This window comes from Nycticebus coucang, chromosome 24 (genome assembly GCF_027406575.1).
Source record: "Nycticebus coucang isolate mNycCou1 chromosome 24, mNycCou1.pri, whole genome shotgun sequence".
Classification (NCBI taxonomy): Eukaryota; Metazoa; Chordata; class Mammalia; order Primates; family Lorisidae; genus Nycticebus; species Nycticebus coucang.
In genome coordinates, this window is record NC_069803.1 from 13335051 (window position 1) to 13623408 (window position 288358).

The window sequence follows — 288358 nt, forward strand, 5'->3', positions numbered from 1 at the left end:
GTCCAATCGTGTTGGAATGCTTTCTCATCAGTATCCCAGACAGTTTGGTTACCTTTCCTTCTGTGAACTATCAACCTGTGTCCTCATGGTTGGGCCAGACTTTGTCAGGCCCTCCCTTTGGTTGAGGCCAGAGTTCCTGTTGCCTGTTTTGAAGAAAAAAACAGAAGCTCCCTGCTTCCTTGAAGAACTGCTTAGCTGAAAAGTTGAGGGTGAGGCATGGAAAGGTTGAGTTCCCAGACTAGGGATGCATTTAGGCAATTGGACATCCCTGTTTTTCCCTTGATTCTTGGAAGTCAAGTGGGGTTCTGTAGCTGAAACAGCCCCGGGTTCTAGCAGCAAGAGGGCGCAAGTGAAGGGGCTACTTGAGCAGGGAGGGAAGGGAATTGTGGAACAGATGTGCTTTTTGTAGAGTAAGTGTTCATTTGCCAAAACTGTCCTGCTTTCCCAGATTGGATTCCAGCCCCATAGAGAGTCGGAACTCAGGACTGCCCCAAGATACATCTTTTCCCCACTTTCCGATTTAAGTCTTTTGTCACCACATCAAACAGCTGTGTACAAAGCCATTTTCTTTGTACTTGATGACATGAGTCCCCAAACTCTTAGAAATAAAACAGGACATTGGCTTGACTGGGAAAGGGGGGCTTTTTAAATTGTCAGTCTCCTATCAGAAGCTCTTGAATGACTTAGCATAGCTCTGGTGAAGACCCCGCGTCAGGGTCAGCACAAGGCACTGCCCCTCCCAGAAAGTGATTTCTGGTGATGGAGATTTCTGTTAACTGACCTCTCACTGATTAGCCGCTTTGCTGTTGGTCACAGAAGGCAGGGTACTCCCTGGATATTCCTGTAGGGAATGAGGGGTGCTGCAGGTTCCTTTCCAGAATCTTGTCTGACCCAAGGGGGTGTGTGCGGGAACCCTGGGGGAGATGGACCAAGCAGTCTTAGGCATGGGTATGGGGGAGTAGCAGGTGCCAGCTTTTGTCATTCCCTCCAGAGGACCTTTCGCTCAGTTGCTCATTCCCCTGAATCTCTGAGAGTTTTCAAGTTGGGAAAGCCACGAGAAAAATGTTTAAGTCCTTGGGAAGTTAGGGAAGTAGGATGTAGATTCAAATTCCAGGGGGAAAGGGCTAGAGATTGGGAGTTGGCCATCCAGCCTGTGGCGATAAAGCCATGACTTAGCCTTAGGGTCCCCTGGGGAGCTTTCAGGATCCTGACGCCAGGCTGGTCCAGACCATTGAAACCAGCAGGCCTGCCTGTGGTTGGGTCCCCGGCCCTGGTGCGTTTCAGAGCGTCCCAGGTGCTTTCCAGGTGCAGCCAAGTTTGGGAAACCACCTTGCTTTCTAGATGCTAAGAAGTTGCTGGAGGCTGGGTGTGATAACTCATAGGTGGCTTGCCGTGCCACCTCCACAGCCAGGGGTTTGCCACTGGCTCAGCTGGTCTCATGCCACTCCCAGCCCTGCTGAGGAACCAGATGGTATCTCTCCGGGTTCTTCCGGGATCCTTGTAAACCCAGCCAGCCTGCCTGCGGCTTTGTGAGGGGACTCGGTGATGAATGGATGTTGATGTTTTTCCTTGAAACTGTCCTGTCCATCGATAAAGATGAAGTTGTCTCCTCTTTGAAGGCTCCCTCCGTGCTGACACCCTGAGCTTCCTTAGAGTTTACCAGCCATTCAAGGAAGAGACTTCTCAAAGACAGCAATGCAATCAATCAGTCCTTGTAACTTGTGTAAATAGCCCCATATTTCAGAGCGATGTCATTTCTACATTTGATATGCCTGTTATTTCTGTAGGATGTATATAGTTTAGGGGATTCTTTTTTCATTTGGTTTTGTTTTCTAGAAACGTCAATGTGTCCGTTTTTATTTATTGCTTGAAAAAGATCATTTGAAGAAAAATAAATACATTTTCAACCACCTCTGGCTTGGTTTAGTTTTTTCCTGAAAACTGTCCTGCTGCTACGATTTGGTGTGGAGGGAAAGAAAACCTGGATTGTTTAACCATCTTGTCCACTTAGCAGCATCTGCAGTGGGGCTGAGCCCACTTCTGCTGCCTGAGCACCACTCCAGGCAGGTGAGCAAACTGAGCGGGTATTCATTTCTCAGAGCCCTCTTGCTCCAGGCTGTTCTCTAGGAGCAGAGACGGGGAAAAACTGAGTGACAAGGGACAAGTTGGCTATTTTCATCTGCAAATCTATGTGCCAAACAGGCTATAGAGATAGTGACAATGGCTATTTGGTAAGAGAGATCGATCTTAAACATTTAAGTACCAAAGTGATCAGGGCTATAACTGAAGAATGTTGAAGGAATTTCTGCTGCTGGGAAATACCTGTTGGCAAGGAGGTCCAGTTTGGCTCCCAGAATCTGAGGAAATGTTACTGACCTCATATGCTGTTGGGATCATGGAAATAAGCAATATGTTTCAAGGCCAGGCTGAGGAGATGCCCTGATAAAGCTTACATCACCTGCTAGTGCTGATCTGTGAATCTCTTGTATCAGATTCCATTGGTATGAATTCCCACCTGGGCATCAAGCATGCATTTCCACTGTGTCATGATTTTTACGTTATTCTAGAAGCCCAGCTAATGCAATTTGCAGGTGAAAGAAATGAGGAACACAGTTTGGAAAAGTGGGAGGCCGAATTGTTTGCAGATGGCATGAATATAGAACACAAAAAGAATCAACTGAAATAAACTTATCAGAAATAAGACAATTCAGGAAGTGGTTGATTACAAAATGAATACAAAAATGGCTTTCCTGTGGGAAAATATGGATTAAAACTTAGAGGTAGTAGAAGATCCCATTTATAATAATAAAGATAAAATGCCTACAATAAACTTCACTAGAAATAGGTGAGATGTACATGATGGATGAGGCGCAGCTCTGCCCAAGGACATAAGAAACACTTGGAAAAGGCAGAAGGGTTAGGATAGATAGATGGTCCCTGACTCACCTCAGTTCAGCTTAAAAGTTCAACTTTACAATGGTGCGTGAATAACGTGCACTTCTCACGTGGGGGCTCTCTAGGGCTTGTGGTGGAGTGGTGGGTGGACTGCTGAAATCTGAAGGTACGGCTGCACTGGCCTCCCAGCATGCCTTGCTTACCAGACTGGCAGTTCAAGCCAGCTGTCGCCAAGTTCAATGGTGAATGTTGACTTGAGTGCCTATAAAAGCTCTCTCCACTACTGTGGTCCCACAGTAGTCAGATTTCATATGTGACCGATCAGAGTGAGTCTGTGCTACCAACATGGAACCTACCCCCCCTTTATGATGTAGTTTCAGAAGTCCCATCACATCACTTCCTCTCTACCAACTGGTTGAAGAGTTTCAATTCTGCCCAGATTCAAGGGAGGGGAGACAGATCCTGCCTCACTATGGGAAGAATTTAAAAAGGGTTTTGTAGCCATTTTTAAACCACCACACCAGTATTCACTAGAAACAATATGTGAGGGCCCATTCAAAACCCATTCTGCTTTTTACTTTTAGTACAGTATTCAATAAATTTACTGAACATTTTCTAATAAAATAGGCTTGGGGTTAGATGATATTAACACATGGGCAAAATCATCTAGGTCAGTGGTTCTCAACCTGTGGGTCATGACCCCTCTGTAATAATGAAAATACATCCTGCATATCAGATATTTACATTACGATTCATAACAGTAGCAAAATTACAGTTATGAAGTAGCAATGAAAATAATTTTATGGTCGGGGGTCACCATACCATGAGGAACTCTATTAAAGGGTGGCGGCATCAGGAAGGTTGAGAACCACTGCTCTAGGTGGTCAGAGCACATTTAAGGTAGGCTGGGCCAAGCTATGGTGTTTGGTAGGTCAAGTGTAGTAAATGCATTTTTGACTTACTATATTTTCAATTTACAATGGGTTTATCAGGACATGATTCCATCACAAATTGGAGCATCTGGAAACTGTGTCCTGGGAAAAAGAAGACTGAGTATTGAAAAGATGATTTCTCCATAAATTAACCTATATGTTTAATGTGAGCTCAATGAAAAAAATACCAACAGGATTTTGGGAGGAATACGGCAAAATGATCCTGAATTTCAACCTAAGAAATAAATATGTGGGAATGGACTTTGAATAAAGAACAAGAGGAGGAGTCCCTTTTGTTCTGTGTTTCTATTGTTATTGACAGTTTTCACAGGAAATTATTTTAAAAATAAACGTTCTCAGGTGCACCTTAGACTTGAGAGACTATAAACTCCCACAAGAGTTCAGCCAGTTCAGGAATGTCTGGCCCAGGCTTCTCCTCTTCCATGTCCCTTCCATGTAGTCAGTCCCCTCCCAGTATAACAACCCACAAATTGTGACTATTCTGATTATTGTTGCTGCAGAACAATGAACCCAAGAACTTAGTTGTGTAAACTAACAGCTGCTTTGGCTGTTTGGTTTTACTCACAAAATTGTTCATTAAGTATCCCAGCAGGGCTCCCCTGAGCACTTCTCACTTCTCACATGGGGGCTCTCTAGGGCTTGTGGTGGAATGGTGGGTGGACTGCTGAAATCTGAAGGTACAGCTGCACTGGCCTCCCAGCATGCCTTGCTTACCAGACTGGCAGTTCAAGCCAGCTGTCGCTAAGTTCAATGGTGAATGTTGACTTGAGTGCCTATAAAAGCTCTCTCCACTACCTTGGTCCCACAGTAGTCAGATTTCATATGTGACCGATCAGAGTGAGTCTGTGCTAGTAACATGGAACCTACCCCCCCTTTATGATGTAGTTTCAGAAGTCCCAGCACATCACTTCCTCTCTACCACTGGTTGAGAGTTTCAAATCTGCCCAGATTCAAGGGAGGGGAGACAGATCCTGCCTCACTATGGGAAGAATATAAAAAGGGTTTTTGTAGCCATTTTTAAAACCACTACACCAATAAATAGTTATCCAGAAAACCTGAAAATGCAAAGTTCACCCCTAATTCAGAGATCTCATCCAAGAACTAAAGTTTCTGATAGTTTTGGCACTTGGTGGGGAAAGAACATTAGTTCTTTACAAATTCTCAGATGGATCTGGGCCCACCCTACAGGCTGATACCAAGGTCCTTGCCTTGGTTCTTTTGTAATTCAAAAAGTGTCTCAAGTTGACAGAATCAGAACAATATAGCTCTGACCTTCTGTATTGGGGTGTCCATGTGGCGGCTGACTGCTCCTGCCCCTGTAATAGATACTGCAATCAACCACAGTATTATTTTCTACTGAGCCCAGGTCTGTCCCAATGGTTTTGTTTCAAAACAGGGTCTTGTTCTTTCATCCTGAGTAGAGTGCAGTGGTATCATCATAGCTCACTGCAACCTCAAAATCCTGGGCTCAAGTGATCCTCCTGCCTCAATCTCCCGAGTGGCTGGAATTACAGGCACTCACCAGGATGCCTGGCTAAATTTCCTATTTTTTTTTTTTTTTTGCAGAGACAAGGTCTTGCTCTTGCTTAGACTAGTCTCACCTCCTGGCCTTCCTTAATTCTCTCACCTCAGCCTCCGAAAAGGGCTGGGATTACAGGCGTAGAGCCATCACGCATAGCCAGGAATAAGTTTTAACCATTAAAAACACAAATCCTGTCAAATGAAGGACTCAGTAACTACTGTGCACATCCATATCATTTCCAGAATTTTCAGGTTGGGGCAGCTTGAGTGATCGCAACAGTATAAAGTACCTGTGCAGAAAAGGAACTCAAGTGGTCATCAGGGCCATTGGTGCCATCTTTAAACCTTCAGAAAGGTTTGTTAGACTTGGTTGGTGGCCTCAAGTATAGGAAATATGAAAAAAAAAATGTTATCACTGTGCAACTAAACGAAAATAGAAATGCTAGCTAGGTTATACCAGATGGTTAGAGCATCCATAGGAGCTGGAGGCCTCTTTAGACCCCATTCAGACTTCTCCGAAGCTGTTTAGTTCCCACTCCAATACTCACATGGTTTAGAGTCAGCCAATCTCTCCATTTTTTATCTTTGTGTCTCTGCATAGCACAGGTTAGTCTGAGTGGGTCTGGACTGACCACAGGCCTATCTCCAAGATTACTGACTCTTGGCCAATGCCATACAATGAATTAACTGAAGAGGAAGGAGACTCCACAACCATATGCCCGTGAGTTGTTTTGCAGCCGTTATCTGTCTGTTGGCATTATTTAGTAATAGGAACTCAAGTTTTGATTTGCACTGGGTTTTAGTGGAGAATGTGGAGGGGTCACATAGGGAGAACGTGCCAGTAGACCAGCTCACTATAAAAGACTCTTCGTGAGGAACTGACTTTGGACTGTTGATATTGAGACACTTCACTGACATTCTGGCGGTGGCCAACACCTGGGGACCACACAGTGTGACTCAGTCCAGGGGTGAGAAGTCCAAGCTGCCTGTGCCTGAGATTTCCAGGCCCTCCAGCGTGCACCCTTCTGCCGCCCAGACCTGAGATCTCAGGCCCCCTTTAGCCCACACCCTTCTCCTATGGCCTGGGCCTGAGATCTCCCGGCCTTCCAGCGAGCACCCTTCTGGGCGGCCTGGGCCTGAGCTCTCAGAGCCCCTCCAGCGCGCACACTTCTTCTGCTTCCTGGGTCTGAGATTTCAGACCCCCTTCAGCGTACACCCTTCTCCTGCAGCCTGAGCCTGAGATGTTTGGGCCCTTCAGTGCACATCCTTCTGCGATTGCTGTGCTCCATCCTTTGCCTGCAATGAAGTTGCTGAGTATAAACTGAGTCCTGCAAGTCCTTTCAGCAGACCTGAACATCTAAGGTGATCAATGGAGCCTTTCAGCCTTTTCTTTCTACCCCTTTACGTCTTGAGTTCAGATTCACGAGAAATAGCACTTGATTAAACTAACTGGTCAGCGTTGTTCCTATAGAGTTTTCCCACTGAATCACCTCCTGCATCAGAGTCCCCCTTTTGTTAAATCACATGTGGCTAAGGTAACAGTGTCGTAGGTACGGCACAGAGGGAGCTCCAGGGGAAGCTGTAGGTTAGAATAACCTAGAGCTTCCAGTTACTAAGTCTTCTTGTGGCTCAGATAATCCCTCTGGCAAAGGAAGTTACTGTACAGATTCACCCAGCTTCTACTTGGTAGTCTCATGGCTCACTAGCCATGGAAAAGGAGAGGGGAATAGAAAGTGCTCCTTGGCCCTCGTGCTGGGCACATCCTATTTGCGAGCAGGACCCGGGTATTCTCTCTGCTTTCCTCCTGTACGGGCATGGGGAGAATAAGCCTCTTGAGCAGCACAGTCTCTGAGCTGCCCCCTGGCACTGCTGAGGCCTAACTCCAAAGCCCAAGCCTGTGTGTTTAAGAGAGATTTCTAAGAGGAACTCATGTTTCTCCTGCTATCACTGTACTTCTGCAACTCCCACATGGGCTTAGAGGGGAGGATAAGCCACTTCAAACCCAGATCTCCTCAGCAAGACACGGAGGGAGGGTTGTTATTTGTATTCTGACAGTTGTAAGTCAGTTAAGGTTGGGCCGGCTGAAATGGACAAACAGGGCAAAACGGAAACTCAAGAACTAACTGCTATCCATACACATTGTACTTTAAAAACGTTTTTATTGAATATTAATCAATTACAAGTAGTGTAAGTTAGACATTAAGCCAAAGCACAATTACAGGTTAAATATAATCACAAAGATCTCTTAAATAGAAACCCACCGTGCAGGCAGGTGGAGTTCCTTGATGCCCTCCTTTAGAAATAAGTAGAAGGTGAGGGAAAAAAGGACTTCTGTTTCAGGTGAGAGGTGAAGCCAGAAGAATTTACATGCTATAAAGTGATTTTTCATGAACAAATCAGGATTGACAGATTTAGAAAAACAAAACAAAGCAAAAACCAAGGATGCTCAGTTAAATCTGAATTTCAAATAATGAATACTTTCACTTAAGTATGTGTCAGATACTGCTTGAAACATACTTACGCTAAAAACTGTTATCTGAAATTCAAACCTCATGGGGCATCTTGTATTTCATCTGACAATCCTACAAATAGATACGAAGAAGAAAGGGGAGGGGATTGGACCCCCCTCACCCCCACCCCGTCACCAGTGGTGGGTCGCACAGAGACTAAAGAGAAAAACAACACCAGTAATGAACCAAAGAGTCACCACGCTGGTCACTTACACAGACCAACGTCACAGTGACCAGTAATGAACCAAAGAGTCACCACACTGGTCATTTACACAGACCAACATCACAGTGACCAGTAATGAACCAAAGAGTCACTACGCTGGTCACCTACACAGACCAACATCACAGTGAGAAAACACAATCGCTACTTCAAATGCTGTTACCAGGAAACAGTCTACATTTCCTCAAAGCTGGTTTTGTAAATGTGTTTGAGAAATATGTTGATAAAAGTACCTTTTTTGTTTCTAAGTATCAAAGACAAATATTACCACCACAAAGATAAGATGAGCTGGAGACAATGGGAGCAGAAGCAGGTATTCTATGCAGTCGAAGAGTTTCCTGTGCTGTGTATGAATACAATACAACGGGCTGCCTAGTCAAGGTCATCTTCTGGGTTTAGGCTATTAGCTTCAAAGATTTCCGTTCCTTCCTAACGTTGCCAGTTTTATCATTTTAGCTCTTCATCCTGAACTTTGGGCAGGGCATGGGGGTGTGAGAGGGACATCCTACTACTGGAGGCCAGTGTTTCTCTGTGATTGTATGGCTGCCAGCAGAAATGGGTAGACAGATAAACACTAACACAACCACCCAAATTCTGAAGCAGGAGAGACTGTCTTTGAAAGGCTGGGTGGTAGGGCAGGTGTGGAAGGGTAATGTATAAAACAAAAAAGAGAAAGTGATGCAAAGAAAGTAAAAAAATGGAATCATAATCAACTTTACCGTGTAAATGTTATTTCAAAGGAGGCAGAACTCTCTGGCTAATGTATAAAATTGGTCACACCATGACCATGTTTGGTCTTACAGAGTATATGAAATCTCAGCTTCCTACGTTTTCACTTTTAATATAACTACAGTTTGTATTTTAAAATCACTAAAAAACAGCTTTCCTGTCCCTCTGATTTTACCTGTTAGTGACGGTTGTTGCTGTATTCTCACAGACACAACTTAACAGGGTTTGAACTCTTTCTAGCATTTCTTCAAACCAGAATTCCTCTAGCTGAGGAATTTCACACATATAGAAATTTGAAAAGATTGACTCTTATTAGCTCTGCTGTAGGTAATGGGAGTATTACTCATGAAATATACCCTCATAAAATAAGCTTAACAAGTATGAAATACTGGACTCACCGACCCTTTTCAAACAGTAGGAAATGGAATGACAAGGTTTTATTTGTTAGCATATAAAAGGTTAAAAGTTTCTGCCATAGTTAAGGCTTTCTTCGGAAGGAGAATTTAATTATCTCTTCATTGCAGAATACGCAAGTTATCTGCAGAAGTCTCACTTTGGCGAGTGGTAGTTTTGAACGCATTTCCTTTTCATGTGCTACATGGGTCCAATAATAGCTCAAATATTACATTCACAATTACTTTCTTTTCATTTCTCTGTCTTGATTTGACAAACAAATTTAATTTCAGTCTTTAAATAAATTTCTGACGCATGAAATCCTATTTTAATGTCAGTTTTGAGTGTCTGCTGAATGAGTAAAGTCTATAGTGCTATACAAGGTAATTAGTCAAATAGAAAACATGGTAAGGAGGTGAATTATACAGATACCACACAGATAGGCTATGAGCACACAGGGGGAAAAGTGAAAACACACACTTCTGTTTGCAAGGCCATTTGTAGGAATCCAGACAGTGCACGTGTTTAAAAAGGGAGAGGGAGCATTGTCTAATAACCCTTTGTGAACCTGGGAGATACACCGAAATACAGAAAAACCTGGACAACTTTATTTACTTTCCAAAAACAGGTATTTCTCTGTATATTTTAATACACTTCAGTCTAGCCAGTGGCTAGTACGTGAAAACATCGTAATATTATTTATTTTACTCATGTTGTTTCAAACGCTAGGAATTCCAAACTCCAAGAAAGAAAAGGAAAATAAGAATCCTAGTTGTACTGCTATTATTTTGCATAGAGTTAAAACTCTGGGTTCCATGTTACTATTTGTTAACAAGGTGGCAGCATCTTCTGAGCAAAGAGCAGGAGGCCTGATACCCATTTGTGGTTGTGACAGAAAAATGGAGAGGGACCTTTTCTCCTTGTGTCAAGACCCAAGATGGAGAAAGGAGGAAAGTGACTGGCGTCAAAGGCAACTGTCAGAGCTAATTTAAACTCCAGACTAGCAATCTGGGGTAAAGGGAAGTGGGTCGAGTCCAAGGAGAAAGTGTCTCATCTAGGGCACCTTAATTTACGCCTGACACAAGTATCCAGTTGGCTAATACCTGGTAAACTGGAACCATCAGGTCTAGAGAAGCCCTTTGACTTTGGGACTCCAGTAAAGCTGGTAGAGATGCTCATTCCCATTATGTGGTTTGGGAAGCTGAGGGGCCACATCAGGGACGCTGTACTTAAGTCCCCAACTTGCTAGTGTTTCCACACAGCACATATACAAAACAGTAAATGAATTCCAGCCTAATTTAATGCCACGCTTTTATATTGCCAAGGGTACTTCACATTGCTATGAAAATTCCAAATGTAATCAACTTTTGCTAACTTTTGAGTGCACTCATGGTGACCTTTGGTTTTCAAATTCTGAAAAAAAATATGCATTTGGCTCCTTTGATATATCCATTAACCCACTCTTAGGCAGATGAATAATACACACACATTCTTTCAAGGACCACTATATATGTCAATCATTGTAAGAAAAGAAGCACCGCAAATGTCTTCCTAACACAGTACCTTTACTCAGCACACAGAACATCAGACACATCACACTGGCAGTTTAAATACTAAACCACAGATTAACTTCTCAAATGTAAGGCCCAAGTTTAAAACTGGCACATCCATTAATCTAGTTAGTATGATGGAAACAACATACAACCACAGTTGGGTAGTGGTTTATCTTTTTAATGAAGCTATAAAGCTTTCCATGTCTATGCCATATTAACCTTTTTTACTCAACTAAAAATCACAACTGTGTTTACCGTTTTCAACTATGTCTGGGGAGGGGCGTGAGTAATACACACTTCACGGCTACCGTGAACTACACAGATGGCAACTTCTTCAACCCTTTGTTACACACAACCAAAAAAGGAGGAAAAAAAAAGCCCACTTAATGAATATCAAGTTTCAAAGCTTCATATGGATTTCTAGTGCTATTAAATCAGTAGCCAGAACACAAACACCCAGCTTGGATCACTGAAACTTCAACAGAAGCAACGACTGAGGCTGATTCTTGATTTAATTTGGATGACCCATGAAAGATTCAGCTACAAAATTCAAACTAGTCTGGATGCCTAGTTCTTGCACTGAATTCAAGCCAAAAAGGAAAGCAAAATATAAATATTTTAAGAGCCTATTTCTAGAAAATTTCATGTAACCATTTTATGTCGCTTCAGGAAATTAAGGGTGAGCACAGCTTAATCAGCCTAAATTAAAAAACAAAACAAAACCCAACCAACAAAACCCAAATTAGTTTTCAGGGCTTTAAGTTGAAACGTCAAGTTTGTGTGTTTCTCCTATTTTTCCTCCCTGTACAGAGTGGATGCACAGCATGCCAAGCAGGTAAATGAAAACACTCAATCCCATATGCCTTAAGTTGAACAGGCACATGTGGGAACCGTGATGGAGAATGTTTTGTAAGTGTCAATGTGCACTTGCCAAATACGGGTTCAAACAAGCAGTCATTTCACAAATAAAACAGTATGGTATTTCCTTATCCCCTTCATTGACAAAAATAACTGAAAGGGCTTTGGCTTCAATTTTTTTCCCTCCTTGTCTAAATATAACAAGAAGCTTGAGGAAATGTTTCAAAACTTTATACACAAATCTTTATAAACTATTTGAAGCATGTCACTCAAAATAAACCCCAAATTGGGAGTAAACAAAAAAGGTCTTGCATTTGTGTACAGCTGTCGAATGAACAGGATCTGAATCCCAGCTTTCTAAAGGAACAAAGTACTACTTTTAAGACTTTAATGAAGTACAATAATTCCACTGACTCTGGAAATAAGGCAGCTAATTTGGGTGTGGGTGTGTGTGTGTGTGACAATTCCAGTGGTATGGATATTTACTTTTGGAGGAATCTCTTGATCCATCTGGGCTACAATGACATAGAGCCATGTGCTCCGCACATCCCTTAATGCCGCGCCTCCCTCGCGGGTTTCCCTGGCCGACTGCATCTTGGCGTTCCAGCACTGTCCTGACACCTCTGCAGCAGGCTGTGTCAGGAGGAGCAAGTGGCCCTCTCTGCCTTTTAATTTTTTGAACTTCGGAGCTTCTAAGTTGTGCCTTTCCCTTATGAGATGGACCAGTTCAGAAGAGGACACAAAAACTTGGTGTTTTTCTTTTTTATCTTATGTTAATGAGAAGTACAGATACAAAATAAAACCAAATGTGTGTTTTAAAAAAGTGGAAACTGAATCCTGTTTAGCCAGAAGCTTGGGTTGCATTCCTAATGATTTTTGTTAGTGTGACTTTGTGCAAAATATCAAGAAGGCTAGTGGCTCATTTTCATAGTGACCAAAAAACAAAAGCCAATGCATGTTTAAAAAAAAAAAAAAAAAGACATGTATATTTGTTATACACATGTGCCACGCATAGCAAAGCAAATGTAGTGTGTGAACCATGAACGTGTGAGAAAGCACTGGTTATGTTTCTTTTTTCTCCAAGTCTAAAATCAAAGCAATCTTGTTTTAGAAATGGATAATTGTGATGAAAATGAGCCTGAGATATGTTAAAAGGCCGCCTCTGTAAACATTTCCTCAAAGGGAACAGTAGCAGTTGAGTGTGTATCAATTACTCATACTGTACCCATCACGATAGCAATGCTTTATAAAAGACAAACAGCTTATTTCTAGGCTGTCAGGGATTTAGAGAATATGGATTTCTTTTGTTGGAAACAATCCACTGTAATCCAGTCCCAGGTTTAAATCCCATCTGGCGTTACCAGTAGGCCTTCACTAGGTCTTCTGCTCTGCGGCTGTGGTGGTCTGTGAAGGAGCTTCCGGCTTCACGATCTGGTATGTGATGAGATACTCTGGGTAGGCCTAGAAAGAACAAGCAGATAACAAATCACCCTGCTGGTGGGTACAGTATTCAGGCCTTACTTAATGTGGAAGCCTTAGAGGCTGTTCATCCTGCCAGGATTCCACACAGGTCTGGTTAATTAACAGGTGCCTGACAGATGAGGAGGTCCACCTACTTAGCTGCCTGTAACATATATAAACCTACCATCCAGAAAACTGTTTGAATGTTACTTCTACGAAGAATACTGTAAATTAGTTACACTCCTTTCATCCCTTACTAGATGGGAGGTGCCATAAACACAAAACTGAGGCATGAATGCACCAGAGCGATTTATTAGCATAACCTTTTATTTTCTCAGATTTCTTTCTTTTTTTTTTTTTTGTAGAAACAGAGTCTCACTGTACCACCCTTGGTAGAGTGCGGTGGCGTCATACGGCTCACAGCAACCTCTAACTCTTGGGCTTACGCGATTCTCTTGCCTCAGCCTCCCGAGCAGCTGGGACCACAGGCGTATTTTCTCAGATTTCATAACAACCAAAGTATATACAAAGTCTTACAGCATTTACACCGTAAAAAGCTTCCTATTAGTTGATGTTCACTAAATGCTTGTTAAATGAAAAAATATCTGCTGAAGCAAGTTCAAATTAATCATAGAAAAAACGATATCACTCACTGAGATAGAAAGTAAGGGGGAGACGTGTTGAGTCACCAATAATGCAGAGGCAACAGTTTGGAGATCATTTTCAAAATTAACTAGTTAAAGGCATCTCTTACAGGAAAGATAATGGGTCAGATTTGGACCTGCTGCCCTCCACTCCCGCTATTCTCTCTATTTCTCTCTTCTCTGTCGCAGTTTCAGAAAGAGAAGGCTCAGTGTCTGGATGGGAAGAGGGCTTCTTTGATGTAAGGGGGAAGAAGCCGGTGACTGGAGGAAGCTGTTACGAACCTTGACCAGAAATGGAGTCAGGAAGGAGGGGTGAAACACCCCTTAGTTTGGAAATTCTGCAGGAATTCTTCAACCCTAAATAGAGCATGACGATAAAACTAGAGTGTGGTGTAGTGGCTGAAAAAAATACTTCTTGGGAGCCAAGTGTTATGGTGGCCAAAAATGATTTGTTGAATGCTGACCTACAAATTACTTGCACACAAACATGGGGTAAGAAAAAACTGGACTGTTTAAATTTTAAAACACAGAAATAAAAGTGATCAATTTACCGAGTAATCACTTTAGAATTGCATGCCTCACTCTTAGGAGACAGAAACTACAATAGTTCCGTGTCTCAGCTTTCCTCATCTACAAATGGGAACTGTAATAAAATTAGAATTCTCATGAGAACTAAATACAAAGGCTTTAGAATAGATTTGACGTAGTAAGAATTTAATATATGTTAGTTGTTACTATTCATGCTACCGTATTCATCATTATTACTATCCTACATGTATCTCCTAAAAAGAACAAAAAACATAAACGTGTTTTAAAAAGTCATAACTGATGAAACTAATTTATGGCTTTCACATAAAAGCTATAACCCAGTTATAACCTAAGAATAGGGGGAAGGGGAGAGGGAGGGGAGGGAGGGGGGAGTATGGGCAGAGGGAGGGTGATTGGTGGGATTACACCTGGCGGTGCATCTTACAAGTGTACATGTGAAACTTAGTAAATGTAGAATATAAATGTCTTAACACAATAACTAAGAAAATGCCAGGAAGGCTATTTTAACGAGTATGATGAAAATGTGTCAAACGGTCTATAAAACCAGTGTATAGTGCCCCATGATCGCATTAATGTACACAGCTATGATTTAATAAGAAAAAAGAAAAGAAAAAAGATTCTATATGCCCAAATAGATCCCAGATGGTTTAAAGAATTACACATTATCTTACAATAGAAAACCAATCAGAATGCTAATAAAAACAAAAATAGAGAGGTTTCAAAATGTAAAATAAAAAACTCATAACTATCTTTTCTATATAAGGAGACATTATGATTCATAACATTTTCCCCCTACAATTCCAGTCTGCTCTGATTAGAGTTAAAACCAGCAATGGTTTCCATCTTTAATACACTGACCTGAGAGAATCAAGACTGACAGTCTCTTCTGACTTTCCCATCTGATGCTTCAATAACTAAACAGTTAGTACTGGCATTTTTGTTGTTGTTGTTGCTACTGCAATTTGTACACCATTTCAGTGTGGGTTACTAAAACAATGGGTTGTTACTAAATGGGTTACTAAAACAAGCTAGGTCAGATGTCTATTTCCAACTCTAGAGTTGGGTATAATAAATCTAGCAAAGCTCATATACTGGTGGAAAAATGGGAATGCAAGTCAACCAATGGTTTAAAAGTCAAAAAAATTATTTATTCATCACCAATTTACATGTATGGAGTTATCTACCTTGTGAAAACACTGGTGTGAAATATGAACCCTGCTGGGAAGGAGCTTATCTAGTCTAGGAGACTAAGCCAAAGAACAGGCAAATTGAAAAATAATCCAGGTTGGCGTGTGCGATGTGTCAAAAGTGGGATGCCCACCCTATTTTCTTTTGTCTCAATGAAGTTTAATATCTATGATACTTTGCAGGACACATTTTTTTTGCTTGCAGAAGAACTGCTTAAGCAAAGGTGTCAATAACATCAGTGTTGGAATTTTGGTGGCATAAGATTTAAGGTGATCCCTGATGCATGTCAGTGTCAGTCAGGCACAATCTGAGATTCTAATGACATGAATTACTTAAAGGTCCTTATCTGAGTGCCCCGGTCCCTATCGATTAGGCTATGAAATTGTTTCTGTGTACACTTCAAGATACTGATTAATCACATCCAAGTCCTGAGGGATTTAAGGCAAGAATTACTAAACTGCAGGACTAGAAGGGCCTAGAGTGAACCAAAAAACATTATTTCCTGTCAAGTCACTTTAAATCCATGCTAGTCTAAAAACATAGAATTTATTTTTCCTTTAAGTTTCGCTAAGCACTTTGGGTACCATAATTTCATAGAATTCTTTTTAACCCAAATTCCTAATGCTAAAATTTAAACTCAGATGCTCTCAGTTTATTTTCCATAGAGATGAGAAAGGAATTGTCATCTTCCCTTAAATCACTTTGTATATTTGGAAACCATTCTCTAAATCATTCTATCATTTCGCTTCTCCAAGTTAAATAATTCTGCATTGTTCTTACCATTTCAGCAAAACAGATGGGATCTCTGTAGCAACCAGCAAAGAACGAAGTACAACAACAACAAAATACTCCTGCTATTTTAATTCTAATCGCATGTTTTCTTTTGAAATTTTAAACAGGCAAACTTGAAATATTTATTCTTTGCTTGTTTTATTTGGAAACAACTACAAACTTAATAAGTTGGAAAAATTAAAATGTTACACAAAACACCTGTATCATCTTTAGCCAGATCCACTTACTGATAAGGTTTCCTTTATCCCATTTGCTCTGTCATCTGTATTTCCCCTACCACTAGACACACACACACACACACACACACACACACACATCTTTCCCCGGGACATTTAAGTTATGTACATCATCATGATCCTTTATCCCTAAATATGCCAGAATATATTTCCTAAGAATAGATTTATTTTCTTACCTAACTACAGTATCAACCATATAATTTTACATTGAATATAATACTTTTATCTATATTCTGTCCATATTACAATTTTGTTAGCTGATCTAATAATGTCCTTTTTTTTTTTTTAGAGACAGAGTCTCACTTTGTCACCCTCAGAAGAGTGCCGGGGCATCACAGCTCACAGCAACCTCCAGCTCTTGGGCTTAGGTGATTCTCTTGCCTCAGCCTCCTGAGTAGCTGGGACTACAGGCGCCTGCCCAATGCCTGGCTATTTTTTGTTGCAGTTTGGCCGGGGCTGGGTTTGAACCCGCCACCCTTGGTATATGGGGCCGGCACCCTATCCACTGAGCCACAGGAGCCGCCCAATGTCCTTTTTTAGTACTGTATGGGGACAGGAAGTTAGTTTTTTGTCTCTTGGGCCTCATTTAATCTGGAAAGCTTTCAAAGCCTTTCTCCTTTATAATATCAACATTTTGAAGAACACAATCTTCCCACTTTTTTTTTTTTTGTCTTTTCAAGAAAGTATCTTGCTGCTCTATTGCCCAGGCTACAGTCAGTGGTGTCATCACAGCTCACCGCAATCTCAAGTGATCTGCCTTATTTATTATTTTAAGAAGCGGGCAGTCTCTCTCTGTTTCTCAGGCTGGTCTTGAACTCCTGGCCTCAAGTGATCCTCCTGCCTCAGCCTCCCAAAGTGCTAAGATTACAGATATGAACCAACCATACTTAGCCTGTTTCCCCATTTTTTAAAAAATAGAACTTCCTCATTTTGATTAGACCCAGGTTATATATTCTTGGCTGGAATACTGCCTAGATGTCGTGCCTGTCTTGGAACACCCATCTGGAGACACACACATGCTCTCTGTTCCTGCCTGTGATGTTGATTTTGAGGATCATCTGGTCAAGGCACTGCTTCCTTTCTCCAATGTATAACTACTGTAAATAAGACCGTGCAACTATTATTGTCTTTATTGAAGTTAGCCCCTAGATTTAGCATCCACTGATGATTCTTGCCTGATCTAACTTTTTCCATGATGTTTGGACAATGATTTTTCCAATTCCAGCACTCCCTCATGCACCCATTTGCTCTTGAAATTCTACTATAAACAAGAGCCCCCTTTCCCCTTCATTTATTAATATTTATCTATTATCAAATAGAATAGTGAGTGCCTATTTTTCCTAATGGAAATTCATTACTATACTTATTTTGGTGTTCAAACTGTCCCAGATTTGGCCACTGGAAGCCTTCCATCGGGCTTCTGTGATCTTGTGACATGCCCTCATGATTTGTTTTTGAGCACTTCATTGCTTTCAAGGCACAAGAGTTAGGAAGCTCACCTTGTACCTATTCTGTGCTAGCCCTGGGATCAGCTGTTTCTCCAAGAAGCCCTGATTCCTTTTAGTGGGAGATGGTATTAGCAACCTAGGTTCTAGTTTTGCTCATTGCTATTGGGTTTTTTTTTTTTTGCTGTTAGCAGACAGAGCTGAGAAATATATGCACACGCTTACACTTTACACTTACACATATGCCCATCTGTACACATACAGAATTACATGGATACGCATGTGCACATACAGAATGGATGTAAAGTTCATGTGTAATTTAAAATAGCTTAACGTTACATAAATTGCACATGAACTTTATGGTCACTCTGTATATATTAGAAATTGTGAGCTCATATTAAAAGCTCCAACTTCAATTCATCCCTGCAGGTCTTTATTCAATTCAGTTCATCCGCCATTTGCATGAGCCTTCTTCTACAGTGAGAACTTCAACTCCCAAAATTAACGTATCGACACATTTACTCATTTGCTCAATCCTGTGATACACCCTCACTGTTCTGCCCGTGCTGTCGCTACAGACTAACGGAAAGGAATTCAGGATTTCTTTACCAGTCTTCCCTCTGCTCCATACCACACCTGCCCAAGACTGATAGCATGCAATAAAATATTGTTTCATAGGGTATGTGTATTTAATTCTTCTTTATGTTTTCTCTTCTCTTTCAATGTAGTTATGGTAGTCATTTAAAATTCAATGAAGTGGGTGGCGCCTGTGGCTCAGTGAGTAGGGCGCCAGCCCCATATGCCGAGGGTGGCGGGTTCAAACCCAGCCCCGGCCAAACTGCAACAAAAAAATAGTCGGGCGTTGTGGCAGGCGCCTGTAGTCCCAGCTGCTCGGGAGGCTGAGGCAAGAGAATAGCGTAAGCCCAAGAGTTAGAGGTTGCTGTGAGCTGTGTGACGCCATGGCACTCTACCCGAGGGCGGTACAGTGAGACTCTGTCTCTACAAAAAAAATAAATAAATAAAAAATAAAATTCAATGAAGTTCAGACAAATTAATTTTTGTTTTGGTAGATATTTAATAGTACTGTGATAGTTAAGGACTGGTTGAAAACTACAGAAAATATTCTGTATGTATACATTTCTCTGTATATATATTTTCATATATATATTTATAGATAGAGTGAGAGATTTTATTTTAGTACCTCAAGCAGTTAGCAGTAATAAATGTACTGTAGTTTTATGACTCAGAAAGCTGGTAGTTCTTTATAAGTACCGTGATCAGAATTATAGAGATACAACTTAGGGGACTAGCCTGTGGCAAGTCCATCCACCAAGAAGATCCACTAACTGGCAGCTGCCCTTATCTCCTCATTTCCAGGGTGGCCGTGAAGCTGCACAAAGCATTGATTTAGAACAGAGGGCCTCAAGGACGGCATAAGATCCCAAGCCTTTGTTTCTCAGCTGCCTTCTAGTTCAGGCTGTATTACTTAGCTGACGGGTAACTGAGGGGCTCTGTATGCAAAATTGATGTCAAAGAATCATTTTGGTATCTTCGTAGTGTACCGGAAGTGACAAATACTACCAGATTATGAGGTGGATACTTCATTAAAAGCTTTTCTTAACTCTTACGTGACCTCTATGTTCCGTATTGACATGTTTAGTAACTAGGTCATGTTCATCTCACGAGTGACATACCTGTTCCCCTCTGTAGATGACATACTCGGCATACGCTAGCCCATTGACACTTGGTCTGCCAATGACTGAATGATGTCCTGGAGGAGCATGAGCCATTTTCATGGTGCTAAATTGCAGAAAGGATTTTCCAAGGGTTACTCTACAGAAAAGCATTTGTCTAAAGAAAAAAGAAAAGCACTGGTTTGAAGGAAGCTTTAAACCTTAGAATAATGCAACTGTACAGTTTATTGATTTTTAAAACAGTTTAACAGAAGGCAAGCTAATCTGAATGTCATTTTTTAATTTAAGAGTAGGGATGGGATGAGATTTGATACATTGATTTGCTATAAACAGTTACCAGGCTCAACAGCTTAAAGTTTAAAGTAGTTTTGGTGTGGCTTAGGAATCAACTATAGAAAAAAATACCTGGCAGGACGTTTTAGCAAGTGGAAAAAAGGAGATACTAGAGAAAACTGAGTTCTTGCATAGATAGATAGGTGCACTACAAAAATATAAGCAGATAGAAACAGCACCTAAAATTAAGATTGGTGTTACTCATTACGAAGAAAAAGAAAACACTGAGATTGGACACTAGAAATAGATTATGAACAAAAATACTTAGGGGTTAAATGTATGACTGGAAGTCATACCGCCTGAGTGAAACATGCATTGGGGTAAATGTTAAATATTACAGAGAGTAAGAGAGGTTGCCTGGGAAGAAAGTGTATCATGTATACACCAGCCCAGTGGTTCTCAACTTTCCTAATGCCGCGACCCTTTAATACAGTTCCTCATGTTGTGGTGACCCCAACCATAAAATTATTTTCATTGCTACTAGCAACATGTTCCACAACATGAGGAACTGTCTTATAGGGTCATGGATTAGGAAGGTTGACAAGCACTGCACTATAGGCAGGCAAACTAGAGCTCATGGGCAAATCCAGCCTGCCACCTACTTTTGTAAACAGTTTTTCTGGATCACAGCCCGCCTCTTTACATACTGGCCATTGCTTTTGCACTACAAGGGCAGAGTTGAGTTATTCTGACAAGGACTATGTGGCCTATAAAGCCTAAAATAATTATTATCTAGACTAATACAATAATTTAAAGAAAAAGCTTGCCAATTCCTAACATAGGCAATAAAGATTTTAACTGATTGGTATAACTGGTCACACTGTTAAATGTAGTTATATTATTTAGTCAAATAGTTTTGTTTTTAGTAATTAAGAATAATCTTTGTGTTGTGACTGATAACTATTCTGAGTCAACTATTAAAATCTGAGCTGGGCTCAGTCACTGGATCCTGCCTGAACTGATGTTTTTAGCAGGATGCCGTTCAGGCTCTTACTCTTGGGGGTCCCAGAGGACAGGGTTTTGTTCTACATTAGAGAGCAGCTTTCTGAGCCCCATCTCTACACTGTGGCAGCAGTCTGTCTGGAGACTGCGGCCAGCTCGCTCATGTGTCTCCCTGTGTTTGCTCTGCTGCCGTCTATACCGCCCTTCTTTCTGAGCCCCATCTCTACACTGTGGCAGTGGTGTGCACCTGTCTGGAGACTGCGGCCAGCTCGCTCATGTGTCTCCTCGTGTTTGCTCTGCTGCCGTCTACACCGCCCTTCTTTCTGAGCCCCAAATCTACACTGTGGCAGTGGTGTGCACCTGTCTGGAGACTGCGGCCAGCTCGCTCATGTGCCTCCCCGTGTTTGCTCTGCTGCCGTCTACACCGCCCTTCTTTCTGAGCCCCATCTCTACACTGTGGCAGCAGTCTGTCTGGAGACTGCGGCCAGCTCGCTCATGTGTCTCCCCGTGTTTGCTGTGCTGCCGTCTACACCGCCCTTCTTTCTGAGCCCCATCTCTACACTGTGGCAGTGGTGTGCACCTGTCTGGAGACTGCGGCCAGCTCGCTCATGTGCCTCCCCGTGTTTGCTGTGCTGCCGTCTACACCGCCCTTCTTTCTGAGCCCCATCTCTACACTGTGGCAGTGGTGTGCACCTGTCTGGAGACTGCGGCCAGCTCGCTCATGTGCCTCCCCGTGTTTGCTGTGCTGCCGTCTACACCGCCCTTCTTTCTGAGCCCCATCTCTACACTGTGGCAGTGGTGTGCACCTGTCTGGAGACTGCGGCCAGCTCGCTCATGTGCCTCCCCGTGTTTGCTGTGCTGCCGTCTACACCGCCCTTCTTTCTGAGCCCCATCTCTACACTGTGGCAGTGGTGTGCACCTGTCTGGAGACTGCGGCCAGCTCGCTCATGTGCCTCCCCGTGTTTGCTGTGCTGCCGTCTACACCGCCCTTCTTTCTGAGCCCCATCTCTACACTGTGGCAGTGGTGTGCACCTGTCTGGAGACTGCGGCCAGCTCGCTCATGTGCCTCCCCGTGTTTGCTGTGCTGCCGTCTACACCGCCCTTCTTTCTGAGCCCCATCTCTACACTGTGGCAGTGTGCACCTGTCTGGAGACTGCGGCCAGCTCGCTCATGTGCCTCCCCGTGTTTGCTGTGCTGCCGTCTACACCGCCCTTTTTTCTGGGCCCTCATTCCGGCTGCCCTGGGACTGCATTGCCAATAAAGTACTAGGCATGTGCTTATGCTTCAAGTTCTGTATTTTTCTAGGAAATTCTAGCTAAGACATAAACTTCTGCATCTAATTTATTAAGTGACAATATTCATCAAAGTTCACATTTATTGCTTACTCAGATTCATTTTGTCTCTAAAGTAGTTATGTTTAAAGCACAAAGAAACCATTTTTTACATACTATACTTTCTTAGGAATTTCTGTGTGTTTTTAACCACAGAGGTAATAATAGAAGGAAGCTTCCTTCTGGATATATGACATCCATCTTAGAGGAGATGATGATAATAATGTTTTTTTTATAATATACATAGTAACTTATCTAAGTTTTAAGGTCAATAACTTTAATGAATTTCAAGGTCATATGGGTCCTTTTAAGGTCTTTACTGAATCATAACTTACTAATCTGACTTTGCAAAAATAATGCATTGAAAAAAGAGAAATGTAATAAATCCCAATCTTCACAAAGTATAATTTGTTTGTGTTTTTCATTGGCAAGGAATGGAATAGTATTTTTTCCCCATGACTTCAGAGAGAGTACGCTATTATTGTCTCCAATTTCCGAATTTTAACAACCTATTTATAAAGCTGAAATTCATCTGTTTGCTGCTCATTCCTAAATTGACTTTTTTAAGTTACTTTTCAAGGATCATTTATTATATATTCCTCTTGAAAACAAACATCACCAACATCGGAAGTAAATTAAAGAGTCTTCTTGTTTTAGAAATTGTCCATCTTAGTTCAAATGTGACTAGAACTAAAGGTTCTTTGTTCTACAGAAACCATCCTCAACCTTTTCTTGTTCTGATTCTGTCACAAGGAAACCTTTTCCCTAGGGAAAGGGCCAAGATGCAGGCGTCTCATTCCAAGCTAGGACTGTTGGACGTTGTATCTGGTTGTCTCAGCTTAGCTGTTATTGCCCCTAGGGCAGAGGCTCAACTGGACCTGCTCAACACGCAAGCCTATATGATTTATGAGGAAGACTGTGGATAACCTGTGACTTCTGCAGAACATGAAAAACTCATCTAGTTCATGAACTGGTGATGGCTGTCATTATACTAAAAGCCAAATGCTTACCTGTGACATATATAACATGACCTGTCTTTGTGTGTAGGGCAGCCTGTTCCTCCTCCAATTCCATAAACATACTGGTTACTTTTCGAGGAGTTTTCAGCAAAATAAATCCCAGCTCCAAACATTCCTCCTATGTATGCATGTCTCTCATCAAACCCTTTGTGAATAATGGCATTAATGAAAGGAGAACCTTAAAATAGAAAGACAGAAAGATTATCACTTTTCTAGAATCTCAACTAGTTGCATAATACTTGCACTGGGCAGATTATCATTAAGAATTAATAATGCATAAATAAAAAGTTTATTTTCTAAGAGGGTCTAAAATATAATGCACTAGTACTAAATTATAAGAAAAATACTTCACTAGGTGGCTCAACTTGCAATTTAAGTTCTAAAGCAATTTCAGACAGATTATTTTCATTAAATATGCCTTGGAAAGCCTACAGAAAAATGTAATGCATTAGAAAGCTGGTACCTACAAGTAATTTACTTAAAAAAAAATAATAACAAGTCATTTTTAACACGGGCCCGTTATAGTGAATTTAACCTAGAATTTTCATGTTACTGAATTCTGTAGTAGCCCAGAGAGCTGCCCACCGCCCGCCACGCTCCTCACCGTGAAATAGCATGCGCTCGTTGTGATGGTTGTGGTTCTCCTCGGACACTTCCTTCTGTCTGTGACAGAATCGCTCTCTCAACTTCTTGTTGACCACTTTTTGAATCTTTAAGGATCAAGAAAAAAGAAACTAATTATCAGTAAAATGTATGTTTATATTTTAAAATAAAAAGCAGGTTTCTCCTTTAGGCAGGTTCAATTTTTGTTTTGTTTGTTTAAGATATCATTTAAAAATGATAAAGTCGCCATGTCGGCAGTGTCAGCCAGTTAATACTCCAGCTTTTAGCGTCATAATTTTCAGTTACAGTTTCTGTTATTTTGTATCAGGCCTGGCTGTTACCTCAAAATCATCTCAGGAGTTTTTGTTTTTTTTCTTAAGATTGCTCTAAGGCTCCTCCCCAGATTTAGTGAATTTTAAGAGATGGGGGCCTGTAGATTTGTATTGTTTAAAGAGCTTCCTGAGTAATTCTGGTGTGTACCAGTGTAACTTTCACAGGTTTATTAACTCAAAAAGGATTAAACAAGTTCTGAACAGATTTTATTCACCTTTATGATATCTCTTTTAAGAAAGCATATTAACAGTCATCTGTTAACATGTAAGCATACTGTAAATTAAGATATAAGATTAAGAGATACATAGATATGTGTTCTGGTACAATCACTGACTCAATTAGATTGAAGATCCAGGCCTTAATGTTACTTTCAAAATGACTTAAAAAAAAGTTATACTATCAGCTGTGGTCTGAATGCGTGGAGAGCAAGGAGAGAGCAGTGTCCCTGGTGTCACCAATACGAGCTGATTGGCCTTCTGTTTGTAGCTCTGGCGCTTTCAGGGTATCCTGTATTTCTAATGAAGTTTGATCTTGGGGAGTTAGAGATAGTGTAGTGAGGAGAGTCATATCTGATGGATTATCTTTGACAGTTTGAAAATAGTGAGCTTGAAAAAAATGTTTTTATTGTCTAGATCCGATTTTCATGCAACCTTTGCAATCTAATTTTCACCATGAAAATTTTTACACAACTATGGAGCACACTGCAAGTACAAGTTGGTTCTATCATGTGTAGAACACAAATGTCCTAATGCTATAATTGGGTAACTGAGATGAAAGCTATGCTGATTAGTATGATGTAAGCACTCCAGTTTGTACAAATAATCAACACACTGAAATGGGCATAAATGTATTTATGATCTATGTACAGAAGACTTAATTAAAAAAATTAAAAAAAAATTTTTAAACTTACTCGAATGACATTATATCTATTGAAGATGCCACCAGCATTACCACCATCTCTGTGTTCCCGAATTGTACTTTGCATCTATAGAACATAACAAAATAACTATCTTTATGAAAATACCCATGAATTATACCCATGTATAATTCTAAAGATATGTCTTCTATTGTTTTCAATATTTCAATTCTATTATATTATTTTACCGATGAGCCTAAAACTCAAGCACTAATAAATATATAGTTCATTATAAATCAACACGGTTAGTGGATAAGTACTTCTGGTGAGAAAACAGTCATAGCCATAAATATTAAATTTTTGCATTTTCAATTTATTTTTAAATAAAAGCTATAAAAGATTTTTCTGTAAACACAATAAGGAAACATATAGAAAAAATATCATATTAAATCATTTGCAATTGCTATTTTATGTTACTGAGAATGAGAAGAAACATGAGACAAATGAAATAAGACAAATGAAAATCACATTCAATTAATACTCCACCGGACAGTAAAAACAATAATTAAAAAAAATCAACAGCTTTGTTTCTTAGATGAAATATTCCATATTGGCGGCACCTGTAGCTCAGGCAGCAAGGGCGCCAGCCACATGCACCTAGGATGGCGGGTTCGAACCTGGCCCAGGCCTGCTAAGCAACAATGACAACTCCAACCAAAAAATAGCTGGGCATTGTGGCGGGCGCCTGTAGTCCCAGCTACTTGAGAGGCTAAGGCAAGAGACTCGCTTAAGCCCAAGAGTTGGAGGTTGCTGTGAGCTGTGATGGCACAGCACTCTACCCAGGGCGACAGCTTGAGACTCTGTCTCAAAAAAAAAAAAAAAGGAAAAAAAAGAAGCATTCCACATTATCTCAGTAGTATTTATTTATTTATTTGAAATAAGAATGGGAAATACCGCCTTTATCTGAACTTTAGGTGTTTTAACTTTTGGCAGAGCATTTTGAAACTGTTTTTATTAGTTTTTTTTTTAGTTTATTTATTTAGTTTATTGTTTATCGTCTAAATAAACTTGTAGCCCTACAGATCAAACAGCTGGTGGCACCTCTGCCAACAAACCACCTCTATCTCAGTGCTCTTTAACTTGGTCTCTAAGCATAGCTGTACAGACCAGGGACTTTGAGCATAGCATACCAATAAAAGGAATAATTTTCTTCTGACCACTGCTCATCTTTCTTTTACTTTCTAAATTAAAAGTAATTATTATGAAATAATACTTTAAAGACCTAAGTGTCTCATACAATTAACTCAGAGAGTGAATTTTTCATCTTACTGTTCTACTCGTGAAGAGAGTCAATATATTTTGACATTATGATCAGAATTTACTAACTAGCAGGAGATAAGGTAATAAGACACTGGAACAAGGTTTGAGCTACAATACTGACTCCAGGGTTATGGTCCTGAGTTCCCTAATGTGACTTCCTAGCATAGAAATGGGAATAATACGGGCAACTACTAAAAAACACACCAAAAAAAGGAGTAAGCATACCTTTTTTTTTCCCTGCTTAGGGATTTGCATAATAATGGAGTTAGGCAGCTTACTTATGGTAATAGAATTAGGCCTTTGTTTATTATGGGTAAGAGGAAATCTCCATGGCCTCTGTCTACCAGGAGGTGCATACAAATAGCCTTAATCTGGAGCTTAGATAATTCTGACTAGAGAAATGAAATGTGGCACACAATTATGAGGCAGATTCAGACACATACATAAAAATTAGGCAAATTATTTTATAATCACATTTTATACCTGCATTAATAATAAAGATTAGAAGATATTTGCTATTTATGAGGTAGGATTCTCAGTCCATATCACTCTTAGGTAGCACTAACAATGTAAGAAAATAGTTGCACTAGGATCCTTACTTGCACAAACTTCAAGAAAATCTGCAGAATAAAAGGACCGATCAGCCCTAATCATTGGAAACTCTATTTAACTTTGGCAACATTCCACCCCAGTGACTGAGGAAGACAGGCCAGCGGCTACAAGACAATGTAAAATGAGAATAATTCTCCTGGAAAAATAGGTTTAACCACAGGTTTCAGGAAAAGAAAACTAGAGATTGTTGATGTATACTACCTCTTCTTCTACTGACTGATATTCTTTATCTTCAGGAGCAAGATCCAGCAAAATAGTTCCCTGATTAACACAGTGAAAAGTCAAATAAGGATTGGTGCCTGTAGAAGAGAAAAATTAACATATAAAACTAACGTCCACACTACTCAGGCTCTATTTTAAGGAAAACACTGTCAAAAATAACTGACGTTTTGCTATTGAAAACTAATACATAGGTTATTATTAAATACCCTCAAAGATAGGAGAAGTAATGGAGATGTGTTTGGGGATCAATTTTGTCTATTCTTACAGAGCTTAACAAGTATTTTTTTGAAATGAACTAAATCATGAACACAGAAGAGAAAAATATACACTAAAATTACAATGTAGTCAGGTCTAAAACCTAAGAATTGTCCTCCAGCACTCTTAGGAGATGGCTTGAAACAGCTATTACAATAGCTTTAAAACACATTATCCTTCTTAATTTCATGGATGGGCTAAAATAGAGACAGACAAGTCTCAAGTTCAAAACCTCCTAACTTTTAGGTTGAATCATTCCTGTTATTTTTTCAGCTCCGTACATCAATGATCACACATCCAATTAATTGATGTACTCAGCCATTTCCTTTCTCTTTCCTTGCTTCCCCCCAGTGACGGTTCTTCTAACAGAGAAATGATAGGCATGGAGGGGAAAGATAAGCGGCCTGTAAAAGCAAAGAGCAGTGGGGAAAGACTGAGCTGGCAGTCTTGAGGGAGGGAGAAAGGTCCAAGATGAGGTAAAAGAGAAAGGTCGGATTGTGAAAAGCCATGTCACCAATGTCTGATTTTATCCTAAAAGCAACAGGATTCCACTGGAGGGTTTTCAGCAATGAAAGTTACATGACCACATGCTCACTTTGAAAAGAGTCTTGTGGTTATAGTGGAGGAAAAACCTTGGTACAAGGCAAAGGTCAAGGCTGGAGATAAGCTGGGAGATGTGTGACAGTTTAGGAGAGAGAGAATGGGGCTTGGATTAGGTGATAGCAGTGGGAAAGGACAGAGTTCAGAGAGGTTCCAGAGAAACTCAGGATACACAGCCTGGGGAGAATGGAAAGATTGACTCTCAGACTTACCCGGCTGGAGAGAATGGGAAGGGAGGAGGTTCCAGATTTGTTCAGTACGTAGTTCTGGGGTCATACTGCCTGAGTTCAAGTGCCAGCCTTGATATTTACCTTGTACCACTAATTTCTGAAATTGACTATTTTCTGAATCGCTTACCTTGTTGTCCACCTAAAAGTCTTTCCACTCCTTTAATTAATTTGTGGCGGTGCCCGTATGCATTGATACCTATTTCTTTCAATTCTTCGTGACCCATATCAGCTAACACATCTAATGTAATCTGAAAAACAAAACAAAATTAGTCAGTAATTTTTTTTTTTTTTTTTTTTTTGAGACAGGTTTCACTCTTTTGCCTAGGCTAGATAGAGTTCATTGCCATCATCACAGCTCACCACAACCTCAAGCTCCTGGGTTCACACGATCCTCCTGGGACTACAGGTATACACCAACATGACTGGCTAATTTTTCTATTTTTGATAGAGTTGGGGTCTCACTCTTGCTCCAGCCATTCTTTCAAACTCATGGCCTCAAGTAATCCTCTGCCTTGGTCTCTGAGAGTGTTAGGATTACAGGTGTGAGCCACACCCCCGCCTTCTTGTTAAATCTTTAACAGTTCTTTAGAGGACAAAAGCTCTTCCACCTGTGTATAGCTATGCTACTATTCAATTAAGAAAGTTCTTTTGTTTCCTGCATAGGCATAAACTTAACAATCTTTTCAAAGTTGTCTTGAGAATCTTATCAGTTTTTTTGCTCACTATTCTTTAATTTGCTTTTAGTCAATGGACAATTAAAAGGGAAAAACAGTACTATAGAAATACAAAGTAATCATTGCTATTATTTCCTTTTGATCTTTTAATTCTACCATCTTCTGCTTGCCTCCATATACAGGAGGAATCAGTAGCTGGAAAATGGGGACATACCAGATCCCAGTACCAGCAGGGAGCAGCCATGAATGGTAGGGAGAGAGAGAACTGTAAACAGAGTGTGGCAAGAGGGGTGACAGATTTTAGATAAGGATCAGAAAGAACTTTCCAGTGCTAAGAAATACTCAAGCCTGACAGATGCCTTACAAAGTAGTAAGGTTTATATCTCAAGTATTCAGTTAGATTATAGAGCATTTTATAGAGAAGCTACATTAAAAAAAAAAAATCCCAATTTGGACAAGAAAAGAGTACATGGTTTCTAAGCTCTCTTATAAATTCACAGATTTAACGATACCTGTTGCCTAAAATATATTCTATTTTTATGCAACGCAGTGTTTTTTTGTTTTATTTTATTTTATTTTTTTTGTAGAGACAGAGTCTCACTTTACTGCCCTCAGTAGAGTGCCGTGGCGTCACACGGCTCACAGCAACCTCCAACTCTTGGGCTTATGTGATTCTCTTGCCTCAGCCTCGCGAGCAGCTGGGACTACAGGCGCCCGCCACAACGCCCGGCTATTTTTTTTTGTTGCAGTTTGGCAGGGGCTGGGTTTGAACCCACCACCCTCGGTATATGGGGCCGGCGCCCTACTCACTGAGCCATAGGCACCGCCCACAACGCAGTGGTTTTTAATTTTTGGTTATTTATTCCTGTAGATCAGTAGTTCTCAACCTTCCTAATGCCGCGATGTATTTTCATTGTTACAAAGGGGTCTCAATCCACAGGTTGAGAACTGCTGCTATAGATAAAGATGACTAGTGGGCTCAAAATGACCTATTTCCTCTGTGGACCACTAACGTCACTGTGACTCTACTACCACCTAGTGGCCCTGTTCTGTACACACAAGATGACGTCTTAGCACATTTCTAAAGGGCTGAACATGTAATTTTCCAGGCAGACAAGCTGGCCCTGTGACAACCCAAATACTAGTCTACAAGATTACCCTTTGATTTTCTCTTTCCTTGGAAAACCTAGAAATCCTTTTATATAAACTCCTTTTACAACTCCAGTAAGATATTTTTATCTACCCATAGCTTTTCCTACCTTTAACTTGTATGTGACATTTTAAAAAACTGATATATTAGGCCTGGAGCTCTGCCGATTTTTATTGTCAGGATAAAATACTATATAATGAGTTTGATCTTCTCAGTGCAATGAGCATACATCACTCGTTCTTTGGAAATAATTTACTGTATTGCTTCTAAGTGGCCACTTAAGAAATAATTGCTCCATTGCACATAATGGGCAATTCACTTCCAATCACTCAAAGGAAGGTTTCAGCAGAGCTTTTAAAAAGTGACAATCCTAAAACACACATCTTTGAGACAGAATAGTTCACAAAATAATAGGAACCTTTACATTTTTATTTTTAGCTAGATGTGATTTTACTATAATTTGGAAACCATATTATCAATATCTCACTTTTTCCTTCTAACTACTCTGAACTGCAGTTTAAATAAAGTTCTTAAAAACAGGACCTCCCTCATCTATGTGGTAACCTCAACTCAAAGTAGCCGCAAACTTTTTTCAGTTGATGCACATCTAGAGCACGTGGGAAGCAGGCCAGCAAACCCAATACTCTCTACAACACTCTAAAGAAGTAAAGAGGAATATTTAACATTTGTTCAGTATATAGCTTCAATCATAAAATGAATTTATGAACTCAAACCAATGCAACGACAACTCCTGATAGACAGGTATCAAGCCACATGGTTTAGAAAGCAAGGTTGAGAGGAGGCCTCACAGCTCCTGTGGACAGCAGCACCCAGAGGGCTCAGGGAACCCCGCCCCTGGGACTGTGTCCTCATTGTAATTCGTTCCCCAGTGATGGACAGACTTAGTGACTGACTTCTAACAAACAATATAGCAGAAGTGACGGGAGATTACCTTCTCCATCAAGGAATAAAAAGACCAAGGCTTCTGCCTCGGGCACTCATTCAACTGCTTGCCCTGGGGGAAGCAGCTGCCAGGCTGGGGCAGACAGCCTCAGTGATGTCCCCCCTCCCTGTACTCACGCCCCTGCTTAGGTAGTACCCAAAAAGCCCTGGAAGTCTTTTCAGCAGAGTAACATAACCAAAGTTATATTTTGGGAGGATGAAACTGGTGACATTAGGAAAGGCACATAGGGAAGGGAAAGTGATGGGAAGAGGACAGAGTGGTGTGGAAGGGATGAATCCATGGGCAATTCTAATGGGACACCTGACAAGGCCTGGCAAACAGAAATGGGTTTTTTAAAAAAAGAATGAAAGTAGGAGTGAGAACAAGAAGGCAGCCGAGTAACAGCTTCCCTGCACCGTGAGTCTGGGGAGATAAGACTCCAGGCACCTCTGGCTGGTGGGATCTGCCTTTAACCATCCCTTTGAGGATACAGGAAGTCAGTGAGAGACTTCTGGACCCCAAGAGGAGGACAAAAACGGTAGAAAACTGGCAAGTGGTTGTGTGTGTTCGATGGGTCTAATCCCGCCGGCAGCTGTTAAGTACAGCAGCAGCGATACTGCAAACGGGAAAGGCCTTACCTGTGAACTATTTCGGTGTTTTTGGACTTGGCACTTGGTTGAACTGCCTTTCGGAGAGCTTGAGCAGGAGGGCAGAGAACTTTGGGCATTGTCTAGGGCCCTAGACTGAGCCGCTGAGCCAGACGGAGCTAATAGTGTTTGGCTGTGGGCCACAGGGAGCCATTGAGAGAGAACTGCCCCGGCAAGTTCCACCCTTAGGGTCACAAAGCAAGGAAGAGGGGGTGGGGGAGCTGCTAACCTAGTGACTGAGCAGCCTAAAAGCAGGGACTGAGTAGCCTTCCAGCATTAACCCTTAGGGGCAGAGTGAGACCAGTTTTGGCACACTGGGTAAGTCGATAACCACTTCAGCAGTGATCCCAGCAACAAGCACTTTCCTGGCAAAGCTTCTGCTTAGCCAAGTTTAGAAGTATGAAGTGCCTTTTAAGAAGGCTGCAGAGAGATTTAGGGTGTCCACACTGTGGGGTTTGAGAAATCAGCAGAGGCCTCCAGTTGTACCAACATTGTGATTAACATCTCATACCCCAGAAGACCACCTATTGCCCAGACAATATTCAACAAGATATATATACTGCTTTGTTTTTGGTTATTTTTTCTTGTTGTTGTTTGTTTTTAGTTTATTTTCTTGTTGTTGTTTTGTTTTTGAATTTCAACCCTTTCCATACCGATTTTTTCTTTCCTTTTCTTTCTCCATTTTTCTAGTTTAAATACAATTTCCCATTGCTGCCTTTTTCAATAATTAGAACTTCATTTTTGCTTGTTCCAACATACGAGTTATAGGAATCCCAAAAGGGGAAGAAGAATGCCCCAGAGGAATGGAAGCCATACTAGAGAATATTACAAACCTATTATTTGGTTTTTCACCCAATTTTATCCCATAAAGTTTTCTGTTTGCTTATTTTGATTTATAGCATTTTTGTCCTTCCTCCCTACTAGGTGGAAATGGGGTACTGTGTCCGATCAGGTTAGCAAAGAGATGCTGACCTCAAGGGAACCACCCAAACTGGCAACCCCAGAGGTTGGGGTGTTTTTAAGATTGCGTCAAAGTACCCTACTGTACACCTATATTGCTCTGTCTCCCTCTTTCTGTGCCTCTCTTCTTTTTGTCAATATTCCCTTTTACCCAACCTCTCTCTTTTCTCTATTTTCTTTTCGTTCTTTCTTTCTTTTATCCCTTCTTGCTCTTCAACCTTCTCATCCTTCTGGTCCTGTACCAAAAGGACTCATCGAAACCTTAGTCCACAGGCACGGGAACTTAAAGAGCAAGACAAGTGAAAGGAAAATCAGGGCAAGGAAACAGATAAAAGAAATCACTCATGAGGAAGAATCAGCAGAAAACTCCAGGCAACATGAAGAACCAGTCCAGAGCAACCCCTCCAAGGGACCAGGAGGTAGCAACTGTAGAGGATTCCACCTATAAATAAATGTTAGGAATGACAGAAAGGGAATTTAGAATACACATGATGAAAACAATGAAGAAAATGATGGAAACAATGAAGGAAACTGCTAATAAAGTGGAAAATAACCAAAAGGAAATCCAAAAACAGAATCAAATAAGAGATGAATGATATGAAGAATATAGAAAGGATATAGTGGAGCTGAGGGAACTGAAGCAGTCAATTAGGGAACTTAAAGATGCAATGGAAAATATCAGTAACAGGTTAGACCATGCAGAAGAAAGCAATTCAGAGGTAGAGGACAAAGTTCTTGAGATAACTCAGATAGTTAAAGAGGCAGAAAAGAAGAGAGAGAAAGCAGAACGTTCACTGTCAGAATTATGGGACTTCATGACGTGTTCCAACATACGAGTTATAGGAATCCCAGAAGGGGAAGAAGAATGCCCCAGAGGAATGGAAGCCATACTAGAGAATATTATAAATGAAAATTTCCCAAATATCACCAAAGATTCTGACGTACTGCTTTCAGAGGGATATGGGACCCCAGGTTGCTTCAACTCTAACCGAGCTTCTCCAAAACACATTGTGATGAACCTGTCCAAAGTCAAGACAAAAGAAAAGATTCTGCAAGCTGCCAGGAGTAAGCGCCAGTTAACCTACAGGGGCAAATCCATCAGAGTGACTAAAGACTTCTCTAATAAAACTTTCCAAGCAAGAAGACAATGGTCATCTACCTTTAATCTACTTAAACAGAACAATTTCCAGCCCAGAATTCTGTACCCTGTTAAGCTAAGCTTTAAAATTGATGGAGAAATCAAATCATTTACGGATATACAAACATTGAGGAAATTCGCCACAACAAGACCAGCTCTGCAGGAAATACTTCAACCTGTTCTACACACTGCCATTACAACGGAACAGCAGCAAAGTAAGAACTTAGAAATTAAAGGACAGAACCTAACTTCCACACTGATGCAAAAAATAAAACTGAGCAATAGACTCTCATAAAATAAGATGAATAGAATACTACCACACTTATCAATTATCTCAATAAATGTTAATGGCTTGAATTCCCCACTAAAGAGACATAGATGGGCTGACGGGCTTTAAAAACACAAGCCATCCATTTTCTGTCTGCAAGAAACACACCTGGCTTCAACAGACAAATTAAAACTCCGAGTCAAGGGTTGGAAGACAGTATTTCAGGCAAATGGAATTCAGAAGAAAAGAGGAGTTGTAATCTTATTTTCAGATACATGTGGATTTAAAGCAACTAAAGTCAAAAAAGACGAAGATGATCACTTTATATTGGTCAAGGGAAAAATACAACAAGAAGACGTTTCAATTCTAAATACTTATGCACCCAATTTAAATGCTCCCAGATTCTTGAAACAGACCTTACTCAGTCTGAGCAATATGATATCCGAAAATACCATAATAACAGGGGACTTTAACACTCCTCTTAGAGCTGGAAAGATCCTCTGAACAGAAATTAAACAAAGATATAAGAGATTTAAATGAGACCCTAGGACAACTGTGCTTGACAGATACATATGGAACACTCCATCCCAAAGATAAATATACATTCTTCTCATCACCCCATGGAACATTCTCCAAAATTGATCCTATCCTGGGACACAAAACAAATATCAACAGAATCAAAAGAACTGAAATTTCATCTTGTATCTTCTCAGACCATAAGGCACTAAATCTGGAACTCAACTGTAACAAAAATGTTCAACCCTACACAAAGGCATGGAAATTAAACAATCTTCTGTTGAATAATAGATGGGTGCAGGAAGACATAAAAAAGGAAATCATTAACTTCCTTGAGCATAAAAACAATGAAGACACAAGCTACCAAAACCTGTGGGATATTGCAAAAGCGGTTTTGAGAGGAAAGTTTATCACTTTAGATGCCTACATTCGAAAAACAGAAAGAGAACACATCAACAAACTCTCAAGCCATCTTATGGAATTGGAAAAACAAGGACAATCTAAGCCTAAACCCAGTAGAAGAAAAGAAATATCCAAAATCAAATCAGAGATCAATGAAATTGAAAATAAAAGAATCATTCAGAAAATTAATGAAACAAGGAGCTGGTTTTTGGAAAAAAATAAATAAAATAGATAAACCATTGGCCAGACTAATGAGAAATAGAAAAGTAAAATCTCTAGTAACCTCAATCAGAAATGATAAAGGGGAAATAACAACTGATCCCACAGAGATACAAGAGATCATCTCTGAATACTACCAGAAACTCTATGCCCAGAAATTTGACAATGTGGAGGAAATGGATCAATATTTGGAATCACACACTCTCCCTAGACTTAGCCAGGAAGACATAGAGCTCCTGAACAGACCAATTTCAAGCACTGAGATTAAAGAAACAATAAAAAATCTTGCAACCAAAAAATGCCCTGGTCCAGATGGCTTCACACCAGAATTCTATCAAACCTTCAAGGAAGAGCGTATTCCTGTACTTCAGAAATTATTCCAAAAAATTGAGGAAGAAGGAATCTTCCCCAACACATTCTATGAAGCAAACATCAACCTGATACCAATACCAGGAAATGACCCAAACAAAAAGGAGAATTTCAGACCAATTTCACTCCTGAATATAGATGCAAAAATTCTCAACAAAATCCTAGCCAACAGATTACAGCTTATCAACAAAAAAGTCATACATCATGATCAAATAGGTTTCATCCCAGAATGCAAGGCTGGTTTAACATACACAATTTCATAAATGTTATCCACTGTATTAACAGAGGCCAAAATAAAGATCACATGATCTTCTCAATAGATGCAGAAAAAGCATTCAATAAAATCCAGCATCCTTTTCTAACTAGAACACTGGAGAGTATAGGCATAGGTGGCACATTTCTAAAACTGACTGAAGCTACCTATGACAAACCCACAGCTAATATTTCACTGAATGGAGTAAAACTGAAAGCTTTTCCTCTTAGAACTGGAACCAGACAAGGCTGTCCTCTGTCACCTTTACTATTCAACGTAGTGCTGGAAGTTCTAGCCAATACAGTTAGGCAAGACAAGGAAATAAAGGGAATCCAAATGGGAGCAGAGGAGGTCAAACTCTCCCTCTTTGCTGATGACATGATCTTATACTTAGAGAATCCCAAAGACTCAACCACAAGACTCCTAGAAGTCATCAAAAATTACAGTAATGTTTCAGGATATAAAATCAACGTCTACAAGTCAGCAGCCTTTGTATACACCAATAACAGTCAAGATGAGAAGCTAATTAAGGACACAACTCCTTTCACCATAGTTTTGAAGAAAATGAAATACCTAGGAATATACCAAATAAAAGAGGTAAAGGACCTCTATAGAGAAAATTATGAAATCATCAGAAAGGAAATAGCAGAGGATATTAACAAATAGAAGAACATACCATGCTCATGGATGGGAAGAATCAACATTGTTAAAATGTCTATACTTCCCAAAGCAATCTACCTATTCAATGCCATTCCTATCAAAATACCAACGTCATACTTTCAAGATTTGGAAAAAATGATTCCACATTTTGTATGGAACCGGAAAAAACCCCGTATAGCTAATGCAGTTCTTAGTAATAAAAATAAAGCTGGGGGCATCACCATACCAGATTTTAGGCTGTACTACAAATCCATAGTGGTCAAGACAGCATGGTACTGGCACAAAAATAGAGACATAGACACTTGGAATGGAATTGAAAACCAAGAAATGAAACTAACATCTTACAACCACCTAATCTTTGATAAACCAAACAAGAACATACCCTGGGGGAAAGACTCCTTATTCAATAAATGGTGTTGGGAGAACTGGATATCCACATGTAAAAGACTGAAACTGGACCCCCACCTTTCCCCACTCACAAAACTTGATTCAAGATGAATAAAGGACTTAAATTTAAGGCATGAAACAATAAAAATCCTCAAAGAAAGCATAGGAAAAACACTGGAAGATATTGGCCTGGGGAAAGACTTCATGAAGAAGACTGCCATAGCAATTGCAACAACGAAAATAAACAAATGGGACTTCATTAAACTGAAAAGCTTCTGTACAGCTAAGGAGACAACAACCAAAGCAAATAGACAACCTACACAATGGGAAAGGATATTTGCATATTTTCAATCAGACAAAAGCTTGATAACTAGGATCTATAGAGAACTCAAATTAATCCACATGAAAAAAGCCAACAATCCCATATATCAATGGGCAAGAAACATGAATGGAACCTTCTCTAAAGAAGACAGACTAATGGCTAATAAACGTATCAAAAAATGTTCATCATCCCTATCTAATAGAGAAGTGCAAATCAAAACCACCCTGAGATACTATCTAATCCCAGCAAGAATGGCCCACATCACAAAATCTCAAAACTGCGATGCTGGCGTGGATGTGGAGAGAAGGGAACACTTTTACACTGCTGGTGGGACTGCAAACTAGTACAACCTTTCTGGAAGGAAGTATGGAGAAACCTCAATGCACTCAAGCTAGACCTCCCATTTGATCCTGCAATCTCATTACTGGGCATCTACCCAGAAGGAAAAAAATCCTTTTATCATAAGGACACTTGTACTAGACTGTTTACTACAGCTCAATTTACAATCGCCAAAATGTGGAAACAGCCTAAATGCCCACCAACCCAGGAATGGATTAACAAGCTGTGGTATATGTATACCATGGAATACTATTCAGCCATTTAAAAAAAATGGAGACTTTACATCTTTTGTATTAATCTGGATGGAAGTGGAAGACATTATTCTCAGTAAAGCATCACAAGAATGGAGAAGCATGAATCCTATGTACTCAATTTTGATATGAGGACAATTAACGACTATTAAGGTCATGGTGGGGGAAGCAGAGAGCAGAGGGAGAAAGAAGGAGGGAGGTGTGGGGAAAAGAAGAGCAGAGAGAGGGAAGGAGGGAGGGGTGGGGCCTTGGTGTGTGCCACACCTTCTAGGGGCAAGACAGGATTGCAAGAGGGACTTTACCTAACAAATGCAATCAGTGTAACCTGGTTTATTGTACCCTCAATGAATCCCCAACAATAAAAAAAAAAAAAATGAAAGTAATTAAAGGTTATTTCAAAACTCTGAAGCTGGGTGACTGACTATAAGGCTATGTTTTCTTTCTTTTTTTTTTTTTTTTTTGGCCGAGGCTGGGTTTGAACCCTCCACCTCCGGCATATGGGACCGGCGCCCTACTCCTTGAGCCACAGGCAAGACTATTTTTTCAATAAAAGAATTGGAAATATCTGGAAGGAAAGCAGGTTAACTGGATTACAGACATGTTCTAAGATGCAGGGCTTTTACAGCCCTGTATGGTGTTAGAAATGTTTTTCTGAAAATCATCTTTAAATTAACACACTTTGAAAAAACACTTTGACTTAGCGACATCCAGGAAATCCTAAGTTTGTTTGGCTATTTATATCTAGCACACAGTAAAATAAAATTATAATCTAAAGAATAAAGATTGTGGTATGTAATTTAAGTAACTGATACTTACCCAGTATCAGTTAAAATCATCTTGCATATAAGGCACTTTAAGGAGGGCTACCTCTAGCTTCTAAAATCTGTGCATTTTATGTGGGGTTGGGAGTGAAAATTAAGAGTTCCAATAAAAAGGTCTTTCTTTTACTTGGGTTTAAAAGGCTGAAGGCAAGAGTAGTGGTAATAAGAACTGACTTTACGTTCATCATGTTCAAGGGAATTTACTTGAGGCCATGCTTTTGTCTTTAAACATTTTAAAATCAAAATTTATACGGTCACTTTCTATGAAAATATAGATCATAAATACATCCACAAGTCTTCCAAGTCACAGCATTTATGTTCCAGGAATTGCAATGTAACTTGAATGGCTTTTCCATAGAAAAAGTATTCTAGGCAGGAAGCTATGTTATAAAGGAAGGGCCAAAATTACACTGCTACTACAGTTAACTAACAACAGAAGATACAGGAATATATTATTTAATATGAAACATGGCCAAGTGTCTATGGGAAATAAGACAATTTATTTTAGAGACTTCAGAGAAAATAACTGAGGAAAGGTGAGGCTATGAAGCTCTGAGGAAAGTTTCTCTGGAACCAGAAATAAAGTAACTATATTCCACACTCCACAGGGAGAGAAGTATCCATGAACAGGAACAGATACCAAAGCATCTTAGGGAACAGAATGGCTCCCTGGATTAACTAAATAAACATGAATTAAGTAGGTACAATGCATGCCCTCACTCTTCCCCTACTCCACAAATATGTTAACCATCATCACCTATTACTGGCCTGATATGGAATGTAAAAGGGAGAAAATTCTAAGGGAAGTTATGGAAGAGACGAGTGAATTTGTTACTTTATAACCGAAGGCTAGGTAAATAACATTTGCAATTAAAATAAAATATATTTGATTGCTTGACAACTGGGCCAGAGGACAGTTCCACACAGTTCCACACACAGAAAGGTAGTATCACTTGTCTGGAGGAAAGGAACTGTGCTACGTTATATACATTAAATGCAACAGTCAGCATATCGATCAAGAAAAGGATATGAAGGTTATTCTGGCCAAAAGAAAATCAGTGGGACCATTTACTCAGAACAAAACTGCAGTGAAAAAAAAGAACAATGAAATTGATAAAGCCATCGATATGATGTAAGAATCAATAAAATGAGATAAAAATGCCACAGGAAGTCAGTTATTGACAGAGAATATACAATTTAAAGTAAAAAAGAAAAAAAGAAAACATACAGCGCAAACCGAAAAAGAAAATTATGTTCTTTGGAAAACTTTCAACAGTCAATTGAAGTTATTTGTTTGAATTAGGGTTTTTAGGTTGTTAAGTAAGGTGTGTTTAAAACTTCACAATTATTGGGGGTGTGATTTAGGAAGACGAGACATGGCTCTAACAAGGTGATAATAGAATAAAATGCTTTTAAAACTGCATTCATACTTTCAGGGAGAGAATAAGGGAAAAGGGTTTTTACTGTTTAAGATATTCTCATAAGAAATCTCTAAACCAGAAGATGAATAAATGGTAGGAAAAGGAAACGATTACAGTATCTATAAAGTCCTCCTCCCCACACAGAAGGCGCATCTGCTGCTTCAGTAAAGTGTATGTTAAAAACCGACACAGAAGGCCAGGTGTGGTGGCTCACGCCTGTAGTCATAGCACTCTGGGAGGCTGAGGCGGGTGGATTGCTTGAGCTCACAGGTTCAAAGAAACCAGCCTAAGCCAGAGCGAGACCCCCGTCTCTACTAAAAATACAAAAAACTGAGGCAAGAGGACCACTTGAGCCCAACAGTTGGAGGTTGCTGTGAGCTACGAGGTCCCCATGGCACTCTACCCAGGGTAACAGCTTGAGACTCTGTCTCAAACAAACAAACAAACAAACAACAACAAAAAAAACCCCAAACTGACACAGAAGCATAATGTGAATGGAAATTTTAACTGTCTGGACATTAGTAGGTATTTTATTGGGAGGTGACAGAACAAATGTTATTTTAACCCAACTTTACACAGCCTAGTAAGAGGGTGGAAATAACTAGAATAAGTTCTTCTTTTAGTCCAACGCTATTTCTACTTAACTGTGTTGGTCAATAAGAACATTCAAGATGAGGCCAGGCTCGGTGGCTCACGCCTGTAATCTCAGCACTCTAGGAGGCCGACACAGGTGACTACTTGAGCTCGGGAGTTTGAGATGAGCCCGAGCAAGACTCCATCTCTACTAAAAATAGAAAAACTAGCTGGGCGTGGTGGTATGTGCTTATTGTCCCAGCTACTGGGGAGGCTGACGAAAGAGGATTGCTCAAACCCAAGAATTTGAGGTTGCTGTGAGCTGTGATGCCAGGCACTCTCTACCCAGGGCAACAGAATAAGAGACTGCTTCAAAAAAAAAATTACAGATGGACTACAATAAATAATATTAAAAAATTATTTAGCTAAAAAACAAAAAAGGAAAAGAAACCAGAAGAAAACCTTAACAGTATAACTATTATGAAAAAGAAAAAAAAGACCCAAGGTTTTTAATTAACTCCAAATTGACGATAAGCCTAGAAAGTAACAAGCATGGGGCAAAAAGATGGTGAAGAATTTGGAAACTATGTCATATAAAAAATATTGAAATAAACATATAAACTTATCTAAAATAGGGGAAGATCTGTTGAGGCAGGGGGTTGAAACGTCCACATTAAGTTACCAGGCCTTGAAAAGACATGAAGGGCTTTCCTGTGTTGTAGTGTAGTGGGCTCACGACAGCCCTCAAGAAAACATGCCCATGTTCTAATCGTCACCGCCTGTGAATGTTACCATGTTTGGAAAAAGGTGTTTGCAGATGTAATTAAGTTAAGGAACTGGAGACGAGGAGATCATCCTGGATTATATTGGTAGGTCCTAAATTCAACACAAATGTTCTTACAAGAGATACACCGAGGAGAAAGCAATGCATGGATGAAAGCAGAAATCGGAATAATGTGGCCAGGAGCCAAGGAAGCTGCTGACCACTGGCGTCTTGAAGAGGTAGAAGTCGGATCCTCTCCTAGACCCTCTATAGGGAGCACAGCCTGCCAAAATATTAATTTCAGACTTCTGACTCCCAGAACTGTGAGAGAATGAATTTCTGTTCTTTACCTAAGTTTAGGGTAATCTATTATGGTAGCCATACAAAACTTAATACTTCAGTCAAGGACTTGTGATTAGATTTCTAGGCAAAATTAGGTAAGCATAAATCTTAAACAAATGGATTAGATATACATTTGATACTCCTTAAATTACAAGCATTCTATTACACCTGCACCAAACCATAACCAGCTGTCTTCATTGGCTGGAGGACTGACAGGAATGCTACAGAGGTTATTCCTAAACCTGGGACAATGACTGAGTCATCTCTAAACACCTTTCCCATCCTAAGATTCTCTGTATATCAATAGTCAATTTAAACTCAGGAATTTGTTATCATTTGATATTTAATGCTATGATAATAAAACAGTATTAAGTTAAAAACTCATTATCCTGTGTAAAAACAGCACAGCAAACAGAAAGATTCTAATTCATAAGTGCCCCAATGATAGGCCTTTAAAGACATTTAAGATGTGTCTGAAAATAGAATGAATCTATTAGAGTGTGTGGCTAATTTTTGGTTCAACACTTTTTTCAGATTCCAACTGGACAAAAGAAACGTCATAAAGGAGCAATTATAAAAACGTACAAGTCCTTAAGTATTATTTGCTTTCCAAATTACAGCAATGGCAATGACTTCAGGAGTCTAGTCCCATCAATAGTGAAATGAGATGAATCAATGACAACACTTTTTAGAAACCAAAACAACAAAGAGAACTCTAAAAATATTTCTTTTGAGGTAGTCTCATGGTCTAAGTGTTGCCAAATAATAAAACAAGAGAGCCAGATTGCTTATAAAAATAACAATTAAAGACTACCACCTGCTAGTCAATTTGAGGGAGACTATAACCTACTAGGTTCCCCTGGCTTCTATAGAAATACACTGTGAGGTTTAAAATAGCTACTAAGAAGCAAAAAAGAGTGGGTGGTGATTAATAACTCTTAATATTTAACTAAAAAAGACTCAAATACTGTACAAGAAAGTTTACCTGTTCTGTTTCAAAGATATCCCGAAGGTGTTCAAGGCCAAGGCTTTTTAGGAATTGGCTGATATTCATGTCAAGACCCGCAACTAAACAGAAACATATTACAGTTTCTCAGAATTTCAAGCATCTAAAGGAAGTTTCACTATCTATTTAAAGGCAAGGCCGACACCTGTGGCCATACAGGAATTCTACATAAAATAATACAGAATGCATAATACATCAAGTTACTCTGAATTTGGTTGAGAAGTGAAAGTACTGTATCTTTATCAAATCAATAGTATTTATGTTAATTCTAATATTATAGTTAGCACATAGAATTATAGGTTATAAAATATAATTAGGATAGCAGAAATTATAATTCTAATATTACAAAATACTATTTTATTCGATATAATCTAATGCTTTCAATGAATTATATAAAAAAGTCGAAATATACCAGCTATTGTTTTAGTTTCCATCCCTTAAATAACTTCTCAGTTGTTTGCTGACATAATTTCAGTAATAAGGCCTGCTCAGTAGTTCAATAAAATACTGTGGTCGGAAATAGACATCCTTTATAAAAAAGTGGATGCTGAGGAATTTGGTAGTCTTCTATGAGGAAGTATTTCTTTATAAGATGTGTGTATGAAAGCTTACAGATAGGATGTATTTACTAAGTGAGGAGTTCAATAATTTCCAGTAGAAAAAAGTAAATCTGTTCCATAAAAAACAGCGTACATAAATGAAATGGGTGGACAGGGTATACCCACCTTCTCCTTCCTTCCTCTCTGCACCGGCTGCACCGTCTCCCGCGTTAGAGGTTCCTCCTACTGCCAACTCTGCTAAGGGGCCAGTGAGGTTATCTATGCTGCTAGCCGCAGAGAGGCAGGATGGGGTGGATGCTGGTGAGATCAAAGCAGCGCTCACTACAGTAGCTTGAGGTTTAAAACAGGTAGGTAAGGCCTCTGGGGGCATGGCATCTATCAGCAGCGCTCTGATGTCGTCAGCCTAAAAATAATAATTAAAAAAAACAAACATATTTTTAAAAGATGTCATTTTTACTAAGGATAAAAAGCTTCGTAAATATTTCCCTTAATGAATACCTCATTATTCGCTATCGATTTTAGATTATTCCTTCCTTTTTCCTTCTTTTCTCCCCAGCTCCAAAATTTCTCAGTAGTTTTAGTAGACAGAACTAGAGAAATTATGTGATCTTTAAAAATATTTCTTCTTTCATTTAAAGAGAAGCACTTTCAGAGAGTTGAATCTCATTCTTCATTAGAAGGAATTTCCGTATTTACTATGTTTGGTTTATGATTAAACAACTACAATAATCTTTGGTTATTTAGTGCGCTTTAATAATTTAATGTACGATTGACATCTGGTGAAATTTTATAGGGGTGACACTTTAACCTGGCTCATATATTTATGGATTTTACAGTTTGTAAGTATTAGTTATGACTGTTATTGCAGTACACAGGAGATCATCTCTAAGACAGCCATCAGCTCCTTCCTCCCATCCACATGTCACCTCTGTTTCCTTCGCATTAAATCTACTTTGTCCTATGAGTTGCTCTGACCAACAGAATACAGAAGTGATATCCTGAGGCTTTTCAGCCAGGCCTGAAGAGGACTGGCAGTGTCTACGCTGACTTTCTTAGAAGCCATCTGCCATGTTGTACAGAGTTGGGGCTGGAGCACTGAGAGATGACGGGATATTCCACAGAGAGAGCCCTGCAGCGTGAAAGGCTACCTTGGCAGCTCTGGCCTCAGCAGAGTTCCCAGCTGAAGGTAGCTGTATAAACAGCAGAACTGCCTGGCTCAGCTCAGAAGATTTTGGGATGGCTGTTATACAGCAATATGGAAATGACATGGAAATTGGGATGCTACTGGACATATGGCTTAGGCTGGAGCAGGACGGGTGACAGGGTGACCATCAGGGGAGACTGCTTGTGCAAGGTAGTTAGGCAAGTGTTGTCGGAGGCTGGAGAAAGGGGCATTGCTTCTGTGTTGTCAAGTGTTTGGCAACCCTCGCACATGAGACATTATGGAAGGCAGAAAGCAAACCTAAGAAACTTGGGGATTTGGCTAAGGAGATTTCCAGAGAGAAGGCTGACTTTGTCAACTGGACTGGCTTCTTTTATCTGCCTGATAAAGGACAATAAGACAGAAACGAACTAAGAAAGAAACTGTTCAGTACTCTTCAAGGAAATATATTTACCAGGATTTGACACCTTGGAAAATATATATCTGGGGTGTTGGCAGAGATGGCTAAACTGACTTTCCACCAAACAAAAGTTTCTCAAAGTAAGACAATACCTCAGGCCAAAGGACAAATTCAGGATGTTGAGATGGCCTCAGAGTAAAAATTAACTCAGAAGTATGAGTATATTACCTAAAAGTCTTAAAAAGACCTTTAAGTGGTACTTTGTGAACTCCATAGTTAATGAAAGAGCTCAGAATCTTTCGAGCCCTGCACCTTGACTTCCAATCCAAATTAGAAAGGCTCCAATCTTCTGTGTGAGGCCACGGCACTCTACCGAGGGCCATAAAGTGAGACTCTGTCTCTACAAAAAAAAACAAAAAACGAAAGGCTCCAATCTTGAAGAAATTTGTGGCTAGGACTTTTGTTTGATGTAGTGGCTTATAACTTGATGGGGAAACCCAGAAGTTTATAAAGAAGGTGTACCAGTTAGGACCAAAAGGGGCAGATAGATCAACTGAAAAAGGCTCGGGGACTCCAAATTTCTAGGAGCAGGGAACAGGTTAAGAAAGCCATTTAGCTGTAAATTCGAGCCATTTCTTATAGAAAGAAAAGGATGATTCAGAGGACACAGCCAAGAAATATGGAAAACGCCTCTCTGGGAACAGAAGGAGACCCTAATCAAGGACCATCCCCTGACCCTAGAGTGGCCAGCCCTGATAATACATGCCTCGCTGGATTTCAGACATGCCATGGACCAGTGATAGCTACCTGCCTCCTCCTGGGGAGGGGACACATATATAGTTTGAATATGAGAAAAATGTAAATAATTTTTATCCACAGGGAGAACTATGGTAGATTAAAGATGGCCACCATTTTTTTGCTTCTCCTTTTAAAGAAAGTAGAGTCTATTTTCCTGAACCCCAGAATCTGTGCTGACCTTATGACTTGCTTTGCACAGCAGAATGTGGTAAAAGGGACAGCACTGTCAGTTCCAGGCTTAACCTTAAAGAAGAACGGCAGCTTTTGCTTTTTTTCTCTTGAGATGCAATCATTCTGTAAAGAAATTCTAGCAAGACTACTTAATAATGATAGGACACCATGAGAGATAGATGGAGAGAACTCATCCTTCTAGCCATCTCTGCCAACGCCCCAGACATATGCGTGAAACCATCTTTAGGTTTCTGTTCCAGCCACCAGCTGTATGCAGCTGTACAAGTGACACCAGGTGACATCAGCCTCAGCCTTCCTTTACTTCTCTATTGTCATAAGACTAGTATACTACTAAGAGTTAATTTTTCTTTGACTATCTCATAGACAGGTAAATTATCATGAACATTAGTTGTTCAACAAAAACACAGACGTGCAAAATATTTCACTAATTGTAATTTTCTAAGGATACACGTTAGAAATGTATTTTCTTATGATTCATGTTTTCCCACCAGCCTAGGTATGACAAAATTTCATATAAATTGTATAAACCTCAGAAGTGTTCAGAAAGAAATCTTCATTCTTATTATCAGTCCTAGAATTTAATGTCATCTCTGAAAGTGTAGCGGACACTGAGTATCTGAAATGGGACTTACTGTTGCCAGGTCTAAAGGTGTCTGGCCTTCTTGGTTCTTCATAGTGGGATCTGCACCGTGCGCCAGGAGAAGGGCGCACAGCTGTGTCCTTCCCTTCTGGGCTGCTTCATGAAGAGGAGTGAATGCCCACTTGTCCGTCGCATTTACACATGTGTTGTATTTTATCAGTAATGCTGCTATGTCAACATGCTGAAGGAAAACAAAAGGATCACAGAGTTAAGAATGAAATCATGGGGGGGGGGGCACCTGTGGCTCAGTGAGTAGGGCGCCGGCCCCATATACTGAGGGTAGCAGGTTTGAACCCAGCCCCGGCCAAACTCCAAAAACAACAACAACAAAAAAAAGAATGAGATCATCTAGTTCACTGGACATACTATCAGGTAAATTTGTACATCTGTTCCTAAGTATGTATGCATGTACTTACTCAGTGAGAGTCTCACTGTGTTGCTCCAGGCTACAGCTCATAGCAACCTCAACTTCTGGGTTCAAGCAATCCTCTTGCCTCAGCCTCCTGAGTAGCTGGGACTACAGGCACCTGCTACAGCGCCCAGTTAGTTTTTCTGTTTTTAATAGAAATGGGTCTTATTCTTGCTGAGGGTGGCCTCTACCTCCTAGCCTCACGCAATCCTCCCATCTCAGCCTCCTAGCCTCAAGCAATCCTCCCAGAATGCATGAGACACCACACCTACACTTATTTAATGATTTCACCCTCTCTCTGTATTCTCATCCTTTATAGAAGTTTTCTCAGGAAAAAAAAATTTTTTGATCCATCCACCTGTACTGTGGACTCTTATCTTTTCTTGACGCCTCCAAAATCTCAATTCCTCAAGAATTCTTTCACTCTGTAATTATTTATGGGCTTTAAAAACAAATCCAGCCCTCAATATATTTAGGCTTATCTTAAACGTGAAGTGAAACTAGTACCTGATCTCAAGGCTTCTATCAATGGTCTGAGCTACCTGCCCAGCTTTTCAAATGAGCATTCTATACACACGGCTCCTCTTCCTACCTTCCCATTTCTCTTTCAACCCACTGCAACCTGATCTATTTATTGAAACACTCATTTCAAAGATTCTCAATGTTTTCATCTTAGCCTTTGAAAAAGTAGCATAACCAAACAACATTGTATAAAAATTAGTTTATGGCATCCATGATTTAGGAGTGAGGAATTGTTAGCAGCAGATACACTAATAACGCGGGCAGGAGGTGATGAGAACGCTGAACTGGGATGGTAACAGAAGAATGGGAAAGAAGGATTAAATCTGAGAAAATTTGAAAGAAAAAAATTGGATTGAAAAAGACAAATTTGTAACTGAAGAAGAAAAAGATAGAAAAGTCAAAGGTGACCACAGTTTTCTGGAGGGAAGATTAAAAAGCAAAGGTAGAACTATTAACAGGACTGAAGTCATAAAAGTATAAGTAGGCGTGAAAATCTAAGACAGATAAAGTTCACTTGGGGTGGGCAGCTTTTGCAGTCCTATAAATGGTTTGACAGAAAAGACTAGAGTGCAGGTGAGAGGGCATCATTTATTTATTCACTTCACTCTCCTGCCCATTTCCCACCAAACAAACATTTGCTCAACTCCTATGAAAGGCCTGGTATTAGAGGGAGGGACTCTAGGGAGATTACAAAGTGGAAGACAGGATTCATCAATGTAAATAATGAACTCACTATGAAAAGGAATATGGAAGACAATTGCAAGGGGGATTAATGCATTGAAAACAACAATATTTTGGCAAAGAAGAATGGGAGAGAAGAGAACTAAGCACTATAGAATTACAAAAGGCAGGACATACAAGCCGGTGTAGCAGAAGTTCCAAGGAGAATGGGTTTTCTCAAATAATAAGAGCTCTGCATGGCAAAAGGTTTTAGCTTCTTCCCAAAATAAGATAATCAATTATGTATAGGTAATACTGATGTAACAATTAGGCCTTTAAGAATACCAAAAATAACTAGCATGTTTTTATAAATACATTTAAAGATGTTAGGCTGGTTACCACCAAAGTGTTTCTGAAATCTATTTCAACTTCATATTTCTATAATTTTGTGTGACTGGCACATTTATGTCCTCTATGAATACATTTCTTGGTATAACTTGGATCATTTTTGGTAATTAAATGGGAATGTATTTCTAACTCATGCTGCTGCCAACTAAAATATACTGAGTTTTTTTCAAGTGGACGTTTCTATGAGTGGGAAGAGATAGGGAAGGTGAAGAAAGAAAGATCCCAATATATAACTTAAGGCATGTTACTTTATAACTTCCTTAAGATGTAATCTTCTCTGCACTCTTGAAGACATTCACTGCAAAAAGAACAGGCACTTTTTCTGAGGTAGTATTAAAGTTTTTTATGCAACCCAAATATCTGTATTTACTAACTTTGGGGAAGTGTACTTTTGGAAAAAACAAAAAGAAAATTAAATTTAAAGGTATAGACAGTCAATTCCTAAGAAAAGTTCCACATTTGCTGACAATATAAAGTCTTCCTCCTCCAAAATATAAAGAAAAAGAAAAGAAAAGCAGCAGAATAAGACAATCAGCTTAGGGCTTCTGAGAACAGGTTATGTTTTGTGATCCTTTGGGGATTATGATATCATCATAAAACTGATTCTACAGTTGAATTATTTTTAGATTTTCTAACACAAAAGATGAAAACAGATGTATCCTTTGTGATACACATGTACTATCAAAATCACTTAAACTCAAACCTACAAATTTATCTCCCTTAATTCACAGGATTAATTCATAAGATTATTCAAAGGATATATAGAGAGCAAAGACAGTAATTTTTGTTAAGTTAATCCAAAAGCATAAAATCATTTCAAGCTTCTTCCCAGTAAAGTTATAAGCTATGTGAACAGTGTTTCTGATGATTTATTTTATTCTACTCCCATGCTAATTTGCAGAATAATACAATTTGGTAGAATAATTTACATAGGCTCCCAAAATTAGATAGTCCCAGGAAAATTATGTGTTTGTGAATGTGTACGTATGTATCAAATGAACTGTATATCTGGAATGTATTATTAAACTTTCTTTATATTGAATTTATAGTTATGCTTACAGAAAGCAATTACATGCTTGTTAAATTTGTTGACAAACGTCTGAAAGGGCAATGAATAGGAAAGAGTATATTACTACCCAAATAGACTAAAAACACAATTCTTAAGCTGTTTAATTTTTTCAAACAGCTATACCACTGAGGCAAAAATAGTAACCAAAATTTAAGGCTGACAGTGCAATAAACAAGTTCTATTCCATACACTATATAAAAGCAAAATATTAAACTGGAAGGTTTAGAAAAGGAACTGAACTCTGTTGGACGGTTTAAAAACGCCAGTTTAATATAGTTTTATAATACAGCTGTAAGACAAAATAATTTTTATGACAAATACAACATAAAAAGACTGAGAAGCCCTTAATTTAATTTTTAAAAGATGGGAAGTAAGGGGAAAAGAAATCTGCTTGGGCTCCAGTGAGAGCCATTTAATTATACAGAGCCTTTCTTACAATGATGCCATGAAATCTCCCAAATATTATGTATTTTAGAGAAAACCCTGGAAAATGAAACAGTTGAGAAAGTAAATTAATCAGCTAATTGATTTAGTCTTGTAAGAGAAAATTACTTGTTTGGGGGTAATAAATAAATGCCAATGTTTTACATTTACTGAATAGCAAAAAATGAACCGTGTCGTAAATATGCACTCAAAAATAGTACAAGGCATTACAGTACTCGTATAAAGAACACTAACCAGAATAAGGGCATATCACCATTCATATTGGCTCTCATGAAACTTGTAACTTTTATTGAAGCTTCTTAAACTACATGTTTTTCCATTTGGAAAAACTGAGGGGGCAAGGCCCAAAGACAGAGAGCAGATTGAGATCTTTAGAGAAAAGGTGTAAATATGCACCAAAGAACAATTACCAATAAATAATAGCATGTAAATAACTTTTTGTAGTTTCACAGATATCTCATATTACTATTTTATCCCCAGGCTAGTCAATTAATCTGTGACTAACGCTGACACGGAGCTGATACACACGGGTAGTATTCCTAGGCTGCAAGACGTAAGTGACATGCAGCCTTTACTCTGACTGGCTTAGTGCATCAGCCGTGGGAAGCCATTCTATAATACTAACATCAGATAACCTTGCATTGGGCCTTCAATTACAGAATGCACATTCCACATGCACAGTCTCTTTTGATCATCATAATACCCTGGTGAGAAGGTCTTAGCACTCAACTATTCAACTTTTACTAGTGAGAAAAATTAAGATTAGAAAAATTGAGGCACTTGCTGAAGACTCGTGAGTTATTGAACAGAAGAGTAAAGACTCAATCCCAGATCTCAAGTTTAGGTTTTCTATTACACTACAGATGCCTTCTATCACACAGAAGCCATTTCCCTGGCAAGCTGAAAATGGGAGCAAGTCTGATGACATTAGGTAATGCTATACCTGTAACTGCTCTATGTTTAGTTTAGAAACCTCTATTCCAGACATATGGCCACAAAACCTCTATTCCAGACAAGTGCCACAAAACCATCTACTTTCTAAAATGAATGCCTATGGCCGGGCCAGATAAAGCATCATCAGATTCACAGGATAAATAAAACATAACCAGTGTTTTGCCACCTTACAGAAAAATAAAGACTGAAGCCCTATAATTTCATTTAAATATCCAGCCAAGGCATATGTATAGAATGAATAAAAAGGAACCTAGGTTCCTTTCTTTAGAAAGACACCTAGGTTTATATACCTACAGATAATTAAAACATAGTTGTACCTACCCTTTAGCCAAGGGAAGACAAAATAGCTTTTTAAAGTTTTACACTGTTTTAACGTCAATCTTTATTTTAAGTCTATTAATTGAGATTAAGAGAAATACTGATTCAATGTGGTTACTGATAACAGATTATAAGGTTACAAATGGCATTAAATAAAATCATTTAGTAGAGCAGAGGTTCTCAATGGGGAGGATGGCAACTGAGAATCATCGTGTGTCAGGAGAGATGACTGAGGGGAGTGGGTTACACACATGAAAAATGTGATGATAAAAACAAAACAAGTCAAGAAATCACTAAATAAAGGTTTCAGTGAATAATAACAGCTCATAGTCATTGGCTCGCAAACATTTAATTTTTGAATTTCTAAGCTTAACACATGAAGAATTTTTTTTAGAGTGACTCAAATAATCCACCCACGACGGAAAAATACCTGTGATAAACACATTATCTAGCTCATTAGCATTCTTTAATACAAGGTTAGATTGAATAAAGTTAACCCAAACCTCTGTCAAATGCCCTCTAAATAGCCTAGAGAATGTTCTGTTCATTTTTACCTCATTAAGTTGCCTTCATTTACGAAGAGCTAACCATTAGAGATTTAACAAACAGGAAAGCATAAAAAGAAACAGTGATAAAATGTGTGCATTTTTTTTTTCACTTGGTATTAGAAAAGGAGAGCAGTAATAATGGAAAATGGTGAAATAAAGTAATGAGAAATGGAACAGTGGGCTTCTGGTCAGGAGATTACGCAGGACAGCTATAAGCAGGCAGGAACTAAGACACCGCTGACCTGCACATCACGTTACTCTAGCTGCAAAAGAGACCCATAGTAAATTTTATTCCCCCCACACTGGTTGTTAAATGACACACATGTAGAGTAACAGCTAAACATTTTTTCCATCAGAAGAATTAGGATCAAAACCTAAAATATTTACTTTATGAATTGAATTTTACTTTCTTTATCCTCTGTGATAGCTAAGAACATTGAGGTGACAGAACTTCCTTACATCCAATGTATGGGATCTACTGTAGTTTACACAGTTGATATCTAAGCTTTATTAGATAGGTCATTATTATAACTGCCACCACTGAGCCTTACAAATTAGTAGGTTTATAGAGAAGATAAGAGACTCTAAGTTCTACTGATCCCATCAGTTTTATAAACCCTTAACTGAAGCTAAGTAAAGAGATTAGTAGAGTACAATATGGAGAGAAGGAAGTGCTGAAAATTTGCCTCCAAATGACACCTAAGTACATGCATAGGTATAAATTAAGGGTAATAGGATTATACATAAATATATATGCAGCATATTAGCAGTCAATATTAAGCATGCCAGGGTTTTGGTAGAAATATTTGTTGTTCAGTGAAATTGAGAATCCTATGTGTAAAAAGGTTAAAAAAATCTAATAATTTTAATAAAAGAATAATCATTTTTGGAAAGGTAATTTTAAATACTACAGTTTTAAAAGAATTTCAGTACTAATGACATGTTTATTAACTATAATAGTTTCAATTAATTTATGACTTTCTTAACAGACCAACTCAAAACTGGATTGCTGGCTTTCCTCACAGTATTCCCACTCCAATTTGTCATCTCCCTGAAATCCTGGTCTTTGCAGAACGGGTCTGAGAAGATGACAGTCTCATTATGGAAGGCAAGCGAGGAGATAGCAGGGAGAGAGAACACGGAGATCAAGGTGTTTAGTTCAATTTCTATTTATAGTTTGTCAGCCTTTGGCAAATCTAGAAACCATCCTCATTAACAGCAATTTCAACTGTGAGAACACCTGGTAGGCACAATCTGGCAACTGTGGATTTTTTTTTAAGAGACAGAGTCTCACTTTATAGCCCTCAGTAGAGTGCTGTGACGTCACAGCTCAAAGCAACCTCCAACTCTGGGGCTGAGGCGGTTCTCTTGCCTCAGCCTCCTGAGTAGCTGGGACTACAGGCACCTACCATAACACCCAGCTATTTTTTTGTTGCAGTTTGGCCGGGGCCGGGTTCGAACCCACCACCTTTGGTATATGGAGCCGGCACCCCACCCACTGAACCACAGGCACCGCCTGCAACTGTGGACTTTTACCGTGAAGTAAGGATTAAGTGGATGAAGAGTCAACCAGGAGCCTCCATCTATTTCCGCCGCAGTGATCCATCAGGATTGAGGGGATCTTAGCTACTTCCTGTCAATCAGTTCCAAGAAATTGCAGTGAGGCCCTGCAACGCATTCCTCTTCCTCTTACAACTGATCATTGCAGGTACAGTACTTAAAGAATGACCCTGGACTTGCAGTGGGGGGTTTTAGCAACTCAAACTCCATGAAATCATATATACCAATTGCTCTACTAGAACTTTTTTATTTTTTTTGAAATGTAATTTTGCTGTAAACTCCTGAGCTGAAGTGATCTTCCTACCTTAGTCTCTCAAGTAGTTGGAACTACAGGTGAGCATCACGGTGCCCAGTGACTTGTACGTTTTTCAGATGCTGATAATAAACTAAGCCATTATAATTTCCAAACCTACATAGGTTTTTATAGTTCCTAAACCCTACTTGAGGGAGAGTCCAGAAATACATTTATCCGTAAATATTAACTGAGTCACATTACACACCTGTTACTGTGCTAGATAATGTGGATATACCAAAAAACTATAAAAGCATGGTCATTGGCCAAAACATAGTTAAATTTAACTAGGAAGGCAAGAAGAAGCTCTGAGTAGAGTAAAATTGTACTAACCTATGCTACTGGTTAGATTATCTACTTACTTTGTGCACAGTACATATTTTAATAAAGTAGTAAACGTTAGGGAAGTTTTCTAGAACTTTAGCAAGCTCACCCCGTAAGATGCTGCATTATGAAGAGGAATTAAACCCCCCTTGTCCTGGGCATTAACATCTGCTCCATGCTCTAGGAGATATTCAGCTACTTCCAGGTTGTTGTAGCCTGCTATTAGAGTTAAACAAAAGAAGGCAAACATGTCAGTTTAAAAAGAAAAATATACATACATGTACACAAATAATATGGACCATAAAATGTTCATTTGTTTAAAAAAAAATACTAATATCACAAAATTGAGAGCACTTATAATAAGCAATTCCTTGTATTTACTAAGTAGTCTCTTTTAGCATTGCCTTCATCTTCTAGTAAACTGTATTACGTACCCAAGAAAAATAAAAAGGAGACTTGGTAGCACTGGTGACACTTACCTGCCAGGTGCAAAGGAGTAGAGTTTCTGCCCTGGGTGTCTCTGCAGTTGATGTTCTCTGGGGTGCACAGCTTCTGTACTCTTGCCAGGCAGCCCTTTTTGGCAGCATCCAACAAGGCAGCATCCCCTCTCAGTAAGTCCTGAATGTCTGTGTCTCCTTCTTTTACCAAATCCAGAGGTGTATTTCCATCTCTGTTCTTTTTAGTTGGATCTGCTCCATGCTACAAAGAAGAAAAACCAATCAAATGGGGCTTGTATGTTCTGTAGGTAGGTCTGGCAGCATGCATGTATTTACTTATTTTGCTATTTCTCTATTCAGCAATATGTTGGGTCAGCTTTCTAACTACTACTCAATCAACGCCTCCAGATCGATGGTGATGAAGAGGAGGGTGTTAAGCATCTTTCACTTGTCATGTCATGTACTATTTCTCAGCCTTTCAGTTATCTTTGGAAAACTTTTCCTTTTAAGAACATTAATTTTGACCAGACTTCAATTACATAAGATACTTACACATATTATGAAAAAGACGACAGAAAAGGAAGTGAAAAAAGTACCTAATTCTAAATGCCTTCACCACAAAAAAAGTTTAGTAATTTTTTTATATTTTCATAGTAAGTCTCAATACATTATCATAAAATAGGTACTAATGTATTAAAAATTACTCTGATTTTAAAAGTGTAATTGCCTAATATGTATGAGATAAAGTAAATAAATGTAAAGAATTTTTATTATGGGCCTGATGTAGACTGCTGTGGAAATTAAAAATAAGCCAAGCTAGACAATTGATTCACAATGCCCTAGAAGTTATTTCTTACCAACCAGTGACAATAAAAATGAGTATTAAATATAGTGTTCTTTTCAACTTATCAGAGTATATTCAGGCTGGGCGCGGTGGCTCATGCCTGTACTCTCAGCTCTCTGGGAGGCCAAGGCGGGTGGATTGCCTGAGCTCAGGAGTTAAAGACCAGCCTAAGCAAGAGTGAGACCCCATCTCTAAAAAAGGAGCTGGGTGTGGTGGCAGGCAACTCTAGTCCCAACTAGTTGGGAGGCTGAGGCAAGTGGATCACTTGAGCCCAAGAGTTTGAGGTGTGAGGTTGCTGTCAGGCATCACACCATGGCACTCTACCAAGAGTGACAAAGTGATACACTGTCAATAAAATAAAATAATATCTATCTATCTATCTCTCTCTATATATATATACACATATATCTTCAATACCATAAAAGTGATGGGAGAATAATTTTACATATATCTAATGAGAACCTTTTTTCCTCTAGTTTAAATAAAAAGAAAAAACCACAAATATGTATGTCTGGTCATTTTAAAAATATTTTAACTTAAAAGGAATATAAAGTTATCATTAGTTTCATATAACTACTAGTTTTTACTATTTGACATTACTATTTTACATATCCTCAAAATCTGTATGAATAATTTTGTTTAGAGATAAATTTATATTTAAAATCTGATATTTAGTTCTAAGATAAAATGATTAAATAATTTTTAATAATGAAGAATGAGTTCCATAATAATAAAATATCCAGTAAGAAAAAAGTCAACTTGATGGAAAAACTTGTTTCTCCTTGCATATTTTTTTCTGATATTAATACTGAATTCTGATATTAATACTGAAAGTATAAGCAATCCAAATGATTTCAACTCTTTCCAAACCCTACTTTGATGACATGCATTTAATCAAAAAAGTTCTGAAATTCACTTCAGCACTACTCAAAGATAAGTAAATATCACGGTAACACATGTAAATGGTCTCCTGTAAAACAAAAAATGCAGGCTCAGCACCTGTAGCTCAGCAGCTAGGGCGCCAGCCACTTACACAGAAGCTGGCAAGTTTGAATCCAGCCTGGGCTTGCCAAACGACAACAACTATAACCAAAAATAAATAAATAAATAAAAAATAGCCGGGGCTCAGCGCCTGTAGCTCAGTGGCTAGGGCACCAGCCACATACACCGGATTTGGCGGGTTCAAATCCAGCCCAGGCCTGCCAAACAACAATGACAACTACAACCAAAAAATAGCCGGGCGTTGTGGCAGGCGCCTGTAGTCCCAGCTACTTGGGAGGATGAGGCGAGAGAATCGCTTAAGCCCAAGAGGTAGAGGTCACTGTAAACTATGATGCCACGGCACTCTACCCAGGGTGACAGCTTGAGATGCTCTCTCCCCACCCCACCCCACAAAAAACAAAACAGAAAATGCAGTCTCTGTGGCACTTATTATTCTTAATAGGATAAAACACTCCCGATTTCATTTCAAGTAATAACCAAAATATGATACAATTACTTAATTTTTATAACTTTTTTAACTACATACTTTTAAAAGGAGCTTGCAGATTTCATATTTTCCTTTAGCTGCTGCTTCATGTAGAGGGGTAAATTTCCACAAGTCCGCCACATTCACAGAAGCCCCGTGCCTTACTAAAAGCTCAGCTACCTCATAGTGTCCATATGAACAGGCATTATGAAGGGGCACCAAGCCGCTAAACAAAAGAAAATTATCTTAAAGTCATAAAACAAATCTTTGAGTTAAAATGATTCTTATAATAAAAGTACAGTAGAAACTCTGTAAGTCCCATGAGACTGTTATAAATTGGTTAACATAAAGAGGTGGTCAACATAAGGAACTAGGCCTACTCTACTAATACGTACATGTGGTGCATGTCTAGTCTATGAAAATCGGGTCAACTTAAGGAGGTGGTCAACTATGGAGGTTCTACTGAAATCCTATTCTTCTAATACACTGATTATACTGAATACTACTTAAAAAGAAACAGTTCTTTTCTGTTCTTTAAGAAATAATCATCCATTTTTAAATAAGGATTAATGATTTCAAAAATGTCTTTTCAATGTAAGGACTTTTTATACGTTTTGGGTGGATGGATATGTATGTTAAAGCAATCCTTATCCTTACAATATTATATATGTATACATATTCACATATGCATGAGATAAAGCTCCATCACAATACTTTTAATTCAGATTTTCACCTTATTGATATAAGTTACTATAAAGTGATTTCAGAAATAACTAATCAATAATCTGGCTTTATCATGTCTCAGGTTTTCTTCCATTTAATTTTACTAATGAAAAATTATGCACTTACAAAGTATATAATGCAATTCAACTTATGTAGATAAGTTCTACCCTTTATTTTTTTTTATTTTAAAAATCATAATGATTCAGCGGTGGTTTCTGTGCATAGGCTTAAACATTGAGGTGCCAAGCAATGAAAACATACAATCCAAGTGATTCAGAAAAGTATTCAGGAAGAAAAATGCTGACATCAATTAAAAATTCCAGTCAAATAAGAAATAAGGAAACTACACATATTCTGACATGACTCTAAGTTCTGATTTAGCTGACATTCTAAAAAGCCGAAAGATGTTCCAAAAAAAAACAGGATGCATCAAAAGAATAAGTTACACTTAATTAAGACAGGGCAAAAACAATGAGATCAAATGCCTTTTTTTGTTGTTTTGCAATGAAATATGCAAAATGCCAAAATGGGTAATAGAAACAAATGTTGAATGCTGTCCAATGTTTTATAGCACTTTGAAGGAATTACTAATATTGTTATTGAATGTTCGTGTCTGATGTGCACCTTTAAAAGGATAAATAAACACATGATGGTTACTTGAAGCTTTACCTGTTTAGTCTACTATTCTCTATTATGCAATTGCACAGAAAGGTGCTGGCTTACTTGAAGATGGTATGAAATGAACTCAGAATATGGAGATTCATATTAGTTAAAATTCTCTTGTCACATTTTTAAGTAGCTTCTGTGGCTGCTTTAAGCTTTGTCTAGATGAATTCAAATAATCTAGCAAACTAATATAAAAATATACGATATCTAAAGTGGTAAAAATAAAATTATATTCCTAGTAATACCGGTGACCTTGGGATGGGCAACTTTTTTTTGGACAAGAGTATACATTTTTAATAGCAAAAAACTGTGGATAAGTAATAACTTTTAAACTGTATAAAACTATAAAATATTTGTATAAAATAATAAAATAGTATATATTGGCATTAAAAGGATGAAATAAACTATGAATATGGAAAGACATTCAAGAAATACTACTAGATGGAAAGGAAATCACAAAGACTAAATAAAATGACTACCATCATTTGTGTTAAAAACCACCACCACACGACACTTACACTAGCACATACATTTAGAATATCTGGATAATTACATACAAAATTTTAATGTTATATCTCTAGGGGGTAGGCTGACAGGGAATTTTCACGGTCTGTACTGTATACTTCCAGAATCCTTTAACTTACCTTTTAAACAAAAAACATACATTACTTTTTTAATAGGGGAAAAAAATATAAGATTTCAAAATTATTTAAAACCTTTTTCCTCCCCAAAATATGAAGAGAATAAATCCCAAACAGCTAGATTCCAACACGTACCCTTTGTCTTTGGCATGGACGTCAGCACCGTGGTGCAGAAGGTACTCCACGACAGACACGCGATTGTAGCCTGCCGCGAAGTGCAGGGGTGTGGAGTGTCGGCCCTCTAAATCTCTGCAATTCACATTTTGAGGGCTGCAAAGTTGCTTTTATGGTGCACATACACAGACAAACACAAAAAGAACATTAATATTTATTCACAGATTTTGCTCCAAATAATAAAGGCTCTTGGATAAATTATAATTTTCTAATGAATATTTATTTCCTAAGATTATTAGGTAATACCAATGATGTTTAAAAATCAACATTATGCTTAGCTTTATAGTGACTAAAAGTACTTTTACTACATACAAAGTAATTTAATCTTTTTCAACATTTCCTGATCAAAGTTTTAATCAAACAGAAAAACTGACAGTACAGCAAACAATGCCTTGCTATTTCATCTTTATGAGCCTCTTCACCCTGGGACTGTCCGTCATAGCGTATCCGCTTGTTCTAGCATGCTCTCAGCCAGTCTTTCAAGTAAGACCTTCCCCAGTTGACTAGAGAAGTAGAGAGCTCTTGTCTTCTCTAATGTGGATCAAGAAAGCAAAAAGGCTCTAGAAAAATTTATTTTTCTGCTTGGGCCACTCACTTGGCCCTATGATCTAACGGTGCTTTACTTGATTTGGGGGAGTTATTTGTTAAATTTACAAGTCAAACTGATTTTAATCATACTCTAGTTTTTGGCCTTTACTTTCATCTCCCACAGAGATGTCCTCTATATCGCTTTTGTCTCCTTTTCTTTGAATGCTACCATTTCAGCAAAACCCAAATTATAAGCTAAATTTTGTTTACAAAGCAGTAGGAAGCAAAGTAAGCAATGAAAGGTTGTGTCACTGGCAGCAAGATATAGACTATGTAATAATGACAACATTTAAATAATTTACAGTTTATAAACAGCATGATATTCTTTCGGAGGGGGTTATTACACAGGGTGGCCATAAAGTTTACGTGCAATTTGAAATAGTGTGCAATTTTAAACTGCACGTGAACTTTATGGCCACCCTGTATATGAAGTTGATCATTATCTTCATTTTACAGATAAATAAACCACGTCTCAGAGACCTTAAGTGACTTATCCTTTTCAAGGAGCTGGTAAGGGGTAGAATACCCCCCATAAAGACTCACACTGTTTTACTGATTTTTAATTTCTTGGTCTTTATGCTCCATCATACATCATTGCTCACTTTCTTAATGATCTAACTTCAAGGAAACAGTAAGAAAGGTAATGAGAATCAGAAAGGGCAAATAAAGCAGAGAACATAGTGACAGAGTACAAGGTAGAACAGGGGCGGCTTTTCACCCATTTACCAGATTTACTGTTCTCCTGTCACTGTAATAAGCTATTATTATAAGAGAAAAACTAAGAACCTGAAAAGATCTCTATTTCTACTAATATACTGAGTAGGGATGCTACGGTTCAAAGTTTGTGCCCTCCCCAAATTCGTGCTGACACTTAATCCCTGTTGCAGTAGTAGTATGGAGGGCCTTTAGCAGGTGTTTAGTTCATGATGGTTCCTCCCTGATGAGTAATATTACAGTCCTTATAATAGCTGCTGCATACAGCATTTGGCCTTTTTTGCCTTCTGCCATGTGAAAATACGGCATTTGCTCCCTCTGTAAAATGGAGCAACAAGGCTCCATCTTAAAAGCAGAGACAAAGCTTAAGTGATCCCCAGCAGAAACCAGACCTGCCAGTTCCTGGATCCTGGACTTCCCAGATTCTAGAACTGTGAGAAATAAATTTTTATTCCTTATAAATTACCAAGTCTATGGTACTTTGTTAGGGTTAAATCTATAACCACTGGTTCTTATTAGAGATTCATAAAATTTTCTTGGCAAGTAGAGTTACATATAAAGAAAAATCCACCTACTGCACATGATAATTACAATGGCTGAGGGATCGCAAGAATGTTTTCCTATAATAAATGTGTAAATCTTTGGGAATGTATCAAGAAACATCATTTCAAATGTTAACCTACTAATATTTGGGCTTGAGCTAGTTTATATATTTATTAATGGGGCCAAAAATATCATTTTAATTATTGTAAGTGAAATTAAAAGTGCTTTCTTGCAACCTGAAAAAAAATGACTAAAAAGTGCGTGTGTATGTGCGTGCGTGTGTGTTTACTATGAAGGCTTTTTCCTGCCTATGAGTCTTCTTTGCCCATCCTTTTTGTTAGGATTTGAGAAGTCATTCTTAGAAGCTTAAAAAGAATTAGTTAGCAGAACTCAACAGTGCCATCCGAGACATTAAGAGCACTGTCTTACCTTCACAGTTTCCAAGTCTCCAGCTTTAGATGCCTCTAAGAGTCGATAATCAACATCAGAAGTGCGTATCGGTGTACTTTCTGCACAAAGAAAGGGAAGGTTACTGGGGGTTCTTCAACCATCTCTGAGTAGTTAAGGAGGAAAAATTACTTGGTAAGTTGAAGAAGATTAAAGGATCAAAAATTTCTGAGGTCTAATATAGGAGTTTCCCCAATCTTTTTAGGTAAGAAGTGTTTTCTTATTTAAATCTATATCCATCTCATCCTAAACCAAATTTAAATAAATTCCAGTATATGCAAATCCCTTTCTATCGCTACTGCTCCACCCCTCAAATTTGCTGCTCACAAATTTGGCAAACGGAAGTAAGAAAACCTATGACCAGAAGATCAACAACATTTTTATGATATATTGGTTTCACAAAGTGTTGTAGCAAAGCTTTGCCACGGATTTGGATTTTTCTTGCTGGAATCTCCTTATCTTCTAATGCCACAGGTTTATTATATAAATCCAGGGAAGCCACTTGACTTTTGGTACTCAAGGTTTAATTTTTCTTTTTAGTCTCAATGACTTCAATATAAAACAGAAGTACTACTCCTGAAATCAAAATGATCTTAGTATAATCAGTGAACAAAAGGCCTACCGAAACAGACATTTGTTTAATTCACATTTATTGAATGGCTTTAGGGAAATGCAATTTAAAATGTCTGTATAACTGAAAGGTATGGTATCAGTGCTAAAAATAATATAATTAAATGGGGCTATTAAATTTAGAGGCTAACAAAGGAGGTATTTTGAATAATCCTCTACAAAGAAACCAAAAATGCATTTCACACTGGCCCCAAAACAGGTTTTTAAAGAAAATAATTTCTAATGTATCAACCAAAGCATGCTTATGGGCATTAAATGTGGTTTTTAAATGGGCACACGCACAACACAAAAGGACTGAGCTCCAGGAGGCCCACATTATGCTCTGTTATCTGTAACTTTGGACAAATCATGCAACAGCTTAGTTTCTCACTTATAAAGTGAAAGTTAGAAGATTTAAGACTGTGGGAAGATCAAGTGATGCTATGAAAGGTCTCAGATTTCAGAAGAATGGCTTGGCGCCCAGAGCTCAGTGTTTAGGGCACCAGCCACCTACACCAGGGCTGGCGGGTTTGGCTGGGGCCCTGCTAAACAATAACAACCACAATAACAACAAAAAATAGCTGGGCCTTGTGGCAGGCACCTGTAGTCCCAGCTACTTGGGAGGCTGAGGCAAGAGAATCACTTAAGCCCAAGAGTTGGGAGGTTGCTGTGAGCTGTGACACCACAGTGCTTTATTGAAGTCAACAGAGTGAGACTCTGTCTCAAAAAAAAAAAAGTAAATAAAATTAAAAAAAAAAAATAGATTTCATAAGAAATATTTTAGTATTTCTAGTCTAAAGTGATTTGTTCAGGAGAGTGGCTTTTACAGAATAAACTCTAAGAATTCTTTAATGGCAGATAAACTATTTGATCATAATAATACTTAGCAGAAAAGGGGCAACACGTTACCATATATTTTTGTTTGTATTAGTTATCCAGATGAAAAAAATATGAAAAATTAAACTAAAAAGTTCTCACATGTCCTAAATTAAGCATTTAATTATCTATATAATATCTTATTTTAAAAATCAATTTTGAAAGCAGAATTTTCCAAATAATTAAAGAAAAATGTTTCATTTGTAATTCAGTATTTAATTTTCTTTTTCCAGAACTCATATATTCCAAAGGCATTCATGTAGAAGACATTTTAAAAGCAGATGGATCTAATCTGCTTGATTTATTCAATCCTTTCTTCTCCATTTTGTTAATTCTGTCTAAAAATTATGCACAGTATTATAAATTTTGATGCAATAGCTATATGTTTGCCTCATTTGTGGTTAAATGCATAAGAAATTAACTTAAAATTCAGTGGTTCTCAATAAAAATCATCACCTAAGACTGAAGTAGAATGATCACCATCTAAGAATAAACTAGAGCTGAAAAAGTAAGCCCTCAAAAGTTTTCACAATATTGTACAATTAGTTTTATGAGGCTGTTTAGCTCTGACCCAGCTCTGACAACACACACATATCAAAATCTCTATAGGCCTTGGAAGCAAATAGCAATGCTTCTCAAGTGGGCTGTTTGGTGGGGGGGGGGAGGGGCTTTAGAAATTTATGGGAATAATTTCTTTTACTCCTAGTGTACTCATGCCCAAGCAGTTACATTAATAATTACACGTTACATTCTATTATAGTTTGGGTATTTCATACAGGTTTTGGGAAGATACCTGTATAGTTAGGTCATTTTATGTGGGTCACTATGAAAGTTTTGCTACAAGCCTGTGTTATGGTCCATTATTTTACTTTCAAGAAACACAGTCAACAGCATCCTTTCTGATTCACCTATATAAGTTTCAACTTGGTCAACTTTTCATTGTTGCTGGGAGGGCTTCACTTGTCTGCAAGGATTTTATGTTTCTATCTTAAAACGTTTGTAATAAACCACATATCTATGAGTTTCATTTCTCAATAGTAAAGGGGATGCCATCAAATATTCATTATAAAAAGGCAGCACTGTGCCTGACGGAGTTAGAAACTACTGGGGGTAGAGGGAGGAAAAGATAACCAGGACTTTGGATTCCCAGTCTGTGGCCTTGTCCATCTTACATTTCTAGTTTGTTATGTTATTACTTTGCAGATATAATCCATAGACAAAATTAAAAGATTGGGAAAAGAATCATTTATACTAAATTTCTTTTGAATCTATTTTATCATTTTTTAGTAGGTTCACTGTAATTCCCTCTAATTTGGGGACTTACGAAGCCAGAGTTTATTCTCCTATCAGTTTATGTTTGCTCTCCCTCGATAAACTAAGTACAGGTAATTAAAATATCTAACGCTGTACTGGGCAGACACTGCAACGTTCAGCAAGATTTTACAATTTTAATTTAAATAGGCAAAGACAAGATAATTTCATAATAGTGCAATGAAGTTAATTAAGAATTACAAAAAGATGAGAATATTATACATAAGAATTAAAGGTCATTACCATATAAATGATTTGTAATTTTCTCTATTTGATAAATTTTATAGCTACCATAATTCTATACTGTTTATGAACTTTTAAGTCATAACATTCATGAATTAGGTTTTCAATTTAAAACTAAAAAAATTAAAAAGTGTACTTGCTTCCTTCTCTTACCTGCCTTACCCTAACAAATAAAGGAACATGTGGAAGGCCTCAGGTAAACTACAAGCAAGAAAAGGCAAAGAAAACATGGCAAAGTTTGCTTGTGTATTCAGCGGAGATGGAATAAAAGGCGTATCACACACCGCTTATCTATCAGAACTCACCACTTAGAATCTGCTGCACTGCCTCGCTTCCCATTTGCGCAGCTGTAAAGCCTTGTAAGGAGATGATGGAGGGATCAGAGCCATAGCTCAGCAGGAGGCGGCAGGTCTGCAGGTGACCTGCTAGGGCAGCTCGGTGCAAAGCAGTCTGACCAAGGGTATCCAGTGCATTCATCTAAAAACATCATTGAGTGAGCACAAGAGATGGAGCATTTCTTTTTGTTCCCTGTCATATCCAAGCAAATATATTCTTATGAGAAAAACCAATTGTTAAAGCTTTTAGAGAATTGTCAGAGATATTCATTGTTAACTTTTGCTCACTGGTTCTGAGGAAGTATCTTTTTAGTTAACCCTTTCTGGCCACTTAATTGCAAATTACAACATAGTCCTCTCTTCTTTAAATGACCATTTTCATGCCCACTTCCCATTCCCTGCCATTTCCCTTGACAACAATTAATAGAATATAAGGCCTATAAGGGCAGAGACTATCCTCTGGTGTTCACTGCTAGCCACAATGAAGATGCTCACCAAATACTTTTGAATGAATGGATTTTACCAAACTTATTCTCAGAAAATAAAGATAACAGAATAGGTACGCACAGATTGTCAAAATAGTTGATTACATTTGTTTTCTAATTCTAAGGAATGACTAATTATAGAAACACCCTAGTTGAACTACAGACACATTAAACCAAAAAAACAATTTGAAGAGTCAAATGTTCCTTTTTAAAACTTTGAAGAGTTATATAAAGAAAGAATAATAATTTAGCTAATTTGAAGATTGTTTAAGACAATATTAAACTTTGGGATTGTATTCACGATTTGGTCACACCTAACTGATCCTAACTTAATCTTCCAGAATATCCTAATACACACCCACTACTACAGTCAGATGAAAGACCATGTGCATTGTACGTGGAACCCTCTACCTGCCCTCTGCATTGACTATGAGATCCAGTGCAGGTCTCCCTACCTCTAAGAAGTCTTGACAACTACCCTCAATGAATCCCCAACAATAAAAAAAAAGAAGAAGTCTTGACGACTGCTCCCTTTCTGAACACCAATGTCAATTAAACACACAACTGTCACAGAATTATAACACTAGAGTAGTTTTCATCAAGTTAAACTAAGGTTATTGAGAATATGAACTGTATTATACAGAACTTCTGAGTCCTCTCGAAATCTGCTGCTAAGAGCAAATAGCAATTTCTCAATTATATACTGGTTGGTATTCAAAATGTTTGTGCCCACCCACAAAATACAAAGTTAAGAAAAGAAAGGATTTGAGATGATTGATCTTCCTATCTCCAGTCTTTTATCATTACCAGTAAGGCTGTTATACTTGTACAGGTAAGGGTTCATCTAAATTACAAATGGTCTTTAACAAAAGTCACTACAAAGTATCAACATATTTAGTTCTATCACTTTTGCCAGCAGAAAAAAAAAGACTGCATATACATAGCAACTCAAAAGCATAGCCATTAGCATTTATCAATGGGAAACACAAGCTGCCAAACAAAACTTGAGCTTTTACTTCTTTGTTACTTCTTTATCACACAAGAAAAATTTAAAATTGTGTACATTCTAATCGTTAATATTGTTTGTAGGTTAGAGATACACTATATTATTCAATTACAGTAATGAAAACTACCAATCCAGCTTGCTAACTCATGGGAACATGGTTGGAGAATTACTCCTCTAAAATACAGCTCTTACCAAGTTATTACTCAACGCAGAAGAAGGACTTTTCAGTACCTTCAAATAACATCGAATCTCTCAGTATGTCATTTAAAACCATCTGTAGTTTACTCTGATGGCATCTTCCTTTCTGCTGTCATTTTTCGTTACAGGCTGATGGGCCTGCATCCTCCAGTTTTGTCAGATTATACCAGACCCCATTTTAGGAAGGTGCTCCTTCTTGATACTCCTGTTTCATGCAGCAGACACCATGAGACTTCACCATTTCCTCTTCCAAGCATATAAAATGCTTAACTCTCAACTCTCCTTAACTCTCAACTCGTATTTCCATGCTTTCCCTACGAGAGACCCTACTCATTCTCATGCCAAAGACTCACCAACAGACCTTTCTAATCCTGGACCTAAAACTAACCTCTCTTTCATACTCTAGGGCCATCTTTCCAACAGCCAGTTTTACTAAATGTCCCTCTAGCACATCAACTCCAGGGTTAAAATTATCATCAAGACAGAGAAAACCAGTGTTTCTCTCTATCTTTTATTGTACCACCATATATTGTAAGTCCATTCTAACACTCAATTCATTTCCAAGTAATGCGATCATTACTCCCTAAGTGGCTTTCACCTTTCTCTTCCTTCTTCAATACTAATGCCGCTAAATTGATTCAGAATTAGAATCAAGTTTGGTAATTGTGTTAACTTGATGATGAGGAAGATATGTCAAATTGGTGTTTCCCACAGTATCCTGCAGTCTTGAGGATTTTACATGCCAATATTTGTTGAGTTAGTGGATCAAAACTAATTACAAAGGGTTTATATATATGTCTTATACAAAAATTCAGATAATTAAAGGGAAATGCACAGTACAAAAACATTTGAAAAGACAAATAAGGGAAAAATGCTCATACTCACAAGGAAACACTGTGTGTTATGCCCTATACTACATACTGATATATATAAGCATATGTATATCATTTAAAAAATTTTCTCATTTCTTTTAAAAAATTCTTATTTCATTTAAAAAATTAAACTTGCAGGGGAGGTTTTTGTCCACATGTCACTGATAAGACAACTGAGACTCAGGGAAATTTAGTACAGGGTCACAAAACTAGAAAGTGGAGGATTCTAAACACAAATATAGTTATCTAGCTTATTATATGGGCAAGATGTTTAGGTTAATGTGCTCAGGGAATCTGAACTTTGCATTTATCACCAAGCTTTAGGCAAAAGAATGTTTGACTAAGTAAGATAAATTAGTTAATGGTAATTAATTAGCCCTCCCTTTCAAATTCTTCTGCCTCAGCCTGAGAAATTGATCCTCAAGAAGGGAAGATGGGAAAGTTGTAGAAGCCGTGTAAGGGGGCTAAGTCCTAATAAAGAAGTGGTGGTACAGGTCAGAAGGTGCTTTTAGAATCAAATGGAAACCACAAGTTGCCCGAAACCAAACAAGCCATAAGTTCTCCAGAAAGAAAATGCTAAGCACATAAAAACTGTGGCCCAATCGCAGCTAAATGGGTTTTATATAGGGAGTTTTTACTAACACATTAATCACCAGATATACCACACCTGAGGGACAGCGTCCTGCCTTGAAACAGGAGAATAGGCAAATGGGAGTTGATGCGGCATTTGGTATCTATCAATGGCAATTGGTGTCTCTTGGTTCACAACTGAGTTCTCAATTTAGATGAACTACAGTAGAAAGAACAGAGAGGACACCAGTCTCAGAGTCAGTCCACACCACTGGCAGGGTGTTCACATGGAAACGTGTTGTGCACACGCTCGGCAGATAAAGACTGAGAACCACAGACCTACAAAAAGGCCGACGAGAACAGGTTGTAAAACAATGTTATTTTTCACTGAACCTTTATGAAATAAAATGTAACATGGGAGATAATAAACAGAAACTATTTTCCCAAAATGAAGGACATTATTAATAATTTTTCAAGAGCATTATAAATGTCATAAACTATTCACAAAGCAAGTCAATGATACACACACGATGTTCCTAAATGTGGCAGAAAGCTCACTTTAGGTGAGTATTTTTTGCTTGACAGAGCAACAAGACATTACTTACACAACAATGCAGTAGTTGTACCTACATTTACAGACCTATGTTCCCTTTTATTCTAGCTTGCCTTGATATTTTAATTAAAAACATCAAATGCCGCCTGTGGCTCAAGGAGTAGGGCACCGGCCCCAGATGCCGGAGGTGGCGGGTTCAAACCCAGCCTCAGCCAAAAACTGCAAAAAAAAAAAAAAAAACATCAAATGCCTGGCTCGGTGCCCATAGCACAGTGGTTACAGTGCCAGCAACATACACCAAGACTGGTGGGTTCAAACCCAGTCCAAGACAGCTAGAAACAATGGCAACTGCAACAAAAATAGCAGGCATTGTGGTGGGTGTCTGTAGTCCCTGCTCCTTGGGAGGCTGAGGCAAGAGAACTGCTTAAGCCCAAGAGTTTGAGGTTGCTGTGAGTTGTGACACCACAGCACTCTACCAAGGGCAACATAGTGAGACTCTGTCTCAGAAAAACCCATCAAATGCTCTTTTGAAGTAGTGATATACAAATTTTTGGATCACATACCTTAGGGTCTCTCTCACCCCGCTGCTAGAGTCCAGTGGCACGATCATAGCTTACTGCAACCTCCAACTCCCGGTCTCAAGTGATTCTCCCTGTCTCAGCTTCCCAAGTTGCACATCACCATGACTGCCTGATTTTTTTGTTTTTGTGGAGGTGAGATTTTGTATATTTTGCTCAGGCAAGTTTCAAACTCCTGAGCTCAAGCAATCCTCCTGCCTCAGCCTCCCAAAGTGTTAGGATTATAGGCATGAGCTACTGTACCTGGCCTTAATTTCTTTATTTTTAAATAAAAAATTATAAATTAAAATTCTAATTTTTTTTTTTTTTTTTTTTTGTAGAGACAGAGTCTCACTTTATGGCCCTCAGTAGAGTGCCGTGGCGTCACGCATCACACAGCTCACAGCAACCTCCAACTCCTGGGCTTAAGCGATTCTCTTGCCTCAGCCTCCCGAGTAGCTGGGACTACAGGCGCCCGCCACAACGCTCGGCTATTTTTTGGTTGCAGTTTTGGCCGGGGCCGGGTTTGAACCCGCCACCCTCAGTATATGGGGCCGGCGCCTTACCGACTGAGCCACAGGCGCCACCCTAAAATTCTAATTTTTTTCCCTTGCTCCCAATGGAGCTCATCTTGTACCCTCTACATACAAGTGGTATCTGTATCCTATTTTAGAGACTATTGCTTAAAAATGTACACTCTTGGGGATTAAAACATTTGCAAGTTCAAGTCTTTTCTAAAAAATAATCAATATGCTTCCTTCTTCCAATGATTCATCAGAGAGTTTCAGATGTTACCGTTCAAATAATGCCAATAAAACGTTATTCAACATTTCATATTTTTTTGGCGTAGAAGTTGAAAAAATTATTATCATTATCAATTTGAAGGAATATAACTGTTTCTTACAATAAGAACTATTCTGACTCCATTATTTAATGTAAATTATTTTCTGATAAACTATCATTGAAAATGTTGACTACCAAAATATATCAATTGTAGTATTAACTAAAATAATGTAAAGTTGAAATCTTTTTCAAATGACTGTAGCTACATTTTGCTGCTTTAAAGAGTGACAGTAAAAGACCAGGAAACATGGGTAATTACTTTTCTTAGAAACAAGATTTAAATTAGCTCTATAAGAGAATCTATGAGCTCAAATATAAGCTAATAGCCTTCTATAAAACTACTTTCTTCAGAAAATCAGGGAGAAAAGAGCAGCCCGCCGCTCAGTGTGCGTGGGTCCTTCACATCAGCTGTGCCCTCACCTTGGCTCCGTGCTTATGCAGAACTTCCATGACATCATTGTGAGCTCTTTCTGCTGCAACATGCAGCGGGGTCATGAAACTATGGAGAAGAGAAAAGGGAAAAGTGACTTTCACTTTTTTATTGTATTTCTTCTTTAACAATTGAAGGGCTTGTTCTGCAATTACACTTACTCTTTATTTTTTTCATTAACGTTTGCTCCTTTTCTAAGCAACAGTTCTGTAACTTGTTTTCGTTTGGGATGCAGGGAGGCCACAGCACAGTGCTATAAAGTAAACACAACTCAGTTAATAAAGTAAGTTTCTTTTCAAAGGCACATCTCATCTGCTGACTATGAAAAACACTGTTATCTCAAAGAGTATCACAACATTCTTATGTTTTAAATTATGCAGATGATCAATATTCCCTCTAAATACAATGAAGGTAACAAAACATGAGCCTGTAAATCAAGGTGAAGTTATGCTCTTAGTTAAGTACTGAGACACATTTCTTTTTGCTTGGATGATGAATAATTATTCAATGCATATTCCATCGAAGGAATCAGAATATTGCATCTTCAGAGCTTAGAAATCTCTACCTAAATTACTCACTCTTTTATCAGGCTATCAGCATACAAGTCAATCCTCCCCACACGCTTCCACAGAGGTACTCCCAGCACTATGGGTGGGTAAGCTTATGTTCCCAAGGACTGACAAGAAGTGATGAACTTGAAGCAGTTTAGAGAAAGAAATGTTATCAGTAATTTTATGTTTTGTAAACAATTTTTGTGTTGTTTCATTTTACTGTTTGAATTAAAATTTTAAAAATAAAAAACTCCTTACAACTGAATAAAATGAATACTCTGAAAAAGTGAGTCTGGTTTATTCTGCAGCTTTGTGTATCTCCCGGCATAATGCTGTGTTAGCGTGAATGCATCTGAATGAATCCCAGTAAAGAGACAGACATGGAAGTGGACGTACAGTGGCTTCATTTCAGTTTGGTGAATCTTTTAATGTTATTTTCAGCAGATATTGACTCAAACCTAACCTTGCTGCACCAGACACATGTACAAGGACTAACTAAAGCACGCTCAGAGGTCTGTGATACGGCCATTACACACGCTTACGTTCTAAATCACTAAGCACCCCCTTACCTGAGGCTCAATGTAGTCAGTGACAAAGAAAATAAAATAATCTTTCTGAAAGTACATTAGAAGAAAAAATACAAATAGTTTTAAGTCTGAAACAGAAAATTCATCATCCTACCATTTTCCTAGCATGAATGTAATCAGTTCTCTGAATACAATTGCTCAAAGGATGATGCCAGTATCTTTGAAACACACTTCAATCTTCTACAGAAAGACATACGGTATTTATGTAGCAGACAGAAGGAAAAAATTCTATCGGGAAAATCACGTCTAGTACCTTATGAAAGCACTGGCCACAAATGTAGATTTGTTATAAGGCTGGGTAACGACAAAGGTAAAATAATTTCTAAATCAAGGTTGAGCAAATGTCTATTCTCTCACCCATGAAAAGAATCCTCCCCTGAACCAAATTTAAAAATCAATGCAACCAACACTAAAATGCAAATTCCTGCCTTTCAGATACTAATGTTCCTTTAAGGTTTCTGACATGAAAAGCATTCCTTTATGCTTACACTCTTATTACAGACCTACCGAACAAGATTAGCAATAAAACCTTACCAGTGCTGTTTCATGGGACTGTGGTTGTTTGAAATTAATGATTTCCAAAGCAAGTGTTTTTTTAACTTTGGCTAGATCTGCTTCTCTGGCTGCTTGTAGTAAAGAATGACCTTTGAATTCATCTGTTAATGAAATAAAGGTTGACATAAAAAAGATTTAAAATTTATAAAAATCTTCATCACAATTATAAATTTAGTTTTAGAAAATTATTAATTTTACAAATTTCTCTATTTTAGCAATAGCAGCAATACGACAATGTAAAGATTAAAAATGCAAAGGATAAGGGTGTAGATTCATGAAAAATTCTGAAACATGTATGTGTCAAGGCCTGGGACTGGCCAGGTCTCGGGCCCAGCTTAACTAGGTTCCAGACTTGGACCCGCTAAGCTACCTTGCTCAAGAACAATTTCTCTTAGGTGTCTGAGGGCTATCTACTTCCGCAGGAGAGAGAGCAAGAGAGAGTTAGAGAGTGTCTTAGAGAGAGTAAAGCAGTCTTAGAATAGATAGATCTTAGTCTTTAGTAGAGTTTGGTAATCTTCAGCAGAGAGACACCATGCTGGCATTCTGCAGGCAGGAGAGGAGACAGTCAGAGTAAGTGGGTCCATGATAGAATGCGCATGCTCCCGACTGCCTTCTCCTCCAGCCTAATATTAGTCTGATCTTGTGCTTCTCAACACTACAGGTGTAGAGGTTGCCAATTCACCAATGCTCTTCATCTCGCAAGCTCTCATGCTTGTTAGGAAAGCTAAATCTCTCTCCATGCCCTTTTCACCAAGGTGTTCCATTACTGAGCTATACAGGTATTTCTTGGAACTCTCTCTCCTACTAGCCACAGGCTATACAGGCTGCTACACATATGCTCTGAAATAAGAGTATTTCATACTTTTAGAGTTCATAAGGATACACATACCAAGATGCTTACTACAGCACAGTTTTAAAACAGGCAACCTACATGTTCACCAAAAAGAAACCAGTTACATAATTTGTGAACACATGCACCGTAATACAGCTCTTAAACAAAAAAGATACATCTATGTTCACTGACATGAGTGAATATATTGCTAAATGAAAATTCAAGGAGCAAAAGAGAAAGGATAGGCTTACCCATTTATTTGCTATTATTACTAGTATTGCCAACGTAACTAAATCAAAAGAGTAGTAGAGAAAAAAATTTAGCATAACATTCACCAAAATTTGAACAGTGAGGTCTTGACGGAAGAGGAAAGAAAGGAAATATGGGAAAATTTTCAGAGTTTGAAAATTTTTAAAGAACAATATCATATTTATTATTTTTATAAGCAGGTAAGAGATTTTTAAAAAGCCATATGTAAATTGATTGCATGAATAAAAATACATATTCTTATTTATTAAAAATATGTCTTATTTTCCATTTTACAAATTTGATGTATATTTTGATATGCCCACTTATTTTTCAAAAAGCTGAAAATTATTCTAAAACAATGCAAACAGCAACGACATACTACCTAATAATTCCAGACCCTCTCACATTCAGGCTTTTGCATCTGCATGGTACTGTGTTCTCCTTTTTTTCCTTTCTCTCCTTTCCTCTGACAGCCCCATTACATTCCCTTCACTCTCTCAAGAGAGAAACAAGCACACATGTGTGCAGACACACACACACTCATGCACATACGTGGCTTATTAACTACTATTCTTTGTTCAAGGTCTCACTTTAGATACTCTGCATAAGCTTTCCTGACCTTCCTCATTACTGGGTTAGGATCCCTTCTTACGAGGGCCACAGCCATATGCTTTTAGCCATATGGCACTGTCACATTTGTGACAGTAGTTCCATCACCTAGCACAGTGGTAGGTATATGGTCGGTATTCAAGTAGGTATTTGTTGCATGGGTGCTGAATCGCTGAAAATTTATAAAATAATTCATGGCAGGTTCAGGGAAAAATATTTTCACGTAACTTCTTTTTTAGAGGTTCTTTATCATTGCTTAATTGCTCAATGTATAGGACTCCAAAAAATAAAACATCAAGGTCAAATGAAACAAAAGTAAATTCAAATAGCAAAAGTATGGATTTTCATTGTAATGATAAAATTAGGGACAATAAAGTAAGAATTATAAACTGCTACATAAAAGGAGGGGGGTCAGACAGGTGCAGAAGAAGGTGATATACTGAGAACTGATGTCTAGCAAAAGTATAGTTTTGTGGGGCTATCAGTCTAGAGAAATTTAAACTTAATGCAAATCATACTGGCCTTTATGCTAGTGACAAACATTATATGAATATCATGGTGATAAAAGCATTTCTGCCTTTTAAATTATGTGCTCTTTATGTTCAGGAAAGACATCTTGGAAGAAAATTAAATTGGCAAGGCAAATTTATGAAAAACAAATAGTAAGAATGCAGTACAAAAAAATTAAGAAATTATGATGAAATAATACAACTACACAGCATGGCATTTTCTCAAATAACAACAAATAAAATCTTTGCTCTTTAGAGAAAAGGTAAATATTTCTACCCAAATTAATTTCCAAATTCAAAATATTTTATTGAACAATACTTAAGATTAAAAGAATTTCCCAGAGAATGAAAAAAATCTATCAAGTATATAATTGCTCTTCTAAACTTCTAAATGCAAAGGTTACATAAAGGTTTGTTTTTAAAACTTCAAGGAAGTGGATAAAAAAGTAGTAAAACTATAAATTACTCAAATTGATTTTGAAAATTAATTTTATAAAATACCTAAAACTTTCTCTCTTTATGTTCATTATTTTGAAACAAGAATGAAACCAAACCATGCTCGTTTGGCTTCATAAAAACCACAAATAAAAAAAGAGTCACGGAAGAACAGAAATGTGTGGAGTGGAAATGCTGTTACCATGAACAAAATCAAAGCGCCTTTTTCCTTTGTATAATTTCCTGTAACTGTGAATGCCTCATACAAAGCAGTGGACACGACGATGGAGACCACAGACGGAGAAGGTCTGATTTTGTTCAATCCTTTGTTTCAAATAATTCATTGGTAGAATCTTACTTAATGAAACAAAGGAGATACTGAGAAGTTTGGAAAGTACTCTAATTCACAAACTACACAAATTAACACCAAATGTTAATGTCTACACTGAAATAAGACAGACTGCTAAAATAGAATGTAAAAACTTCCAATAATGTTGCTAATTTGCAAAATGGAAAAAAAATGTAAAACAATGATATAGGGAGATAAAGCTGAGCTAGTATATAAATTAAGAAAAGGAAATTAGAAAAAGAATAAGTTTTAAGTTGAGTTAAATTCAGGTCAGTAAACTTGCTGAGCACATACTGTAAGCAATGCACTCTGCTAGGCTGGAGGGAGGAAGACAGAGGCCCAAAGCCAAATTCCACTGTACATTTTTACTAGGTGTTATGATAAAGAAAAATAAAAACAAAGAGCTCTCTAAGAACTAAAAATTCACTAGAAAGATAGAACATGCAAATAGAAAACTGAATTATATTATGCACCATAGAAAGTGGCAAGAGTCACCTGGCTAGGAACGAATAAGCAACTTTGAAAAGAATTCATTACAAAGACAGCGATGTAAATGCCCAGGTACAATTAACTTGTGTTGGCCTATAATCTAGCAGATGTCACCTATTTGAATGTCAAAATAAATTGAAATTTCCCTTAAATAAGATCAAAATTGTGAAAAACTCTGTTTTGACATAAACTATCATAGTTTAAAATCAGTTTAAACAAACATGATGCCAGCATCACACCGAGTATGCCTTTTCTGAAAGTTATCACTTAGCAAAGATTTTCTTAGGTGTTATCTCATTCTTAGAATCCCCAATTTAAGAGAGAACACAGACCATGGGCCAAGGTAAAAATTAGGTAGGTGACACCTGTATGACCACATGTAGAATTATACACATTTCATTATTGTATGTGAAAACTCTATGTAAGTGGTATTGTGAATGAGATCTTAGAACAGAAAAAGGTCATTAGATAAAAACTAAGGAATTTGAATAGAGTTTGGACTTTAGTTAATAATGTACCAATGAGGGTTTATTAATTGCGACAAATGGCAAGTGTACTATACTATTGTAAAGTGATACTAATGAGGGAAACTGGATGTGGAACTCTCTGTGGTACCTTCATAAATTTCCTATATATCTAAAACGATTCTAAAGCAAACAGTTTATTTAGAAAACATTTACATACACAGTATATATTACTAAAATACATCAATATTTGAGAAGATTACTTTCGCTAAATCATAAAAACAAAATCTCACTTAAACTTGGGCAAGTGATTAATGATACTTGGGCCACACACACATAATAAATAAAAACATGATTGTGCAACATTGAAGGGCTTGGGAAATAGTAGTGCTCAATACAGTTAGATATCATCTATGACTAGTAATGGAATAAGAACATAAGCTCTGAGCTCTGAGAGATTTTTCATAGTCTGTATACTGCTGTATTTCTAGTGCCAGGCACATGGTAAGTTCTCAACCAATGGTTGTTGATTGACTCAACCTCATTAGTCTTCAAAAACACAAAGAGGGGCCTCAACATGTGAATTAGAATTAGGCTTACAGAAACACAAAATATAGTATGTGTATGTAATTCCTGAAGAAAAGTATGCAATTAACACTGAGAATTAGGAACTAATGTATTTGTAAAAATGGAAGGTTATTATTTTAATTAGACAAAACTCAATTGAAAGATATTCCAATTTATAAGAAGCCATATTGATTTCAGGATATAAACACATACATGTCAATCTCTCCCGGAGCTCAGGAGTTGGAGCCATATCCACAGCACTTTTGCCATGGCAGTTGACTAACGTAGGGTCGGCACCGTGGCTAAGTAACAAAGAGCAGACTTCTACACGATTTTTGGAAGCAGCCTCATGTAGCGGAGTAAACTGCCAGAGATCCATGGCATTAACGCAGGCTCCATGCTGCAGGGAGAGAAGACGCTTTAGGTCAGTAATCATTTCTCTGGACCAGATAAAACACAGAAAACATTTGTTGCCCTGTAAATTACAGTTATAACTTAAAAAAATGTGAACAAGTGTTTTAATTTCTTTAATTTCTCTTTGAAAAAGCTCAAATTAAGTTGAATATTTAAAAAATTTTAAGGTAATGGTAATTTTTTGAAAACTATTTTATTCTCTTAAAAGTCTAAAGAGACATTCTCGTGGCCAAGAAACGTAGGAAAAGTTTAAAAGTAAAAGCAAATGGTGCTCCACATTTTGACCTTCTCTTACCTTGAGTAGCAGCTCTGTGACTTCATAATGTCCATATGAACATGCATTATGAAGAGGCACAAGTCCACTAAATGACAAAAGGCAAAGGGAAATACTTAAATTTCCAATAACTTACAGTCATTCCTCCATGAAGTGCTGAGAAACAAAGATCTAATAAACCCCAATACAAGTATACTTAAAAATACTTTTAGGTATTCAGTAAGAGAATTCAAAGCACAGTTCATATTCATGCCTTTACCTTATTTTTTGGTATCCTTAAATATAACAATAAAAGTACCAGTTAGAGAACATTTAGGTGAAAGGAGGATCATGTGCTAATTTATAATGGCATGCTCTAAATATGTCATATTAAGTAGTTACAAAAGCAAATGTTAATTGGTAGTGAATGGAAATATTCCACCATTTTAATTCACTTTCATGATAATTTCCAGTATAGGAATTAAATATCTAAACTATTATAACTTGCATATCAAAGTATCCTGAGTCAAAAACCCCCTTTTGGCGGTGTACCTCTGTTGATGACTCACCTATTGTACGCCCATCTGTTCTCAGACATGCACAAGGAAACAGAGGTGTACAGGAACATCAGGCATTTATGCCCCTATGCTACTGGGACACCATTTATAAATGGCACGAAACCTGACGCAGGCACCAAAAAGAGCAGATGTGCAACGGATGAATTCTCCCTCTTGAAAGGGTCTCAAGTACTAAGCTCTCGTCTGTGTTTCTTGACTTGGAGAGGGGCAAAGTGAGCGACACCCTCCTCCAGGGCATCTTTTCCTTATGCTGTCAATCACAGGAGTGCAACATAATCTACTTTACCTGGGTAGTAGGGTCAATTATCTTTTAGATCTTCAGGAGGGACAATGAGAAAGGTTAGCCCATCTCATGGGATAGCAGACCCAATGTACTTACTCCCCCGGAGACTGCACAGGGAACTGATACGAAGCTTTCTAAAACTCACCTCTTTATACAATAAATGGCATGGCTGCTTTCTTGGTTCCCACCCACCCCCCCTCCCTTATGTAATTTCAACCTACGTAAGGACCTAGGTTTTCTCAGCTTAGATGTCCAAGATTTCATCAGGATAAAAAATAAGATATTGTATATTTTATCATTTTGGAGTATTAATAAGGATAATCCTTTAGTAACTGACTAATATGGTAACTGTGCTACTGGGTAATCACAATTTTCAATTTATTTTTCTAAAATGCAAACTAAGAGTTGAAAAACAAATTGCAGCTTCAAATGGCAAAACTGCAATAAAATCAAACTGTTTTCGGTAATTATTATGAGAAGTATCCCTTACCAGGTAGGTACATGAAAATAAAGTTTGAAACCACAGTTGTGAACATTCTTAAAATGCTACATAAGCTGTAATAAGTGGAATACATGGCTTCGCATAGAGCTTAAAATCTTCAGAGCAAGAGATGAGAACAGAGCATAACAATCCATGAACAAAACCATGAAAAAGGACATGAACTACGCCTACCCTTTGTCCTTGGCGTGAACATCTGCACCGTGCTGAAGAAGCAGCTGGACTATGCGAACTCTGTTGTAGCCAGCTGCTAGATGTAAAGGAGTGGACTAGAAAAGAGAAAGAAAAACATATCCCCCTCTTCAGGTAAAAAAATTCTTACATGGCCATTTAATCTGTATTTATTCATACTCAAAACAATGAAAATTAACACACAAAATACATGCTGGAAAGACCCAAAATTCACATTTCACAACTGAAAAAGAGACGGTTCATGCTTCTCAGGAGTCTATTCTAACTCCAGTACCACGCATGCATCCCATCGGGTTCCCTTACTTGTTTGTCAAGGCCTCGTCTATATTATTTCTTATTTTTTTCCACCATGAACCTCTCTACTGTTCTGAAGAGACATGTCAGAATTCATATTCCTACAACTGGAAATAGTCTTCCTTATCCTACTTAAATCCTGTCCTCCTTTAAAGTTCTAACTTTTAAATCCCAATTCTACCATAAAACCTTATCTGAAGACCTACTTCTCAAAATTTCTTTAATAGAAAAGATTGAAAAGCATCCCTGAAGAACTATATTTGAAGACAGTTTAGTGGCTACAAAAAGACAATGGACCTTATTCATTCCATATGGCTGCTAGTTATGCTCCAAACTAATTTGCTACACTGGATGCAATAAAATACGGCAACATAGTACTTAATTCTTCTATTTTATGTGCTATATAAATAGTATAAAGTCAAAAGCAAAATATAGTTTCTTCCTAACTAATTTCTGCCACATTTTAATTTGATCCAAGTTATTAAAAGGTTCTTTGCTAAAATTTAATATGGCAATTGAAATACTCAAACTTCTCACCTTTTTTTAAGGAAACTGAAATAACTTCATTTTAATTAAAAACTTCTCTGCAACCAAAGCAATTTCCAACCTTTACTAATTTACAGTTCAAACATCATCACTGTTTTTCACACAGTCCTGGTATCCTATAATGCATTGTCCTTCATTTTTCCTGCCTTTTATTTGGGGCCAAGGGATTTAATAAGATTTTCTATTTATTTTCTTCACCTTTTCTAAATGTCAAGATACAAAAGAACTGCCTCTATTAATTACTTTCAAGGCGCTCCATACACTTTAGAAAATATTTTAAACAATGCACAGCTATTAACAACAAGACTATTTTCATTAGAAGGGAGTCCTGAAGAGGAAGTCAGGAATCCCGATTACATTCATGAATCTTACGAAACCTGTGAAAATTATAGTAAATATGCATCTCCACTTTTTCATGTCTCAAATAGGGATAAAAATGTCACCCATCCCAGCTCTCTCAAAAACTTGTGACAATACAGTCGTTCCCCCTTATCTGCACAGTTACCTGCTGCTAACTATGGTCTGAAAATACTAAACGGAGAATTCCAGAAATTAACAATTCCCACTTTTTAAATTGGGTGACGTTCTAAGTAGCGTGATAAAATCTTACGCCTCTCACTCTGTCCCACCTGGGACATTTATCAAACATATCTATCCACCTTGTAGATGCTACCTATTAGTCACTTAGTAGCCCTACTTGTTATCAGATCAAAAAAATATACAAGATTCTGTGCTATCTTCAGTTTTAGGCATCCCAGAGAAGGCTTGAAATATATCCCCTGAGGCAAAGGGGAACCCACTGTGAAGTTTTCTCCCATATAGGAACACCTTTATCACGTAAACTGCTGTATAAAAATAAAGAATTAACATTTTTGTACCATCAATAGCACAGCAAGTTTCTCCCTTCAGATAACACATTAAGTGTTTTTACAAATGATACTTCTAGGGAGTATTGAGTTATTGTCAGGACTCCTATTTTACCTTCATTTTAGAAAGAAACTTTAATAGGAAAATGTAATTTAGGTCGACATCTTCCCACTCTTTTAAGAATTTAAAGATGTTGCTCCACTGTTTTGTGGCTTGCGTTGTTTAAAGACTAGAAATCTGCCATCATCCTTTGTTCCTTTGAACATGTGTTTTCCTTTGGATACTTGAATATTTTCTCTTTATCACTGACATTAAGCACTTTGATACAGCTTTCTTTGTGCTATGGTGTGCATGTGTTTGCTTGGGGCTTGCTGTGCTTCTTAGACCTGTATAGTTTCACTACATGTAGAAAAATTTTAGCTATTATTTCACCAAATGTGTTTTCTGCTCTCTCTCCCATTATTCCTTCCTCCAGAGATTTCTATTATATATGTATCAGGTTGCTTCAAGCCTGCTTGTAGGCTTTGGAAGGCAGGACTAGAGCAGCCTTTAGTACAGGACTATTTCCCTCCTACCCCTGTCCTTCTGTGATTGATAATCCAATGAATTACAAAGGTTTCCCACTCTGGCTGGTGGCAACAGAAAGTAGCACAGAATCTGTGAGTTCCTAGGTTTATTATCTCTGATCCTTTTGGGTGGTTCTTTAATCAGGCTCAGGTAGTTTCTGTACACATATGTTAATTAGTACTTAGCCCAAGACTGTAAGGGGACCTTTGGGGATGGGGTTCAGATCTCCCTCATCAGATCTTCTGCCTGCTAATGCTCAACCACCTTGGTTTCCCCAAAATCTCAATTTCACCTCCTCAATTTAGGGAGACCCATTAGGTCCCTTCTCCTGGGTTGCCCCTTGCTGAATTAAGGCCTGAAAATTCTTCCATGGCAGTAAGCTGGAACAATTGCAGTGTTCACCTGAGATTTGCTCCCTGTCTCAGGGATCACTGCCATGTACTGCCTGATACTCCACGTCTGAAAAACAATGTTTGATGTAGTTTGTTTATTTTTCTCATTGTTTCAGGAAGAAGGTAAATCTAGTCCCATCTTGACCAATTTTCTGGACTGAACTGGAGTTTACATTGCAGTTTGAAAGTTTCCCCCAGAGATAATAACTGCCTTGGATGACTAGTAAAAAGCCAGCAAGCTCTTAGAGCATGCAGCTGACATTTCAGGTTATATAAAAAGAGTGGCATCTTTACTGCTTATGAATAAAAAGTTTCTCCTCTTTCAAAGTATCTTTTATACAATTTTATTTGTATATAGTTGATTCAATAATGTCAATTTCTTATTCCTGAAAATGAACAAAGTCCCTAAATGAATGAATACATATGAAAAACCACTGTGGCTTATTTAAAGCGTCAAAATGTACAAAAAAAAAGTGGTTTCCCAATACTTTAAAATCACTTAAGAGAAATAATTTATAATGCTTTGAAATGATAATATATTTAGTTTTTAAGCTGTTGAAATTTATGTAAGTCAAATAAATTAGAAAGCTCTGTAATTAATAAGGTAGAAAATGATAGGAAGCTAAAATAAAGTACCTGTGGGGAAAAATGACATTCATTAAGGGGTGAGTTTCAAAATATGCTGGAAAGCAAAACTGATAGAATCTGAAAATTGGATGATGTAGGTCATAAAGGATATTATAGTTTCCAGTTTGAAAATGTCAATGACAGAAGAAAAGAAGAGAAGAAAAGAAAGGAGGGGAAGGAAAGAGAGCCCTGAGGGAAAGAATTTGAGGTCTGGGTTCACTGAATTTAAAGGGCCCATGTGATATCCTAGTGATAATGTCAGAGACAGAAAGAGTTGTCATAAATATGGGAACTAGAATTCAGGAGAGGTTAAGACTAAAAACAAATCTGGTCCTCTCTGACATTCACTTTATCTATTAGCATCTACCATGTTGGGTGTGAGGGACAGTGTGGTAAATGAGAAAGGTCAGCATCACTTTGCCCTGGGGGTCTGCTTCCTCAAAGCCACACAGAGCCCCTACAGGAGATGCATATAAACTAGTTCTTTATTCAGAAGGACAAAAGATGAGGAAACAAAAGTCCAGTTTCTGAGGAATCAGGTAACTAGAGAGAGCAGGCAGTACAGTCCAGTATCTGCCCAGGCGGGACAGATACTGTGGGGAGGGAAGGCCGGACCAAGGTAGGTGGGTGGGTGCATACCTCCACTATGCTGGAGGCCAGGACAGACGAGGGGGGGTGCGGGGGAGGGAAGGCCGGACCAGGAAGGAGGGAGGGTGCGTACCTCCACTATGCTGGAGGCCAGGACAGATTCGGGGGGGAGGGAAGGCCACCAGGAAGGCAGGAGGGTGCGCACCTCCACTATGCTGGAGGCCAGGACAGATCGGGGGGAGGGAAGGCCACCAGGAAGGAGGGAGGGTACACACCTCCACTATGCTGGAGGCCAGCAGAAGGAACTGGGGCCAGGAAGACTCTCAGAACTGCTTTTTGAGCTGAGACTTGAGCATAAACAAATCATTGAGGCAAAAGTTTGCGAACCTTTATTTCAGGTAGTGTGAAGAATACACGTTAATACCTAGTGGATATGGTATATTTGGGAAACTACCAAAAAAGAAAAAACTCCCATGGCTAAGTGAAGCAGAAAATTACCTAAACTGAAATTCTGGAAAGGCCACTTTAGTTACTATATGGAGAATAAACCTGAAAAGAGGAAGAAAACCTGTGGTAGGAAGACCTGAATAGGAGGCTACCAGACTAATCCAGGAGTGTGACACCGACAGTGTCACTTAACAAAGTGGAAGCAGTGTCTAAGTAGGGGCGGCTGAGCCATGGCAATGAGGAATTCCTAGGGAAGAGGGCAGAGCAAATTGAGAATAAAGGATAGGATGATTAAAGCAAGCTTATGCCAGTAAGAACCCAGAGTTTTTCCACAATCTAGAAAAACATTTACAACTGTTACTTATCAAATGCTGTGCCTTAATACAAAGTAATTGAAAACACATAGCCTAAGACTAAACTTAGTGAATGTGTACCAGCTAGTGCCAAATTTATACCTCGACTGCCAAGTGACAAAGCAATGATAAAAGTAATTTTCTAATTGCTAGGTAATTAACAGAGTGTAATTTCAGTTTTGGAAAAATAAAGCAGACCTACTTATAAAAAACTCACATATATTAGTGGATAATTTCATGGTGGTATAAACTAGTAAAATGAGAATCAAAAGTTTAAGACAACAATATACTCAGGACAGCAATCACCTCTGGTTTGTATACCTCAGATTTATTCCAAAAACAGGTGTTTTGTTGGGAACATTTTAAAAAATAAACACATAGAGCAGTAGTATACCAACAAAAATTCTATCTAAATAAATACAATTCTGCTATAAGAGAAACATTATCACCCGTATTTTCATATTATAGAATGTTCACAGAAAAGTCATTTAAGGAAGTTCTGTAATTCAAAGTGCTCTTGGATTAAAGTTATAAGAAAAAACAAACTTGAATTTATCTATCTTTGCCCTTTAGGATACAGATCTGTACTGCAGTACAAAGCATTACAGGAGCTTTAACTAATCCTACACAGACAGACACGGCACAGCTAAAATACTACTAACAGTTGACGAGCCTTTTGCAAAGCTACGGAAGCAACTTTAACATGTGTTCAGAGAATACAATATAAAGAAATGAGTAAAGGCTTTTAAATCTTGGTTTTGCATTCTGGCTTTGGGAAATTTACTAGGTATGTGGCTTTGGGTTAATTTCCTAATGTCTCTGAGCCATGGCTTCTAATACTTGTACGGTGGGAATTAGAATCCTTATCATGCGGGAACATTTTATGCATTAAATATAACTGTTCAAAGCATATATCACAGTACTTATAAGAAAAGCTCAACAAATGGTAGTTATTGCTTGCTCACCTTATTAAATAGTTGACACCCTTTGATGTTACTTATTAGTGGTCACTTATCAGACCTTACCTTACTTGACCTATAAGCATTACTTATAATAACTGATCACTTCCTCTTCCTTGAAATGTTTTCCTGCTTGGCGTCTCGGATGTCACTCCGACAGGGTACTGCTCACTTTCCTCCTACGGAGCTAGTCATTCCTTCCCATCTTTGCAGGCTGCTCCTCAGTTCCTTGACTTTGGAGGACTCTAGGCCTCTGTCCTCAGCCCTTTTTGCTTCACTGGTAGCTTTAAATAACATCCACAAACTGACTACTCCTCTATTCTATCTCTGGCGAGTGCTCTCTGCTGCCCTCCAGACTCTCATGATCCACCTGCCTGCTTGGCATCACCACATGGCTACACAGCAGACATTTCCTGCTTATCATGCCCCAAAGTGAGCCTAGCGTTGTCCTTAAAACCTACACCACAGAATTTCTTCTATTAAAGGCAACTTCATCTTTTTAGTTATTCCAGCCAAAAACTTTGGGAGTCTTTCTTGATTCCCACCCTTCTCTCACCCCATGGGACTATTTCTGTTGGCTATATCTCAAAAATATATCCAGAATCCAATCACATCTTACCACATCTATTGTCACAAGCCTGGTCTAGGCCACTTATCCTCTTTCAGCTGGCTGGTTTCAAAAGCCTTCAATCTGATCTGCATGCTATAATTCTCCCTTACAGTAATGCAAAATAGCAGCACAGCGATCCTATTCAAATACAGATTAAATTTACTAGTCTGCTTAAAATTGTTCAATGATTCTTCATCTCTAAATAAAAACTAAAGTCTTAATAATGATCAAGAAGGCTTTCCACAAACTCCCCCGAAGTCCCCAACTTACGACCTCACCTTTCGCACTGCTCCCCTTTGTTTATTCCTCCCTACTCCACATAGTCCAAATGTCACAATTATTAGTTACCTGGACTAATTAGATTGCATTGAGTTAATTAAAAGTGAATAACTAAATATTTTCCCACTGTAATTTCATACATGACTTCTTAATGAATCCAAACAATTATGGAAGGCCAAACAGTCCTGGGGATTAATATTAAAACAAAAAATTCTTATGGATGTACAATGCAGCTATCGTCTTTTAAAGACTTATTTATTATTATGTGCCTAGAACATAAAAATTTAATTTTCATATCATTTTTATTTCTACTGGACAAAGAAATTGTGACCACTACCAATATGTTTAGATGTGTTATTATGTATTTAATACCAATGGAATTTTAGCATCTATATTTTAACAACAAACACATCTTGCTATCTCACAAATGACTGCTGGGCACAGAGGAAAGGGTTCCTTGGTCTGATAGTGTTGGGGAAGTTTTTCAAGTTAAAAACTAAGATATAGTGAGAACAGTCCAACCTCTGTCACACTTTTCTAAAAAGTAAGTATAACTGGGCACAGTGCCTCACTCCTGTAACCCTAGCCCTCTGGGTGGCTGAGGCTGGTGGATGACTTGAGCTCAGGAGTTCAAAACCAGCTTAAGCAAGAGTAAAATTCCATCTCTACTAAAACAGAAAAACTAGCTGGGCATTGTGGTGGGTCCCTACAGTCCCAGCTACTTGGGAGACTGAGGCAACAAGATTGCTTAAAGCCCAAGAGTTAGAGGTTGCTGTGAGTTGTGATGACACCATGGCACTCTAGACCAGGGTGACTTTGTCTCCAAAAAAAAAACCAGTATAAAGTAATGGGCTCAGTGCTTACAGTTCAGTGGCTAGGGTACTAGCCACATACACCGGAGCTGGCAGGTTCAAATCCAGCCCAGGCCTGCCAAACAAAAATGACAACTATAACCAAAATATAGCTGGGCGTTGTGATGGGTGCCTGTAGTCCCAGCTACTTGGGAGGCTGAGGCAAGAGAATCGCTTAAGCCCAAGAGTTTGAGGTTGCTGTTAGTGTGACACCATGGCACTCTACCCAGGGAAACACAGTGAGACTTTATCTTAAAAAAAAAAAAAGTATAAAATAATAACACTAACAAAGCTAATTTTTAATTCCTTAAGACTTATTATTCTATTCTTATAAAGCTTAAACTTTGGAGCATTCCTTGGACAAGATTTTAAAATAAGATTCTGAAATACTAATAATCCAAATTATTATCTCATTTCTTCTTGTTCTGTCTTTGAACAATACTTTCTGAACAATACTTTTCTGCAGAAAAAAGAAAAAGAAACACAAAAGATTGGGCCTACAACTACTTACCAGAATCTTCCACTATCATACTTATTACAAACTAAAATAGTTATTTGTTATGTGGCTGTGTCCTCTCATTCAGTGTGAGTTCATTGAGAGAAGAGAACTTAATTTTACTTGAAGGCTTAGCTTAGGCCCTGGTACACAGTACTAACAAACATGAATGAGTGAAAGTCATTTTCAGCATTTGATTTACATTACTAAAGGGCAACAGAAGACATGGATAATCCAACATGGTGACTCTGACTTTATACTTGTGTGAAAGATTTACACTGACATTTCAACACAGGCATGTGTGACATTCAATGCATTCACTAGGAAAGAATAAAACCACAACTGTGAAGCTATGATGTAAGTCAGCAGAGAGCTGTCTAAACTATAATAAATAGTGCACTTTGTTTTTCTTTAAGATGAAGGTTCAATTTGGCTGAGATCACATTCTCTGGGGGTTTTCCAGACTATGGTCACTGACTTTTTCTGGTTTGCCTAGTACTTTCCTGGTTTCGGGAAACCCACTGATCCCAGGCCAACTGGGCTGTCTGACTCTAGCCAGACTTAATGCTAAATTAATTTCTTGGTTCCAAAACTGTCTTGAATCAGAAATTGTGTGTGTGTGTGTGTGTGTGTGTACATGTATATTCTGAGTAAGACGTATTACTTCCCCAAATCAGGAAAAGAATCCTACCAAGAGTGTAACTCTGAAAGCTATAACCCAGTTACAACCTAACAATAGGGGGAAGTGGGAAAGGGAGGGGAGGGAGGAAGGTGGTGGGTAGAGGGAGGGGGATTGGTGGGATTATACCTGTGGTGCATCTTACAGGGGTATTTGCGAAACTTGGTAAATGTAGAATGTAAATGTACTGGCACAGTAACTGAGATAATGCCAGGAAGGCTATGTTAACCATTGTGATGAAAATGTGTCAAATGGTCTATGAATCGAGTGTATGATGCCCCATGATCATATCAATGTACACGGCTATGATTTAATAAAAAAAAAGTGTGACTCAAGAAATGAAAAAAAATCTTAATTTTTTATCATTCATTTCTTGAAAAGATTCAAGTATAGTCTTTCTCAGTTCCATATAAGTGTGACAATATAATATACTATTCGAATTCTTTCTCCAGAGTGCTCTACAGTTACAACAAAATGGTTTCATAAAATAAAACTTCATAATGTTTTCAGCACTTACTTGTTGAAGAAACAGTGTAAATTGTCTATACCCTTTCTTGTGTGAAAGTTCAACTTGGAGCTGTATTTCTTATAAATTGGAAGTTATCTTTCTTCCTTCAAATAAAACATATTTGGCAAGAATATTTCACAGGTAGTCCTATATACTTAATATAGCATGTGCAGGGTATCTGTAAAGTCCGTGTGCAATTTTAAATTGCATGCTATTTTAAAACTGCACGCGGAGTGTATGGATATTCCACTTCCCTGATGAGACTGCTCAGTGTACATCAGTTTTGCAGGCACTGCCGCTCTGAACTCATGAGCACTAGATACCAACTTTCTTTTCTAACTTTCTGCACCTTCTTGCGTGCAGATCTGGCTTCAAACAATGGGGTACTACATATGTACCTTCTCAGTTCCACCTGGTCTCAACGATCACTTACTTCACCATTCATTCCCCAACAGACTTCCTTTTTAATTATAAAATTAATACAGCCCCTTTAAAAATTCAAATAGTGCCAAAAAAATTGTAATATAATGTAAGAGTTACCGTCTACTTCTTCTTTCAGCCCCACGAGCCCCCTTCCCCAAAGTAATCACTGTCGTCAGTTGCACAAGTTCTCATTTGAGATACTTTTCCAACTGTAGAATGTGTGTTTTCCCTCTGAGTTCCTTTTGTTACTGTTTTTGTCACACAAATAGGATTCTACACGTATTACATCCTTCTGTGGTTTCCCTTTTTACTCTTCATGTTAGCACATGCCCACCTCTTACTCTCTGTAATGGCGGACAGGATTTCCACTGTGTCACTGTACCGTAATTATTCACCCACTGACTACAAGTTGATGTATATGTTGTTCTACTTTTGCTTTAACTTATCAAACATATCTCATTTGAAGCTCTCATTTGGTTAAGACAGATCAGTATTTCCATTCTACAAACTGTATCAGCCATTAAAACTAAATTCCTAGGAAAACACAATAAACACATAATCAGCTTTATTAAATTTCTATCAGGCACAGAGACATTATTAATCTGTTAGGAAGCAAAGCGCTTAGAAGCTCTTTGAGATAGTGATACTTAGACCAGAACCTAAACAAATTAAAAGCTAGAGAATCAATATGGGCTTGAGTCCCTGGAAACAAATGTATCTCACGGCTGATGTCTCCTTTGAAGGGAAGTTTTAAGTAGTACCACAATGAAGATCAGACAGTCTCCTTGAAGTTTCTTAAGTACAAAGAGAATTTAAAAGAGAAACCTTCTGGAGAATGGAAATTGACAAACCAATGTAGAGATGAAATAAAAAAGCTATTCTATTCACTCCTTTCTCAAAAAATTCATCTCCTCTGATGTGTCTCTTCTACAACTGTATCTCTAGATTCTGTAATAGTCATATACTTTCTGTCCTGCTGAGTCTTCCCCTTTAGTCTGGGGCCTCTTGGTCAATGCTTCTTTAAAGCACAGAGCTCAACAAACTAACACAGATACGGTCTCATCACAAAGACCATATCAGGACTATTCCTATCCTTTAAAGCAGAAAGAGGGACGGAGGGAGGGGGGTGGGGCCTTGGTGTGTGTCACACTTTCTGGGGGCAAGACATGATTGCAAGAGGGACTTTACCTAACAATTGCAATCAGTGTAACCTGGCTTATTGTACCCTCAATGAACCCCCAACAATAAAAAAAAAAAAAAAAGAAAAGAAAAAACAAACAAAAAAATAAATAAATCAGTGGTTCTCAACCTTCCTAATGCAGCGATCCTTTAATACAGTTCCTCATGTTGTGGTGACCCCCGACCATAAAATAATTTTCATTGCTACTTCATAACTGTACTTTTGCTACTGTTATGAATCGTAATGTAAATATCTGATATGCAGGATGGTCTTAGGCGACCCCTGTGAAAGGGTCCTTCGATCCTCAAAGGGGTTGCGACCCACAGGTTGAGAACCGCTGCTTTAAGAGATACTGCTCCTATAGCCTAAGACTGTTGAATGTCTTAAATTCACAATCTCTATAATGGCAGGAGGGAATTGGGCAATAAAAGTGCTAGCCTCCTCACAGAGTTGTTGTCAGATTAAAATGATACAGAAGATATAAAAAATTTTTTAAAAATGCAAAGTATGTTATTAAAAATAACAGCTACAATGTACTGGGCACTTGCTATGTACTAGACGATATTGTATGTGTACCAACTTATTTGCACAGCAACTACCTGAGCTAGAAACTACAATTATCTCCATATAGCAAATGGAGAAACTGAAGCACAAGAAGATTAATACAGCAAGTTAATAGCAGAGTCAGAAGCTGAATCCTGGAAGTTGACTTTGGAACCCTCAATCCGCTTTTCTTCTTTGCCTAGGCACTCAGGTTCTAGACAGGATATGCAGAAATGGGTTAGGACGGCCGAGTGGCAAGAAGATTACTCTTGGCGGGCAGGAATCTCCTTGGTTCTGATGACTTCAGCACTCTGACCCATGGATCACTACACATTAAGCCCTATCAACAATGATGGTGTAATCATATCATTGGGTGAGTGCCCCAGAAATGTGGGACTCTTAGTAATAGAAGATGCCTAGATAGAGAGAGAAGGGAGGGGGTGAGGCCTTGGTGTGTGCCACACCTTTTAGGGGCAAGACATGATTGTAAGAGGGACTTTACCTAACAAATGCAATCAGTGTAACCTGGTTTCTTGTAACCCTCAATGAATCCCCTACAATTAAAAAAAAAAAAAAAATAGAAGCTTCCTAGAAACAGTAAGTGTAGCAGGACAAGGAAGAATAATAATATTGAAACCGGAGAGGATAATTTATTTTGCCTCCTTCCCAGTGTAAGATTTTCCTAGATAGTTTTAACAGATAGTCATTTTGTTTCTTCTTGGACTAAATCCCTCCAGTTCTTATGGAATAATTTTCTGACTACCTTCTTGGTCACCGTCTGGTTGGCCAATATGCCTTCTTAAAGTGTGACATCCTAAATTCAACACTAAACCCAAATACGGTCTAATCCAAACCAGTGAGCTCCCTCTCTCTCTCCTTTAAAAAATGTATCTAAAAAGAATCTGACAGAGTTATACACAGCAAAGGTTTTAACATTGCATTAGGAGGTCAAACTAATTGCCACTTAAGGTCTCTTCCAAATAAGATAATTCTATGAATTCTAGATTAGATGAACAGAAATAGAATCAAGATTGATATTTTATTGCCTCAGAGAGGATGTTCTTCCAAAGTAACATATGTACTCATCTTTGAGAGGCATTTGAAAAGTTATAGAATTTATGAAATATAAAGCAAGGTTTCTGTACATCAACTGCCTTAAATAGTAAAAATTAATTTTAAAGTGAAAATATAAAGAATTATCTTTATTTCAAGGGTATATATATGGAAGAGAAAGAGGGAAAGGAAATGAGCAGACAAGAAAGAACAGGAAATCCACAGGGTGTTCTTTGTGAGGACACAGCCCTGCATGCCAACTAAATTCAATTTGAACTTAATATTATCATTGTGGAATCTCCAATGAGATTCTTCCAATGGCCAGAAATTTGTGTTTCTCTTCTACAGTCTCAGAATAAGCAGAAGATGTGTGCATGAAGATGAATGAAATGCATGAAAATGAGTTTCTAGCCTCCTCTCATAGGGTTTGTATGAAAAAAAAATGCTCAGTACTCCCAAGGAGCAACATTAATGTTTCATTTCTAATGAGAAACAGTCAATAGATTTTATAAAAACCGGGGTTCTTGGTCTGATGATAGCCTGATGTTCTTTCTATACTTTAAAGAGAAAAATTTTCACACTGCCCAAAGCTCATTTATGTTATTTTTTGTAATTAGTATTTGCCATTTTAAGTTTTCATAGCTCAACATCAGAGAGTCTAAGTAATATACAACAGATAGATGGCTTGTTCTTAAAAGAGGAAACAAGTTGCACTGATCAGCATTTAATGATTACGTAGGCCCTCGCCATCCACCTTAAATCATTAGACAATCATTTTAACTGTCAACTGAGAGGCCGACAAATTCCTTCAGCTTATTTTAAAGGGGTTAAGAGCTTGGGTGGCGCCTGTGGCTCAGTCAGTAAGGCACCGGCCCCATATACTGAGGGTGGCGGGTTCAAACCCGGCCCCGGCTGAACTGCAAACCAAAAAATAGCCGGGCGTTGTGGCGGGCGCCTGTAGTCCCAGCTACTCGGGAGGCTGAGGCAGGAGAATCGCTTAAGCCCAGGAGTTGGAGGTTGCTGTGAGCCATGTGATGCCATGGCACTCTACCGAGGGCGATAAAGTGAGACTGTGTCTCTACAAAAAAAAAAAAAAAAAAAAGGGAGTTAAGAGCTCTATGGCTTTAGAGACAGGCTGCCAACTCAGAGTTCCTTCGGTGACAAAGTCATTGTTTCTGGGTTTACAAACATGAATATGGCAGCCAAAGGCAGCCAGAAGCAGAGATCTCTAAGTCTATTCCCCCCCACACACACAGCCTTCTCTCCTAATTCTAACAGGTATTATGTCCTCTCTGAAACTAGGAGGTTATTTGAATGAGCACTTTATGGTATTCAAGAGTAGGGTATTATCATGTTACTATTAATAAATTAAAACACCTTTATAAAAGAAAACTCAAAATATGAAACATTTTATGTTTTCTCCTAGTGTATTTCTGAAGTTTTATTATTGATGCTATTCTTAGAAAAAAATGTTTCTTATTGATCACTGAAAACATTGTTTTAAAATGTATAATAAATGTAAAATGTATAATGTATAGATGTATAATTTTGATACTTTTAGAAATTTCCTTTTATAATTCAAGATTAATTGAACATGTGACTGAATGGATGTGTGTGTGTGTGTGTGTGTATGCATGTGTGTGTGTGTGTGTGTGTGTGTGTGTGTGTGAGAGAGAGAGAGAGAGAGAAGTAGGAGGCTTCTTGGGTGATTGTTTTTTTTTTTTTCCTAAAAGTCAGGGTCTCGCTCTTTTGCACAGGCTGGAATGCAGCTGACATAATATATCACAGTTGCTTTAAACTCCTGGACTCAAGTGATCCTCCTTCCTCAGTCTGGTAAGTAGCTGGGATTACTGGCACATGCTACCATCCCTGGCTAATTTTGAAATGCTTTGTAGAGAGTCTTGCTATTTTGCCCAGGCTGGTCTTGACCTCCTGGCCTCTGCCTTCCAAAGTGCTGGGATTACAGGTATAAGTCACCACCCCTGGCCAATCTTCTTTTTAATAAAAGGGTGTTTGGGGGGGGGGGGGGGAGCAGTGATACAAAATAGCCAGGTTTTACCAACTTAATGCATCACCCTAAAATTCATATGTTGAAGCCACAATGTCCGATGTGAAGGTCTTTGGGAGGTTAATAGGTTTAGATGAGGTTGTAAGGGTGAGGACCTCATGATGGCATTAGTGCCCTTATAAGCAGAGACATCAGAGAGCTTGTTTTCTCTTTCTTTATCACATGAGTAATCACCAAGAAAACAGGAGGAGAGCCATCACCAGAAACTGACCATGCTAGCACCCTAGTCTTGAACTTCTCAGCCTCCAGAACTGTAAGAAATAAATGTCTGTGGTTTCAGCCACCCTGTCAATGGTACACCAGTCCTAGCTGACTAAGAGACAAGATAACCAGTTCCTAATGAATTTAAAAATTGCGTTCATTTTATAAGGTGGCCAAACAACTGTTTTACAAATGCTAATTCAAGTTACAGATAATTCCAGAATTCTTAAATCTATAACTAATTTGTTACTTTCTTTTTTGCTAATTCTCCTCAGGCTACACGTTTCCCAAAATTGTGTTTCTCTTTGCACCTACCCAAGCCTTTTTACACGGCAAAAAAGTGTAAAACGTTTACCCTTTTTGTAGAATACTCTACTGGGAAACAATATTAACTAAACCATTTGTTCAAGCCAAAGAGTATACAAATCATGATCATGTAAGAGTTGATGAAGCAGCTCAGGAATGAAGACATGAGCAGTGGTACTGAAGCTACTTTCCGTTTCTTCCTACACTCTTCCCTTGCCACTCTGTCAGATGGATGTGTTTCCAGCCACTGCTACATACGCATTCTACCCTACTAATATCAAGTTTGATTTGCTTGTAGAGGCAGAAAAAAAAAAAAAAACCTTTACATTTAAATTCTAACAATTTTTAAAGCTGAAGTGTCACTTTGTAATCTGGCTGCTAAGTAAAATTTTAATAATGAATCAGACTCAGACAAATGATTTAATACTCATCCTTACCATCCCTCAACTAGTCTAATGTGGAAAACTGCAAGAATCTTCTTGTGCTTCTGGATGAAAGTGCAGGAGAATCCAAAGCTAGAAGGAGGGTGGCCAAATACAGGTAAAATAGACAACTAAGTTTTACTATTTTGCCACTTTTTTACACTGCGGTCCCCTTTTACTAAAAACTTCTCAGAGAGAGAAACAGCACAGTTGGCATGGGTACTAATTACCCTTACAAGCAGAAATGTCATGCTTGACAAAATAAAGACTGTTTTAGTAGAGCAATTCCCTAATGAAAAATAAAAAAAGACATTTTCAAGTCCATAATGTAACAAAATGAATATACATAAGCATACAGATTTTACATAATATACCCAGCGTAAGTAGGCAAGAAAACGTGCTCTAAGGGATTTCTGTATTACAGTAAGGCATGCATTGCTCAGCAAGACGTACTCTAAAGCAGTGATTTGATTATATGTACAATTAAATCTAAAGTACTTGAAGAGTTCCTTCATGCCAACTTACTGCATTTTGACCTTCTTGTAATCCCAGGTAACAACTGAACGATGATCCATAAAAGCGAGACATTAAAAAAATGTATGACCTTTTATCTACCAAGATTTGGTAAGAACAGAGGAGGATGATAAAAGGCCAGGGGGAGCCAGATATGTGCCCCATGTGATGCTAACACTTTCTTAAAGGTGAAGAAAGCACTATAACAACCTCATTCTAGACACCATGAACGCATATCCAGTGTGATGTTAGACTCTTATGAAATTTGACTCTGTATTACTGGTAATTACCACTAACTCTGCTGAAAAGTAAATAACAAAATAGATACAATCTTGAAATATTAAGCATTGAAATGTACTTTAGAGCTCACATGGCCCAAACTCCTCTTTTTTTCTTTTTTTTGGGAGCATAAATTTTAAGAACTTGGGCTCAGTGCCCATAGCTCAGTGAGTAGGGCACTAGCCACATACGCTGAGGCCTGCTAAACAACAATGACAACTGCACCCAAAACATAGGTGGACATTGTGGTGGGCACCTCTAGTCCCAGCTACTCAGGAGGCTGAGGCAAGAGAATCGCTTAAGCCCAAGAGTTTGAGGTTGCTGTGAGCTGTGACACCATGGCATTCTACCAAGGGCAACGTAGTGAGACTCTGTCTCAAAAAAAAAAAAAAAAAAATTTTATGAACTCAGAGATGTATTAAAACTTGCCATGATCACATAGCTAACAACAGTTAAAACTTAAAACTTGGTCTTCTTGCTTCAAGTTCCTCTTTATCCCACAATACCATGACCCACCCCAAATGCACATGAAATTATTTTTTGCATTTTAAAGAGAAAAGGAAAACTAAATTGTAAGACATAAATTTAAAATAACTGAATATACCTAAAGAAATAAATTTATGTGGGAAGATATTTAAACATCCTCACTTATTCTTCCAAGCATCGGTGAAAGAATCACTTCTGGTAACCCATCCGGAAAAGTCTTTCTTGCCCAACAGATAAAATGCACTGAAATCTATTTACTTATAATTGGGCATTTCAGTAAGCTACTACTACACATAATAAACCCAACAATGTTAATTTGCTCTTTGTGGTACGAGCAAGGGTGCTAGGATGACTGGTATCACCTGAAGGTGGATTGGGAACTCGGATGACATTAGAACATCCAGGATGTGTGGACAGTCATTTAGAAGCTTAACTGGGAGCTCAGGTGGGTCCGTAGGCTAGAAGCCTCACTTCTTGTCCACACTGACTTCTCCATGTGGCTGCTTGGGCTGCCTCATAGAATGGCAGTTGAGTTTCAAGAAGGGGCATTTGAATGGCAAGAAACCAAGAGTTTCCGGGCCAATTAGGGGAATTGTCCTGAAATGGGCACAGCATCACTTCTGCCTTATTTTATTGACCTAATTAGTTCCAGGCTAAGCTCAAGGTCGATGTGGGAGGACACTGGACAAGGGCAAGAATTGTAACAGGTGTGGTTCATTAAGGGGTCTTCAAAATAACAATCTACCACACACAAGTTATTAAAATCCTGGTTAAACAAGCTATTTAGAGAATAGTCACACTAAGGGAGGGGGCTACTGACTGAGAAGAATGAGAAATTCCACTTATATTACAATATGACAAATGTCTACAATCCTAAAAGTTAAATACAGATTTTAAAAATTACACCAATCCTACATCTTCCTTGTGTTTCACTGTATGAGCGTTATGGAATGAAAATGAAGTTTGTGGCACTGTTTTGAGCCAGGTACTAATTTTTAATCAGTAAGTGTTTAAAAATGACTATACATCTGAAGAACATACTTCTGAATTTATAAGCTGCTGATTTAAACAAATGTACTTGTTAAGTGTGAAGCTGGGTGGACAAAAGGGAAGGCCAAGCTCCCCCAAAATTAATTCGATTATGTGCTTTATATGTGGTCATCTATAGCTTATTTTATACAAATGCCACCTGGGACAGGCCTTGGATAATAAGGACAATTTAAGTGGAGAGTGGGGAACACGGGGACACTCAAAAGCATATATCCATTTGAAATTTGTTCAAAAATTTCAAAAAAATTATCAAAGGAGTAAGGATCTAATCTTTACTGAAGCTCTACTATGTGCTACAAACTGTACTAGGCACACTGACCACATTGTTTCTCTTAATCTTCTCACATGCCCTCGGGAAAGAGTCTGATTATCATTCCCACTTATGAATGACCAAGTTAAAGGCTTACGACTAAAGCCACAGTCACACACTTAGAAAGTGGAAGAGCCAAGAATAGAACCCACTCTCTCTGACCTTACAGTCTGTGGTTCTTTCAAGTATATCACAAGGTATAGTACTAAATTTTACTGTATTTCTGATTGATCTCCATTTGCAGATAGTGTTTTTAAACACTTTACTTTTCCCTGTTCCCAGAGTTCTAAATTTGTAAGTTTTTTATAGAAGGATATACATGCCTAAATATGAATTCTTTTTTTTTTTTTTTTTGTAGAGACAGAGTTTCACTTTATTGCCCTCGGCAGAGTGCCGTGGCGTCACACGGCTCACAGCAACCTCCAACTCCTGGGCTTAGGCGATTCTCCTGCCTCAGCCTCTGGAGTAGCTGGGACTACAGGCGCCTGCCACAATGCCCGGCTATTTTTTTGTTGCAGTTTGGCTGGGGCTGGGTTTGAACCCACCACCCTCAGCATATGGGGCCGGCGCGCTACTCACTGAGCCACAGGCGCCGCCCTAAATATGAATTCTTTAAAAATAAAAAACTAGAAAAAAAGTCTTACCTTAAGTCTGCACTTTATAATTAAATCACAGCAAAAGGCTGTCCTAGATAATGTCTTAATCATTACATCAATTTATGGGCTCCCTGTGAATCAGTATCATTAACTATTTATTTATCTCCCATGACACTTACTTAGCACAGGGACCCATACATGGTATTGAATGTTGGTTGATTGGCTAAACGAATGAAAGAAGCAGGAAGAAACCTGAAATATCCAAAACTATACTGAATATTTTATTTAAAAGCACCCATCAGATATTAGTTATTTTTAACTATTTGATAACCAAGGCAATGGTAGACATATTAGAGATACACAAAGATACACATTATTCCTATTTAGGAATATGCACAGTAATGCCCAGCTTCACCTTGTACTTACTACAGTGATGAGGGGATAAATGTAGGACATTCTTTTTGGAAGGGGATAAGGACAGGTAGGAGAGGGGAAGAACACAGAGGGATGAAAAAAATTCTCAAGAGGGTTGAATGCTGGAATCATTTGAGATACAGTCAAACATTTATTTTCATTTATTATTTAAAAAGTATCCTTATGAAAATTAATACTAAAAAACAACAGACTATTACCACCTGAAATTTAGATATCAAATAAGGCCAGAACAGAGAATTGCTAACAAGGCATCTGGTATTGATAGAAAACACTGCAAAGGGAGATTAAATGGCAAGGAATCTAAGTTTAAAAATATAGGAATAAAGAATTTTAGAACAGGAACAATCTATTTTAAGGTTCTGGTTGTACTTAATTGCCATAAGAAATTATGGAATGTTATAAGTAATCCTAACAGAGGCAGAATATAAAAAAAAGAAATTACATCTATACCCCAATGTTTCTGAAGTGGCCATCACCATCAGCATACATACATAAATGTATAAAAGTAGTGTATTAGAACAACAGAAAGGTAGCTTATTAGAACAAACAACTTCTCTGCATTTGATTTTTAGAAAGAAAAAAATAAACAATGAAATTTCTATAGTGGCGAAGCTCCAAATCAGATTTATATGTAAAATAAACGCCTAATATAAAAATATAAATTATATAAAATCTTACTATTTCAGAATTTTACGGGCTAGAAAAACAACTGTCTGTGGGAAATATAAATAGTAACCACTCACACATTACCTAATTAGATAATCATCGAGTCACAGTATAGAATTAAGAGACTACTTAAAATTTATACTCTCACTGTACAATCTCATGAATTACAATAAAAAGACATACTAAATTCTCAAATCGCCACATATCTCTAGACAAATTCTCCACCTACTAAGCACTGTATAGAACATTTCCTTTCCCAAAACATTACAAAACACATCCAAGGGCTTTAAAATTTACCAAGCAGGAACTGCAGTAAAAACTCACACAGGAAAGGGTTCAGTTAAGTACTAATATAGTCAGTTAGGAAACCTCTAATAAAGGATTTGATTCTATCCTGTGTTCTAAAATTAAATTCACGAAATAAAAAGTTTACATGCCTGATTTACTATATATGAAAAAGTACCTTTACCTTCTCATGAATATACAGTCTGACTTCCTAATTCGCAATAAACACACGCAAATGTTCTGAAAAAAGACTGCGTCTCTAAGACAAGAGACTTGTAATTTAGCACTTAGACATGCTTACCTCATTTTCTTGATAATAACAGCAAGAAAACAGAAGATATTGCCATAACTAAGGGATCTTGTCCTAATCTCCACTAGGACCCAGACCATTTAACACTTCATGGTTTTACTGCAACTGGTGGTACATTTACTAAGAATTACTCTTCTGCCACAAATGACAATATCTGAATACATATATTGGTCAACTTAAATTATGAACTTATATTTGCATTTTGCATATGGATGAACAATTGAAAATAATTTCCTATATTATATACAGAGCACTAAAACCCACTAAATGGTTAAGTAATTTTCACGTTCTAATTTAATTTAAAAAAATTGACCATGTAGAAAAGTATAACAGTACATTTTAGAAAATTACTGCCTTATTTATAATAGAATATATGTTAGTAATCCTTCAGTAGATAATAATACTTGAGGTATGTTCTTCAAAATGTTCTACCCATTAAAATACACAGTTCCCCTTCATGTTATAATCACCCAAAAATAAATTAACAGAATACTATTAGTAATCATAACAGAAAACTAAAATCTCCAATTCATATACTTCTGATTTAATTTTCTAAGTGGAAAAGAGTACAGATGGTCTTCTCACTCAGAGAATAAATTTAGGTTTATCAGGGAACAACAGAGTCATAGCCTGAGCTTCTGCTACATGCAGAGTGCCAGGCTTGGTCTTGTGCGAAATACAAAGAAGAGCTAACACAGGAGTAGAAGAAAAAGACATTTATGAATAACTACAATTCAAGGAACTCTGTGATAAATGCCACAGAGTAATACAGAAAAGAAGCCACAGAAATTTGGATGAGGAAGATATTTGGTTTCAGTTAAAAGGAAGTCTATCCTATATCCCCTGGGGAGATGGAAAAATAAGTGAGTTCTATACATTTGTGTAGGGCATGAAGCAGGGAGAAGAGATAACCTGTCAAGTATCAGAGATAATGTTCCATAATTATTATGAAATAGGGCTGCGAAGGTAGAAGGGTAAGAAAGGGAGAGTGAAGCTGGCATGGAAATCAACTCTTGCTATAGTAATTTCACATAAAGTCTGTAGTACTAAAATAGTTATGGAAAACCAAATTAGGCCAAGCTCTAAACAAGCTCTGTCTAAAAAACCATTGCTGCATTTAACTACTGATAAGAACTTTTTCTGCACAGCAACAGAAGTCACTTTCTTGAGAGGATCCAAATAAAATTTGGAGTTCAAAGTACACATGAGAGTGTTAAATCCCCCACAGTTACTTCAAAACTAAAGGGAAGAAGAGCAGTTCCCACTTAAAAACACTTCCCAAGAGTAAGTAATAGCACTGAGTCAATCTTTGCTAGTTTATAGCTTGATATATGTAAGTAATTCAATCTTCCCTAAAAGTAACACCTCTTCCAAAATTATCCAGAGGAACTAAACTGTCATTAGGAAATGTGGCATAATACACAAGCCATCTACAATAACAAATTACATATATTCTGAGATTCAATTACTTTTCACTATTTTGGGATTTCATTAAAAAGGGAAAAAAGTAGGGGGCAATAAACAAAAACTGAACAATTTTGATCTATGGAATTAGAAAAGTAATTTTTTTAAAAGCAAAACGTTATTTCTAAGAGGCACCATCCATTTTGATATTTCCCATAACATTTCACTGTAAATAATTTCAAAGGAATTCATTCTTTACATACTACACACAAGATAATTATCCCCCAATATTTTCAGTGTTTATTTTAGGCTTTTAAAATACAAAAACTATCCTTTAACATTAAAAAATTAACTGCTGTCTTAAACTTTACAGTACACAGTGTTTTCTTTTTCAATGCCTATTAGGTAAATCACTGCAAAACTTTGCAGTTACCAATGGCTATAATTACATTTCAGTCTATAGTCAGCAATAATACGAAGCAGATAATGAAGATGCCAGGTGTACATTTTTATATGTTATCTTACATTTACGACAATTGTTTATTAATGCAAAATATTTCTATTTTAATATATTTTCTCTCACTATACTACTATTAAAACCTAAGCCAATAAAAATAACAAACGAAAAATAAGGCTGTTCCGTGGATCTAAAAAAAAAAAAACCAACATTGTCTCAGCTTTAATGAAAAAAGTGTTAGTATCTAGCAAACGAATCTTCTTCTGCCAAATAAGAACTCAAAAATTCAAGTGTCCTAACAAGGATGGATAAATAGGACATTAAAAAATATTTCCAATTTCCATTACCATAAACAGAAAATAATATGTATGTGTTGTAATTTTAATCATGAATAAAGCTGCAGTTTCATGTAACAAACAACTTTCAGTGTCTGACATTTAAGAGAAAAGGCTTACTTAAGATCCACGCTTCACCAGCTCTATGAATATGTCAGTACTGCCAATAACAGACCCAGCAGCATTTCAATGTTACAGTGAAAAGATGCCAATAAAAATACAGCCATATATATGGCTGTAAATACATGAAGCTAAATATACACACATATATATGCCAACTTCAAAAAATTTCATTGCAAGTCAAAAAGAAATTATTGAAGGATATTACATGTTAAATAACTTACCTTTCGCCCATCGCTGGCATGGCAATTCACATTTAGAGGAGTCAGTAAAGCCATTAGTTTTTCTTCATTACCACTCCTATAAAAAGGTAGTGAGTCAATTCCTATAAAATTATAGAGCTTTTTATGAATATTTATAAATAATTTTTTACACGAGACTGAAAAATAATATGGGTTTGCTTTGATTTCTTTCACATGGATCACAATAAATCTCTCTTCTGATATTCAATTACTATATTTCTAATTAATTCCTGTTAATCATCAGATAAAGGCATATCTTGGATAAGGTAGCTTTCTACATGTATCTGCACAGAGTGATCTTCTTAATTATAAACAAACTTTATTCTGATTAATGACTAAAACATTAGAGTTAAAAAATACATACAAAATGCTGTAAAGAGCTAACCAATTAAATTATAAATAACTAAGAACAAAAAAAATGGATAAAGATTTAAACCTTTACTTTCTACCCCTCACTCAAGCTTTGCTAGAAAAATTGTCAGAGGAAAACGAAGATATAGGTATTTAAATACTCTACAAATATCATTTGACATGCCGGGCAACTAGGGTTTGAAGGTACCTTAAGAAATGTTCCAAATAAAATTAACCATATAATCATCCCCATATTGAAAGGTTTCATCACTATCCACTAATCATGTGAAATAAAGTATACAAAGATTTAGTACAGGTCTTATCTGCATTATTACAAAAAATCAAATGAGATAATAATGTTATAATTTTTATAGTCTTCTACCTGCCCTCCCCCTTTTCTCTCTTAAACGCATTATACTCACTTAAAATGAATGGAATCACTTACCTAGCAGCTTCTAGGAGTTCGTCTTTCTTGTATTCACCTAGATGATTGCAAAATATCATGCTGTTAGCATTTGGCAGAAGACAGATTAAGAAATGCAGTAGGCAGCAAATAGAGAATTAAATAGAGAAGAACAGAAAAAGAGAGTCCACACCCCGCTGGGTGATGGAGCCGTGACGTTAGCCAGCTTGTGAAGGCAGCATCACCAGTGCCTTGGAGACGAGCAGCAAATTGACGCAGCTTCTTGTCCAATCCTCAGATGAAATAGCTTTCTCCAGACAACCAATGAATGCTAAATCTCATGTCCAGAAACACATTCCCTCTGATAACAGCATGCCAACTGAAGACAATGTCCCCTCCCCCCTTTTCTATTCAGGCTGTCACAGTATACTTGTGAAGCATAATACATTCTGGGACAAAAGCAAAATAATGTGGCTGTTTAAAGGTACAAATTACTAGTCTTCAGAAAACTCAAAGTTTTATTTGTAATGACATGGAAAGTTTAAAAAAAAAAAAACATTAATTATCATGGTTGAGCTTTATAGCAGTAGGAAATGCAAATATCAGACCACGAAGCCTCTGCCTCGATAGGGAAGGTCTGTAGACTAGAAATACGTGAACTACGTACCAAATGCCATGAACCTCTCAGAGGCAGCCCTCCAAAAACCAAAACAGTGAATACATTCTTAAGTGGCAATAATATTCTAACATGCTGTAATCTTTACCCTTTCTGCAACAAATTCAATACCCAATTTTAACAAACAATAAATATTAAAAATATTTTTCAAAAGGAGGTTGGAGGGTCTCTGAAAATGAGCAAATACCCAACTACTGCGATGTGAGTAATTTTCCCTATTCTATGTTTTCACCATGGATTTTTAAAATACAGCCTGAAAATAGAAATATAATTCAAAGCTTTCCATAACAAATTTCTTAGAGTATTTAAGATCTAACAAACAAGTTTCTTTTGCAAGCTCAACTGAAGAACAAGGAATGTTAATAATACAGCGTTTGTTGCTTCAATAAATAAAAAAGAACAGTCAGCACTATGATTCAGCTATAATGCACTGACTCAGTTTTCTATATTACTAAAGAAATAATTATACAAAGTGTCTTAGTAAATAATCATATGAAAGCAAATATTAATTATACATATAAAAATAAAATTTTAGATTAAATGAAAATGTTATAATTCTATTATGAAATAAATTCTTTAAAAAATTCTTATGTTAAAAATATGGGCTTCTTCACATTTTGTTTCTATTTTGCTAAAGAATGCAAAATATTGATGCAAATACTATAAGGACACCTCAGAGCTACCAAGCATATGTTTAAAGTCTATAGCTCATTACTAGCAAATATTCTTTAGTTTTAACTTCATATTTCTTTCTTGGACTATTACAGGTTAAAATCTAGAAACTATAACCAAGTATTTTCAAATGAAGAAACAGCTGTTAAATATCTATTTTCTCTGAAGGGATTTTTATACACTAATAAAGTCATAGGTTCAACAATATAAACTAGAATACACAATTTCATGATTATAGAGTTGGTCTTTACAATTTTACAAAAATTGCACTTTAGATTACTTAACTGATGGGATAAAAATTATATTATTATATTCTCTATCCAATTAGACTCCTGCCTTCCCAAAACCCAAGATCTACCTTTATTAAACATTGTAGGTAGCAATATGGAAGTTAGAGAGTCAATTTAAAAAGCCCTTTGTAAGGAAAATGGCATAACCTATACCCTCAAATGCCTAAAGCACCGAGGTCAAAGTGATAGGAAATATCTCTCTCAAAGACATTCATTCGCCAAACATTATTCAAAAGACCTACATGACAGATTCTAAACCAAGAGACATTATCATCTCTGATCTCAAGGATTGTTATTCCATAAAAGGAGACAGATGAGTAAACAAGTGATTACAGTAGAGTGTGAAAAAAAATCTTCAATGGCATACAGAGCGTACCAGTTAGTCTAAAAGAGATTAGTAAGAAGCAGAGTGTGGTTCAAGGAAACCCCCCTGGATGGAAGAAGAAGTGATCCTCAGGTGAGGAAGGAAGCACAGTAACTACCTGAAGCAAAGGACACCTGCGGGGGAAATGGGCCAAGACGAGGCACAGAAGAAATGGAAAGATCGCGAATGGTCCCTTACGCTAAGAAGTATGAACTTTGTTTTTAACTCAATGAGAAAATAACTGAAATATTTTAACAAGGGGAGTACAAAATATGTCTTAAGATCTGTAAGTTTTATGATTACATAAAATATTCCTATATTCTACTGCAGCAAACTTTCGTTGACGAGTGAAGTATCACCCCACCCCCCAAAAAATGAGAGAAGAAAAATATAAACTGTCAGAATTTAAGTTTAGACTAAGTGTAAATGCACTAATAAACAATAGAAACACATTAAAATTGTGAACCAAAAGTAGCTATTATTACTGAAATTTAAGTCATAGTGAAACATGACTCTAATAAGCTTGGTAATAAAACTGCAAAGTATTTGGGATCCTCAAAGTTCAAATCAGTCTACCTACATAAATTTCTCATCATGTACAGCTCATTGATGTTTTCACCAAAAGGCACATTTTTGCAAAATGTTATGCATTCTGAAAAGGTGATAATAAACTTAAAGTTTCAAAAGGAAAAATTTTAAGTGCATCCAACAGAGTCAGACACAAGTATTACAATCCACTCTCTCTTCTTAGGGCTAGAGATCCTACCACTTTGACCAGCTTTCCTGCAGTACATGCCAACATCCACTATCTGGTGCCCGAGGACTGCAATTTATAAACAGCTGAAGCTATTTTTCAAGTGCCACCTTGCAGGAACAGCTAACGTAATGAATTTAGAGACCCTCACACACTCTGACAACCAAACTGAGCTACTTACTTAACAGCCAAAGCACCAGTTCTGTTTCATTTTAGCTGAGAATCTGAAAATATTCTGGCTGAGACTACGGTGCTCTATGAAGCATTTATATTCTTTAATAACATCCAGATAAAGACTAGCAATAGATCATCCAGAACAGAAAGCAGGCAATTATAGTCACGATAATAGCTACCCGGAATAGAGAAAATAGATGGCTTAAAACATTTTTTTATTAGAATAAAGTAGATGGGATTAAAAAAAAAAATAAGCAAGCCACAAAATTTACTTTCCAAAGTCTGAACTGTCTTTGTTAGCGAAATAATTAATGATATGAAAGATGTAAAGATACATACAGAGATGTGAGTTAATGTGGTAAAGAGCTGTTATGAGAGTGAAGGTTACAATTAAAACTCCCCGTTGTATTTCTCTGGGGTAGTCATAAACAATTTTCCTTTGTAAGGGCAAAATTACTTTTTGAATAAATAAGAGGAAAACTAAATACAAGTTATGATTATGGACTTGTCTCAATCTCAACAAGTTAAGGGCTTTGCCCCTTCAGCAACTTCCTGGATCAAAGTAGACTTAGTTTTGTAAGAACGAGTCATTTGGTTTTGTTGAGACAGATTATCACAGGAAGACTAGAAAAGAATTCTGACTTTTCCATACTTTGAAACCATGCATAATACACATCTATCATAAAACCTTGCATTATATAAAAGGAGGGGGATGTCATTTGAAAGTCACCTTCTTTGTGTCATTTTACTCCCCAACTTCAGAACTGCTCTCCTGAAGGATCATTTGCAACATATTCATTTACAGTTAATGAAACTGGTAACGCCATGCAGCTAACTGAATCATCTAAGATTTCACTGAGTATTATCCATTGTCAGGTCTAAAATTAGGCTAATACATGAGAAAAAACTAACGAAATCTGAGCTTTGGAAGCAATGTAATCAAAAGAGAAGAGTAACAAATAACAACACCAATAAAACAAGTTTAAAAGCAATGACAATTACTAGCTTTAAACAGGTTAAAAATATAACAAACTAAAATTTTCCTACAAAACTAGTCAAAGCATTTGAACTTGCAGATGAACTCGAAAACACGGGCCACTGGACCAAGAAAATTTTAGGAAAAATGAAAATTCATTTGGGGTCCATTCAAATGATCAATATATTTTGCATTTCCTATAGAATATTTTACTTAATTCCTGAAGTTATTAGGTATCTCAAGAGAAATGCTATGCAAGGATTAAGGTTAAGAATCTCAATTATCAGATTAATATAGGGACTCTTATGTTGCTGGGTACTAAGTGGTACTGTGAATTGATAATTCTGATATAGATATTTGCTCATCAAGGAACCAACAAATTAAGAGGTGAATTGATTCTTGTAGCTAAACTGACAGCTTAACAAAATATTAATTTGGATGAATATTCCAATGTATTTTCAGTAAGTAGATTTGAAAATTTTGAACCAGCTACACGGTTGTGGAATGAATTTAGCTAAAGCACCAGGAGATAATCTAATCTCAAGATAGTAAAGTGTAGTCTTCCACCAAAAGCAATTTTGAGATAGACTGATATTCTTCTCTTTATCAACATGGGCCCCAGATATATGTAAATTCCTTTTGTGGGGGGATCTTTCAAGAATTTTTCAGGGCAATGGAAGAAAACTCATAGTTATCAGAGTGCTCAATGACTTCTTTCTACTTTTGAATCCTGTTGAATGTTTCCACTCATTCTGATACTGACTTCAAAGTCCATGCCATCAGTTAAGTCCAGAATCATGGCCAAACTAAACACTCCACCTCTATTCTAGGCTTGAACATAGTATTTCCTCAGTAGAGATTCTTTCCTGCAACCTTCTAAACTAGCTAACATCTTTCCTCAACCTTCTAAACTAGCTAACATTAGCAAATATAAAACACCAACTGTGCTCGGCACCAACATAGTCTCTACACTATGCTGCGGGATCCTGTAGCCACCCCATCTTGTGGCTACTTCCATTAAATAAATTTAAATTCCATAAAAATAAAAGTTCTGTCCTCAGTCTCACTAGCCATATTCCAGTGTTCGATGGGCACAGTAGCTAGTGTTGGCCACACTGGAGTGCAGGCAGAACACCAGATAGAGTAGCTGAAACTTACGTGCCATCAATTTAGGATGTTTTTAATGACCTTCTAAGAAGTCATCTTCTACCCTAGTAAACTAGTTCACTGCCAAAATTTAACATAAGCTTTTTTTTTTCCATACTGAATTCCAAACAACTACTTCATTGCCATGAAACACATGGAAAAATACTGGACTGAATGATAAAATACTAAGAGTGAGCTCTAGCTCTGCCATTGATTACTTGTCTGAACTCAGGCTTTACCCTTCAGATAGCCTTCATTGTACTGTCATCTGAAAAATGTGAAGGTTAAACGATTCCTAAAGTTTCAACTGTAAAATTTTCATCTTGTATTTACTTCTCAATATTGCCAAGAACTTTTTCTAAAATGGATTTATTGTTGCTCTAAATAGACTTTAAAGGAGAACATAAAATTATCTGAGAAAAAACTCTACTCAACTGTTACAAAAAGTGGTACCTAGGAGCTGTAGAGTAAGCTGTGAAACAGTTTTACCCAACTTGTACTATGTACTTGGTTAACAATTCTGAACTTTTGATAATACTTTAACTAGAAGATAAATTAAAAATAGCTCTTCCAGAAGAAAGTAATCTAAATAGTTATGATCTTTAATTACAGACATTGCTATTTTGTTGTAAGACTTTTTTAAAGTATGGAACTGGGCATCAACCAAGAGATTATTATTTGAGAAGAGTTTTCAATTCTTTAGGAAAATGGAGATGACCCCTACCCTGAAGGGCAGCTGAAAACAATTTTTCTTCTTTTGACCCTTAGGCCTCTGGGTCTTTTTTTTTTTTTTTTGTAGGGACAGAGTTTCACTTTATTGCCCATGGTAGAGTGCCATGGCACCACACAGCTCACAGCAACCTCCAACTCCTGGGCTTCTCTTGCCTCAGCCTCCTGAGTAGCTGGGACTACAGGTGCCCGCCCCAATGCCCAGCTATTTTTTTCTTGCAATTTGGCCAGGGTCGTGTTTGAACCCGCCACCCTCGGTATATGGAGCCGGTGCCCTGCCCACTGAGCCACAGATGCCACCCTGAAAACAATTTTTCAAAGGCAAAAGGCCCCCAAATACAAATATATTGTCCTATTTCATAATACTTAAATAATAAAAATTATAACATATTACATGTTAACACAAAAACCTCAATGTCCTAAAACATTTAAAAACACAATATAACACTCATATCAAACAAAAGCTTTGCAAAAATGTACAATGTACATTTAATAATGTAATGTAATGTAATTGTTAATATAGTTAAAATCAATGACAGTGTGCACAGTAATATGGCCTCTCTTAGTCTCAGCAACTTCTAAGACATACATCCCATTTCCTGACACTTAGCAGGGTTATAAATCATTGATAACTTGCTTCTGACATGTTGTCAACTGTATTTGGAACGAAACTCAGGACGTTTCCCTGAAAAATATTTGTTAAAAATGTGTTAAAATTTGGGACATAAAAATGCATATGTACTGGCCAAAAAAAGAAAAAAGGGTTGTGCTATGAGACATATGTATTTTTTTAAGTGAGATACTAACAACCAAGAGAGGTGTTGTTCTAGGACAGGCGTCCTCAAACTGCAGTCCGCGGGCCACATGAAGCGGTGTGAATTGTATTTGTTCCCGTTTTGTTTTTTACTTCAAAATAAGATTATGTGCAGTGTGCACAGGAATTTGTTCATAGTTTTTTTTTTTTTAAACTATAGTCCGGCCCTCCAACGGTCTGAGGGACAGTGAATTGACCCCCCTTTTAAAAAGTTTGAGGACGCCTGCAGTCTAGGAAGTTGTGAACCAGCTTCTAACAGGGCAGATTATAATGCCAGGTACTAAGACTGGAGCTCAGAATGCCTGCTCTTACTTACGCCACCAACCAACTGTGTTAAAGGTGGGTGGCAGCTGAGGTATCTATGATATTAATTGTTTCTACTATCACAATGTTTGCTCACACAAAGAAAGTCATTTGAAAAAACAAATTCCAATCTGATCTAAAGTAGTTTGGCAATAGTTTCATATTTTGTTTTCCATTAGTGTTGTTTTTTTCTATAGCTGTTAATCCATACTCCTTTATTTGCAAATCTAAGATCCAAAAAACTCTAAAAACTCAAACAGCAGCAAAACTTGATCCATTTAGTGTGCATAGTTAGCCCATGTTTCAAGTATGTTTCACTGCAAAAATATGAATGTTACAGGGCCCAGCCCCTGTCTCCATGGGGATGTTGTAATACAAAGTAGATGTTGAGCAGCTCCCCCCTTTCCCTGAAGATGCACACACAATCCCCAGTGGCTGCCTAAAACCCCAGACAGTACCATACCCTGTACTGTACATACTGTTTTCTCCTGTGCACATATACCTATTATAAAGTTTATAGAACAATTATAACAATATACTTCATCACTATTCTTATACTTTGGGGCCATTGTGAAGTAAAATAAGGGTGACCAATACAAGCAGGGCAGTATCGGGACAGCAGACCTGGTGCCAAGGTGGGTACTAAGTGAGAACAGAGAGAGAATGCAGACAGCACGGACCTAGTGGACAAAGGCGTGATTTACGTAGTGGGTAAGACACAGGGGGACAATGAGAAGTTTCATCACAATACTTAGAAGAGTGAGCAATTTAAAACTTATAATTGTTTGTTTCTAGAATTTTTCATTTAATATTTTTATATCTCAGTTGACTGCAGATCACTGAAAGTGAAACTGAGGATAAGTTATATATATTGTCTTTTATTTGTTTATTTATTGAAGTATAATTTAACTTACAATTTAATTCACCCTTTTTAAATGTTATGATTCTGTAAATTTTGAAAAATGTGTGAAGTTGTGTGACCACTACACCTCAAGATAGAGAACATTTCTATCACCCCAGAGTTTGCTCAGGCCCCTCTGAAATCAATCACCTACCTCAATCTTATTCTATGGCAATCACTGACCTAATTTCTATGCTTATATATTTTATTTTATGGAATGTCCATATATGTATAAATGAAATTGTAGAACATATAGATGTCAGAGTCCAGCTTTTATTTATTACAATCTAAATTCTTCTGAAATTCATCCATGTTATTGAAACTATCAGTAGTTTTTTACATTTCCCTTTTTAAGTAATATTCCATTATATGATATACCTCAACTTGTTTATCCAACCTTCAGCTAACAGACACATGGACTATTTCCAGCTTTTGGTGATTATGAAGAAAGAGCTACTTTAAACATTCATAGATATGTGACTTCACTTCTCTTCAGTAAACAACATAGCTATGCGGATGGTGGGTTATATCCTACAAATAATGTTTAAATTTGTAAGACACTCCAAACTATGTCTTTTTTAAAATCTGAGAAATTCTCAATTCTCAAATACGGACTTGTTACTATAGAAAGGAAAAGAACAAAAGAGAAAAAGTTAACTACTGAGAAATATAACAGTTCTACTACAACCTCACAGCTGGAGTCCCAACCTTGCCTTTTATGGGGTAATTCACCTAACCTGAACTAATTTGCATATATTTAAATTCTTCATTTCTCACTTGTTTTGTTGTCTGTATTTTTTTTTAATAGAGAGAAAAGAGTATTTTCAATCTTAGGTTGATGTTATCGGTATTCCTTACATGTTTAGAAATGGTGGTAAACCTTTTTCACAGGCAAATTCTATAGTAAAGTGAAGGATAATGCATTAGCTAAAACCTAACTCTGGAAAAACAAACGTTACCATAGGTGTTTGAACATCATAGTAAGTCTGTATGCAGAAAGTTTGATGTATATCACAGATTAATCTAAGCAATTTTCTAAAAACTAAGAGGTACAAGAAGTTCTGAATGGTCATCTACTAAAAAGATAATACCAAGCACTGAAAATTACATGTACCCAGTTTCTACCCTCTAAGAAATGGAATTAGGTAGATAAATTTATATCAGCACTAAAAAAGACAAGGAGAGATGGAATCGATTTTCATTATTAATACTAGCTTTTCATATGTGTTTTGGATAGAAATGTTGCTGTCCTCTTGAGTAGTTAAACTAAGACAGTGAAACAGATACTAAGGGATGGCTTATACTCCCGAGAAGAAAATTTAAATGTACAGATGATATGTGGCTTTGCATCCTCTATATATAGGCAAATGTATCCCAATAAGATAGTTCTAAGATGCTTAAAATTGAACACTTCCTCTTTCCATTTTTCCTTGCTGCTACTTCAAATCAAAATGTTCTCTGACTTAGATTTAGACATACTTAAAATAATTCTCAAAGCAAAATACCACAAAATAACTTTTTAAAAAAAACACAAATATACCTTTATTTCCTCAATTTATAAATTTCTAATTTTCCTCAGTTTTTAAGTTTTCCTCCATATTTTTCTGAAACCATAATAAACATTCTTTCTCCACTAAACAAAATATGAAAAGTAGACCAAAGTAAAAAGAAGCAAGTAAAACCCAAAAGTTTTAAGTAAAATAAATCTGTTAAATGGATGTTGGATTATATTGAATCTTTCTAATATTATGCTCAAGAAAAGAGCAAACTGGCTTTTTAGACATTATATCTTAATACCCATCTTTATAGTTTCTCAGATCATCTAAAAAACTGCTTCTCTTAGAGAACATATTCTTTAATATATGTGAAACTTCTCCTAGCTAAACTATGAATGCTCAATATCTGTTTTGAAACTATCTAAGGATGAAAGACGGTTCAATTTTAACAACTAAATTGCTAGTCAAATTAACTATAGTATTTAAATAGCTTATTCTAAGTTAATGAGTTAATTAACTATAGTATTTAAATAGCTTATTCTAAGTTACATACTTCTCAATATATAAAGTCTAAATCCATTGTAAAATATCCATTAAGTATTACACAAGCTGAATGAATGTGACTGCTCCTATAATTATGTTCAGAAAGATTACTGGACAATGTATTTAACTAAATATTAAAGTAAATATTTTCAATTTTACCATTAACTTATAGTTATGTAACATGGTATCTCTAGTCACATATTAAACCTAGAACATCAAATTAAAATATTGCTACATTGTAATCCATTTAATGCCTTTTCTCTACTTGAAATTCCTTCCATTCTTATTGTCACATTTACGTATTTTTTTCTTCTTACTATCCTCTCAACAGATCTAGAAACTCACCGCTAATTATCTGTAGCTCTCAATTCGGAATTATTATATTAATTTGTTTTAATTAACTTACTGCCCTGCTCAAAAATAATAAACAAAATAGAATAAATTTATCACTCCCTGTTCCTGTCTTATAAAATAATGTTCAACTTTACAGACTGACATTCAAAAATCCTTTAAAAATACAGATAGAAATTTATTATTCAATGTTCCCTTTCCCACCTTATCTTCCCAACACATACTATAAACTCTACATTACTCATTTCCCCCAAGTATACCTTGCATTTTCCTGAAATTCTTTACTTATGTTGATAATTATTTAATCTCTAATCCATTTTCACTTGTTAAAATCCTATCCAAAAATGTATGGCCAGCTAATACTTGACTTCCTTCATGAAATCACTCCTTACCATTCCAATAAAAAATACCGTGGAAGAGCACAGATTCCAGTCCTAGTTTGTGCACTACATAGATTTAAAATTTCAGTCAAGTTATTTGCCTACTCTAGACCTTAACTCAATCATGAATAAATAAGGATATGAAATCAGTTTATCCTGTCAAGCCTGTCTGAAGATCATATTTACAACCAATGGTGTAAAGTCGGAGGTTTTAAACCGCTAGTAACTTCATAGAATTCAACAATTGTGTACACACCAGATAACTGAATGCACAAATGTGAGTTTATGTTTAAATATGCAAAGTGTTTTCTCCCTAGGAAATGGGTATAAAGATGCTCCTTAGAATGATCCATGAACCTATGTTATTTATACAGGCCCATATAGACAGTAATACAATGGTAAATTCCCAAAGCTTTAAGATTATGGTACTTAGCTCTATTACTGCCTAAAAATGGTTCTCAACCATTTTTCCTCAACACACCTGACAGATGATGTTCACGTGGGTGATATACTTTCATCAGTAACACTTGTGCACTGGAGCCTGCTAGATGAGTAAGCTATTCTGTGGGTTTGGTGCCATTCCTGCTATGCTAGCTCTAATTTCATCACTTTTTCTCCTACTGATTCAAGATTTTTAGTACCCATACTGCTGCTGTATTATGTTCAGCATAGTGTAAACACTGAATGTATGTTTACTGAATGAAAAAATAAATGATGTAATTCAAAGGACACCTAAAAAACTGAATGCATTTTAAAAAATAAACCAAAAGCTTAAATGAGAAAGATTATGCCTAGGATAATACCATTAATCAAACTTCACTAAAGTCAATTAACTCTAACCTTGAATAAGAGATTTAGTTATACTTTCAGGGAAACATAAGAAAAAAAAAGAAGTGAAACGTGTTGCTGAGGATGTATATTACAACTGGTGCTTCTTGAGAAAAAACAAAATTGCAAAGTCACTACATCTTTCAGAGATGTTTTGTAAATCAAGGACAAAATACACAAAGAAAAATGCAATCATACAAAATAATCACAATAAAAACAAGACATCCTTTTGTAACTGGACAAAATGCAACTTTACATCATTCATCCATAAAGTTCTTACAGTCATTCGTCACACATGTGTCTGCATTAGCCTGAAATTCCTTAGGAGAGTACTTGTTAAAAGCTGCAGAGGTCTGACAACCTCCAAATAAGAGTCTTAGAAAACTTCAGGCCCTCAGTGGTTTGAAGCATCCAGAAGCCAAGCTGCCTGATAAGAGCAAGGACTGTAGGAAAGTAATTTTCTTTTCACAGATAACAACATAGTTCCTATAAATCACAATATGCTTTGTTCATGGAGCCTCAAAGCTCTGATGCTGTAGGTGCTACATACAAAATAGTTTCTGGAATGAAGAGATCATATTTGCATACTGGTTAAAATAAAAATGCATTTTCCCTTAATTAATTAGTATAATACTCCACATAAAAACAATGCAAATGTGAGAAAAATCTCTGAAAGGTGTTTTTGCATACTTTCTATTCAATGATGGACTTATTTTTCTCCCATGAATTTATCACCTACCCTCACATAAAAATTATTACTTAGCCTGATTAAAGTGTTGCTACCATAAAAATTAACTCTATTGGAACACTCAAAAACTAAATCGCGCCAGATAGCCATGTTTCCAACATAACAACTAATTTAGCATCTTCTCTGTTCTTGATAGAATTTCTTTTTGAAATATATTATACATATTTATGCATTCAAAAATAAATTATTCCCAGCGTAATTTAACTTTTCTTGACAATTCAAGGCCAATTATTATGAATTTCCACCAGACTGTCAATAACAGAGCAATGCTTTCTAGGCCTACTGAGATGTGAGGTATATTTGTATCTACCAATAATAAAATAGCTCCAGAATGTTATGCATTTTATCAGCTTTTGATATATAATTTAGTTCTTTTCCTTTGCATAAAAGATCCTCTTTACATATTTCCTTTTATTTACAATGGCTAAGAAATGCTGTCCAGTAGAAATATAAGCTTATATACAAACTACGTATGTGATTTTAAACTTTCTAGTAGTCACGTCAAAAAAGTAAAAATATTGGAGGAATTTTATTTGAACCAGTAGATCTAAGATACTGCCATTCCAAAATGTGGCACTGGGCCCATTTTTTATATTCGGCAGTCAAATGTGCCTAGTGGCTGTTGTATTCCGCACAGTGCATCTGAAATGGCCACATAAATAGTTAACGTTAGTAAACAAAGCAATCTCCTGAGGAAGAGGCACATCTGCTCTAAGTGAGATAATGATTCACCCAGGTATAAGGAACTTTTCAGAGATTCAGAGCATGATTTCCGGACATTTATTTGGAGCAGAGAGAAGAAAAGGAAAAGGGGAGGAGGAAGAAAAAAGAAGCAAGAGAGGAGAAGGAGAGTGGCAAAAGGAGACATAGGGAGGGGTGGAATCGATTAAAGAAGTTCCAGAGGTAGACGGACTCTAAGAGGCTTAGAGACTCAGAGATGGGACAAGAATAATGCAAAACTCAGACTTTTGTTAGTAGTGAATCAAGGACGTTTAAAAAATTGTTTGGGATTCATTGAGGGTACAAAGAATTAGATTGCATTGATTGCATTTGTTAAAGTTCCTCTTGTAATTGTGCCCTGTCCCCAAGAGGTGTACCAAACACAGTGAACCCACCATCCCCTTTCCTCATCCCCTCCCCTACTCCCTCATTCCCCTACTCGCCCGCCCCTTGTATTAAAGCATCTACTGCATTCACATTAGGTTTGAGTACATTGGATTCTTGCTTCTCCATTCTTGTGATGCTTTACTAAGAAGAATGTGTTCCCCCTCCATCCAGGTTAATACAAAAGATGTAAAGTCTCCATCTTTTTAATGGCTGAACAATATTCCATGGTATACATACACCACAGCTTGCTAATCCATTCCTGGGTTGGTGGGCATTTAGGTTGTTTCCACATTTTTGGCGACTGTGAATTGAGCTGCAATAAACAGTCTAGTGCAAATGTCCTTATGATAAAAGGATTTTTTTTCTTCTGGGTAGATGCCTAATAATGGGATTGCAGGATCAAAGGAAAGGTCTAATTTGAGTTCTTTGAGAATTCTCCATACTTCTTTCCAAAAAGGTTGTACTAGTTTGCAGTCCCACCAGCAGTGTACAAGTGTTTCCTTCTCTCCACATCCACGCCAGCATCTGCAGCTTTGAGGCTTTGTGATATGGGCCATTCTCACTGAGTTTAAGTGATACCTCAGGGTAGTTTTGATTTGCATTCCTCTGATGATGATTAGGGACAATGAGCATTTTTTTCATATGTTTGTTAGCCATTTGTCTGTCTTCTTTAGAGAAGGTTCTATTTATCCCTCTTGACCCGTCATAGATGGGACTGTTGGGTCTTTTTTTGGTTAATTTGAGTTCTCTGTAGATCCTAGTTACCAAGTTTTTGACCAATTCATAATATGCAAATGTCTTTTCCCATTCTGAAGGCTGTTTGTTTGCTTTGTTGATTGTTTCCTTAGCCGTACAGAAGCTTTGCAGTTTAATTAAGTCTCATTTGTCTATTTTTGTTCTTGTTGTAATTGCCATGGAAATCTTCATAAAATCTTTCCCCGGGCTGAAATCTTGAAGTGTTTCCCCTAAACTTTCATACCTTAGGTTTAAATCTTTTATCCATCTTGAATCAATTTTTGTAAGTGGTGAGAGATATGGGTCCAGTTTCAGTCTTTTACGTGTGGTTATCCAGTTCTTCCAACACCATTTACTAAATAAGGATTCTTTTCCCCAGTATATATTCTTGTTTGGTAATCTAGGACTTTTAAAGAAACTTGCGATTATGATGGGAATTCACAGGTATTAAGAACTGAAGACTCTTTGCAACAAGCTTACAGTATCCAGAGTAAGAGATATCGATGATTAGCGATGGCTCTTGAACAGGCAGCACAAGGTTTTTATAAAGCTACCTCACTCAAACACATAAGCCAAGAAATGACAAGCATATGCTTAGATAATGTTGTCAAGCACACTACTAATCACTTTTACAGAACCTTGTAGAGATGAAAACTTTACAGAAAGAAACAGAGATCACTGTAGTGACTCTGAAGTCCTGGGCAAGAAACCAAAGGAATTGGCAAATTCAGCATTTCTTTCTGCTAACTTTAAAGAATTGGAAATATGAACAAAAAAGGGCCCTACAACTGGCTATCTAGATAAACTGAAACAGAATCTGGTCTTGAGGAACCTGAGTTTAGGATACAGAATAATGGACCTTTGGCAAATGATGGACAGCATTACATGATCAATGTGAAGACTATTTAAGGAGGACAAACACAATGTCTTGCTATTTAAGAGTCCTCCTCCCTTCAAAAAAGTTAACTAAGTCAAGAATAAAAAGTGACTTAAGACTACCCTTGATAAAACTATTTTGAAGCTAGTTTGACAGGAAGCTCAAGAAATCAATGTGATCAGCTTCATAAATGCAAATGAAAACTTATGCTGTATCAGCAGAATAAAAAAGGGGGGTGAGGTGGGATACTTAGTCTAGAGTACAAAAGACTGAGGTAACAGAGGTGGTGGGTAACGGAAGGGTCTGGACTACTACTGTCAGTATTTTAGAGGACATTCTCAAAAAGAAAAATATTTAGCTTTATGCAATATAGTTCCAAAAAGAAGTCACTATATTTCCCTCAATACTCAGGTAAAATATTTCTAACCATGTAAGTTATCCAACAATGGGCTAATTATGGCAGAGAGCTCATACAAATAATATAGAAATACCATGTAGAAATACAGTCTGCAATTCTATACTGTATTCTATACTGTAGAGTCAGTATTCCACATATTTATGAGGGGTGGGAACTGGTGGGATCTGATTCTAATTCCATATTAGACAGAACTGAATTGAATTATAGGACACCCAGCTGGTGTTGGAGAATGGGCTGGTGTGGGAAAAATCTATACCTACTAGTGACCAAAAGTAGGGTATTGAGAGTGGTATACGTAATAGAGAAAAATGAGCTTGTTTCTTTCTTTACACACACACACACACACCCATACCCCTTAGTACCTGATAGACACTTTTCTTGAATGAACTCATTTAATCCTCAAATAATGCTTTGAAGTTTGGTCCTATTACTTCCTCCATTTTTATAGAGGAGGAGACTGAGCACTAGAAAGTCACACAGGCTACGCACTAGGTTCCTATCACTGTCTCTCCTCATCTAGAGTTCAGAAGTCTAAAACACGTGAGCAGGGCCCTGTTCACTCTGGAGGCAGTAGAGAGATGACAGTTACTTGCGACGTCCACTTCTACAGGGTGCTCACATCCCTCAGCCTGGGGTGTCACTATGACTTCCGATTCTGCAGTCACATCTCTGGTTCTGATGCCCCTCTATGGGTCTTATAAGAACCTTTGTAATTACACTGGGCCTACCCAGACAGTCCCAGATAATCTCCTAAACGTAATCACATCTGCAAAGTCTCTTTATCCCATGAGGTAACATGTCCATGGGTTTTGGGAATTAGCATAGTATTGACATCTCTGACAGGCCCTGACTGTGCCTACCACAGATCGTAAATGGCATGCAGACTTGAGGATTTTTCACCACAATGAATGCTACCTCTCAAAAACTTCTCCTCTATGAAGTTGAAAAGTAGATACTTTCAAAGTATCCCTCAGATTTGCTGGGAATAGAGGGATTTTCTTCAATAAGACTTCTGAAATCTGTGGCGCAGTGGAAAACTCCTGTAATCCTAGTACTTTGGGAGGCCAAGGCAGGTGGTCTCTTGAACCCAAGAATGTGACCTCCCAGCCTCCAGAACTGCATGCTAATTAAACCTCTTTCCTTTACATCTTATCCAGTCTCAAACATTCTGCTGAAGCAACAGAAAGTGGACTAAGATGGTGCAGTGGTTCAGAGAAACAACACTCAGGTGCATGATACTGCTTGAGACCCCCAATCCAGTACCCTGAAATCAAAGCTTTATGTGGTTAACTCCCTGAATTAACAAGCGTTGTCAGTGTAAGTAAAGGCAACTTGATTCATGAGTGTTTAACTTTTTAACTTTCTGCTTCACTGTTCATTACAGCAGTCTTTAACCTTCTTTCTTCCCCTAACTTTATTGGTAGTACACATTTCCATGGAAATTGCATGAAGCCCATGTCCATTGGAAGGGCAAGGCCTGGGAAACACCAGTGAGTTCTAACAAAGAGCATCACCTCTAGACCAAGACAGTTTGAATGAATAGAGGCTCTGCTATCACCTGTCCAAGTGAACTTGACCAGATCAGTTAACATTCCTCTGAACTTCATGTTTCTCATTTTCAAAAAGAGAAAGATAATATTTATCTCAGGGAGTTGCTCTGAAGGTCAGGAACGATAAAAATCAAACAGTCAGAGTGCTTGGCTCACAGAGAACCTTCGACACGACGACAATGATTCAGGTTTCAAAGCATTTGGTTCACTAACAACTGTGAGTTGTTATTTCTCCCTGTGAATCAGCAGAAAGGTAAGACCTCCTTTTCATTAATGTCAGTAAAAGAATTTTGATTTAAAAAACTAATAGTTAAAGAATCTGAGAAAATAGATTTCTCCATACCCCACTAACTTTATAATAAAATGGCTTTTATTAAAATAAAAATAAAGAAGCCTTTTATCTGTCTCAAAATTTTTGCTGGCTCCCTAAAAAGTTATAATCACAATAGAAGGAAAAAGCTATAGAAACTGATATTCTACATTAAGAAAATAGTGAAAACATTGAGGGTTTTAAGCAATTTCCAAGAAAAGGTGAAAGCCATTCAGAGGAAGGTAACTACAACATTAGAAAAACCATGCAGATCAATTTTCTTTTCTCCTCAATACCAAAAAAGATAGAACTTTACTGAGATTGACAGGAGTAAGTATCTATTTCCTCATTAGAGAGAAAACCTCACTCCAAAATAAGAAGTATACCTTAGTAATAAATTCCTGTCACATAATTTGAAACACATAGCGCGCCCTACTGCCTTCTAACAGTTGCAAGTAGTAATTATAAACCATAATGAAAATATAGATTTATTTCTGTATTTCATACATACTTAATTTTTGGTAATTTTCAACTTTGTCTTTAAATTATGAATATCAATTCTGGCATATTTTTATCTACCAAAGAAATATACCAACCCAGAAGTGTAACAATCATTAGCCTTGACTGAAGGCTAATGTGTGTGTTAGTCAGTATCTTGAAGCATGACATTTGGGACAAATTAAAATTAAAAAAAACAAAAAAAAAACTAGGATTGGCACTATGTTGAGTACCGAGGAAGTGCAAGTCTGACTTGCTGATAATGACTGTTTTCAAAAGGACATAATCAAGGCCATATAAAACAGTGTTTGTTTCTATGCAAGGCTATCCCACAGCTATAAAAGTGACTAATAATCCTTCCTTCTGAGTGACTTGCTTTCTGTATAGTGACATCACCCATCTGGCTCCTGCCTCCTGGTCAAGTATCTCTGAACTACTGTACTGCCCCATTTTTTGACAGTATCCAATCCAGAACTGATGCAGGCTTCCATAATTCCTCTTCAGGAACATCCAGGACAACCTTAGACCTTGTAAGAAACCCCTCCTAACCCCTCCTAACTCTCCTAAATTCTCTGGAAGCTCTTCTGGGATATGTCCTCCCCTGAGTCAACAAGCAAAATACATTTAAGTTTGTTACCTACAAGGGTGTCCTTGGTGGTCGTTGACAGACTTTAACAGAAGATTTGTGTGGACACATGCACAAGACAATCACTTCGCTACACTATTTTCTATCCTTACTTTTAAGTAAAAGTTCTTATGCCAGTTGAATACATGAACATTAAACTTTGCCTGCTATTTCTACATTACTCCATTTAAATAAAGAACGATGGGTACAAGTTCTGCCTGCCTTTGTCTTACTTGAAATTTTGTACTAGTCCAAGTAAAAGACCCTTAGTTATTACTCATTCCCTTCCTTAAGGGATGTATGACCATGTTTGTCTCGGTTTATACATTTACCTCTCAATGGACATGTGGGTTGCTTCTACCTCTTGTAAATAATGCTCCTATGAACATGAATATACTGATACTCATATATAAGTCCTTCGAGTCCTTGCTTTCAACATTTTGGGGTGTATACCCAAAAGCAGAATTAATTGCTGGATCACATGGGAATTCTATTTTTATTTGTTTGAGGAATCTCCATACTGTTTTCCAAAGTTCTTGCATCATTTTATATTCCTACCAACAATGCATAGGGGATTCAATTTTTTCAAATCCTCACCAATACTTATTTCTGGATTTCTTTTTAATAGCCGCTGCTATGAATTGAATAGGGCCTCAAAGTTCATTAATGCCATAATCGCAGGAGTGGGTTAGTTATCATGAGAGTTAACGTGTCATAAAAAAGCATGTTTGGGCCCCTCTTGTTCTTTGACCTTCTGCCTTCTGTCATGAGATGACACAGCAAGAAGGCCCTAGCCAGATGAAAGCCCCCTTCCCAGCCTCCCCTCCAGAACTGCTAAAAGTAAGTTTCTTTTCCTTATAAATTATCCAGTCTATGGTATCCTATTAAGGCAATAGCCATCCTAACGGGTGTGAAGTGGTATCATCCTAAAGTTCTTTTCTCTTTCTTTCTAAGCCTATGTCTGATGGATACATTTTTAATAAAAACTGACATCCAAGATTCTACAAATCATTGCAAAATGAGTTAAAAAGCAATCCTATTTGAATAATTTCTCATATTAAATTATGTTTAATAAAATAGAATTTGGGCTTTTATTTGAACTGTTTTCCTTTCACTGACTTAAAAATGTATATAAAAATTAGGTAAAATATTAATCTTTCCTTACTATTATGAAAGTATAATATACTCATCTACCAGATAACAGTAGAGTATAAAGAAATACAGGACTAACTTACCTTTAGTCAGGCTACTACATTAGTGTTCCAGCAGAGGTAAAATAATTGTCTATGCTTTGATCTGAGTTTACATAAACTTTTATGAGATACTAAAGTAGGTACATTTCTTCAGTAATATTTTCTTTGCAGGATAAACCGGGATTTATACGCCAGAAAAAGGTTACACATTTTTACTAAAAGGTACTACTATTCATTTTAAATAGAGAATTAAAATATTTACAGAACAAAACTTGATGAGAAATTAGGACTAAAAAAATAGTGTTCAATATTCTAAAGTGTAGTATATTGAACTCAACCTTATTTCAAGAACAATATTGAAAGATTTATTTTATACATTAAAAAGAATAGTCTAACAAATTATATAACTAAGTAATTTATGGCTGGTCATGTTTATAAAGGATGGCATCATTCCGGTTCATCTTGTATCATTTGAAATTATTTGGCCCCAGCCCAAATAGCATTTACTCAGAAGTAAAATTTAAATTAAGTTTGTGGAAATCTTAACATGACAGATATAGAAAACTGTTTCAAATAAATTCACATTTCTAATTTGTGATTATGTAATAATATTCATACAGTTGAGCGAATGCTGCAATTAAGGAAAACTAGTACTGTTCAAATAATATGGTTATGGGGGGGGAAACAGAAAGAGGGAAGGAGGGAGGTGGGTGGGGCCTTGGTGTGTGTCACACTTTATGGGGGCAAGACATGATTGCAAGAGGGACTTTACCTAACAATTGCAATCAGTGTAACCTGGCTTATTGTACCCTCAATGAATCCCCAACAATAAAAAAAAAAAAAACTATTCTCTATATAATCTCTCATTCTGTGCTAGCAAAAGGTACTCACATTCATTTTGAGTAAATGTGGCTTAACTGATCAAATCAGCCTTTTGTATGATAGCATTTGCACATAATTACACAGGAATGGTGACAAAGACTAACAAGAGGTTTGCAGTGAGTAAAAAATCTCACCAGACTATTTTTGAATTCTTGACAGGCTAATGTTTACTCATCTTGATAACCTTAAAAGATTTAAGTCAAACACTTCTACATCAAGCTTGTAAAGAATTATTGGTAGCAGTGTAAAATCCAATGATTTCCCATGGAACATAGGAACACTTGGTGAAGAAACACTTCAGATTAATTCCCTGCTTCATGTAAGATTTATAGTTTTTAAGACACAGACCGCATTGAGAAACTCACATCTTAAAGAAAACGATTTGTGGAGATAGATATATCCTAGGGCAGATGATGGAACTGACAGTAATTCCAGAAGTTCTTTTAGGAAAGACAGATAATATATTATCATAACTGGCCATCAGGTAGCTCTGGGTAAATCATTATGACTGACTTGGCAAAGTAAATGTCTCTCTCTGCCAACACCTAAAAAAACATACTCCCAGAGCAAGTTCCCCCCCTCCCCCAAAGAAATAATGTTAGGAATACTTTGTGTCACTAGAGTTTTTGTGAATAAATTCCAAAAACTTAAATCTTATAAAGGTATTAGGCAAAGGCAACTAGAATCTAATAACCTACACAAAATAAACTGTTAAGCATTTTTATGCCTTTTGTTAAATTATGGCAAAATAAGCACATTGTTTATACTTTATGGGAGAGACATTCATAAATAAATCAGACTCACTTTTATTATTACATGAGAATTTATCAGTTCTTCAGTTTGAAATTTCCTAGAGGGCAGGGACCGCTCCCTTTTTATCCTTAGATAAGTAACAGCCACCAAAATGCCTGATACTCAAATGGTAACAAACATGCTGAATTAAAAATACGCTTCCTGTACATACGAAAAGTTAATAAACAATTTAACTACTAAATGTAGAGGATGCAATTTGCACCTTAAGAAATATCTTAAGCCAAAGACCACCAGGAATACACACCATGGAGAAGAGTGGGGCATCTCAGTAACAGTATTAGAAAGGATTGATAGTATTACAGCATTTGGGCTTTGGCTGGGAGATTTGGGGAGATGGTCTAAGGAAACAGAGGTTTGTTCTGAAATGGATGCTATTAGAAAATGGAGATAATTCTATGACTGGGTAAAAAATGTCAATTATATTAGCAAGGTGAGAAGGATGCTGAGTATGTTGTAGATCACACAGCAACTTTGATTTTGTCTGTGTTTAGAGAAATGTGAAGTGGTTTTGCTTTATATCTGCTGATCCGGGTCTTGAGTGGCCCAGTCTAATGTTGGTGTTCCATGAAATTGTTCCACTCCAACAGAACAACATGGCCTAGCCATATCAGGTTAGCTTCTGTATGTAAAGTGCTATTTTCTTCCTCAAAAGAAATACTTAATTGATACAAATGATGAACTTGTCTTCCGAGTACTCTTACTGTGCCAAATTTAATTCTCAATCATTTCCATCCATATAACTAAAGAAAACTCTTGACTATAATGGATGCAGGCAGATAGTGACTTACTTTCCAATTCAATAAATACACATAGTCTAAAAATGCTCTAGGTAAACAATTGTCCCTTAAATAACTCAAATAGCACAGCCTTATGCTATGGTTTGAATGTGTCTTTCAGAGTGTGTATCTTAAAACTTAACCCCAATGCAACAGTGTTGAGAAGTGCAACCTTTAGGAGGTGATTAGGTCATGATGAACGGATTACGGCTATTATAGCAGGAGTGGATTAGTTGTCATAAGATTGGATTCTTTCAGAATGAATGAGCTTACCTTGGTCTCATCTCTTTTTCTCTTCCCTTCTGGCCTTGAGCCATGGGATGACACAGTAAGAATACCCTCTACATTGGACTTCCTGGACTCCAAAATTGTGAGAAATAAATTTTTCTTTGTAAGTTACCTAGTTTGTGGTATTCTGTTACAGAACTAAGATACCTTATTTAAGGATAAACGTAACCTTGGTATAATCAAGATATAAGAATATCAAAATTACCAGAGGGGCCTCTTGATATATTCCATTTACAAGTACTTTTTAGCTAAAGAGTTCACATATACTATAAAAGATTTACAGCAGCCAATGGTGCTGTTTTAGAATTACCCTTTGTTCAGTAAGTAAAACCACATTTCCTACTGCTTTTAAACTTTCCTGACTGGTCTTTTAGAACATCGGGCTTTACATAATTTACCAGAAATTTTAAGTATTAAATGGGTGTCACCAAGGAAAATGAATGGATGATTCTAAGTATAGCAACTGCAATACTAGAAGCTCTTTGCTTCCCCACACTATTCAACTCACCCCTCACCCCAATACACTCATAACAAGAGCCAAAATCCCCTAAGACACCAAGAACTCATCACTTTCTGAGGAAAAGCCTTAGTAACTAATGACGTTTATTTAATTAAATCAGAAATAGAAAAGTTATTGAACAGCAATAAAGACATAAAACATAGTAAATATACATTATAGTCTTCTACATGATAACAAGGTACAGATTGAAAAGTACTTAGGAAAAACCAAACAGCCTTGTAAGTAACCATATATACTTCATCATTTCATAAGTAAGTTTCATTTTCAGCCTACAGAGAAATGACTGGTCAAAAAACAGAACAGGCTCAGCGCCCCATAGCTCACTGAGTAGGGCGCCAGCCACATACACTGAGGCTGGTGGGTTCAAACCTGGCCCGGGCCAGCTAAACAGTAATGACAACTGCAACCAAAAAATAGCCGTGCGTTGTGGCGGGTGCCTATAGTCCCAGCTACCTGGGAGGCCAAGGCAAGCAAATTGCTTAAGCCCAAGAGTTTGAGGTTGCTGTGAGCTGTGACGCCACAGCACTCTACCCAGGGCGACATAGTGAGACTCTGTCTCAAAAAAAAAAAAAAAAAAAAACAAAAAGAAAAACACAGAACAACAACAAAAGCTGCTGTCACACCCCAGTAATAAAAACTGCTCATAAGCTGCTCTTATGCTTAAACAACTACTAACAGTTTGTAAATGTGGCTTCATTGAAAACTTAATGGGATTTTATACCAAGTAAAGATAGGACTGGAAAGGATATGGTTTGAAAAATAAACTAGCTTTCGTAATTTTTTTTTTTTTAATTTTATTTTGTGACAAGTCTTGCTCTGTCACTGAGGATAGAGTTCAGTGACGTGATCACAGCTCACTTGAGCGGCACTCCCGGCTCAAAAGATCCTTCCTGCCTCAGCCTCAGAAGTACCTAGAACTATGGCTGTGTGCCATCACACCCCACTAATATCTTCTAAATTCTTTCTTTTTTTTTTTTTTTTTGTAGAGTCAGGTCTCACTCTTGCTCAGGCTGATCCAGAATTCCTGGCCTCAAGCAATCCTCCCATTTTGGCCTTCAAGTATGTGAGAATTATAGGCGTAAGCACTGATCCCAGTCACTTTCCTGAATTTTTAATTTTAAAGAATTTATACAGCAGCCCCTAACTTGCTCTAAATAATACAGAGAATATTCAGACTTAATTATATCACACTATTGGACAATAGCAAACCTACTGGCAAAGTGAGATGATAAAAGTCTGACAACACTTGTCGAATCAGGTTCATGAGAAGAAAATTAATTTAATAATAGAGTTGGGTTAGACAACAATTTTTTGTGAGGCCTAATTCTGCTGGTAAAATTTTGAGAACATACTATCCTTGCTTCCATCTCTTTTTAGTTAAGTCTGCCAAAAGTTCTTGCCACGATTCATTCTTTTAAGTGTTCTTTCGTCCTATGCTCTGGGCACCAATTTTACAATGTTTGTACATTCATTTCTCTATTGTAGGGCTTTGTATATATTCTTATCCTCTCTTTTCCATTATAAATTACAATATGCCATTCTTCTTAATACTCTGTTATAATATGCCAATCTTCTTTCCAATTGTAGGACATTTCATACATAAAAAGAATTTTCTGCTTCACATTTTCAATACTTCTTAGGGGAAACTACATTTATTTTCATTCTTTGGTTAAATTGTCATTTCAACTTTTTCCTAATCATTTTTCTCTGTGAAGTATCACATAAAGATCTAATGCAAAAAAAAATTTAGAATGATCTTTTCAATTCTCTTTTCTTTCAGAAACAAAATATATAAACTATCACTCAATAACATTGTCTCCTTTGTCTAGCGGGAAAAATCATGTAAAAGGTATTGGTGTGTATGTGGCTTCCTGATCATGGCTGTCTTTTGCTCCAGAAGATGAGAAGATTTTTTTAGACCTCAAACTTGCTATAATTCCAAGTATCACTCATATTTCAGCACAGCATTTTGCCCAAGATGTACCTTAAATAATGGAAAGAGTAACACTGACAGCCATAATTAAGGTAAACATAGGGAAATTTAAACATAAAAGGATCCAAAAATATTCTATGAAACTCTAGTCTTTTAAATATTGCCTACTTAAGAATTCAAATATTAAGACGAGCATGTATAAAATATGACCTTTAGAGAAAGAAACAAATCAAATTGCAAACTTTCAGTATGATGGTACTGAGTCTAAAGCAGTTTAAATATTGCTTCATTTTTAATTGAGTTTCTTCGCCTTCTCTGTTCCTGCCTGAATTTCTCTTCTACAAATAATCATTAATATTTCTATTTGATATGTTTTTGTTTTTCTTTTACAAGGAGTATAGGCAAGTGGTTATTTTATTTTCCTTTATTAGATTTTTAAAATGAAAAGAAGACTTATTTTTCAAACAAGTTGAGAAAACTGGTTGCTCTTCTGGACAAAAGGATATTCTCATATGTCTGTTTTTCTGTTCTTGCCACTGGCATTCTAATAACTTCTTAAAAACAAGAGTCATTTTTATGTCTTGTCATAAGCAATATATCATTCACTCTCAGTGCATTGGAAGGTAATAGAATAATAGAAAAACAATATATGGGAAGATTAGAACATCAACAGAAAAAATGATTCTTTTTCACTCACCTGGGGCCCATTTTCAAACAGTGGACCCAAATACATATAACTAAAATTATAAACAACAATACATTTTTTCCCACAAAGATAAAACCTGAGGGGAAAAACAAACAAAAACTGGTACACAGAATGTTATTTGTCTTCAGAAAGAAAAACAGTTATGATGCAAAACAGATGACCGAGTTCTGATAATACACAGAGCAGTGGAGAGTCTACATTGGTAAAGCATTCCTTATCTAGGATTGATTTCTCGTCTAATTAATATCCTAAATATTACTTCTTTAAAATAAATTTCCATATATAAAATAACGCTCAGGCATTTGACATAATTATACATTTTCCACTTTCATTCAAAAAGACTTGAGTATATTTTTCTCTGTGCCCAAATAGGCTGTCAAATCAGATGACTTTCAATGTCCATATCAAAAAAAGTCTAGCCATTCTAAAACTGTCAGAAGCTGATGATCGACTGTACAATATTAAGATCCTCTAAATTTGTGACGTTCTAAGTAGTCCTGATCCTTTCTCTGAGAAAAAAAAATACTTGTTACCTACCTGTCACAGTCATATGCACAAAGCTAAGAATGCTAATTAGGTTCAAAAGCTTCCTGGGAACTAACTAGTTAGTTTCCATCTAGTGTCCAACTAAAGAAACGTACCCTCAGAGAATGTATTCTCACCCAATTCGGAATAAAACCATTGTGGACTTGTGGAAAAATTAAGACAAAAAGGTGCAGAGATCATTTTCTTCAAAACAACCTCAATGAATGCTCAATAGTTTTCTTCAGAACAAGATATACTAAAAAACAAAGGGTGGGGGAAGTCAACAATGCCCATAAAATGTTCTGATCTCAAATGAGACCTGAGAAGTGTTAACTTTATTCATAAAAAAGAAACAACCATTTAATTCTGAGAAAATAATAAATAGAATTATTTATTTAATTGTTATAAATAGACCATCAATGCAATTAGAATAAAATATAAAGAAAAAGAAGAAAAGGCTGACCTGTTCATAAACACTACCAATTCAAAAAGCAGGCTATCTAAGGTCAAAAAACAGAAAAGCTAGGATAGATACGATGACCATGTAATTTTATGATCTGCACCCTTTTTCTGTGGGGGCCCGGGGCTAGAAGGATAACTTCTAAAAACATTTTATTTAAAACTAATTAAAAATACAGAGAAAAACTTCAAACACAGAAAACTTGCAAAATTAGTACAGAGGGCTCCTGCATACTGCCCTTTGTCCAGATTTACCAACTTTTAATATTTTCCTATGTAATTCATATCATCTCTCTTCAATCTCTGCTTATGCATATGTATATGTAACACTCAATTTTTCTGAACCATTTGAGAAGGTTCTCTTTGCCTTTAATTCTTTAGTGCCTATTTTCTAAAACCCAAGACTTCTCTTATATAACCACAGGACAGTAATTAAATTCAGGTAACACTGGTACAGTATTTTTATCTAATACAGAGTACATAGTCTAATTTTTTCAATTGTTGCAATTATATCTTTGATAACGTATTTCTCATCCAGCTTAAGATCATTTTTTTGGCATTTAGTTGTCATGTCTCTTTAGTCTCCTTTAATTTAAAATAATTCCTTAGCCTTTGTCTTTCAAGACAGGGACATTTTTGAAAAATGCAGGCTAATTATTTTGTAGAATGCACCTAAATTAGGATTTGTCTCATGTTTTCTCATGAGATTTAGTTATCTTTCCTGCCTAGAATACCACATAAGAGATGTGTGCTTCTCAGGTATTACATCTACCAACACACAAGGTTTATGCGATGTTAATTTTGATAGCAAATAAATGTATTATCAGATTTCTCCACTGTATAGTTTCCCAAGTAACAATTTCTGAACAGGGCGGCGCCTGTGGCTCAGTGGGTAGGACACCGGTCCCATATGCTGGAGGTGGCGGGTTCAAACCCAGCCCCAGCCAAAAAAAAAAAAAAAACAATTTCTGAACAGACATGCTGTAAACAGTGCTATCATACCGCTGCTCATCCAACTTGGCCCCTGAGATTTAGCAGCCATTGTTGAGTCTTGTCCTAATCAGTCTTTACTATGATGGCTGCAAATGGTGATTTTCCAACTCCAATAGTCCTTCCACTTTGATTAGTAGGCATGCTACAGTAAGAAAGAGCCCCTCCCCATCCACTCATGAATCTCTGCATGAAGACACCTATATAAAATCCATTATTATCATTGTTGATTTTGCTGATCAAATCATCACAGCTTTGGTCAGTGGGAGCTCCTTTAACATGGCTTCTGTGTTTTTCCTATGTCTGCGTTATTTGAGCACTTCCCTACTTTCTAGCATAATAAGATGTTCCAGGCTCTTTTTATTATCCTAGCTTTGAATCAGTCATTTTTTCAAAGAGTTCTGATGCCTTTTAATAAATAGCATGTTGGGAAATGGGGAAAGCATGCAGAAGCCACAGTCTGGGAAGCAGGTATGCTCCACTGCTATTGTGGTCTCACTGCTTTTAAGTCTTTTCTGTTAGCAGAACTAGATTTCTCCCCCCAGAACTCTGATACCTAAAACTTCAATCCAGTTCTGCAGGCTTTTCTTTTGTCTTCCCCTACTTCATTTTTATACATTTCTTTCATGGTAAGATCCTGGCTTCTAACATATTTACTCCCTTGCTCAATCCTGCAATATATTTAAAATAGTTTCTTAATTACTATACCACACAGTGCCAAAACAAACAAAAAACTTAATAAAAAGAATTTAAGGATTGTTAGAAATTACCTTGTCTCTTCCTTCATACCTTTACTGAGGGCATAAATCAAAAATCATGTTCAAAAGTTACTTAGATTAGTTCTTTATTTCCTTCATTGTAGTTATTTATTTGAAATACAGATGGTTTCTTTGTCTCTGTTTGCATTCAAATTTTAGGGTTTTTTTCCCTTCCTTAATTTAATTGTTTTAATATGCAGAACATCAATATGCATCTAAAAATTAAAATTATACCCCAATACAGCATATTCAAGTTAATGTCTTACCTAACTCCAACATCCTTTCCAGAGTCCCTATCTCCTTACAGGTAACCAATTTTAATGTTTTGTGGTTTATCTTTCTTATGTTTCATTTTGCACGTGCAGGTGAGCACACAGACATATCGATTTTTCTAACAAATTACCTCAAGACTTGGCAGCTTGAAAGAATAAAGCTTCTCTTGTATAGCTTCTGACAGTCAGGAATCTGAGAGTGGTTAGGTGGATGATTCTGACTCAGCATTTCTCACAAGGTTGCGGCCAAGCTGTGGGCTGGGGCCAACTTATCTCAAGGGCTTAACCTGGAAAAACTGCTTCCAAGCACTGTGCTGTGGTGGTTGGCAAGCCTCGGCTGCTCGCTGGCTAGTGGCCAGAGATTTCAGTACCGCCCCATGTGGGCTTCTCTCTAGGCAGTTTACTTCTTCTACAGCAAGTGATCCAAGAGAATGAGGAAGAGAGAACCCGAGCTGAGAGCCACAGTCTTCTGTGCCCATCGGGAAGTGACATATCTTCACCTCTACTGAACGCTACTGGTCACACAGAATAACCCTGGTACAGCGTGGCAGAGGGCCACGCAAAGGTACGAATGCCTGGGTGACTGGGAACCTTCTTGGATTCCTTACTCTGTTAGAAAATCCAGTTATCTAGTTATCACGTATTGTTTCTTACAAAAAAGATGGCATATTATAAACACGCTTTTATTTTTTTCAAGTATTTTTTTTATTGTTAAATCATAGCTGTAAACACTCTTTTATACTGTATTTCACTAAGCAATATATCTTAGGAAGCAATCCATCAGTAATTTATAAAGAATCTCATCATTTTACAGATGTAAAATATTGTGCGAAGGTACAACAGAGTATTCAATGAATCTCCTATATTTGGGCATTTAAGTACACTCTAATATTTTGCAATTATAAATAAAGAATAACCTATTGCTTATATATTATTTTATTTTATTTTTTAAATCATAAATTGCTTATATATTTTTATTGCTGAAAATTATAAACTGTTAGAAAATCCAGTCTGGATCACCAATGCTTTCAACTCCTTTAGGAAGGTCAGCAGTACAATTGTGGAAGGGAGATTAAAAAGTCTTCATTTAACTTTTACAAGTTTCATCATAAAATTTTAAAGCACCTAATGTATTAATATATATAGTAAGGCACCATTTTCCATATTCACTACCTGTATCCAGTTATCTCCATAAGGACAACACAGATGGAGGCAGGAGTCGTATCAGTGAACCAAAAGTAAAGGAAGTACAAGAAAACAAGCAATAGATGTAAAGAACATCTGTGGAATAAAGGTGACAAATGAATAGAAGTTTAATGATATGCCAACTTCAAAATGCCCACGGAAGAGTTCAAAGGGCTCGAAAGTTCTTGAAAAGGGCATAAGCTAAGAAATATTTTTATAGAACAGTGGAAAGACTAATTGTCCATTAGACAGTAATACTGTGTTAAAGCCTAATTTCCTAGTGTGATAAATTATTATCTGATTATACAGGTGAATTTTCTTATTCTTAGAAGATACACAGTAAAATATTTGGGCAAGAAGCACCATAAGTAATCCAAATGGTTCAGAGAGTAAAAACAAAAATAATACATATGGAGAGAAAAGATACAAAACGAACTTGGAATATGATAATAATTGGCAAATCTATGTGAAGAATATATAAGTATTCCTTTTACTATTTTTAAATTTTTTCTGTAAGTTAGAAAATTTTCAAATAAAAATAATAAAAATTGGGAGAAATAGCAGTAGAGAAGCTTGACATTAGCAATGACATATGACTCATACAATTTAAATAGCTCAACTGTATTAACCAGTGATTTAAAATGCAATTCGGAGGCAAAAAGAACTGCTGAATTTGAATTGAACAGTATAATCTATAAAAATTTCATTGTATTTTAGTACATGAAGTCTGGAATCTTCCTACTTATGAAAGATCTAATTACAAATTTCAGCTTTTAATATCATTAAAGTTTTCTGGGGACACAATAACAACAAATAAAACTGCCACTAATAATGTGCCCAAAGCTTTGTCAAACATGTTAATGAAGAATTTGATTACTTTTGAAGAGAGAAGCCAATGTTAATCTCCTTTCTTTATAAGGTTTGTAAATGAGTAAACCACTGGAGCACACGCTATTGCCATTTCATAACCATCTGTATTCTACAGCTGGATCCGTGTTGAAAATTCTTTAAAACTTATCACTTTCCTTGAAAAAAATCAACTAACCATGTCAGATTTTGTTTTAGCACTATTTTGGAAAAGTCTTCTGTGACTGGAAGAACTGAGATGAAAAATCAAATTAAAAAAAGGGAAAAATTAAATAAGAATAAGCTCACAAATATAGAACTTAAAATTGCACGGACTAGAATTAATGAGAAAATACTCCTTGTAATGTTTTAAAAGAAGATACATTTATCCTCTGTGATACCTAATTAAGCCTACCAAAAACAGAGAGTGACAGGTTGTTTATCTAAATGATAGAACCCCAAATTAGTCTAGTTTTTAGTGATTCTTTTCCACTATACTAGATAACAACTTATTTTATAAACTAATTAGCAATAAGCACATTTTATAAACTCTAAGCAAATAAGTGAAAGTAAACCAAACAAAAAATCCTATCTCAATGGAGCAGAACTATTCTAAGGTTTGTTTTCAATCTTTTGTCTGGCCTAAAACACCCTAAAATGGCTCACTATTAAGATAACGTCATGGCTAAGGGTGGGGGAAGGTCATTCACGAAACATCCCTTTTGACAGCCTTAAGAAGCACGAGAGGATTCTTGCTAAGTAACCTTATGAAAACTGCTTTATTGCAGTTTTATATGTTAAATGAAATCTTTGAAATCAACACATTTGCAGATATGAGGCTTCTAATACCCAACCAAGAATTTCTAGTTCGACAAAACAGCCTCATGAGAATCAACAGAATTAAACTGGTTTTGCTTCAAAATAAGCAACTTGATATTGGTCTTGCATAAAAGAATGTATATGCTGCTTCATTAAGTGGAAGAACAATACAGTAAAAAGGGGAGGCTCTGCATCAGATGTAGTGAAGAATTTCTGGATGAAATTATAAAATAGATTTCTAACAATTCTGAGGGTGTATTTGGAGCATTAGGCAATCAATAAACACCAACTGAAAAGAAGAATTTCAGAATCTCTTTCTTGGTAGATTATTTCATTCATCTAGGACTATCCTGTCTTAATGACAGAAGCCCAGTGACAATTCTGAATATAGTCTGCATACAACTGATTATTTATCATTTTTCTTCAGTAACAACAGCTATTATCAGGGTACTAGTCTGGATGGGCCAGACACTGCATACTATGAAATGTATAATAGGAGATTTTATGCAGCATTAATTTATACACAAGAGATTCTTTTTTTCTCTCTATTAATATGATGGGAATTTGTTTTTTTAAAACAATCTTATAAAGAATAAGTTTGTTAGTTTATTTAACAGGAGTTGAAAGTGGAACTTGCAGATTCTGGGATCCACAGAATAATAAACCAACCACCAACCAGCAGATTAGATAATTTACCAAAGGTCCCTTTTCAAAACTTATTGTCAATTCCAGCTTGTCTGCCTGATAGACATCATTTCTTGTATGTTTTAGACTGCCTTTTTTATTTTGACACATTGCACCATTATGATAAAACAGTGCCAGCCTATGAAGCATCCATCTTCTAAATGATCATTCATTTAAACAAATATATATTAAGTGCTGGGACCATAAGAAAGGCCCAGCAATGAACAAAGAAGAGAAAATCCCACTTCTCAAGAACCCAGTTCTGAAAGGCTGGAGCAGTAATCAGGCAATAAACAAGCAGGAAAATAAGTAAATGAAATCACTGCAGACAGTGACAGAGGCAGATAGAAAGGGTAATTGGTAGCTGGACCCTATGTTTATACGAGGGTCACAAAGAGCTTATTTGAGGGCAGTGATTTTTGAGTTAAGACCTAAATATCCACAGAAAAGGTTAGGTGAAGAATTGAAGAAAGGAGTATTTCAAACAAAGGAACCAGCACTCCGGGGAGAGAATAGAGAAGGCAGAAAAGAATCCAAGACAGAAACCAACCTGACCCATAGAAAGGGTTGGTCAGTGAGGCTGGAAGAGCAAGAGCAACATCAGTGCTGTGAGATGGGGAGGTTGGGAAAGATCAAAGTTTCGATTTTATTCCAGCAAAATGAATTTTAAGGAGGTGAATGAAATTAATTAATGTTTTTAAAAAAAATTATATCTTAAAGATAGCCTTGCGGAAGTCTGATATAGAATAGGCAGGAGGCTAACAGCAGTAGTCTAGGCCAGTAACTGCACTTAAAATAGTTGGTCTGCTGTGTTACTGGTCTGCAAGAAGAGCAGGAGTGTGTGCCAGAATGTACTGCGTCTTCATCATGGAAGTCGTGCTCTTTAAAAAACCTCCAGTAAGCTAAAGGTGGACTTAATATTGCATCTGAAGTGGATTCGGGGCCAGTCTCTCACCGTACTGAGGGCCAGAAAGAAACAGTTCACCAGAACCAGACTAGAGATCACACTTTGGTTAGGCCCAATATAAACCCAATGCTTGATTGCAGTTGCAAAGACTGAGAAAAATAGATTTAGAATAGATTTTGGAGGTAAAACTAACACAACTGGGTGATGGGCTGAACACAGGGTATCAGAAGGAGAAGAATCAAGACTAACCTGTAGGTTTTTGGCCTAAGCAACTGAGTAGAATAAAGTACCATTTCTCTTTAGTCTAAAGAGGTGGAAGAATGTGGTTCACGTTTGATATGCATGGCAATAGGGCTGGATAGAGTTGTGAAGAATTCTGTGCTGGCTTCTTAACACCTGAGTTGGCAAGGTCAAGTAGGATACACAGAGGTCAGCTCTAGACTGTAAACTGGGAGGCAGGGGCCTCTCGGAGGGTCTTTCACAGATAGGTATTATTTAAAATAAATTAGACTGGATGAGATCACCCAAAACTGAAGCAAGAAGGAGGAAAAATTCTAGGACTAAACCTGGGCCTTTCCAATATTTAGATGTAAAACAGAAGAGAAAGAATCAGTGTGAGAATGATCTACTGACAAAATGAGGGGGAAAGCAGGACGATATGGTATCCTGGAAGCTTTGAGAAGACTGTTTAAATAAACTAGAGCTGTAATTAAACTCTGAATGCTACTGAGAGGCTGCACAAGGAAGTAAACGCTACATAGGCAAGATGGAGTTTGTTGAAAAATCCAAAGAGGGAAAAACAAAATAAGATTATTTCACATCATTTTTTAGGGAGGCAAACAGGACCAGCTGGATTTAGTTGAGTCTGCGTGAGAAAGCAGAGAGTAACCATGGGCAACTACTCATGCTCTAAAGGGAAGCAGAAAAATGGGTGGCTAGAGAGTGGTGTAAGGATCAATAAAATCTGTTTTCATTTTTGTAAAGATGTGAACTACATATATGCAGAGAGATATAAATCAATAAGCAGAGCATATCTGCAGGAAACAAGTCCTTCAGTAGGTGGGACAGATGAGCTATAGAGCAAAAGCAGAAGGGGGGTGGACTTAGAAAGAAGCAGGCTGTGTCTCTTGCCCTGGAACAGACAGAAGGCTGGAAGAGTATATGAGCATAGCTGCAGCCAGGTGGTGGAATTGGTGACAGCAAGAAGTTCCTGTTTGATGGATTTACTTTTTCAATGAAATGAAGAAAGAAGCTGAGAGGGGGCGGCACCTGTAGCTCAAAGGAGTAGGGCGCCGGTCCCATATACCAGAGGTGGTGGGTTCAAACCTGGCCCCAGCCAAAAAAAAAAAAAAAGCTGAGAGAAAGGAATCAAAGGGGTGCTAAAGATCTGAGGAGAGAAATGGCTGAGGCAAGGATAAAAACCCATTTGAGATTCCGGTTATGATCATAAAACGAAACCAAACAATTATGTACGTATTTTTTCTTTTGTCCAACCACGTTCATTTCTTGAGTATGGCAATAAAATAGGCAAACAGTGAGCAGAAAATATAAACAGTTTTCCCTCTGCTCTGACGCCACAATAATCCACACAGAAGACATTTGTGACCAGATGTGGGAGATTTTCCCCCTCCTTGTCGTGTACCAACCCAGCGATTCTGCACTGGCTACCAGCTGGGTGTCATCTGATTGAATTCCAGCATGCTCTACCTACAGACAGGATCAGATTCCACAGGTTGAAGGCTCACTCTCCAAGACGGCCCTCCACTTCTGAGGTCAACTCCAGCCCTTGGTTATACACCAGCTACAAATCGGGGTTCCCACATCTCTTTTCTGGGGTTTAATTTATTTGCTACAGTGGCTCACAGAACTCAAGGAAAGACATTCACTGGTTTATTTTAAAGAATATTACAAAGGATGAAGAGATGCATAGGGCAAGGTAAGGAAAGGGGCAGTGGAGCTTCCATGGCCTCACTGATGCAACCTCCAGGAATTCTGCAAGTTCAGCTATCCAGTAGCTATCCAAACGGACCTTCTGGGTTTTTATGGAAGCTTTATCACATAAGCATGATTGATTAACCCATTTATGCTAGAGATTGAAACTTTTGTTTGTTTGTTTGTTTGTTTTGTAGAGACAGAGTCTCACTTTACCACCCTCGGTAGAGTGCCATGATGTCACACGGCTCATAGCAACCTCCAGCTCTTGGGCTTCCGCGATTCTCCTGCCTCAGCCTCCCAAGCAGCTGGCAGTTGTAGTGCCTGCCACAACGCCCGGCTATTTTTTGGCTGCAGTTCAGCCGGGGCTAGGTTTGAACCCGCCACCTGAAACTTTTCAATTTTTTGCATGACTTTTTTGACAAGCTCCCAGCATACCAGTATCTGCAACAGTCACTAACTCTATGTACCACATGATAACATGTACCCTCAAGAGACAGATGTGTAAAAAATCAGACCTTAGCAATGACCTTGAGCAGTAGAATATTAGTAACTCCCACATCACTACCATTCCAATAATGGAATGTGAGGCATAAGTGGGTTATCCGATTAGCTACCGGTGTTCAACTTAACCTTCAGCCTCTCTCCCTTCCCCAAAAGTTGGGCTGTAAGTCTCAACTCATGACTTGGTCAATCAGTGACCAGACCCCTTCCTAAAGCTACCTACAGGTTGAGGACATCACTTTGGAGATTCTAAAAAGGTTGTATGCCAGGAAACTAGCCAAAGACCATATATATATTTTGCAATATAGTAGTTGGGTTTAATAAAGACTATAATATTGCCAAATAGGTACACTTACAGGAGAGCCAGCCATTGGCTAACAGAGTTTGTCAGGGAGGAAAGACAATGGTGAGCAATGAAATCTAAGCTGATTATTAAGATGAAGAAATGAGGACATAATGCATTGAAAAAAATAGTAGAGGTTATTGATTGGAGGTTATGGTGAAATTTAATAACTTAAAGAATAATACAGAGTTAAAAAGATGGAAGGATAAAAGATGAGAGTCATATTTTAAAATACTTAAAAATCAAGATTTTCGATGCATAACAGCTATTAAGAAGAGACAAGGTGAAAGGTTTGTAAGTACATAAGATAGAAAAAAATCAAGTACATACATATATATGGAAATATGTATACACACACACATATATATATATGCAGCTCAGAGAAAAGAAAAGTTAGGGTGTTGTCACCCACGTGGGGGAGTTGAAATAATGTAACAATGTTACCAAAATAACGTTTCAGTTTTAGTAATAAAGAGGATCCCAAAAGAATAAATGAAATAACTGTCATTTAGGGATATCAAGGCCACAAAAAGGGTTAACACACAGGCTATTGCACCTTTTCATTCATTCATTCCAGTAATACAGTTGTTCTCTTTATCCCTTGGGAAAGACTCAGGATGATTTAAAAAAGACAAACATATTAACGAAATGGTTTTAAGATAAAAACCATCAGCATAAAGTAACATATAATCAACACCGTGGTTAGATCAGTTTCTAAGGAATCTTGAAATGCAAACTACTATAAGAATGCAGTATGTTACTTCACATCACAACCCCAACCCTTCAGCTGAATCTGCTTTAAAACAGACTGGAGGGCTCGGCACCTTAGCTCAGCGGCCAGGGCGCCAGCCACATACACGGTGGGGGCTGGGGGATTCAAATTGACCCGAGTCTGCCAAACAGTAACAACTACAACCAAAAAATAGCGCCTGTCGTCCCAGCTACTTGGGAGGCTGTGGCAAGAGAATCGCTTAAGCCCAAAGAGTTTGAGGCTGCTATTGAGCTGTGATGCCTCGGCACTCTACCAAGGGTGACAAAATTAGACTGTCTCAAAAAAAAAAAACAAAAAACCCAGACCGGAGGCTGGGCTTCCTGGCCCGTTCCTGCCTCTGATCCTAACACTTTGGGAGGTGATGCAGGAGGAGTGCTGGAGGTCGGGAATGTGGGAGCACAGGGAGCTCTGATGATAACACTGAACTCTACCTAGCCTAGGTGACAGAGCGAGACCCTATTTCAAAAGAAAAACTGGAAGGAATTTATGAAGATTCAGAAGGCAAACCTCTCGGAGATATTATGGGTTCAGACTCCCACAACAAAGTTAATATCAAAATAAAGTTGAGTCACACAAATTTTTTGGCTTCCTACTTCATATCAAAATTATTTCTATTCAATACTATATTGAATGTGTAATAGCATTATATCTTTAAAATTTTTATACATCTTATCTGTAAAATACTTTATTTCTAAAAATTGGTAATGATCATCTGAGCTTTTAGCAAGTCATAGTCTTTTTGCAAGTGGAGGGTCCTGCCTCGATGTTGATAACTGATCAGGGTGGTGGTAGCTGAGGCAATTTCTTAAAATTAAAACAACGAAGTGTGCTGCACTGACTGACTTCTTCCCTTCACAAAAGATTTCTCTGTAGCACACAATGCTGCTTGATAGCATTCTACTCAGAGTAGAAGTTCTTTCAAAATTGGAGTCAAAGTTCTTAAACTCTAATGCTGCTTTATGAACTAAGTTTATGTGATATTTTAAATCCTTGGTTATCATTTCAACAATGCTCACAGTATCTTTACCAGTAGATTTCATCTCATGAAACCACTCTATTCGCTTATCCATAAGAACCAACTCTTCATTCCTTAAAATTTTATCATGAAATTGTAGCAATTTGGTCACAGCTTCAGGGTCCGCTTCTAATTCTAGTTTCCTTGCTATTTCTACCACATCTGTAGTGATATCCTCCACTGAAGTTTTGGACTCCTCAAAGTCATCCACGGGGTCAGAATCAACTTCTTCCAAATCTGTTAATGATGTTTTGACCTCCTCCCATAAATCAAGAAAGTTCTTACGGCATCTTGAATGTTGAATCCTTTCTAGAAGGTTTTCAATTAACTTTGTCCAAACTCATCACTGGAATCACCACCTATTGCAGGTATAACCCTTATAAAACATATCTCTTAAATAAGACTTTAAAGCAAAATTACTCCATGACCCATGGCTGCCCAATGGATACTGTGTTAGCAAGCATGAAAATAACGTTAACCTCCTTGCCCATGTCCATCAGAGCTATTGGGTGACCAGGTACATTGTCAATGAGCAATAATATTTTGTTTTCCTGAGCTGTGCAGATAACATGCTTTTTTAAAAATTAAAGGTTTGTGGCAACCCTGCATCCAGCAAGTCTATCAGTACCATTATTCCATCAGCAGGTACTCACTTCGTTAGCATGTTTAGTAATAAAGTATTTTTCATTAAGGTGTGTACATTTTTGGACATAACGCTATTGCATACTTCACAGACTACAGTATGGTGGCAACATAACTTTGATATCCACTAGGAAATCCCCCCAAATGTGTGCCTTGCTGTATTTTAATATTTGAGTAAGTGCTCTTATATATGCAAGATCAGATTTTTAAGCTATTTATTCATTTGGAAAGACATGGTTCAGTCTAAAATAAAAATACTGCAGTAGTCTGGAACCAAACTTGAGCTATCCCTGACATATGCCTGCCCATATGAAAGCCAGTAGCTCACATTTAAGGCCTATTTACATGATTTGAGCTGCCCCTGACCTATGGATAGCACAAATATTTAAAATATTACATCTCTCCTTATAGATTCTACATAGTTGTTTTTTGAGTATCAATGGAATTTTAATCAAGCGCATGGATTAGAGACCAAAGACTTAAGAACAGCATCTACCCCATTATCTGCAGTTCTGCCTTTTTTGACTTTTGTCATTGGCAGATTCAGGGATCCACAGTCAACTTCAGCCTGAAAATTGATTGAATACAAAACAATAAAGACACAGTCTCTCTGTGCGTGCGCGCGCGTGTGTGTGTATGAGAGAGAGAGAGACCATGTTCATATAACTCTCATTAATGTATCATTACAATTGATCTATTTTATTATTAGTTATTGCTGTTAATCTTTTTCTATGCTTAAATTAAATTTTATCATAGGCCTATACGCATAGGGAAAAACAGTCTACATAGAGCTTGAAACTATCCACGGTTTCAGGTGTCCACGGAGGGGCTGGGGGGATTGTCTTGGAACATATCCTTACAGATAAGGCGGGAATACTGTATAAAGTCCGATAAAACAATTTTTTATTTTATTTTATTACCAAATTAAATATTTTATTTTATTACCAAATTAAATATTTTATTTTATTACCAAATTAAACTATTATATTATAATAATATGATAATGAATCTTACTGGTAATATTAGGTAAATGTTTCTTTTTTGAAAGGAAGAATCTTTATTCAAAATAAGTAAAGAAACATAACAGATGGGATTTAAGCCCTAAGTTTATGTTTATAGGCCAGTCTAACTTTTATTTTGGGTTGGATTATGTCTTTCCAAATAAATAACTAGCTTAAAAATCCAACTCTGCATTTATAAGAGCACTCACTGATCTTGAAGACAAACTGCTTGAGTTCAAACACCAGTAATTCCCCTTTATGACTTTGTGAATTTATAATAGTAACTTCTCCATCTATAAATATGAGTATAATAATACTATTTACCTCATAGCTTCATTATGAGGATTCAGTGTCCTGAGAATAGTGTCAGCTCACAGAAGGATTTGGTGTTATCAGTTATAATTTTACATAAAGCTATCTAACTTCTTACAAGAAGTTTAAATTGCTGCAAGTAATGTAAACAACAATTCAATATAAACTATTAAATAAATAGCTACTAAAAAGAAGAAATCTATTAGCTTCACATAAGCTTTGACCTATTTGTTCAAAACCAAATAACGTTTCTTTAAAAGTCAAATGAATACATGCTATTTCAAAAAACATGGTATGGTCTTTCTAAAAAGGTACTTGTTTTATACCCTTCTAAATTGTTTTCATATTTTTAAATTTCAAAAGTCTTTGAACCACTTTTGATAATAAACATTAAATTTTCCTATTCATGTCCAAAACTATAAACAGATTAAACTGTTAGTAAAATTCTTAAAAATTAGTCAAGAAATAAACCTTTTCAACATTATCTTTAAAATGAATGTTCATATTGTTTTATCAAAACAAATTTTAACTTCCTTTGCTATAATTCTAATGACAATTTTTAAAAATCAGAAGTTCATCTTAACGAAACAATAATTTTTCCCTACTAAAATTCAGTGATAAATATACAACTTTTCTTGAAAAGTAACGTAAGGTTTATTGCTGCTTATGGTTTATTTTCTAGGATGCATGCTCTATAATTGGGCTTGCTAACAACTGATATAAGTAACTCCTTACCTTCAGATTAATGGCATGAGAAATCTGTCGAATCATGTGGGCTGATAGTAAAAATTTACTACATGGGGTATGCAATGTGCCAGATTATAGAATAGCTCTTGTGCAAAACAGAGCTATTCTACATATTAACAGAACAAGGGCCAAAAGAAAAGAGTAAAAATTAGGCCCTGATGGGACATCTGGAGTCTGATGTGACAGCTGCAGGCAGTTTTATCTTTCCAGAATCAGAATGTTCTCAAAGGAGCCATCTAAGAAATTTGTTCATAAAACTCGTCCATCATACCAATGAAAATATTTGTAAGTGCTCTTATATTTTAACAGATGTACACAACTATAAACAATCCAAAACCATTTGTGATGTCATATAATTAATGCTTAAGAAGTATTTGTACAACCTGGAAACTATGCTGTCCTTAGTTACCAGTAATCAGACCTTAGATGTATTTGTTCATTTAACCATTTTTTGTTTTTTTATTGAGACAGAGAGTCATCCTCACTTTGTTATCCTCGGTAGAGTACTATGGCATCATAGCTCACAGCAACCTCAAACTCTTGAGCTCAAGAGATTCTCTTGCCTCAGCCTCCTCAGTAGCTGGAATTTCAGGCGCCTGCCACAACGCCCAGCTATTTTGTTTGTTTGTTTAGCAGGTCCAGGCCAAGTTCAAACCCACCAGCCCCACAGCATGTGGCCCGCACCTTAACCACGGAACTATGGGCACCCAGCCTATTTTATCATTTTAATCTTCTAAGGATAAAGAAGTGAACAAGACAGACAAAAGTCCAAACCTTATGAACCTTTCCTTCTACTGTGGTAAACAACAAGAAAAAATGCAATTTCAGATATCAATAAATCCATGACGAAAATAAAGTAATCTAAGAGGGACTGGGGACAAAGGAAGCATCTCTGAGGAAGTTGCGGGTAGTGTTCCGGTTTTAGTAAACAGCATATATGAGCACAGAAACAGAAAAAGGCCACAAGTGAGGGACAGCAAGCACCCAGGTGCAGCTGCAGCAGAGATCAAGGGAGAAGACAGTATCGGAGTTGCAAGGCAGGAGCCTAATCATGATAGGCCATGGTTAAAGAATTTGGATTTTATTCCAGAGTAATAAAGGGGAATATATTAAACAATTTTCTGGGCGGCGCCTGTGGCTCAGTCGGTAGGGCGCCAGCCCCATATGCCGAGGGTGGCGGGTTCAAACCCAGCCCCGGCCAAACTGCAAACCAAAAAATAGCCGGGCGTTGTGGCGGGCGCCTGTAGTCCCAGCTACTTGGGAGGCTGAGGCAGGAGAATCGCTTAAGCCCAAGAGTTGGAGGTTGCTGTGAGCTGTGTGAGGCCACGGCACTCTACTGAGGGCCATAAAGTGAGACTCTGTCTCTACAAAAAAAAAAAAGAATTATAAAAAAGAATTTTCTGATCATGGAGCTGCCTTAGAAAGACCCCTCCACTACACATAGTGAGGAGAAGTGACTGAGGTTGAAGTAGAGGCAGAGAGACCCCTGATGTAGCTACTGCTGTCACAACAGGAAGAGAGGATAAAGGCATGGACCAGCTAACGCAGTGACGGTGGGGAGAGAATGGTAAACCTGAATTTTTGTTATGTTGGATACTAGCTGTGAGGAAAGGAAAGAAATCCTAAATTTTGGCCTGACTAACCTAGAAGTCAAACTCAGGTAGGCAGGGCCTGGATCATTTAAGCCCTCCTGCTCATGCTAAACATCTTAGTCTTATCTGAAAAGCAGTAGGAAGCAGTGGAATACAAAAAAGGGGGTAGGATTCCAGATCTATTTTGCTGACTTACCAAGCCAGTCTCAACAAGAATCTTCCAGACTCCTCCATATTGCCGCCTAGCCTGAGCCTTAGGTGACTCCTTCTGGAGAGACTGGGAGGCTGCCAGTCAATCATACTAACCTATGATTTCCTCAGAAGAGCAGTGAATTCAGGTTAAAGCTTATTTATTCTTGAGATAACTTAATGCGAATATATCTTTCTTCCCCATTCCCTTACTCCTAAATCTATTAGGATGCCACTAAGACCAATTATCTTAGCAACTTGCGACCATGTAAACTCATCTTCTTTACACCTCCATCATCCTTGGTCCTGCCAATGATAAACATTCCTTTGGTCATCTGTCCTTTTCCAAACTCTTAGTCTCAATCTTCTCTTGCCTCTTTTCTGGACTCAACTTCTCACTGCTCCTCTCTACCCTCCCACTCCACTGTGTCCCAGAGAATCTCCTTTACATGACTAATAAACACCCTACATCCTAGCCCTCATCAATGAACATTCCCTTTGCCAACTACCTTTAACTTAAATGTAGCAGCTGTCCAGTAACAATATGGCATACAGGATAGCCTTTCAAAAGAGAAGAGCCTTATTCTCCAAACTCTCACAATACTTCAGAGTTGAGAACAGAGATCTCCACCATGTTAGTGGATGCTAAAACTGAATCTGGTAAAAAGCACAATTCTAACAGAATTGATAAAATGACTGTTAATTCACAAAGAAGAATAAAGCCTGAAAACAACCTACCTTAATGTTAAACACTAGGAAATTCACTCAAAAAACTAAAATAGAACCATGGAAGGATATTATTGTAAAGTCATTTTATGCTAATGTTGCAGAACAATACTTAATACCTTCTGGGAACACTCATGTAACTAAATTAAACATATAAGTGTGTGTATAGGTTTATATAATTAATCGATATGTTAAAGAGAGAAGAGTGTAAGATGTGTGTACTCATAAAAAAAGTTTATAAATAAAGTATACCAAAATGTTATCGGTAGTAAGTGAAATTACTAATGATTTGTTTTTCTTTTTCACGCTTTTCCTATTTCCTCAATTTCCAAAGGAATGCATTTTCTATAGTCAGAGAAAAAAAGACAAAATGTTATTTAAAAAAATTTGTAATTTTCCACCTACCTTTTATAATAAAGTCTCTTGTGATAAAAAAATTATAATCACAATACAATAAAACTCCTCTCTTCAATAAAATTTACATAGGCTGTTTTAGACTTTCCATAACCTTGTTTCTTAAAAAAACCAAACAAACAAAAACCCCAAATATCTCCAAGTCTTTTAGTTGACTGCCAAGAAATTGAGTCATTAGCAAAACACAAAGTCAAAAAACATGAACCCCCCCTTCAATATTTCTTCTAAACATAGTATTCACAGTGATTCAGCAGAGTCTGATGAGTCTCTCTAAGTATTTTAAGCACCTAAGTGCACTACCCAGAGCAAATGGCTATAGACTCTGGGGTCTCTTAACTATAAAACTAAGGACATATTGTTGCTTTGTACAGTTTTATAAAAACCCCGGCATTCTTTATGTGTAAGAGGGTATTAGCCACATATTTTTATATATTCTATAGAAGTGACTGTCATTCTGGTTAATTTCCTTTAAGGAAGATACATAAATACTAGTACATAATTTTGGCTAATGCACAAAAGTAGCACCATAAAAGATGGGATATTGGAAAGGAGATGTTCAGCAAGCAAATTACCAAAAGAAAATATTTAAGAACAAAAACTTCACTGTCAAGGTAAGTAATAGTACAACTGCATCTGGAATAAAAATGTCACGTCACTCAAAATAATCTCTAATAACTCTAAGACATTCTTTTTAAAAGATATCTTTTGAAAATCAATGCTCAATATTTTAACCTTAACTTTGGAAATAATACTTGTATCATAATTTCATTGAAAAGAATTGCTTAGTAGATAACCCTTACCGGCAGAAATACATTCTGCATACATTCCACGTAATTCCATTTCACTGCATTATATAATATGAATAGATAAGTAGAAGTACAAGTAAGTTATATTTTCAACAAAATTAGGCACTATATCTAGGCTTTCATTTTCTTTTAAATCATATCTGAGAAGTTGTATGTCATTTCCAAAAAAGTAGACATTCTTGAAAAGAAGAATTAATGAAATAGTATTATGACCAAGAAGAATTTATTATCTTCCTATCTAAGCAAAGTATGGTGTTAGATAGCTTTCAAATCAAGTTTAATAGATACTGTATCTGTCCTCCAGGAATCTTCAGCCTCCATGAAAGATTTTGCCAAAGTTCTTTCTCAAACTAATAGCATCTAATATCATCTCCTCTGAAATTTATTACAAATTAGGAGACAGTTTCTTGTAAATAACTGGTATTTAAACTTTTTCTTTTAAAGAAGTAAAAGCATTTTAACAAATGGATGAGGCAGGTGTTGAGAGAGAGGAAGAAAGGTCAGAGGGAGGATGCTGAGATACAGAGGCAGCCTTGCTCAGCATTTCCAATACTCTGTTTGTATGCACTATATTTCTCCTTTGGTCAGAGACCCCCATAAAGCTGCTGCTGTTGCCCAGGGCTCTGCTAAGAGACTGAAAGACTGCAGAAGCTAATCAGGCCTAAGCTATGTATTGTAATTTCATTATTTAAAACTGTATATTTATATTTAATTTTTTTATCTATACTGAATTAAATAGCTTTATTCCTCTAGTGTTTGTTATCTTGATTCAGCAACTGAATATACTAACCTTGTATTAATTGAAAGAAATCATACCACTCTGATTTAGCAGTAATTATATTAATTTTAGCACAGTGGGAGGTTATCTTTCTTCGTAGAGTAATTAAGCAAAATTCCATATATTTTCAAAGGTTTCTGTACATAAACGTTTTCCATTCACTTTAATATCTTTGCTAAAAATGCACAGCATGGACTCTGAACTTAAACAAGAACAAAAGATTAATTTTCTTCAAACCCAGGGGCAAATTTAAAAGGTAGTTAAAAGTCATTTCATTTCACACAACCTAAAACAATACTGCTAGCACTGCAGTGACAGAAACTCCAAATTACAAAGGTCAGTTAAGTAAAAGAGGGCAAGGGCAGCAGGATTCCGATGCTGAGAATAAAAATAAAAATAGATCCAATGCAGCATTTCGAGAATGAAGATCAATGCAAACAGTGGCTCGAGACCATGTAACTGAGAGCATTATTTTCTACATTGTTATGAGAGATCCCTTCTAGTCTAGCATTTCCTGTCTGCTGGTTCTTGGCTTTTGCTTTAGTAAAACTAATACGGAAGCCACACATTTACTTTATCTGAATTAAAAAGAGAATCTATGCCTCAGTTAAAAATAACTTAGCTATCAAGGTAAAAGTGAAACACACGATGAAAGGATAAACGGGCAGCAAGGGAGAAGCAGCAGTGAATTTTATTTCATTACCCATGCAAGGAACAAGGCAGCAGGTTGTCTTTCCAATCAGAACTACTTTTACAGCAATACAAATGCCAACAGTAAAGGTCCTAAAAGCAAACAACTGAGAGGACGTACGGAAAAATTATGATATAAACCATGAAATGACTAAAATCTGAGTGAATGACACATGTTCTAATTGAATGCTATAATAAGTAGAATGAATAAGCAATCGCACTGCTTGTGCTCGTGATAGCATAGCAGTTAATGACACAGACAGCAAACGAATATAGTAGTAGATAGTGGCATATTTATTTGTTTGGCAAATAAAACAATGCAAAGAAAAACTCAGCACCTAAAAATTTTAGACAATCAAGCCAGGAGTTGCACAGCTAAAACAATTCGGTAGCTTTGTCTTCTTACCTGTGAGGACAGTTTTTGCTGAGGGGTCTGCCAGGTCCAGGGCTGATTTCCCATCTGTGTTCCGAATGTTGGGATCAGCTCCGTGCTGCAGCAGCACTGTGCAGGGAAAGCAGAAACAGTATCTTACCTCGGGGATACAGAGGTTATTTACTGCTAAGTGTCGCCTCGGCATGGTGTAGGCATAAACATACATTGCACAATTTTTTTCTCTTTCAAGAAAAAATAAAGATAAAAAGAAAGGAAGAAAAAGAAACAGGAAAGCTCTGTAGCAAAGGGTCCCTCTAGAGTAAAGCAGAGTTGGCAACTTAGGGTACAATGCTGTCACATGACCCAACGGCATAAACATGACACTAGAAAACCCTGGCAGTTTGGGTTTGCCTCCTTTAGGTAGCAAGATGGGAAGCTATGTGCTCAATGGCTCACACTGTGAAATATGCTAACCGTGAACCTGCCCTGGCTTTACTACCGTGTGGATGCTTATTGCTGCTGCTGCTTTACTGCTGAATTTCCAAGTGCTTCCTCCCCTTAGAGTAGCTGTAATACTGTGCAAGCCTTTTAGTGGCTCACCACCTACCTAGGAAACTCACCATACCACACTGGCTCGCTTCCAAGAAGTTTAGCAGACAGTAATGCCTGCAACTCTGGTCCCCCGAAGTGAAGCAGCAAGAAAGAGCTACCCTCTACAATAATTCTTCCCATCAAAAATTTTTAGAAACAGAAACTCAGTCACTAACACATGTGCTAAGGAATGAATTTAACACATGCTATACTGGGTGAAAAAAGGTAGCCACAGAGAATTCATCAATATGGAGGCTCCTACTAAAGAGAATCAGTATTTAAATAAAATCCCAATATAATATTAACCCAAAATATTTCTCAGCTAGATCCGGTGTGTAGTGGTGAGGAAAGTGAGGAGAAGAGATTGTTGCTATAATCCTACCCAAATAACAAACTAGTAAATACATTAAAAAGTTGTTAAAATAAATATAATTCAATTACAAATTATGAGCCTCTACAAATTATGAACTCCAAATTTTCATTAATAGTTCCAGACAAAAGCACATAATTCATTAGAAATATTTACGAGACAATTCTCATATATATAAAGTAATAAGCCTTGCTGTTAACAAAGTTCTTTCTCTTCCTTTAATACATATAAGCCACAAAATCAATGGCTTCGTTATAATGAACAAACAATAGCCTTAAACAGAATTAGGACACAGCTGCTAGGAAGGTGAGCATTTGTAACTCTTGCATTAGATCTCGGGTCATTTCAGCCTTGGGATAATAAAAACTAACTATGGCTTGAGAAGATGCAGTGAGACCTTATAAAGATTTTGTATTTAATACATTATTTCACACTTGAATATAAACAATGAACATGATTATTTTCCAGATGTTTATAAGCTGACTCAAAAGTAAGCAGAATAAAACAGTAAGTACTACACACCATCATATCAAACTGCAGTTACTCTTTCATCATAATGAATATAGCTTTTGCATCAACATTTTTTTTTCATTCCAGGAAGAAATTTGGCTTGTAAAGCGTCTTTATCATAAGGCAGACTCACACATCAAATCAACTATCTTTACTGAGTTGCTGGGTGATCACATGCACAGGGGAGGAAAACAAAAGAAATAAAGGCTACTAATAAAAGCTTTTTTAATTGCATACTTCAGGAACTTCAGGACCTGCTTTAAACAAGAAGTAAAGGAATGTTTTTATTTATCTGAATTTGACAATTATATGATGGGACCTTTCATTTTTTATAGTTTTTAATGAGTGATGAGGCAACATTAACTAAAAGCTTGACTGTTCCTCCAAAAATTACTTAAAATCTCAATCCTTCTTATAGTCAGTATTTTGCCCATTATATTTTTCTATTTTGCAATTGAAATCTGCTGCTAAAGTTTAGTTACAATTTTATTTTGTTTTAGGTGACATCAAAGGTAGTAAACTTCACTGGAAATTTGTATTCTAAAGCATGTTGGGGTCATATCTAACTTTCATCGGACACACACATTCACTGCAAAGTAACACAGAAACAGGACAGAAACAGCTGAACTTCTCAACCACATGCTGATAAAATAATCTGTATTTGAAAATATTTAACCATTTAATCAAAAAAGCAATTCAGTAAATGTAAGATTTTTAGAAGGTATCTGCAATTAGACCAGCAGAAGTCTAAACTTACCTAATTTTATAAAAGGTTACAAGACTGATATGAAGATTAAATACTAACAAGTAGGCAAAGGTGCTGAGCAGGAAGCCTGCCCATACCTCATCAGCTAGTGATAACATTTAAAGGGCAGTTTAAAATGCAGACCCTATTAGTACTTTCAGCTCTACCAATAACCACTAATTCCATGCTTTGTTCAAAGGTAAAGGTCAGCCAACGTTTTCTGCAAAGGGCCAGATCATATTTCAGGCTTTGTGGATTATACGGCCTCTGCCTCAACTAAAGTTCACCTTTGAACAGCGTAGGTTGGAACTGCATGGGCCCACGTGTATGTGAAGTTTTCGCAGTAAAACTTACACAGTGTGCCTGTCTCTGCCACCGCTGAGACAGCCAAAAACAACCCTTCCTCTCCCTCCTTCTCCTCAGCCTACTCAAGATGACAAGGATGAAGTCCTTTACAATGATTCTCTTCCACTTAATGAACAGTACATACATTTTTCTTCCTTATGATTTTTTTTTTTTTTTTTTTGTAGAGACAGAGTTTCACTTTATGGCCCTTGGTAGAGTGCCGTGGCCTCACACAGCTCACGGCAACCTCCAACTCCTGGGCTCAAGCGATTCTCTTGCCTCAGCCTCCCCAGTAGCTGGGACTACAGGTTCCTTATGATTTTTTTAATAATCTTTTCTCTAGCTCACCTTACTGTAAGAATACAGTATATAACATGCAAAATATGTTAATGCACTATTTATGTTGTTAGTAAGGCTTCCAGTCAACAGTAGACTAAGTTTTGGGAAAGTCAAAAGTTATATGCGGACTAGCCATGGTGGCTCATGCCTGTAATTCTAGCACTCTGGGAGACCAAGGAGAGTAGATTGCTTAAGGTCAAGAGTTTAAGACCGGTCTAAGCAAGAGTGAGACTCCATCTCTACTAAAAATAGAAAAAGTAGCCTGGCGTGGAGTTGCACACGTATAATCCCAGCTACTTGGGAGGAAAGAGCCCAAGAGTTTGAGGTTGCTGTGAGCTATGATGATGTCTTGGTACTCTACCCAGGGTGACTGAATGAGATTCTGTCTCAAAAAAAAAAAAATTATATGTGGATTTTGGATTAGGCAAAGGGTTAGTGCCACCAACCTTCCACGTTGTTCAGTGGTCAACTAGAAGCACTTATCCCTGCCTGGATCATACTGCTAGAGTGCAAAAGCAGCCACAAACAGCACAGCACAGCTATGTTCCAATAAAATCTTAAGGACTTTGAAATTTGAATTTTATATAATTTTCCTCTGTCACAAAATATGATTCTTTTTTGATTTCAAAAACACCATTAAAAATATAAAAACAATTCTTAGCTTGCCATACTAAAACAGGAGTTAGGCTAGATTTGGCCTGTGGGCTACAATTTGCTGAACCCTAAAACTTTAGGTAGTGCTATACATGTATGGTCTATACTATACAAAGACTGAATACAAAGTTGTGATTCCAGAACTGTTTGTAATTCATCTACATTGAAATAGACACAGAAATTCAGGGTAAGCACTTAAAACTATCACTCATTTTAAAATTGCCTTTTCCAGTATTTCATTTTATTTATGTTTTACAAATTATTGGTTGGTAAAAAAGAACACTGATTCCCTACCACAGAAAATATGAGAAGCAATGAGCTAGGGCACACAAAAAATTCTCTTGGCCTCAGTTCCCAGGCCTAGGAAGGAAAGGAGCTGAAACAGACGTGATCTCTAGTTACCTAGGATGAGTCCCACATCTCTGACACTGCTGTTAAAGAGTTACAGTTAAAGATCTAAAATGTTCAGAAAACAAAAAAAGAGTTGCTTCAAATAGAAACCTTTCCTCCCCCAATTTCCAAATCAAAATGGAAAACATAAAAAATTTTCCTTTACCTTAACAATTTAACAAAAGAAATCAAAACTAAATGTTGAGACCATAATCGTTGAAAGTTGTTGGGTATATACTAAAATGTCCCAATCTACTCCTCAAGCAATTTCTCAGATTGAATTTCATTCTAAATGTGCTTTCAAATGTCTGGTGCTAGAGCTGGGTGAGGTGGCTCACACCTGTAATCTCAGCACTCTAGGAAGCTAAGGCAGGTGAACTGCTACAGCTCAGGAGTGTGAGACCAGCCTGAACAAGAGTGAGACCCCATCTGTACTAAAAACAGCCGGGCACCGTGGAGGGCGCCTGTAGCCCCAGCTACTGAGAAGGCTCAGGTAAGAAGACTCTTGAGCCCAAGAGTTTGAGGTTGTTGTAAGCTGTGACACCATGGCACTCTACTGAGGGCCACAAAGTGAAATTCTGTCTTCAAAAACAACAACAACAACGTCTGGAGCTTCGCACTGTTGTTCTCTATGGGATTTGTGTGGGACAGTCTCCTGATACCAGAGAATGGCACATACAGGGGGCAAAGGTTACAGCAGCTTTCAAGAATGTCAGACTATACGTAAAAGTGGTGGTATCTAAGACTCTCAATTCTAAATGCTTCAAAACTTCACAACTGAAACATCTTCAAAGTTCTAAGTCATCAAAAAGAATAATAAAATGTGACAATACATAATACATTTAGAAATTCATCTTGTAAAATCAATATGCACCGATAGCACAAATTCTTCTTAAAAAGTAGCACAAACATCTAAAGCAAAGTTCTTGAAATACAAAAACGATATACAAAGTAAAGTTTGAAGCGGGCGTTGGTGGTATAGTGGTTAGCATAGCTGCCTTCCAAAGTGAAGTTTGAAAGAAAAACAAGAAAACTTAACATGGCTCTCATTAGTGCATAAATTCAAGAGTACAACAGCCATTCAAGAATCTTCCTACACACATAGTTATCTTTAACCCTGGGACGTGATCAAATCTAAAATCCCAAAGACTTGGTTGTTTCTAGTTGTTCTGATGCAACTCAACTCTATCACCTTTTGAGGGAAGAAGAATAGCAGCTGACATAACAACAGATAGTTAAAACTAAGGCAGGATCTCAAAATTCAACGTGTCATTTTCAAATGAACTATGGCAAGAAGGACACATGATTTTCCCATTTCGGGTGCAGGTATTCAGTTCCAGACAGCCAAATCCAGAAGGCATAACTTTAGCCATGTTCTTTCATTTCATTCCTCAAAACTATTAAATTTAAGCATGTGTATCATTATAATTCACATACTCAGTGATCTCGCCTATGGAATATTTATAATATTTAGAAATATTTATTTAGAATATTTACAATATTACAAGGGTATCTTACATAGTAAATGACATAAGTTACCCCACTATAATACTGTACATATTATATTCAGGGGTCCTCAAACTACGGCCCGCGGGCCACATGCCACAGTGTGATTGTATTTGTTCCCATTTTGTTTTTTTACTTCAAAATAAGATATGTGCAGTGTGCATAGGAATTTGTTCATAGTTTTTGTTTTTAAACTACAGTCCAGCCCTCCAACGGTCTGAGGGACAGTGAACTGGCCCCTGTTCAAAAAGTTTGAGGACCTCTGCTGATAGATATTTTTATAATTCATTTATCTTTTCAGTCAAAATATACTTATTATGGAATAAAAGTAGTCAAGCCAATGTATTTTTCTAATCATAAAGAGTTGTTTGCCAATAACAATAACCATAAAAATTCAAGTAACCAGTGCTTTCCTATATAGTATTATGGCTTACTACTGAATTTAAATTAGAATTTAAATGACACAATTTTTTACTTTCCATAATAGCACACTAGTTTACTGAAACCATCCCTTAGGCTGTAAACAATGAACAAAACTAATTTAAAACTAAAACAAAAATACAACTTCCTAAAATCATCTCAAAGCTAACGAGACAGTTAAAGAATTACCAGCTGAAAACTAAAGAGCAAAAGGAATCCAGGAGTAAACATGTATGAAAGCTGTCATTGTTCTGAAGGTAATCAGTGACCCAGGAAAATGTAGCCATCTTTTCAATGACTCAAGGGTCGAAGGGAATAGCAATAAAAGCCCAGAGCCCCCCAAAAGTAAGGATTTTAACAAGGACATTCCCTAGACAATAAATAAGGGTTATAATTCAGGATGAGAATAAGATGGAGTAAACTAGTCCTAGTACAGAATTATAGCTGTGGTTGGAAATGTTAAGTATCTATCTACCAGGGGTGTCCAACCTGTGGTCCCTGGCCACATGCAGACTACTTGAGGGCTGTTTTGCTTACTTGTGGTGTTGGATATTGCAAAAAGTATGCGCAGACCTTTTCTTTTGCTTTCATTACTGATTGTGTATTAATATGTGGCCCAAGACAACTCTTACTCTTCGGTGTGCAACAGAAAATAAAAAAAGGTTGGACACTCCTGGTAGGCCATTCCAAGCCTTAAATTTGATTTAAGGTAGTGCTAGATTGGCAGTAACTCCCATAAATAAATACATAGGAAAAGGCCCACTGCATAGCCAACATGACCAGCCACACAGGTAATCTAAAATGCAAAAGCTGTATCTAGCAGAAAGCCAATGTAAAAATAACCCCATAAAAAAGTCAGATATCAGACACACATTATAAAAAGAATCATAATTATATTTAACAAAAGACAAGCTAAAAGATCTAAGAAAAAAGAAACTATAAAAAGTAATAAGGCGAAACAAAAGAACCCAACAGAATATTTAGAAATAAAAATATGGTAACTAAAATTTAAAATGAAGACTTTGGGTTTTGGTTTCCAGCCATAATGGAGAAACTGGTACCAAACTAGGCCTCCCTCTGATATAAACAATTATAAAACTGGACAAAGCAAATAAAGCAATTAATTGTAGGCTGTAGTACGTATCAGTGTAAAACTGTCATCTTTGAAAGAAGGGAAACTCACAACATGGGTATTATAATCACCTAACCCTGCCTAGGACAATTTGCCAACCACACACACACATGGAGTCAAAACACAAAGTGGTAGTCATGCTAAGCTGAGAAGACAGAAACCCAAATTCAGGGCAGAAGAACTGGCTGGAATTTGCAGGGTGAGAGACTGAAGAAGAAAGGCCTGTGCAGAGACCAGGCACCAGGAGGGGTGCCCGGTGACAACATGGCTGCGGGCTGGGCTTCTTAGGTAGAAGCTGCTACAGATTGAGAGCTTAATAGAATTAGCAGAGGTCAAGAAGTGCGGAGGGAGTAGTGCTCAGAGAAATTGGAATTCTGGTCTTGAGAAAACAAAGAGAACCTCAAAACACCTTGTTAACATGCCTGGTGAAACTCAGTGTCAACCTTAGTTATGAATAACCACCATGCCCTAGAGCAGAGAGTTGGGGGTCTACAAGGTCAAAACTATTTTCATAATAATCTTAAGATATTATTTTCTTGTTTCACTATATTAACATTGCATTGATGGTACACAGTACAAACACAACAGAGGATAAAACTGGTGGTAACTTTGCACCATCAAGGAAGTGCCACGCGGATGTATCAGTGATGACTATGTTCTTCACTACCATGCATTTGTAGATTAAAACAAAATGAAAACAGCTTCACATGAGAATGTCCTCAACACAGCAGTAAAAATTATTAATTTCGTTAGATGGTGACTCTTAGATTTTTAAAAAATATTCTCTGGAGAATTGGTAACTACTCACAAAGAGCTTCCAAATTCACAGACTTTACTGCTGACATTGATACAAAACAAACATTTGTTATATAATAAAATGTGCCAACAAGTTCTGCTAACTCAGTGAACCAATATTTTTGAAATGAGTAATAGAAATTACTACAAAATCATACATGGGTACAAGAGCCTTTGAACGACCAGTGGATTGTGATGTTACAGAGTATAAAGAGTTTTCTGACACGGTTTCAGATTCCACACTGCATAATAATAAATTCAGATTCCACACTGAATAATTTCTTATTCACCATTAAGAAACTATGTACCATTTGTCAAGTTTGGATGTGACATCTAAGAACATACACAACTATTTTAAAAGGTTATTAATATACTTATTACAACTATAAATTTGAATCTTCTTCATATATTTCAACCCAAAACACTTATCAGATCACATTGTTCACAGAAACAGATGTAACAATCAGCTGTCTCATTTAAGTCAGGTAGTAACATCTCTATGAATGTAAAATGATTCTAATTTGTCACTCTTTTTTGGTTTGAAAAATAAAGTAATTTTTCAGAAAACTGTTATTCATGCTAACATGCAGTGAATTTGTTACTTGCTAAATGAATTTTTCTTTTTTTTTTTTTTTTTTTTTGAGATATCTCTCTGTCACCTAGGCAGGAATGCAGTGAGATGATCACAGCTAATTGCAACCACCAACTCCTAGGCTCAAGTGATCCTCTTGAGTAGCTGGAAATACTATGCCACCATACCTGGCTAATTTCAGGATCTTATTATGATACACAGGCTGCTCTTGAACTTGTAGCCTTAGCCTCCAGACTGCTAATACAACAGCAGTAAGCTATTGCGCCTGACCTGAAATAACTTCTCAAAGTTCTTAATTTTGATGTCTAAAACATGTCTTTTCCCCACTTTTTAATGGAATTTTTTTCCTGCTGAATTGTTTGAGTTCTTGTAGACTCTAGATATTGAACATATAGATTGCTAATATTTTCTCCCATTCTGTAGGTTACCTATTTACTCTGCTGATTATTTCCTTCGCTGCACAGAAAGCTTTTAATTTAATTAAGTCTCATTTGTTCATTTTTTTTTGTTGTTGCTATATTTGCCTTTGGTGTCTCTGTTACAAATTCTTGCCTAAGTTGATGTCTAGAAAAGTATTTCCTACATCGTCTTCCAAAATTTTTATGGTTTCATACCTTATAGTATGTATGACCTACATAAACAAAAGCTCTTAGAAATGCTGGATGATTTTTTAACAATGCAAAGAGGCCAAATATTTTGAGAGTTTCTGCCCCAAAATAAGCCCTAGTCCAGACACATACTAATAAAACCTAAAACTAAGCTTTGGCAAGGTCTGCAGAGGAGGCAGTCTGGAGATTGAGTCAAACCATGTTAAAGAAACATGGGAAATAGTTGGGCTTTCCACATATCTTAAAACAGAGCTTAAAACCAAACTTCCACAAGTTTATGGTGATTTTGAATTTGGAATTAAATAATCTGTTAAAACAAGAACAAAAATTCTTCATAAGCGATAAATCAAAATAAACATCAGTTATTACAATGTCCACTATTGAAGAAAAATTACAAAGTATATAAAGAAAAAGTAAAATGTGAGCGAGTCAAGGAAGAAAAAAAGCAGCCACTAGAACTCATATCCAAGATGGCCCAGATATTGCACTAAGAAAGACCTTAAAGTGGCAGTTATAAATATAATAAGTTCAAAGAATTAAAGAATATATATTCAAACTATGGCCTTAAAAAGTGAACAGACAGAGATATTGAGAATCAAGTGGGAAACTGTAGAACTGAACTGTAGAACTGAAAAGTTAAAGTACACACACTACCTGATTCAAGCTTATACAACTATAGTAGTCAAGGCAGTATAGTACCAGAATAATAATACAGATACAATAGGAACTGTGTTAAGTTAAATTTACATGACCCTATGTCCCAGCATACATATTTATTTAGTCTTAAGTATTTACTCAAAAAGAAACAAATAAAAATTTATTTTTGCAGTTACAATCTAGCCACTTTTTGTTTTGAAGTATAATTTTTAATTAAAAGATAACTGAAAGATACTTAAAAGATAACTAAAGATAATTAGAACATTACTGAGTATCTAATATAATGAAAAGGGAAGACAAATGGGTTTTAGGAGAAAAGTTTTGAAGTAATGGGTGTGTGGTCTTAGCCTAGTCTCTGTAGTCATAAAATTAGTAATTTTTCAATATTCTCTAGAGCTGCACTGTCCAACATACTAGCTGCTAGCCGTAGGTAAGTACTGCATTCTTGAAATGTGGCTAGAGACTAAAGAGCTGAATTCTTCATTATGTCTAATTTTAGTTCTTTTAAATGTAGAAATTGAGAGCTGATTCAGTTACTGGGAAATATTTAATATGTTTCCAGCACCTTAGGTATGTAAATCTACTTTTTCAAGTACAAATTTTATGAAATCCAAATACATAAAGTATTAATCATGAAAATTTTGTTTAAACTGAGATGTGCTTTTAGAATAAAATATATATATAAATATATATATCAATTTCAGAAACAGTTGAAAAATGCAAAAAATATCATTAATATGTTTTATATACATTACAGTATGTTGAAATAATACTTGGGATACATTGGGTTAAAAAAACATATTAAATTGGCAATACCTATTCCTTTTTAATGTAGATTTGAAGAAATTTTAAATTACATGTGTACCTGGCGTATTTCTATTGAACAGTGCTACTCTAGAACAGAGTTCTTCCTATTAAGTAACATTACAGACAAGTATAAAATAAATCCATTAATTTACAATCTGAGAGTACAGAAACAAACCAAGTAGTCAAGTGATTTTCTATGTTGCAAAATTGCAGAGTTTTAGTTGAGTTTTGTTTTTGTTGTTTTGTTTTTGGCCAGGGCCAGGTTTGAACCTACCACCTGCAGTATATGGGGCCGGTGCCCTACTCCTTTGAGCCACAGGTGCCGCCCAAGTTTTAGTTGTTTTTTAAAGTCTTTTCCGTTTATATCAAAGTGACCAGAAATTCAGAATTGTATCAACATCTGAGTAGCATATTTATGATAAATTATTTAATTTCAGCTCCCTGAACTATATGTCTTTATGTGCCTTGTTACATAGATTCCCATTTATAACTTTTTTTCTCTCTACATCAGTAGGAAAAAAATAACACTGCATTTCTTTAAAAAAGAAAAAACATCTGAAAAATAAATCAAGTTCTCTACTGGGTCTGCCTCATTTACTAACAGCAACATTTATGGTTAAGTTTATGAACACAGCTACAGTTAAGAGACTGGACTCTGAAGCTAGACCGCATGGATTAGAATCTCATTCTGCCACCACCTAATTCTGGGATGTTAGGAAGCTACTTTTCTTCTGGGTGCTTCCACTTCCTCATCTGTAAACCAGGAGATAATAATACAGTACCTACTTCCCAGAGTTATTAAGAGAAGTAAACAAATAAGCATATGTATATAATTCTTTAGAGTTAGTAAAAAAAATATTTAATTACCCACTTAAAAATGAATCCAAGTAAATCAAATTTTACTGAATTTACATGATGTGTCTTCTATTTGTGATTTAATGAGTTAAATGGCACCTCCTATGGTCTTTATGGTCAAATTATAGCATGACATTTTATGATAATAAAAAATGAATCTTCCAGGGCGGCACCTGAGGCTCAAAGGAGTAGGGCTCCGGCCCCATATGCTGGAGGTGGCAGGTTCAAAACCAACCCTGGCCAAAAACTGCAAAAAAAAAAAAAAGAATCTTAAATTAAATTTCAATTAAATTTCACCAATTAAATTTCACTCCTATTTGTAAAGTTTTCTTATATATACAGAAAATCAAGATTCTTCCTTAAAGGCACATGTCATCTGCAAAAAACTGGATATAAATTATTCTAGATGTATATATAGGTTTGTTTTTGTTGTTTTTTTTTTTAAGAGACAGGTTCTAACTCTGCCTCCCAGGCTGGAGTGCAATGGTGTGATCATAGTTCACTTTAATCTCAAATTCCTGGGCTCAATTTATCTTCCCACATCAGCCTTCTGCTGGGGCTACATCTGCACACCACCACGCCCGGCTAATTTTAAAAACTTTTGTAGAGCAGGGTCTTGCTATGTTGTCCAGGCTGTGCAGCAGATTTTTATATCCAAGATCAATTATATCTTTTTGCAATGAATAAAGTTAAACCATGACCCAATACAGTTGCAAAATGAGCATTATCTGCTTACAAAAACCCACAATTAATTACAAGATAAGGCAGGCACTGGAATTAATATAAGAATGATTATAATATTGTATACCTCTTTCTACCTGAAAACCCTAGAAAGGAATGAATGCCTGAAAGAAAGTATTGTCTACGAATCAAACATAGGTTTTAGAATATTGCTCTGCATTTAGTAACCATCTGACCTTGGGCAAGTTACTTCACCACTGTCAATCTCAATTTTCTCTTTCATAAAAACACTAACTCAGAGAATTGCTGTTATAATTAAATGTGACAATATACATAAACCTAGCTTAGCTCTTGGCATGTAACACAAATTAACAAACACCCTGTCTCATCCCAATCAGAATTCTTGCATCTGCTTTTCAAAAACAGCATGAATGCAGTACTTAAAACTGTTCGATTGAAATAAAGGTAAACTGATAACAGCCCTATGAACAATGAAATTATTTGTTCCACATGAATTGCTCTTTTATGCTTCCTTTTATATAGAGGGAGATTAGTTGACTAGATTTAGCTAAATGAAATAAATGCCCATAAGGAATAAATCAGTTATCTTTAGTATGTGACCATGAAAGTCACAAAACTTTTACAGTCCTAAGGGACAACGACCACTTGTAAAAGGTGCTTCCTAATCTGTCTCTGGGAGCGAAGCTACTCTTCAAACACTAAACCCACATTTGTGCTTCCTTCCTTAAATTGCTAATCCTACCTTCCCGTTCTCTCTCAAGGCCTCAAGGATTTACTAGCATGTCAGATAAACTTCCCATCTGGAATGCTAGTGGATAAGACCAAATAAAAATAATTTCAGACTGGGCGCAGTGACTCACACCTGTAATCCTAGTGCTCTGAGAGGCCGAGGCAGGTGGATCTCTTGAGCCCAGGAGTTGGGGACCAGCCTGAGCAAGAGTGATACCGCACCTCTAAATTATAGCCAGGGCCTGTAGTCCCAGCTACTCGGGAGGCTGAGCCCAAGAGTTTGAGGTTGCTGTGAGTTATGACACCATAGCACTCTACCAAAGGCAACAAAGTGAGATGCTTATCTTAAAAAAAAAAAAAAAAATCTAGTATTACTAGTTACAAGTTTAAAGTTACACATTTAAAAACACCCTCCCCAACAAGGAAAACAGGATTAAACCTATACCATAATATTCTGTTTCTGTTTTGAACACGAGTTTCTTAAAAAATTACATTACCGTTATTCCCCTATCCCTCTGAGAACTGATTCAATAGATGTTGCATTTTCAATACGACGACACAGAATTGTCATTCCATAGTTTTGTTTCTATTGGATTTGATATATTATCCTATTAAAAATTATTTTTAATGATAATATTCAATCACATACTTCACATCCCACCTCCCCCAGACTGAAGAGGAAAAGATTGCTCACTTCTTTTCTCATTCCTAGTAGGTTACCATTTTCAGAAACAGCAACTATGATGTTCCTGAGCGCATCCTCAAAAAAGAAATATTTACCCACAAGTAATCTGCTTTAAAATGTATTAACCATTGTTCACATCTTTTCAATTTTATCAGAATTTCACATATTTTATATTTGCTCACAGCAAACCACTAGAATAGCAGTTCTCAACCTGTGGGTCGTGACCCCTTTGGGGGTCTCCTGCATATCAGATATTTACATTACGATTCATAACAGTAGCAAAATTACAGTTATTAAGTAGCAACAAAAATAATTTTATAGTTGGGGGTTACCACAACACCAGGAACTGTATTAAAGGGTCACAGCATTAGGAAGGTTGAGAACCACTGCACTAGAACCTCATATGCCTAGTCTTGAAATACTTATAGGAAAATGTTTAAGTTAAATTAAGTGGGAGAAAATATGTGCATGCTATACATTAATTCTCTATAATCCTGTATGCAATACCTCTACCGAGTAGATTAAAAGAACTAAATTACAATGAAAAAAAATTCCTTGTCTTCATCAAATCACAATTCAAGTTTACAAAATTAGAAAGGATATTAAACAAAGGATGTAACACAAATTTCACACTGATGGTGACAAAGCAGTGTATGGTAATTTCCAATCAGTCCCTTAAGCTTTTACTGAGTGTCCTCTTTGTGTCTATGGGACAAAAATGATCTTTGGGAACACTGTACTGTTGTCACACAAGCAGAAAGAGAATGGAAGGAATTAAGCATACACTGAGGTTCTCCTCGCTTTAAATATATTATATGCTTTTATTTAACTTCTCATACAACCTTATAGAGGAGATCTGATTCTCCTTTTATAAATGAGAAATTGAGGCTCAAAGCAATTATTTGTATAAAATCAGTTTTTACGTGGTGAACTGTAATTCATACCTAATTCTAAAGCCAAGTACTTAATTTCTCTTATTATTCTATACATATGCAAGCTAAGATTATCACAGAACTATATAACTCAAGTTCCTTCCCCTTATGTGAATTCTAAAGTGTATATTTGTCTACTACTCCTATATTCAATGTCCTCTTCCTAATAATCCCATCAAACAATCCCTCTATGGGAACACTTGAAACCACAACTCTGAAAAATACCCTAGACAGCCAGGGTTCCATTTTAGAGGACTCATTAGAACATTTCCTGCTTTGGTCCCTCAATCCATTGAATTGAAGCACATTTTCTCAAAAACTCAATACTCACAACTGTGCCCAAATAGGGCAAACAAAAGACATGCCCACCCTGTCTAATCAGGACATCTACCCACGGCAAATCTGGAAATTTGGAGGCTTGACAAAAAACAAGTATCTTTGGATATATAGGAAGATTTTTTAACAAGTCTTATTTATACTGTCATATCTGGGGATAGAATATGGAATAACTCCGGTAAGGTTTATATTCTTAATCTTGAATTCTATTTACAATTGAAAAGTCAGTCTAACACTCACACCATCTTTATAAGACAATTGGTAGATTTAAGCAATTCAGGAACTAAAACAAGAGAATGTTTTTTTAAAGGCCTGTAAATATAATTATAATTACTATACTTCACGGCTTTCTAGTTTGGTCAACTGAGAATGAAGAGTAAGAAGGACTCCCTAAATCTTTCTCTCCAATCTGTATCTACCTCTGAAATCTCGGTTATCACAAAGCTATAGGAAGGAAGGATGTGGTTCTAATATACATGAGTTTCAGATAACAGAATTACCATGCAAAGCCTGGTTACACGAACCATTTGTCTCAAACACTATCTTCATACAACCCTATACTTAAGCCATGCATCTCCCTGAAATCCACAGCTCGTGAGTCATCCTAGTGAATCTAAAAGTAAATGCTAATATATAATTCTTTTAAAAGACAGACTTGAACACTGAGTAAAGCTTTGTATTGCTTTTTTTTTTTTTTTAAGTACATGAGGGGTTTTTATTCTTGTTTTTGTCCTTCTTTCTTCTTAACGTAAGCATCTTTGACATATATCTTAAGGCCTCAGGAGAAAGCATTTATACCACTGCCTTTTCAGGAATTCCAATAAAACACAATAAATAAATATAAAACAGTACACCCACACACATAAATACATAAAGTGCATGTATCTACCACCATTGTTCAGAACGCCAGAATGCCTACTAACATACTCCTAAAGTTATCAGGTACATGTGAAAATAATGTAATCTTCTTGAAAGCAATTTGAACCTAAGTGGTCAAGCCGTCAAGATAATGGTGCTCAGCAGGGTTTATTTCAGAAGGGAAGATCACTCTCTTCCCTTCTGAAATAACTAGCTCCGCTCCTCTGGTCATTTTTAAGGACACAAGTATACAATCATATCAACTTTACTTTTTATGAAAATGCTACATCAAGACTTGTTTAAAAGATCACAATTCAGTTTTTATGTGGAAAGCTGATGTTAAAAATGCAGAAGGGAAGTATTGTGGCAGGAAAAGTAAAAGACAATACACTCTGTCACCCTGGGTACAGGGTTGTGGCATCAGAGGTCACAGCAACCTCAAATTCTTGGGCTCCAGTGATCCTCCTGCCTCAGCCTCCCAAGTAGCTGGAACTATAGGCACCCACCAGTGTCCAGTAAGTTTTTCTATTTTTAGTACAGACAGAGTCTCGCTCTTGCTCAGGCTGGACTCAAATTCCTGAGCTCAGGTGATCTACTTGCCTCGGCCTCCTATAGTGCTAGGATTACAGCCATGAGCCCCTGCACCTGGCAATATGGGACTCTTTAGCCTGTTGGGTTGACTATATGGGACTATATAGTTTGCTGACATTTTATGTTTTGTCAGGGCAAGAAATTTAAACTTTTACTCTGAAATTAAAAAAAAAAAAAGAAAAAGAAAAGTAAAAGACAATAACAAAACAAAATCAAGCGAACCAAATTCATTTCTGAAAAGAACAAGGAAGGTGTGGGAACTGTGGATGACGTACAGATAATGTGACAGACTAAATCAACAGCCGCTAGTGCAGTTCTCCAACAACTAAAACGCCTTTGGTCTTTATTAAGAAGCTCAGGCTTTCCAGACTTTTTCCTAAAGTAATTAAGGTTTATACATACATTTCATGAAAAGGATATTCTCTAGCATTGTTTGTAAAAGGGTTAAAAAAAAAAAAGAAAGAAATACCCTAAAACATACACCTGATTTTAAAAAATGATTACTACATAATTCTTGAAAGAATTATATAATTCTTAAAAAAAATGATAATGAAAAATGTTCGCAACACATAAAGTAAAAAAATGAGAGAACAAAATAGTATGAAGAGATGATCTCATTTTTATGTGAAGTGGATTGTGAATACAGGTTCACCGGGTCTAACAGCATTTCTAATAGAACTGCCTGCAGCTCTACATCAACAGAACTGGAAACTTCTGTATCTGCACTTTTGAATATAATGAACAACAGCCAGATATGGCTACCAACCACTTGAAATGTGACTAGCACAACTGAGGAATTAAGCTTTTAATTTTTTAATTGTAATTAATTTTAATTTAATAGTTTGCACATTGAACCACATAGGTCCAAGTGGACAGAAAACAATGGCCAAGCATGTGGCTCACCCTGCAATCCTAGCACTGTGGACAGCTGTGGTGGGAGGGCTGGAATTCAAGACTAGCCAGGATAAAACAGTGAGACCCCATCCCTACAAAAAATTAGATCTAAACATAACACTACGGGAGCATCCAACAAGGCACCAACCAATCTGGGACATGCTTAAGTTCACACTTTACCTGATCCAATCTCAGAGACTGGTAACCGGTCCTGTGTTTGTACTGGAAAGTAAATACAGTAGAACCTCCACAGTTGACCACCTCCTGAAGTTGCCCTAATTTCATAGACTGGACATGCACATGTGTGTACAGTTCAGCAGACCTAGGTCCATATGTGGACCAGTTTGCTATAGTCCCTTGAGTGGGCAATTTACAAGAGATTTAGTAGAAAACTACTCTACTTCTAGATGCCAATAAGAACTAGAGGTTTAGACTATACCAGAACTAGAAAGACCAGTCTGTGATACTTTAATTGTTCATATATGAAAAGCTATGAGAAGTCTACCAAAGCCAGTAACATGAAGAAACAGCTCAAAGAGCATCTGTGTCCTCCGATCCTGGAAAATCAGATAATGATCACAATGCTAACAAAACACAGTAAAGAAAAGCACAAACCAAAAAAGATTTTAAATATTAGGAATTAATGAGTTTTTATTTATAGAAAGATTTAAAGCAACAAGCTAATAAACATAACCGATTTCCCTATATTTTAAAGTCTACTTCTAAATAGCAGGGGCAAACAGTGTTATCCCAGAAAAAACTATGCATATTTTAGATAATTATTTTTGAATTAAACAAGGTCTATATATGACTTTTATTGTTAACTCTTAAAAAAATTAGTCATATAATTTATTCAATTTTTCATATGAAATAGCTGATTCTTTCATTTTAATTTTTTTAAAATGTATCCTAAACAAGCTAATATCTGAAACAAGCATCTGAAAAAGTGACCCTCAAACCAAAAACTGCTTTTCTGCATTTCTGGCACATATTTAAAACTACAATCTTACCTCATATCAACTATTTTTAGACTAAGGATAATAATTGAATAGAGAAATCTTACCTTATTATTTCAATGCTGATAAAACACCAGATACTGTTCCTACTTTAATTAATAAATTGTACTTCACCAAAATTAAAAACCTTTGCTTATATAAAGACACCACTAAGAAAACGAAAGCCAAAGCAGAGTCTGGGAGAATATATTCACACTACCTCTAACCAGTAAAGACCCACGGCCATTAACAGAAAGAATTCCTACAACTCAGTAGGAATACACCTCTAAAAAAGTCAAAAGATCTGAACAGACACTTTACAAATGGAATATAAATAAATATGCAATAAGTACATGAAAATTACTCAATGTGTTCAGGCATCAAGCAAACGCAGCTTTTTTTACAATCCAACGTACACTTCCCATTCCACCCAGCAACCCCACTCCTATGGATCTAGCCAAGAGAAAAGAAACAACACGTCCACACCAAGACACACATACCAGTATTCCCAGCAGCCCTCTTCCTGACAGTCCAATACTGGAAACAAGCCCAAGAGACACCACTTGTGCTACATCCATATGATGAAATACCATACAACAAAAAGGAAGGAACTAGTGATACACATAATAGCTTATGAACCAGAAAAAAAGGAACACTCAAATAACTCGAATCACACATAAGAGGGGGTATATTACTACCAATGTTACAGAAATAAAAAATATCATAAAGGAATATGAATGGGAAAATCAGATAGCCACATGCAAAGGAGTGAGTTGGATCCTTTACTGCACATCTTATACAAATGTTAATTCCAAATGTATCAAAAACCTAAAACTCTAAGAAGGAAACATAGAGTTAAATCTTCATGACCAAGGGTTCAGAGATGGATTCAAAGCACAAGCAACAAAAGCAAAAGCACTTTTAACGTTATCCATTAATCAAATCACCAAAGTTTAAAACTTCTGTAATTGGAAAGACACTACCACGAAAGTGAAAAACAACACACAGAATAGAAGAAAAAAGTACAATTTATCTAGTACTCAACTTCTATCTAGAACATATAACAAAACCTTAAAACTCAGTAACAAAAAGACAACCCAATTTAAAAATGAACAAAGATATGAATGGACATTTTTCCAAAGAATGTATGCAAATGGCCAAGAAGCACCTGAAAGACTGTCACCACCATTACTCACCAGGGAAATGCAATTACAGACACAACGTGACTCTGCACAGAGAAGGCACAAAGTCAGTCTGCTCAGTCACGGAGTTGGGAAGAATATACAGATGGATGGCAAACGAATAAATAAATGTATGATTAAATAAACACATCATTTCAGGTAATATTGCTAGGATGTAAAATGAAACACAGTAAAGTTCTAGTACCTTGACAAGTAGGGCAGAGCAAGAAATTATGACAGCTTTACCAGGGTACAACTCTAAGGAATTAACATTGTAAGTGAAAATCTGGGGAAAGAGTGCCCTAGGCAAAAGAAAACAAGTTTTTGATGAAGGAACAAGCTTGGTGCGTTCCAGAGACAAAAAGGTCACTATAGCCGGAAAGCAGAGAGAAAAGGGAAAAATAAGGTGGAAATCTATGATGTAGACAGGAGCCAGGCCAAGTAGGGCCCTGATAGAGTTTGGATGTAATTTAAGTGTAATGAGAATTCTGAAAAATACTTTTAAACACATGAGTAGTGCAATCTAACCAGAGCCAGGGTCATGCGCATACAGACTAAGCAGTTATATGGTTCTGTGCAACTGCTTAGATAGTTTAAAATGCTCTGCTGTCACCATCTTAAATTCTTAATGATTTTATCTTTTAACTTGTATTTTGTAAACAATGTCCACTGAGACAATGGAGCGCACTCGTGAACAGGGAAGATAAAATGGGGGGTGGTAGGGCAGGACACGCACACACAATAAACTCAGAAGTGTTCAAAGGCAGCCGTATAAGAATACTTCTCTCAGAAATAGTATTAAAGGGGCGGCGTCTGTGGCTCAAGGAGTAGGGTGCCAGTCCCATATGCTGGAGGTGGTGGGTTCAAACCCAGCCCCGGCCAAAAATCACACACACACACAAAAAAAGAAATAGTATTAAGGTGTCCTTACAAGGCTTAAGCAGATGGCTCAAACAATGCTAATAAAGGAGCTAAGGAAATTTTACCCCAAAATACGAGTCCCTGGTATAAAGAATATCTTGAATTGAGGCCATTCAAGGGCAAGAAACACTAGAGGAAGCCTTGCCTCTGTCTGCATAAACTTGGACTGACCTGATCAGAGGACAAAGGGGACAACTGACTCCCCTTTCAAATTCCCGTAATCTCAAAATATTTCAGGAATAAGGGTCAGGAAATAATGTAGGTAAACGTGGCCCAAATCGTTTGGGTCATAAATACCTGTCTCCCAGGTTAAGCTACAAGTCAATTTATTTCTCCCCCATCCATTAATCCACCCTAGCAACCTCCCTAGCAACCATTTATCACCCTAAGCTCCTAAATTTCCCCTCCCCCCTCCGAAAGGGCTCTATAAAGATATCTGAACTCCCTTGGAAAAATGGTTATCACTCTGATTTCTCCCCTGTGCATACACGGTAAATAAATCCTTTCCCTTACTAATCTGCCTTAATTGTGAGTTCATCTTTCAGCGAACTTTCAGGGGAAAGGATGAGTTTCCCCTCACCCCTACACTAACATCAATCAATTTTTGAAGGGATCCAAAATCACAATCAAGCTCATCTGTACTTCCACCTCTTCCTCACCATCCTGCAGCCAGGCTCAGCCTAAAACAACTGAAGGTTGTGGATAGCCCTCTCGTAACAGTACCTACCTACAGTGGGGACCCCAAGGGCTAAATCCATTCTAATAAATTCATCTGAGACCAAAGATGAGTGATAAGGGGTCAACACCTGACTCAAGATGAGGTATAAGACTCTTTCTGTCGTAGGTTTTGAAAACTGGAGTGAACATGAAACCAAGACGCATCAACTTTAAGGGAGGGTTGTAATGAGAAAGGTTCACCCAACTCTGCTGCTGAAGCCCTGGAGTTGGTTTGGTTCTCCACTTTTCAATTCATGGTTCTCCTTAATGGGGAACTTCTGCCTCCAATTATACATGCAGTGTTCTACTATAACTTCAAAGTTTATCTGACCATCTCATAGGTTCTCTAGTCTGCAAACAATCACATTCATTAGCTAACTCCACTGCCTGGTTTCAGACCCTCCTAGTTTACCTGACCCTACTTGCCACCCAAGACCCAGGAATTCTATCTGCTTCTAGTGCTTCTAATTGAACTCATTCAATACAAAGTAGATTACTCTTTCATACAGGTTTCATGGCTTCCATATAGTAAAGTCACTGGCTACAGAATTTTTTCTCATGTCAAAAGATTCCGTGAGAGCAGGAATTACTTAATTCTGCATGTTCAGTTACAAACACTAACAGGACTAATTCCCATATCAATAGCCTGCCATGCGTTTCACTCTCTATGATAACAGTATCAATGGCATACTCAATACTGTCATCTTTTTCCCATTCCCATTAACCTATCCCTCTCACACTCTGGATAAGCTGCTGCTGCTTTGGAGTCTAACGGGAAACAAGGCTGTGGAGTTTCAACATCAATTTCTTTGTTTTCTTGGTCACGGAAAAAAGGCTAGGACAAAAGGCTCATCAGAGTCTGAATGTGCTCAAAGCACTTCACATAGTAAATCTTTACTCTCTTCCAAAACAGATTCAGCAGAAGCCCAGATCTTACAGATCTGTCCAAGGTAATACTGATTTAGAGTCAGAAAAGAATGGAATCTTAGGGCCCTACTTAGTCTTCAGTTCAAATTAAATGTTTAATTATGCCTCACACTGCAGACAATAAAATTCCCATTTTTAAATATAAGAAACAATTTTGTGTCAAGCTACATAACGTTCTTCAAATTTTATTATGTAGCACCGGAGGACAACAAAGAAAATGTTCAGTCTAAGTAAACTATCGTTTAAGAACAAGGACTCAACACACCTAATACAAAAATCTTTTATTTTAAAATTTCTCACCTAATTTAACCCAAATCTCAAAATACTTCAAAACTGTAATTTAAGTACTAACAAGAGTCCACTACATTATTTTCTTTGTATATAATTATTTTAAGTATTATTCTTCTCTATTTAACAATATAAATTGTTATTTATCCTAAGTGACAGAAATTTTAAATAATGCCCAAAGCACAGCTTTAATTACATTGAAAAATATCCAACTACTCTTTTCAGAAGATGTTGAATCTAAATAAATTGATAAGCTGATGTAAGATGTTTTTATAACATATTAATTTTCTATTGCTACTATAATATATTATCACAAATCCAATGGTATAAAATACCCCCACACCAAAAATTTATTACCTTACAGCTTTAGAGAGCCTAACTTCTAAAATCAAGGTGTTAGCAGGGTACATTCCTTACTGGTGACTTTTGGGAAAACCTATTTCCTTGCTTTTTCTACCATCTAGGTGCCTGCATTCCTTGGCTCTAGACATTCTTTCTCTCTTTTCAAGGCCAGCAACGGTGGGTTGAATCCCTCCCACATTGCATCAGTCTGACTTTCCTCTGCCTCCCTCTGACTTTCCTCTCTGTCTCCCTCTTCTGCTTCTAAGAAGCCTTGTAATTACCTCGGGCCCATCCATATAATCCATGATAATATCTCCCTCTCAAGGTTCACTAATTAGCAACCATAATTCCACCTATAACCTTAATTCCTGTTTGTTAAGTAAAGTAACATAGTCCCAGATTCTAGGAACTATGATGTGAGTATCTTTGGACAATTATTTTGTATACTATATACAGTATATCACTTTTTATAAACAGAAAATGTTTTAAAGGCAAAACTATAACATTAGATTTATCTCTATTAAAAAAACTCCAGCAAGGTAAAAATAAATAAAACAGTCCCATTACTTCCATTTAATAAACAAAGTGAATAAGCCACAGAGAATAATCTGTCCCATAATCTGTCTCAAGTCAAAGTGCTCCCAAGAGTAGCAGGAGATCCGAGAGGCGTCTCCAACTGCCCGGCTCCTACTTCACAGTGACCACAGGGGTCCTCAGCTACTCTTAGGGGCAAAATCTTCCCTATTGCTGACAACTTTATATTTTAACAGCCAATAATTTAACAAGTCAATCAACTGGGTTATTTTCCACCTAAAATTATAAGTACTCTATCCTGTAATTCTGGCTGCTTTAACTTTTTTCTGAACCAGGATCTTCTCTGGGTTAGTATCTTAGATTTGATTGAATGATTTGAGTTTTATCTAGTTAAATGATCACAAGCTAAGGCATGTCCTTTACTTTTTCTAGATCAAATATAATTTTATAATAAGGAATTCCTAAAGTATAAATAAAGGGAGAAACAACTAGCAGAAATCCTATTACATATTAAATAATTAAGTGAAGTTCTAAATTGGGATTGGAAAAATGAGAATGACAGCTAATTGCTTCTATTAGTCCATTCAGATAATCAACCTTAATTACGGTATTAAATGGTACTATCTTTATATAGCCAGCCCTAATCTCCCCTAATTAGCCAATTTGAGTAAAGAGTTTTTAGAAAAATACCATCAGATCTTTACTTTTTCTTGCATTTGCAGTAAATATAAAACTATCTAAAACAATGTAACATAATACGAAAGAAAAATTATACTTATCATGTTATGTTGATAACAAGAGCAGTTGCCAATACTAAACATACACTGTACATATATTATGTACATGTAATATACAGATAGTGCACAAAAGTACTTCACTGTAGTACCTCAGTTAATCCGCTTACCAATTATATGACACATAGTTATCACTCCCATTTTAATACTGAAAGAGGTAACTCACTCACTCAAGGACCCAGATCTCTCTGACTCCAACTATTACTACATAATACCATTGAGCCCAGAAAATGAAGTTATTCTCTTTTCAAGTCCCAATTATTAGATTTTAAGTAGCAGTTTGAATTTTGAGTTCTCCAGTAAGCTATTCAGTAAGAATCCCCTTAGTCTCTGCATATAAATGAAACCAAGAATTGTGTGAAAATATACAGAAAGAGAAAGAAATTAAGTGGCTGCTTTGATTCTTTAATATAATGTCACTTGCTCTATTCAGCCTTTCTTACTCCCCAAAAAGCCAAAGAACTGCTCTTTATCAAGGAAATTACAGTTTTATCTTCTTTCAGTAATCTTATAGAAAGTATTCCACTGCCTTGAAGCTTTCAATATTGCAAATGAAAAGACCTTCGCCTGTTTTTCTCCCTCTGTAGGTAACTTATTCTTTCTTCCCAGAAAACTTCAAGAATGAAACTTTTCTCATCAATCGAACATGACACTCCTGGAGTCTTTTCAATCTCAAGATGGGTTTTTCTTGCTTATCATGTGTTTAATTATTACTGAAATCTTTCATTTTTTCTTCTTCTCTCTCTCTGCTCATTTGGAACACTAACCCTTTTAAAACAGTGTTTACTTTCCTGGATTTATTTACTTTTTTCTTCATGACTTCCACGTGTTAACATTTTTCTCTGTATTTGGAGTTATTTCTCACATGTGATCTTGCAGGCTACTAATATGGTCTTACTCTAATTTCTCTACTGTATTTTGTTGTTGTTGTTGTTGTTTTGTTGAGACAGAGTCCCACCCTATGCCCTGAGCAGGGTGCAATGGTGTCATAGCTTACTGCAATCTCATACTTGGGCTGTGGGAATCCTGTTGTCTCAGCCTCCCAAAGCCACTGGGATTACAGGCACTTGCTACTGTGCCCAGCTGGGTTTTTCAATTTTTTTCAAGAGTTGGGAATCTCACTCTCACTCAGTCTCGAACTCCTGAGCTCAAGTAATCCTCCTGCCTCAGCCTTCCACAGTGCTGGGGATTACAGGCATGAGCCACTGTACTGGGCTCTCTACTGAATTTTTTACTCTGAAAAAAATGAGGACTTTTTTGGCCCCATAAGACTCTTCTATACAATATACTTCAGTTTCCCTGAGAGATATTTTTATTTATTTATTTTGTACTCAGGTATTTATCTGACCCCTTTAGCAATCCTAGATACATATTCTGAGTGTTCCCGTAGTCATCTGGCTGAAATAGGTTATTTTTCTTCTCTTGGCTTACTGGGCTTCAAGTCCAGATACCAGGGTTTTCTAGTCAGTGAGAATCCCACATATGATAGAATTACCTTTAGAAAATCATTCTCTATGGAGCCAGCAAGGTGCCCTTCCCTCCTGGGATACCCAGAAGAGGCCTCCAAAGCAAACACTCTGCCCCCTGCATCCTTGAGAATCACAAGGTAAACGGAGAGATGGGAACATGGTACACATGTAAACAGTGTGAAGGCGGCGGGAATTCTATTAAGATTTAAGAGATTTCTTTATTAAAAGTCTCCTTCTCAACTTCCAGCTAGCACCTTTCTCAAGAACTCTCTAACAGTTCTATTCATTTGCAAATAACAAAACCAATGTCCATCTTAGACTAAACTGACAGGAGAGTAGGCAACCAACCTTAGAAAACAAATGAAAAGCTACAGGGCTTTTTATAAGTACCCTGTTTCCCCGAAAATAAGACATCCTTCGAAAATAAGTCCTACTTACAGGAAAGATAAGATGTCCCCTGAAAATAAGACCTAGCACATCTTTGGGAGCACATCTTAAAATAAGACACTGTCTTATTTTCAGGGAAACAGGGTAGTAGGAAGCACAACTGTCTTTTAGTAGGAACATTATGGCCACAGCCAACACTGCAGCAAAAATCTGCTGTTATGAGTGATTCTTCATTATCTCTAAGACTTTGTACTCAAAACTGTACATTACAGAAAGGAGTATGTGACTGACCAAACCAAGGCTATCCCTGACTGCCAAAAAGTGGGAAGAAAAAAATTTAAACTCCACCACCTTCTCCATTCCTTCCCATAATGACTGCCCATAGATTCTAGTCTCCAAAAGCAGAAAATGAATAAGATCTGTACAGCCACAATGAAAACAGGAGAACATGACCCAATGTCCATTTATAACTCGCAGATCCTACACAAGCTGACTCTATGAAAGGTATGCTTATAATTAAAAATGGAATTTCCAGGCACTAGTGCTTAGATCATCTCAAAAAAAAAATCATATAGCATACATTCAGAAAAGAAGTTATCACTTATTTTAATTTTGGGGGGACTACATTCTGGGAGTAGAGAAAACAGGGACAAATGATAAAGTTCTAAAGGCAGAAAATGTGTTGATTTCTGAAGTAAATTTAATTTATTCTGTAAAATATAAAAATTATATCATCAACATTAGCCTAATGAATTCCAGGACCCCTGCTTTAAGTAGGTGGTTTAATTATACAAGCATTTAAGGTTGATTTTTTAAAATAATGTTTGTATTTTCCTTATTTTTTCAATCAGTTATATAGCACCTATGAAAGAAAGTTAAAGACTTTCAAATTGACATTTTTAGGACACATCTTCAATAAAGGACAAACAGAAGAAACTAAGAAGTCCACACCAGGTCGGAGGCGGAGCAAGATGGCAGCCGAGTAACAGCTTCCTTGCATCTGGGCACCGTGAGTCTGGGGAGATAGGACTCCAGGCATCTCTGGCTGGTGGGAACTGCCTATCATCACTCCTATGAAGATACAGGGAGTCAGCGAGAGACTTCTGGACCCCAAGAGGAGGACTAAAACAGTGGAAAACCGGCAAGTGGTCGCGGGTGTACAATCCGTCTAAACCCGCCCACAACTGTAAGTTCAGTAGCAGCGAGACTGCAAACCAGAAAGGCCTTACCTGTGAACTATTTTGATGTCCTTGGTCTTGGCACTGAGTTGAACTGCCTTGGGGAAGGCCTGAGCGGGAGTGCGGAGAATTTTGGCCGTTGTCTAGGACCCCAGTCTGAGCCGCTGAGCCAGACGGAGCTAATAGTGTTTGGCTGTGGGTCACACGGATCCATTGTCAGTGATCTGCCCCGGCAAGCTCCGCCCTCAGGGTCGCAGAGCTACAAACGGGTGGGAGCTGGTAACCCAGCAACCAAGTAGCCTAAGGGTGGGGTTTGAGCCGCCTTGCAGCCCTAACCCTCAGGGGCAGAGTGAGACCGGTTTTGGCACACTGAGTAAGTGGATAGCCACTTCAGCAGCGATTCCAGCGAGAAAGCTGGGAAAGCTTCTGCTCAGCAAGTTTACAAGTTCAAAGTGCCTTTTAAGTAGGCTGAAGAGAGATTTAGGGTGTCTACCTGCTGGGGTTTGAGAAATCAGCAGCCTCCAGTCGTATCAGAACTGTGACTAACATCTCATACCCCAGAAGACCACGTGTTGCCCAGACAATATTCAATAACATATACAAACTGCTTTGTTTTTGGTTCTGTATTTTTTTCTTTTTTTTTTTTTTGTTTGGTTGTTTTTTTTGGTTCTTTATTTTGACGTTGCTGATGTTCTTTTGTTTTTTTTACTTTCAATCTTTTCCACACAGATCCCTTTTTCTTTCTCAATTTTCCTACTTTAATTATAATTTCCCATTGCTGCCTTTTTTAATAACTTCAACTTCATTTTTGCTAGTGTTTCTACCGATATAATTTGGTTTTTCACCCAATTTTATCCCCGTAAAGTTTTCTGTTTGCTTCTTTTGGTTTGATTTATAGCATTTTTATCTTTCCTCTCTACTTGGTGGAGGTGGGGTACTGTGTCTGATCAGGTTAGCAAAGAGCTGCTGACCTCAAGGGAACCACGCAACTGGGCACCCCCAGAAGGTGGGGTTTTTTAAGGTTGTGTCAAAGTACCCTACTGTACACCTATATTGCCCTGTCTCCCTCTTTCTGTGCCTCTCTTCTTTTTGTCAATATTCCTTATACCCACCCCCTCTCCTTTCTCTATCTTTCTTTTTTTCTTATCACTCGGTCCTCCTTTCTTTCATCCCCTTTTTTTGCTCTTCAACCTTCTCACCCTTCTGGTCCTGTAACCCTTAGTCCATAGGCACAAGAACTTAAAGAGCAAGAGGAAGTGAAAGGAAAATTACGGCAAGGAAACACATAAAAGAAACCACTCATGAGGAAGAATCAGCAGAAAACTCCAGGCAACATGAAGAACCAGTCTAGAACAACCCCACCAAGGGACCATGAGGTAGCTACTGCAGATGATTCCACCAGTATAGAAATGTTAGGAATGACAGAAAGGGAATTTAGAATACACATGTTGAAAACAATGAAAGAAATGATGGAAACAATGAAGGAAATTGCTAATAAAGTGGAAAATAACCAAAAGGAAATCCAAAAACAGAATCAAATAAGAGATGAACGATATGAAGAATATAAAAAGGATATAGCAGACCTGAAGGAACTGAAACAGTCAATTAGGGAACTTAAAGATGCAATGGAAAGTATCAGCAACAGGTTAGACCATGCAGAAGAAAGAATTTCAGAGGTAGAAGACAAAGTTCTTGAGATAACTCAGACAGTAAAAGAGGCAGAAAAGAAGAGAGAGAAAGCAGAACGTTCACTGTCAGAATTATGGGACTTTATGAAGCGTTCCAACATACGAGTTATAGGAATTCCAGAAGGGGAAGAAGAATGCCCCAGAGGAATGGAAGCCATACTAGAGAATATTATAAAAGAAAATTTCCCAAATATCACCAAAGAGTCCGACACACTGCTTTCAGAGGGATATCGGACCCCGGGTCGCCTCAACTCTAACCGAGCTTCTCCAAGACACATTGTGATGAACCTGTCCAAAGTCAAGACAAAAGAAAAGATTCTGCAAGCTGCCAGGAGTAAGCGCCAGTTGACCTACAGGGGCAAATCCATCAGAGTGACCGCAGACTTCTCTAATGAAACTTTCCAAGCAAGAAGACAATGGTCATCTACCTTTAATCTACTTAAACAGAACAATTTTCAGCCCAGAATTCTGTACCCTGCTAAGCTAAGCTTCAAAATTGACGGAGAAATCAAATCATTTACAGATATACAAACATTGAGGAAATTCGCCACAACAAGACCAGCTCTACAGGAAATACTTCAACCTGTTCTGCACACTGACCACCACAATGGATCAGCAGCAAAGTAAGAAATCAGAAATCAAAGGACAGAACCTAACCTCCACACTGATGCAAAAGACAAATCTAAGCAATGGACTCTCACAAAATAAGACGAATAGAATACTACCACACTTATCAATTATCTCAATAAATGTTAATGGCTTGAATTCCCCACTGAAGAGACATAGATTGGCTGACTGGATTAAAAAACACAAGCCATCCATTTGCTGTCTGCAAGAACACACCTGGCTTCAAAAGACAAATTCAAGCTCCGAGTCAAGGGTTGGAAGACAATTTTTCAGGCAAATGGAATTCAGAAGAAAAGAGGAGTTGCAAACTTATTTTCAGATACATGTGGATTTAAAGCAACTAAAGTCAAAAAAGACAAAGATGGTCACTTTATATTGGTCAAGGGAAAAATACAACAAGAAGACATTTCAATTCTAAATATTTATGCACCCAATTTAAATGCTCCCAGATTCTTGAAGCAGACCTTACTCAGTCTGAGCAATATGATATCTGATAATACCATCATAACAGGGGACTTTAACACACCTCTTACAGAGCTGGACAGATCCTCTAAACAGAAATTAAACAAAGATATAAGAGATTTAAATGAGACCCTAGAACAACTATGCTTGATAGACGCATATAGAACACTCCACCCCAAAGATAAAGAATATACATTCTTCTCATCACCCCATGGAACATTCTCCAAAATTGATCATATCCTGGGACACAAAACAAATATCAACAGAATCAAAAGAATTGAAATTTTACCTTGTATCTCTTCAGACCATAAGGCACTAAAGGTGGAACTCAACTCTAACAAAAATGCTCAAGCCCACCCAAAGGCATGGAAATTGAACAATCTTCCGTTGAATAACAGATGGGTGAAGGAAGAAATAAAACAGGAAATCATTAACTTCCTTGAGCATAACAACAATGAAGACACAAGCTACCAAAACCTGTGGGATACGGCAAAAGCAGTTTTGAGAGGAAAATTCATCGCTTTAGATGCCTACATTCAAAAAACAGAAAGAGAGCACATCAATAATCTCACAAGAGATCTTATGGAATTGGAAAAAGAAGAACAATCTAAGCCTAAACTCAGTAGAAGAAAAGAAATATCCAAAATCAAATCAGAGATCAATGAAATTGAAAATAAAAGAATCATTCAGAAAATTAATGAAACAAGGAGTTGGTTTTTTGAAAAAATAAATAAAATAGATAAACCACTGGCCAGACTAACGAGAAATAGAAAAGTAAAATCTCTAATAACCTCAATCAGAAACGATAAAGGGGAAATAACAACTGATCCCACAGAGATACAAGAGATCATCTCTGAATACTACCAGAAACTATATGCCCAGAAATTTGACAATGTGAAGGAAATGGATCAATATTTGGAATCACACCCTCTCCCTAGACTTAGCCAGGATGAAATAGACCTTCTGAACAGACCAATTTCAAGCACTGAGATCAAAGAAACAATAAAAAAGCTTCCAACCAAAAAATGCCCTGGTCCAGATGGCTTCACTCCAGAATTCTATCAAACCTTCAAGGAAGAGCTTATTCCTGTACTGCAGAAATTATTCCAAAAAACTGAGGAAGAAGGAATCTTCCCCAACACATTCTATGAAGCAAACATCACCCTGATACCAAAACCAGGAAAAGACCCAAACAAAAAGGAGAATTTCAGACCAATCTCACTCATGAACATAGACGCAAAAATTCTCAACAAAATCCTAGCCAATAGATTACAGCTTATCATCAAAAAAGTCATTCATCATGATCAAGTAGGCTTCATCCCAGGGATGCAAGGCTGGTTTAACATACGCAAGTCTATAAACGTTATCCACCATATTAACAGAGGCAAAAATAAAGATCACATGATCCTCTCAATAGATGCAGAAAAACCATTTGATAAAATCCAGCATCCTTTTCTAATTAGAACTCTGAAGAGTATAGGCATAGGTGGCACATTTCTAAAACTGATTGAAGCTATCTATGACAAACCCACAGCCAATATTTTACTGAATGGAGTAAAACTGAAAGCTTTTCCTCTTAGAACTGGAACCAGACAAGGTTGTCCTCTGTCACCTTTACTATTCAACATAGTGCTGGAAGTTCTAGCCAATACAATTAGGCAAGACAAGGAAATAAAGGGAATCCAAATGGGAGCAGAGGAGGTCAAACTCTCCCTCTTTGCTGACGACATGATCTTATACTTAGAGAACCCCAAAGACTCAACCACAAGACTCCTAGAAGTCATCAAAAAATACAGCAATGTTTCAGGATATAAAATCAATGTCCACAAGTCAGTAGCCTTTGTATACACCAATAACAGTCAAGATGAGAAGCTAATTAAGGACACAACTCCCTTCACCATAGTTTCAAAGAAAATGAAATACCTAGGAATATACCTAACGAAGGAGGTGAAGGACCTCTATAAAGAAAACTATGAAATCCTCAGAAAGGAAATAGCAGAGGATATTAACAAATGGAAGAACATACCATGCTCATGGATGGGTAGAATCAACATTGTTAAAATGTCTATACTCCCCAAAGCTATCTACCTATTCAATGCCATTCCTATCAAAGTACCTACATCGTACTTTCAAGATTTGGAAAAAATGATTCTGCGTTTTGTATGGAACCGGAAAAAACCCCGTATAGCTAAGGCAGTTCTTAGTAACAAAAATAAAGCTGGGGGCATCAGCATAGCAGATTTTAGTCTGTACTACAAAGCCATAGTGCTCAAGACAGCATGGTACTGGCACAAAAACAGAGACATAGACACTTGGAATCGAATTGAAAACCAAGAAATGAAACTAACATCTTACAACCACCTAATCTTTGATAAACCAAACAAGAACTTACCTTGGGGGAAAGACTCCCTATTCAATAAATGGTGTTGGGAGAACTGGATGTCTACATGTAAAAGACTGAAACTGGACCCACACCTTTCCCCACTCACAAAAATTGATTCAAGATGGATAAAGGACTTAAATTTAAGGCATGAAACAATAAAAATCCTCAAAGAAAGCATAGGAAAAACACTGGAAGATATTGGCCTGGGGAAAGACTTCATGAAGAAGACTGCCATGGCAATTGCAACAACAACAAAAATAAACAAATGGGACTTCATTAAACTGAAAAGCTTCTGTACAGCTAAGGACACAATAACCAAAGCAAAGAGACAACCTACACAATGGGAAAGGATATTTGCATATTTTCAATCAGACAAAAGCTTGATAACCAGGATCTATAGAGAACTCAAATTAATCCACATGAAAAAAGCCAACAATCCCTTATATCAATGGGCAAGAGACATGAATAGAACTTTCTCTAAAGATGACAGACGAATGGCTAACAAACACATGAAAAAATGTTCATCATCTCTATATATTAGAGAAATGCAAATCAAAACAACCCTGCGATATCATCTAACTCCAGTGAGAATGGCCCACATCACAAAATCTCAAAACTGCAGATGCTGGCGTGGATGTGGAGAGAAGGGAACACTTTTACACTGCTGGTGGGACTGCAAACTAGTACAACCTTTCTGGAAGGAAGTATGGAGAAACCTCAAAGCACTCAACCTAGACCTCCCATTCGATCCTGCAATCCCATTACTGGGCATCTACCCAGAAGGAAAAAAATCCTTTTATCATACGGACACTTGTACTAGACTGTTTATTGCAGCTCAATTTACCATTGCCAAAATGTGGAAACAGCCTAAATGCCCACCAACCCAGGAATGGATTAACAAGCTGTGGTATATGTATACCATGGAATACTATTCAGCTATTAAAAAAAATGGAGACTTTACATCCTTCGTATTGTCCTGGATGGAAGTGGAAGACATTATCCTTAGTAAAGCATCACAAAAATGGAGAAGCATGAATCCTATGTACTCAATCTTGATATGAGGACAATTAATGACAATTAAGTTTATGGGGGGGGGAGCAGAAAGAGGGATGGAGGGAGGTGGGTGGGGCCTTGGTGTGTGTCACACTTTATGGGGGCAAGACATGATTGCAAGAGGGACTTTACCTAACAATTGCAATCAGTGTAACTGGCTTATTGTACCCTCAATGAATCCCCAACAATAAAAATAAATAAATAAATAAATAAATGCTAATTAGTAATTAAAAAAAAAAAAAAATAGAAGTCCACACCATATGGCAGCATAATCCAAGTTGAGGTCTTAGCAGCAACAATAAATAATAGCAATTACTAATGGCAATTAATATTTATTGAATGAGCACCACACGAGGTACTCTTCTAAGTACTTTATATATTTTTGCTAATCTTCTCAATAACCCTAGGACGTATAGAGACTATATACATATAATGAAACACAAAGGCTAAGTAAGTGGCCCCTGGTGTCATACACAGCTGGGAACTGGTGTGGTCAGGACATCCCCCAGAGCAGGAGTTCTACAACAGTCTGTCCAGCTGTCTCTCTTAAGCTGCAGCAACGTAGTTTAGCTCTAGCTTTATAAATATCAAATATATTTGCTATTCTACCCCATATACAGAGTTATGACTAATGTTAAAAATAATCAGGCCAGCATTTCATCATCTGGCAAACACCTTTTAAAAATCAATTCTAAACACTAATCTCTCAAAAAACATCATGTTCAAGCAAAAGGGAACAAAGATAAATCTTCTACGTCTTTTGTCCAGTTGTCCCAAAGTGAAAATCTGCTTCACAGAAACATCTCAGAATTCCTTAACCATGCTCAAATTCAGAAAGGATGATACACACGTACAAGCTATCAGAGGTTTCAATAAGCCCAAGAAAAAACCTCCTAAGAGGTTCTTGAAAACTAATTAAATACACATAAGGGTCTACAAGCAATCTGGATTCCCCTAATAACTATGCTATATACTCTAATAGCAACTATATCTTCATTTATATTTTGATTATATTTCAAAGGTGACCTTCTCCTTCTCTCAACTTTAAAGCACAAGAACTTAAACAGAAGGCAATACGGGAATATGCCAAAGCCTACGGAGAATTATGGGAGTCCAGGGCTGCAGGAATCCCTTCTTTAAAAATTTAAGTAATGCGTCTAGGGCCCAGATCCAAAGGTGTCCAACCTATGGCCCACAGGCTGCATGCAAATTATTTGAGGCCTGTTTTGCTTATCTGTGGTACCAGATATCACAAGAAGTATGCATGGAAATTTTTTGGCCCATCAGCTTTCATGAGTGTTTGTGTATTTACTGCATAAAAACAAAAAACAGCTCTTACTCTTCCAGCATCCGGCAGAAAAGAAAAAAAGGCTGGGCACCTTCTAGGCCTTTATTTCAACAGAATCTAGACCTAAATATAGATAAAAGGAGCATTTTCATTACATCCTTTTGAAAGAGGGAGGACACAGACAAAAATATTAACCTCAATAAGATATTCAAAGTATTGATAGCAGGAAAAACTTAGAGAAGCTTCAAAAAGATACTATTTAAAGAAGATGAAAAGAGTATAAAATGCTATGACTGGGGCGGCGCCTGTGGCTCAAGGAGTAGGGCGCCGGTCCCATATGCCGGAGGTGGCGGGTTCAAACCCAGCCCCGGCCAAAAATCACAAAAAAAAAAATGCTCTGACTGATGACTGAGAAACATCCAGTGGATATGACAACACGTTGAAGGAGGAAGGGGTGACAGCAGGGAAGCTGAAAGTCTAGAAGATAAGGCAAGAATATGTACCGAGTTCAGTAACAGTTACTGCATACAAACGCGGTAATGTAAGAAGTTGTATGGTCAGGGAGAAGATGTTACGAATTCAAGCTCCTCAAGATAGTTTCACGTAATGACTTAGTCCAGGATGTGTCTGTGTCAGTGAGAGACTTAGCAGGAAACTGGAGAATCCGCTGAAAGTGGAAGATGGCAAAGACCTAAAAGTACAGGCTATCCAGCGTCAGAACCACAATGCTCAAGTAACAAATGGGAATGACAGAGAATGTGGTTTTTTAAAAAAAAGTTTTATGTCAGGCAGTGCGATAATTTGATGAAAACTGAAAAATATACTGGAGGCTATGAGAAGGGAGTAAGAAGGGAACCATGAAAAGGGAATAATCTTAAACATTATTAAGAGAAAACTTCATGGCACCACGTGTATATCTTTTAAAATGACATATATATTTGAGTTTTACCATTAAAAAGCTGATTATACTAAAATGGATATCATTTAGAAATTATGTAAATCAATCTGCCTTGGGATAAACTAATATCCACCAACTTGAGTATTAAGAAGTGGATGATACTCAGGAGAAAGGATGTTCATCTAGAAAAGCCTTCTATATATATAGACGTTACATATGTATATACAGGAGAGAGAATGAAAGGCTAACTAAAAACAATTTCATATCATCTAGATACTTAAAATGGTTGAAAAGTTTTGTTTAAGATTGCTTTTTCTCTAGACAATAGCACATGTTGAAAATCTTAAACGCTGAACTACTGCATTCAAAATACTCAAAACTTTCAGTACTAATGAAGTGGCTGGTGCTCAATTTTACCAATATAAAGAACAAGCCTTTGCCTTAGTACAGTGATACAAGGTGGATTATGCTTCAGAACCTACAGTGGATGAAACTACAAATAGTACTGAACTCCATACATACAATGCTTGAATTTCTTTTTCCCTCCTCACAATTTCATGGCAAGAATCATTTTTACTATAAATTTTAGCAAGCCCAGCATTTGATTTTTTTTTCTTTTCTTATAAAGTGGAGAACTTTCCCCTTTTCACTTAAAGGAAGCAACTCTACAGTTTCTCTTTGGCACATCTGACTCGCTATGCATCATTATGCTTGCACTTTGGGGCCATTATGAAGTACAACACGGATGACTTAAACACAAGCACTGCAATATCATGACGGTGGATCTGATGACCATGACGGCTACTGCCTAACCAACCAGGGGGTAGCAAGGACAGCACGATGTGCCAGACAAAGGGACAATTCATGTCCCAGATCCATGGGTCAGGATGGCATGAGATTCCATCACACAACATTGTTCGATTTAAAACTTATGAGTTGTTTATTTCCGGAATTTTCTATTTAATATTTTTGGCCCATGGTTGAATGCAGGTAACTAAAACCAAGGAAGACAAAACCTTAGAAAGCGAAGTATCCAAATACCTCATACAATTTAGCCGAGTGTGTACTTTGTAACAGCTTTCACTGATGCTAGGATGAAAAATTTGCAATCTTTTAAATAGATTGTAAATTAAATTTGACAACAGTAATCCATCAAAATTTAGTTCCACGCCAGTTGGCAGTTGACTTGCATTTGGAAAGTTAATGTTGTGAATCTTGTTCTTAACTAACTTTAGATTACCATCTCTCTACTTCTCTTTTGATAGAAAAGAATTGCATCTAGACAAAGCAATAAGCCCTAACCTAGTCTAAGGGAAAACTATTTATACCACAATAAAAAACAAGAGTAAACCTTTATTTAAAATTGTATACCTGTCAGGTTGACATTACCATCTAAACATCATCAAATAATACTTACCAATACACACATCGATTTTCCCTTTAATAGCAGCTTCATGCAGGGGAGTATAGTTCCAGTTGTCCCTGGCATTTGGATCAGCTCCTTGGCACAGTAACAGACTCACTACTTCAGCATGACCAAAGGAACAGGCATTATGAAGGGGGATGAGACCACCATCGTCACGAGCATGGACATTAGCACCCATCTGCAGTAAGTGTTCTACAACATCTTTCCGTCCAAATCCTAAAAAGAAAAGGAAAAATGTCTTAGACATTAAGTTTTATAAAAAGAACCATTAGAATATATTTAATGAAAGCAACAAATTAACTAAAGTATTTTCCTCTAGAGTGAACAGGGTAAAACAAAAACAAAAGAAACATTAGTTCCATTCAAACTGACTCATTTCGCAGAACTTAGAACTACAAAAGTTCTACCTTTAGTCCCTGGCAGTTATTCAAAAATCATTTTCTTAAACATTTAATATGCAGTAGACAACTATTCTAGAAACACAAAGTAAACAAGACTGCTGTCCAATTTTGTCTCCTCATGGTTCACAAGACAAAATTTTATGTATAAAACCCATCTCTGTATTTTAAGAGATAACAATTATTTAAATACTGCTCAGAACCAGTGTAAGACAAATCACATCACTCAACATTACATTCGGGACATTGGAAAGAAATGTACAGGTATCAGAAATACATGGTGACTATTAGGTTACAGAAGAACTAAAGATAAGGCCAAAATACCTATTCTGAGGACGCTGGCCAAACTGTGTGAAATGAGTGGTTAAGTGAAACAATTCAAGCTTAGACTTAATGAATTTGGGGAACCAACGTGGCAACCAAGTGGGGATAAAGGCATTTGAGAATACAGAACCAAACTCTGCAAAGAAGCACCACAGCTTTCAGATGGAAAAGAGACAGAAAGAGCAGGGAAGGGTCTGAGGAAACACTCCAGAAGTACATCACCTGCGAGTCGTCACACGCAGCTCAGCGTGGCGAGGGTTCCGTGACATCAACGGAGAAGGACAAAACGGCCACTCATCATTTTAACGTAATTTTCATACAGTAATAAAAACAAGCTACATCACAACGGATTTAAAAAGAAACTGCAAATATTGGCATTTTTAGCTGTGTAAGCTAGGACCTTTATTAAGGATTCTTTCCTACTTTAAGTTTTATTGTATCTTACTGGCTAGGTGTCACTACCTCCATGCTATTTTTACTGTGTACTATTATTTAAAAAAAATGGGGAAAAATGGCATCTTATCACATTTTCCTCCATTTCATATACACATTAAACAAATAAGAACCTTGTGGAAAAAAGGCAAGGGAAAAAAAGATTTCAAGGTATGTCTTCCATGCCTTCTATGGAAACTCATTCAGGTGTGTTTCCACAGATACATATCAGAAAGTCAAAATTAGGCTGCCGTGAAAAATATCTTTCTCAGATATCTAATATTTGAGCTCAAAATTTTGGGTGAAAAAAGGTCTTTTGTAGCTGGGCACACTGCTGCCTTGAACAATACCTAAGATCTGTTACATGAACAATTAGGACAGAATGAATTTGGGGTGGATAACCAACACTATCTGCCACAGCTTTACAAGTCAGGGGGAAGAAGTTCAGATTTCATTATAGGCATGTGGGAGGGCACTTATAAGGCAAATTACTTGATTTTGTTTAAGTCCTATTAGGATCAGGTGAGGTAAAAAACAGACTGAAAAGGGTCAAGAACAAAATCAGAGAGATCAGTGGGGAAAAAATGTGCCCATAGTCTGGGCAAGAATTGATGGTAACTTGGAACAGGAGACTGGAAGTATAGATTGGTCAATGGACAGATACACTGGTAGGTTTCTAAAGCAAGGATGACTGACTCCAAAGATTCTAGCTTAAGGAACTCATTTTATGGAGGTGCCATTGGGGGAAGGGTCAGGGTAAGCAGGCAGCAGTAAAAAGTTCCTCAATTAATTGCTCTTCTCCAACTGTTGAAGTAATGTAATTTATTATTCTGAATTTTAGCACATTCTTTCCCCTAAACAGTTCATGAAAAACAATGTCATTATTTTATAAATTCAAAGAAATGTAAAATATACTTACTATGTGGAAAGCATTGTGCTGGCATGATAAGGAAAACTTAAATTCATACATAACACATAGAATTAATGCCAATACATTTAATTTTCTTTGTTCTAATTAATGTTAAAGAATTAATTAAGGCCATTCAAAAACATGGTACCTATTCCCTAGGTCTGAATTTAGAGACAGAAACTTGTTTCACTTGTATGTTCAGCATTTTAAACTTGCCTAAAATTAAAGCCTCAAAGGAACACCCTTGGTCGATGTTAAATCTTATAACTGACAACTATGACTTCCAAATTTAATAAAAGAGAAAAGCTTAAGGTGTTTGGAGTACTTTAAATTGATAGTTTTATTTATGGGAGCAAAAGCGCGTCTTAAAGACATTTTTTCCCCCTAATTGGACTGTCAGCAAAGCTACAACCATCACATATCATTTGAACGGTTAATCCATTGAGGTACACTTATATACCCAACAAGAAAATTTATTTTATATCTCCTATATTTAAAAAAAAATTTTTCCTTAAGTGCAAAAAGATACAATTACACACAAAAGATACTCATAGTAATAGGAAAATAAGCTTGGGTTTTTCTAGAAAAACTTACGGCCTCTCACAAATATTCTGTTTTCCCATGTTAGGTTTAGACTAAATTTGCCTCCTTATATATTTCACGTTTAGCATCCATACATAATGAACTCTAACCTAACTGCACGTGTAAAATTATTAACCTTCCCCTGTACTGATCACAGAGTTTCTGCCTGTCACAGGCAGCTATCTGTTTAAAGTGTTCAAAAAAGGTCAACAGTGAGCTGTAACCAATCCAACTGTGCCACTTTCCTTTTTCTTTCAACCATGTAGCAGCATCACTTTTCTTTCAACCCAGCATCACTCTGAAACTACTCTGGTTCTAGAGGCTGCTCGATTCTTGAATTGTTCTTTGTTTAATTAAATTCTGTTCAATTTAATTTGTGTAAAGTTTTTCTTACAACATCTGACATAAAAGAAATCATAGAAGTTGAGTTGGGAAAGATACAAAGGCATTTAGTAACAAGTGTGACTTGTTCATTATTATGTTTTAAAACATTAGGAAAAAACAATCTAAAAGTGGCCTAGTTACTTTGTACATCCTATTCTCTTAAGCATAATGCTTTCACTTTCATCCAAAGTAAAAAACAGAACAAAAACTCTTAACAATGGCACAAAAATTACTTTCAACAAAACAAAATTCATCTATGACACTGTTAATGCAATAGCTATGGGGTTTTTTAAATAACTTTTCTTTCATGGACAATAAACTCATCATTCACTAATTTAACTCTAGTGGTTCCAATATCTGTGAACATCACTAAAGGTCTACTATGCACAGCAATTCACAATTTTGTGCTAAATTAAAACTCTGAATGGAACCTATATCTTGGCTGATGAGCAGCCTCAAAATTACATAGGTGTATGTATCACAACAGCCCTATCTGAACATGATTTTCTAATTCCACTCACTTTCTTGTAAAGTCTACTTTCAAAAGATCTTTCAAGTTTTCAGTTTACTTACTGCATTTTATGGAGGAAATTTCTATGTTGCAGTGACATTCCCTAACCTGGGAATTAGGGAAACACTGTGACATCAAACAGAAGCAGCAAATAAAAGAGAGATGGAGGATGGAATGAGAGGAAATACTGTACAGATAACATCAGGATTTCTCATTATTAAAGGAAGATGTAAAATTTCAGATTAACAAGAACTCATAGAGGCCAGACATGGTGGCTCATGCCTGTAATCCCAGCACTCTGAGAGGTCAAGGCGGGTAGATCTCTTGAGCTCACGAGTTCGAGACCAGCCTGAGCACAAGACAGACCATCTCTATTAAAAATAGAAAAACTAGCCGGGCATCATGGAGGCCTACCTGGGAGGCTGAGGCAAAAGGATCGCTTGAGCCCAGAAGTTTGAGTTTGCTGTGAGCTATGATACCACAGTACTCTACCCAGAGTGACAGAGTGAGACTCTGTCTCAAAAAAATAAAAACTTTAACAATTTAAAAAAAGAATTCATGGAGTGCCACACAAAATGGACAGACACAGTATAATGAAGTGTAACAATATCAAAAGCCATGAAATTTCTAAATCCTTCAGAAAGAAAACAGATGAGCTAAACACACACACACAGAGAAAACAAGAATCAGCCGATGGCTGGTCAACCTTCCCAACTTTCAGAAAAAGAATTCTCATGCTTAATTTCATTATCTAGCTAACTTATCACATAAGAATAAAATAATCCTAGATATGTAAAATCTCAAAACCAAAAAGATCCCAGCTGAAAATACTCCTGCAAGAAAACTTTAGCATGACCAAAGTGAATTAAGTAGTGTAATTAAGTGAATTAAGTAGTATCTATACATCATGAATTAAACTCAGCAAAAGTGTACTGCTGTTTCAAGGAACACTGACAAACATTCTAATAAATAATTTCAAATGTCCTAAGGAGAACAAGGTATATGGTATATGCAAAGATTAGGAAGTGAGAAATGCATTATATATTCAAGTAACCAAAGAAGTTTGGAGAGGAAGAAAGCAAGAAGTTGGAAGTGGCAACAACATGGAATCAACTAACTTTTTGCCAAAGGAATCACGAAGAGAAGCCTGACCACCCTTTGAAACCAACACAGTCTGTCAGAACTAAAAGTCCTTCACATATCAGTTTGAAGACTATGACCATTCCCTACAAAAGTGGCATAATTTAAATTCTTGCTATGTAAACTTAGATATTGGCAAAATGCAAATAAATATCTATATATACGTCAAACTTAGGAGCCAGAAGGAAAAGAGGGCCAAAAGGACTCTTGAAATTCTGCTGACAATTTTCCGTCTACATTCCTTTATTTCAACATAGAACTAATTAGAGGCTACTCTTAAGGCTATAGTAGGGAGACAAAGGTTAACTACAGTACAATGAATGAATCATAATAACTAGATGTCAAAGAAAAAGAAGCAAAATATCCCCTAATAAGAAAACAAAAGAAACTCTACCTTCATATTTATTTTAATGGTTGTAGTTATCATTCAATAAATGGTTCAAGGAAACTAGCTACCTTCTTAGTTAGCCAAAGCAATTTTTTAAATCCTTTTCCCTCAGTATATAGAAAAATAAATAGATTTAATTTAAACAGATTAAGATGGAAAATGTTTCAATGAAACAATAAAAAAAAGTAGGTAGACATCTGTACCGTCTCAGGATGGGAAAAACAGCATAATCTTAGGATGGAAAAAGCAATAGAAGAAAACAAAAAGTTTAAAGGCAACAGATTTGAAAAGTTTATGGATAAAATTTAAAAAGCAAACCAGGAAAATACCTGCAATGACTATATCAAAGCACAGAGAACAAAGACACCAAAAGACAAAAGAAAAAAGTATAGGAAAAAAAGATAATTCACAAACAAGGAAATAACAATTATTTTTAAAAAGTAGAATCAGTGACCCCCAAAATAATCAAGTGATTCAAATTAAAACATGAATACTGTTTTTACCCAAAACTAAAAAATAAGTTTTAAATGATATTTAGAGATGTAAAAAGACATTCACCAGGGCACTATTCATAACAGACAACACATAATAACTACCCAAATGCTCAGTAGCGAAACGGGTAAGTAGTGGCATATTGGCACAATTCTGCATATAACAATGATATGAACGAGTTACAACTACACGTGTAAGGCAGATCAATCTTACACAAAATAGTACTGACTATATAACACCATTTACAACAAGTTCAAAAAGAGAAAACACTATGTGTTGTGGAGGAGCAGTGATTCCAAAGAGTAAGACAGAAGCTTATGGATTGCAGATAATGTTCTGATTCATCACCAAGTATATTCACTTTGTGAAAATTCACCCCCCTATACACTTATGATCTACATACACTTCTGTGTGTATATTTTTTAAAAACTATAATAATGGTTGTCAAGGGTATGACAACACAAATCAGTAGGACCTTTGAGTAAAGCAAAAGTTTAGTAACATAACCACATGCACAAACTCCCTAAGAAGATATGTCTAACACTGGTTCAAGAAGCTGAGCAAGTATACTTATAGTTCACGTCATAGACTCATAGCCCAGAGATCCTATAACCACAGTTTCAGGAATACTACATCAGTTTTTCCTCAGAGACGGTAACAACCTTGTCAACTTCTAAGCAACAACTGTCCACATACTTTCTAGTCTGGGCACGGAATGGGTAGGTTACACCTTATATTCCAGCACTGTAGGAAGCCAAGGTGGGAGGATTACTTGAGCCCAGGAGTTTGAGGCCAGCCTGAGCAACACAGCAAGACCCCCATCTCTACAAAAAATAAAAAACTAGCCAAGCATGGTAAGGAATGCTTACAGCCCAAGCTCCTCAGGAGGTTGAGGGAGTTTCAGGGAGCCAGTTTCAATGGGCCATGACGGCACTCTCTGTACTCCGGAGCAATAGACCAAGACATGTTTCTTTAAAAAAAAATTAAATAAAAAAACTTAAAATACGTTCTAAATTATAAATAGTTGTACAAATATTACATGTTTTTAACCTCACTAGACTTGGGAGGCTTAAAGTGGGTTCTATGTGTCCTCAAACAATGATTCTCAACCCTGCCTCCACATGAAAATCATCCCTTCTCAAAGGAAATTTGAAAAAAAGCCTTACCCTTATTCCAGCCATTTAAGTGGTCCACTGTTAAGAATCATTGCTTTCAGAACAAGTAATACTAGCATCGACCACCTGATTATTCCCCCCACCCCCAACACCTGACTTCCTTAAAAAACACAAACTCTCAGGGGTCGCTCCTGGAGTATAGCCCAGAAACCCATGCTTTAACCAGCCCTCTAGGTATTCGGATGCAAAGTTTGAGAACCATAGTTCTAGTGCTTCTGGAAATTTGTAAACCCCTTGAAAATCCCATGTAAAAACTGGAGTTGAAGTGTTTCTTTCTGGGGAAAACATCCATATCTTTCACCAGATTCTTAAGAGTGTTAACATAATTAAGAACCACTTGTCTCAGCTCAGCAGCTTTAAAGGTGTGGTCTGCAGAGCCCTGGAAGTCCCTGAGACCCTTTCTGGAGTCTGAAAGGTCAAAACTATTTAAAAAATAATAGTACGATGATGCTGCCTATTTTACTGTCAAAACAGTGACAGAGCATGATTTTGTAACATCATGCGTTGGTTATTTGTAAAATATACACCCTGTGCTTTTGATAACACAAAAGCAATGGTAAGTAAAACTTCTGAGACCTTGGCACGAACCAAAACAGCAGCACCAAACCATGCTACAATCATTCTGTCCTTCACCATTAGGCCCTCATTGTCTTACCGTTTTTTTCAAAGCCAATTTCACCTAAGAATGTCCTTCATGAAAATGAAATATTATTAATTTTATTACATTTCAACCTTTGAGTACATGTCTTTTAATACTACTGTGACAAAATGAGAAATACACATTAAGCATTTTTCTAGTGCACACCATAGTCTGATGACTGTCTTGAGGAACAACACTTATCTAAGGGTTTGAGCTCATTTTGACCCATGTATCTGGTAGACATTTTCTTAAGAATAACAAACACAGCCTGTCACATAAGGAAAACAATTGACAATATGTTTCCAATGATTTCCAATGTTTGAAAAATGAGCTTTCAAACAAAAATCAGAATTTTACTAACACTTGCTTTTGCCATCAGAAGTTTAACACTTTCCCAATACATCTGATAAAACTGGTTGTGATATTAGCAAATCTTATTATTTTTATCATAAAGCAAAATGTGTCAACATTTGTGTGAAACAGACCAATGGATTCTAACATAGCAGAAATACAAAAACTTCATTACTATGGCTTCAGTTTTCACGCTGCAACTAACCTTTAACAAAGTACTTATCAAGTCTGGATGCAGTATCAAAAATAAAATCCATGTTTATCTGAAAATGCTATTAAAATATTCTTTCCTTTTTCCACTATTGTCTGTTTGAAGCAAGGTTTTTTTCATGGCTCGACAACCATAGCTCAGTGAGTAGGGCCCCAGTCACATGCATCAAGGCTGGCAGATTTGAGCCCGGGCAGGGCCTGCTAAACAATAATGACAACTGCAACAAAAAAACAGCCGGGCATTGTGGCAGGCGCCTGTAGTCCCAGCTACTTGGGAGGCTGAGGCAAGAGAATCGCTGAAGCCCAATAGTTTGAGGTTGCTGTGAGCTGTGATGCCACAGCACACTACCAAAGGCAAAAAGTGAGACTTTGTCTCAAAAAAAAAAAAAGATTTTTTTCCCTATACTTTAATCCAAACAATATACAACCAAATTGCAGGTAGAAGCAGATGAGAATTAAGCCATCTTCTAAGTCAAACATTACAGTGGCTCGCCAAGTGTCTAAGAATGCCTGTCTTATTAATCTTGGTTTTAGAAAACAGTTTCTTTTTTTTTAATGTGTTACTTACACTAACATATAAGGGAGTTTACTTTTTTTAATTTGTAATATGTTAACAGTTTTCATTTCTAATGTAAGTCTCCATAGACATATCCCACATGAAACAAAGCTCTTTCAATTGTTTTTGGCAGTTTTTTGGCTGGGGCTGGGTTTGAACCCGCCACCTTGGGTATATGGGGCCCGTGCCCTACTCCTTCAAGCCACAGGCGCCACCCTCTTTCAATTATTTTTAAGAGGAGACAAATGTCCTGAGACCAAAAAGTTTGAGAATCACTGCATATTTACTATAAGCTTGGTCAAGGACAGAAAATAATGCTGTTTTTACCACCTGGCTCATTTTTATTGCACTATCACTGAACTACTATAAAACCTAGGACTAATGCCAAATTCCTGAGAGACAAACCAAGGGGGGCAAATATACCCTGGAATTGTCCCAGTGACTGTTAGCTAAGTAAGTTGCATGACATTCTCTTGAATTTCCATAAACACTACTTTCAGTTTCACCCTATCAGAGGACTACAATCACTCTCAGAAATGTGAATTAACAGAAGATATAAAAAGGGGGTCCTCAGCTTGATTGCTGAGATTCACTCTATTCAATACACGATTTTCTATATCACATGTTGGTAATATTAAGAAATGAGTTCTCAGATGGGTGTTATGGCACTCGCCTGTAGTCCCAGCTACTTCAGAGAGGGAGGCAAGAGAATCGCTTAACCCCAAGAGTTTGAGGTTGCTGTGAGCTATGATGGTAATTGCACTCTACCCAGGATGACAAAGTGAGATGCTGTCTCAAAAAAAAAGAAAGAAATGAGTTCTCTTCAGGACAATAGACAGACCAAAATGTCCATTATATCTACTTTTTAAAAAAATTTAATTGTGGTAAAATATACGTAACGTGAAATTTACCATTGTAATCATTTTTAAATGTAGAGTTCAGTGGCTTACATATTTACAAATTGTTGAAGAGTCCCATGTTCAAAAAAGTTTTTAACTTAACTGCTTCCTTAAGTCAAAACATACATATAAATTTATCTTCAAGATTTTCTAATAATTTTAAGTAGATTTTTAAAGAAAGGAGTTGCTAAAATATCCTTCTCTTATTGAGAGTTTCTTCAAGGACTACTTCCAATAACATTTTTTAATGTTTAAAAAGCAAATGAACAAAAGAGCAGGTAGTCCAACATTCTAATAATTGCAAATGTTCCAGTATCTTATTTACTAAAAAGTTTTACTTTAAATGCCTAGAGAAAGGACTGAAGGGAAATATGCCAAAATCACTATATTAGCTGCCTTGGGGTAGTAAGATGAAGGACTACATTTTACTGTACTTTCCAAACGTTGTACAATTACTTTTATTATCAGAAAACTAATTGGGGAAATAACAACTGCCAAATTATAAAATGACTTAAAGTAAAGATTTTATTTCTCACTGCTTCTACTCAAATGGAAAGTTTGAGTAGAACAGACCAAATGACTTTAGGACAAGCAGACTGAGTTTAAGTTTGGCTCCATCATTTAACAGCTAACTGGCCTTAAATTCTAATGGTCTTGAATTACTAATATGTAAGGATTATTATTTATGCATTTAAGAATAGTGCAAAAAGGCCGGGCGCAGTGGCTCATGCCTATAATCCCAGCGCTCTGCAAGGCCAAGGCAGGTGGATTGCTTGAGCTCAGGAGTTTGAGACCAGCCTGAGCAAGAGCGAGGCCCTGTCGTTAAAAATAGCTGTGCCTTGTGGCAGGCGCCTGTAGTCCCAGCTAATTGGGCGGCTGAGGCAAGAGGATCGCTTGAGCCCACAAGTTTTCAGTTGCTATGAGCTATGAAGCCAAAGCACTCTACCCAGGCTGACAAAGTGAGAAAAAAAAAAAAAGAAGAAGAAGAAGAAGAAAGCAAAAACCAGGAATGTTAACATTAAAAGTTCACTTGCTCAAATATTCATAGAGCACCTACTCAGAGTAATTCATTGTACTAAACATTGAAGTTCTCTTATTACATATCCCAAATTATCTGCACAAGATAGCAATTTTACTTTTCTATTGTTAAATTTTTGTGAGTATGGGGTAGAAGGAGGAAGAGGTGACCAAGTTTTTGAGAGGTTGTTCTAAGTTTTTAAAATTTTTCAAGAAAACATTTTTTGCAAACAAGAATATTTTCCTGCAAAGAAGAAAAGCCTAACTTGGCATCTCTTCTCAAGACACTGTTCAGTCAAAATGTATTCATTAACTATAATCCTATGTCATTTCTTTCTAAAATACCAAATTTGCACAGTCAGCCTGAGCATTTGGGAAAGGAGATTTGCATGTCTTATTAACATGACTGACAAAAACGTCAAAATGGTTTCTATGGTTGATGAATATATCAGAATGAGGGCACCTGAATTAAAATAGCTTGACTTTTTTCCATGTCTCCTAACATGCATAAATACTTTTCAAAAGCATTATAATTAGCTAGCATAGGAAAGTTTAGTTTAAATGGTAATTGATCATACAGAAACTACAACTTGAAGAATTTTTGGTCATCAGTATATTCAAAACAAATTTTTTTCAATTTAGACTTGTAGTTCAAGGAAATCATCGGCTAATTACCAAATGGTTCTTTAAATTCTGCCACAGAAGAGTTGCAAGTCCAAACAAACACAAATCTGCAACCTACCAGCAGTTTAGTTTGTGATACCCAAAAGGTAAAAGGAAGAAATTTAAAATCACATTATTTCCTCTTTTCCTAGCATTAAGAAAGAGAAACATTGGAATTGGAAATTGACATACCCATCAAAAAAAGGCCTCAAAAATAAGAAAATAAATGAAAAGGTTTAAAGTCAAGCTATTTTAATTCTATAAATAGACACCTGAACAAGCTGGCAAAACAAGCTTCTACAAAAGAACCCAGAAACTCATTGTGGAGAAGGGCATCTTGGACATCTTATCAGCCTTAAAAAAAAAGTGGAACATTGGGTACACAAAAACAAAACACTCAAAACTTTCCCCAATTACTCAAATCAAAATGAGTTTTTTGTTGTTGTTGTTTTGTTTTTTAGAATGAGGCCCAAAGTTATCCTGAGTACCCTTGCTTTAGAAATCCCTAAGCAACCTACCCTACTCAACTCCTTTTTTTTTCCCTAAGAGCACAATATCGTTTATTGAACTAAAAGTTCATTTCTAGATGTTTCTTTTTCATGTATGCTTCATTTGTTTTACTAACCCTGTAAGCACAGACTTCTCCATCTTTATCTTGACTAATCCTACTCAACACTTATTATAAACCCACATTAATAACGTACAGCATTATGCCTCACAAGATCACAGCTACATCAAAACTTCCTGAGCGTTATCTGTCAGAAGAGTAGCTGTAAAGCCAAAATAACTTCAAGGACACTGACAAACAGGAAATATAAAGACTTAAGAAGCATGTCTATTCAATTTTATCTACTGCATTATTTTACGGTCAATTATCCAAATGACGTCCTTCTTTATGAAGAAAACTGAAGCTATTAAATACATTTCATTTCATCACAAAGCTCATGATGATGTTTACTCCTTTACTAACACTACAGTAAAACACATTTTGTCAAAATCATTTCCATTCTTTGATTATTTTTCTTCTTCTGGGCTCTAAGCTTAAGATCATATTTTTTAACATACTGATGCTCACAACTTGACTCTTAATAATATCCTCTGGATATATTTCTCTGGCCTCTTAAGTGTCAAGGAATCAATGGACTACCTGGCCTGTGATTTATTCAGTTCATTGCAAGGGGGTAACTAGATTAAACTTGCCAGAAAGACTCCCACATAAATAGACTCTGAGGAAGATGATTAGCAGAATGTCTAATGGTGGCGTTTCTTTTTTTTTTTTTTTGCTTCATCAGCCGAAACAGCAGAAGGTATGATTTATTGTATACTGGTTACACTCAGCCACAAGCGAGAACAGAACAAGTCCAGGATGTCAGGTCCAGGGCAAGGGACCAATAGGACTGTTTTGGTGTGAACAAGGTGGGTCTCTTAGGGGTGGTCTTGGTGACTGGATGGCGATGAGGTCTTAGATCCACTGAGAGCAGTTCTAGACAGTAGCATGCAGTCCAGCAGCTTGTACTAGCCTCCTTAGCCTCTTGGCATTCCATGGTCCTTCTCTTGCGGCCTTCACGAGTGCACAACCAGGCGGTTTACTTGGACCTCTGCCTCACCTTTCTCCTTTTGCGCTTCAGCCTGCGCATTCGCTTCTTCCTCCACTTGGCTCTCATGGTGCGGAGGTTTCTAGAAAGATGGCGCTAAGGCCGAGAGAAAGCCAAAGTTCCGCCTACCGCTTTTTAGTGAACCGCTCGGTGTCGTCACTTCCGCTGTTCTTGGTGTTTCTTTTTTTAAATACTACTATTTTAAAAGACCCTGCAAATCTTGAGAGACCTCATCTATTCTAGACCAAAGCTCCATGTCCAACAGGAGATAAAGGGACAAGGGCGGTTACCCTCAACTTCTCAGACCTTTATTTTTATCCTTGAAATTATTTAGCAACTAATTTCTATAAAAGGAGCAATAGAAAAAAATTGAGGTCAAATCCATCCTATGCAAAATTCTTTTTTTTTTTTTTTTTTTGGCCGGGGCTGGGTTTGAACCTGCCACCTTCGGCATATGGGACCGGCGCCCTATTCCTTGAGCCACAGGCGCCGCCCTGCAAAATTCTTGTAAGAAGAATTTGAGCTGAATAACTAACATCCCCACAGACAATACATACAAGAAGAAAATGCCAGCAACACAAAATTATGATCATTTTGACATTAGCTAAAAGATAATACAAAAATGATGCAAGATATGAAAGAATAGCATATGCCTGAATTAAAAATAAGATGGCAGAATTCAGGAAATAATTCAAAATAAAAGAAAAAAGTCATCTCAAGAAGAAAAGACTAAACAAGAAAATACAAAGATGACAAAAAATACCACAGATAACGCCTTATCACAGGATCAACAAATACAAGCCATTAGCCAATCTGGCTCATCCCATGTTTTTCATAAATAAAATTTTGTTAGAACACAACCATTTATGTATTTTGGTATTTCCATGCCTCAAAAGTAAAGCTGAGGGGCTGTGAGAAACCACATGGCCTCAAAGCCGAAAAAATTTACCATCTACCCATTTACAGAAAGTTTCCCAACTTCTGCCTTAAGAGAAATTAAAGATAAAAGGAGAAAAAAACTGTAAAAAAAAGGAAATGAAGATACTAGATACTTTTTTTTTTAAGGATTCAAGAACCAGTGACAGTTGTAAGGAACTAGAGGGAGGGCAGAATAGGCAGTTCTAGTTTAATGGATACAGAATTTGTTTAGGATAGCGAAAAAGTTCTCAATCTGGACACTGATGACGGTTATCTAATATGATGAATGTACTTAATGCCACTGAATTAAACACATAAAAAATAAAAATGGTTAAAATGGTAAATGTTATGTATTTCTCAACACACACAAAATAGAGCTACTTGCTCTATTTAGAAGAGAAGCAAAGTTCCAATAGACATAAAAAGCAAGAAAAAGAACAAATTGAAAAGTACAATTTGACAAAACATTTCTAAAATCAAAGAACTGAAACTATGTAAAGAAAAGGCGCACCACGTAACTGAGAAAACCTACCTACAGGGACGAACGCCAAGACAGCTCTAGTAGAATACCTGGCCTTTAGTAAAAGAAAAAAAAACATTCTGGATGTCCAGGAAATAAAGACCAAGGGAAAAAAAATCAAATTACTATTAGATATTTAACATTTAATACCTTTTACCAAAAGAAAATGAAGTAACACTCAGGAAAGGAAATGAGAACCAAAAGATTATAATCCGGCTAAACTGACTTCTAAGAATAAGGCGAAAACTGTTAGTTTCGCCATAAAAATAATTTCTAGGAACACTATTTTCAGGACAGCTTCCTAATAAACTCTGGAGAACAAGTGACAGATCACCAAAATAAGTAGATAGACATCAATATCAAGGACTAGCAGTGATCATTTAAAACAGAAAACAGATGAAGAGGAGTAGCTACAAATAACAATTTCAGGTACCCAGTGCTGCACAACAAATTCTTCCAAAATTTAGTAGCTTAAAAGAACAACCACCACTTCGCATTTATGGTGATACTGGGTATTAACCAGCTAACCAATCCCTGGGGGCTCAACAAGATTGGAATATCCCAGGTGGCTACGTGCACACTGACTGAGACGATCACTGGTGGCCACTGACCAAACTTTCTTCCCTTTTAAACGGTCTTTCTCAAAGAATGATGACTGGCTTCCAAGAGGGAGAGTTTCCAATGCATGAAAGTGAAATTTTCAGATCTCTGAAAGCGTAGCTCTTATCCCAAGAGTGGTGCAGCACACAAACACAGGAAGGGAGCCACCTCTGCGGACCATCTGCTACCCATACACATATACTAACAGAACCAAGACTAAATGAAGTTTCTAAGAGAACAGTAGGCACTGGCCACATCCTCTCTCAGTGGAGCAAGAGCAAACTAAGGAAAGCACACACACAAATTTTTAACTTTTCAATAATCATGTTGGTGTCTCTATTATTTTTGAGACTATTTGTGTATGTACCAGGATAAAGTAAATGAGTATTATGTGATATTCTAATTCTATAATCCCCTAGGTCCTTGAGAACCAGAAGAAATGAAAAACCCCTGATCCTACTGACTTCCTTCTAACAAACAGAACTCAACCAAAGTGATGAGATAACATTTTTGAGATAAGACTCTGGCTCCCATCTTGCTGGACTCTCTTGCTTTCTAATTTGCTGATGGTGAAAGAAGTCAACTGTCACACTATGACCTGCCCTGTGAAACTAAGGGAGACCTCATCCCAAGGACTTTGAAGTAACTGAATGCTGCTAACAACCACATAATCGAGTTTGACAGCCAATCCTCCCTCAAGACTTCAGGTAAGACCACTGTCCCAACCCACATCTTAAATCCAGCCAAGTGAGAGATCCTGAGTCAGGGGACATAGCTAAGCCTGTCCAGATTCCTGACCTGCACCCACAGAAGATGTGAAATAACAAATGTGTGTTACTTTAAGCTGCTACATTTTGGAGTAGTTTTATACACAGCAATAAATAGTGTACTAAACTCAAATAAGTAGAAGAAAATAATAAAGAACAGAGATCAATGAAATGGAAGACAAAAAATAGAGAAAATTAACAGTAAAAGTTGGATCTTTGAAAAGGTTACCAATATTAATGAACCCCCATGTTAAACTAATCAAAAGAAAATATATATTGTCAGTATCAAAAAAACTGAGTTTATCTCAATATATAATAATAACTATATGCAATAATATAATTAACTATATGCAAACAAGTTTGACAACTTAAATAAACACATCACGAATAAGTAGTTCTTATCCTAAGAACGCAAGGATGATTTATGCTTTGGACCTAAAGTCCTCTCCAAAACTCATAATGAAATTTAATTGCCATTATGATATTATTAAGAAGACCGTTGACAAGTGATCAGCCCATGAGGGTTCTGTCCTCATGAATAGATGTCATTATCATGAAAGTTAAGTTATCATCAGAGAGGGCTTGTCATAGGAGCAAGCTCTAGCACAGCCTCCTCTTGCTTTCTTGTGCTGTCTTCCCCTTTCCACCTTCTGCCATGAAATGATGCAGCAAGAAGGTCATCACCAGAGGCAGGTCCTTTTGACCTGTACTACCCAGCCTCACACTCATGAGAAGTAAATTTCTTTTCTTTATAAACCACACACTGTGTGACATTCTGTTACAACACAAGACAATTTAACATTTCAAAATCAAAAATCAATGTAATTCACCATACAAAAAGACTAAAGAACACAGCCCATAAATCCGCTCAATATATGCCGACAAAGCATGTAACAAAATTCAACACCATTTCAAAACAAAAACACTCTGCAAACTAGGAACAAAAGAGAATGTCCTTAATCTGATGAAGGGTATCTATGAAAGCCTTAAAGCTAACATAATACTTACTGGGGAGACACTGAACATTTTCCTCTAAGAGTTGGTATATGACATAAATGTCTAATCTTACCATTTTTATTTAATATTATGAAGAAAGGAAATAGAAGGCATAATTATCTATATTTAAAGATAATATGATTCTTTAATGAAAATCCTAAAGAATCTACAAAAGAGCTACTAGAAATCATTTAATTCTAGGTCACAGGATACAGGGATACAAATTTATTTTATTAGCAGTAAACAATTGAAAAATAAAAATTTTTTAAAGCTATTCCAATCGCGTCAGGCCGGATGTGGTAGTTCATGCCTATAATCCCAGCACTCTGGGAAGCCAAGACTGGTAGACTGCTTGAGCTCAGCAAATTAGAAACCAATGGTACTGGAATAACCGGATATCCATATGGAAAAAACTAAACCTCAACCCAAGCTTACAGATAAGCTTGGTTTAGATTACAAGTTTGAGACCAGCCTGAACAAGAGCAAGATCCCATCTCTACTAAAAATAGGACAACTAGCCAACACAGTGGCACGTACCTATAGAACAGTGGTTCTCAATCTTCCTAATGCCTCCTAATGCCACGACCCTTTAATACAGTTAGTTCCTCACGTTGTGGTGACTCCCCAACCATAAAATTGTTTTTATTGCTACTTCATAACTGTAATTTTGCTACTGTTACGAATCATAATGTAAATATCTGATATGCAGGATGTATTTTCATTGTTACAAAGGGGTCGCGACCCACAGGTTGAGAACCACTGCTACAGACAGTCCCAACTACTCAGGAGGCTGACTGCTCAAGCCCAAGTGTTTGAGGTTGCTGTGAGCTATGACGCCAACGCACTCTACCCAGGGCAACAAAGGGCTAAGACTCTTTCTCAAAAAAAAAAAAAAAAAAAAAACCACCAAAATGAAATCTATTATAAATGCATCAAGATACATTAAAAACATTCTAGGAATAAAATTTAGAAATGTCTACATTAAAAATTACAAAAATTGCCATGAGAAAATAAAGAAGGCCTAAATAATGTCCATTTATTGGACACTGGCAAATTCAATATTCCCCAAATTGACCTATAAACACAACACAGTCTCAATCATAATCCCAGAATACTGTGGTACAGAAATTGACAATCTGATTTTAAAATTTCAATAAAAGTGCAACAAACCTAGAATATCTCAAGTAATTTTTAAAAAGATATGTCAAGTTGGAATATTTACACTACGCAAATCAAAGACTAACTACAAAGCCACGGTAATCAAGCCAATGTAATACTGCAATAAAAACAAACAGATTGGTGAGACACAGTGAGAAATCCAGATAAAGACCTCCACTTATACAGACATCTGATTTTTGACAATGCCAAAAAAGCAATCTAGTAAAGAAAGGAAAATCTTTTCAACCAATGGTACTGGAATAACCAGATATCCATATGGAAAAAACTAAACCTCAACCCAAGCTTACAGATAAGCTTGGTTTAGATTACAAGAATGAACCTAAGATTGATCACAGATCTAAATGCAAAAGCTAAAACCATAAAGCTTTGAATAGGAAACCCAAGAGAGTATCTCTGTGACTTGGGGATAAGTCAAAGTTCTTATCCAGGTGCTAGGTCACAGAAAACAATAATCATAAAACAAGTAAGTTAAATTCAATTTAAAACTACTGCACAAAGGATCCCCACTAAGAAAAGGTATCGTCAATCCATAGACTAAAAGAAAATATTAGCACAATATTTATCTGACAATGAACTTGTATGCAAAACATATAAAGTACACATAAAACTCAATAATAAAAGGATAAACCAATAAAAGTGAAGTTTGGCGAGTAAAAAATGTTGAGGAGGAACTTCATAAAAATACAGTAGAACCTCTGTAAATTGAGTACCAGGCAACCAAAACAAATTGGTCAATATTTAGAGGTAGTCAACATAAGGATGTAGGCCTACAGTATTGATATGCACATGTGATGCATGTCCAGTCTATAAAAATTAGGTCAATTTAAGGAGGTGGTCAATGTAGGAAGTGGTCAACTACGGAGCTTCTACTGTATAGAAATGGCAAACGGACACATGATAAAGTCTTTAACATCCTTAGACTTCAGGTAAATGCAAAGTCAACCACAAATAAAAACTACAGTAAGACATCACATGTTCCCACCAGAATGGTTAAAATTAAAGCATCTAAGAACATCAAATATTCTCAGATATGGAACAGAAGTCTCAGAAATTATCAATTACAACAGTGCCTACACTTTGCGAAAAGGTATGGCAGTTTTTTATAAAACCAGACATTTATCTACCCGAAGGCCCAGCAATTCTAACAGAGTTTATTTGTCCAAGAGAAAGAAAAGCTATGTCCATTATGTAAGAATGCTCATAGCAGCTTTATTCACAATAAAGCTAAAAATTAGTTTTAGCCAAAACTAAAAACCACGTAAGGGTCTATCAACTGGAAAAGGGATAAACAAAATGTGGCACATTCATATAATGAAATCCACTTAGCAGTAAAAAGAAAGTACTGATACATGTTACAAAATCAAAAGCATTGCCCTGAGAAAAATAAGTTTTACAGGAAAAGAGTAAATATTGTATTATTCTATTTATATGAACTTCTAAAATAGGCAACTTTTATTCTATATCAGAAAAAAAGTCAGCACTGTGGTTGTCTCAGGAGCCAGGTAAGGACAGGGATTGAGATAAGGGACATGAGGGAACTATCTGCGGTTATGATGACACTCTACAAGGTAAGTCACCATTTAAGTTACAAAGGTGTTTGTTTGCATTTTATTAGTAATGTACATAAGATCTGTACAGATTTTATATTAAAAAACACAACTTTAAACAAATATGAAACTTGTCTGGATAATGGTATGTATATTAGTGTATCTAGGGGAGCTGTATAGATGCCTACAATTTACACTGACATGCATTAAAAAGATAAATTGATGGATAGAAGAATATACTATACATGAAGAGAGGCATGTAATAGAAATTGTACAATATCATAATTTATGTGAGCAAGTCTCTACTATTGAACAGTTGACTCATTATCAATTTTTTGCTGTTAGAGATTCATATACGTATTATCTTACAAACAGCGAATTTGATCTTTAAATAATTTGCTTCCAAAGAATGATATTTAGGCAAAAGAAAAGATAGACCCATCTACATTTTTTTTTAAGGTAGAGATGGGGTCTAGTTTTTGCTCAGGCTGGTCTCAAACTCCTAGCCTCAAGGGATCCTCCTGCCTGGGCCTCCCGAAGTTCTAGGATTACAGGCATGAGTCACCGCATCTGGCTCAACTTTTGCCTATCATTTTAACTAAAAATTCTATGTGAACTTTCTTTAAAGAAGTACCTTAAGGGAAATGTAAGGTATTTAAAAACATTAAATAAAACATAATCCAGTTTATAATCAACAATTTGAAGTCTGGGAAGATATTTATGAGAATACTGTAGTTCTTGGTCTTCTTTTAACAAATTAGGCCCTTTTTAAACCTCAAGACAGGGTGTTTACTTACGTAAGTACAATTAGAGATCTTGTCATTACCAGACAATGCAAAGTGCAGGAAGATTCCCACTCTAGGACTGAAGCATTTTCTCACCCACTCACAGACAACAGGTTAGGGGACATGACAGTTTTTACTAAGACCTCCATTCGTACAGTGGTGAGGGGAGGAAAAAAAAGACAAGCATCATCATGCCAAAAGATCAGGAGAAAAGTCAAGAACGAGTATGTTGTAGTAGACACCATCCAAAGAAAATACAATGCTGGCATCCTTATTTTGCTGGGTTTGATACTAAAACACCTTATTTCACATAGCATATTCCAAATAATATGTTAATTAAAAGCCAGGGAGCCTATTTCAAAATTTCTTCAATTTAGGCCAGGCAGTGGCTCATGCCTGTAATCCCAGCACTCTGTGAGGCCAAGACAGGTGGATTGCTTGAGCTGACGAATTCAAGATCAGCCTGAGCAAAAGCGAGACCCCATCTCTACTAAAAATAGAAAAACTAGGGCGGCGCCTGTGGCTCAAGGAGTAGGGTGCCGGTCCCATATGCCGGAGGTGGCGGGTTCAAACCCAGCCCCGGCCAAAAAAAACACACACACAAAAAAAAATAGAAAAACTGAGGCAAGAGGATCACTTGAGCCCGAGGTGGAGGTTGCTGTAAGCTATGACACCATGGCACTCTACCCAGGACAAGAGCTAGAGACTCTGTGTCAAAAAAAAAAAAAATTCTTCAATTTAAAGTAAACACTATAAAATCTCAGAATTTAATGCTTCGTTAAAGCCGTTAAAAAAAAAAAAAAGACCCATCTGAACTTTTCTATAAAAAGAAACCTCATTAGAATACACTGATCCTTTAGTAAAAATATGTCACTACTATGAACTGAACTAAGGAGATAATATCATTCTAACTTTGTACTATTTGTAAAGCTTTTGACTGCTTTACTTTGAACAACAGAAAACCAGGGTCAAAAATCTCATCTGTAGAAGAGAAGCCTCATATAAACTCTAGGAAACAATAAAAGACAGGACCATTTTTATATAGCCATCTGGAAAAGGCATTAAAAATAGTATTTTAAGAACCTATATCAATATTAAAAACTAAAGATTTTGTTGTAATTAAAGCTAGGACAATTCCATTATTAATGCAGTCTCTAAATCACTTTTTTTTTTTTTTTTTTGTAGAGACAGAGTCTCACTGTACCGCCCTCGGGTAGAGTGCCGTGGCGTCACACGGCTCACAGCAACCTCTAACTCTTGGGCTTACGCGATTCTCTTGCCTCAGCCTCCCGAGCAGCTGGGACTACAGGCGTGCACCACAACGCCCGGCTATTTCTAAATCACTTTTAAACAAATAATTACCACAATCCAAGACAGGAAAGAAAGAATTCTTAATTCTACTGATGAAAAATATGGTTACACTTACAGTAATATAAATAAAGTCATAAGGATTTAAATATGGTTTCATACCACTTCTCAGATCCTCAAAAGTGCTTTCATTTCATTCTATAGAACTGTAAACTAATTTTAAAATAGAAATAAAGGCATTAGTTAACATTTTCCTTTCCAAACTTTGCTTGGCTAGCTTGGGTGCACCCTTTAAACTCCTGCTTTAAAAAATTCTCTTTATCTAGAAAAACTTCCTAAATTGCTCTAAAACCAGGATAAGAGTCCCCACGGCATACTCTGAAAGATGGTTCCGTGTACTTTTCCTCTCATTCTAGGTTACCTGCTTTGTAGGGTTTTGTTATTGTTGCTCAGGGTTCCCAACTAGACTGTAAGCTCCTTAAGGGAAAAGACTCTCTGCCCTGACTCCACAATTGTGCCTGTATTGTTAGCACCACACCTATTAAGTACTAAAAAATTTGTAGAATGAATATAAACTATAATTTTTAAACTTTTCCATCCAAGGCACTGTACCAATTTGTTAACACAGCTTTTCTGTGACAATCCAATGACTATCAAAATAGTCAACTGACAATTCTTCTTAATTACTCAGCCCATACATGATGGAGAAGACAATACTTAACAAACTTAACGTTATGCCCCCAAACACGCAAGTGTGGCAAGCTTACTGCAGGTATGATGTTTTCATAACATGGAAAGTTTTAGTATTGTTTTGTCTGTATTCTACAACTGAGTTTAAAAAATTTTTATCTAGAAAAGACAGTTCAAGGTTAGGTTCTCATAACTACAACCTAATTACAGGAATATCTTACTGTTTGCATTCTAGTTTATCTCCGTATACATAAAACTCTGAAACAGTAAAAAGTAACTGTTGTGGCAAATCAAATAGAAGGTAAGTGGCGGGAGACATGCATCATTTTCTGTGTGACTAATCCTAAATAAGTACATTAATACACAAATAAATACAACTAATTATCATTTATTAGTGATTATTTATGATAATGAGAAAATGACAAGATCGCTGAAACAATTTGTTAAAACAGTCCAATTTGGAATAAAGTATGTAAATGTAAACAACCTCAGTGGCTTTACAAAATCAGCCTTAGATCTTTCACTTAGCCTAAACAAAAAGAAATGCCATTTCATCTAAAACAAGCAAGACCCTTGAGCAAATAAATATCTGGTTAGATGAAAGCCTGTTTATGATTCAATTCTCTATATTCCCAATAGTCTGTGTATCAAAAGTGGATCCAGTGACCTACTAATGATCTAAGTATTTTCTCATATACTGGCCATGATTCATTAAGGGATCACAAAAAAGCAATTGCTAAAAAATGTAATGAAATAATATAAAATACCAGAGTACAACACATGTAGTAAGGGAAAGACTGTTTCCTGAAAGTTTTGGTTACGTGTGCCCTTGTGTATGTATGACAATGTAAAATGTACTCATAAGTATGGGCTGCAAAAAAAAATATATGAAAGCTCTTCTTTTGCATATAAGCCCCTGATTACTACTTCTCCCAAAACACTGCAAAATTTAGAAAGTCTGCACTGTAATTACTCACAGAAATGAAAAGTGACCTTAACCCAGACATAGGTTATGACAGCCTAAGCTTGATTTCACAAGCTCAAATATCAAACTGCCTGAATTCAAATCCAATTTCCACTATCCTGAGTAAGTTTGGACTTATTTAAACAATATGTGCCTCACTCTGTCATCTGTAAAATAAGGATAACAATATCTTCCAAGTTGTGGTAAAAACAAATTAAATAATACAGCAAGTTAACATATGTTTTACTGCTACCAGAACAAATTGAAGCAGTGATATACAAATGTAGCATGGCTGGGTGCCCATAGCTCAGTGGTTAGGGTGCTGGCCACATGCTGGGGGCTGGTGGGCTCGAACTAGGCCCTGGAATGTTAAACAAAACATAACATAACAAATGTAGCAAGAAACTTACCAGAGGTTACATTCAGTGCTTGAGCTTTGATGTTTGCACAGGTATGGTGCTTTATCATTTTGTATTTTTCTGTCCTACTTAAATTTTATAATGTGTGCATATACATATATGTAATATATGTATTTCTATTGCAATGTCTCTAACCTACATAACATTATTACCTTTATTTTAAAGTATCAATAATAGGTACCCAGGCAGTGAGATTACAACCCTTTGCTCTTGTCATACATTTCTCTGTATTTTATAAATATATATTAGGTGTTTTTAAAAGCAAACAGTCAACTACTTTTTTCCAAAAAAAGGCAGACAAACATGCAAAGTTGTGGTCCAGAGTTTAGGAATGCACACTTTTGGGGGGAGAGCTTTGTGCCAGATACTTCTCATTAAATTCTCAACAACTTTAAATGTGTTTTGCCCAGGCAAAAACAGACAACTGAGAAAAGGTAAGCTGTCCCTTAGACAACAAGTAAGTATCCATAACATCAAAGTCTATTTATTTTTTCCGTCATCACAAAATGCATCCAATACTCTGGTTTTCTTCAGATCGCATAAATCTTTCATCTTTTACAAAATGCATCCAAATATTCTTCTTCAGTTGTTTCATATGGGCATATTCTGGTCTCCTCAACTAGACTATAAGCTTCTTTAAAAAAGAGAAATTTTCAAAAATTTCGTTTATGTCTTTCAGTGAGTTACTAAGACTGTATAATAAATCCTTAAGCACTTTGTTGAGTTACATTAAACATCTTTTTTTCTGGACTGTCCTCAATGAAATTACCCTTATGAAAACAAACTAGCACACAAAGGACAAAACTACTCTTAAGCTACTTAAATCTACCTTTACTCCTTTACACGCAAAACTGAAAAAGTTTAAGTATATCTATCCTCCGAAACTCCTAACTTTAAGTTTTGGAATAAGCACAGTATTGCTGTGCAAGCATTAAAAGGATCCTCAGAGTCACACGTTGCCCCCCACCACCACGCCCCCATCACCCAGGTAAAATCTAAAGAAAGGAACCTCTGGATCTTTTGGAGTTGAAGAACCATAACCACGCCCCCACTTTGCTCTATCTCAAGAGCCTGATTTCTTTCCCTGGCCAGACCCCTGCCCTCAACCCCAAAACGCTAAACGCTTAATAAACAATTCAAAACAAAAGTCTCTGACCTGCAGCGAAGTGCAAGGGAGAAGACTTCCGGCCGGCCATGTCCTTTGCATTTACGTTTGCCGCGTCCACCAACCTCTTTACCCGGGACACGTCCCCATTTCGACAGGCCTCCAACAGTTCCCGTAGGGCCCCACTCACTGCCGGGACCCCTGTCCCAGGTCCAGCTGCCCCAGACCCCAGTGTTGTGGCGCTAACTCCGGCCGCCTCGGGGCTCTCCGCCAAGCTTGATCCAGGGGAGGATGGAGAGGAAGATGAGGAAGAAGTCGGGGAAGAAGAGGACGATGGTGAATTATTACTGCTACCGCCGGCTGGGTTGGGAGCGACCCCAACGGCAGAGGAAGTAGAAACTGCCGGGACCACGGTAGCAGCGGCAACAGTACAGATTGTGCTGGTGGAATTGCAACAACTGGTACTGTCAACCGGGTCCGGGGATCCGGGCCTGTCGGGCGGATCCCGACTGCCATCCCCCTCCGGCAGTGATAGGCCGTGCCGCGGGGAGGCAAAGGGGGCCAGGCCGCCGGCCGTGGGGGAGGCTGGGGTGGTCCCCGGGGCCAGGCCGGGGCTGAGTGGTGGGGGAGGTGGGGGCGGCGGCGCCGAAGCCCCTGGGGCGGGCTGGAGTTGTTGTTGATGATGGTGGTGATGATGCTGAGAGCGACGCGACGCCGCCATCTTCGGACTCCCCCAGCACTGTCACTGCGGCAACGGGCCCCCCGCCCGCCCTCACTTCCGACCTCTAGGCCAATCACCACGCAGCGCACAGGAAATGATGAGAGGAGCGGCAGGCGGGGCCAAAGAGAAAGAGGGACGTATTGGGAGCTCCCGGAACAGCCCGCGAAGGGGGCGTGGCTTTGTCTCCAAGGGGCGGGCTTTGTGACGCCTTGGCGGGCCGGCTGGAGAGATTTGAAAGGTGGACCCGCCTCTGCTTAAGAGAAACGTTTCCTGCATTTCTCACTTCCAGTCTGTTTCCTTTGGCCTCCTGCGCTCTGTTGCCACAGCTTCTTCAGTATCCTTACATTGCTACCGAGCAGCGATAAAGGTATAACTCCGTCCAAGCAGAGAATGTGTCGTGAATCATCTATTAAGTGTCTGAAAAATGAAACTGACAGTACCTACCTCACAGAATTCTTAGAGGGATTAAAAGAGCTGGCAAAGCGCAGTGTCAGTAATACATTAGCCCATTGGTAATATTTTTAAATGAGGTCTCCCCTGCACCCGGTATCCCTTGGTTCTTTGTCCCTTCTCTATAAATTAACACTATGTGTGCTATTAATACCCAATTTTTAAACAGTAGCTCAGACTGCCAGGATTGAAATTCCAGCTGTGCCACTTACTGTGTAAATTTAAACTAGTTATTTAACCACTCTGTGCCTCAGTTTCCCCTCTGTAAATTTGAAATATCAAAATTATGATTGTTTTCTATTATCTCTACTTTTTTCAAACAAAAGATCTCATATTTATTGAACCATCTTATTAGTGCTGAGCATACAAAGAGAAAAATCATTTCCCCATGAAATGTGGCTGACTGTCCAACTGATGACAGTTTCAGCTTGATATAAGATGATAGTGACCTTGATACATCATAAATATGTGTGCCATCTGTGCAATCCAGCTTGGCTCTTCTTCAATGTCTCCGAGTTGTACGTGATTTTCTTTCCAGTCCACTAGGGAATGGGACCATTTTGCTTTTGTTTCTTGGCCAAAAACCACTTGATTCTGAAAGTTTTATGAGAAGACATGGCAGAAACTGAGTCAATTGCACCCACCACAATGGCAGAGAATGGGAGACAGAAGGCTATCTCTGTACTTTAATTTCTTGCCCTAAGTTTAATTAAACTAATTATGAATATGAATCTTTCTTTTGAGTTTTTTTTTTTTTTTACCTTAGCCTCTCATCGCCCTTCCCAAAGTAAGATAAACACCTCACTGCTGTCCATCACTCACCTTCAGGTGCCATTTTTTAGCGAATATTTTTGTTTTCTTTTCCCTGCCTGTAGCTACTTTTTCTATATATCCTTTTTTCCCCCCTTTGATCTGCCATCAAAAGAGATGTATCCATGAATGAGATAATCACAGTGACATCTTCATTCTTCATTTCAGTAGTAAATAGTAAAGTACACGTTATAGAAATATACACAAACAGCATTATTCCAGTAGAGTGGACAGAGCAATTCTATGTCCTAAGAGAAACAAGATTTAGATGAGTCAAGCAGAATATTAAACCAGGTGATAAATTATTTTTCCCACATGTTCATTATTAAATATAATTGGTATGATGTTAATATTCCCATGTAAATATATAGGCAAGTTTATTTGGAATTACCAACTAAACAGTAAGATCAGGAACATAATGAGTATCATAAGTGGCATTTATTTTCTTTGAATCTGGAATTATAGATTATAACTCTTAACATTATCCATCTGTCTTATAAATTTGTGCCATTGTTCACCATAGACAAATGACAAAAGGTAGAGCTAGATAGGAAAAAAAATCCATCAGTACAAGTAAAATCAGTCCATGGCATTCAGGTTTTGAATTCTAACTTCTTAATATGGAGCATAGAGAAGCATTGAGGAGTGGGTGTTAATCAACAAATGTTAGATATTCATAACGCAAATTCTGCCCCCTTAAAATGGCCTTCTTCCCACAGCGGAGACATAGGAATATCTTTTTTGTCCTCCAATAGCTATTTACTCATAGACATAGAAAGAAGTAGTAATGTTCAGTTTAATTGAAAATGAATCTATTGTGTCTATTTATCAGTAAAAAAAAAAAATACTAAGAAGAAAATTTCTGCTGGATAGACATTTTAAAAAACTGAGTTACCTGAAACTACTGATAAACTATGCTGGAAATACAGTCAATCAATTGGAAATTGCTTTTTTCCTCCTCCAGTGGAAAGTACTAAAAGTACTTAACATTAAGTATTTATAAAGTTTGGATTTATATGGACTAAGGTTGAGCTCTAAACATGAAGGGCAGATGTCATTATCTAATCTGTGGCTAAACACAATTCCATGAGGAACGCACTATGCCATAATAGAAAGAGCAAAGCTTGGAGTCAGACAAACCCAAGCTTGAATCACGTCTCTTGACAATCACTAGCTGGCTGATCTTAGTAGCTATGCTTCAGCTCCGTCTGCCTGCCCTAGAATGTTAGTTTGATACTCACTCAGCATTGTTGTGAGGATCAGAAGGCCTGGTCTTTGTAAGCATTCTGTAAATGTTAGTTCCAATTATTTTATATGGCACCCATAAAGTGCTAACGTGAACTCACAGTCCCTGTTGACAACTTTCTTTATAAAAGAGATAGGAACTGAGAATAAATATCCACCATTTTGCACATATCAAGAATCTTAAGCAAAGAAAGATTGGTATAATTGTGTCCTCATCTGCTAATTCAGGATTCTTTATAAGCTTTATCTCCAAGAATTATTGTTGAGGATCAGATATGTAGCACCTTAGTTTCAAAAATGTTTCACAAAAAGCGTATTAAAGTACTAAAAAATGTGAGCAAAATAGCAGTCTCTTAAGCCACATTGTTGACACAAAAGACAATGCCACCCCAACTCAAAAGACATTCATCTGGGCTATTTACTTATGTTTATTTTTTACCCTATGGAGGTCACATGGATACTCCGAAATTTACACAATCGTAAACTTGCACAGGTTCCATATTTTAATTAGGCTTGAGTGTTATTCCATCCATATATTTCCTATTGATCTGACCTAAATCCAAGTTCACTGGTAGTAGTTCAGATCTACTAAGTCCAATTATTCTTTGATGCTCCATACAACGCCTCTTCTTCAAATCCACCAGCACAAGGCAGAACTATAGTTTGACTGAGGCAGTATCATTTCCTCAACATGGTCTTAGAGGAAGTTATTTTTATGTCATCGTGCTAAGAGCCAGATTTCTCTATAAAAGTGTTAAATTCTCTTAAATGAAAGTCCATCCAGAAACCCAGGTGAATCTTTTCTTATAAATCTACAGGTGTGCAACAATTCCAAAAGCTGAAATCATGCTAACTGCATTGTATCAGAGAAAGCTTTATTCAAAGAAAAACAAGAGCAACTCATTATAAGACAGAAAAATTACAGAAATTTAAAGATCCCTACATATGTATTTTTTAGCCACCGCCCCATTGAAGTTTCCAGTTGTTTTATAAGATAACTCTTACATACCAGCGTACTCTGGGTGTTGCTCCCAAGACATCTGTAGCCTGCCCTTTAATAACTTGGATTTTCTCCTGCTACGGTCTGTAAACTTAAGAGTAGTCAGTTCAGTGTGAGGTGTTAGTTCCAGGCAGAAATGCAATATGATGGTTAAGAATGTGAATTCTTCCCATAAGCTTCTTGGATATGAATCCTATCTTTGTCACTAACTAGCTGTGTGTAATTGAAGAACATCATATCCTACATTTTGACAGGAATAATTAAAAACCTATTTGCTGTGCTTTAAGAAAAATATGGTGAACAAGCTTTCCCACCAAAAGCATTCCTTTCCTGGTAAGCATTTTTTTCCAAAAGTAATTAAAATCATACATGTATCCCCCATTAAGGCTTAGCATATGACTACCTAACTTAAAAGAGACAAACACCTGCTATCCTCCAAAGTGATGAACATGTTTAGGAAAGTTCTGGAATGCACTGATAAGAAATGGAATAACTAGCCAACAATGCATATATAATGATGTAATGGCTTATGTAAATGATGTAGCCAACCAGAATAGGGCTGAGGCAACTGCAAAGCAATAGACTGTGAGCGCCATCCAGAGTGCTTAGCCTTTCCAGTTAGAACATGGGATTAAACACCAATCCATAATGCACATTGACCCCTGCCACTGCCTGAGGGCTGTGACTGCCACATATTAACCGTGAAGTGACTCCTACTCCTAATGAAGATTGGGGCAAAGACCTTTGCCAGCTGAGATCATCAGAACTACCATGAGTAGGGACAGCTGAAACAGTGAGAAACACCCATCAATTCCCAAACAGGTGGTTGGTGGGTGCCTTCCACGCCTCATCTCCTGTTCCTCGATTGCATTTGTTACCTGACTTGTTGAAGGACACAGAGGGGTGAAAACTGTGTGCAGTTTCTCTTTGTATCGCCTACTCTTCCGTATTCTGAACCCAAGGTCTTTGTTTTCATATTGAGTTACTCAGAAGAAAATGTATAATCCAGGATCATCACTAACCTTTTTGTAAACCCATCTGCAAGGGAGAGATATTAATAGTTGTTATGAAAAATAAATGAGTTAATATATGACGAGTTCCTTGACAGCTTCAGGTATATAATAAATGCTATAAGTGTCAACTTTTACTATTACGAAGAACTGGGGAAGGCCTCTGGTATGGAATATAAAAAGGTTACCTAAGAGACATGACTAATTTTACTTGCCCAACAATAAGATTCCTTTTTACCTGATAATATTGTTATTTGGCCTCTCATACTTATTTATTCTTTTGCTTTACAGTGTTTTCAAGGAAGATCTAATAAGCTTGACAATGGAAGCATCCTCTTACATTTGGGAAAACACAAATAGACCCTTCTTGCTCCGGTTAGGTATGGGAAAGATGGAAATTGCAAAATGGGACACCTCAGCCTGGAAGGACACAGGTATCTCTCAAAGGATTCTATCCCACAGTGCTGAGGAACCATTGTCTTTGCTATATGGGAAACCAACACAGATGCCAAGACCACCTCAAGAGAAGCCAACACAGCCATAATTGCTGAAGTCCTTCCTGTGCTGACCATGAGTCACCAAACAAGTGAGAGGGCCCAGAATGTGAGAGAAAAACATCAACCCTCTCCCAAAATCAAAGATTATAGATATAAGAGAAATCCAAAATTTATTTTTGTATCCATATTTAAGGCTTGTTGTAGACAGAATAATGGCACCTCAAAGTAATCCATGTCTCTATTCCTAGAATCTGTGGATTATGCTATTTTATGGTGACAAACTGTATTTAATATCACAGGTAGAATTAAGGTTGTTAATCAATTGACTTTAGAATAGGGAGATTTTCCTGGATTATGTGGGTGGGCTTAATCATAAAAGTCCTTAAAGGGACAAAAAGAGAACTCTAAAGGAGATGAATGATATGTGAGGACTGAACCAGCTAGTGCTGACCTTGAAATGAAGGAAGGGGCCACAGGGCCAGGGAATGTGGGCAGTCTCTACAGGTTGGAAACAGATTCTCCCCAGGGACCTCCAAACAATAACTCAGTCCTGCCAATTCCTTGATTTTAGATCAGTGAGATTTGGCCAGATTTATAACTGCAGAAGTACAAAATAAATTGGTGTTATCTTAAGCTACTAAATTTGTGATAATTTGTTACAGCAACAATAATAGAAAACTAATACATAACTTCTTTAGAAAATCCGATGGTAGGAAGTCAGCAACCTAGTTTTACAGTTGGCAATAGGCTGAAGTTGCAAAGTTTCCGTCTCTTGGTATTGTGAAGTCATTTTCCATCATGCCTGTTGTTAATCTATATCAAGCTGACTTTACTCGGTCAAGGAGTCTCAACTGCTGCTGTAACAAAGAACTGCGCACTTAGTGCCTTGTAATAGCACAATACAAATTTATTCTCTTACAGCCCTGGGGATGGAAGTTTACAATCCAGTTTCACTGGGCTAAATTGACTGCTAGTATTTTCTGGGGCCTTTGAGGAGAGAATCTGTTTCCTGGATTTTTCACTTTATAGTGGTGCCTTGATTCTTTGGCTGCGGCCACTTCCTGCATCAGTAAAGAGCATCATTCCAATCTCTGCTTCCATGACATCACCTTCTGATTATTATTATTTTTTTTTTTGTAGAGAAAGAGTCTCACTTTACCGCCCTCGGTAGAGTGCCATGACGTCACAGGACTCACAGCAACCTCCAGCTCTTGGGCTTCCACTATTCTCCTGCCTCAGCCTCCCCAGCAGCTGGGACTACAGACGCCCATCACAACGCCCGGCTATTTTTTTGTTGCAGTTCGGCTGGGGCTGGGTTTGAACCTGCCACCCTCGGTATATGGGGCTGGCGCCCTACTCACTGAGCCACAGGCGCCACCCACCTTCTGATTCTTTACTCCTCCCACATTCACCCAGATAATCCAGGATAATCTCTCCATCAAAAAATCTTTAACTTAATCACAGTCCTTTTTGGTAAATAAGTTAGCATTTGTGGGCTCTAGAATGAGGATGTGGACATATTTGGAAAGACATTAATGAATTACTACGATGACAATGCCATAGTCTGCCTTATATGAGGAGAGAGAGAGAGAGGTCCTCAGGGGTCAATATGGAATAGTTTAGCACATGGAGAGGACACAGAACACAAAGCACTCCTCTCCTCCTACATCATCAATCAAAGCCATATAATGGGGTCAAATCCATCCTACTGCAGGGGTGTCTTGACCCCTGGCTTCATGTGATAATTGAGTCCACAAGGACTTGAGTCACCTTTTTCTCCCACTAGACAGCACACTGGCACATTACATCAATGACATTATGCTGATTGGACCTAGCAAGCAAGAAATAGCAACTATTCTAGACTTAGTGGTGAAAAATAAATCCAACAAAAATTTTGGGGACTTCTACCCCAGTAAAATTTTTAGGGGTCCATTAGTGTGGGGCATATCAAGATATTCTTCCATATGGCCCCTTCTAAAACCCCAAAAGATTCATAATGCCTGGTTAGACTCTTAGAGTTTTGGAGGCAACATTAGAGTGTGTGGTCCACAGCCTACTTACTGGATGACCCAATAAAGCTGCTAATTTTCAGTTGAGTCCAGAACAAGAGAAGACTCTTTGACAGGTGCAGGCTGCCATGCAAGGTGCTCTGCCATCTGGGCCACATGATCCAGCAGATCCAATGGGGGTCGAAGTGACACTGCCAGATAAGGATTGTGTTTGGAGACTTTGTCAGAGGCCCCCGTAGGTGAATCACAGCATAGACTCTGAGGATGTTGGAGCAAAACCCTGCCATCCTCTGTGGCAGTCATTCTCCTTTTGAGAAACTTGCTTGCCACTAGGCTTTGGTAGAGACTGAATACTTACCCATGGTCACCAAGTTACCTTGAGACCTGAACTGCTCATCATCAGCTAGGTGTTGTCTGACCCACTAAGCCATGAAGTTGTTCATGTACAGCAACACTCCATCATCAAAAGGAAGTGATATGTATGGGATCAGGCTAATGCAGACTCTGAAGCCATAAGGGTTACATGAGAAAGTATAGGATAATATTTAGAAAGAGATTAGTCAGTGTCTAGAAAAGGATGTTTACTGCAAAAGTGATTATGTTGATGTGGTAACAGGATATTTTCTTACAAGTTCATTTCATATATGTTAAAATGAGGTAATGGTGAAATTAACAGATAATAGATTAAGTGTGTACGTGGCTAGAAGTGTATAAAATCAGATCCCCGAATAAAGAACTTTGCTACATGCCATCCCATGCTATATAGTCTGTTTCTTGCCCTCATTTCTTAACATTGCAGGAGTGAGCTTACCCCTGACGGCTGCAAGGCTGTCCTTCTGCAGCACTGGTATTCACACCAACAGAAAGTATCCCAGATTCCCCTGGGTCCCCTCCTCCTATATCACCTTCTTTCTCCCATAGGACACAGTATTACAGGAAGTTCCCCAAAATCAGCTGACTCAGGAAGAGATGATCTGAGCCCGGTTTACAGATGGTTCTGCATGACATGCAGACACCACCTGAAAGTGGACAGCTCCAGCACTATGGCTGATCTCTGGGACACCCCTGAGGGAAACCCTCCCAGGAGGCAGAACTCTGAGCAGTGCACCTGGTTCTTCATCTTGCTTGGAAGGACAAGTGGCCAAAAGTCTGATTATATACCAATTCATGGACTGTGGCCAATGGTTTGGCTTGATAGTTAGGGCCTTAGAAGGAACTTGATAGGACAGTTAATAAGTCTGGGGGAAGAAGCGTATAGGTAGGCATGCCTGAATAGGCAAATGACTTAAAGATATTTTTTGTTCCATGTGAATGCTCACCAAACAGTGACCTCAGCAAAGTAGGACTTTCATGATCAGGTGGATAGGATGACCTGTTATGTGAATACCAGTCAGCCTCGTTCCCCAGCTGCTCCTGTCATCACCAAGTAGGCTCCTGCAGAAGGTGGCCAGGTGGCAAAGATTGAGGTTTATGCATGGGCTCAGCAACATGGACATCCACTGGCCAAAGCTGGCCTAGCCATGATCACTGCTGAGTGCCCACACTGCCAGCATCCAACACTCAGACCAAGTTCCCAACATGGCACCATTCTCTGGGTAAATCAGCCAGTTTTACCTGGAAGCTGGCCGATTGAACTGAACCATTTCCTTCAGGGAGCAGATGGTGCTTTATTCTTACTAGACTAGACACTCACTCGGGATATGCATTTGCCTTTCCTGGATGCAGTGTTCCTGCCAAAACTACCATCTGTGGACTTATAGAATGCCTTAGCCACTGTCATGGTATAAGCATTGTAATACGCATTGCTTCTGATTAAAGAATAGATTGCACAGCAAATTAAGTGTGGCAATGGGCCCATGATGATGGAATTCGCTGATCTTACAATATTCCCTATCATCGAGAAACAGGTGTCTTAATAAGAACAGTGGAATGGCCTTTTGAAGAGATTCAGTTACAGTACTAGTTAGTTAGCAATACTTGGCAGAGGCAACATTGTCTGGGAGGCTGTATAGGGGGTAATTCAGCATTCAATATATTGTTCTGGAATCACAGGTGCGGAATGGGAGTGGCACCACTCGCTGTCACCCGTAGTGATACACTAGCAGCATTTTTGCCTTCCATCCCTGTGATATGACACTCTGTTTCTCCAAGAAGTCTTCATTCCAAAGCAAAGACTGCTTCCACCAGGAGACACATTAATTATTCCCTCGAATTAGAAGTTAAGACTGTCACCCAGTCACTTTGGGCTCCTTATGCTTCTGAATTGACAGGAATGAAAGGAGTTACTATACTGGTAGGCACAACTGATCCTGATTACCCATGGGAAACTGGTCTGCTTACTATAAAATAGAGACAAGGACGAGGACAGGATCCAGGAAGGATCTCCTGGAATTCAGGAGATCTGGGAGGGATTCTCTTAGTGCTATTTTGATAGCAGTAATTTAGTGAAATTTAATTCTAATTTCACTAATTCAATCCTCAAATCACGAATTCAAGCCATGATTCAAGTAAATGAAAAAACAAAACAAAACTACAAAAGCCCAGTTCAAACAGGGCCCAGACATTTCAGAAATGAAAGTTTGGTCACCCCGTCAGGGAAAGAACTATAGCCAGCAGAGATGCCTTCTGTGGGCAGTGGAGATACGGACTGGCTAATGGAAGAAGTTACTTACAATAGTAGCCACAACTACTTTCCCAGTTGCAGAAATTAGGGTTGTGGTATTTCTTCCTTATTTATCATGACTGTTTTTAGGTACAGACACATATTCTTTGTGGTCTTCCCTCTCTTGTCACCTCGAAAAGGTGATATCTAATTTAATTGTTAATAATAGTCAACTTGCATCATAGTATTTAAGTTATAGGATGTCAAAAAGAGTGCACTGAATCATCTAAGGCCTTTGCAGCCCCTCCAGCAGAAAAGGCATTTTTGTTTGTACACAGTATAATTATATCACCTGAGGCAGAAGTATGACTTTCTCATTGTCTTCATCTGGCGATTAAGTATGCTTTGTGGGGATATTCTCGGTGCTAAATTGAAAGGGGTGGACTGTAATGGTTGGTTTTATGTGTCAGCTTGGCTAGGCCATAGTAGCCAGTTGTTCAAATAATCTGGTGTTGCTGTGAAGGTATCCTGGTAGACCTTTTGGATATCTGCAATCAGTTGACTTTAAGGAGATGTTTATTAATAATATGAGTGAAGCTCATCCAGACAGTTCAAAGGACTTAACAACAAAACTGAAATTTCCCTCAAGAAAAAGAAATTTTGCTTCGAACTGTGTTATCAGCTCCTGCTCAAGAGTTTTCAACTGGCTGCAGCCTATTTTAAAGATCCTGGACTCATCAGCCCCCACTATAACATAAGCCAATGCTGTGAAATAAATATATGTTCTAAAATTGATTGTGGTGATGGCTATGCAACCCTGTAAATATGCAAAAAAACATTGAATTGGATACTTTAGTTATTGTGCTAAGACATTTACATTCCAGCCCCATGACCACATTAATGTACACAGCTATGATTTAATAAAAAAAAATAAAAGAATTGGATACTTTATGTAGATAATGGTGTATGAATTACATTTCAAGCTATTACCATAAACAAGGACATTTTAACATGCCTACTGAATTTCTTTTGTAAAACTTAAAGCTTATTTGTATTAGTTTAGTAAGTATTGGAAGAAGGCCATAATATAGTATTGTAAATAAATAATACATATACTAAGTTATTGTGATGCTTATACATCTAGTGATTCCTACAGACTGCTTTACAAAGAAGAGTGAGGAAAAATTAATTTTAAAACTCTTTAAAAAGTAGGAATTACCTCCTTTTATTTTTTTAGAGCATAACTTCTCTGAAAGGAAGAAATTATTAAGTCATATTTCCTGTATGGCAGAAAATGTGTGAATTCACCTAGAAGAAATAATTTGTGAGAATAAAACCCAAATATTTTACCATAGTATTATAACTAGAACCAAAACAAAAGACAAAGATTAAAGAGTGACTATTCAAATTAAGATATACCAATTTGATAAAATCATACAGTTCTATTTAAACAAGAAGTATATAAATTGTGTAAAAACATGGAAAAGCATTTACAAAAGGATGTAACTATACTGTCCCTCCTCTTTCATCATGAAGGGACAGGGATAGTAGAAAGAACAGGATTTGGTGTCACATTTTTGTGTCTTGATTACCCCAGTCTCATCCTGTGTAACTTTCACTAATTATCTAAGACTCAGTTTCCCCATCTGCCAATGGGTGTAATAATAGCTAGGGCATGTTGAAGAATCAATGAGTTATACATAAAATGTAAAGCACAGATATTCATCTATATAAGCCTTTAGTAGGTGTTAGTTTCCTTTCTATGCCTCCATTAATAAAAAAAATACAGAATGCAAAATTATATACATACATGTGGATATATATGTATGCTATTAATACAACTATGTAGAAAATTGCAATTAACTGTGTTAATGATCTTAACTAGTGAGCCTCTATACTTGTGCTCTTTACTTTTTGAAAGAGAAAAAGGATAAAATAGTGATTGTAAAAGGAAATTCAGACATTCAGAAAAAACCGTATTAAACCTAAAAACTCAATAGACCCTGAAAGGAAAAACTGATAAGCAGAAGAGACAATGAAACGTGCTGCTGTTGACTGAATTATGTCCCCCGAAATTTGTATATTGAAGATTTACCCCAAATGTGATGGTATTTGGGAATGGGGCCTTTGGGAGGCAATTAGGTATAGAGAAGTCACAAGGATGGGACCCACATCATCAGATAGTGCCCTTCTAGGATGAGACACTGGAGAGTCTCTCTCTCTCTCCCTCTCCTTCTCTCTCCCTCTCTCTCTGTCTCTCATCTCTCTAGGACACACAGAAGGCTGCCTGCTATAAACCAGGAAGAGAGTCCTCACCCAAAGCCAACCAACTAGTATCCTGATCTTAGACTCCCAACCTTCAGAAGTGTGAGAAAATACATTTGTTGTTTAAGCCACCCAGTCTGGTATTTTGTCTGGCAGCCCAGGCAGACTAGTTTATGTACTAAAGGTAAGATGAAACAGGATTTCTGATCATGTTTACATTCTCCATAGGGATGAGAATAATGTGAGGGATAATGATGCCCCCTAAAACTAATAAAAGGAATTCTAACCTTATAGGATTGGAAATAGAAACAAAAGGTAAAAAAAAATGTTGAAATCATAATCCAGAAAATTAAAGAAATTATCTTTGGTCCAAAAGATTATTTCAACCTTGGTTTACCTCTCAATCTCTGGAATATGTATTCTCCTGCCCTATGCAACATCTCTACTTGTGTCTCTAGAGACATCTTAAATTTAACCAACCTTAACCAAATTTTTTGAAAGAAATCAAAATCTGCATTAATCCTAGTCTCCTCCATCTTATTAAAAGGAGCCACTTGTTCAAATTCATTCACATTTGGTCAGTCCAGAACCCTAAATGTCATCCTTAATGTCTCTTTTATTTGCTAACATCCTCCAGCCCAGCACACTGCCAGCTAAGCTATCAGTAAGTCCTAGAAACTCAGTTTTGTAAATATAGTATAACTCTTAGCCTATTTTACCATTTTTTCTACCACCACTCTAATTCATGTCACCTGCATCACAAAGATAGACCAATATAATAATCTTCAATCCTATCTCTGTGCTTCTACCCTCAATTACCTCCCCCTTCAGCTCAGCCCATTGTTTGGAGATTTTTTGCTAATAATTTAAAAATTAATATATTTTAAATTAGGAAATTTAATTTAATTTCTCTGTATTTGTGGACATCTGTTGAAATTTCAGATACATTGCACAAAACATAAATATCTTTTAATAAATTATTATAAAGCCAACACCCAAGTGTCATCTAAATAAAAAAACTAAAGCATTACCAGTGCCCCAGGATCCCCACTGTGGCCTCTTTGCCTTCTTCCTCGATGGTAATAACTACTACCCTGACTTTTTATGTGATCACCATTGCCTTATTTTTACTTCTGTCACCTGAGCATGCATGCCTAAGCATTATCATTAATTTTGCTTATTTCTTGATGAATTTCAAAACCTTATTTCTTTTTATAGTAATAAAAACACAAATTCAATTTTATTTTTCTAGCATTTAACATACAAAAGAGAATGGATGCCATGGACTGAATGCTTGTGTCCACCCAAAATTCATATGTTGAAACCTAATCCAAATGTGATAGTTTTTGGAGATGGGGCCTTTGGTAGGTTTTTAGTCTTAAGACAGAGGAGCCCATGGGCGGTGCCTGTGGCTCAGTCGGTAGGGCGCCGGCCCCATATACCGAGGGTGGCGGGTTCAAACCCAGCCCCGGCCAAACTGCAACCAAAAAATAGCCGGGCATTGTGGCGGGCGCCTGTAGTCCCAGCTGCTTGGGAGGCTGAGGAAAGAGAATCGCTTGAGCCCAGGAGCTGGAGGTTGCTGTGAGCTATGTGAGGCCACGGCGCTCCACCGAGGGCCATAAAGTGAGACTCTGTCTCTACAAAAAAAAAAAAAAAAAAAAAAAGACAGAGGAGCCCTCATGTTGGAATTAATGTCTTTATAAGAAGAAACTCTAGAGCTCTCTCTCCCACTTTCTCTCATCACTCTTGGGGCCAATGTGAGTATATGTAAAAAGAAGGTGGCTGTCTACAAGCCAGGAAACAGACCCTCATCAATCACTGGATCTGCTAGTGTCTTGGACTTCCTAGACTCCAAAATGGTGAACAAATAAATATTTGTTGTTTAGGTGCCCTGATCTATGGTATTTTTATTATAGCAGCTCAAACTGACTTAGACAGAGGGAGAAAGAAGTGAATGAAGTAGCAGAAACAAGCATTAAAATTGTAGTGGAAGAGCAAGTCTTGTTGAATTTGAATAGTTCACTTTTGGTGTCTTATTGCCATTCAGGTAAATGATGAGTCTAAACATGACTTTTAGTCTTTGTTTTGGCTGAGTAAGCATGACAATGGATAGCAAGCATGCCACATGAGTTTTTTCTTTCTCTTTTTTAGAGACCTTAGGCCTTGCTTTGTCACCAAGGCTGGAGTTCAGTGGCACGATCACAGCTTACTGTAAGCTCAAACTCCTGAAGTATGAGGTTCCAGAAATCCTCACACTTCAGCCTCCCAAAGTGCTGGCATTATAGGCATGAGCATCACACCTGGCCACAAATTGCTATACCTGCCCATCCACAATTTGCAAACCAAGGTGCCATATCACCTACTTCAAAGACATAAAATTGTTTAAAGTGTTGAATAGAGATTTCTTTGGCAAGTGTTATCAGTGGGCTGTGAATGCTGACCCTCATGTAAGCCTCTCTTCTCTGTCCTGAAAAAGACCATTCAGTTTGATATGTGAACTGTGGATGCTGCTGCAGATGGTGAATGATATGTAATACTCCCTTAAGAAATTTCAGGTGAGGACTGTGACTATTCTCTTAAGGTGGCAGAGCAGAAAAAGACACAGAGGGCTGCCCCAGGATGGGGTGGGTGTGGGTTAAGGTTGTGAAAATATCTTTCATAAGGCAGAATCTGACCTGAACAGTTGACCCAGAGCTATTTTACAACTTGCTCAAAAGCATTTCCTTACAGGGCAGACCCACAGGTTACCAGAGACTGTGGGAGAAAATGAGAGCAGGCTGCTAGAGGAAAATCAAGGGAATGGAATTCAATATTCCCCACTGGGCCTCTAAAGAACCCACACTGCATCCACAAGAAGTCAATTTTGATCATCTATCCTACTCAGACTGAGTCTATTTTAAGCAGACCCTCCCATGTTCATAGGGAGCCAAAAAGTAATGGTTTTTTGTTTGTTTGTTTTTTACAACTCTTCTCTCCCTTGCATTAATCTTGGAGACATCAGAATCCATGATCATGGTGTTAGACAAGCTTAGAGAAAAGATTCAATGGCATATAAACAGAGGCTAGATAGCAGATTTATTATAGGAATTGGTTCACATAATTATGGAGTCTGAGAAGCCCCCTGATCTGTCCTCTATAAGCTGGAGAACAGTTGGTTATAAAATTCATTCTAAGTTCAAAGGCCTAAGAGTTGAGGGGAGAGTGCCAAAAATGTAAGTCCCAGTCTGAGTACTGAGAGCACCAATGTCCTAGTGCAGGAGAGGACAGATGTCCCAGCATGAGCAGAGAGAGTAAATATGTCCTTCCTCCAGCTGTTTGTTCTATTCAGGCCTTCGGTCAATTAGATGATGGGGAGTGTGATCTTTACTGAACCCAGGATTTCAAATGCTAATCTCTTTTGGAAATACTTTCCCAGACACATCAAGAAATAATTCTTTACCAGCTATCTGGGCACCCCTTAGCCCAATCAAGATGGTGCATAAAATTAATCCTCACAGTTACCAGGCTAGGAGAGGAAGAGGAGCAACTCAGGGCAGAAAATAAAGCTTCACTATGTCTTCCTTCCTCAACTACCAGCTTCTAAGGCAGGCTCAAGCTGGTGAGGGAATAGGATTAATGTCAAACAAGTTCTATTTCTTTGTGAGTTAATTATTTATTTCATGTATACTACAAAATGAGGTTATTCTTATCTTAATTATACTCTAAAAGACAATATTGTTCATTTTTTTATTTTGCATTGTTTTAGAGATGGAGGTCTCACTGTGTTGCCCAGGCTGGCCTTGAACTTCAGGTCTCAAGTGATCCTTCCATCTCAGCCTTCTGAGTAGTTAAAATTATAGGCATATGCCACCAGCCAAGCTTATCTTTTTAAATAACACCTCTTTAATCAATAAAGAAAAGGTCCTCAAATATTATTCCTGTTATACATTTGGACCTCTACAATGGAGAGGGAAGCAGGAAAGGGGCTCTTTAATCTTATCTGTCCTTTCATTTCTGAGATGGTAGGAGCTAAGTCTTGCCCAGAATGGATTTCTCTATTACCACCACTTCCACTAACCTACTTACTCTGGGCTCTTCTAATCTATATAGGTAAGCCCCAGTAGTTTAGTGTTCTGCTGTGTGTCATTAATCATTTTTTCAAGAGGCTTAGATTTCTCCCATCCCATTGACCTCCCTGAAGCTCAGACTACATACCCTATACGTGAAAAGCTAACTTTGAGTAAGAATAATTATGGGCAGTGTAGAGAAGAGGGCAGCCCTTGCTGCATAAAGTCACAGGAATGAGGAGTTGGCTCCATCTGCAGTTTCCTGCTATGCCCCTCCATCCCTAAGTTCCTGGGTTTGTCTACATGCTCAGGAAGAAAATGGGTACTCATGGAACCTAACTTTATGGGAGACCAGCATGGCACTGTGCTCCGGAACTTATTAGACTATCCTAAACTTCTGCATTATGAAAAATAGCTTTTCTCTCCAGCAATAGAATTTGGTCTCTTCCTTCAAAGTCATCTGCTAAGAAATGCACTAAGTTAGAATACATATGATCAGAATTGGAGAATTGCCACAGTAGGGTTTTCTCTCTGGTGGAGATTCTGTCCATTTAAAAACTCAGAGTTGGGCCAGGTGCAGTGGTTCACACCTATAATCCTAGCACTCTGGGAAGCCAATATAGGAGCACTGCTTGAGGTCAGGAGTACAAGACCAGCCTGAGCAAGAGTTAGACTTCATTTCTACCAAAAAGAAAAGAAAAAGAGAGAGAGAGAGAGAGAGAGAGAAAGAGAGAGAGAGAGAAAGAAAGAAAGAAAGAAAGAAAGAAAGAAAGAAAGAAAGAAAGAAAGAAAGAAAGAAAGAAAGAAAGAAAGAAAGAAAGAAAGAAAGAAAGAAAGAAAGAAAGAAAATTATCCAAGGGTTGTGCTGCATGTCTGCAGTCCTAGCTACTCAGGAGGCTGAGCCAAGAAGATTGCTTGAGCCAGGATTCTGAGGTTGCTGTGAGCTGTGAACTGAACTCTAGCCCCTCAAATAGAATGGGACCCTGCCTCAAAAAAAAAAAAAAAAAGAAAGAAAGAAAGAAAGAAAGAAAAGAAAAGAAAAATCAGAGTTCGAAAGGGGCCATAAAGAGAGATTTTTATATTCCTTCCTCGTACAGATCCTATTCTTCATCTATCTCTGTATATGAGGTCTCAAGGGTTTTTCACTTGGGTGCTGTGGTTTGCAATCAGTCTATGATAGAGGTTCTATAGTGCACCCACATTCTAAAGAACCGACACAAGCAAGGCTGATATTTCACTGAAAAGCAGAGAAGGGGCTATATCAGCTGTTGGCTGTCATAGTGACTGGTGGCCAGTCTATATAGGCTATTACATATTTTTTTATTATTAAATCATAGCTGTGTACATTAATGCGATGATGGGGCACCATTCACTGGTTTTATAGACCATCTGACATATTTTCACCACACTGGTTAACATAGCCTTCCTGGCATTTTCTTAGTTATTGTGTTAAGACATTTATATTCTACATTTACTAAGTTTCACATGTACCCTTGTAAGATGCACCGTAGGCGTGGTCGCACCAATCACCCTCTCTCTGCCCATCCTCCCCCCTCCCTCCCCTCCCTCCTTCCTTCTCCCTCTTCCCCTTATTCTTAGGTTATAACTGGGTTATAGCTTTCATATGAAAGCCATAAATTTGTTTCATAGTAGGGCTGAGTATATTGGATACTTTTTCTTCCATTCTTGAGATACTTTACTATGAAGAATATGTTCCAGCTCCATCCATGTAAACATGAAAGTGGTAAAGTCTCCATCTTTCTTTAAGGCTGCATAATATTCCATGGAAAAATATGGAATGCTTCACAAATTTGCATGTCATCCTTGCGCAGGGACCATGCTAATCTTATTTTGAATATCATTACTTTCTACGGGTCCTCTTATGCAAAGGGTTGCAAATATATACAATCTACTCTATTGGTATGCAATTCTATTGTGTTGAATACTTCACTGAATCACACCTTCAACAACAACTCTTAAGCTGGATAGAGTGAAAGCACATTCTTCTTAGTAAAGTATCACAAGAATGGAAAAGCAAATATCCAAAGTACTCAATACTAATATGAAGACAGTAGATGATCCAATACATGCCCACATAAGAGAAACAATCAGTTCAATTCAAGTTGAGGGGAGGGAGAGAGAGGGGAGAGGGGGATTGGTGTGTTCCCACTTAATGAGGACAATGTGAGGGTACATGGCACACCTTTTGGGTGTGGACACAACTACAAGAGGGACTCTACCTAACAAATGCAAACATTACAACCTAGTTACCCCCACATTAACCTGAAATAAGAAAATAAAATAAAACATTGGAAACATCAGAGACATCCAATAAGTGCAGTACCAGTTGATTAACACCACGAGATACCGTCAATGGTTTCCCATATCTCATTGTAAATAGTGAATGGTGCTAAGGGCACTGCACACACTGGAACAGCTCCTCTTGTGTTGCCCAGGTCCCTTTGCTGCCAGAGGCAGACAGAATGCAGCACAGTTGGTTGCACTCTGAGCCCATAATCACACCACAAACTCCCTTGGGAGAGCTCTATGCCAGCCCAAGGGGCACCCAAGGAGAAAGTCTAATGAATACTTACAATCAGTATCTTTACAGTGAGTCATCCCAGCACCTAACTTGAACTGAGTATTTAAACATCAGCTGGCAGTTACAGCAATGTCATTTGGATTTATATTTCAAGTGTACTTACAGCTCATGAAGGGATCCTTTCCATTATCACAGACTGTTGTATTGAATTCCCTTTCTAGTTTTTCAGAAAATAGCAGGGAAACAAAATGGAAAAAAAGTGACTAATGTAGGTAATTATCTTTACAATTCTCGCCAATGCAGTACTCTCAAATCCTTTTTATTGTCTTTCTTTCGGCCCTCTGAGAAACAAATCTCTTTGGAAATTCTCTCTTATTGAAAATCTATAGACTTCAGCCAACACATTCTGAAGAGCAAGAACATCATTATGGCTTTTCTCAAGCACAAAATGAGGTGCTTAACTTTAATTATACCAAGATTCTATACATTTGGCTTGCTTCATACCTTAAACCTTGATTAACCCTGCAGAACTTATAATCATCACTATTCAGGTTTGGAGGTGGGCAGGAGACCCAAAGAAGGGCCCCTACCAAGGATGGCCACACTTGGAGGTGGGAGAGCATCAATGTGACATAGATGGATTACAATGGGGAGCCCAGTGGCTCTTGATAGACACCAGGGATACTCAGGTGGTTATTGGTCCTATGAAATCAAAGCAGAGGTAAATAGGAAGTAAGCATTTACTAAAGAACTTCTTTCAGAGGCACACTGCAGTGTGTGATAAGAAGGAGAGTAATAGCATGCATTTACCAAGTACATACTGTAATGCTTCTCAAAATGCCCCCCAACAAATGTAGCCAAGGAATCCCCTATGAATCTACCTTTAGAGCCCCCCACCCTCAGTTCTTCTGACTTGACTGTCTATGTATTTCCTATTTTACTTAGGACGCTTGGCTTCTAGCTTGCAAGGAATCTTCACATATTACTGAGTCAACTTCAGAGCCTCTTCTGCTCCTCTGAGCTATTGTGAGTGAAGCGCCATAGGAAACAAAAAGATGTGTTAGTGCTCCGGGAATACACATCTTCCTAAAGCTAGATCTGGATGGATGTTAACACTGAACTGAAGATTCAGGAAACTCCTGTTTTCACATCATCACAAATTCCTGCCCAGCAGGAGTCATTTTATGCATGTGGTTTTTAAAAAAAGAATAATTATTTTTATTTTATTTTTATTTATTTATTTTTTGAGACAGAGCCTCAAGTTGTCACCCTGGGTAGAGTGCTGTGGCATCACAGCTCACAGCAACCTCCAACTCCTGGGCTCATGCAATTCTTCAGCCTCCGCCTCCCAAGTAGCTGGGATTACAGGTGCCTGCCCCAATGCCCAGCTATTTTTGGTTGCATGTATCATTGTTGTTGGATTCGAACCTGCCAGCTCAGGTGTATATGACTGGCGCCTTAGCCACTTGAGCCACAGGCACTGAGCCAAGAATAATCATTTTTAAAAACTCTTACTTATTAGTCTAAGCTAGAAGAATTATCACCAGCTATGTGAATATGCAATTATCATGATTTATTTGTCAAGTACTGAAGGCAGGTAAATTTCCCACATTTTTATTGAAATTGAGAAGTTAATTAGTACGACCATTAAGCAAAATCCAGAGAACATTATACATGAAATATCCCTTATAATTCTAATAAACTGATTTCAAAACCTATTAGGCTTGAAATTTTATTCAATAGTTCCCACACATTTTCTCCTTGAATTAATGGATCTCTGAACTTATCTAAGAATCTAAAAATATTTTAAGTATATTGAAAAGCTTTATAAAAAAGTTTTTGTTGGACATATAAAATTAAGTTTGTTTTTGTGCAAATCTGTTGAAATTTCTTGTGAAGTTAATCAAAAGGTATAATTTGCCTTACACTTAGTCTTCACATAACACTTCATGTTTTCAAAGTTTTATATAATCACTAATTCTCTTGAGTTATTCTCATGTTGTTCATTACAATGTCCTTTGGATACTATTGTATAAGAGATTTGCTTTGGTTACGACTTTTGATATATTTCAATGGAAGAAGGGACTAAGATGCGTGCTTGTAATATCCTGTGTTATGGGTCCCCAAGACTACCCCCAGGTTTGATGAATTACTAGGAGGTATCACAGGACTCAACATTTAGTTATAAAATATGAGTTATTACAGCAAAAAATTGTATTTTGCTTTGTTTTTTTTGCTGTAGAGCAAAAAAGATGTTTTGCTGAGAGACGAAACTTGTATCTAGAAGCTTCTATCTGGTTTCCTCTCACCCTCCCATCCGCACACATGCCTCCTATTGTTTCATTTTCTCTGAACAGCCCTGATGAACACAGGCATGAATCATATTTTTTGCACAAAGAATTTGGGCACAGTGAGCCACTCTCGTTATAATCCTACCAGGTTCATTGTCTGCTTCTCAGGAGGAAACCAATACACTGACCCAGGAAGGGTTATAGCAGAGAAAGCATGGAATGTCACAGGTGCCAAGCGAGGAGATGGAAGGAAGTTCCCAAATTTCTGTCCCTGAGAATTTAGGAGAAAAGATTTTTAAAATAGTTTGACGAGCAAAAGGCTGGGCAATTGGGCTTGCTACCTGATGAGTGTAGAAGTTGTCTTCTTTGCTGAGTCAGTTCTTCAGTATGAACCATTGGTCTGGGTAGGTCAGCTTTTCCAACAGAATGCAGGGCCTGGAAGATATCTCAAAAACCAGCCTTAGGTTTCACAAGAATGATGTTATCTACAGGAGCAAAGAAGAAAGCTGAGAATCTTTATGACCAGCAGGTAAGGTGACTCCTGAGCAATGATAGGAAGCAGGCTAGGGAACCATGGCTGGTTATATATTCATTTACCCTACCACAGCTCCCACCTTATGGTCTTTATTAATTTCATAAAGGGGGGTTTCACTCGGACCAGCTCTTGATGAGTAAACTCCTGAAATTTAAATTCACAAATGCCAGTCCAGAGCCTTTCTCATAGAGAGGCTTTTCCTGCTGTGTTAACCCCTTCCTCTTCATGTCCCCATCTCCTATACTTTATTTATATAAGCCATAGAAATAGAAAAAGGGTGAGGGTGGAGTCTTGTCTATCTGTAGCTTGTTTATAAACCAAGGAAAATTTCTTGTGTCTAGAGGGTTGGTAGAGTGTTATTATTACATACAAAAAACCCCAAACAAACTAAAACTATCCCCTATACTTTTCTTCTTGTTACTGCTTAGTATTTCCAACCTATCTTAACATCAGACTACACTACCCAAGTAAACGAGCTAGTGTCAAAAAATGTTGATCCACTTTTGTAGTATTCAGCCCTGTGCTGCCATGCACTTTCTGTCTTGTGATTTTTCCAGGTAGCGAAACTTTTTCTTTTAACTCCACAGGAAATTCCGTGCATGGATGTGCCCTGAGATAAGAAGCATGACAAAAACTAGCACCCAGGTACTTGTCAGAATGAAATTTGCTTGACAGCAGTTCCTCCAAGGTCTTGCTTTTCTCCTGCAAGCCAACATCGAAGGTTCCATCTTCCCTGGTGTGGAAAGAGGGAAAGCTTGCAGGCATAGCCAATGTGATCAGAGTCTGTCCTTGCTTAATCTACAGGTCTAGACTCAAAGGGACAGACATGGATGGGCATGAGGAAAACTCATACTTTTCTCCCCCCCCTCATTATTTTGACAATGTCTAAGCTAGTCTTCTTGTGTCCTTCTCTTCCTCCTTTTCAATTTATTTCATGTAAGACCTGGTTATAGAGCCTCACTTCCTCCCTGCTAACTCTTTGTGGTCTGCGGAACCCATTCTCAAGTCCTTGCTGGTGTACTGAGAGAACTTGGCAGTGTCACTTTAACTTATCCTCCCACCACATTTCTAGTCTCCTCCCTATCAAGGCTAAGTCAGTCATTCCCTTTTTATCTCAAATCTAAGAACCCATGGGATTCTAAACTTCTATGGGTTTGTAAATGCATATCTGGAAGAAAGGCAAATTTTCAAGTAAACTTTTATTTGAAATATACAAACAAAAAGAACACAAACCATAGACATACCGCTTAATTTCCCAAATGAACACACCCATGTAACTCATACCGGATCAAAAAATGGACCATCACTAGTACCCCATAAGTCTATTCAGACTCCCTTCCAATCACTTCGCTGACTTCTATCACTAGTGACGAGGTTTCCTGTTTTTAAACGTTACATAAATGAGATCAGTTAAAAGGTGTCTTGTACGTGGACCATTTTGCACACTATTGTGTTTGAGACATTTATCTGTGTTAGTGTCTGTGACAATAGTTGGTTTATTTTTATTGCTGTATTGCACTCCATTGATTCATCCGTTTTATTGTGTTGGACATTAGGTTACTTTCATTTTTTGGCTACTAGGAACAGTGTTGCTATAGTTTTCCATATGTGTTTTGGTAAATGTATGTATGCATTACTCTTGGGTACAAGAGTGTATATATAGAGAGAGTGTGTACAGAGAGAGAGAGTGTGCTAGGAGTCAAAGTGCTAGTACATATGTCTTTAGCTTTGGTAAATGCTGCCAAATAGTTGTCTAAATGACTCTGACCATTTTTATTCCCAGAAGCAATAAACAAGTGTTCTACTCCTTCCATATGCTCACCAACAATTTGTAGTGTAGCTATATTTCATATTAACCACTCTGGTGGATGTGCAGTGATATCTCACTGTGGTTTTAATTTGTATTCCCTGGAGACTATCAATGTTGAGTATATTTTCATGCCTATATTGGCCATTTTGATATTTTTCTCTTTTGTGAAGTGTTTATTTATTTTTTTCTTCTGATTTTAGGAGTTATTTATATTTACTCCATATAGGAAATTTTATACACACATGTGTATTTCTCTCATTCTATGTCTTGACTTTTCTCTCTCAAAGTTTTTTCTTGATCAATGAAAGTTCTTAATTTTAATGAAGTTTGATATATCCATTTTTTTTCTTTTTTTTTTTTTTTTTTTTGTGGAGACAGAGTCTCACTGTACCGCCCTCGGGTAGAGTGTCGTGGCCTCACACGGCTCACAGCAACCTCTAACTCTTGGGCTTACGCGATTCTCTTGCCTCAGCCTCCCAAGCAGCTGGGACTACAGGCGCCCGCCACAACGCCCGGCTATTTTTTTGTTGCAGTTTGGCCGGGGCTGGGTTTGAACCCGCCACCCTCGGCATATGGGGCCGGCGCCCTACTCACTGAGCCACAGGCACCGCCCGATATGTCCATTTTTTTTAATGGTCAGTGCCTTTTTGGATCCTGTTGAGAAATGTGCTTGCCCCAGTATTATGAAGCTATTCTCCCATGTAAAAGAATTATTGTTTTGCCTCTTACATTTAGATATAACTTAGAATTGACTTTGGCTTTTTTATATGGTGGGAGGTGGAAATCCTGATAGGGTTCTTCCATATATATTCCAATCGGTCCAATTTATTAAAAATGTATTCTTTCCTCTATTATACTACAGCATCACCTGTATAAAGTAACTGTGTTTGTTGTGAATCTGTTTCTGAATTCTCTACTTAGTACCATCAATCTACTCATCTATCCCTGTGCCAATATAACAATGTCTTAATTACCTTAGCTTGGTGGTAAGTTGTGGTATTTAGTAGTGAAGGTCCTCTAGTTTTGTTTTTCAAGACTGTCTTGGCTATTCCATATTCTCTGCATTTTCATATAAACTTTATGATAAGTTTGTCAATTTTTACAAAATAAACTTTCTGAGATTTTGATTGGCATTTCATTTAGTTTATATCTAGTATTGGGAGAGTTCATATTTTTCTAATGTCAGATTTTCCAGTTGGTGCATATGGTTTAATCTCTCATTTGTTTAGGACAAATGAAAGATTGCAGTGTTTATAGTTTTTTTTGGCCTTGAATAACATATCAGAAAGGATTTTAGCTTTATGCTCATGAGAGATATTCCCCTGACATTTTCCTTTCTTATCATGTTATTGTTGGGTTTTGGTAGCAAAGAGTTTCTAGTTTTATATTTTATGAAAGAGTTAGTCAAGACTGATATTATTTCCTTCTTAAATATGTTTGGATGAATTTACTGGTAAAGCCATCTAGCCTCATGGTTTCTTGGTGAAAGAGTTTTAAATCACAGATTCAATTTCTTTAATATATATATGATTGAAATTTTTATTTATTTTTTCAGTTTATTAAATTGTATTTTCCTGTGAATGTGTACATTTTGTCTGAATTGTCCTAATGTCTTCTTACCAGCTGCAAACATATGTTTATTCTGTACTGAAGTCCCTTTTTCATGTCTAGTATTTGCAATTTCTGTCTCTCTCTCTTTTTCTTCGTATCAGTTGTGCTAAACAGCTATCCCTCTGGAATGACTTTTCAAAACTTTTGATTTTGTTTATATTTTTATTGTCTATTTCCTATTTCTTTAATCTTCTCTTTTTGTTATTTCTTTTCTTTTATGTTATTTGGATTTAATTTGGTATAGTTTTAAAAATTGCTTGGGATGAATACCAATAAGATGTGGATTTTTCTTTATAGTGGTAATGGCTTGTATTATTCCATTCTTTTTTCGCATTGTCTTTTGTGTGACCTAAAGCATGTGTTTTCAAACGAGGGCCCTCTAACACCCTGGGGATATAGATGGTTAATATGAAAATCTTATTCTTTAAGGGGGGAGCTTCTATATTGTACAGCTATGACTGTAATTATAATTGAGAATTCAAAATGTTCACCAATAGTCTGGTTGTCTTTTATATACACAAGTTGTTATACAGTAGGAGTGATTTAGCAGTAGGGATAATTGAGTACTGTGACAGTGGCCTTGGACAGTGTCATTTTTCATCTCCTTTGGGATTAGTCTATTAAGAGTACCTTATTAGTTTCCTAGGGCTGCCATACCAAAGCACTGCAAACTAGGTGGCTTAGAACAATAGACATGTATTGTCTCACAGTTCTGGAGGCTAGAATTCTGAAGTTAACGTATCAGCAAGGCCATACTCTCCCTGAAACCAATAGGACAAGCGTCCTTCCTTCCTTTTTCCTGTCTGTGAGTGGGAGTCTGTTAATCTTTGGTGCTCCTTGACTCACAGATGTATCATTCCAATCTTCTGTCTTCACTGAGTTCACTTCATCTGAGTTCCTTTTGTGCACTTCTACCTCTGTATTCAGATTTCTCCTCTTTACAGGGATAACCACCATATTGGATTAGGACCTACCCTAATGATTTCATTTTAACTTAATTACTCTGCAAACACCTTATTTTTTTTAATTACATGTATGCTCTATTTTTTTAAACTTTATTCAAATTAATATGAGGGTACAATTTTTAGGTTACATGGATCTCACTTCCAGAATTAATTATTCAAATTAATAAGAGGGTATACTTTTTAGGTTACATTTGTCTCACTTCCAGAGTAAAGTTCCATTTGTAGAAGAGCCCCTCACCCAGGAGGCGTGTTATACAATCCAACAATGTGCACATTAGGTGAGATCTGAGATCTCGCCTCATGCCCTTCGTCTTTCCGCTATATGTCCTCCTCCCTCCCACTTCCCTTTAACCCCTAATTGGGCGATAACAGTGTTTTATTGTTCTTAGGAACATGAAATTGTTTATACATTGATTTCATATTTGTGTGGAGTACATTGGATATTTATTTTTCTATTCTTGCAATACTTTACTATGAAGAATGTATTCAACTCCATCCAGGTAAATGTAAAAGTCTTTATCTTTTGTAATGGCTGAATAATATTCTATGGTGTACATATACCACAGTTTGTTGAGCCATTCATGGATTCATGGGCACTTAGGTTGCTTCAACAACTTGGCAATTATGAATTGAGCCACAGTAAACATTCTAGTGCAAATGTCTTTGTCGTAAAATGATTTATGTTCTTCTGGGTAGTTACCTAGTAATGGGATTACAGGGTCAAATGGAAGGTCTACTTTTAGATCTTTGAGGATTCCCCATACCTCTCTCCAAAAAGGCTGTATCAGTTTGCAATCCCACCAGAAGTGTAGAAGTGTTCCCTTCTCTCCACACCCAAGCACCCTATTTTTGAATAAGGTGACATTTTGAGGTACTAGGTTAGGATTCCAACATGTCTTTTGGGAGTATACAATTCAACTCGTAATAAGAACAATCTTAATGCCCACTGAGAAAGCGATAAATGGAAAGTCAGATAATGAAGCAGGGACGGAAAAACATCCCACTGATAGGAAGCTAAAACACTTTCCTTGAATATGAGACATATTGCCCCCATTCATTAAACAACCTTTGTTGGCAATACTATTCCTAGCCCACATCACATTTGTTTTAGTCCTTGGATTTAACATCTAATCACATGTAGCTTCTACACGAACAAAATTATTTGGTCCTGGAATTCAGATTTATGTCATGGATGGAAAGCTCGACTCAGCAATGAGGCCAATTTGCATACACTATTTTCAAACCTGTACATGCTAAACAAATTCCACATGCCCATCGTGGCAGTAACCTTAAGAGAAAAGACATCATGTAGAAAATGGTCAGAAATGAATGTGTGTGTGCCTCTGGAATAGACAGTAGCTGCTCTCTGGCACCTCTTATCCTTCAGAAATTTAGCACCTACTCCATTGTAATTCACTTGGTTGTTTGTAATTTTGCCTTCTAAATTGCACTTTAGCCACATCACTCTCTTGGCAGCATCAATCGATTTTGAAGACAAGAAAGCAGAGGGTGAAATGAACTACTAAGTATAGCTACATTCTTGGGTCAATGAGATCCAACTTGACATCCTTAGGGCATCTGCAATGTGATAATGATGACCTACCATAGGATGTTGTGAGGAATAACAAACTAATGATTGTAAAGCACTCTGTGAATAGCAAGGGGTCAATACAGGCTTGTAATTATTAATGGCAATCATTTGCAACTGACCTAGAAATTACTGGTAAGTTACAGCATGCATCTTGTAACCTATTCTTTCCTTGCAATTTTTGGACTTGCAGCTCCAATCTCTGTGCTGAGAGAGATTTTATTCTGCTACACTGCAGCCCTCCAGAGCCTTTTCAAGAGAAACTTAGAAGCCACACTATCCTGCATCTCTTGTCTTTAAAATTCTCTTTTTCTTCCCTATAATTGAAATTAGAGATAAATTATTGATATTCAATCATCAGACTGTTATTTACTGGGCATAAAAGGCATGGGCCTAGGTTCTGGGAATACAAAGATGAAAAAAGAAAAACAGACAGGGTACCTATTCTCCTGGAGTTAGTAGTCTAAACAGAGATAAGAACAAAATAATCAGGCAGTTGTAAAAATTGTGCCAAGTACAGTGAGATGAGAAAAGCAAAGGATGCTGGTAGGAAGGGGCAAATAACCCCTCCCTGGGAGCTGGATTAGACAGCCAGTGACTGGACTGAGAGGCAGAGTTGGGGTGGTACACCATACTTGCCCCTTCAGGTCATCTTGACCCCTTCTATCACACTTTCCTATCAGAAATGTGCTTATGGAAAAAATGCCCCACCACCATATTTCTCCAAGGAGAAGAGAATGATTATCCAATGTCCATTATTGGATAATGATTCATCTAATGTCCTTTTTCCATTTTCTCTTTAAAAACTGAACAGGAGAGGCAAGTCTTTTACCAGACCAAGGAGGACACACCCTAACTCAGCCATCCAAGGGGCAGGATTAATAATCTGCTAAGCAACCACAAGGAAGATATGTGGTAATCTGCCAGGTTTCTAGGTCAGCTGGACCTTGAATACAAGTTCAAGTCTGTCCTAGGATGAGTAATGGGCCTAATATGGGGAATATCCTCAAGTTTGGGGTTATTCATCTTGGCAGGCTCCATTCCTCTGCATCTTGGTACCCTGGTCTCTGCTTCCTGTGTCTTGGTGATAAAGGTGTTAATTACTTTTTTAGTTCCTTGGAGGTGGGATGTATTCTTCATTTTCCCTATACTTCCCCAAGGACTGGATATTTTGTCTTGCATTCCAGCCCTTCCTCATGAGTGAAGAGTCCTCAATCCTAATCAGCCGGGCAGTGGGTCCTCAGCCATAAACCCTTCCTGGTGACTTCTATTCCACACCTGGGAGCTCAGCTAGAGCTTATTCTGTTCCTTCCTGGGACACAACTCTGGATCCCAAGCTTGTTTCAAATGTTTGAGTCTGAGGCTGGGTGCTGTGGCTCACAGCTGTAATCCTAGCACTTTGGAGGCCAAGATGGGTGGATTGCCTGAGCTCACGAGTTTGAGACCAGGCTGAGCCAGAGCGAGACCCCATCTCTAAAAAATAGCCCAGTGTTGTGGCGGGCACCTGTAGTGCCAGTAACTTGGGAGGCTAAGGCAAAAGGATCGTTTGAACCCAAGAGTTTGATGTTGCTGTGAGCTATGATGCCATAGCACTCTATGCAGGGTGACCAAGTGAGACTCTGTCTCAAAAAAACAACAAAGAAAAGAAAACAAAAAGAAAAAATGTTTGAGTCTGGATGATTGTCTTCTTGCTTGTTAACAGATACTTATCCCAATCCCTCCTCCAGTTAAATACTTGTCCCATCCCTCCTCCAATCTCAGCACCGTGCTTTACTGGGGCAAGACTAAGGTTTAAACTAAGAATGGTCCGACTTCTCTATATCGCTTTCTCTAGAATCACTAAATATTACCTGGATCCCTGGAAGGACCCTTGTAGCTTCTCAGCTTACTAAGGCAAAATGCATTTAAAATGCAGTTGGATAAGGTCAGAGTTTAAAGCTATCACTTCAAAGATTGACTGCTTCGTGGGCAGCTTCCCACTGCTAGGACCAGCTTGGATCTTTCTGTTCTGACTTATGACTAATTCAGATTCCTCTTAGCTTCACTCAGCTCCTGTCTCTATGCAAGGAACACAATCTGACCCAATGAATAAGTTCTCTTTCTGTTCAACACATCCTGTAATTGTTCCTGGACTCTGTAATAAGCTTTGGCTGCAACCACAACTACTTTTTGCTGGCTCTAATTTTCCCAAGGCCCCAGAGGGAAGTATTTTACTCTGTAGTTTTTTTTAATTGACCTGTTGGGTTAAAATTTTAGGAGCTTAATCAAGAATGCCAATCCCAGCACACAGAGATATAGTTCTTACCTCCCAGCCCCCTGACCTGCCTTGCCAGGTAGATCCATCCTCCTGCTCCCACCAGTGTAGGTTTTAGCAGAGAGGGGAGGACACAATGGTTCCTTGAAGTGGAGAAAAGCTGTGCCCTGAGCTATGGGAGTGGAATTGGGCTCCACCACGTACTGGCTGAACCTCAAATTCTACTCTTTCGTTGACAGAGATAAAATCTATTTTGGTGGGTTATCATGAATATTTTAAAAGACAGTAAATGTAAAGCATTTATCAGAAAGCCTGGCCTAGATGGTAGGTGCTCAATAATGTTGGTTACTTCATAATGTTTAGAGCTGCTGCTTCAAACCTACAGTTTCAGCCTCATCTCACATCTCCACAAGGGTCTCACTTCGCTTAACCCAGATTACACCTTGATGTTGCTCTCATCAAATACGTATCTGAACTAGGTGCAGGGGAGGGGGGGAGAAAGACAACACATTAAAATCCAACAAGATTAGAAAACTCAAGGGAAGATTGTGCATTTTACCAATTTTCTTTAACTCCTATGACTCAGAACAATGTCACCTCATAATGCTTCATAAATATCTGTTAATCCCCAACAAAGAGCAGAAGGCTCCGTCTCCTCACTCACATAATTCAGAAACTAACCTCCAGGTCCAGGTTGGCTGTGTCCCTTGATACTTATTTTCTAGCCTACAGAATTTGCAGAGAATTATACTTTTTTTTTTTAAGTGATTGCTAAGAGAAGCTTGTAAGGCCATAGTTTAATACAATTATGAGGCTAGAATCCAGGGCTGCTAACCTGGCAGTTCTGTGACCCCTCCAAGGACAAATTAATTTCAAGTGGTGAAGAAGAACTACAATTATTACCGTTTCGAGGGCCAGGGAGTGCTTGTTAGGAAGAAAATATGCAGTCGAGTGCTCATAATGGTTCTGCAGCCTGAGCACTTCTGAATAGTTTAGGTATACAAATTGCTTTTGGTTGCTGTAACTCTGTTTCTTGCAAAATTTGCTCCTCAGGGGAAGTGTAAAAGAAAAATAGAAATCTTTCTTAGGTCTGCTGTTCATGGAAAAATAGCATTGCTCTCATGGAATGAGGAATAAGGGGGAGGGGTAGATGGCTACATCACGATTATTTATCTCTGTATTTTCATTTGTATAAGAGATAGCACAGCTATTAATCAAGTGCATTATATTGGCTATTTTGGGGCTATAATCTTCAGATGACATAGCAAAGATAGTTCAAAATGAACTCACAAGATAGAGCCCCAATTCCTCAATTGTCCTGGACAGAGTCAGGGTTCTGTATCCCTTTCAAACACCTTAGGGTGAAGTAGTATGACATTTCTTAGAAATTCAGGGGACAGCATATTGCAATGAAACAATAATAATACTCTGAATTGGTGAAATATCTTGCTTTTCCATAGCTTAAGATGCATTGTGTACTTTCTCTTTTAAAAAAAACTGGAAATATTTTCCATATATGTTGCTAGATGTTATAATAAAAATTGAGTGGGTTTTATTGGCCCCTCAATGATGGGATTATGTACTCCAAGGTACACAGGCCCTGTTGCTTCCGGGACAGCTGAATGATGGGCTGAATGATGGGCTGTGGGCCTAGAATCTGTAACACAGGGGTTTTAGTAAATTCCCATCCACGGCCTTGCTGCACGTGGATTTAGGCAAGTGTTTTCTCCTCGCTAGGCTTTTGTTTGTCTCTCTAGGAAATGGGGGTTAATATAGAAAAAAATCATTGTTAACCTGTGTCCTACAGTCTCCACTGGACCCAGGAGTGCTACATGGGCCTCCTGTGAGGTTTTGAGAGTGGTTGGCCGTGAGAAAATGTAAACGATGATGGTGGACACCCCAGCAGAAATCTGCTCATCTTTGCCTTCAGCAGCCTCCTTGGAGGTACAAGCATCCATTGAATTCCTGTGTCCTACATGGGGCCCATATGAGTCACAGGGATGGTTGCTTTGCACTGTCATTGTTCCCATACTAAGATTTGTGGCCATTTCTGAGACAATGGCAGATTCAGGGCCTTGGTCAGTCTCTCATGAGATCTTGATCAAGAACCCCTCTTTCCTTCCTTCTCTTGTTTTATTCTTTAATCTTTTGAAAGTAAGCCTTCAACAAAATGCTCATCTCAAAAGAAAATCTAAAGGCTCAACTGTATATGTTTTCAAAAACCAGGTCTTTATATTTGCATACAGTAAAAAAAAAATTGCATATGGAATAAAATCTACATTTGTCATTCTCTCTCAGCCTTTCCTATTTTTTAGCAGCACAAAACAATGAAAGGTTTTAGGATAAAAAGAAATGTTCAATGCTGCCAAGAATGAACGCCACCAACCCACATTTCAACATGTTTTCTTCTTCAGAAATATACATTATTGTGTTCACATTGACATTTTAGGTTCTGACTTTCATGGTAGTGTACAGTGGCATTTCAGCTCTAATCCTCACCACTCAACCATAGTCCTGAACTGATTCAGCAAATCAAAGAGACTCAACACAAGTGGATTTGCTGATGCAGTTTCCTTTTATCTCTCTAAGAATCTGGAGTTAACACACTACTTGCGTTTGGGTTTCTTCCAGTCTTTTCTTTGAGAAATCTAAACAGAGATCTCTTCAGCTGATAGTATATACATTAGAGAGACTTCCAAACATCATCCAAAAAGACAAAGCAGCCAAGAGATAGTAAACAGTATTCAATAAATAGAACTCGTTTGGGTGAATGCCTTCTGGCACAGTATATTTGGATGCAGTACTTGGAAATTTTCCTAGTCGGTTAATAACTGATGAGCTATATTGAAGCACAAATACACAACTTCACATGGAAACATTCTGATTTGTTCTTATTCGCCCACCATCAGCCCTTGGTCATAGTATACTAATGGTGCCCTTCAAGAGTAATTCCAGAGTCTAAGAAGGCCTTAAAAGATAGTTGCTAGTATCCTGACGGATTCCATGCAACTCTTTGAGGAAGGCTCCAGGGTTGCAATATCAGACATTTAAAAAATACTTTGTTTAAAAAAGAATGAATGGGAATAGTTCTAGAAAAATAAGTAACTTACAAAGCAAAGTCTCTAACTGGGAAGACCAGCAAGAGTGAATGTCTTGGCTTCTGTTTTTCTGGATGACGGGAGGCTTTTTCCTAGTGTTTTGGAAAGTTCAGCACCAATCTCTCCTTATTCTGGGATAGGGCTGGCTGTGGCTGTGGAGGCAGCAGATCCTTCCTTTATTCTCAAGGCAAGAGCTTTAGCCGTGCTAACTGAAAAGCCTTGGGTGCACCAGGTGTGCAAAGGGAAAGCCTCCTACCAAGATAGGGAGAAAATCAAGAAAGCTATGTTTTAATTAATCAACAAAGTAATTAGATCAGGGTACCAGGTGGCTTGCAAAGGTACAGAGCATACAACGATGTAGAAAATAAGTAAGGAAATCCAGAAGACTGGTGGGTGAAGGAGAAGGGAAGGATTAAGAAAAAACTAGGAGCAAATTTGGTGCCCAAAACACAGTAATAAAACCCTAGGACACACACAGAGGGCAGTGTGATCAGTAAGACCAAACAAGCCTGGGCTTGGGCGATGCATCATCCTACCAGAAAGAAATTCCTCTCCCAGTTTTTATCTGGGATATCTGCAACAACATATCTACTTCCAGCACAGAAATCAGATTGCCTGTGGTTGTTCAATATGACCCTTTCAGCCAAAGTAGAAGAGAGACCATGTGTAGAGTCAAAGAGGCATGACAAAGGTTGCTCCTGGAGACTCCCAACAATGTGGCTCTCTGTCCTTTCTCCTCTTCTCTCTTTACCTCTTTATAAAGAAAGGGGGACGACAAAAAGGAAATACATGCTCATTTTTTTCCCACTGTTAAGTGCCGGATTAAAGATTTTCGTATGTTATTTCATGTTGTCCTTACAACAAACCTATGCTGGAGGTACTATTTTTCCCATTTTTAGATGAGGAAAGAGTGCCCACGAGGTTAATAGATTTACTCCATGCTGATACATGTTAGAGGCAGAGCTTGGACCTACAGCTGACTTAGATGATAAATCAAATACGGCTATAATTGCTATTGAAATGAATCAATCAGCAAGATCATTCTAGGTGATTATCCTGTACCCAGCCCTGGAGACATTCATAACTCCACCAAGCTCCCCTCTCTATTGCTAATTCTCAGCATGGGAGGAAGGTAGGAAAAAATATCTGGGGATAAAAGAAGAGTAAAAAGAATTTGATCTTTTTTATATTCCAGCAATGTTTCTTTTTTTTCTATCTTATTCTCTTTTTTTTTCCCTAATCATTCTTTCTTAAGCAATATATGTTGGTTAGGGTATTAAAAAATGAACAGAAAACCATTTTGTTCAGCTGCTCTTTTAAGCAAGACAGAGCTTGCTAGAGATGATTTCAATCCATTTTGGAGAAAAAGACCGCCTGCCTTGGCATGTTTTTATCCATAATCCCATCAGGCTGCAGATGAATCCAGGACAAAGCGTATTCATCGTATTATGTGTGAGAGAAACAGAGTCGTAGTCATCTTAACTTGGTAATGAATAGCATTTTGTCAGAGTGAATATTTGGCTCACCAGAGGTTAAAGGAGAAACAGGACTAAAATGCTTTAATAGTCCAGAGACTAGCACAGTGAAATGAATTCATTGCTTTTAGGAGAGTCCCCAGTGGACGGCACATAATGAAACTTGCTATCTGATAAGGCTGCCTTGGTGAGAAGACTCGCTGGCTGCACGAGCAGCATACCGATACCAGGCTGCCAGGAACCCTAAGGTGACCCTCACACCTGCAGCAGAGGGGGTAGATTTACTCCTGTCTGAGTGAGCAGATATGCAGAATAAATGTGCAGAAGCTCCAGGGGGGTGAAGAGGGATCACGGGCCTATCAATAGCCCTGCTCAAGACTGTCATCATTCTGTTGGCCATCCAGAGATGAGACAGACTTGGCATGCAGGGGAAACTGATAGCCTGGCTGTGCTGGGGTGTGTTGTAAAAGGAATCACACCAAGTTGTTTCCTGAAAGGAGTGTTTTTAATAGCGCCAGAGGTCCAGGTGAGATACCTGGGTGCTTAATAACAAAATAAATGAATTTGGCCCCTCTGACCTCTACCCATAAGGCCACTCATTGGACAGAAGAAAAGAGAGAGAGGGACCAACAATCATTGTGAGGGGTGTCTAAGGGGCTGATGCTTTATTGTGGAGAAGAAAAGAATTGAAGTAGGGAGGGGCTTTGGCTTTTGCTAGAGAATAAAATGGTAGAACATTTCCACAACCTCTGAGATAGAGAGAAACCCAAGAGAATCACACAGTACAATGTCAAAACAAAAAGCATGGGAGTAGCAGAGAAACATCCATATGGTCATATTTAATAATTCCAATAAATATCAATTAGTAGGGGAGACAAATCTGTTTGCCACTGTTGCTTCACCCCTAGGTGGAATATCTTGAAGCGTCCATTCCATTATCCACCTTGTTGGTATATGTGTAACATTAAATCATTTCACTAGTGTATCTAATGTTTCACTGGTTTGGATGCTGTCTAACACAGAGACAGGATTACTGGAGAGAGTAGAAATGGTACATCCACTTGGGAAAACAATTTGGCATCATCTCCTAATGTTGAACCTTCATATACCCTAATCCCCAACAATTCTGCTCTTAGATATCAACCCAAGATACATTCTGGCACATAAACAGCAGAGGATGTGTATGGTAACATTCATACTACTAAACCCGGATATAAATGCCCAGCATGGAAGAGAATAAATAGAGGGTAGATTCACATAATTGAATTTTATATAGTAGTCAAAGGAACCACAGCAGTTTTGGAGTTGTGTAGATAAATCTCTGTAATATGTTAAATTAAAAAAAAACACACATCAGAATGAAATATACCTTCTTATAAAATTAAAAAGAAGTAAGAATATATACTTTTAAAGGACTACACATATATGGAAAGAACATGATATATTCCTACACAAGCATACGTAGGGAAGCGTGGGACGGCTGGCCAGAGAATCCAGGAGGAAAGAGGGGCTGGGGAGACTATGTGGTTGGATGCAGATTATCAAGATGTTGGGTGTTCAGGGGCTTAATATAAATGACCAAATAATAAACAAATAGAAGTGGCTCATGCACAGGCCAATGGTGAGAGTTTGTCCTTGAATTATGATGATGAATTCAAATCTGGGCATCTGAGATCCAAAGGAGTGGGGAAGACAGAACAAAAATGATAAGCTATGCTGGTCCCAGGACACTTCACTTAATACTTGGTGTTTAAGAGGATTTCATAGTCATGATGACAGAATAAAATATTCTAATCCAATTAGGCTCCTTGGTAGTAATATTACTCTTAATTAGTACTCCAAGCAGAGTGGTTCTTATCTACTGGTTCAAGTTCATGGATCTTGAATCAAGTACTGACATATTCAGATGAAGAAATTTTGTTTTTCTAAATATTCCACTATACATATTTTTTTTCAACATTTTATAATGAATATATAAAATATACAGGAAAGTTGCAAGAAAGTTACAACAAACATCCATATATAATGACTACCTAGATTCCATCATTAACATTTCACCTTACTTATTTTATTTATAATCATCTATTCTTCTGTCCATCAATAAATCCATCTTTCTTTTGTTGCATTTCAAAGCAAATTGCAAATATCAATATATTCCTCCCTAAAAACTTGAGCATTTACATCTTTAACTATGTTCATGTCTAATTTACGGGAGGCTAGACATAAAAAAAAAAATTAAAGCATTTCTTGAGAGAGAAAATTGAGTGTCAAGTGGATTTGAAATGAAAAGCAATAAGAAGAATGTACTTTAAAAAATGCTCTTAAATAAAAGAGCTTTGGCATCTGAGGGTTGGCACATCTGGGTCACAGAAAACTCTTCAACAAAAGAAGACAATTGATTCTGCACGTGGCCTGAGAGAAAGCCAGCTTGAGTTGGGCAGCACAAGGATAAATGCACCTTCAGAACTGTGTAGAGGCACAAATGCACCCCTAAATTGCGAATAGCCCACCCATCAGCTTCTGAGGACTCTGCAACTGGGGCACTTTCAGAAGCACTGCTGCTCAGCTTTTGTTCTGAGCTGAGCTAGACATGATCCTTTAGGTGGGAGAAGCCTGAGCACAAAGCCTGGGCTCTTACAAACCAACAGGACAGACTGAGGGCATTTTTTTTTTACCCCAGCATGATGTCATGATTATGCGACAAAGATATCAAGATGACTAAATTTGCCACTCCCCCAAATCAGCACCCTTCAGCTGGGGACTTCCAGGCAGTTGGAAGGATTTCCATTTGATGCTCTTTAAACCCCAATTCAGAAGACACTATAGCTTTAGATGCTACCAGCCCAGGTTAGCCCATTGCAAACACCTTCCACTTCCCACCAAATAAAGACTCCTCTGGGTTGGTCCTGCCAAAAATGATTTGGGAAAACCAATTCTTGGTGTTATGAGCTGTTATCTGAGGGTTCCAGTGAAAAATGCACAGATGTAATTTGGGTGGGAGTAAAACATGAACATACTTATTGATAGTTGGTAAGATTAACAATAATTTACTTAGAAGAGCATGATGTTTTCAAGCAAGGGTTGGCCAACAATGGCTGGAAGGTCAATGCAGGAGACTGAGCAGCAGGCTTGTAAGAGCGGCCACTTGTTCTTGAGGGAGGCACTGGGAGCGGGACAGTTTCCTGGCCAGCATGGAGATGCTTTGCTGCCCAGAGACAAGCCCTCAAGCAGCTGCATGCATTAATGAGTTAAGATCAGTTGCTCGTTAGCAAGCAGCTTATACTTTGGACATTTGTGATGCAACAGGATGGAAGTCAAGCCCATGGAGAAAAAGCATGTGGGTCCAGTACGTGGGCCCTCACACCTGTTGTGTAATGCCTCAATAAAAGGCCATGACAGAGGTTACTCAGGGCTCTCCCTGCACCTATGGGAACCCCACCTCTTGCAGGCTTTTATCTTCAATCCATGTCCCAGCTGTTTTTCTTCACACATGATGGGGTGCCACAGCAGGCACTGACAGGTCAAATCTGGCCCACAGGCTGTTTTTATAAATAAAGTTTTATTGGGACACAGTCATGCCCATGCATTTGTGTATCTTCTAATGCTGCCTCTGAGCTCAACAATAATGATGCATAGTTGCAATAGAGATGCAAAGCCTAAAATATTTACTTATTGGCCCTTTGCAGAGAAATTTAACAACCTCTGGTTTAAAGGAGTGGCTTTTGGACAGGCTATATTTTGATGGAATGGAGAGGACGATGGGGAACTGGTTTTTAGATCATGCTCCCCCAGGTCCTCAGGGTGCTGTGGAGCTTCCTGGAGATGTGCCTCCTTCCACCCTCACACTCTATCAACCAAAGAAACTCTGCTCTCTACTTTGGGATTCTGTGCAAGAGGTCACTTGAACAAGTTCTACAGCTTTTAAAAGTTTTAAACAACACAAATTAGAGATTTTCATTCCTTAGTACATAATAGAATTTTTTGGGATCCTTTAAAAAAATGCCCGTCCCCTGCCCCTGGCCCTAAAGATTCTGATTCATTTGGGCTGGAGGAGAGCCTGAATATTGAAATAAAAATAAAACAAAAGCAAACTTCCCAAGTGAATTTACTGTATATCTGCTTGAAAAACCACTGGTTAAGAGAGGGAAGAGGTCAGCAATGTGCTCACGGAGGGCTTGGACAATTCATGGGTCTGATGAAAATGCTGAAAAACTGTCAAGACTGACAAAAGGGAGGAAGAGAGACTCAAAATATAGGAGCTGAATATGGATTTTCATAGGTCAATTCTCTTAAAGTTGATGTATATCTAACTATTGTATTTTAGCTAAGGATGCAAGTCAGCTTAATGTATTCCCTCCAGGCCACTTAAACCAGGATGGCTGCAGTTGAAAGGAACAATTTAGAAACATATTTAATGTTGGCCTCAATGTAAAAGAATAATCTAACTAGAATTTTTAAATATGGTACTACCACACAATCATTCAGGGCCTTGTAGGGGTTATTTTGGAGACAGGAGTGGCTGGTAAAGTGCCAGTGAAGAAGAAAAATAGGACAAAAAAGGCCTCCTTTTCATTGTTGCCTCCTTATTGTTCTCAAGGATAGAAATTTCAGCTATATTCTCAGGTTCATGTGAGATTTCCTTCAGAAGAATTCTGTAGTTGTGTTCTGGAACTTTTCCTCAGGGGTCTTTGGTGCACAGAGGCTCAGCTTCCTGCAAGGGATGGGAGGACTATGGCGGGGCCGGGTTAGCCAGGTCCTGTGGTGGCAGACGTGGTGCCCTTGAAGGTTTCTCTGGTGAGAAGAATCTCTCATCCTACAAATAAGCCACCAGAAACTAGAATCTCCTGGGATCGCGGTGACAGCTGAGGAGGAGGCCTTTCCTTCCTTTTGAGAATGGGGCCTTCAGTCAAATGGCCATCTAGAGGTTTCCTGCCCCTACTCACTGGGGCCCACAGTCCCCAAGAGCAGGACAGGTAGGAGAAATGGGACTGTGCAACCCGATGGGCTGGGGCTGAGGAAGGAGAGTGCAGACCCAGCGCAGAGAGCAGGGCACAGCCCTAATCACACATTCTGCCCTGTCACACGTGGACCTTTGACTTCCACACGTGCTTCCTTTTCCCCAGAATGCCGTTTGTCTTCCTATATCTGGTGAATGTGACCCATATTTCAAGTTCACTTTTAAAAATCACCTCGTGTAATCCTAGAACTCTGGGAGGTTGAGGCAGGTGGATCGCCTGAGCTCAGGAGTTTGAGACCAGCCTGAGCAAGAGCAAGACCTGGTCTCTACCCAAAATAGAAAAAACTAGCCGGGCATTGTGGTGGGTTCCTGAAGTCTTACCTACTCGGGGAGCTGAGGCAAGAGGATCACTTGAGCCCAGGAGTCTGAGGTTGCTGTGACCTATGATGACAGCTCAGCGTTTTACCCAGGGCATAATAGTGAGACTATTATGCTCCCGTCTCAAAGAAAAAAAATCACTTCCTGGCCAGGTGCAGTGGCTTACACCTATAATCTCAGTTCTTTGGGTGACTAAGGCAGGAGGATTGCTAGAAGCCAAGAGTTTGAGACCAGCCTGGAGCCTGGAGAATGTAATGAGAACCCATCTCTTTCAAAAAACTGAAAAAACTTAACTGAGCATGATAGCATGTGCTTGTTGTCCCAGCTATGCAGGAGGCTGAGCGGGGAGGATCCCTTAAACTTAGGAGCTCAAGGTGGCAGTGAGCTATGATCAGGCCACTGCACTCTGGCCCGGGCCACCAAGTAAGACCAAGTCTCCAAAAAAAAAGTCACCTCCACTATGGCGTCTTCCTAGACTACCTCTAACAGAGTTGATTGCTCCCAAGGTGACCCCATGGCACTTTACTTATTTCTCTATGTTAGCATTCTAATCATCTGTCTTTAACTGGGCCCGCCTCCCATCCTCCTTGGAGCATTGGTCTCAGTCCTCTGGGTACCCTTGTTGCCCAGCCCAAAGGAGACACAACAGAGCCTTGTGAGGGAAATCTACTTTGTTTTAAAAACCAGTATCATAAAACTTAAGTTGTCTGTTAAAAAAAGGACAGGTAAATGATGATTTAGAAGACACACCCAGTTATAAACCATTAATAAGAAATGACTGTGTGCCAGGCATTGTGTGGTCAGTTTGGGTCAGGAAATGCAAAGTTGAATGGAATATAATTTCTGGCCTCTGGGGTGTTGAGATTTAGTGGGGACAGAAATAATCAGAGGAGAGAGAGCTAAGATGCTTTGGAACCGCACGGGGCATTGTGGATGCAGAGAAGGGTGTATTTGCCTCTCCTGGCTGTTATAAGAAAGGCTGCAGAGAGGAAGTGTGAGAGTTCAGACAAACTGGTAACAGTGAATCTCTGCAGGGGGTCGGGGTTGGTAGGGGAGAGGTGCAGGGAGAATTTTAGAGGGTTTAGGTCTAGAATCAAAGTGTGTGTGTGTGGCACTTGTGGCTCAAGGAGTAGGGTGCTAGCCCCATATACCAGAGGTGGTGGGTTCGAACCTGGTCCTGGCCAAAAACTGGAAAAAACAAACAAACAAACAAACAAACCAGTGTGTGTGTGTGGGAGGAGCAGTACAAAAATGTACTGTTAGTTGATTAAGGGAAACCTACTCTTTCTTATATTATGATAGTCCTAAAGGTGCCCATTCCTAAAAGAAAAAAAATGACCATTCATTTAGCCCATTCGTACCACCCCAAATTGACAACCCTCCTTCTGAGGGTCCATAACATAGAAAAAGCTTTTTCTTGTAAAATGAGTCTGATTCTCTACAGCCCAGCTGGCGACAGCAAGGTTCCCACATCATTTTGCCTGGGAGAGGCCGGTAATTTCAGGGTGGGAACTGATCCATTTACACAATGAGAGAATTTCCCTCCTGCACAAAGTGTTCCATAGCAATTTGTGGGCTCACAGAATGCCATTTATAGTTTCTACAGTGGCAGGAAAATTAGGGGGCAGCGTGATGAAGTTCATGACCGCAAAGCTGAAGGGGGCATTGGCCACAGTGTTCTACTTTCAGGGTGGGGAGGGACCGCTCTGCTTAGCCTTGAAGAAGCAAAGTGAAAAGTCCAATCTCTCCTCTCCTAAATGTTATCTTTCAGCTTGCAAGTCTTTCTATCAGCTGCTAACTATAGCAGAGGATCTGAAGTCATTACTCAGAATGATGTTTCACCTTCATTAAAAAAAAAATAATATATATATATGTATATCTTCAAAGCTTCTTTGCAGATGCAACCTGGGCTGCTGCATCTTAATGAAAACAAAGACCCAAGAGAAGACCTGACTATTTTGCATAAAGCCTCCCCATGGTGATTTCTAAACAGTTCATTTCAACGTTCTGCTTTATTCTCACTAAATACTTGGATGGTTCCCAATTTGCACTTCGCAAAGAAGAAATAAACATGCCCTTCCTGTCTGGATTGCGTGGAGTGGCATTTGTGGCAGGAGCTCTGTGTCCTGGTCGGCTAATTATGCAGTGATGGATGTAAATTGCACTGTTGGCGTTTAGGCTCCCAGGTTCACTCTTCATTTCTTCTACTTAAAGGAGAAAGGCGGATTCCAACCGCCTTTATCCATGAAAATAAAGCCTAAATGGGTGAAATAACCCTTCAGAAAAGCACACAAGGTTTCAGAAAAGAGGATACCAGAGGTGTGTCCCGCCTGGACTCTGCCCTAATTTTATAGCAGAGGATTATGAGGAAAATGTTCTGTGGGTCTTAACATGGAAAGAAGAGATGCTCTTGCTTGTAGGAGTAGCAATGTCCCTCCCTCATCTCTGAATGTTTTGTTCAAAGATGAATAAATGAGAGTAATAGTAATACATTACCTTTGCAAGGCATGTTGAAATTCTACGCCTTTCTTACATGAAACCTCCTTGAACTGTCCAATATCAAAGTTATTGAATGGGTCACCTTGATCACCTGACATGAAATTAAAAACCCCAAAAGGTTAATGATTCAGATAAGCCACCCTGCTAATTAATGGTGAAGCAGACAGATCCCGATATCACGTTTCCCATCAATCTCATGCTGTGTTAGCATTATATTTATATGATTTGGAATTTGGTTTGTAGGCTCACTTTCAGGTGGTCATTTTTTATTTATGACTTTCTCTCTTCCTTTCTCTCTCTTGAATCTTTGATGCTGAGAAAGTAAAAGTTAGCTCAGACAAGGAAAGTAAAATATCTGCCTGGCTATTTATGTACTGGGGATACCAGATACTGATAAAGTCAGCGGCAGTGTTAACAGACACCAAAATTCCTCCCAAGGAGGCTCTGTCATTGTAAAGTGTCATAACAACCCCCGTTTTTGAAGGAGCCTTTCTTTCACATATTCACTGAGAAACTTTATTTTCTAAAATCATCAATTGTCTGAAATTTTGCAGTTTGAAATATCAGTGAGAATGGACATTCCATTTTTGTCTGGATGATCTAAGTCACATTGCAATAGAGACGTAGCCTCAGTTACCAGTTGAGGTATAAAGCTTTACATAAGGGGTTTCTGTCCACAAAATTTCACATTAACTTAACGTCATGATTTCCAAGGAAATAAGACCCTGAGTCCACTTCATGGTCCTGACCTGTCCTTGACCCTTTTATGCACTGCTTAGTGATGAAGCCTACTGAGACATTGCTTCACTCCTGGCAGGCCATGTCGTACCTACTAAGATGGCTATAATCAGAAACATCCCAAATCACAGGCATTGACAAGCAGGTGGAGAAATTGTGAGCCTTATACGTGACTGGTGGGAATAGAAAATGCAAATGGTATAGATCCTGTAGAAAATAGTTTGGTGGTTCCTCAACAGATCACACATAGATGCCTACATGAAAAGAAAAAAACCAAGAACAAAAAAAACTTTAAACATAGAATTATTATATGATCCAGAAACTCCACTAGGAGGTATATACCCCAAAGAATTGAAAGCAGGGACTGAAATAGATATTTGTACACCAGTGTTCATAGCAGTGTTTATTCACAATAGCCAAAAAGGGGGAAATAAACCAAGTATCTGTCAGAGATAAATAGGTAAACAAAATCTGGTATACACTTAGACTATTATTCAGCTTTAATAAGGACAAAACAAATCTAGCACATGGATGAACCTGAGAACATTACGCTGAGTGAACCAGGGCAGTCACAGGAGGACAGACACTGTGTGATTCTCCTTAAATAGGTACTTAGAGTAATCAAATTCAGAGAGACAGAAAGTGGAATGGTGATTGCTGGAGGTGGGCGGTAAGGGCAGGGAACAGGGAGTTAATGTTTAATGTGTACAGAGTTTCCACTGTGAAAGTTAAAAGAGTTCTGAGGATGGATGTGGTTGATAGCACAACCCTGGGAAGGAGGTCACTGTCACTGAACTTTGCACTTATAAATAGTTAAGGTATCAAAAAATAAAAATAAAAATAAAAATTTCACCTACACTCCACTGTTCCTCCAATCTTACACTAACTCCATTTTCCCCCTTTATTTGGTCAGACACCCAGTATTCATTTGGGGGTGCTTCTACCTCTTAGCAGCAAATCAATAAACCCGACTATGTTGGACTACAGATTTGTCCCAGGTAGTCTTTGGTTAGTTGGACCCAGAAAGTGTTCACTATTCTCTTTAGCGAACCAGGTCTGCTTATAATGGAATTTGGAGAGAACTGGCGCAGGGCGACCTTGCAGGTGGGGGATATTGCAGATCCAGTTACTGAACCAAGGGGAAAACTTAATCTCCAGTGGAGAACTGGTTTGTTCTGTCCCCTTTTAGGATCTTGAAGTGCCATAAAGCCATGGTCCCAAGCAATGGGTGGGCAGTGATGATGGTCAGCATCCCTGCAAGTGCAGAAGAGCTCACCCAGGTCCCTAGGCTCACCGTCCGCCTGGCTCCAGGTTCACAGGCTCGTCATCCCTGCCATTCTGAAGGAGCTGAGTCCGCAGCCGCCACTGATCTTCACATCTCTGATCGCAGCCGGCCTGCGGCTCCTGCCTCTTACACTTTTCTGGGTCCTGTTTTGTTTCTGGTCCACAGAGCTATTTATCTTGTTTTGTTGTTGCTGTTGTTATTTTTATGTTTGCCTATGCCTAGATGGCTATCTCTCATTGCTATTGGTGGGTTTTGATCAGAGAGGTTGAGAGAGGGAGATTGGGAATACAGTAAAGCAAGAAACTGTGGCATTTGGACTAGAAATTTTGGATAAAAAACTTCAGCAATATTGGGTTCTAAAAAGATTACAAAGCTTCTCAGCCATACGCATTTTTTTTTTTGACAGGATCTTGCTTTGTCACCTAGTCTGTACTCCAGTTCAGTGACACAATCATAGCTCACTGCAGCCTCAAATTCCTGGGTTCAAGCCACCCTCCTGCTAGAAGTGTACACCATGACACCTAGCTATTTTATTTTATTTTATTTTTATTTTGGTAGAGACAGAGTTTCTCTATATTGCCCAGGCTGGTCTTGAACTCCTGAACTCAAGCTACCCTCCCACCTTGGCCTCCCAAAGTGCTAGGATTGCAGGTATAAGGCCCTGTGCCTGGCAGCTATATGACTTTTAAATGAAAATGCTACCACGCTGTAAAATAGGTGTAAAGCCATCTAACAGCATTCTGATTTTCTTATATGAATACTACTTTGATTTTTTTTTTCAATATCAACTTTCAGATTTTTTTCATTTTCTTGGCTGCCTCTACTTTGCTTTTTCCCCACCATGCCCATAGGGGGACCACCAGGTAACCCAACACCTTCCCTCCACCAGCCCGTAAGCACAGGTGGAGGAGAGCCACAGGTAGACTGCCTTTCTGGGCCTTCTACAATGGCTTACATAGCTGTTAGTTCTTTGTCTTGCTCGGTCATAATGGTGACTGTTTCCTTTTTGAAAGCTGCATGATTTTCAGTAAAAATCCTTTTTGAAGGCTTATTTGTTAAGGAAGGGCCACTAGGAAGAACAAAACCCTGCCTTTGTGTTTCCCAAATCTTACCCCTATGTCTATAACTTGGTCTTGCTCTGTCACCCAGGCTGGGGAGCAGTGGTGTGATCACAGCTCACCACAGTCCTGAAGTCCTAGGCTCAAGTGATCCTGCTGCCTTAGGCTCCCAAGTAGCTGGGACTACAGGTGAGTATCCCCATGCCTGGCTAATTTTTCAGTAGAGACAGGGTCTCACCATGTTCCCCAACCTGGTCTCAAACTCCTGGCCTCAAGTGATCCTTCCACCTCAGCCTCCCAAAGTGCTGGGATTACAGGCACGAGCTGCTGTGCCCAGCTTCTACAATTTTTTTTTTTTCAAAAGGAGAAGTTCGGGCGGTGCCTGTGGCTCAAGAAGTAGGGCGCCGGTCCCATATGCCAGAGGTGGCGGGTTCAATCCCAGCCCTGGCCAAAAACCACACACACACACACAAAAAATGTTTCTCAAAAGGAGAAGTTCTTGGCTCACCAGAGATTCTGAATTGAGTAGAAGTTCACACAGGACAAAATGGAAAGGATTCTCTGTCATGTTCTAAAGTAGCAATGCCCAGGGGAGGTACTCGTAAACTGTCACAGCTGGCTTGTGCACTTCAACTTGTGTGATCACCTGGCCTCATAAGGGGTGAGAAGATCAAATCAATAACTGTGATTCTGGCCAGATGTTAAATTTTGAACTTACCCTGTAGGGACGTCCAAAGAAAATCATTAAAAAAAGATCGCATCCAGTTTGTCAACTCATTCAATACCATGCTCCTATTTCTAGCCTACTATGGTCAGCTTTGAATTTGATGGAAAAGCAAAACCAAAACCCCAGTTGCTGTTAGCAAAGCCTAACTAGGCCAAATTGTGAAGTTAGTGAAGTTGACTGCGGTGCTCACCCTCTTTCCTGATGAGGACACATTTATAGAATTTTTGTTTCCTGTCCCACACCACTCTTCCATGTCTCATTCATGCTAAGCCTGGAAAATAAACCAAGGCACAGTGCAGGGAAAGACTCTGGAGTGAGAATTTAACACACTGGGTTTTAGACCTAGGTCAAGCAACAAATGGCTTTATGACTTTGGGTCTTAATTTAGTCATCTGTAATTTTGGAAGAAAAGGAGTCTTGGCACTACTAGGATCTCTTTTGGCTACAAATTCCATGGTCTTAAGATACGTAATTCTTGCTGGCATATTAGCTGAAGAAGAAACATTTTTGTCTGTGATTTATTCATCTGAATAGGGAAATCTTAGGTACAGAAAGATTTTTAGATTCTCAGATTTCTAACAAGGAGAATTCCAGTCACCATGATAGGTTGATGGGGAAATAATGTTCTGTGGATATCTTTCAAGAGAACTGAAGTCACAAAAAAGTTGATTTACTTTTTTGTATAATAAATCTGGACGTGGGGGGAGTAACATGGGATATTGAACTCCCTGGCTTAATCACTTGCACCAGTTTGAAATTCTGATCATGTACCAGGCCCTGATGTGATGGTCTTGCGACTCTTTTCCTCTGTTAGCAAAGCTCGTTTTGTGTAGTTCTCCTGTCTCTCCCCATTTTTCTCTGGTGCTTATTTATGACTTTTACGATATAGATTGCTTGTGGTTAAATTTATGTTGCCAACTAATTCCATTGTAAATTAGGTACCGCTATTCCCTGGTCTTGTTTAGATCTCATCCGTGGAGCTCTATTAACTCAGAGATATTTTCAGTTACGGATAAATTGCTCTGTTCAATTTGCATTTCAGTAATTTTCTGATTTAGACACTGGGTTGGTAATGGGCATAATAATTCAGGGAGGTGGATTGAGGGGAAGGAATGTCCTGAAAGGCTGGCATCTTTAGCAACATCCCGAATTAGTCACTGCTTTCCCCGATGTAGTATCTTCTTATATCTAAATAAATAAAAATTAATTATCTTTATAAAGCAGTGCTGGAAATGGTGTTTGCTATTTGCCTCTCTTTGTACTATATTTTGTTGTCAATTTGAATTTAAATTGGTTTGGTGAGGAGTTTTGGGCCAGGGGTTCATTTTAATAGCAGCATTTCTGATTTGTCTCGATTCCAAAGGCAACTGTTAGAAGGAAAGCGTTGGTCTTTGGCTTTGTGGCTTGATTTCTGCTTATGGACGCTTAAGTCTTCCTTCTTCCGTGAAGTCTGTCTGGACAATTTCTTTTGTGCTTTTATTATTCTTTCCACCTTTTTAGAGTATGATCTTGAGATAGGGGATTATTTTGTTTACTTTTAGGACCTAATTCAGAGTGAGACAATTAGTAGATGTATAGCAAACTAAGTAAAATGATCTATCTAAATACTAAAACATTGTACTAGTCAGAGAGTGGCGGAGGAGGAGACAGAGCCGAGAAGTGATTTTTCGATTAGTTGCTTTGTCTTCAAAATTCCAAACAAAATGTTCTGGATGATTTTTTTCCGTTATTGAATTTATGTATTTATATGTACAGGGTGGGAAGGACTTAATCAACTATTCTGACAAGCTGTTTTTGCCTTCTGAAAACAGCACTTTTAAACAAAAATCCTGGATCCATTAGCTGACATGAAATTGCTTTAATCTCACGCACTGCATAAAGTGTTGCATATATATGTGTGCATGTGTGTGTCTGTATATTTATGTGTGTTTGTATATTCATGCACAAAATATTCAGATTATAAAAAGGAAACAAGTTTGACCATTGCCCTTCAAGATACTTCTCTCTCTTTTGAAAAAATGTCATAGATGTTCCTGAAAGTAAATACCATAGGAAAGAATAAAACAACAACAACAACAAAATCTCTTTTCCACGGAACTATTCCCTAAAACAACAATCATCAAAAACTTTTGGTAATGAAAGCTTTTTTTTTTTTGAGACAGAGTCCCATTATGTTGCCCTCAGTAGGGTGCAATGGCATCATAGCTCACAGCAACCTCAAACTCTTGGGCTTAAGCGATTCTCTTGCCTCAGCATCCCATGCAGTCGGGACTACAGGCAACTACCACAACGCCCAGCCATTTTTTGGTTGTAGTTGTCATTGTTGTTTGGCAGGCCCAGGCTGGGTTCGAACCCCACAGCTCTGGTGTACATGGCTGGTGCCTTAGCTGCCGAGCCACAGGCACCGAACCTGATGATGAAAACTTTTAATGAACACACTTGCATATTTTATAGATTGTGCTCATTGCTCGAATGTTTGCCATAATAGACATTTTTTATATCCACAAATGCAGTTCTATCTTATTTTAATGTTGCAAAGTATTCCCATGTATGTGTCAAATTTATTTACCAACCTCACATTGATTTAAATATAACATTTGTGATTATAATCAAAGTTGGAATGAACATTATATTACACATATGGCTTGGCACACTTGCAAAAGATACGTTTGTTTTACATTTTGGTAGGTAGCTACCAAAAAGAAAATCCCAACTCACACTACCATCAATAGCGTACAAAAGTGTCCACTTTCCTGAATCTTCACCAACACTGAGTGCTACCAAGATTTACAATTTTTTTTCCAGTCTGACGGGTGGAATTTGGTGTCTCCTTATTGTTCTGAGCTGCCTTTCTTTAACAATGAACAGCGTCAAACACTTTTTTTGATTGGTATTTATTGCCATTTAAATTTCTTTGGACTATGAATTCTCTGTTTATATTCTTTATTTTAATTAATTTTTTTTCTCTTATTGATTTATAGGAGTTTTTATGTCTAATCAGGAAGTTAGTCTTCTGTTGTATTTATTTGTTCATTATTCAAAAAATATCAAGTAGCCATTATGTTAGGGGCACTGGAGATAGTGCAATATGGATAGATAAAATTCCTACCCTTAAGCAACTAACATTTACGGGGAAGATGCAGAAAGTAAACAAGATAAATAATCAAAACGGATAGTAGGTAAGACAGGTGGGGAGATGTGGTGAGAGCTTGAGAAACGTCCTTTCTGATTGCTCCTATTTTCTTAGTAAACTCTGAAGCTATGAGAGTGAGTGTGAGATGTAGGGGACTGAACTTAGTAGAAGACAGAGATTTGATATGAGCAATCAGTTTCTGGATGGCTTCCAACACCTACAGCTAGAGGTGTGGAGGCCGGACAAGAGATGGTCATAAGTGTTGCAAATTATTTTCTTCTTATATTTTTTTATTTTATGAAAACATTTCTATTATATATATTCATACATTTCACAAAAGTTTTTTCTTTTTATATGGTCAGATTTATCGGTCTTTTTTTATGGCTTTTATATATATTTTAGGCTTGGAAGTGTCTTCTCTAATCCAAAATCAGAACCACATTAAAAAAAAAATTTAAATGCTTGGTTTTGTATTTTTATTTTCCATCTGGAGTCTATTTTGGATTAATGAGTATGTAGGAATCTAAATTTGTATATATTTTTTTCAACATGACCCACTTAATACTTCAACATCACATTTTGAAGTATCCCAAGTTATCCTTTGAATGTCTATTTGTTTTGTTTTGTTTTGAGACAGAGTCTTACTATGTCCCCTTGGGTAGAGTGCCATGGCATCACAGCTCACAGCAACCTTAAACTCTTGGGCTTAAGTGATTCTCTTGCCTCAGCCTCCCAAGTAGCTGGGACTACAGGTGCCTGCCACAATGCCTGACTATTTTTTTGTTGCAATTGTCATTGTGTTTAGCAAGCTGGGGCCGACTCGAACCCACCAGCTTCAATGTATGTGGCTGGTGCCCTACTCACTGAGCTTCAGACGCAGAGCCTGAATGTCTATTTGTTATGTGTTCACTTTATTACCTTGTGTTACTAACCATTCTGGCACTGAATGCTCACTGAATGTTTTAGTTCACATATTTAAGATTTCTGTGCACTTAGCCTCCTGTCTCTTGGTTTATAATGAAACTCTGAAAACAAATGTCTTCTACCTTTAAAATACAGTGTCTTCTTGAACATGAAACACCTTGGAGAGCTGGATTACATCCGGTTCTGGGGTGTCTATGGTAAGCCCACCATTTGCACTTTGCCTGCAAAGTTGGTAAAATAACTCCTGAAGGAAAACCCTTGCAGTCAGTATTCCTTCTCCCAATAACTTGATTTTGTTCAATATACTTCATCCAAATGAATGTTAGAATGCAGAGCCTGGGGAAAATGGGAATATGATATTCATCAGTCCGTTGTACTGAATGGCAACTCAACTCCAATGTCTGTTTCTATTGCAAAGCTTACTGGAAGTATTTTTAGATTAAGCCAAGAGGCCACATAGACTAAGTAACATTGCCTTACTGCCAAACCCACAAATACCCTTATTTTCTGTCTCTCATCTTTAGGGTTTCCCCACTTCTCAAATTCTTAAACTTACAGACTTTTGATTCTGAGAAAGAGGATGGAACAGCCAGTAGCATTGCCTTAGAGTTTCGGTCCCCAACCCCAGGGCCACAGACCAGCATTGGTCCAAGCTGTGTTAGGGACTGGGCTGCACAGCAGGAGGTGAGCAGCAGGTGAGAGAGGGAAGCTTCATCTGTATTTACAGCTGTTCCCATCGCTCACGTCACTGCCTGAGCTCCATCTCCTATGAGATCAGCAGCAACATTAGATTCTCAGAGGCACATGAACCCTATTATAAACTACGCACACGAGAGATCTAGGTTGCAAGCTCCTGAAGAGAATCCAGTGCTGGATGGTCTAAAGTGGAGGTGTAATGCTAGTGAATCATCCCCAAACCAACCAATCCTCTTCTTCTTCCCCGGTCTGTGGAAAAAATGGTGTTCCATGAAACCAGTCACTGGTGACCAAAAGGTTCTGTACTGCTGCCCCAGAGACACGAGAAACAGGTTCGCGTTGTTGACACCTGCACCTCCTGTCCTGTTAGACGGGAGCTTCACCCTCCTCCCTTCCCACACACCTTCACCTCCCATCCTGTTAGATGGGAGCTTCACCCTCCTCTCTTCCCACACACCTTCACCTCCCGTCCTGTTAGATGGGAGCTTCACCCTCCTCTCTTCCCACACACCTTCACCTCCTGTCCTGTTAGACGGGAGCCTCACACTCCTCTCTTCCCACACACCTTCACCTCCCGTCCTGTTAGATGGGAGCTTCACCCTCCTCTCTTCCCACACACCTTCACCTCCCGTCCTGTTAGATGGGAGCTTCACCCTCTTCCCTTCCCACACACCTTCACCTCCCGTCCTGTTAGACGGGAGCCTCACCCTCCTCCCTTCCCACACATCCCTCATGTTCTAGAGCATCACTATGGTCTTCCTGCCTCTGTGCTCTCCTTTCTAATGTGTGGTCCAGATGGCCGTCCCAATTCTCTTTCCAACATGCAAATGAGAACGTGCTTGGAAAGTTCCCGTGGCTCCCTACTGCTTACAGAATAAAGCCCAAATCCTGGAGACTCTTACACTAGATTCTTTAAACCCTGACCCTAAAGTACCATTTAGCTGGGTCTCCTACCACCCTCCTTCCTATTTCCCCTTCTCAATTTATTCCTGTCTGGCTATTCAGTGTCACATCCCAAGCCTTGTTTACCGAGTTCCCCATTCCTGCAATCCGACCCCTTGTACACACACACCCTCACCTGCCTCGCAAAGCAGGGAAGTGACAAACCCTGTAAGGCGTCTAGGGAGCCTTCTCTACTCCCTCAGCCAGAATCCCTCACTTCCTCATTAGCACTTACTTCACATCACTGTTAAAACAGAGCTCACTGTTTCTTTGAGGGGTGATGATCCCACTAGCTGTACAGCCCCACTGGAATTGCTTCCTCCCCAAACACAGTTCAGCATTTTGTACCCAGCACAGTTGTATTGTGTTGAGCATTTCAAGCCCATCATCCCACTTTATCTTTCAAAACAATCCTAGGAGGAAGGCATTTTTATAATCTTCATTTTTATTATTATTGTTATTTTGAGACAGTCTCACTATGTTGCCCTTGGTAGAGTGCCATGGCATCACAGCTCACAGAAACCTCAAACTCTTGGGCTTAAGCAGTTTTCTTGTCTCAGCCTCCCGAGTGGCTGGGACTACAGGCACCCGCCACAATGCCCGGCTATTTTTTGGTTGTAGATATCATTGTTGTTCAGCAGGTCTGGGTTGGGCTCCAACCTGCCAGCTTCGGTGTATGTGGCTGGTGCCCTACTCACTGAGCTATGGGTGCCGAGCCATAATCTTCATTTTTCCTTAAGGAAATCAAGCTTCAAAAAGGTTAAGTAACTAACCCTCCCAGAGATTGTATACTCACTCAACATTCAGTTATATTCACTGCCTGCGACTCAATCCCTTCAACTCCACGGCCTATGAAGGAGCGAAAGAACCAGTTCATGTGCTATGAGCACCTTGGAGAAATTTCCTGTTTGGGAGGCACATACGGCATTGAGAACTCCTTCCAGCCTGTGTGACCTTGGGGAAGTTACAGAGTATCTCTGCGTCTTTGGGCGTACATCTGTAAAACTAAGATAATGGACTGCTTAACTATCTCACAGGGCTTTGGAGAGGATTAAATGAAATAATGTATGCAAAATACATAAGGACTCAGAGAATAATTTAGTAATAGATCCTTTTCTTCCCTTTTCCTGCATTGCCTATTCCACAAAGACCACAGACTCTTAGGAGGCTTCTCCTGCTGGCCTGGTAGAGAAAAACAACCATTGGAGCGACAAGTTTAGGCAGTATCAATGGTAGTTCACGCCACTGTCATGTGGATCTTAAATGACAAAAGATCTTAAATATACCACACCATTGCTTTTAACTCCAATATTTATTTTGGGAAAAGAATATCCTTGTGGAGTGCTATCACAATGAGAAAGCGACTGGAAATTATCTCCTGTTTGTCCTAAAGGGACCATCTTATCTTGCCGCACGATCTCAGAGTTTGAACACTGGCTTTCAAAATGAAGAGAAAAATATCCCCCTTAGAGATTCTTTTGAGTTCCTTTTTTGGCACCATTGTCAAATGACTTCAAAGTTCTTTGCTTTGGCTGGAAGAGTGCAGACTTAGAATGCTTTGGGGGTGTGGCTTTGTAGAACTTTGTGGTGTCTTTATTTCATTCAACTTTCTGATATCCAGTGTATGTTTGGCACCTAGTACCTGTGAGCAGTTGCAGTGTAAGGCTGAGAGCTGGTGCCAGGACACTTGTAAACCCTTCTAGTCTAGTGGCCAAGGTGAAGAGGCAAAATGTGGCAACTGATTCAGAGTTGGTGACCTGAGAAAAATAAACAGTGTCAGTGGAGTACATGATGCCCAGCCCATCTGGGAGTTGGTGAGTAATTTGGGGGTGTCGAAAGGGGTTGTTTTTCTCTTGATTTTGAAAGCCACTGCCCAGAGAAGGTCTTGGGTTTGGAAGAAGAGTAGGAATTAGCCAGAATTAGAAGGAGGAAATAGTCTTTCCAATCCTAAGAGTTGGACCTTCTATCAGAAGTGCGAACAAACTTTAACCAAGCACTTAATCCTATTATGAGTTCCACAGCCAGTATTTCCTTGAGGGTTAGTCATTTTAGAAATGAAGTAATATAGAAATGTTGGACAACCTTTCTGGAGTTCCACTGCCGGTCAATGGATACGGTGAGATTTGAATCCAAAACAGACTAACATTTTTGGTCTATTGCACCAAAGTAACTTTGCATAGTTACCAGTAATAGTCACATTCACTACAAGACAATTATGTTTATAACAATGACATGGCAGGACCTTGAAACTGAATTGAGATCTAATATATGTACGTTTGTTTTAGGGCTTATTTTAAAAGAACAAGAGAGGAACTTTTTTATGTTGCAATCACAGGCTGCAGCGATAATAGTGGCATTAATGAGAATATGATTATTCCGGCAAAAAGCATGTGAGAATTAGTTCTTTAAAAATAATGCAAAGCATAGGCCACTTTCAAAATAGAGTTTCTGTTATTCCAATTTTGTACCCAATGTTATGAGTCTAAAACAAGTCAAGCACATTAGTGTGTGTGTGCTCTTAAATTAAAATTTAAATTAAGTATGAGATATTGGATTAAGATCCATTCAAATCTCTTTTTCCTTTTTAAGTCACTCACATCTCATAATACCCCTGTGAATATCCCTATTCCCTATTGACAAGGCAGGTTTTGTCTTTACAGATGAGGAAACCACGAGGTTATATAGTTTATTCAATGATTTAGCTCAGGGTAGCAGCAAAGGTATCATTAGAGCATAGGCATTTGTGAAGCAAAATAGGACACTTAAATTATGTGCAAGGCACTGTACTTAGAATTTTCCTAAGGAAAGTAGCCATCCTAGGTAGGGTTATTACAAGAATTAAATAGCCTGGTTTCTCGATGGTGATGTAGGGTTATTATGAGAGTAAAATATATTAATTAATATACTTCATTACACTTTATAATACTTTATTACGCTATAAATTAATACACTTCATTCTTGTTATAAAGGGTTATTACAAAGAGGCAGGTATTTCCCCAGTTTTAAAAACAAGAAAACTGAGGCTCAGAGATGAAACATGGCCAAGTTAAAGAGTCGTAAATTGGCTGAGTTGGGGTTCGAACCTGGTTTTCCAAAGCCACATATCCATTCCCCTACACACTTCTGCAAGCCATCTGTGTTTTCCACAGCTGTATTCCAATATTGAGCACAGTGCCTGTCAGATCGTGGGCACGTGGCACTTTTGTGAAATGACTGAGTGATAATAGACCGTGTTCATTCGTGACTAGCAAGGAGGGCAAAGGGAAGAGCATTTGATTCACTCTCAGTCTCGTGTCAAAGAAATGCTTACCGCATGGTCAAGGGAATACTGTAGTCTTTTTCCTTGAGGAGGTTCTTCCTTTCTACCTTCCTTCCTATTTAGTGAAGGACTATTGTTCCAAAGATAAAGGTAGAAATCCAGACTATGGGAGTGAAATGCCACCAAAGAAAAGCTTATTGGATAAGGAAAAAAAAAAAAAAGCAAGGGAAATAATACTGAAAATATTTCTTGAGCCACAGGTGCCGCCAATACTGAAAATATTTCTAACTGTGACACTGTACAAAGTGCTGCTCTGAGCCCCAGCTGCCTTGTGCTTGGAATGTCTCTAACTTTGCCCTTACTCCAAACGTGCTTATCTAAAATACCACTGCCCATTGTCTCACCCAGTTAAAGTCTTTGAGTCGAGCTCAAATGCAAAATGCCTTTTCTTATTCATTTCCTCATTCATTTATTCCTTGTTCATTTATAAATGGCCATCTGCTAATGCATAACTTCAGCTTTAATTGATTTGGACTCTCAGTTATTCAGCAAATATTGATTGAATAGCTATTATGCATAAGGGGGGGACATGTTTAGCTTTCCATTAGACGGCAGAGAAAACCTGTTTTCATATGAAGTTCCCCAGACTGAGTTCCAGTCCTTGGTTCTAGTCCCCACCTCTGTTATCAAAGACTGTATGATCTTAGTTTGAACATCTATAAATTTAAGTTATTTACTGGATTTGGGCCAATGGCTTAACTCTAACTTAGGGCTATGGTCCCCAACCCCCAGGCTGCTGGCTGGTACTGGTGCACGGCCTGTTAGGAACTGGGCCGCACAGCAAGAGGTGAGCAGTGAGCAAGCAAAGCTTCATTTGTGTTTACAGCCACTCCCCATCACTCACATCACCTCCTGAGCTCCACTGATCTGTCAGCAGAGGTATTAGGTTCTCATAGGAGCATGCACTCCACCGTCAACTGTGCAAGTGAGGGATCTAGGAGGTCAGGTGCTCCTTATAAGAATCTGATGCCTGATGATCTGAGGTGGAGGTGTAATGGGCTGGAATCATCCTGAAACCATCCTTCCCACCCCAGCCCACGGGAAAAAGTGTCTTCCATGAAACCAGTCCCTGGTGCCAAAAAGGTTTGAGGACTACAGCCTTAGGGGATACTTTGGGGATGTATGAGAGTGACGTATGGTTCCATTAAAGTGGTTGAGGGTTGCTACTGGCATTTAGTGCCCAGGGACCAGAGTTAAATACCATGCAATGTGGGGTTCAATCCCCCACTACAAGAACAAATTCCACCAAGACTGAAACTGTGTCTCCACCGAGAAACAGTGCTTAAAATCGCCTCCAGCTTTAGTATCCCCTAATTCCCTAAATACTAGTGGTTTGTGGAACGCATGCTGGTAAAGAAGTTACTAAAATACCATTCATTCTGTAGCCCGTTTTCTATTAATTATCTTAGACAATTTGTAAAGTAATAGCTTGAATGCCACATGGAAAGTTAATTCTGCTAATGAATTCAGCAACTGCGTATTCCCTGGCTTCTCATCACCAGCTTGTCTTCATGCTACTTTAGCTCATATTAAAGAGCCATAGATTTGGTAAATTTGCCTTCACACCCCTGGGTTTCTTTTATTACAGAAGAGCTTTCTGCTCCCAACTTAGTGCTGACTAATTATTTTATTTTGCTGTTAAAGATAATTGTCAATAAGAATAATGAAAATGACTCCCAGATATTTTAGTAATTTAAATCATTGTGAGCCCGAGCCTCGTGACGGCATGAGGCCGGCTGGCAGTACCATCCCCGGCCAGCTCTGTTGCTATTTTGAAGGCATTCCATCTGGAACTGGTCCATTCGTTGCCCTCCGTGCCTTGTGAGATTATAGGGCTCCAAAGCTTGTCTCAGACAATACGATCTATTTTTAAAACACGGACATGCACAAAAATGTTGTTATTGACCAAATCAAAGTTTCAAAATCTTTCTCCCATGTCACTTGGTTCAAGTATATTTAAAGCAACCTGCTCATCCCACATTTGGGAGTGGGGTTAGGACTACAGTTCTGGGGTTTTTTTCTCCTTGGTGTTTTAAGAGTCCCTGCCTCTTTTCCTTGTCTTCTCTGGACTGGAGGATCCATTAGCAACGCCAACATGATGTTTGGTCCGTGTGTGACAGACTCCTTTACCACAAGCAAATCTCAATGATGTTTGGAAGCTCCGCAAGTCCAGCTTCAGGTGACGGATTGTGACCGACCCTGATCAGCCATGACAAGTCTGTTCACCGTTTTCCAGTCTCTCTTGCGAGGAAAATCTGCTATGTTAGTTAGTTTTGGCCCACGAGATCCAAAGGGACTTCTTCCAGAGGGGTAAAGCTTCTCTTTATCTGAAAAAAAACAAGCAAAAGTAGGGGACTAGCTTTCCCTTTGAATGTGCATGTCATGCTTGGAGACACAGCAGTTGTTTTATGACAAGTAGGTGTTGCAGAATGATGTAAATAGCCTGGTTTCTCGATGGCGTCTTTCAGCAACTGTGCAGACTGCCTGTCCAACACAGGACTTCTTGGAACATGAAAAAACATCAAACTTTATTTGCCCATGTCAGGATAATAAAACTTTCTGTTATTTACAATTACAAACCTTATTGATATACTGTTTTTATGCCCAGGGCAAGATGCAACTCTGAGGATCTTGGACATTTTAGGATGAGAATATTGCTGATTGCTGATGCACCATCGTGTGATGTCTTTTACTATTTTAAGTCATTATGTACCAAACTTTCCTTTTTCTCCAGCTGATGGAGATTTGGGAGCATCAAGCATGTTTAGGCAATGTGGGGGCTGCCATTGCCCCAGATGTACTTCGGGCAGCAAAACCAAGTGTTATGTGATGAGAATGTAAAAATGTCAGGCCTGAAGTCTCCAGAGTATCATTTCCATAAGAAAATGGCACTATTGGGATAACAAAAGAAAACACATTTGCTGGATTTAATTTAATTTAATATGGGGGTATGGTTGTGAGTTGGCTGATACACGTGTCACGTTATTCAAATGACTGGGCAATGTTAGAACCGGGCTTCCCCATGGAAATTGTGTGCATTTTTATTTCTGGATGTGAAAGTATACTGGAAAAAGTGATGGACTAAGAGTCAATATTTCCAAATCCTATTTCCACATCACAATTTTGCTTAGTCTCTCTGAGTACCAGTTTGTCAACTATAAAATGTGGATAGTAACTTATGTCTTCTCTACTTCATAGAATTATTATCGAAACCAAGGGGGAAAACAGAGATGGATGTGAATAGCATAGATGTGGAGAAATGTATAAAATTCCATTTTGTAGTATATTTGCTGTGCCGTCAACTTCATCACAACCATATCAATTCAAGTTTTACAGAATTCATGTGATCATTGTTGCCATTTTAACAATTTGACTTTGAAGACAACCTCCATTTTATTTCCCCTTTGGTAAACCCCTCCCAGGGTGGGTGACCTACCATGAGATGAATGTTGACATTTTGGGCTTTTTAAAAAAAATAATTAATTAATTATTATTATTATTTTTTTATAGCTGTGTACATTAATGCAATCATGGGGTATCATGTGCTGGTTTTATATACAATTTGAAATATTTTCATCAAACTGTTTAACATAGCCTTCCTGGCATTTTCTTAGTTATTGTGTTAAGACATTTATATTCTACATTTAGTACATTTCACATGTACCCTTGTAAGATGCACCGTAGGTGTGGTCCACCAATTACCCTCCCTCCACCCATCCTCCCCCTCCCCTGCCCTCCCTTTCCCCTTTCCCCATATTCTTATGTTATAATTGGGTTATAGCTTTCATATGAAAGCTATAAATTAGTTTCATAGTAGGGCTGAGTACTTTGGATACTTTTTCTTCCATTCTTGAGATACTTTGCTAAGAAGAATATGTTCCAGCTCCATCCATGTAAACATGAAGGAGGTAAAGTCTCCATCTTTCTTTAAGGCTGCATAATATTCCATGGCATACATGTACCACAATTCATTAATCCATTCATGGGTTGATGGGCACTTGGGCTTTTTCCATGACTTAGCAAGACGTTTTGGGCTTTAATCATTCTGACTTTCGACATACTTGGCGATGAAGTCAATAGTTGGTATTTTTCTGCACCCTATCATATCAAAGAAAAACAATCCTTTAGTATCTCTAAGTTCAAATCTACTAATCAAGTTCTTATGCAAGGGAACAGCACTTTGGTGGAATGTATCATTTAAGGTAAGGTTTAAAGAAATATAAACAAGATATATTTGTCTGTGCCAAACATTAAAATTTTATGTGAGAAAATATTCTCTTTATTCTTGTTGTAGTGGTTCCCCCTTTACCCACGGGAATACATTCCAAAATGCACATTGGATGCCTGAAACTTCAGGCAGTATTGAACCCTATGTGCATTTTATTATGTTTTTTCCTGTACATACAGACATATTCAAAAGTTTAATGTATAAATTAATAAGAGATTAACAACAACGAATAATAAGATAGAACAATTATAAAATATATTGTAATAAAAATTGCATGAATGTGTTCACTCTCTCTCTTCTTTTTGTTAAGATCTGCCAATCTGATAACCAGGGTGGCTACCAAGTAACTAGCAGGTGAGTGGCAGGTGAGTAGCACAGGTGGATCCACTGGACGAAGGGATGGTTTAGGTCCTGGGTGGACATCCTATTATACTACTCAGGGAATAAGATTTACAACTTAAAAATTGTTTTGGAATTTTCCATTTAATGTATTTGGAACGTTATTGACCCTGAGACAATGAAACTGGAAAGAGAAAGAGTGGATAAGGGGGATTGTTGTATAGAAAAAGAAAACAGGCAATTTTTTTTTTGTTTTAAAAAGGAAAAGAAGGTTACAATCCCACCCACTCACAGAAATGATTCCTTATGTCTTAATGTATGTTCTGGTGCTCCAGCTGCCTGCTAGGTCCGCTGGGGCTTCTGGACAAGAGTTTTTATGCTTTGTGATTCTGTAATCCTGGTCATTGCTCAGGGGACCAGGTTTTCATGACTGTCCCAAGGAGAGAGATGAATAGATTGGACACTCGGCAGCCAGAGACCTTTGAGATGATTTGATGTGAGAACTCAAAAGGGGTGCTCTGTACTGAGTGATTCAGTTCATTCTTTCAGAAGTAGAACAGGGGGAAAACAGAGGTGGATGTGAATAGAGGTGGAGAAATACAAAAAGAAGAAGCAGTGAACAGAAGCCACAGGGCAGTGGCACGGGTGGATGGTGAGTGAGCAGAAACTTAGAGTTAGTGAGGAGACAGAGACGCAGGTGCAGAGTCCAGAGGCCAAAATAAAGGAAAGACCTAAAGGGAATGTATCCTGTGCATAAGAAAATAAAGCAGAGATCACTGAGGCCATCTATTCTTTGTTTACCAGATGGAAGCGCAGAGCCACTTCTGTGTCCTGAGCAGTGAGGAGATCACTACATTCCCATAAGGACAAAACACAGCACAGTCAAGCTGTTTCCTTTGCATTTTTCCTCTCACATTTCTTCCTGTGTGTCATCTGATGTAACATAAACATTCCTCTGTTCTAATCAGCCCCCCAAACATGAGTGCAGCCTCCACCCATACATGGAAATTCTACATGTCTGTGTATTGTAAAAGCCTGTTCGCTCCCTAAACCCCAGCCCCCCACCCAGTAGATTCCGAGAAACAGCTTCGGAACAAGAAAACACGGGGAGTCCCCAAGTTCCCGAAACCCACCCCTAGTTCCCAGTGAACAAACAATAGTGACAACTTACTCAAGCTGTGTTTCTCAAGCTATAACCTGGCCCTGAGCTAACCACAATATTCCCTTCTGTACTAGCTTGCTTGTCACGCAGCACAAAGGTATAAAAATCAACCCGCCCTCCACTTGGGGGCTGCCTGCCTTTGGGAGCAGCGTTCCCCTGCACAGGTGTAATAAAAATCACCATCTGATTTTACCAAAGTGGGGTCTGAGTCTATCTTTACAGGCTGTGATTGACACAAGAGTATCTGTGCATATATTTTATTTGCTAGCATTTTAAATGGGAGCATCCTTTGGTCCTGTTTGGTGATATTTCCTGCTGACATAAAACATAAATATCTTGCCATGCTACTAAAAATACTTCTATCATTTTAAATGGTGTATTAAATGCTTGCATAAAACTTTCCCTTCTGTCCTAATGTACAGGGACATTATAGATAAGATAGTATAATGGCAGGAGAGCTCAGGGGAGATTTGTAGGTGATACCACCACACCAGACAGACTGGCTTTCTCTCAAAAGGAATTGGTCTGTGTATTGTTCAATTGGTGACTCGTGAGGGGAATGAGAGTCTGGAGCTTCCTAATCTGCCGTCTTCCTTTCTACATACATACATACATATATATGTAAATATACATACATAAATATATATAAATACATATTTATATACATATATATATATACTTTTTTTTTTGAGACAGAGTCTCAAACTGTTGCCCTGGGTACAGTGCCATGGTGTCATAGGTCACAGCAACCTCCAACTTGGGCTCAAGAGATCCTCTTGCCTCAGTTTTTCCATTTTTAGTAGAGATGAGGGTTTCGCTTTTGGTCTTGAACTCATGAACTCAGGCAATCTGCCCACCTCAGCCTCCCAGAGTGCTAGGATTACAGGCATGAGCCACTGAGCCCAGCCTTGCATATATATATTTGAAAAAAATTTTTGTAACATCATTAAAAAGTAGCTTTAAATTTTTTCTAGCAGCCACATGAAAAAGACACAGTGAAATTGGTTAATTGATTAATTAATTTTAATGATATATTTTATTTAACTCAGTATATCCTCAAGATTACCCTCTAAACCTCTAAATCAATTAAACTTAGATATTTTGCATTCTTTATTTTGTACTAAGTTTTTGAGACATAGTATCTATTTTACACTTAACAGCACACTGCAATTTGGATTAATTACAGTTCAGGTACTTGGGATTCCATGTGGCTAATAATTATTATATTGGATAACAAATATATATAATGTAGATCTATTACACGTGTATAATATAGAATGACTCCTATAAACAAATAAAAAAGACATTTCACAGAGGAGAAAATCTGAATGACCACAAACACATGTAAAGATGTTTTTCTTCATAGCAGAGGAAATAAATTACAATAATAAGATACCATTTTGCACCAGCGCGGCCTGAGGCTCCTCCCTGGCTCCAGCCCGGGCTCCACTGCTCCAGTTAATAGCCACGGGCGCGCAGCTGGGAAGTTCTGGGCAAAGTGCTGAGAACTGTGTGCCTGGTGGCAGTGCCAGCTGGAGCATGGGGACCCGCACGCGAGGCGGCCAGTGTGCAGTGCTGGCTCCCGCTCCACCATGGGTCGACAAGTGGCAGTCTTCTCTCTTGACTCCTGTGGCTGGCATGGGAGCTGTCAGCTGCTGGTTGCCAGGGGATCGGAGTAGCTGGGTTTACTTTCTCTTCCTCAGTCTGTGCACGAGCCCCGGAGCCCGGCATCAAGGAACTATGCAGTGTCCCTGGCTGCAGGGCACTCAGGAAGTTGAAAGTTGGCTGCCAAGTCACCTTCCTCTGGTGGTTACCTAGACCTGAGATCTTTTTCTTTAGCCTTCCTCTTCATTCCTGTTGGGATTAAACTGAAAATGAATTAATGCCAAGTTCACAAGAGGCATTCATAGTCATGGAATTTATGTATATATAAAATAATATGAGGGGGCGGAGACAAGATGGCTGACTGAAGCCAGCTTTCCACAGAGGCTCCCATCCAGCAGGAGAGTTAAAGGACATAAATTTAGCAAGTAACCTGGTGGATTAGAGCTGCACCAAGAGAGAAGGTTGAAGAAAGCATAGCAACCCTGCTGAGGTGAGCTTCGACCCCAAGGATACAAAGAAAAGGTACAAAATCCATCACCAAGGGAATGGGAGTCCCCTCCCCCATGAGAACTGCTCGGAGTGCCTCACAAACAAATGAGCAGAGTTCAAAGGTCCTCCCACTATACTTCATGAGAGAGACCCTCTAAAAATTAGACCTACCTCCCCTACTAGGGTGCCATGGCGTTCTCCTGCCAGGCATAAAACTGTATATATTCTCTACTTGCAACTCTGAGCTCCCAGCACTCCCCTCCACTTTCACCCTGAGGTCTGAAGGCCTGTCCCCCAGGAGTCCAGATTCTTGGGTGACTTCTTGAGGGGTGTGGATAGGGCCTAGACTGCAGCTGGTCAGTGCTGACTCTGGGGCATGGGAGTGAGGAGAGGACGGTCGGCTGAGAGGGAACCACACTGGAGTGGTGGTGCCTGGAGGCACAGAGCAGCAGCCATTTTTTGGCAACAATAGGGCTCACCCCGGATATTCCAAAGCCACACCCCCTGTCTCCCTGGGCAAACAGAGGAGGCCCAGCATCTTCTCAGGTGGCAACCACCGCAGAACGGATCTGGGACTGAAACGCAGGCCCGGTGAATAAAGGGTTTGCCTGAGGTGCTCCTGGCCTTGGAAGAGCACAGGGACTAAAAAACGCATGCGCAGAGCCGGGAAATTCCCAGGGCGGGGCTGGCCCAGAGGACTGCTTTACTGAGCCTAAGATGCACCCGGCCCTCAGGGGATTGTCATCTTATAGACAAAGGAAGGCAGGAGGCTAGAACTGACGCCTAACCGTACTGTGAATACAAACCTCCAGGAGCAAAGACAGGGCCTGAGGTGCAGGTTCTGGGAACTCAATACAGCTTCTCTTCTGCAGCAGGGTCAGAAATAAATTCCTGGAAAGTTGTTCGTTCTGTCAGCATCATCAATCGGGGGCGGAGCTGGAACTGAGTGAACACCTCCCAGCCTCCATCAAGCGCCCGAGGTTGTCAGGCCTCACCTCCCTCTGCTAGATATAGGCAGAGCACAGCGGTCTGGCTGAGCAGAAATAGATTTCCTTGTGATTCAGGCAGGTGCAAACCCCTGGAATATCTGTTTACTACAGGCAACTGGGTCAAAGCCCTGCAGGACTATCAGTGACTGGGTGTGACAGAGGTGCAAGGTGGGGAAGGAGGCATCGACCTTCCCAGACTGATCTATTTGCTGGGTGGGTCCTCCTGACTCCACAGAGCACTGGAGCAAGCCATATCTGAGTAGTCACCAGACCCCTGCGATCCATTTGCCAGAGACCTTTTAAACTCTTCTACCTGAGACAGGTGCTGACTGAGAAATTGATTTGGACCTTTTGAATGGAGCCAATCACCTGAGAACTATTCAGGTGGTGCCCTGGGTGTGTGGTTGTGGGAAGATTTGATTTTCCTTTTCCAATTGTTGCCTGTGAGGCACGGGGAGACTTAATAGCTGGTATTTCTCCGCAGCTGAGACTTCAACCCAGAGTAACTGTTTCACTAGGGTCAAACAGAGACCAGCTGAAAACAAGACAGAACCACTTAGCCCCACCACACCAGACAGGGCCACAGTTTCTCAGGCCATAGCACTGTACGGGTACTCAACAAAGCTCCAGGGGAAAAGTCAAACGGTGCAAAATAATCATGGGATGGAATCAGCAGAAAAACTATGGTAACATGAATAACCAGAAGAGATCAACCCCCCCAAGGAAAGATATGGCAGATGTAACCGAAGATCCCATTCATAAACAGCTGGCTGACATGTCAGAAATGGAACTCAGAATTTGGATTGCAAACAAGATTAATAGAATGGAGGAAAATTTGGAATTAGAAATTTGAGGAGCAATTCAAAAGTTGTCTCACGACAACTTTTAACAAATTTAAAGAAAAAACAAAGATTTTGATGCACTGAAGCAAGAATTTGCAGCCCTCAAAGATCTGAAAAATACAGTAGAATCCCTCAGTAACAGAGTGGAGCAAGCAGAAGAAAGGATTTCTAACACTGAAGACAAAACTTTTGAATGCTCCCAAACTCTCAAAGAGGAAGAGAAATGGAGAGCAAAAATGGGTCATTCTCTCAGAGAGCTCTGGGATAATTTGAAGAAGGCTAATATCCACCTCATTGGAATCCCTGCAGTGGCCTCACCAGGCACAGAGGCCCTTCTCTATGAAATTATAAAAGAGAATTTTCCAGACATGCCAAGAGATTCTGAAATTCAGATAGCAGACAGTTTCAGAACCCCAGCATGACTCTATCCAAATAAGACACCCCCCAGGCATATCATAATTAACTTCGCTAAAGGTAATATGAAGGAGAAAGTTCTGAAAGCAGCCAGATGTAAGAAATCCATTACCTACAAAGGGAAGAATATTAGAATGACTGCAGATCTCTCTGCTGAAACTTTTCAAGCCAGAAGAGGGTGGTCATTGACTTTTAATCTCCTAAAACAAATAACTTTCAATCCTGTATCCAGCTAAACTGAGTTTCATTTATGATGGAGAAATTAAATACTTTAAAGACATTCATATGTTAAATAAATTTGCCATAACCAAACCAGCTCTTCAGGATATTCTCAGACCTATTCTCCATAATGACCAGCCCAATCCTCTACCACAAAAGTAAACTCACTCAGAAACTTTGGATCAAACCCCAACTTCCACAGTGGCAAAAGGATTAAAAATGTCCACAGGACTTTCAAAAAACTCAATACCCAAAATTTTACCAGACTTATCAATATTCTCCATTAATGTGAACGGCTTAAACTGTCCTCTAAAGAGGCACAGGTTAGCTGACTAGATACAAAACCTCAGGCCAGATATTTGCTGCATACAAGAGTTGCATCTTACCTTAAAAGATAAATATAGACACAGGGTGAAAAGATGGTCATCCATATTTCAGGCAAATGGTAATCAGATAAAAGCAGGTGTTGCAATTCTATTTGCAGACACAATAGGCTTTAAACCAACAAAAGTAAGGAAGACTAAGAATGGTCACTTCATATTTGTTAAGGGTAATACTCAATATGATGAGATTTCAATGATTAATATTTATGCACCCAACCAGAATGCACCTCAATTTATAAGAGAAACTCTAACAGACATGAGCAACTTGATTTGCTCCAGCTCCATAATAGTCACAGACTTCAACACTCCTTTGGCAGTGTTGGACCGATCCTCCAATAAGAAGCTGAGCAAAGAAATTTTAGATTTAAACCTAACCATCCAACATTTGGATTTAGCAGATATCTACAGAACATTTCATCCCAACAAGACTGAATACACATACTTCTCTCAGCCCACGGAACATACTCTAAAATCGATCACATCTTAGGTTACAAGTCTAAACTCAGTAAATTTAAAAGAATAGAAATTATTCCTTGAATCCTCTTGGACCACCATGGAATAAAAGTTGAACTCAGTAACAAAAGGAATCTGCATACTCATACAAAAACATGTAAGTTAAATAACCTTATGCTGAATGATAGCTGGGTCAAAGATGAGATTAAGAAGGAAATTGCCAAATTTTTGGAACAAAATGACAATAAAGACACAAATTATCAGAACCTCTGGCATACCACAAAGGCAGTCCTAGGAGGGAAATTTATAGCACTGCAAACCTTCCTCAAGAGAATGGAAAGAGAGGAAGTTAACAACTTAATGGGACATCTCATTAATGGATCTCAAGCAACTGGAAAAGGAATAACATTCCAACCCCAAACCCAGTAGAAGAAAAGAAATAACCAAAATTAGAGCAGATTAAATGAAATTGAAGACACAAGAATTATACAACAGATTAATAAACCAAAAGGTTGGTTTTTTGAAAAGGTCGATTAAATAGATAAATCTTTTTACCTAACCTAACCAGGAAAAAAAGAGTAAAATCTCTAATCTCATCAATCAGAAACGACAAAGATGAAATAACAACAGACTCCTCAGAAATTCAAAAAATCCTTAATGAATATTACAAGAAATTTTATTCTCAGAAATATGAAAATCTGAAGGAAATTGACCAATACTTGGAAGCACGTCACTTTCCAAGACTTAGCCAGAATCAAGTGGAAATGTTGAACAGGCCCATATGAAGTTCTAAAATAGCATCAACCATACAAAACCTCCCTAAAAAGAAAAGCCTGGGACCAGATGGCTTCATGTCAGAATTCTACCAAACCTTTAAAGAGGAATTAGTACTTATATTACTCAACCTGTTCCAAAAGTTAGAAAAAGAAGGAAGATTACCCAACACGTTCTATGAAGCAAACATCACCCTGATCCCCAAACCAGGAAAAGACCCAACAAGAAAAGAAAATTATAGACCAATATCACTAATGAATATAGATGCAAAAATATTCAACAAGATCCTAACCAACAGAATCCAGCAACACATCAAACAAATTATACATCATGACCAAGTGGGTTTTATCCCAGGGTCTCAAGGCTGGTTCAATATACGTAAATCTATAAATGTAATTCAGCACATAAACAAATTAAAAAACAAAGACCATATGATTCTCTCAATTGATGCAGAAAAAACTTTTGATAATATCCAGCATCCCTTCATGATCAGAACACTTAAGAAAATTGGTATAGAAGGCACATTTCTTAAACTGATAGAGGCCATCTATAGCAAATCCACAGCCAATATCGTATTGAATGGAGTTAAATTGAAATCATTTCCACTCAGATCAGGAACCAGACAAGGCTGCCCATTGTCTCCACTGCTCTTTAACATTGTAATGGAAGTTTTAGCCATTGCAATTAGGGAAGAAAAGGCGATCAAGGGTATTCATATAGGGTCAGAAGAGATCAAACTTTCGCTCTTCGTAGATGACATGATTGTATATCAGGAAAACACCAGGGATTTTACCACAAAACTCTTAGAAGTGATAAAGGAATACAGCAGAGTCTCAGGTTACAAAATCAACATTCATAGATCGGTAGCCTTTATATATACCGATAATAGTCAAGCTGAAAAAACAGTTAAGGGCTCTATTTCATTCCAGTTGTGCCAAAGAAGATGAAATATTTGGGAGTTTATCTAACAAAGGACGTGAAAGATCTCTATAAAGAGAACTATGAACCTCTAAGAAAAGAAATAGCTGAAAATGTTAACAAATGGAAAAACATACCATGCTCATGGCTGGGAAGAATCAACATTGTTAAAATGTCCATAGTACCCAAAGCAATATATAATTTTAATGCAATCCCTATTAAAGATCCACTGTCATACTTTAAAGATCTTGAAAAAATAATACTTTGTTTTATATGGAATCAGAAAAAAACTTGAATAACCAAGACATTACTCAGAAATAAAAGCAAAGCAGGAGGAATCACGCTACCAGACCTCAGACTATACTATAAATCGATAGTGATCAAAACAGCATGGTACTGGCACAATAACAGAGAAGTAGTTGTCTGGAATAGAATAGAGAACCAAGAGATGAATCTAGCTACTTACCGTTATTTGATCTTTGACAAGTCAATTAAAAACATTCAGTGGGGAAAAGATCCCCTATTTAACAAATGGTGCTGGGTGAACTAGCTGGCAACCTGTAGAAGACTGAAATTGGACCCACACCTTTCACCATTAACTAAGATAGACCCTTTCACCATTAACTAAGATAGACTCTCACTGAACTAAAGATTTAAACTTAAGACATGAAACCATAAAAATACTAGAAGAGAGTGCAGGGAAAACCCTTGAAGAAATTGGTCTGGGTGAGTATTTTATGAGGAGGACCCCCGGGGCAATTGAAGCAGCTTCAAAAATACACTACTGGGACCTGATCAAACTAAAAAGCTTCTGCACAGCCAAGAACACAGTAAGTAAAGTAAGCTAACAGCCCTCAGAATGAGAGAAGATATTTGCAAGTTATGTCTCTGACAAAGGTTTAATAACCAGAATCCACAGAGAACTCAAACGTATAAGGAAGAAAAGAACAAATGGTCTCATCGCAGGCTGGGCAAGGGACTTGAAAAGAAACTTCTCTGAAGAAGACAGGTGCACGGCCTACAGGCATATGAAAATATGCTCATATCTTTAATAATCAGAGAAATGCAAATCAAAACTACTTTGAGATATCATTTAACTCCAGTAAGATTAGCCCATATCACAAAATCCCAAGACCAGAGATGTTGGTGTGGGTGTGTAGAAAAGGGAACACTTCTACACTGCTGGTGGGAATGCAAATTAATACATTCCTTCTGGAAAGATGTTTGGAGAACACTTAGAAATCTGAAAATAAATCTGCCATTCAATCCTATAATTCCTCTACTATGTATATACCCAGAAGACCAAAAATCACATAATAACAAAGATATTTGTACCAGAGTGTTTATTGCAGCCCAATCCATAATTGCTAAGTCATGGAAAAAGCCCAGGTGCCCATTGATCCATGAATGAATTAATAAATTGTGGCATATGTACACCATGGAATATTACGCAGCCTTAAAGAAAGATGGAGACTTTACGTCTTTCATGTTTACATGGATGGTGCTGGAACATATTCTTCTTAGTAAAGTATCTCAAGAATGGAAGAAAAAGTATCTAATGTACTCAGCCCTATTATGAAACTAATTTATAGCTTTCATATGAAAGCTGCAACCCAGTTATAACCTATGAATATGGGGGAAAGGGAGGAGAAGGAGGGGGGAGGACGGGCGGAGGGAGGGTGATTGGTGGGATTACACCTGCGGTGCATCTTACAAGGGTACATGTGAAACTTAGTAAATGTAGAATATAAATGTCTTAACACAATAACTAAGAAAATGCCAGGAAGGCTATGTTAACTAGTGTGATGAAAATGTGTCAAACGGTCTATAAAACCAGTGTATGGTGCCCAATGATCGCATTAATGTACACAGCTATGATTTAATAATAAAAAAAATTTAAAAAAGATACCATTTTGCACCTTTTGGATGGTCAGGGAGTTTAAGCGAAAGAGAAAAAAATTATGAAATTTTCTATGATTGTCTTTTCTCAAACAGAAAGATATATTCTTTCCTTACACCTGCTAATAAGCTAATTTACATTTGTGTCTTCATTGGAAAGTAATGACGAGTTGGTCACATTAGTTTGTTTCTTCTATTTACCAATGAACCTCCATAAATTAATCAGATTTAATCTGAATATATCTTTGAATTCTCAGGCTTAAACAAAAGGTCTGGTTTACATCTTTACATACAAAATGCTATTTTAGCATAGGCTTTCATTATAAATCAAAGGTTTATTGCTATTTCCATGTGATTTAAATTTTTTGGTTGTTCTGTCAAGTTGACTTTAAATTTCTCTCCAAATTAATTCTTCTCTAGTGAATTTTCCATTATTCTTTCAATGATAGTGAATTATGTGGAAGCAACTACCTGCAGAACTCAAACTTGGGAGGAATTCCGTTTAGTAAGGAATAACTTTTAGGTCTCTGCAGACTGAGCATTTTCAGACAGAGGCTCGCCTACAATGGGCAAAATGTTTCCAGGCCACCATTTATATGCCGGCCTGTGGTTAGTCTTAGCCAAGCAGACCCATTGATGAGAACAAGAATTTTTTTTCTGTGGTTGAATAAAAGGATTAGAGGGATTGCTCTGAAAATGAAGGCAGAAGAAAAGAAAGGAAATGTTTTATTCTCTGTGTATTGTCATTTGAGAGGGGACCAGAGTACAGTGGCCAAGCTAAAGAATGGAAGTCATTGAAACCAGAAATCTGGGGCAGAGCAGCCTGGGGCCCAGGAATAGCAGCCATCCGATGCTTCTGAATATCACTAGAAAGTGTTTCACCAGGTGCACACACCTTAAAATCGTGTTCCTAATTGTTCTTCTTTTTCTTTTTTATTTTCTTTCACAATCACAAAGATAAAGAGGGGAAAAAACCCAGCGGGAAGAGCCAGCTGCCGAGCTTGTTGTAAGAAGAAAGAGCACAGATATAATGTTAATTTTGCTTTATTATCTTACCTCCTACAAAAGGCCGTCGGGCAGGTGAACACTCTGCCCAGAGGATCTGGAGAGTTTTGATCGGCAGTAGCAGCCTGCCTGGTGTGGCATTATTATCTAAAAATCTCCACGAACAAGGGTAGGGGATCTATAGCTCAGTAGAATGAAGAAAGATAACAGGTTCTACTTTCCTTAGCTAGAGATGTTCAGCTTCCAGAACACGGGCACATTCGAGAGAAGCTGAAATGTGTACTGTAATTACTTCTGGGAATGAAAACAGGCTTCCACAGGCAAGGAGACCTCTGCACAGGCTATTGTGCCTCTCTCTCTCCCTCTCTTTGTCATATATAATGCAGTCAGCACTGCAAACACCCAGCAGACCACCATGCATTGCTCAAAGCACAGTGTTCCTGATCTGCTCTCAGGAAATGCAAATGCTAAAGCTGGGGGAAGAGCCCAGGAGAATTCCCTGTGTAAAGAAAGAGGCAGATAGCTGGTTTATCTGAACCTCAAATCAGGAAGACAGAAAGAAGCATCCAGGCTGGGTGTGGTAGCTCACACCTATAATCCCAGCTCTCTGGAAGGCCCAGGCAGGTGGATTGCCTGAGCTCATGAGTTCAAGACCAGCCTGACCAAGAGCGAGACCTGTCTCTAAAAGTAGTGGGGCGCTGTGGCAGGTGCCTGTAGTCCCAGCTACTTGGGAGGCTGAGGCAAGAAAATCGCTAGAGTCCAAGAGTTTGAGGTTGCTGTGAGCTGTGATGCCACAGCACTCTACCCAGGGTGACAGAGTTGAGACTCCCAGGTTTTTTTCAGATAGGACTGTTCAGACCAGGTGGCATTTGGGCTGAGTCTGTGATTGAAAATCATGCGAGGCAGGGTAACATTTCTACGCTGTGTCTCAGACAGTTCACACACTCTCCCACCACTTTTCAGCTCAGAGAACTACCTCATCTCCTAGAGTTGAAAGTCGAGGTCCACGGGGTCCCTTTGGGAGGTCAGTAGCTCACGCTGGGCCATGCAGCTTAGTGCTCAGGCCTTGCAATATCTTCTCACTGAGCAAATTCACTGGTCTGCTAGAAGACAAAAGTGTTGTCAGCCCTTGCCTCTGCCAGTCCTAGCTAAGATCACCTACCTTCAGTCCTGCCCTATTTGTGAATCCATCTTCACGGAGACAGAAGAATCCACCTGCCAGCAAGGGCAGACAGGTTGGCGGGTGCAGAACTGGAACTTGCCGTCGCCTCATTTACTGCCCCAGACCTCCTCTGTATCCCTGCTGGGTGGAAGCCCTCCCCCGTCAGTGAGATATAACTTACCCTGCACCAGAATCTTGTCAGCTATCTTTAAAAATGAAGGTTCCTGGATCTCACCCCAAACTTACTAAATAGAGGTAGGCCTGGAAATCTGCATTTTAACTGAAGAAGATTATTAACTGTAGGGGTGAGGGGAAAGCTGTCGATTTCCCCCAAAAGTTTGCTGAAAGATCAGCTCACAATTAAGGCAGATTAATAAAAAGAAGGCTATTTAGTAATGACATGAAGTGGGGAGAATCACATAATGATTACCCCATACCCCAATGAAGTTCATGTATTTTTATACATGCCTTTTAGATGGAAGGGGAGAACACGAGGAGCCCAGGTAATTCTGTTTAGGGGTAATCAATAGACACCAGGAAGGATGAATGGATGGGTGGGGGGAACAGATTGACTTGAAAATCATCCTGAGAGACAGGTATTACGTTTCAAATGATTTGGGCCAGGTCTGGTAACATTCTTGATCTTCTTTCTGGCAATATATTGAAAGAGATAACAGGGAGGAAGGCAAGTCAATTGCCCCCTTTGCTATTTTGCTCAGGTCAGCCTGGTTTATGCAGATAGAAGAAAAACCTCTTCCAATTCTCCATTGATCTCCTAGGGTCTACAGTTCAAAATATTCTTTATACTTGAGAGGTCAAGGACCAAAAATGAGATGTGAATGAAAGGAATCAGAGTCCAGGTTCTGTGTGGGCAACGTAGCCTTTATTCTCTCTGGTGTAAACTCGCTGAATCCGAAAAAGGAGTCAGCACGTGGGTTAAGGCAGGTGAGAATGTAGGAGTTCAGAGGGGTAGGGATTGGAGCATTCATTCCTTCCTGTGTGGGATGGTTCCATTTGGCAGGTCCCTACAGGTTCTATTTGGGTGGGTCCCTACATTTGGCCCTATCAATACTAAACAGTCTTATTTTGGAATGAAATTTCCTGAGCTCCTTCTTAGCTCACAAGAAGGACTACAATGGAATAACTAAGAACACAAGCTCTGGAGATTACCAGCTCCTTCCCTGAATATTTATGTAATTTGGGGGACAAAGCATCTTGATATTTACCCCGTAGAGAGGATAAAATGAATAAATCCATTGAAAGTGACTAGAACAGTGTCAGTCATATAATAAGCCTAGCTATATTACTCTTACTATGTAAGAAGCACCTCCGAGAATTCCCTTAAATTAAGTTTGAGATTCATAGGACCAGTATGTTCATCCCAAATTACAAAACTGCTTTTTGCTAAAGCTCTAGCGAGTCCTCCTGTGTTATCCTCCCAACCTGTTTTCCTTGAGCTTAGATCCTTTTGACTCTCTTATGAGTTTTTCTCGCCCTTCTCTGGGGGTACTGAGATTAGGGGGTTAGGGGAAACTCGCATTTCCCTTGAAAATTCACTGAAAGATCCACTCACAATTAAGGCAGATTAATAAGAGAAAGGATTTATTTATTGTGGGCATGGGGAGAAATCAGGGAGTCATAACCTACTGTCCCAGTGGAGTTCAAACAACTTTATACTTGCTTTTCAGAGGGGAAGGGGGAAATTTAGGAGCATAGAGATATAAACGATTGCTAGGGAGGTTGTTAAAGAGGATGGACTAATGGATGGGAAGAAATAGAGTGATTTGTAGATTAACCTGGGAGACAGGTATTTATGACCCAAATGATTTGTGCCAGGTTCACCTACATTCCCAGCCGTGGTTCCTGAAGTATTTTGGAATAACAGGAAGGGGAAAGGGGAGTCGTTTTTCCCCTTTAATCCTCTGATCAGGACAGTCCAGTTTCTGCAGACAGAGGGAAGGCCTCTTCCTGTGTTTCTTGATCTTGAATAGTCTTCAATACAAAATATTCCTTATACCCAGGAGTCATATTTAGGGCGATATTGCCTTAGCTCCTTCACCCACTTACTGCTTGTCCTTCAGTCAGAATAGGCTGGCCTCTGAGAACAGAGATGCTGGTATTCCCTTTTGGAGTACCACTCCCCAGGAAGAAATTTTCTGTATTTGAAGTCCAGCTCTAGGATTGGAAGTCCCTACTCACGTGATATAATTTATTGTGGATTACTGTTCAGTCCTAGCCCAAGGTACTAGACTTCTTTGGACACAGTATATTAGAAAAGAACCCCTTCTCTTGGAAACCTGCTCTCGGGGTGACCAGCTGTCCTGATTTTCTCATGTCTGTCCTAGTTCTAGCACTGAAAGTCCCGTGTCCCTGGAAATCTCTCAATTCCAGGTAAACCAGGGCAGTTGGTCACCTGTGCCCTATAGCCTACTGGGAAGGGTTTCTGATAAACTGAGAAAAATGCCCAATCTGACTGTAAATTGTGAGCAGCGACTGATCGGGGGCTGGGGCTTAGCCATGTAAACCTTCACAGTTAAGGTGCTTGGATCATGTTGGTTTAGGACACTCAGGTCTGACCTGAGTGAACATAATATCACCTTCTGTTTGCAAGACTGACAGGGAGTAGAACTATGTTGGACTCCCTATATTTTCTGTAACTTCATAGGGATCAGAGGAATTCCACATTATGGAGCTTCATCTTAGTTAGGCTCTTGGGTTTGCATTCTCCAGTCTGCTATGTTTTCTGATGTGAATAACAGCAAGACCTATAAACATCCCTGCTTCCCTGGGTCTGGAGATTTATATGCTGATTACATTTGAGTTGGAGAACAGCAGAAAGGCTTTTTCCTCCCCCCCACCCCCCGAAGGAGAGATTTGGGAGGGAAAAAACAAGGGTCTAAATTTTATAGAGCTTAGAAATTACAAATATTGCCAAGGTTGTTAATCAACATCCGAAGAAAACACAAAATCTCATTCTGAGCCTGCATATATAAGCCTTTAAACACAGTAGGTGTGAGTAGTAATATTGAAATGAAGGAAATTACTTGACGGAAATTGCCTGAATGGGACTGTTGGAGAAGAGGATAGGGCTTACTTAATTAAAGCACAGTTTAATTACTGCTATAACTTAAGGAAATGGCGTGCCTCACAATAAGATGGGAGTATGAGGGGTTTGGGCCTTGTTGGATAACAATTAATTTCAAATAGTTTGGAGGGAGTTGGTAAGGCATGATTAAATATAGGAGCAGGCTGGTGAATGAATCATTAGAGAACTGCATTTTTAACTGAATAGGCTGAATAGAAATGAGTTTAGGAAGAATAAGGGAAAAAAATAATCATAATTATAATTATCATTGTGTGGCTCTGTTACTTTGTTAGGGTAAAGAGAGAGGATGGTCTCAGCCCAGGCTGACCTCAGCTCTCTGTTGGAATCCCTGGCTCTCCTGGGAACCTCCCAGGAAGCAGTAAACTCATTACAGCCCCAGGGCTGCTGAGAAAGTTCTCAGCACCAACTCTCTCCCTGGGTTCACACCTTACTTCAAACCACCACAGAGGCCCCTTCTGTCTCCAGGAGGCCCAGCACAAAACCCACACCAGGTGGATCCTCTTCCTTCACTAATTTCTGGCAAGAGTGTTCTCTATTCAGAACTTGTGGCTTTTTGTTTTCGGTTTCTGTTTGTCAAGTGGGGAGAAATTTTCTTATTTCTTATCCACCTCCAAGTCAAACTGTAAGATAAAAACAACATATATCAGTGAAGGAACAGATTTATCTAGTCAAAGATGAAGATGAGTTAGGAATATCAAATATTGTCTTCTCAAAAAATTTTTCTTTTCTTTGAGAAGGAGTCTCACTTTGTCACTGTCAGTAGAGTGTGGTGGCATCATTGCTCACAGCTGCCTCAAACTCTTGGGCTCAAGGGAGCCTCTTGCCTCACCTCCTAAGTAGCTGGGACTAGAGGTGCCCACTGCAAGGCCTGGCTATTTTTTTTTTTTTTTTTTTTTAGAGATGGGGTCTCGTTCTTGCTCAGGGTGGTCTTGAACGCCTGAGTTCAAGCAATTCACCCACCTTGGCCTCCCAGAGCGCTAGGATTACAGGTGTGAGCCCCCGTGCCAGCCCTTATTATCTTTTATTTGAAAGAATTGTCCCACGTGGATGCAAATGAGAACAAGGAGAAATCCCTTGATCTGTTCAGAAATATAATGTATATGAATATATTCAGAGAATTCCCATATATGATGTACTCCAATTCACCAATTCTTTGTGACATGTTACCTCATTTTTTCTCTCCTCCACAAACATACCTACGCACAGTGATCCCAGCGCAGACCAGGACCCTCAACGGCAGGATGGGTTCCTGCCCCGTCCGCAGGAAGGAATTCAAGCACAGGGTACGAAGTGAGAGAAAAGAATTCAGACACAAAGTATAAGCAAGTCAGAGAGGTTTACTGGAAGCAAAGAACACTCTTTTTAAGAACAAGTAACAAGTAGACTGATCTAAGAAGGGACAGTGTTCCTCAGGGCTATTCTTTTACGTTAATCCCTAATAGTATGCGACACTGGGGGTGAAATTTTCATGGTTTTTTTTTTTTTTGAGAAAGGGGTGGAGAATTCCTAGAAGTGGGAATTCTCCTCTTTCTTATCCTTATAGGGTTAGTAGTAGTTAAGACTGTAAGTATATCCCACCATATCCAGATAATTAAAACAATTTTTTTAAAGAGATGGGGGTCTCGCGTCTGGGAGTTGCCATGGTATTTATAAACTGGCATTGCACTGGTGGGGGTGATTTTCACTCTGCCAAGGACACTGGAAGAGACAGTTTAGGGACACTATTTCCACAATTAAAGGGATTCCCCCTTTTGCCTTAGATAAAGATGTTATGGCTAAAGTAAAATAACCAGAGTCAACAATCCCTTATATCAATGGGCAAGAGACATGAATAGAACTTTCTCTAAAGACGACAGATGAATGGCTAACAAACACATGAAAAAATGTTCATCATCTCTATATATTAGAGAAATGCAAATCAAAACATCCCTGAGATATCATTTAACCCCAGTGAGAATGGCCCACATCACAAAATCTCAAAACTGCAGATGCTGGCGTGGATGTGGAGAGAAGGGAACACTTTTACACTGCTGGTGGGACTGCAAACTAGTACAACCTTTCTGGAAGGAAGTATGGAGAAACCTCAAAGCACTCAACCTAGACCTCCCATTCGATCCTGCAATCCCATTACTGGACATCTACCCAGAAGGAAAAAAATCCTTTTATCATAAGGACACTTGTACTAGACTGTTTATTGCAGCTCAATTTACAATCGCCAAAATGTGGAAACAGCCTAAATGCCCACCAACCCAGGAATGGATTAACAAGCTGTGGTATATGTATACCATGGAATACTATTCAGCCATTAAAAAAAATGGAGACTTTACATCCTTCGTATTAACCTGGATGGAAGTGGAAGACATTATTCTTAGTAAAGCATCACAAGAATGGAGAAGCACGAATCCTATGTACTCAATCTTGATATGAGAAAAATTAATGACAATTAAGGTTATGGGGGGGAAGCAGAAAGAGGGATGGAGGGAGGGGGGTGGGGCCTTAGTGTGTGTCACACTTTATGGGGGCAAGACATGATTGCAAGAGGGACTTTACCTAACAATTGCAATCAGTGTAACCTGGCTTATTGTACCCTCAATGAATCCCCAACATTAAAAAAAAAAAAAAAAAAAGAGGAAAAAAAAATCATGCCCATCCTTGTAGGTAAAAAAAAAAAAAAAAACATTAATCATAAACGTTTGATTTAATGTATTTAAATGGTATGTCTAATTGACATGGAGATCTATTTGTGGTATAAAACTTTACACATTTACAATCTTCTGTATTTTTTGCTTTCAAGGGATACTTTTAATTAAAATCGGTTTTTAAAAAATTAAAAAAAAAATAAATAAATAACCAGAGTCCCTTTTAGTTAATGTAGTTACATAGTTGCATTTGCCTTAGCCAAGCACATTCACATCCTCGTAGTTTTCTTGCCCTGTGGGCCCCCTCCTTCCAACTCCGGCCCTAACTGCTGGCAGGTGTCTGGCTCCTGGCCTAGCAGAACACACACATAATTATTTACAGCAGGTGAACTAGCACCTTACTTAGGACAAAGATATTCTTTCAGGTAATCACAGTACAGTTACAAAATTTGGAAATTCAACAGAGATACAATAAATAATTATCTGAGACATATTCCAATTTTGTCCTTTATTCTAGTAAAAACCTTTATACAGTGTTTTTTTCTCTCCAATTCAGGATACAGACCAGGATCACAGATGAGGTTAAATTGTCATGTCTCTTTTTTCTCCTTTAATCTGAAATGTTTCTTTGCCTTTTAAAAATTTTTTTCTTTTATGTATTTATCTCTATTTCCTTTATATCTTAGCCTTTCTTTATCTATTATAACATTCACATTTTTGAAGCAATCAGGCCAGTTATTTATTATTATTATTATTGAGACAGAGCCTCACATTGTTACCCTCAGTAGAGTACTGTTGCGTCACAACTCACAGCACCCTCAAACTCTTGGGCTCAAGCAATTCTCTTGCCTCAGCCTCCTAGTAGCTGGAACTACAGGTTTCTGCCACAATGCACAGCTACTTTTTTTTTTGTTTTGTCTTAGCAGGCCCAGGCAGGGTTCAAACCCACCAGCCCCAGAGCTTAAGGCCAGCACCCTAACCATTGCACTATGGATGTCCCAGGCTAGTTATTTTATAGAATGTTTTTCAGTTTGAATTTGTCTGTTATCCTTTGTAGGTGACAAATTTTATTGTTTTATGGCTCATCTTGTGTGTGTGTGTTGTAAAAATAAGCAAATAAATTGATTGATGTATTTTTTATTGCTCCTTGTTACTTACACAAAAAGGTAATGTACTATATGAACTCTTTTGTACTTTACTTTTTTCACTTAGCAAAATATCCTGATAATCACTTCATATCAGTTTATAAAGATCATCCTTTTCCCCACCGTATAGTACTCCCTTGTGTGTATGTACCATAGTAATTAACCAGTTCCTCGTGATTAGGTGTTTAGACAATTGCCAATAATTTGTAATGAAAAGCAATGACCAATCCATGCTTCCAAATTTTTATAACGTTATAGATGTATCTTCCAAGTAAGTTTATAGAAGGGAAATTGATGGCCAGGCTGAAAGGTAAATTCATATATAGTTTTATTATATATTCCACTCCATTCTGC

The 288358-nt window shown here is 38.0% G+C and overlaps 1 protein-coding gene and 1 non-coding gene across 2 annotated transcripts; both read right to left on the reverse strand.

The window, feature by feature from the left end:
* Nucleotides 1–7508: 7508 nt before the first annotated feature.
* TNKS (tankyrase) lies at nt 7509–210597 on the reverse strand. Its single transcript, XM_053578550.1, has 27 exons — nt 208805–210597; nt 184280–184504; nt 147721–147816; nt 102073–102109; nt 101259–101334; nt 78512–78606; nt 77020–77086; nt 76524–76710; nt 71787–71908; nt 70276–70367; nt 70105–70183; nt 64571–64742; nt 61209–61288; nt 58896–59041; nt 56791–56956; nt 54461–54680; nt 54091–54200; nt 46466–46654; nt 43447–43684; nt 42701–42783; nt 28425–28545; nt 27192–27289; nt 25113–25187; nt 23871–23976; nt 23258–23444; nt 19642–19798; nt 7509–13093 (listed from the first exon to the last, which is right to left on the reverse strand). The coding sequence occupies exons 1-27, from the start codon at nt 209472–209474 to the stop codon at nt 13007–13009; spliced, it is 3981 nt and encodes a 1326-aa protein (XP_053434525.1). The 5' UTR covers nt 209475–210597; the 3' UTR covers nt 7509–13006.
* A 16598-nt stretch (nt 210598–227195) lies between these two features.
* Nucleotides 227196–227300, reverse strand: LOC128576643 (U6 spliceosomal RNA). The gene has a single exon (XR_008377472.1). It is a non-coding gene; the product is annotated as a U6 spliceosomal RNA (small nuclear RNA).
* Nucleotides 227301–288358: the final 61058 nt, after the last annotated feature.

Coding starts and splice junctions, on each gene's coding strand:
- TNKS (XM_053578550.1), bottom strand. CDS start 209,474: ATGGCGGCGTCGCGTCGCTCTCAGCATCATCACCACCATCATCAACAA. Junction 70,184..70,275: donor GTTAATGAAAAAAATAAAGA/GTAAGTGTAATT, acceptor TCTTCTCCATAG/TTTCATGACCCCGCTGCATG. Junction 23,977..25,112: donor ATAGATATAATGTCATTCGA/GTAAGTTTAAAA, acceptor TGATCCTTAAAG/ATTCAAAAAGTGGTCAACAA.